The following is a 288,358-nucleotide window of genomic DNA, read 5'->3' as shown; positions in this document are numbered from 1 at the left end:
AGGTGTGAATATTCCCCTTTAGAATTAAGCAGAAATTACAAGCTTGTGTTTGAAAATCAATAAAAACTAGCACTGGTGCCATTCAAATCCAGAGTGTAGTTATACTTTATATAGTATTTGGAGAATTTTTCAGTTTTAAGCCTAGCAAATAAGAAAGTAAATTGCCAAGGTAAAGAACAGCTATGTTTAGTGAGCACTGAAGCCTGGTAAATATTCCATTTTTAATGGCATCCACTTCTATTTTGTTCACTGAATTATTGGGCTGACCTTAAATTAGAGATCTGGATGGAGCTGAATTGAATATTGTGAAGATGAGTGTAATTACCTTGCTTCCTTTTATTTTAATTCTTTTTTTTTTTTTTTAAATTCTTCATCTGTATGACAAACTGAATGTCAGAGTGCTTGTGTATTTATCCTCACAGTAACAGAGAGCAGAGCTGATAGAGCAGATAGCAGCACAAGGGAAGATATATCTGCATTGCGGTCAGGGGTGTGACTGCAGGACCTTCCTGCCTTCCTCTTCATGAAAGGCCTGGAGTTGTATGTACTGTCCAGGTGTCAACACAGGCCAAATAGGAATGCCAGAGTTCTGGCACCTACAAATGAGGCCCCTGCCTTCCTGGGAATTTCATCCAAACCAGCTACACCCCAGGCTAGAGTAGCCAGGCAAGTGCCTCTGCCCACCTCAATCTACAGCAGAGGCACAGCCTTGGGATGCTTTTGGAGCTGTCTTCCAGTGCTCCACAGAGCCACTTCAGTCAATATCTCTTTGTACCTTCTAATTAACTTCAAAAACTTTCTAATGTATTTTTTTTAGGCATATATGTAAACTTTCAAATATCTCTTGAGCTCTCCTTACAATTAGTGCTACCTGGCCTTCCATATTTTGTTGCTGACACCTTCTCTCACAATTACCTCTCTTGACCCACTTTGTCTTGTGTAAATAGGACTTAATACTCTTTGATAAGTCATCAAGTAATAACAACCTTCTCCAGTCAGTCAGGGAACCTTAGAGTTACCTGTATATACACAGACACTCAGCAGAAATAGATGTAGAAACAGACTCCAACTGGTTAATGAAAATCTGTACAGCAGGCAAAAAGGGAGAAGGCCAACAGGAGCTCCTGATAGCCCTAAGAAAATATGCAATGGCCCTAGCTGTGTTTGATGGTAAATGTGACATGTCAGAGCCTGCCTGGAAATTACCCCTGAAGACCATATTGCCTCAGAAGTTAAGTATTAGCAGCTGCATGCATGTCATTAACCCCTCACCTACCATGCAACTTTTCACTTGCCCAGGGCCAAAGACTTTAAAGAAGGGTTGACTGATTTTCTTACTGGGGGTATGAAAGCTGCAGGACATGCAATGCCCAGGAAAGAGCACCCATGGCCATGTGCCCTTTCTTAGGACATTTATGTGATGGCACTGAGCATTTCAGCAGTCTCAGCTGATTTGAAGAATAATACTCCTTTTTAGCTGAACAGCTGAATGACAGGCTATATTCCATGTTTTCCCAAGTATTTTATAATTATGTTTAAGCATATTGCTTTATCATAGTACTAAAGGTATGGGAATACTTGTCTACATAGAGTTCATTGTTTCTTGGCCATGTAAATTTTTTATTAAGTAAACTTCAGAAGCATATCTTGACCCATAGTGACTGAGGTAAGTATAGAGACAGAGTCAGTAATAAGACCCAATTACAATGCAAAGGGCAGATCTGCAAAACAGTTGTACTGTCCACAAAGAGCCATTTGGAAAACAAAGGACTTCATCATCCTAACCCTCAGCATGAACCCAGATTTAGTCCACAGACAGCAAATTCAGTAGTGAAAGCAGCCTAGAGAAGGGCATTTGGTGCTCATAATACCTAATGTAAAAAGGCAGAACTATCCATATGAACTCAAACCTGAGAAAATGTTCTCATAATTTAATGGCAGCATAATAGACTGTGTCCAGGATTTTCTATTTTAGCCTTCCCATGATGTCTGAGACTTCACAACCATATTTCTAAAAGTACAATATCCTCTCTTTTGCCTGCTATTCTACAGAAACTTTTTAAAAGTTGTCTAACTAAGGGCCATGGCCATACACTTTGATCCACAAATGAATTCATCATAAATGTGGAAGAGTATGTGAGGAATTTACACTGTCTAACTTAAAAGTCTAACTTCAGGTACCCACACTAAGGCCCTATATAATCAATAGAGAGAGGTGAAACAGGCTCTTCCAGAAGGCCATCCAAAGGAGTGAACTCCAGTGTTCCACAATTACCTCTAATTTTTAAAAAGTTTTGATTCTATTTTGTCTTTTCCATTTTAAAATTGTATTTTAAATTTTTTTTTAAATTAAAAGAAGTGAAGTAAAATAAAGAAAATGGCAAACTATGAAAAAATGTACCTTTTAAATTGAAATTTAAATTTCAATTCCAATAAAGTCGTAGGGAAAGAGGTATTAATACTGACTAGTAATTACCTAAAGGTATTTTCTTTTCCTAAAGGTAAATGTTGGTCATCAGTAAGTATATAAATGAAACTATTTATATATATGACTGGAACTTTGTATTACAGGTCCAAGTAATGCAGAAGACCTTCAAGGAATAATCTGAAATACAAATAAATCCTAGCAATCACATGAAACAATCAAGACAACTGATCTCACACCCCAAAACATAGAAGTGCCAACAAAAACCAGTGAAATAAGACAGACTTTTCAGCCATGTTAAACAGAAGAATAATGGAAAGTCACAAATGCTGCAGTCATGGAATGTTAAAAAAGGCAGAAAGGAAAAATTTGTTATAACTATGCAACAAGGCAAAAGTCGTATCTGAAAATAGTAATGACACTGGTACCTGATTTCTGAAGTTGTACAAAAGCCACTTCTTCCACAAATCTTACTAAGTTGTCTCGACCTGAAAGAATGGTCCTAATACACACTCTGCAATATGCAATATCTAATATCTATCAGCCCATACAGGTAAGAGTGTTACTTCAGAGTTCATATTTTCAGAACAGCATTTCTGGGCTCCCTGATTCACACCTGTACTTTCCTCATCTCATACAAAATCCGTGTCATTTCTCTCATGTTAAATGACCTAGCATGGAACTATTTTGGTGTAGATAAGGATGGCTTCAATGTGTTAATTGGTTTTATCTCTTCCTAATTCTCTGCTTAAAAAAAACCACTCAGCCTGATCTGAACAAGGGGTTATAAGTCACTAGAGACAGAGTAAATTCCATTCTCAGAGAAGGAAGAGGAAATAAGTAGACCTTCATTGACCACAGCACACCCAAGACAAGAAGGGAGTATCAGGACATTGCTGCAGACAAGAGATGGAAGAGAAGAGCCACACTGATGCAGCAGGAAGTGCTCGAAACGTGTGAAAGTGTCAGAAGCAAATAAACTCAAAGAACACCCACAGAAATTATGCATAAAACCATGTAATTTTGCACCATTGTTTTCCTCAAAATCTACTACAAGCTTTCAAAATATAAGATTACTGCATTTAACATAATAAACCTGTCCCATACCCAAGTTATTATTACTAATGCATCTGGACACGCTAAGTAATGTCAGACCTCTAAGCACTCAGTGCAGAAATACCCATTCCCAGCAAGACCAACAAACAAGAAAACAGCATCAGATCTAATTCCTTCAATTCAAAGAAGCAGTTGCACAGTTTATCATCTTTTCTAATTCCCATTTAGAAATCAATAGATAGGCTTTTAATAGATTCTTTTGGCTTTTTCTAGAGAAAAACAGGAAATAACTAATAAACTGGGATTTATTAGCAAAACATAGAGGATAATGTTTGAAAACCCTTATTTATTCGTCCTCCTTGGATGGCTGACTCAGGTATGAGCAGCAGAGCAACTTCTTTCCAGATGAACAGCATTCACCGAAACAAAAGTAAAATTATTATCTACTGCTTGCCCACAAGATAAGCTGCAAGTTTGCAGTCTTATGGTATTCAGATACTCAGACTCAGGGATCTACCTCAAGCATCTGAACCAAAATGTATATTCCATAATGCTACATCCTATTTGAACACAGGACCTAGGTTTTACAGCAAAAATTAATCAGCTGCCAAATGTACAGGGCTGCAGATGCAATCCAGGCTGAAAAGTCTTCCTTCTGAGTCCAAGACACAGCAGTTCAACCCAAGACACTGCTCTGTTCATCTGAGCCCTTCTTGCCAAGTCACTACATCTGGCCCATCAGTATGTCCAACTCGAGGTTTCTGGAAGCAGCTTTCTATGGCTTTGGGGTTAAATTGCAAAATCTGGATCCTAAATCAACAGATCAGATTTGTAAGTAAATGCAAGCACCACATTTTAATGCAGTTTGCTCTGTAAGTCCCTATGAAAAAGCAGTCACAAATTCAGGGTATCTACTCTTACCCCCACAATTCTCTCTGTGGTGCCAGTAAACTCAAAAAAAGAGGGAATTACTCTTGAAAGGATTTGTGTTTTATTTCTGCACTGCCAAGGCATTAGTTTGTCTTACTAGTTCCAGAATTTTCCTCCGAGTATCACTAAGGCTTTATTACCAAGCAGTAACCTCCAAAAATTAGGTATTAATAGCTACTTTGCCAAGAGCTTTTCATTGCAATGGCTAAAAGATAGCCAACTGCTTAGCAAATTAGGCAACTTAGAATGCATTTCTAGTACTCCAGTACATGTAGCCATTCAGACCTCCAAGAAGGAGGCTGAAGCCTGGGTTAGAGCCATCCAGGCAGGCTACTCTGGAACATCACAAGAGTACACACAGTTCCGCCACAAGACCAGGCTGACACTTCATACTATCAAATTTGGGCATTTTCAAAGCTGGCTACAACCTTTATTTCCTTCTTTTCTATTCCAAGACACACTGAACATATAGGAAGACAACTTAAAGATTTGTAGGTGAAGCTCCAATTTCCCTGTAGGACAGCTTTCTGTCACAGCTACACATTAAGGGGCGTTTTTGGACTTCTTAAAATACAGCATGATAAACTGAAATGCCTGTAAAGAACCTGCTGTGGTCCAGTAGATTCGCACAGTGACCTGAATTATTTTCAGCATTAACCTGTGTTATCACAGTGGAATTATTGGGGTGAGAGTGAGTTCACACTTCTGTTTGTCTTTGTTCCCTATGGTCATTGATATCAAAAGCCATCCTGCATGTGCTGTGAAAATAGATAGTGTCACCATTGTATTAGGCATTGTTGAGATGCATCTAAATAGATATTCTCCCTAATAGATGGAATCATAGCCTAAGTTCTAGACAGTCCATTTCACTGATTTGGTAAAACAGCAAGTTCTATCTGTCTGAAAACTTAATTTTTTCTTATTATATCATATTTCTATTGTTACCTATTATAACATTATTTTAATATAATTATTTCTGTAACTATTATATTATTATATGTAATATTATGTATTATAATTTCTATTGTAACCTATTTTCTATTGTATCAGCTCACCTGATAAAGGTAAGACCTGTCCCTTCAAATCTTTCATTCCTCTCCAATATTCTCAGACTATCACAGATATAATTCTATATACTTCATGTCTTTTTAACTAATATACTCCTTCCATTTAAAATAAAACCTAAATAAATAACAGAAAATAAGCTACTCTTGTGCTAATACCCCATATTCTGAACTTGTTAACAATTTGGTATAAATGAATAGCAGAAAAGTTATGTCAGAGTAAAAGAGAGCAACCTCCTGTTCACAGCCAAGCTTGAGCCAGCAAAAGCGGTAAACACAGCAAATCTTGTAACCAGCAAGGGTGGGTGAAAGAGTCACCTTTAACTTTCTGTTGTTAATTGGGAGATGTCTTTAATAGTAGTGCTGGTGACTCACACCACTGAAAATACAGGAGGAGATGCAGTGCATTAGATACCTTGCCAGAGCCCACCACTTTAGGTGGTAGAAAGCTGAGATGGACAAGGAAAGAGAGTTATGTAAAAGCCATGTATTTCCATTATTGGGTTTGCACAACCATACATTTTTGATTTGGGGAGTCATTCATCTGGCTTTAAATGTAGCCAAACATATTCTGCTTTTGTGATTTCCCAATCTGTATCCAGTCATAAGAACTGCAGCACAACCTGGCTTTATATAAAAGTATTGAAAAAATCATTGGATCTCTACCTCTGCTTAAAAACTTTACTGTATCTTAAGATGTTGGCTTCTGCAATGAGTAGACAAGATTGTACAAGACTGAACTCCCAGGCTTTTTCAATCACATCCATCTTCTTGTACGTCAGATTATTTCTGCCAAGTTGGCTATATTTTTTTCCAAGCAAACCCTAACTATCAGGGAGGTCTAACACACTGTTCCTTTACCATCAGTTTTGTTTTCAAACATACAATGGTTTGGCATGACTCCAGTCACCACCAGGTGATTTTTGGCCCTTGCCCTTTTTATTATCTTCTATCTCTTAGGGAACCACAGATGAAACCAATAGAAAAGGGGAGAAAAAGAAAAAGCAGGAAAAAAAGAAAGACCTTCTCCTTTGCTTTCCTGGTAACGTGACATCTTGCCCTCTTGCACTGTATATTTCTGTCCAGCTGATGCTTTGTCCTAGTGGAATCGTGGTTCTGGTATTAGCTCCAAATGGTAGGCAGGCATTTTCATTAAAAACAATTACTATTTCCAAACAGGAGCTGGTTCCTCAGTTCCAGCCATTCTTGCTGTAAAACGTTCAGCTGAGAGGAGCAGATTGTTCCTGCTGAAAATGAATGGAATCTGGCAGGAAAACCTCATGTTTTTCCAATCCTAGTTTTTTACAAAGAAAACACTGGGATCTTGTTGAAAAATTACAATTGTTTTGGTGTGCACATAATTTTTCTCAGTTGAACTGTTTCCAGCTACAGGAGACAAGTTTTGTGCATACATATGTGCATGCATGTGTGAATATATATGTATATGTCTGCACAAGTACACAAGATTTTGTATCTAATTGCTATGTAAAAACAATATTAATAAGTCAAGGAAGAGTAAACACTTTTTTTGTTGTTAAAAAGCATTTATGCAAATTGATTTTTTAAACAGCTTCCACATTATGAACCTTCAAAAGAAAGTCAATCAGTAAAATACTATATCATAGTAACAGCTAGCCTCACTTTTAATACTAGGAGAAGAAAGAGGCCAAGGTGACTGAACTGTTTATCCCTTGGTCGTTCTCAGTAACTTAAAAACATTGTCAGACTGAATTATTCTGATGAAAATATCAAAGGAAAGAAAACAGAGGAGACTATTACACTCACGAAAGGAACATGCTGCAGACGTCCCCATATTGATCACCTGTGTGGATGCTGCCATTTGGTAATAAGTGGTTTTGTTTACCTCAGACAGAAATAGATAATAGGTCAGGCTGACCTTGTGTCCATATGAGGGTGGAAACACCTCCTTCTAGCAGCTGGGTTTTTCCCTTCCATGTGAAGCAGTCATGCCAGACAGGTTGGATGCTGGTGTGTCTTGTGCCTGCTGCACCTTGAGAGTTTAAGGGCACTCCCCAGGCAAAGTTTAGCCCACCATAATAGCAACCTTCAGGTAAGGTTCTGACCCTCTGCACCAACAAACAAGATCCTAACACTTTGGCTGTGCCATCTCCCACCACAACCTTCAACGCAGTTCAACTGCCTTCACCTGCACCTGACAATCAAACGCAGAATTGGGCAATAAAACCTGCTCTACCAAAATTGTGCAACAACCTAGTACAATAGCACAGAACAGCCCAAAAGCTGATCACTTCAAGGATGTGCTGCCAAGCCCTCTGATGCACTTCGATCACAGCTGCAAATATAACAAGTCATACAAAACACTCTTGAATTTTCTGAGGCTGAGAAGTTGAGTCCCCAGTGGAGCCAGCTGTAAATCACTGATTCTCACCAATCTTTTGGGTCACCTTTTGACCCAACACCAATAAATCACAAAGGAAATTATAATGGAAAGGATGACAGTATTACAGTAACTGCTCATTTTAAAAGCAATCACCTGACAGAAAAAGGAAAAATGAGAAGCATTTCCCTTTTCTGTTATTGCCCAGTTAGTAGAATTTCTTGTCTCCCTTTCAGTTGTTCTCACCCCAAATTTCATCATTACAACAATAAAATTAGGTAAGTTAACAGCCACAAGGAAACTCAAGAGATCTGCTGGTTCAGCTCCTTGCAGCCAGGCAAGATCAAATACCTACACCTTGTCTGATGGATAGCTGTTGAATTTGGACTCAAAAACCTTCACAGAAAAGTCCAAAACATCCCTTGTGAGTTTGCTGTTTCAATTGTTTGTCCTGGAAATAAGCATGCAGATCTACCCACTCAGCACAAAAGCTACCACAAAATGAAGTGTAGCATTGCTTCTCTGCTCCCTGCCATCTTCTGGTCGGAGCACACTGCCCCATCTAAGCCCTAGGAGCTTCCTGGCTGAACAGGGGTCAGCAGCTTTACACTGTACAGCTGTGGCACACTTGCCACAAGCCCACACTTAAAATCCCAGCTGCCTTGCATTGCACAAGGGCCATGGTTTCATTACTCTAATAGGGTATGACACTTTGCAGTCAGAATCTGAATGGCACAAAGTACATCGAACAAGTTCACTCTTCTTCTCATAATTTAAAATCAGACACTAAATAAGGTGTCAGCAGGCTTCCCACAAGGACCTAGCTGTAAAGTCTTTATTGTTGTGTTTGCTTTGAAGTCAAGAGGAAAAAAATTCTTGTTTGCCAACTTATAATTCAAAAAATGCCAGGAGAATATTCTTTCAAACAAACAAGATGCAAAAGAAATGCGGGCACCAAAGTGGTGCAGTCTTGTGAATTATGGAGTTATGGAATCATTTTGAAAGTAAATTGTATGCTACATAAATGTTCATGCAAATAAGATTAGACTTCTTCCACAGAGGGGGAGATACAGATCAGAGGTACCAAAGCTGTTCATGGTCTGCCATTGGGACTGTTTACTTGGTATATAGGTATGCAGCACATAGCAAAAAGAGGACGTTCTAGTGTTGAAGTATATAATAAAAATGAGGAGAAACTTTTCTCTTTTTATAAAACACATCTGAGCCTGCAGTCCTGCAACACATACTGCATAACAAAACTATTTCTGTCACTTGCAAATCTAGAAGCCTGCCTTTGTCAGCCATTTGCACATGTAAGGGATCAGAGCGTCTATTGCTCAAATGAATCAGTCATTTTTCATGAAATAAATTAAAGCTCTGAGCCCTGCTGAAGGAGTCCTTTTGTATTGTTCCAGCAATTTTGTTATATTTTCTGTTTGTGTTGGTTTTGTCTGATTTATACCATTCTCCAGTGATAGAGCCCAGCAGCATCCATTTTAGAGATAAACAAAACACTGCAGGGGCGTTAAAATGGCAGATACCAGACACCAACCCATCCGTTCAGTTCCATACGTCAGAGCATTCACCAGCACCTGAGCACAGCTGTGCCCACCAGGGCCTTGCACTTACATGTGGAAAACACCTCACTGTAAGTGCTGACTCTGTTTCTATTGTGTGTGTAACCACATGTGTTTTTCTGTGAGCACCTAGTAGGCCTGAGGGTGGCTCTTAAACATAGGTGCAGAAAGGCTGCATCAAAAGTTGAGAAGTTTGCTGTTTGAAATGTCATTTTGGAGCACTACCAAGACCAAGCAGCCAACAAAAGCTACATTAAGGTAGAAAAAGCCAGATGTGGCTGTTGCAACACAGCTGTTGTGAGGTACCTCCCACCCTCTGAAGGTGCACAGAGCACGCAGCACAAGAACATATTACTGACAATCCATCCCACCAGCAGCCTCAGCATGTGGCAGCTGATCTGTGGGAATACCAGGACCAGCAGAGAAGGAGCACAAGGAAAAGCTTTTCCAACATGAGTGTAAGACTCCGAGGTCAAAGTTCCCACTTAGCCTTAAGAAGAAGATTTGGTTTGGCAAGCTATCAAACCCCACATAGCCTTCTATCCATGTAAGGCTCTTCCTGAGAGGAATTAGCTGTGCACACAGCTCTGCTACCTAGTGGCCTTCAGCACATGAAGGAGCCACAAGGTGGTGGCACTCTTCTAATGACCTAAACTGTGGGCACATGTCCTTTTCCTGACACAGCGTTTAACACTCCCAGCCAAATCTGCACCTCCTGGTTTTTGCTTTCTCAATTCATGGGCTATGCAGTGTACATGAGCACTCCCCAGTTCACTCCAGGTCAAATATCACAGCTGAAACCATAATTTCCACTTGTGTAATCTAACCTGGCTAATTTTCCCTTAAATGATCTAAAGAGTGAGGAAGCAGTGACCTCTGAAGAGGAAGGCAGTAATATTTTCTATGGGTGCATTAGATTCAGAGGAGGACAAACTCTCTTCGGCTATGAAGGTGAAAAATCTGCAAATCCTTAAGTGGAAGACTGAGTTGTTCTCCTGCAAGTTACCTCGAATCCTAAACTCTAGTGGAAGTCAGACATCGTCAGTCCTGACCCCATTGAAGTCAAAGGCAGTTTTGTCATTGACTTTAATAAAACTAGGATTCACCCTAGGGTAAGGGGCATTGTGTTTTTCAGCAGCCACTCATGTGGAAATTTTGCTTAGATGACTGACTGCCTGGAAGGTACCAGTGGTAGGCCACAAAATACCAGAAATGTTTCTGTTAACCCATATACTCCAACATTTGAAGCTGCAGATATTGGAGTACGCTCTTGTCCTCTAAAAAGAGTGTGTTTCTATACCCTTGGCTTCTTACTCCACCTGAAGCTGGTTGTGCACCTGATGTACCTAACCCGCTGTTCAGCGGTGCTACTGGGTCTGACTGTTTATCAGGAAACATCAGGGAGTTTTTATGTTCTCACATTGTAAATAATGTGACAGACCTTGAAAGTATAATGTGTCTTTTTATAGCTACTGTATGCATTGTGGATTATAACAACTCCTGAAAATAGAGTTGAAAATAGGCTATTACATTCCAACTTCTTGTTCACTCAAATTCTGATTTAAAAAATCCATTTATAATGTACATTGAGAGTATAGGGAAACGGATAAAAATATAGTAAGCTGGAATCTAAAAATTAATCCAAAAGCATGCCTAGAAAATTCCTAAACTAATTTCAGGAATTCATCTGGTACCTAGGCTCCAGACTGAATAATTGTCTGAGCTCAAAAGAACTAACATACATATGAAAGGATATTTCAAAGTTTCTCTGATCTGTGAGTCTGAGCAAAAGTTCTTGCTATTTCTCATGGTTTGACCCCACTCAGCAACAGAAATGCAACCAAAGTCCTTGGCAAGACTGCTTGCTTGAGCATTGGCTTTTCAGTATAAGAAGTCCTACACTTGGTAACACGCATATAAATTTTTACCTGTGCAAATACAGTTTGGTATTAAAACTGCCTTGAAAATGCACACTGTTAAGGGTTAAAACCACATTGCAGTACAATAAAGCTTATGCTTAGCTGAGCTGATTTTACCTGCTCTAATTAGAGAGGGCCTCACATAAAAAAAAGATAAAAATCAGAGATGGAAGCAAAGTATCAGAAAATTCAGAAAGGTTGCAAAAAAAAAAAAAAAAAAAAGAAAGTGAGAGAGATCCAAATATCAGGCTTTGCATCTTGGGCTTCTTTCTAGTTCAGAAACATCCATGAAACCTTCCCCAAGCTTTTTTTAATTTCTTCAGTCTAGAAATTAGAGCAGAAAAGAGGGTGCCTCACAAAATTTCCACCAATTCCTGCTACTCCCTTCTGCAGTGTGTTTCTTCAAAGTGCTTATGTGCTTCCACTACTGGATCAAGGCACACAACAGGGCCAGAAGGACCCCCAAAATTCCCTGAACACCATTCCTAAAGCACAGGAAGGGCCCCCTGGCTCCTTCATGTTCATGCCCTCTCAAAAAAATTTTCCGTCACTATGCAAATGAGGGAAGATACTCTCAAGATACAACCCTATCCCCACTTACAAGCTGTCTCTCTTTTGAGGTATATTTTATGACCACCATCCCTCTTTAGCTGCCAAAGAGCTTTCCACCTCATACTAGTGCCTTACAGAGCAACCACAAAACCCTGCAGTACAACAGAGCAGAGGTTCTATGGCTGGGACAACTGCTATTTTCATCAATTCTTCAGCAAACCAGCTGATCGTAAAAGCTATTCTTGACTAGCCTGCCTTTGTAACACCAGTCACCAGGAGAACACAGCACTTACTATTGGCTGTGGCCCTCACTAAAAATACACTGCATTCTCACACAACAACAAAAACTCCCACAAGGGCCAATGGACAGCAGACTAAAAACAGTAACCAAAAGCTTTAAATTGCACAAATTACAAAGGTAGAAGAACTGAAAGCAGCATGCCACTAAAAGCCATCTGCCATCTTGGCCCGCCCATGTGTCCCTTCTCCCCAGCAGTGTTTTATATTAGTAATGATGTCTCTGTATTATGTATGACAGAGTCTCTGCTGCTTTGAGCAAGCAGTAATGTAGATGCTCCTTCAGTCTGGTGCTTTGCATATACACACTAGCTGCGGGAGCAGAAGATCTGCCTCCCATGTCTCTCTCTCTGGATGTAGTTCAGTTGGAAGGCAATATTCACATGCATATATTTTCCAAATCACATGTACATGCTGTATTATCAGGACTCCCGTGCGCATTAATAATATACAAAAATTCACAGAAATAAGCACGGATTCAGCTGTGATGTAGATTAGATGAGACAAGAATGGACAACATAGAAATACAGGAAGAAAATCAGCAAGGGGTTAGTCTGATTATGGCCAGTTTTCCGAATATAAAACATGGCCTAGGTTTTTTTATTAATTACTTTTATTAGTGGGTTAATTACTTTACCTGTCACTGAAGCTGTCATTTATAACAGTCTTTGAAGAAAGAGAAACATGGAGCAGCCATCGGAATAGCCTGAAAGAAGCTTCAGAGACAGACGTGGAGACAAGGATGGGGCACAGCAGTTCTGTAAGAAGAAATACCCAAGATAACACTCTGTGATCAAGCACAGGTACAAGAAACAGTTTCTCAGGTTAACACATCTGTAAAGGAACAAAAAAGAGAGAGACAGAATTCGTTAGCCCTGGAAAGGTAACATAGTGATCTGTAAAAACTGCTTTCGCTACCTAAGCTAACAGGCTAGCTCAGGTGTTTTCATGCAGCCCTGCAAATACCATCCAAACCAACAGGCTGTTCTGAGAAATGACAATGACCAGGGATCAGAGAAAAGATCATAATATTAATCAGAGAAAAAAGCTTGTCAGGAGCTGGTTCGAGTGAAATCACTACTTTTTCAGCTGACCTTGGAAACCACCATAGGGAAATGAAGTGGGCTATTGGCAAGTTGGTGGAAAAGTTTGTTTGCTAATTATACAAGTTCATTTATTCAGAGCATTTTGCAAAATACTCAAGTGCCTAACCCACTTTCTGGGCTGCTGCACACTGGAAGTACACGATTCCAAAATGGTTAGTGGGGTTCAGCGGGTGTTCTCACAAGACACAGAGCTTGCAGCTCTCTGTTACCACATGACTACAGACATTAGTTAGTTCATCTCCAATTATCTGCTCAGAGAGATCTCCCCCTGCTCCAGTAACTTCTTCAGCTTTCCAAGGGCACTTGAGGAGACCTTGACAAACATCTGAGTAACTGTGAGGTTCTGTAAGGAATGTGCCATCACCACAGCTCAGCCCTCCTCAGGAGATGGGTTGAAGGCACAGGATGTCCAGGAGATATCCAGGGTGAAGGCAGGGAGAACTGAAGAGGTGCATAGCACACAGAAGGGGTGCAAACATACAAAAGCAAAAGACAAGGAAACTGCACAGAGAGAAAGAGGGAGGGAGAGGAATTATCAGAGAAGAAGGAAAACAGAAAAACAAAGCCCAACAGGTAGATCATGTGTAACCAGCAGCTTAGGGGAGAACAAAGTCTGCAAATAACAGGAGAAAGAGATGGTGCCGTGGAATGGTTGAGTCCATGAGGAAGCAGAGGAACCAGAGAGAGGAATGAGCTGAGGTTCAGAAAGACAACAGCAAAGGATATGTAGTAGAGGTATTTTTCCATCTCCTTGTTAGAGCATTTGTCACTGTTAGAGCAGACAGATAGCACATGGGAATTGTTCCACAGCTGAGCTGGGGATCCCAAGCCAGTGTAATCTGTACTTGAGCATTTTGAGGATGTTATACACTAGCAGCTGTCCTTATTTTCAAAGGTCCTGAGCTCCTAATCATAAATTTCACACCAATCAAAGGCAGCTTCTTTCCCCTGAAAAGCTATCCTGTAAAAATACAAGTTATTTTACTGGATTCATGATTTGTACACATCAGGCCCCAGTTCAGAGTACTTCTGGACATGAATAGCTATTTGGCTAGCACACAGTATGGGAATAAGGAGAGGTGAATCTGTTCTTGGGGTTAAAACTTTTCAGGTATTCTCCCAGGCAAGCTGCTCAACTCGTGGTGCCTCATACTTGTAAGATGAGAACATCGAGTTCTACAATTCCCAGGAATATTGGCCTAGGTGTGTGAAGTGCAATGAGATCCTCAGAAGAAAGGACTAATTTTAAGTCCAGAGAGTTGACATTTACTTGTTTTTTTCCAATCTGCTGTTTCTTAGACACCAAATCTAAAAAGGATGGGATGGTGCAGGCAACTGGCAGTATCACTGTCACAACAGCGACATCATGGCACAGAGAGCCCCAGCTCATAAGGCAGGAGGAAGCACACAAGTTGCTACATCAAAAAGGACTGGCAGCACAATGCGCTGTGTGGATGCCAGATTCACTGCTCTCTGAAAGCTGCACTTTCAAATCCAGCATTCGCCTCATGTTTGAGCTTAAGCTGACTGTAATAGGGGGAAAGTATATTTTAAAAATATTCTAAGCCTGGGACTTTGTATTACTCTTGATTCTTGCAGCACAAGGAGGAAATCAGCAATTTTGCATTGAAATGACACTGAAGTGTTTGTCTGAACTGAGCTTTCTCTTGGCATCCTGGCTGTTCCTGCCATTGTAAAAACTATCAGGCAAGGGTTTGTTTCTTTGTGAGAGATTTAATGAAGCTACAGACATCCATTTTAGCCAAAGTGATTTCATCTGTTTTTCCTCCAAGGCTGCCCAGCTGAAGAGTTATCATCAGAATTTTTCTCATCACAACTGTCAGTCACTGGTTGGTGACCAACCTACTATTCACTTCTTCCAGCCCCTCTCCAGACTCACAAACATCAAGCAGTTTAGATGTTGATCAGGAAAAAATAGTATAAATAAAAGCTAGTAGAGAAAATAAATAGTGAAGCTACTCTACAGAGATCTGTACATATTTTACTTCACACTGAAGGTATTTAAGAGAGAATCTGTAGACTAATTCCTGACTTCTGTGGATGTTGAGATTCAGGCTCATGGTTTGGCCTCATTTTTAGCAAGGATAGCACAGCTACAGGATAGAGGAAAAATTGCTTACAGATCCAATTGCAGGACTGAAAGCCAGGAAACTACGAATATCAATATTATCACCAGAATTTTCCCTTCTAAATCACTGAATTTCAATGCCTACTCATTCCTATGTCTGTATGAAGACAGACAGACTTGCCTACTTTTAAATAAATCTCAGAGTCACTGGCAGAGAATCCCTTAGCCCAAAGTCAGATTTGATTCTTGACCACTTGTCAGGAGTTGAATATGTAAATTACCAAGATTAGAAAGAGCAATTTCAAGGCAAAAGAGCACCTGTTTACAGGCTCTGAAGAAGCTTTGGAGAAGCCCAAACAAGTTCAAGATTGATCTTGTAGGCAGAGAAGTCCTTTTCTTACCAATTGAGATTTATGTTCTTTATGTATCACTGGAACACAGCTGGAAGTATTTCATTTCTGTCATTTGGGAGTACAAAAAACATTTCATGAAAAATTGCTCACTCAACATTCCTTTCAGGACTGAGAAATATAAGAAACATTTAGTAAAGACATCCTAAGAAACAGAAATATTTCACTTATTTACATAGGGCATTACTTCAGAACAGAAAAACTACATGAGGGTCGATATCAGAAAATATGCCCTTAGTCTTTAACTCCCATGGGGTATTACAGGGAGTTAATGCATGGGCTGTGATATTGTAAGCTTCATTTAAGATCAAAAATTTGCAGAATAAAAAAAAAAAGACAAAGAATAATAATTTTTAAAAATATCCAAGCTTTTCACCATCCATTTTTATCTAGTGACAGACTGGCCCAAGAGATGTGATAATGTACCTGAGGTACTTGCTACAGAATGTCTGAACTGGTAATCAAAATAAGTCAAACACAGGGGGAACTTTTATAAATTCTTAATAACAAAATTATTTGGTGAGATTCATCACTTTTTAAGGGTATGTTACAAAGTGACTTTGCTTGATGTAAAGTACAGCTATAAGCAGATATTTGATCAGTGTAAAAACATGGATCATCATTCCACCAGCACCAGAGACATCCTGATTTACTTAGATCAGTTGCTCTGCCAAAAGATGTGTCTTCAGGATGATTAGGTCCTGTCTATATACAAGAGGAGCAGCCAACTGCATTTTCATTAAGATCCCTAAATGAAGCGGGAAGATCAGGATGATGATGCTGGAAATTGTGTACAGCTGATTTAAATCCTAGTAGCATTTGCCTAGGAGTGAAAATAACTGTAGAAGCCAAATTGAAACTAATGGGGAATTTGTTTCAAAAATTTACTTTTTGTCATGTAATGTTACATTTGCAAGGTACAGTCCAAGCATGGAATACCAGTGGGGTGTAGAAGTCCCCTTGCTCATTCGGAGAGGGATCCATCTCACACCAATGCAATGTAAACAAATATAAAACACATAACAGTGCAGATCTCTTGTTTATTTGAATGAGCTGTATTCCAAACCACAGAGAGGTAGTTAATAATTCTGTAAAGACAGCCTAGAGAAGGAACAAAATTAAACCCCAAAACAAGATGTACTCATCACTTACTGGAGAGAGAGTGTTTGATGAAAAAATACACTGGTTTCTCCAGCAGTGCTGGAAAAAGACACAGGCATTAAAATGAAAAGCAATATCCATGATGAAAAACATAAGCAAAAAGTAAGAGATTATGGTCCAGCCCCAGCTGAAGTGTTTAGAAAACAGACAAAACAACACTTTGTGATACACGTAATTGCTCCCGAAAAGCACAAGCAGAATGTGAGGTTACAAAATCCCCCAGAAATACAGAAAGGCTGACAGGAGATGTTGCTGAGAGTAATAACATATTTGTAGTAATCACTACCCTTAAAAGCACAGATGTCCAGAAAGAATCTAGAACATTCCCAATTTATTGGGGGCAACACCTCCTGTTTTCCAGGCCTTCAGAGGGCCTCCAGTAGCTTCTACCTCAGCCAAGCTTCTGTAAAATTATTAAAGAAAGTGAAAAAAGATTAAACTGGAAATAAAACGTGACTCAAAGAGTCCTTAGAATAAATCAATAAATGAAGATTAAGCAGTCACTTGGATTAGAAAATACATATTCAAGAGCTCCAAAAAAAAGATGTTACTAAATTACTGATGAAGACCTGTAACCAAGACCTATATTCTGCCTCAGTATCTGAAGAAAAAAATAGGCAAAAAAAGTGAAAATATTGGTGTGTTTCCTAAGGGCTCCGTAGAAGACTGATGCAATGAGAGATCAGGAAACCTGACCTCTGCAGCAGATAAATTGCTAGAAACTGAAATAATGAATAAAATTAGTAAACACATCTAAGTATGATGTTTTGGGGAAGGATCCAACAGTTTCTGCAAAAAGGAGTCATGCCTCACAAATGTGTTGAAGTATTCAATGAGCATATGGACTAAGACAGTACTGGGTCAACAGTGTGAACATCTCCATTTGCAGTGAAGCCAAGCATTCCCAGAATAAGAAATGTTTAGTAGCAGAAATCCAACTGTAAAATTAGTTTTCCCAATGGAAAAATGGCTCAAGCACATTCTTCACTATATTCATAAACAACCTGGGAAAGCAGTACAAGCGAGGTGCCAAAGTTTGCTGAGGATCCAGCATTGCTCAGAACAGCCACAGCTGAAGCTAATTGTGAAGAGAGGCTGAAGGATGTCATGAACTAAGATAAACTCGGTGGTGGTGAATGGTAATTAACACATGTGGGGTAATATAACACTGGTTATAGGTACACAGTGATCAGCACTGCTCAGGAGAGAAATCTTGGAGTCACTTTGAATAATTATAAAAGGTCACCTTAGTGTCAACTGCTGTCAGAAATGTCCAGAGGGGCTTTTAGGAATTGCTAGGAAAGAAAATGAGAGAAAAACAGAATGAAAAAAAAAAAATCCATCTTGCTGCATAAATCCACAGTGCACCTGCATCTTGAATACACTTCAAGTCTCTATCTCAGAGCACGAAATGCATAGAAATGTTATAAAGAGGGGTGGAATAGCTGACCATAGGCACAGGAGAGCTTTTTTTGCAGTGAGGAATGAGACTGTAGCTCATCAGACTGGAAAAAAAGACAGCAAAAGAGGGATGTGATAAAGTTTACAAAAGCATGAATGGTATTAAGAAGGTGAACAGGGAATGATTACGTTAATACACAGAGTTGGGGGCACTCAATGAAATTATCAGATAGAAAAAGAATTTTTAAAAAATTATTCTTCATGCAACACAAATTCTGATATTTGCTGTCACAGGGTGCTGCAAAAGCCAGAAACCTTTTTGAATGGGTTCAAAAAGGGATTAGAAAAATTAATGGAGAAATAAATCTATCAGGGACTATTAAATACAATGCAGTCAGAGGTTTTGGAAGTCTCTAAAGTCCTGATTGCTGATATCTTGGAGGGTAAATCTTTGGGGTGCCTCTGAAGTTTTAGAAGGTGATGCTGTTATTGCATTATGTTATGGCTCCTCTTCAAAGCTCACCAGTAAATCTGGGGTGTCTCTTATGCTAAGCATGTACTCACATAAAAGAGATGTTCTCTGTCCTCAAAAATATATCCTGTGTGGGGACAAAAGCTCTAAAAGTCAGGATACTCAGCTTGGATTTGCTGCTGAATGTGAGAAAACACAACTCTAGGGGTTTTTTTCAAGCAAGTGTCATTGCTTGTACTAGGTAATCAGAAATGATGGGATGGGATAAAGGATTGCAAGATCTTGTAAAGGGGATGGTTCCCGAGAGTGCTGATAAGATGCATTTAGTTAGGACTTACTTTAAGAAATAAGAGAACTAATCAACCCATAGGAATACTTCCCACCATAATACCTGAAGTAGCAGATTTGTAGTTCAACAGTGTGAATGAAGAAACCAGATCAGGTCAGGACTGGTTGATGGCGAGTGAGCCGTGGTTTAGTGCACAAAGTGGACTCAACTGTGATTGACACACTAAGATTTAAGGACTCTATGAAGTGACTTAAATGCTCCTTCTGTTATACACAGGAAAATGATGCAAAGCCATTCGCTCTTAGCTCAGGGAGCAGGATCTGAGTGCAGCGGCTTCCAGCAGGGACACCTACCCACCATCAGCTAACACTGGACAGGCTTCACTGAGCATCAGGATTTTCTCTCTGACTACACCCAAGTGAAGGCAGTGCTGCTAAGGATAGGAGCAGGCCCTTCTTCACTTTAGTTTGTCTGCATTGAAAGGCAATTCTTCTTCTATTTCCAAAGATGGAAATTGTTAAAGGCAGTAAACAAATATGTCATGATAGAAGACAATGGAGAAATCAGAATCTTCATTCAGTCTCAGGTCCATTTACATTTTCAAGAGAAACTTGAGTTCACATGGATAAAAGTAATATATTGAGAGAAATTGCATCTGAAACAGAGCATGAGCAATGAACAGAACTTGTATCGACATGCTGCTTTTCATCCCGTCAGCACAGAGTGTCTCATAAGAGAAAAAAAGGGTGGCCTCAACTCGAGCCCTGTGTGTGGTTTTGAGTGTCACAACATAAGAAGGATATAAAGCTATTAGAGTGTCCAAAGGGCAATTAACATGGTGAAGGATCTAGAGGGGAAGTCACACAAGGAGTGGCTGAGGTCACTTGGCTTGTTCAGCCTGGAGGACACTGAGGGGAAACCTCATGGCAGTTTACAACTTCCTCGTGAGGGAAAGAGGAGAGGCAGGCACTGATCTCTCCTCTGTGGTGACAGGACCTGACGGAATGGCCTGAAGCTGAGTCAGGGCAGGTTTAGGTTGGATATTAGAAAATGTTCTTCACCCAGGGAGTGTTTGGGCACTGGAACAGGCTCCCCACCCAGGGCAGTGGTCACAGCACTAAGCCTGACAGAGCTCAAGAGGTGTTTGGACAATACTTTCAGGCACAAGGTGTGGCTATTCGGGGTGTCCTGTGCTGGGCCAGGAGTTGGAATTTGATGATCCAAGTGGGTCCCTTCCAACCCAGAATATTCTGTGATTCTGTGATCCCAGAGACCCTCCTTCCAACTCAAATATGGGTGAAGTATTTATACATCTTTCTTGTGCATGTACACAGCATTTAAAAATATTCATGCAGGACAATCAATGCAAGCACCTGAAGGTTTTGATTGCAGTTTCAGAGTTATATATGAGCATTTTGGAAGCTCACAGCCAAATCACAGGCACAGCACAGAGCAACCTATGAGTCTCAGCTGCAGCAGGAGAGCAGATAGAGATGGATGAGAGAACACTTCCTACTGCACACAAGAATGGAGTTCCCAAGGGAGCTGCCATAATTATTTTCACTGTAAAGCTTTGACCCTTGTATTTTTACACCCTTCAGGGTGAGCATGCCCACAAAACACATTGAAAAAAATGGCATTTTTGCAAAGAAAACATAAGGAATTCAGATTTAGGGTGTTACATCAAAAGCACATTTCGCATCAGGATAGGTCTGCTCTCATTAGGGAAAAGGACCCCATTTTACAGGAAAACCTCACAAGCCAAGCCAGTGTGTGAGGTAGAGAAAAAGAAAGAGGCCTATTTTCAAGTTCAAAACATCATACAAAAGTCAGGTCATGTTTCCAGCAGTTTTGTTGGGGTTAGGTTATGTCCAGTTCCAACAGTGCTATACATATCAGGCTTTAAAATAATACCTCACTTGATCTTACTCAATAGAAAAGACAAACCTCATAAAACAGGTGCTAGACAACAATGCAGCATAGTTATCTGCTTTACCAACAGCAAACTCTTTAGCCCTATTGTTGTTCTCTCATTTGCCACATTCTAGCTCCAAAAGGCACTCCAGTTCTCTAAATTGTTAGCAGCTTTTATAGCCAAAGATAAGTATCCATCACTTTTAATTTTCATCATTGCATCTGTTTTGTCATTTAGCTGCAGCAGGTTGTATTACAATGATTAATGAGGAAATGGATACCAACATTTTTATTTCGAATAGCAGCTCTCGGACAAGATCTGGAAAACAGAACCAAGCCATATGATTGTAAAAAAATAAATAAATACACACACACACAAAGCTAAACAAGTGGGCATTGTGCCACTATCTGTGTACACCCTAGAAATGCAAATATCTCTAGAAGGAAAGAAAAAGGTATGTTTTTCCCATTTACCCATGGTGGTGGTTTGTTTGCCTGTTTTTGTTGGAGGGGGGGGGGTTATTTTACAATTAATTTGGCCCCTTTTATTTCACATAAATGTCCAGCTCAAGTGTTGCACATCAACAAATGGGTTCATTTGTCTTTCGGGGAAAAGCCAAACACTGCATTTCTATTCAGAAAAGGCAGCATATATAAAATGTACTGCTAATAGCAGAGGCCTTTAGCATGAAAAATAATAATTTTTATTGCTCTCTCTAGGACATTTGCTGTAAACATAGTTCATCTGTATTTATATTCAAAAAAACATATTATAGTTACCTACAAACCTAGAAGTCAAAACATATTTTACAGTTCCTGCTGAATGGAGAAAAGATTGTGAGGGCTTTTTTCAGAAAGCAGAAAAGTCTTTCAGATTAAACCCCCTTTAGAACAATCCTTCAATTCAGAAGAATTAACTTAATTTCCTTAATACTGGTATTATATTCACTTAGTTGTAAGATTTTTCTAGGAAAGCAATAAAAATTATAAAAATATAGCCACATGAAGGAACTATTCATCTAACAAACAAAATGTGAAAAACACAGATGAAGACTATAATATTAGACTGAGATAAATAATCTAGCTGGAGACCTATTAGATTCTACACTTTCATGTCAATGAAGCATTTGGCCTACCGATGTATTTTTGCCTACTCTGCCAGGCAGGGCTCAGGCTCTGCAGGAGAATACAGCCGTGGATCTCTGCAGGAAGAGAAGACCTTTTTTTTCCAAGTAAAATATTCTCTAACTGTGCAAGGGAGGTTGGCAGTAGATCTCAAACTCTGGCCTGTCTTTTTAATACCCCTACAATAGCTCAGTTGGATTGAGACCAGCTGTTGGTGCATTACCATTTGTAAATGCTTAAAGCAACTACTCCTTGTTTTCTTGGCAACATGTACTGTGAAGGGGGAAAAAAAAAGAAAGCACTTTCATTCAGACATTAAGAATTGCTAGATGCCAGCTTTGGCTTACACAAGCTATTGTTTGCACAGCTCCCTTCAACAAGTTCTCACCAAAAAAAAATCCTGTAAATTGAGCCCCTAAAATTCTGATTTACACCATCCACTTCATTGGAAACAAGATTCCTTTTTATATCCAACCATTTAAGGTCACGGGTCTTTCTGAGTTTCAGTTTCTGCAACACCCCCATAAAAACAACCAGATTGTCTTAGAAATGAAAATTATAACTTTCTTACTCACTCTTTAAAAATAACAGTGATTTTTTTCCCTGCTAATATAAACATAAAAAAGAGATCTAAAATCAGAGTTTCAGCATATGGAAGCTTGGGTACAGGGGGAAAAGAAAACAAAAATTATATTGGCATTATACTTCAGCATTCGAGAAATACTGAGAGTCTCAAAATACCAGATTGATAGATTGGGTTGCCACAGTAAAAAGAGCCTAGTCACTGTAGAGAACATACACCAACATTTTTTATGATTATTATTGTTGTTCTTGTTCAGATGAAAACAGCTCCAGTGACCTTTCATTGCCTCATGCTTTCCAACCACCCTTGCTAGAGCTTGGTGTACTGCAAGTGTCTAAGCATGAATGTGAGCATCTTGCTGGTTGCAGCTGCTAGTACAATAGGATTAATTTGCCATCCACCAACTCTAATGCCCTTCTGTTTCATCTTCTTTCCCCACCAGGGGCAGTGGTGACAGCATCTGTTCCACTGTTATTTTAGTGGCGCCTTTCGTGCTGTTATAGTTAAGGGTCTGTCAGCATTTCCATTACACACACATACACACACACATGCATTTCTTGAGGAAAGGGACAGCTCAAATCAGCCTCCAGAAAAAAAAAAAAGAATGCATTGGGGTTGACAATGGTATGAGTGTGTCAGAAGAAAGAACTTGTATGTTTGATTTTATGGTATTGTTTGCGAAAAAGAAATGAAGATACAAGAGGTTCCAAGTAACCGATTTTGCATTTAGAAATGGCAAATAATGGTGAAAGTTGATTTGGATTGTTCTATGATCACAGAGAAAGCTACAATGACAAAAAGAAGACAAAGGAAAAAAAAACCTAAACCAGATAATTGTTCCTTAGCAAACACCTTCTTTTAGGTAATTAATTTACATGATAGGATACTACTTTAAAAGCATCTCAGACAAGATTCGATGAACAGACCAGCGATTGTGGGTGACCAACACTAAATATATAGCAGGAGCCTCAGATCTCTAAGTTGAGAGTGGTAATCATAGAGTCATAGAATGGTTTGGGTTGGAAGGGACCTCTCATTCCAATGCCCCTGCCAGGAGCAGGGATACCTTCCACTAGACCAGGTTGCTCAGAGCTCCATCCAGCCTGGCCTTGAACACTTCCAGGGATGGGGCATCCACAACTTCTCCGCGCAACCTGTTCCAGTTCCTCACCACCCTCACCGCAAAGAACTTCCACCTACTATCTAATCTAAACCTAATTTGAATCCATTGCCCCTTGTCCTGTCACTACATGTTCTTGTAAAAAGTCCCTCTCCATCTTTCTTGTAGGGTCCTTTCAAGTACTAGAAGGCCACAATTAGGTCAATTCTCTTCTCCAGGCTGAACAACCCCAATTCTCTCAGCCTTTCCTCATAGGAAAGGTGCTCCATCCCTCTTGGGGGGCTTGGTGGCCTCCTCTGGACTTGCTCCAACATACCCATGTCTTTCTTGTGCTGAGGACCCCAGAGCTGGACTCAGTACTCCAGGTGGGGTCTCACCAGAGGGGAGTAAAGGGACAGAATGAGAAGAGCATGTTTTCTGCAGGCAATCGAGAACACTTTGAGGTAAAGAACATCTTCCAGTGCCAGGAGTAGTTTGGGAACCTAAGGTAGGTGTTCCCAGCCCCTCTGATACATGTGGGATATAAAGAGTAATGCTCTCCACAGTCTGCAAGACACAGGCTCATCACACTGTTGCTTTGTGGGAGCTGTTGCCCACACGCACATCTGACTCATGAGCTTTGCTTTCTATCCACAAAAGGAACAGAAAAAAGCAAGTGCTGGGGCAATTAGAGAACAGGTCAGCTTATCTCTGGAAGATGAAAGGCATGAGGTTAAGCAACTTAAGGCTGCTTCACAGACTCCACAGGTGATTTCTCTCCTCAAGCTATGCCAGATTGTCCACGTGAGATTATTGCACGTGCGCAGGTTTCCACCTAGTCCAAGAGAACTTTGAACTAGAAGAACTCATCTGAATTCTCAAAATAAACACCCTCTTCCTGGCATGCTTCACTACCGCAGACAGGTATGACTTCTGCAGCAGAAGGTAGGAATTACGTTTTTCCAGAGATCTCTCCTTTCAGAGATAAATTCACAGAAAATTTAGAAGATCAGCACAGGTCTTTCCTAGCACCAGAGTACTCACCATAGAATTGATATAATCTGTAATGCCAGATGTGAGTCTCCCCCTAGTCCTACCAACACCCCACCATTTACAGCACTTTCTACAAATCTCTCCAGCATTTTGAAGTAATAGTGATGATTTGTCTTGCAAAATACGCAGACAAAAGAGATTCAGAATTAATTGGGGATTTTCAAACTCACAGCATACTAGGAGAGTAAAAAAGAAAACAGTTAATTAATTTGGAGGCAAGGCTCTGAAGCCACGCAGATTTCTTTAGTCACAATGATGGTAAGCACAGTCCAGTCTCTGTGATGCAAAATGGATTAATAGCATGATGTTTCTTTTTCAAGTTACATTATCAAATACCTAGGTGTCCTTTGTCACATCACTTAACTGCTCTGCATTTCAGCATCCTCATCTGTGAAATGGAATAGGTAATTAAACACTCATGAATGCTTTGGGACTCTTTGGTGGAAAGAATTATTATGGTGTCTTATTACTGTGAGACAACATGCAATTGTCTCAGGTCTCTGTAACAGCTGAGCCTAAACAGAAAAGGAAGAAAAATCTAAAAGCTCAGCTGAGATCTTCTGCCCTATCCTCTGCAAGATGCAACTACTACTTCAGTCCATTTTCCATGCTGGAGAAATTGCTCTGAGGTTACAAAAATATTATTGCAGGACTTTCAAAACTAGACTGAGAAAGGATAAAAGAAATAACATGTCTCCCAGAAATATTTCATCCACGAATGGTAGGAATTATTTAAGACATGACTCAAAAGAGGAGACTCAAAAGAAGAACACACAATATACAGCCTTCCCCTCAGAAAAAAAATCCCAACCTAAAAGCAGCAGAAACCCACTCCCCACTGTACAGACAATTTCCCAAAAGCTCCCAGCAATGAAAAACATTTTATATTGCCCCAAATCATTCCAGCAGAGCGATCTAGGTGGCTACTGCCCACCTCACAGCACTGAAAAAGCAAGTGCCCAGTGGGTATCATTCTCCATTATCTCTCAAACCTTTGCCACCAGTGTACAGATAGAAGCGACGGAAAAATGAAAAGTGTGTATATTGTAAGCATTGGTTAAACAACCCCACAGTAATTCTTATTTGCTGGAGGTTTTAGAGAGCAGATGTAGGATTGGCAGGGGCTGGGAGCTGGCTATATTGTTCTAGCACATTTAGAGCCAACACGGAAAGAACACGGAAAGCTGCATTTTTTTGTGTGTATGCATGTGAATGTCTGTGTGTACGTGCATGTGTGTGTGTTTGCCTTTTGCCATCAGCTCATCTAAGGTTTCTTGGATTCACACTGACAACATAACAAAAAAAAAAAAGCTAGGTTGGTTCTCTTCCAAAAGAAATATGACTTATATCAGCTGCTGCATGAGAGTCTCTCAATTGCCACTACTAAGCTGCCTATTTTGCAGTAGCAAGTGGCCATGTGCTGTAACACACTGATTGCCTGCTTTGGTGGTATCGGTTGCTAGAATAAGGGCAAACAAATGGGGAACCAAATATAAAAAGCAGCCAGCAGCACTGAAGAAGCATTACAGCTGCCAGGCAATAACTTAGATAGTTACAGCTGCCATCACCTAGTTCACGCAAGCTTTTTAATATCTTTTGGCAGCGCTTGGTGTCACAGCACAAAAGGAAAGTTGGCACTTCCTAGCATACTTTGTTTGACATAACTGTAGGCAGAACCCAGCTGATACCTTCATCAATGTGTGTGTGTTTGCTCTTAAGGTACGTTTTAGCAGATCAAACATTGTTTTTCTCTTTCTGTTGCACACACCACTGTTAAATCATAGGTTGGGAACCACACCAGATAAATGGGGAAGAGCTCACTAAGCTGCAGCACACGGCCAGTCCCAGCAGCACCTCTAGATAAGGAACACAAAAAAACCCTGAAAAAAAAGAAAAATATAGTACAGCAGGAGGGGCTGTGGAGGGAGGTTTAAACAAAATAAATATACTGCTTTGCCAAAATGTTCTCCTGCCTCGCCAGTAGCAGCAGCAGCCTCAGAGCCAGGCCAGATTCTCTTCTCCATTTACCGTACTTATAAAAAACCCACAAGCACAAACACATAGACCATCACATACACATAATTAAAGCATCGACATCCCTTACTGTGATTTACAATCCACACCACCAGAAGTACACAGGCGCTCCCAGGATTTCATCAATGTCTCATCTGGTGCTCTTGGCAAACCCAACCTCTTCCTTAGACACAGCGCATGCTGCACCTCGTTCTCTCAGAAATGGGGATGCAGAGCTCTTCCCCTTATGTGAACTAGGGAAGACAAGCACTAAATGTGTCAGCACTGGGTGATTTGCTGCTGTGGGACCTCATTTTGCAGGAGATTAATAAAAGACTAGCCTGCAGCATTGACTCTTGAGACTGCTTTCTATCATCACAAGCTTTCCATGTGGCCCACGAATTTGGGTTACAATGTTGTACAAGGAACTGGACAGCCTCGGCATAATGATATTATTTTACAGCTCTTAAAAGCAAATATACAGAGGGACAAGACTCTGCCCCCAAGACCTTCCATTGGCCATGAACAAAACAAACCCATAAGCCTCTACCTGAAATCAGCCCAGGGTTCTAATATTGTATTGAGTTAGTTTATTTGTAATCCATCCCATTAAATAAATGCACTTATCTTTTAGGCCTCTGGCACTTGAACAGTGTCAAAAAGCTACAGTATTGAAACAAACAGGTGTAACACCATTTTCAGGTGGAATACCACCATGAGGAGTAGCAATTAAGCTGACAGGAGGAAAAAAAGGAGAGAGCAAATATCAAATATCAATATCTCCCTGTGAAAATTAGGAAACTCAGGCACATGGATGTGAGATGGTTGGTCCAAGCCCGACCCAGACAACGGGGACAGAAGGCTGATCATCCTGAGTTCACATTCAATACCTCACCCCCACAAGCCAATTGCAGCACTGAACAACAGCGTGAAGTGGGCTTCCCTTCAGGGAGAAGAAACGGAGTCCTGCCCCAGCCTGTCTGCAGCTCCATGGAAGCTGAGAGCTTTTGCTGAATCCAATCCCAGAAACACCAAAGGGACTTAAAGGAAGTGCTTGCATGTTTTCCTAACACACAGTATCTGTAGTGGCCATTCTTTAGGTAAGCTAGATATTGACAGTAAAGTGTAAAAGCATGTCTAGAATCACACCAATCACACCAGATTATTTATTTGAAGCTGATCTAGGAGCAAACTGTTTTAATGGCTACCTACAGTACAAGTGAACTGACTGTGGCTAGGCATGGATAAAATGCATATGGTGACCCATGGGAAGGACAAGGACAAGAAGTTTTTCTTTGGGACCCCAGGTGATCCTTTTGTGGCAGCAAAAAAGGAAAACCAATCCATAAAACATGCCCGCGTCCCCCCAAGAATGGTCCAGGCTATGAATATATTTTGAAAGCTCCTGATACGCTGCATAAAGAAACAATCATTCATGTACACACACATGAAAGGACAGTCCCAGATTTACAGCCACCCACCAAGGTAGAACAGGTGGGTGTAATGTAGTAAAAATGTATTGCAAGGAACTTGTCATGAATTTTAAAAACAAAGACGCCTACAGACATAATAAAATTGATGTGACATTCAGTTAAAGCTAAAGCTTTCACCTATCTTAATAAAATGACAATGCAGGGGAATTCAAGGAAAGGGACCATTCTCATCAGCCCTCACAGAACAAAGTGTTTCACTCAGTTTGTGCAAATAATGTCATTGATCTTATCAATGGCATGGCTTACATCTGTTACATGGGTAGGAAATCAGGACCAAAGACACTCGACAAAATCACCCCAGACAATTGCTGTAGAAAAGAAATGCCTCGACGTCCTGGCAAAGAAAGCCAAGTCCTTTCCTTCCTCTACCACAGGATATGACATCTTCTTTTCCTTGGTTATTTTAAACATTTCAGGGGAGCTAATTCCTACTGTTAGCCAAGAATTGCTTCCTCTTTCCTTGATTGTGTTTTTAGTGGCAGCACATGAATTTCAAAATACTAGAAATCCAAGTCACTTCTCCATAGCTTGGGCACAATAAACTGACAGGTTCCCCTGAGAACCCAAAAAACTAAAGTGGGAAAAGAAAGAAAACCTAGATTTAAATTTTGCAGGCAAGGTATATCCACCTCTATTAAGATGTGGATCAACAAGTTAGCCAGTCTGATAGCAGTTTACCATATCTTTTAACGGGGGGGGGAAAAAACGGTCAGGTGCCATGGGATAGGGAACAGAAAGAGATCGGGATAAAGAATGAAACAAGGATAACCAATTATGATAAACTGGTTTCCTTGGTAACTATATTTGTAACTCTAATTATGTTGCTATTCTTTTAGTAATGAACGGAAAGGTTTGGTACAAAGTTATATAATTCAGGCATACAAACCAGCATCTGTTCCATTGGTACAGCTGAATCTGTGCCTTAATGGAAGACGATAAACATCAAAAGATTTGTAAAGCTGCTTTTAAACAGCTTCCAAATGTTTATAAACTTTCTCCTAAGGACAGGTGAGCTCATAGTGGTGAATTTCTATCCCCACATCTGGGCTTGGCTGTACGTAATTACCTCATGATCTTTGTGCCTGGAATAACACTCCAGCTCGAGAGACAGCGGGCACAGGGGCAAAGGAGAGAAAGAGGAAAAAAAAAACCGAATGAGAAAGCCTTGGGAATGATATTTACATTGTTGAGCACTTAAGTGCATGTGACCTTTACCAAACGTTGCCATAATTGTACATGGCATCTTGACTGCTTCCAAATATTATGTTGGTAAACAGCCCATTCATTTTGAAAATGTACTTGAATTTCCACTACTTTCATCTGAAAATGAGGTCTACTGATACCTCTCGCTGCCATTTTAACCATTTTGAGAAGTTCACTGAAATTCCAGTATAAATTACACCTGTCCTATAAAGGGTCCCCACAAGGAGTCACTTTAAAGAAGTAACTGGGGGCAGCACCTAAATGGAGGGTGTGGGCACCCTGTTGTTATGAATCTGTGATCCCGAGAGCAGGTCAGGTACAGGAACTGGCTGCCTTCCTCCACATGTTCCCAGCTTTTCCCCCAGTGAATTCCAGGGTTGGAGGACAAGCGTAGTTGATGCTCAGATGGCACTTGGAAAGAAATAATCCTCCTGATGAGCTACACTCTGAGTTGGGGGCTGCCTGTGTGCCTGAGTGTGTGAAATGCAAGCCTCCCTTGCCTGACTGAGGCAGGCTTTTCAGTTGGTGCTCAGCACTGACTAATGGAAGCACTACAGCTCTAGCATTATAATGCTCACAAATTTTACCCTCTGCTGTCTCTTTAGGCCATTGCCCCAAAGGCTTTCATGTTCCTAAAGCTGTCATTTAAAACATTTGTGAATCAGGATGTGTGGACAATAGAAGAAGCTGGTAGAGCCAGGGAGTGCAGATGTGAAATAATTTAATCAACGGCAATTTTTCCATTTACTTCAATGGGCTTTGGATCACCCGCCTCATGAGTGGAACATGTATTGAGGAGGAAGCAACCCGAGCCAGATAAAGAGCCAAGATACCAAAGTAACAGAGTTCCACCAAACAAGAGAGTCCACAGCAGCTGCAGCTTGAGATGTATGATGTAAACACGGATCTAGACTCAGCTAGCAGACTGGGAAAAGGATTGAAGAGAAAACAGAAAATAAGCAAGGATTTAGCCGTCAAAGAACAGAGCCATATGAGTTACTACTAAGAATTTTTTTGTGGTAGGAAACGTTACATAAAGTACTAGCAATATTCAAAGCGCTTTACAGAATTTATCTGACGAGGAAATGAAGGCAAAAAGAAACAAAGTTAAAACCTCAGAACACAGATTTTTTTGCCAAATCAGAAAAAAAAAAGCCTGAAGCTTTTTGTTCCCTATATGACATAAGTATCAGGCTATGATACTCATTGTAATAGTTATATCACACTGTGGTGCTGAGATCATTGTGTGCTAGTTGACAATGCTTGCCCTAATTGGTGCCATTAAGTAATAAAATAATAATTGTACCTCAGATCATTGGCACTTCAGAAATGGCCATTTCCAAGCACAAACGATGGTGTGCCCCTGTGCACAGTTCAGTGCTGAAATGGTTAACACCATGTATTATGTGTCAGTGATGAAAACTAGCACTCAAGCAAGGAAATTCAAAGCTAAGGCTGACACATCATCGTTAACGCAGCCCTTTGTGCTTAGCTACCACAGGAGTCTTGGAGCAGCACATGGTGTTGTACCCCACACAATATGTGCTACTACAATACCGCATTCACAACACAATGAATTGAGGTCAAGTGAGTGACCTTAAAAAGAGCTTTCTTTTATTTCTTTAAAGAAACACCCCATGATATGTAGGAGCCCATTAAACAAAGCTGCAAGAAGATACAGTAAACTTTAATTAGCAGTGAAGGCAATAACCTCACTTTATACTTCATAATTTCTCCCACCATGTTTTATTACATGGAACAGTCATTTTAGTACCTTTGTACCTAAGGCAGCATCCATGTGGTGTGGAAAGGCATGTGTTGTTGGATATTTATTGTAATGGGGCTTCATGTGGTTGGAGGTCAAAGTGTAGGACTTTCATTTGTACATCACTGCTCTACTATCTGCTCATGTCTCTGGGTAACCTGATGTTCAAACCTTTTGTAAGGCAATTGCTGAGGAGGTTGTTCTTATTGTTACGAGAACTTGGAGAAAGGATGCTGGGCCCTGGCTTCGGCACAAGCCCACTGTGTGACATAGGGTACTCCGCCAAAATTTTTTCTCACACTGATCTCAGAATCTTCCATTTTTAGGGGACTCAGGTGCAGCTCCTAGGGTCTGGTTTCAGAAAGCCTAGGAATCAGTAGTTCCCATTGGCTTCTCAGGACCATTCAGAACCAAGTCTGGAAAAATCACAAATTCATCTCCTCACAAATTACCTACAATTTTGAAATTTTGCCTTTTACCTCTCTGCCCATAAAACATCCTGCATCAAGTTGGAATTATGTTTTCCTAGCAGCTTGAAGTCTGAAAGGCATACTGTTAAACTTTTCTTTGTCCCTTTTATGTTAACCATTTATCTGATAATGGGGCACAATAACTGAACTACTTGGGGAGATAAGGACACTATCTGCAGTTTACTGGTGGAAAACTCAATGCTTCTGGACCAGACCCACAACAGTGCTTGGAAAGCTACAACCCGCCTGCATGGCAAAGATATAAGCCTCAGAACACCCAGAAGTCTTTTTGGCACATCAATCAAATTCATTTTGCCCAGTTTCCACAATTTTGTTTCTATGCATGGTTAGAAAATGCTGTCTTGAAAAGGCTCAGTCACTCAATGGGGACCAACTACTTTTGCCCCAGCAGGAATCCACACACTTCCACCTACTTAAGAAGATCAGCTTGGTCTTAAAGGTACCTTTGGAACATCTGCTGGAAGGGGCTTCCATACAAAACCATCTCCATAGAATTCTCCATTTCCCATACAGGGCTACAGGAGCAAGGCACACCTAGCAGTAATTGGCAGCATTGGATTTCTGTTACCTGTTTCAGTCCTTGCCACACAACCTCCCTTTCCTAAATAGGTGTGCTAACTACTGTGCTGGAGTTAGGCTATCCCCATTAATCCTTTTTCTATCCCCATTAATCCTGAATTTTACAACAAGAATTGTTTTAATAAGAGGCATGAAGAGTGTCTTCTCCTCTCATCCTGCCTAAAATTAGCTTGATGTGTAGGATATAATCCTGCCAGAAAAGAGATGAAGGAAATAAGGTAGGAGAAAAGGAAAGTGAACTCAGGTGACAAACAGTGCCAATTAAAGAGTCTGTGCCTCGAGGGCAGCACCTTGCAATGGTCTCTCCCTGGCCAGCCCCTGAACTCCATCTAGATTCTATAACAAATCTGCACACCTATCTTCTGGCTGCCAATCTCGCTGTGGGCACTGCGCCACTGAACAAAGGTGTTGTGACACTTGCTACCACAGCACTCAGTGTTGTATCTGTGCAGTGGGGCCAAAAGACCTTGCCAGAACTAGTACAGAAAATGAAAATGTTCTGGAGGGCTAAAAGATATCAACACAAATGTCCCAGTGCCATGGCTGAGACTTAAATATTGGATCAAAGCTTTCCTTCTTGGAGCTTATTCATTTTTCTTGTACATACAGTTGCAAACAAAAGTCTGCTAATAAGGGTGGAACAACAATCTTCTCTAACACAATCTTCTCTAACGTGTCTGCTTTTTGATGGACTACTTCCCAGTCCACTCAGTGTTTTATCATTATATAACTAAGTTTTCCTTGGTGTTTTTCACACAACAAAGAAAATAAAACTACTTAAGGACAAGAAGAGTTGGAAACCATAATATCCAAAAGTTGCTGTGAGGCCTAAGAAGCAGGTCTAGGAACTGAACCTGCTGTAATTCACTTTTTTATACAGATTTCAAGTTGACTGTGCCATTTGACAGTCATTTCTGGTTTTAAGAAAAAGATTCAATTTAAACACAAAATGTCAATATTACTTCTTCTTCATACATGTTCCATGTATTCTGAAGTAAAAGGCCTACCCATTTCCTTCTGTCTGTCTAAAAATGTCTGGAAACAGTAACATATGAAGTATCAATGTCAAATAACATACCATAAGGCCTGATTCTCTTTCCCCACCTTTATCCATGCTGTTAAGTACCTTAATCCAGGAGGCTATGACAAAAAAAGACTCATTTGCTGAGAGGGACTAAGAACCTAAAAGGTAGACAGGTACATACCACCCTTTATTTGAGTTTGCTCATGTTTTGTCCCTTGTAGGAGAGAAGAACTAGTTCTGTCCAGGTTCATAGCAATCAGGTGTAACTCCTCCTGTGGGTCTGAGACTACATTCACAGTTCCTTAGGACGAGTTTAGAAGACCACGGCCTGCATGAAATAACAGGATATGGATATACTTGTGCACTACATGGTTTCCAAGATCATCTTTCCCAATAGCTTTATCTACACCAGCTGAAGGCCAGAATTATCAGAGCTCAAGCATGGACACATGTGGTTCTACACAGGAGGACATCAGGAGCTTCAGCCAGCTGGTAGCTGCGCACACAAACACACACACAGCCTGAAGAATATCCAGAGATATGAAGCAGGTGGCTGGGAATGGGACACAGAGGTTCCTGGATTTAGAGTCCCTCTGAAGACTGCTCTAAGCAGGGCTGGCATCGCTGAATCCACCCACATGTCTGCCCTGGCACAGAAGCTCGAGTGCTACCTTGCAATCGCAGGTATCTGCATGTATTCAAAAGAAAATGCTTAGGACAATATTATGATGTGTAAGGAAAGCAGAAAGGCACTTTTAATAATGTGCTCTCCATCACTCCAGTTGGTGTTACTTAGCCCAAATGCAGTAACATACCACAAACTGTGATATATCCCCACCAATGCTGCACTGAGAGGAATGTCTCCCAGAGCACTGTAATTACTTCAATGAAAGGCACAGTCAGCATTCTAAAAAGGGAGCCTTGAGGTTTGAGAAGAGAACAAGAAATGTAACCTGTAGATGCTAAGTGTTTACATCTCCTACTTTTCATCTAAACAGTTCATTTGTAGAATTCCTCAAATCTTTCTGCTGCAAGTTGTTCAAGGATTAAAACGAGTAAGGGAGGAGAAAATACAGAAATACGTATGATGCTCCTTTGCCTTGTTTTCATTCCTCCTGACAAAATACAGCTGAAACCCTCAGTAATAATAATGGATGAGATAGTAATAGTCTTATTTTCCAGTTCTGTCACTGGTAGGGCTGTGGTGCTGTTTGGGTCCACCTGACAGAAACATTGCAAGTGGCATCTAGAATAAAACTGGAGGATTTATACAATTTCTCTCAACACAGTCCTTCAAGAAGTGAGGCATCCTCACCTCCCTCTGACTCAGAAAAGCAACACTCCTGAGCATCTGGAAGGCTACGCCACAACGAGCATGTCAACAGCATGAAGACCTGCCTTAGCAGCAAGAGAGAACAGAGGTGCAGCACGCTCCCAGCAGCATGTCCTCAGTGAATGCTGGGCTGGATGCTCTGATCCAGCACAGGCTTCCCAATTGCCTGGAAAAGCAGCTTTTTTTGAGCACATTACAGCAGCCTACCCACACAGCGACAAACACACAGAAAACTGCCACAATTTTATGACACAGGAAAGGGCAAAATCTGGACAATCCAACAGAGAGACAAGAGGCATGGAAGAAAAGGAGATAATTCAGCAGAATTAACATGAGGTGCATTAGCACTTGCTTCATAGGCAAAAGGGGGAATAGCAATTAATGGTAGTTGTATCTATCTGGTTTATTTTTCCCTCTTTATGAAAGGCACCACAGTGACTCACTGGGTGCCAAGTGAAATTCCCGTTGGGATAAACTTTTTAAAAGTGTTGTGTGCCTAAATCTTTATTGTAATCCCAGCAGTCCAAGTACCCAGAGAGCATTGTCATCTTGCTCTGCAAAAGAACATTTGTAGAACTCTGTAAGAGTTCCAGGAACACCAAACAAATTCCACTATAAAGCAATATCATCAGTAACACCCTTTCACACACCACCTTTACTCCTAGAAATTATCAAAATATGCTTGTTTAGATTCATCCTTGATGTAACACTACCAAATCTGTCTGCAGCAAATTTATATCAGGTGTGATTTTGGCCCTAGGGCAGCATTCAAGAAAATTTCAGTGCATTGAGGCTTAAATGCACCAAGAGGAGAAACAACCAATCAGCTCCAGAAATTCCAGGGATGCCTTCATCTCTGTGTTTTCCCTGTGTTTTTATAGAATTTTATTACGTATGAGTTACAAATGTGGGAAAACATTAAAGTTGAGCCAACTACAAAATAAGCTAATATCTTGTGTTTTCTAAAAAATGCAAGCCTAATTAGAGTTTAGGTAATTAAAGCTTTCACAGTTATAAAAAATACAATACATTCATTTATGCAAATCTGCCACTGAGCATGATTTCCGTAAAATACCATGTAATGCGCATAACGTCAGAATTTTGCTTACAATTGAAACGTCTGCAAAGCATGTTCTCTTCCTAAATTTCAGGCACATGCACTGTAATTCTCTTGCATTATGGATTTAAAACTCAGATTGCTTTGTCTTCATTTAAAAATGATTAGCAGTTTACATCGGATTTATGTGCTGGCATAGCCTTTGTATCATTGAACAACTACAAGCTGATTTACAAAAGCCCAGATACACTATGTGTGCGTCTATGTAACTACAAAGTAATATGTGATGGCAGGCATAACCAGCAGACATAATTTATAATTAAGTGATTAGCAATATAAGCCACTGTTATTAATTAATGTGTAATGATGACATTGTGCTTGGGGCTGTATAAACTACAAGCGTAAGGCAATCCCTGCCTTGGAGTGGCAAGAGGCTAAAATGACAGGCAACGTCTCCCAGTCCCATAGCTTCTGGAGAGCTGGGAGAAGGAAAAACCCAGCAGAAGTCCTGCAGCCAGCCAGTGGTGGCACAGCCAGACAGAGGCCACTGCAGGCTGCCACAGCCACCAACACCTCTGGAGTTATAGCAGTTGGCAAAAGCTGAGAGTCCTTTTCTCTCGTCTGAAAGAAACCAAGAGCAACACCAAATGCATAAAGGCTCTCCAGCCTCTATAACTCTGAGGAAAGAATGTAGCAAAAATACAGAGGAAGGCAGACCTAGTGTCTTTGCCTCTTGCTTGCTGGGGAGCAAGTGGGGAGAAGTCTCTTTGGGAGCTGCACTGATGACTTTTTTCTCCACTCTGTCACTCCACAAAGTGGAGATTAGCTCTTGAAAGCAAAAACCTGACTATGCTTCCCAAAAGACCAAGAAAGATTCAGAGCATATGAGGTCCCCCAACACCATGACAGCTAGATCTCATGAAACAGCACCTAATGCACATTTGCACAGAAAAATAGAAGTGAGGAAGGTGGTTCAGAAACGCTGTCTGAAAAGTGAGATGCCACAACCAGAGAAGTTAATCAGGATATGTAGGAGAACAAGAACAGTCACTAAATGTTTGAGGGAAACATGACTTTCCAGTTAGAGTACATATTTGGGTTTGATACTTTTTTTCCAATTTAGATTGAGATTTTAACAGAAGCAGCACATAAGAGAGCTCTTTCTAGTTCACAACACTCACAATATTGCTCTGGAAGTAGTCACATTTCCTTGAATTCAGAAGGCCAAAAGATATGAAACTCCTTACCACAAAATCTGTAGAGCTCCAACAATGGTAAACACCCAAGAAGGAGCAAATATCCCTTTCCATATAAAGAAGGGTGGAGAGAGTTTTTAATACCTGCCCTATGAATTAGCCAGGTGAAGTTTGCGGTAACTAAAATTGGGGTTAACATTTTTGGGGGGTAATTAGACTTTGAAAAACAGGTCTAATAGATACTGTCATTAGTTTTGAAAATCCTCTGCTTCTTTCATGCTCAGCAATCTAAATGGGAAAAAATCCAACCTGGAAGTGTCCTTCATCATTATTTACATAGAGCCTTACCTGCTCTTTTGTTGATAAATCAAAAAGCTGTATTTGCAGCAAAATAATGATAATATACAGCTGCATGGGCAGATTACGAAAAGCCAAGCAACCAGACAATTATTTACTGTGCCACTATAAGACAGGCACTAACTTTCTTTACATCAACAAGTTTTAAAACTGTCACGCAGCTTTTAATTGCCATTAATAAGGTAGAGATAAAGCCCTCTGGGTCTTAATCCCATCATCATGGTGTTGCAAGTTAATGATATGTTAGCCAGTGCTTTGTATCACCAGCTTACAGAAGGGTCAGGGGGAACATTTCATCCTAGGCCATCAAGACCGTATTCCATGGGTAACCTCTAACCTGTTGGGGCTGTCAATCAATGAGCACTATGCATGAACACTATGCTCCTGGTAAATCTCCTTTCACACCTAAGGGTTTTGCCAGCCATCATCCATTATTAACAGTTCTTTCAGTTGCTACACCTAGACTGAGTTGCCAAATCTTTTCAGGATAGCGGAGGGTGACTGGCTATTGATCTTATCTCAGAGAATTGGGGATCTACTCATGGGCTTGGCTAGCTGATGGCACTGTGAAAGGTAGAAGATTGTTTGGCTTGCTTTGAAGGACCTCAAAAGATTACAAGAATACAAGAACCATAAGAAACCTGTAAAATATTAAAGGGGCTATCAAGGAAAGAGCTTCAGATGAATTTAGCTAAGAGATGAACTGGGATCATAAAAGTCAGGTCATGGAAAGTAGCTGGGCCCCAGTAATGAGCAGGACCCCTAAAAGGTATTATCACACAGATAATAGAGATCTGCATCCAACCTACCACAAGATTCATTGGCACTTTGATCGGATCTATGTCTCCTGTATAGATAAGGGCAAACAAAGAATCCAAAGGAAAGGCCATTTTCCCTAGTTTGCTATTGAAGTCTTTTTACAGAAAAAAAATACTCTGGAGACCAGAGGCTCTGTTGAATAGTTTTACATAGGAAATAGGACTGGAAGAGTCCTCCCAGGTCATCCCCTGCAACATCTGACACATCATATCTCATTGATATCACAACATCATAATCTCATTGATAAATTTCTCAAGTTTTTTCTTGAAACCAGGTAGTTTTCTTGCCCCTGTGACTCCTATTGGAAAGCTGCTCCAAAACTTCACATTATTAAAACCTTCATCCCTTTCCCAAAGAACATTTGTTCAGTTGGCTCCTATCAATTGTTCCTATGGCATTCAATACACCCCTAATTTAACCAGTTCTCTCTCACCACTTACCCTGATACTATATCTATAGGGAGAAATATACCTCTACTCAGTTTTCGTTTTGCTAAGCTAAAGACACAGTCCTTTATTCCCCATTTCCTATCTCAATTTAATTCCCCTTCTTCTGGATTCTGTCTTTTTTTGGATGTCCCCAGAGCCTTGTACAAAAGTAGTCAGGAATCCCACATGTTTCCTGGATGTGCTTCCCCTGATGCAACATCCAGGAGAACATCGCAGGGAATACTTCCCTTCTCTGCTGTTGTAGAGCCCCAGCATCTGTCAATCATTGTGAGATTCAGCAAAACACTTCTCTCTTACTTCCAGCTGATGAGCCTCCTGCTCAGAGCAAAAAAACATCTGCATGACCTTGTGGTTTATTAGTACTTCATTTTATCCGTTTTCCATTTCTCCTGTTGTCAGGGTCAGTCTTTCTCTGAACTGTCAAGGCCTCTCAGCTTTCTGTCTCCTTATAGACTTTGTATTTGCACAGGTTTTTTGCTGTGGCTATAGACAAAAATGTTCAGATAGGTCAAAAGAGTGATCATTAATAAACTTGGCTAGTTAGTGTTCTTGTCCCTTGGCGGTTCTTTTAGCTCAGTTTTCAGCAATCTTTCCTCAGCCATTTCTTTACATTTATTGTGCCATATCTTCTCCAGCCCAAATTGTTTTCTTTCACATACCACTGTATGTATTTTACAGAAACTGTGATGAACTAGAGCGACTATATTTCTCTGGGTCACAAACTCATGGAAATCTATCATAGCAATGTAGCACAATTTATCTTTGGTAGGTATCTACTGCTGTAGCATTTGTTAATTAATCTTTCTTCCAACAGATCTACACAAAGTTCTGTGTCCATGTATTATAACACCAACAAAGGTCAGCTGCCCCTAATCTCATTCTGCTAGAAATGAGGAGCTTAAAAACTTAGTAACATTACTTCAGTGCAAAAAAAATGGTATAAGAACTGATCTGCTTTGGAACATGAGCCATTTTGTAAGTCCATAAGATCATTTCTAGAGATGGAAATGATTTGCCATCTCAAAATTATGACACTATTTATCTAGAATCAAAATAATTTGAAAGGTCCCACCAGCCTTTGACATGTTTTGAAGTTTATGGCAGGAAGTACCATTGGTCACTGTTGTTAAGCTAAGAAAACATGGTTCAGTTGCATACAGCTACTTGCCCTGGAGTTTGCAGTGAGAGTATAGCAAAATTTACTGTGTTGCCCTAAATAATCTTTAACTTTGCCTCAGCAAATCCCAGGTGTCAGCCCCTCTCTAGTTATGACCTTGCATTCTGCAGGACAGTAACCTCAAAATTACAAACATGCACCCAGCCCATGCTGCTATGGGCCTTTTCACTCAGCTACTCATGTTGACAGAAGCATAATAATATGGACAACTGGCTGAAAATTACATTCCTTTGTGAACTCCACTGTCTCATCAGGTCAATTTAATTATTCAGATAAGATTAACAAAGAGAGGAAAGAGTCCCATCACTGGATCCCAAACCATGTACCAACCACATCCTTCTGTCAGGAGAGAGGATGACTGACTAAAACAGAGCAGAGAGGCTTACAGAGGGACTCTGGATGTTGTTCATGACATTGGGTAAGTCACTTGAGCTTTTTGTGCCTCAGTTTCCCCACCTGTAAAATCTCCATCACGATAGAACACGTAATCACAGACTCATTCTGAAACCCTTTTAGATCCTTAGATGAGAGTTGCTAGAAACTATCATTGATTCAGTAAGCATGTTAAAAAACAACAATTCTGATTTTAAGCCGAGTCAATAAGGCTGCCCCTCATATAAAGCTCTCAGCATAGAGAGCCGGAGTTACAGTCTTGTTGAGGTAGCTTGGAAAAAAAATAGTAATGTGCACAGCATAGTGAATGTTGACACACTTGTGACTGGAAGCCAGTAGATTTAGGTGAACATGAAGGTGACAGCAGACAGACATCCCAAACCCTGACAGAACTAAATGGTAGGAAATGTTTTAGTAAAGATCTTGGCATTTGCCTACAGGCCAAACACTATGAAGTGCAGGGCACAGCTTCTATGACAGCCATTCTCCTAACCCTCAGTACTGATTCACTCAAAGGTGCCAGAACAGTCTAAAACATTATTCTTACAGCTATAAAATTTCTTTAGTAAACTTCTCAGACCTGGGCTTGTATGAAATCTGAGAGCAGCCATCAAAAACTCGGCACGTAACCTTCAGACCTGTGTAGTATGCTTGATTGTCTTCCTGCTAGGTGTGCATAACTCCTGTTGTCCAGCCTTCTCTAGAGAAAGAGGGCAAGAGGAAAGTTCATTGTTTCCTCAACAATTTGCAAGAACATCTGAATTAAAAATTGAAGTTTTGTCATTTGCATGGCAAAGAGAACAGGGAAAGAGAGGAAGTATTGTTAGGTATTGGTAATGTAAAAACATAAGTATGCTGTTATTTATGTAATTAGTTATTGCTTTCATTATGGGTGCAGTCTTAATGGTTATAGTATTTATGTATAATTACCTTAATATTCACTGAAATTTCCAAGTAGCTCCCTAATTAACTGTCTCAAATATATAATTACATTGCATCTTTACGCAAGACTTGCCTAATTAATGTAGTTACACCACTTCTTTGTGAATGTGCATTATTAAATGCTCTTCGCATCATTCTTCTGACTTCTTGTAATTCACTCTTTACAAAAATTAAGACCCTGAATTAGAAACCTTCATGAGCAACCAGCTCCAAAAGCAAGCACCAGATGATCTTTCCTTAACAAAAAACAAATCTTACTAAGCCTCATTACCACTCCCTTTAACAAAAGCTTTCCATCTGGATCTGAAAGAAATCCCAGGTACCATTGTCTTTTAAGAGGACATAGAAAACATGTTATACATACATTTAAAGAGAAGAAGACTTTGCTGCCATCAAGGGTCCAAACTCTAGACTTCCTAACTCATCCAACAAACCCATCTGGCAAAGGAATCAGGTGACGGTTTGATAGCACCCTGTCGTGTCAATCACTTGACAGTGTCGGGTGGTGTTTTCAAGACACAAAAAAATTAACAAGGGGTTTTGGAAGACTGTCATTATCCTCCAAAACCACGTGTGACATGGTTTAAATGAAGAGCTTTGAAATCCTTTTTGCCAAGTGTTCCATCTCTGTGTTTGGCACACTGCAAGCCACTCTGAAGTGCTTTGCATGTCACAAGTTACCAGTGTCTCACACTTTGGGGGCTCTTCTCTAGCATTCAGCTCCCAGCTCCATGGGCAAAGGACTGAATGCCACCATCGACCAACACATGTGAAGGGAAAGTTTCTGCTGTGAAGAATTTAGTTGCACTTATAATCTGAATTCCTCTGATCCTCGGCATCTGGGCAGCTCAGCTAGTGACCAGAGAAGAAGAAGATTAGGAAGAAATTCTGGGACCTTTTCTTGGGGCAAAGTTTTTCCCACGGGCCTTTTATGCCCATATTCTGTTGAGGACATTACCAGGCTACTGAAGAGGCAGAGAGATTAGGCCAGACACAGTTTCTCTAACCAGGAGTAGAGGCACTGGGAAGCAGCAGAGCTGTGGGTCAAACTTTGGATACACTGCATGCAGAGAATCTAGCTGGCCATAAGGACAAGACAAGCTTTACAATGCACTCCAGTAGCAGTGGACTCAGCCTTGTTCAGCTTGCTCAAAGGCAGCACATTTTTCACACCCTGTGTCTTTTGAAGAACAATAGGATATTCACCACAGACATTTTCCAACCATGTATGTACTGGTTAAACTGTTACTTCAACAGCTGGGATTTGGACAAAATCTTGCCAAGTGTACTTGTAGATTCCACAAGTGCTTCAGCTAGGGACATCCACTTGTAAAGCAAGTGAAGTGGGGGAAGAAACATGCTTCAAGGACATTTACTCAGAAAATGTTCACTTGCAGAACTTAGGGGAAGGCTGACAGAATTATGACAAAGATAGTTGCTGTCAGTTCCAAATAACCTCATTTTTACATTAGTTATCCCTTTCCAATGTGAAATTTGACTTGACACATATTCATGGCAACTAAATCTCAGAGGTAAATTGGCAAAACCTCTCGAGCTGAGGACCCAGGCTCATTTGTATTTACCTTTGCAAAGTTTTCAGCAATGAGCTGTCAAATACAAGCATTACAGGTATGTAAAACTAAGCAGCTCATCCCATTTCAGCTCCAGGTGCAGCCACTACATACTAGCACAAGGATATACCACGTATAAACTATGCCATACAGGAAGAGAACCTGACCCTGATAAGTCTGCTTGGATATAGACACAATTACTTTGGTAAGCAAAGAGTTGGCATGGCTGAGCTTTACAAGGCTAGCTGATATTTTCAAGAGCAGAAATACATAGTTAGTCATCTTAATAGATAACCCGACTTTCAGAAGTTAGAATAAGAGCTGCTGTGAGCATCTTCAAATATCCTGCCCTACGCCTGTGTATTTTGGCCATTTAATAAGTAAATCATGTTTTTTCCATAGAAGTCCATAGTCCTAAACTACCTATATCAAACAAACCTGTGCTTAAACAGGTTCAAGCACTGAACAAATATTAAATCCATCATTGCTAGCAAATCGTTGCCATTTTAAAAGAGCCTCTTGCTTTTCTAAATAGCAGATGCCAACTCATACCCTGAATGGATACAATAATTAAGCCCTTTGTATAGCAGTATTTTAGATAGATATTTAACGTATCAGTTGAACATGTTTCAGCCAGTGTGTGACACGCGCATGGAAAATACACTACCATTCCAATGTGGGGTTTTTCCACTTGCCTTTTTTTTTCAGTTCTGTAGTACGCAAAGAGTTACTGAAATAGCCAGCCATACAACATCTGGGAGAAAAAAACACACACAGGAAAATGCAGCAGAAGGGGAAGATTCATGAAAACAGGAAACATTAAGAGGAGAGTGAAAATATGTCAAAACAAAGGAGGCAATAGACTGTCAGAACGAATGAGTTCACCGATCGGCAGAAGTTCCTCAAGAGCCTTCAGAGACCAGCCAGGTGACGTCTGCCACTCCTGACACAACAAGACAGCAACCTTTTCAACCTCCATTTTGCACACATATGAAGGATGGTGGTCTGCCCATGGACATGCTTGTTCCACACAGAAAGGTACATTTTCTAAACCTGTGCCTTACTCTGAAAGGAAACGGCAGCATTTAAAGAATACTGCTAACAGCAATTGCAGATGGCCACAGGTGCCCAGCATCGGTGTTAAGACCTAGTTAAAGCACCATTTACAACATGCACTTTGCAGAGGCCTCTTGCTTCTGACTGTGTCCATACCCTTTTCACCAATGTTGGCACAAATAGCCTTTTACTTGCCCAAAGCTTTGCCAGTGCTTCTGTCCTTCCAGGCACACAGGAGTATTCATTTGCATCCTTCATCTTCCCTCGTGTTTCCATTCAGAACAGTTAGTCACTCACTCAGATGCTATCAATAATATTCTGTGCATCAGGATAGTTTCACAACAGAATAAAAAGTGGTAAATACCCAAAGTGAGCAGCCCTTACTCAGACTGAGCACTGATCACCCAAGCTCAGGCAATGTTTCATTGACAAATACAAGTGTAGAAATCAGGACAGGGTGCAACATGAGGAGCTGTGAAAGCAAAGACCATTCTGCAAGAGATTACACAGACTTTAAAGCCTGTCAAAGCAAATCTCCCCCCGCCTTTCTGAGGGGACCCTCAGATAGAGGGAGCCTTTGTAAGACATCATCAGCTCTTGAATCTCTATAACTTTAGACAGAAAAGCAGCCAGGTATCATCTGTACAAAGACAAGTTCCTTGTGTGGATTTTCTTAGTCTTCTTATCACAAAACTATCTAGGAGGATTTCGACTGAGGAGATGAGGTATCTCGATGCTTTGTAACAAACCAATTCCCAGCCTGTAAGAAATGAAGGATGTGAAGGCAATTTAAAAAACAACAACAAAAAAAAAAAGCCAAAAAAACCCACAAAAGCCCAGTTCAGTGTAGCCTCACCCACTGGCTTTCTTTATCACTTGCAACAGATACGTGGGCTCTACCCATTTCACAGTGAATATTTCCCTCACAAACAAAGGCCATTTAGATGTGTAACTCCTGTTGACTTTCAAAAGACAGTAAGCACTTAAATGCATTTGTGCCTTCAAAAATCTCCCCCTAGTGACACAGTAGTAAAATTAAGCCTCCAAGACTTGCAGCAAAATGTGTTCACTGGTGCCCTGTGAAACACCCCAAATAAAAACCACACTAGCTCATGGGAATGAAAGCAGTGCATGGAGGAAGGCATTACTTTTGCTTTTCCAGCATAACTAGTCCTCTGTCTTCGCTGACAGGAAGGGGAAATGATCCTGGTACAGGATTTGCCCTGCCCAGGGCAAGGGGAGCCATCAGTTGGGCCCCACTTCTCCCCGGGGGCATGATGTTCCTTCGCCTCTGGCACAGGGCAGGAGTGGGGAAACCTTGGGACCACAGCCACAGTGGGCCATGGGCACTATGGAGGGGCTGAGGGGAGGACAAGGAGGACAAGATGGACACCAGCAGCTATGCAACAGGGCTTCTGGCCTAAAAATTCCATCAGCTGCAGTCCCGAAAGTTGCCAGCTGAAGGGCACAGCATCTCCATGAACCTGTATCAACACATGGCCTCTAAAAAGACTACAGGAGATAGGTTCCTTGGGGTAGCTACCCCCCAGGGGCAATGCAAACAGTTGTTAGATGCCAGCCTTGGCAAGAGGTGTGTCTCCAGTTTGTCTCCTCGGAAATTGTGAGTTTGAGCTCTCCCTCCAGCATTGCAACTGCACTGCCATTCCCATGGGTGTTTCATTTTCCTTTGAAAAATGCTAAAGACTTTTACAGTCTCCAATTTTGGTTTCAAAGGTAGCCAAAAATCCTGTGTTCTGAAAACAAGACCTAGACATGACTGCAGAGTAAAGTATCATTCCTGGGCATATGTCATGCTGCAGCAGATGTAGGGCCAAAAGATAAATGACTACAGACCCTGAAAGTTCATTGTAATCCAGGACCATGTCGTGTTACATAAAGACCAGCCCCTCTCTGATCACAGATCCCCACAATAACTGGGCAAACAAGGGATACCCCAACTCCCCCAGATGAAAGACCTCTAGCAGCTGCCAAGGCTACCCTCTAAATGCAGAGAGCAGCACACACCTCAGACCCAGCCATCAGAAGGACGTGTGACCGCGCTGCAGCCCCTGCGAGTGAGCAGCACTGCGGCGCAGCTCTGTGCTCAGCAGGACACCGGGAAGTGAATCCCCAACCACACATCTCATTTTTACAAAGTTAACGCTAGCCATTACCTGAAAGGCAACTCTTCCACAAAGTGTTGATCATTCTCAACAACAATGAAATCAGGAAACATAGAGGGGGTTAGGGAGAAAGAAAAAAGGAAAAAAAGCCTCTTAATTACATACAGTGCTGCATGACTTCACAGAGCAAAGCTTTTCTTTAAGATCTTAAGACCACCCACAAGCATAACACATGGCCTGGAACCTGAAGAGAATATCTGAACAGGGGTCTCAGCATAAGGATGGGAGGGGGGCAGTTTTGCTTGGGCATATGCAAATGTCTGCTTCTATGGGATCAAATAAAAATTAACTATTTGTTGTGTCTGCTTATCATTTGTCAGACCTGGGGGCTGCTTGGTAAAATGGGGAGAGATGAACCTTTAAAACCTGTGACACAGGAGGATTATTTCTCTGTGCAAGGCTTTAGTCACGGGTTTTGGTGTTTTATGTATGGATGTTGTGCGGGAACAGGACAACAAGGGCTTTGTTCAACTTGATCATCTCATCAAACAAGGCTAAAAGAATAAAAGTTGGGATGCAAGACTAAATGGATATGATCTGAATGCATATTTGTGTTACATCTAATACAACTAGCATCATAGATGAACAAGATCAAATAAATGGTAAAACCTGACAAAGAGAAGAATAGATGGTGTGTGGAGCCATCTGTTTTGGAGGACACCCAAATCTGTCTGAATCAGGAAGGCCAAACTACCAGCTATTCTAAGATCCTCCATTCCAAGAGTGGCCTAATACGCAACTACACAATCAGCTTCTCTCACCATCACTTTGGCTGCAACTTTTTTGTGCAATTAAGTAATTTATTCCTTTCTTCATCCTCCTGATTCTAATGAATCCAAGCCACAAACAAGCCCCAGTTGCTCCTATTCAAGGAGTCTGATTGCATCTGGCAGTAATTGCTGAAAATCCTGAAGAGGAAACAGGGAAGGAAAGCATATTGTTTGTGGGGGTAATAGGTGAAGACCTGCCTCTCTTGACCTATAATACATTAGTGTCAGTGAACATTTGGCAGCCTTCAGATGATTAGCAATGAAGATGAATCAAGCAAAAAAAGAGGTAGAAATCTGCCTCATCTGAATCGCCAGAACTGCATAAATTTGCATGTTGATTAGCTGTTCTTTTGTCTGTGTTCCTAATTATTATGACACATTATGTCTTCATCATGCAAGATTCTGATCTGTCTTGTTCAAAATGCATGTAGAAAAAAGTGCTGTTTATTGATTCAACATGTAACTTTAATTTTTATGTTTGCTTTAATTAAATGCATATTTGATTGCCTTTGACTGCTGTCTCCGATTTTTTTAACTCTTGTTTACTTCATCCTGTTGACAAACAAACAGGTAACCTTTCTTTATTCTCAGATCACTTGCTGATTGAAAACCTCCCCGCCCCCACCCTTGTCTTCACTCACAACAACCTTTGCTTCCTTGTTAGAGCAAAGATTACCAAAAAAACTCCTTAGGTGGTGAAGTGTGATATCTACAGCTCTGAGCAGGATTGCAAGGACCTTAAAAGCGTTGACAATAGGAGAGAAGGTCACATTCTGCAGGGTCAAGGTAATTTTCTTATACCACAGACTCATTAGCAACAAGCCCAGGGAAGTACCTCAGTCTGAGACTTTCTGATTCCCAGGATTAGTTACAACAGGACAGGTCCTGCACACACATTTTTCCATTGGCTTTCATGGTAGAAAGCTTAAACTCCAAAGTTCCTGACCCCAGAAAAAGCGAAGTCCCCACCATTCCATTGACTCTCCTACCTGATTCCAATAATCAGGACGTTTTATCTCTTTCTGGGAACTGGGAAATTTGAAATTGACATTTCTTCCTTCAAGCTTTGTACAAGCGGTTATAACCAGCTAAATAAAATCAAAAGATAATATGTAATCATTAGTTGCTTTGACCCAAAACAAGTTTCCAGAAGTTTTTCTCTGTTGGAAAAAAAAGCATCCACAAAAAAAACATATTGGCAAATTATACGATTCCAGCAAAAAAATTTATTCACTCCAAAAAAAATAGTCTCGCTTATATTTTATCTCTTCTATTTTACTTTTTTTAAATAAACTGGATGTAATTTTGAAAATTAAATAACACTTGTAGCTGTGAAATCGAAGTATTTCATTGTAGAACATGTTGGAATGTTTAGAAACGCTGAAATGAAACAGGTTTTTTGGGCTTTTTTTTTTTTTTTTACTTTTTTCCCCAAATTGAAACAATTCCCTACAAGCAGCAAAAATTCATTACTCTCTTTGTTTGACAGAAAACTGCATGTTTTAACCAAGAAGTCAGTTTCAGATTAAATATTTGACCCTCTCCTCTGCCAGCTAATATTAGTTTACCTTCATTACATGTGTGCTTATTGTGAGCTCTGACCTGTTTGTAATGGGGCAAACAATACTTTACTGGAATTTTTGTTTGTTAAATAAAAATAAACATAGTATTGTAATTTAGAAAACTAAATGATTCACAGATCTTTTCAAATAATTCTTCAGATTCTGGGTCAAATATGAGGATCATCGACATTGACTGACTTCCTCTAAACACAAACCTTAAGTAATTTTTTTTTTTTTAAAGTTTCAAAAATCTACCTCTTGGAGAAAAATAGTGAACAACCTATTACATTTTCTCTAATGGCAATAGGAAAATGCCAGTCAGTGTACAGATATTAATCAAAGCTGTGCTGATAAAGATGCCTGAAGGTGAAAAAACCCTGTATATTCAAGCAATTGATTTAGCTGTTATTTTTTACCATCATACCCTTGCCAAACCAAATGAGATTTGAAACAACAGTGCCTGCCGTTTTTCACTGTTAATGGCACAGGATTGGCTGCAAGTGTAATCAGTTGCTTGGTACCCACTAATCATCTTGAAACACAGGTAAATGTAAATCTGCATTTGTAAGAATATAAACATGTAATTAACATGTAGCTGCAGAAAAACTACTCAGACATAAAGACTTAAAGGTTTTGACATTGATCCGTAAGGTAGGAAGGAAAAAGTTGTTGCATATTCATGTTTCTTTTTGTTCAGTGCCAAGTGCATTTGGTCCCAACCTGATGGTACATAGTAACCACCCCCACGGACCTCCATTTACAGTACTGACAGCCAGAAGGAACCAAGGAGCCAAAGGAAATCTTACACATAGACACAAATAATCACAGGGAGCTCAAATGAGACAGCTAATAGACTTCCTCTTTTCTGTAATTCTCTTCCTGAGGCACTTCAGCGCACACTGATCTGCACAGACGCACGACAGCTCTGGGCTCACCCAGCCTCCACAGCAACCAAGCAGAGCCGGAACAGTTCAGTGTGCTGCAAGCTGGGGCAAAGTGCAGTGGGCAAGTGGGCATTCTTTTACATATGGCCAAAGTTACCTTCATTTTAAAATCCTAGAAAGTGCTTTCACCCCTTTGATCAGAGGAACAAGGGTTTACCAGTGTGTTGACAGGACAGGGCTTTTGGCTGCAGTGACTGCACCTCACAAATCATTCTTGTCCTAGATTTAACCCAGCGATGTTGCCTGACTTCCTCATGCTGCCATCTGCCCAAGATTGTTCCAGAGCCCAACCCGGAAGGTCAAAGTCTTGAAAGAGGGAAGATGGGGAACACCAACTGGGGAATTACCAACGTGTTGGGAATTGTCTGCCACCTAGCTTTGAGGAAATCTACCCTGTGGGCATGAGTTCTTCCTAACCAACATCCAAGAGGGTTCCCAATTACCAGGAAAGTTCCTATGGCTTCTAGCCAAAGGGCAGCTTGAACTAAACCTGCTAAAGGTGAATCTTTTAGGTCTGTCACAGTCTGGATTCAAGCCAGGATATGGAACTGGAGCTGTTCAAGTGGCATTGATGGATGACGCCCTACTGTCAGTGGAGAGAGGGCAGGCATCCATCCTCATCCTCCCTGACTTCAGCAGTAACCATGAGATATTGCTGTCTTGCCTGATGGGTGGCAGAAGTCCAGGGTAATGTACTAAAATTATTTTGGATCATTCCTGCTGGTAAACATCTCCTGACTTGTGAAGAAATGTTATCTCCCGCACTACACTCCCCTCTGCTGTGGACTCCTGATCTGTATTCTTTGTGGTGCCTCCCTATTTCTACATGAAGCTGCTGAGTGATGTGGCATGGACTGAACTTCAGAAATGGGCAGGTGAAATACAGCTACACCTAAATTTCTTTGTGTATATACACACTGCTACCACCAACATGGTGGTGAAAGAAAAGCAGCTGGTTAAATCCAAGCAAAACAGAGATAAGACTGATGGGACACAGGAAAGCATCTCTAAGAGCTTGTCACTTGAGTGCACTATGCCTGGCTGGATGGTGTATTTCCACAAGTGGTGTGTTGGTTTCATAATTTAGGTGTGCTCTTGGATTTGCTACTGATGCTAAGTTTTCCCAAGGCAACATCTGCAAGAAACACTTCTTTTCCATTGGTTAGGAGGCTCTGTGCCACCCTGGCAGGTGATGACCTTGTCTCTGTTATTCATGGCTATGTCACTTCTCAGCTGGACTATAGTCATTTGAAATATGCAAGCACACAACATTCACGCTTAGAAAACTTCATTTACTGCTGCAATGCATCTCTTCAGTGACAAAGGCATATCAGACCTGGCATTGGGCCTGGCACCAGCTTCCTGTGGAATTCCTAATTGAGTTCATGGTCTTCGTTCTTATCATCCTCATCACATCCAACGCCATATGAAGCTGCAGCAAAGGAAACATTTGAACAATTCACTCCACCAGCCCTATGAGCTCTATGCAGAAAGAATCACACACATCTGTCCAGAGCTTCCGCTTGTAGATTGAACACCTTCAGAGAATGCAAACCTTCACCAGACTTCCCCTCCATCATATGGCATATTTGATATTTGACTTGTATAAATAATAACATCAGAAACACAGAAACAAGATGCCCCGTTACATCCATTTCTCCCTTGGCAGGAAGGTGGGAGAGGGAATTAATGAGCGACTGATGAACGGGTACACAGCTCACTGTATGGTGCAGGCAGCTGGCTGTTATGGCCATGACCCATAAGAGCTCATTCCCCACCAGTACTACTGACCTCAGCCACCAACAAGACTTTCCTAGGCCTCTCTCCCTGTAAAAGTCTCCTTGTTGTGCTGCATGATCCCACCAGAAAAACTTTTTCCACAATGCCTGTTCCCCATGAGAGACTCTCTCTTTGCAGGTAGCACCAGTCCCACCAACCAAGCCAAAGCTGGCTGGGCATGGTACAGCTGGCTTGGCATGACCCTGGCACCAGCTGTGCTATCCCTCACAGGGAAAGGTGGCCACTCAGGAGGAACAAGCGTGCAGGGCACACACTCAGGTCAGGAGACCACGTCAGACCTATAATGTCTGGGAGTTAGCCTAGATCTGACTGGAAAGAAATCATATCTGTCTCACTCACAGTGCATTCACCACTTCTATTTTTATTGTAAATATTGTTCCATTTCAAATAAGGAGTTTGCATTAATTCTATACCTTGCCAGGTCCTTAGGATGGATATCACAATTGTTTAAACTGAGAGTTTATACATTCTTCTCAGCATATTAAACATGGTTTTAAAGGATGTTGGCAGGTCATTTGGCCTTTAAAATCATGTGTTCTTCTCTGAAGTATGAACTTTAATCCAAATAAGGCTTTTTTAAATTGATTTTTCAAGTGCTGCAGTATTTTTAAAGCATTATTGTAAATCCCATCCTCAAATACTGAGCTATCTCTGAGTCCTGAAATCTGAAAAAATCTCAGCAGACAACGGTAAGGTGGCAGTCGTGCTACCAGGAAGTACATGGAAATTTTTTACAGTACGAAAACTTGTAAATATAATGAAGAATGAATCCCTGCATAAGGGACGAAAGCACTTTGCTTAAAAGCACTTTTCTCTGAAATTCACACTGACTAAATTATTGTGGCAACAGTCTCTTGTTCTTCCCCACAGGCTTCTTCCTCACAGCTAATTCACAAGTCACTCATAATGTGGTTCTTCCTAAATATGTTTATATCTGGGAAACCGAGTGTTGTATTGCACCTCCTTTTTTTTTGCTGTCAATACTCTTTACCTTCAAGAAAGAGGGACACTTGTTCCATACTCAGATTTCTACCAATGTAATGTTCAGTTAGACATATTCATTTTGCCAGTGTATTCAAACTAGTACAACTCCTACTGTACACCAGAATAGTTTTACAGTACAAAACTACTTGTCTTGTAAGTAAGAAATCACTACCATAAAACATCTTTCTATCAACTAAACGGCACTCACACAATGGAGGTTGTGTTAATTTAACCAGGTTAACATGACCTAAGACAGATTATACAAAGCCTGCTTAAAGTGACTGCAGCTACCTGCTTGTGGTCTTCCTTGGGAAGAAGGATCACCAAAGTTCATGTCAACTGGAGCATTTTTAACTACTTTTGTTCGTGTGGCTTGCTAAAATTTCAAAATCAAATGAGAGGGGGGAAAAAAAAGACAGATCAAAGGACTTTTCCTCTCAAAGATAAAGAGACCTGTGCTGAACCTTTGGAAAACAGGAGTTGGCCAGAAATTTGGCAGATGTGGTCTACCCACTCAGCAGAAGAAAGCTCAGGATCTGAGGAAATGGCGCTTCCTGACCTTCCCAGATCCCTGCGTAAGGGCCTTACCCGGTTTTATCCAGCGCTGTGCTGTCAGAATCCTGCCACCTCCTGCTCCCCTCTTTTCCCAAAACCTGGAATAGATCGAAGGGAACACAGTTGTTTCATTTTCCCTACGATTTTTTTTTTTTCCCTGAGGAGAGATCTCCAAAAACCCCTGGCATAGTCCATGCGCTACCACTCCCGGCCCTGAGGCAACTGGAGGGGCCCTCATCCCCACCAGGGGCAATGGCCCTGCTGGGGTGGGGGCAAGTCAGCAGGTTAACCCAACCCCACCCTCCTTTTCTGAAGTTTTGGAAGGAAAGGGAAAAACACGAGCCTGAATCTCCTCAGGAGCTGATGAACACAATTCCCACAGGGAGCTGTGTGGGTGTTGGCTCGAGCGGCAGTTAAACGTTCTGAGGGACAGAGTTACAGACAGAAGTATACACCAATAAGTGGTTGGCCAATTCCTTGAAAGTGAGGATTTGGGGGGCACTTCAGCTTTTCTGCTCTCATGGGTCCTGGGCAGCCCTGAAGAGAGGTCACCTCAGTGACCCACAGCCGTGTCCCCAGGCAGGAGGGAGACACAGTGACATGGCTCCTGCCATCAGCAGCAGAGAGAGAAACATTGCTTTGGGGTGCGGATTATTGTTCCTCATATTCCTTTGTTTGCCATTGTAATCTCAGCAGTCATTCTCCTTGATAAACAAACAAGTGAAAAGATGCAATGAGGTGTAAGAATAGATTTGCACAGGGCAGACAACTGAACATTTAATTTATTTACCTCTCCTAACAGATACCTGGGGTGACATTTATTAATAAACGGCATTATCAGGTGTCTGATATGTAGCTCACAGAAATTAATTACCCAGCCCATGGTAAAACCATAACAAGCCTGCAGTGCTGTAACATTTGTGCTAATTGAAAATGAGATAAGTGCTGTGGGTGCAATTTGCATTCAATGCAGTGTATTAATTATCTTCAGTTCTCTTCATGATAAATATACCTGACTGAACCACTCTGCTAATTTACTGGGTAATAGAGTCATAAGTGGATTCCCTTAGGTGACCAACTACAGGCATTGGGCTCTTTGGAACATCAAGGCCTTCCCCTTTCCTGAGCACTTAAATGGGTTAGCAAGCACGGATCACTTTTCTTGCAGGCTGGACTGGAAGTACGTGGCAGCAAACACTTCTTGTGCCCACACGGCCGCTCAGTATGAAATCGGGAAACAACACCCCCTCACCGCAAAACTTCTGCACTGAAGAGGAGGCAGTTTGCCTCTGTTGATAGCACGCCATGGTGTCTGATGGCAGCTCCATAAGGAAAGGCTTTTCCCACCCTGCTCCTCACTCCCCCCCTTTTCATTTCACAGTCAGGTTATCGTGGGATTTAATTACATTTTGTGTGAAATATAAATTAATTGACTCTTGTAATACCCATAATGATCAGGAAAATTCAGATTTAAAGATACTGTGTAGTTCCAGTAGATTAAGGCACTAATTGTTCCGCTCTCACCAACTATGATTTATGTGGGGATCAGGTTACAAAACCAATATGTGCTCAAGTTAAAGCTCTGTGGTACCATACAATTAGGGCTAAAGCTTTTTGTAAATGGGCCCAATAATGCAAAAAAGCTCTTTGCTAATCCTGGTCTTTTAATTCAGAGGTCACGCATTGTCTAAGGCAACCGCTTATACTGTATACAACCACCGTCCTTTATTCACCCTCCCCCTGTGCAGCTCGGGTATCTGAATTTGCCACTAACCTTGGACGTGCTGTTACTAATTTCAGGGTAGGTGATGGCAATGCAAGAAGATCAGGGCCAGCGCTTTGCTGTGCTGCCCCCAGAGCAGCCCGGGCACGTTGTGACTGAGAGGTGATATCTGCCTCCCCCAGCTCCCCTTCAGTGCGCAGGCTACGGATGGGGTCAGCTTTTGGGCTCTGCTGTCAGGCAAGCAGACATCCGGGGCAGCAGACGGATGGAGGTGACAGTCACTCTCGCAGCTGAAGGGGCCAGGAGGTGGTGCAGGCAAGGAGAAGGAGCAGCAACAGAGGAGGGGGCACAGGCTCTGCTCCCCTTCAACCCGCCTACCCCACAGCGAGCAGCACATTGTTATCTTCATGCAGACGAGTGCTTTTCCATCATTTTGTCCTTGTCCCTGGGGTGCTAAAATTCATCTTAGTTTTCCCTGCTGAGCATTACTAGGACAGCTCTCCACCACTCTCCATCAAGTACTGGATACCCGTGTAGTGAATGTATGCTCACAGGGCAGGAGGTGGCATGGGATGAGCACGTGGTCAGTGTGCCAGAGGAACTAAAAGGTGAGGAAGATCAATTCAGTGCCAGAAGAATCAGTTTGCTTTTTCTAAAGATCATCTAAGTAAGAGCAAAGGAACTGGAGAGAACATGTGTGTCTGACAAAGACAGGTTCACATATTCCAATTTAAGACAGAGAAGGCTCTCTCAGCTCTTTCTCTGTTTCTAAACACATCAACAACAAATACAAGTTACTTTCCCAAAACATTTTGTGTGGCTGCCCAAATACTCCTTGCTTCTTGAGTTTGATCAATTTAACATGAAAGGAGCACTGTAACATTTTGAAACTATTTTTGAGGTGCTGATACTATCTATGTCAGAGACCTTAGCAGTGACATCTTACAAAGGGGGTATCAATTATATCTCCTCATCCCTTTCTCATTCTTTAGTAAGGAATCCTTTGGAAAGTTACAATCAAAGAAATCTTTCTTCTTAGAAAACTCTGTGTGTTTGCTTAGTAGTATCACTTGGTTCAGATGACAGCCCAAAACAGATTTCTTATTTTACCCTTCAGTGGGCAGAGAAAAGGAAAACCTGGTGGAGTACTGGTTCTCCCAATCCAAAGCTTTCATAGTTATCTCACTACAAGGACAAGGGATGAAGAGGGATCCTGTAAGGGTAAAGTACTGGGGTGGTCCTCAACCCAGAGCAAGGGCAGGGTTATTCCACCCACACCAGAGCTGTCTGACATCACTGACTTGTGGAAGCAAGCAGGCATGGGACAGCATTCACTGCAGCCACCCTTGCCTCACCATCCACTCCTTATACTATCACTCAGGTCTGAGCTGAGTTTTTCTCAGCTGTTACTCCCCATGTGGACTATACAATCTTTTTCTGGAGAGGAGAAAAAAGCTCAGATGGGAAGGGGAGCCACAGCACATCTGCAGTGCCGAAGGACCCCCAACACAGATGTCTGAGCTGGCATCCCTTCGTGAAATGTGCTGCAACACCTGCCTCTCTCAGCACCATGCAGCCCACCTGCATCTTTACCACCATGGAGTCCACCAGCAGCTTCAGCAGTGTCACAGCCCCTCCTGGGGCGAGCAGGACAGCTGCTGTGCTGTGCTGTGAGGGTGTCAGCATCCTCACCCCTTGGGCAAACAGGACACAGCAGAGTGCAGGCACACAGCTTGCCCAGAGGTGCTCAGAAGGATGCACCAGGGCTCAGGCAATGCCTTTCCCTGCTTCATCCTTGTTTTGTTCTCAGCATGCCAGCCTTACTGTTTTTGTACAGGTGCAGTGGATAAAACACTTTCCTGCTCTTTCAGACAAGCCAGCACTGCACAGAATAGGACATGAGATGCAATTGAAATCATGGCAGGGAAAACATGAACAAAAAAGTCTTAACTTTTAGCGCAAAGCACACATTTGCTAAATAGAATCCTAATGGCATTATTGTAGCTAAAAACAGAGACTTGAAAATGCTGTATACATTATTATGTTCATTATCTACCAACTGCAAGAATGCTGTACTAAAACTAACTCAAAACACCTCAGGTAAGGTAATTGCTACTAATGGATTTGAAGGGTGCGAAATTGAGCATTATTACACAGACATCACATTCTCAACTTGGTGAAGCTGTTGGATATTGTAGCTACCAGCTCACTCATGTCTCGATTGGGGGGAGATTTGAGGAAAAGGGCAAGCTCTCTTTCATTCGGCACTGGAAGGAAAATTCAACAACACAATATTGCAGCAGCCTGTGTGCACCTCTGTGGTTAAGATGGGGTCAGTGCTTGCTTTCTGAATCACTGCTTCAGAAAAACATCTACAAAAATTTGGTCCAGGATTAAATATCTTGGGAAAGGCCTGAAAGTAGACTTTGCATTTACAAACTTTTGCAACTTGTAGGTCAAAAGAAAAGAATGGAAGATGAGCCTGCGAAATTATGAGGGGACCCATAAGACCTATGTCATATTCTGATGCAAATTAAGGGCTGGCTCTTCAAGATATCCTATGAGACTATGAAGCCCTCCTGCCTAAAGACAGAAGACGGAAAACAATTTTAATAGATTCCCTCCTCTGCTGGGATATGTCTGTGGGTCAATCACAGCAAATCTAAACTTCAGCAAAGTCCAGGTGTGTTTGAAACAAGATACTCGATTCACCTGCTGGAAAAATCCCATATAACAATATAATTAATACATTTAGTTTGTTTGATAACTTGGCTTTCAGGGAGGGTAGGATTCATTTTTTAAATGAGTGACTCTGCATAAAAATCCATGATTCCAATTTAACTGTTTGTAGCTACATCAGTAGCCCCCAGGTTATCCTCAAAAAAGGAGCTCCCAGGAGTTTTGCTCTCTTTCATGAAAACAAAAATTGAACTCTACCAGAGGAGATGCTTTACTAATCTTTGAGAAGTTACTATCTTATAAATTATTTTAGTAGTAACACTAAAGCTATGAATTGGTGTTCGGTTTAAAGTATGTAAACCATTGTCATTTCAGTTAATATGTAGAAAAAATACGTGGCCAGGACCTAGTAAGTTTCAATTCCTTCTGATTATGTTGAGGAAAAGAAATTAAAAAGGCCATGTATGATCAAGATTAAAGTAGTCTCTATCCGAGTACAGAAAGCACAAAGAAATTTGAACTCACAGCTGCAACCGAAGGCAATGGGAGCTGTGCTTTGAACAGATAACAAACTAAGTCCTCTGAAAAATCAGACCATGCATCTCAGATGGGGAACTTAAAATTAGTGAATACTTTTGTACTTAATCTCTTTCTGCCTCAGTTCTTCATCATGAAATGGGGATAATACTACCACCCAATGCCTCACTGCAGTGCAGTGAAAATAAGTTCATTAATGTTTATGAAACATTCAGTTACCATAGTGATGAGTTCTATAGAAAAGCCCATGTGGAAATTAATATTTCTGTCTTCAGAGCAGGGTTTGAATAGAACACATTTAGTAAGGCCTGAGGCCACACAATGAGGAGAAAAGTAAACAGTAAATAACTTGCCATTGAAAGATAAAAACAATAATCAAATCAAAATGGCCTGCTAAACAAAATATTTTTTAAAGAAATTTTTTATTTCTATAAAGTGAAAATTTATTATACAAACTTTTATCAATCTCTTGGTAAAAACTCCAAGTTGTTTGGCTTTTAACTTTCACTACTCTAGTTTTCTGCTTTTTTCTTCCTAGCCTGGGAAAGAGTTTTTTTAAGGAGATTATTTAAATGATCTGGAAAACACTATCTTCCAATTTTCACAAATCAAAACTTTCACCAATTTACTTTGGAAAAGTATCTGAAAAATTAGTGACATTGGTGGCCTCAAGATTGGCAGAATGTGTTCCTGAACAATCCTGACCCATTCAATCCAGCAATTCTTCTCACCAAGTCAGTTTGCAAAGTGGGGGTTATAGGGTTTATATTTTGAACCATAAGCCCAGATTCTTGGTTTGGGTTGCTTGCTGGCATATCAGGTGCTGGTTGGGATTGTGATACCATCATGGCAATCAACACAACTATCTCTGAATTTGAGTCACTAACCTCTTGGTAATAAGTAAATCACAGGCAAGTACAAACTGACTCTGTGTAACCTGTGCAGATAAGTATGTAGATGAGAAGACACCCCATTTTAAGAAGAGAGATGGCTCTAGCAGGAGAAGAGTCTTACCAAGAAACTGCCCCCATAGCCAATGGCAAGTTCCTATGGCAGGTGCTGGGTGACCCACAGCAAGTACAGATCAGGGATAACTTTGCCCAGGAGTACACTTTCCACCATTTCAGGAGCTGCTCTTGAAACTAAATCCTCATTTTTTCCCTTCAAGCTGTTTTGCAGTCAAAGGCACTGTCTTTCCTTTATGAGAGAACTTCTGCCAAAAAGCAAAGAACAAAAATCTGAACACAACTACCTTTCACTGAAATCAATTATTTAAGTCTTTCTCCCACTTGTCTGCTTTAGTCATTGCCTTCTCACACATCTCTGCCCTTGTGTCCAACAGAAATATCACAGAATCGTAGAATGCTTTGGGTCATCTAATCCAACTGCCCTACAGTAAGCAGGGACATCTTCAGCCAGACCAGGTTACTCAGAGCCCCATCCAATCTGATATGGAATGTTTCCAGGGATGGGACACCCACCACCTCTCCAGGCAATCTGTTCCAGTGTTTCACCACTCTTGTAAAAAAAGTCTTATATCTAATCTGAATCTCTTTTACTTTAAAACCACTACCCCTTGACCTATCACTACCAGTCTTTTTAGAAAGTTTGTCCCCAGCTGTCCCCCTTCAGGTACTGGAAGGTGCTTTAAGGTCTCCCCAGAGCCTTCTCTTCTCCAGGCTGAACCCCAACTCTCTCAGCCTGTCTGCACAGCAGAGGTGCTCCAGCCCCATGAACATTTTCATGACCCTCCTCTGGACCTCCTCCAACAGTTCCATGTTTTTCCTGCGCTGAATATAGTGGTAGAGCCTTCTGCAGCAGCTTTATTTTCATTTAGCAGCAATGCTTTTTTTCTGAAAAATGAAGTTTCAAAATTGTTGCAGAATGACAATATTGAGGCAGGGATAATAAACTGCTGGAATTATTTATTGTGCTTGTTTATTGAATTTGATACCAAGCTGGGTTGCTCACCTGCTTTTTTCTTTCTAATGAGTAACACTGTTGTCCTGTTAATTACCAGTTATTTTAAAGCTATGATTAATAGTTTTTAAATATATAATAACAGAATTAATAGAATATATTTCTAATGTTCCTATCTAGGAAGCAAAGGAACCTGTTCACTCATGCAGAACTTCCACAAAGCCAAAACTCCAAGGTGCATGGCTACAACTGCTCTGAAATCCTTGTTGTCCTTACTTAGCTGTGCTGGGAGGTGCTTCTGCCCTCTTCATTGGCACAGGGTGACTCTCCTACCACACACAAATTGCTGTGGAGCTGAGCCTGGGAGCCAGCACTCCAGACAAAAGACAGCATTTCTAGTTAAGCACAGCGTCAAACGGGCTTGTGCAATCCACAGTCACAAAATCCCCTTAAAACCAAGACATTAATGGGATTTTAAAAACAATAAATAAATATTTAAAACCCAATACATTTTAACAAGAGTTCGAGAAGATCTAGTTAAAGCTGTTCAAGTAAACAAAGGTAAGATGGGTATAATCTTTTACATTTCAAAGCAAAGTCTGAAACTAATTGGACTTTGCAGGGAACTCCACCTACAAGAAACCTATGTCACGGTTCTTTATTACAGACATGCAATTCTCAGCCAGGCCTGGTGCTGAAAAACAGTGAAGAGCAGGCACTCAAGGCAGTCAGTACTGATTTTATTTCAGAATGCCTGTGCTTCTAAAGGGCACCTAAAGCTGAGGAAGCTGCAGCATCGCTAGTGCTCCATGTTTGTCGGGACATGCAGGGGGAGAAAGAGCAGCTGTGCCCGGAGCCTCCCACCTCCTGTTACAGGAGCAGCCCTGCCTCACAGGCAAGGACCAAACCAGCCCACAGCTATAAACTTGTCCCTCTGCAACAGAGAATAATGCTGTCGTTTTCCATAAACTTCAGACAGCTTCACCAGGATTACAGAAGCTTTAAGGTTTCCCTTTGGGGAAAGCTCTTCTAAACCAAGGAAGCCTAATTATGAGACCTGAGTCTGCTACACAGAGCTCTTGTATCAGAAATGATGTGAGGGCCAATTGCCAGGACTAAACATTTACTGCATCAACAGGTGTTACGTTATGCATCAATGAGGTGTACATCACCGAAACATAAAGACCCAGCAAGCCAACAGCACAGCTATCAACCAGAACAACACAGCCATAAAATCCTAATTAGCCTCATACACGTGTTATGGACATTTTTATTTATTGACATGGTCAAATTAACAGGCAGCAGCATTTGTTTTTAGTGATAGCCTTGAAATCAGCCCAGGAAGAAAGTTAGCATTAATGTTCAGAATACTGCATGCCATCCACATTTTTCCAGATGAACATATATTTTAAAATAATAATTAAATATTGTCACACTAATTAAGTTACCTTGAGCAGGTGAGAGAAATCCAGTTCTCAGTCAATGCAAATCTTGTTTGTCCTATTCTCAAGCTGTACAGGAAAACTACCCAGCAGGAGAAACTCAGCAAGCTCCATGGTTTTAAGTGTGCACTTAATTTAGGTGAATGATAAGCTGTGTCTATAAAGATTTGTGCTGGTCACTATGGAGTGGAAGATTCCTGTGAAGCAGACAAGATGTAATTGCCAGTAAATATTAGTGCTAGCTTGGCCACACAACAGTTACAAAGCAGGAGGGAATATATTGGTGTATTTATTATTACAGTGGGGAATCTTGACAGTCACCCTAATCGCTCTTTGAGACAGGTAAAGAGAAAGCAACTGGGCAGCAGCAGAGTTATCAACTGGGTAAGAGAAAGCACACAGAGCAAAGGAGAATGAAGAGAATTTCACAAGGTATTTTAAACAGGATGAAGATATTGATGCCTTAGGATTTTAGCTTTTATATTTTTCATATCCTGTAATGGTTTAGTGTGTAACTCTAAGACTCCCTATAGCCTGTTAGCTACTGCTCTCCCATCCTGGTCAGACTAAACAAAACCTCTCTAGGCCTGAACTTCAAGGACACCTTACTGTCTCAGGCCCCGAAATATGTAAACAAAGCCTCTAAAGGGGGGAAAAAACTTGGGGTAATGACTCCATTACCTGAAATTGTAATTGGAGAATTAACCCCGATATGCAAATGGACCAAGCTTATAAAAGTATGAAAAACTCATGACCCATTGTCCATTTTGGGTGTAGGCCTGGGGTTCTGTCTGCCCAAAGTGTACCTTCAAAAAATATACCCACTTTTATTCTCTTCATTTTGTCTAGCCTCTGTTTTCAGGTAGCCCCATCAAGGCACCAATATTAGGAGTTTTTGGAAATTAGGCACTTGCGGAAATTAAATCATTGTTCATGCATTTAAAATGTACTTGCTAGAAGTGCCTTCACAAACCACACTGCCCATTTTAAAACTTCTGATTTACCCACCTTAAACAAGAATATTCCATAAATTGCAAAGAAAAACTGGGAAATGATCTGTGTGTAATAGCTGAACCAAGCAATTTGCATATTTTCATGAATTACTGTAATGTGCTCTGCTTGTTGGTAATTTCTCTTGTGTACAAAGGATCACAGTTGCAAAAAATACCAACATCTCATGTCCAAAAGCAATTCAGGAGTCTAATTTCATAGTCCAAAATGCTGAGACACTTAGAAGTTGAAATAATTGTTCTCTTCGTTGCACTACAAAGTTTTGCACTAAATCCTGCTCAGTGGCTTAGATATGGGCTGAAAATTGGGAGAAGAGGAAAGCACTACTAGAGGTTCCTTGGTTCTTTTGACTTGGCATTCACACACGTGCATGCAGATAAACACGTCTCAATCTATTAAAAAAAAAAAAAACTAAAAAAACAAGAACAAAAGAACTAGGAAAATCAATTTTCACTGAGCAATTCTGGTTTTTTTCAGGGAAGAAAAGGCCTGTAATCTTACCTGAGAAAAAGTTTCCGCAGAAATTTTATTTAAAAAAAAAAGGTGATGAATGACCCACAGTGAGGGTGGGAGAAGGATCCAATTTCTGCCCATAAGGAAGAAGAGTGAGGGCAGGGTGGGCATCTTGGGCTGCAAGAGCAGGCACAGGACAGGGCATGGGCATGCAGGGCAGCTGCCTGTGGCTCTTGGCCAGTCTCAGCCTCTGTGGGGTCTCTGAGAGGGCTGAATTATTGTGCCCAGGGAGCCCCCCCATCCTGGCCAAGTCAGGATGCATTTTTATAGCTTTTCTTCAAGTGATAGAAGTACCAGGAGGAGGGCAAAAGATAGGGGAAGGGGGGAAAGGGAGGCAGTTTCCAGTATTTGTCATTATTATAGGTTATATATACAGGAAGAAAGTTAATTAAGCTTTAAAAAATCCATCACACATCAATGGGTGCATTTTAATGAGTACAAAAAGTTGAGGTGTTTACTGCCAATTAAAGTGGTTTTTAAATAAGCATTAATTAACACGGAAATTCAGAAGAAAGTTATACCTTGTCAAAGAAAGGCCAGTGCAGTCTATGCCCACTTCTGCTCCCATTCATACTCAGATAGTAATTACCACCAACCCTGTATTTTCCATAATAATGAGGAGAGGCTGTCATGGCTGTCAAACAAAAACAAAAAAAAAAAAAAAGGTGCTGCACAAAAATACCCTTAATCTGAAGTAAACTTTTTTTTAGTGCCAAAGCCACGGGAGATGGCAGTGTGGAGCAAGGCAGCAAGTGGGGCAGTCAGGCAGCCATGCCAGGGGCAGCTGCACACACATGGCTCCTTCCCAGGGAGCAGAGGCTTTGGAGCACCGGAAGAAGCCTCCCCAGATGGTCCAGCTGAAGGAATACTGAAGAAAAGCCAAGGAACAAGCACTTGTTTCATCCCTAGCACTGTAACTCGTGGAGGAGCTGATTCCCCAGTGAAAGCCAGAAGAGTTGGTTTTTTCCACAAACAAGTGCTGACAGACCCACTCTGTGTTTCCCAAAGTCAGGTAAAGCAACCACTGCAAATAAATTCAGCTCGCACATGCACTTCCAGCTGGTGCAAATGGTGACATGGAAAACAGTACAATTGTCACTTCTGTCGCTTCTCCATTCTTGAAGGATTTTTTAATAATTGCAGGAGTTTCAGCTCTATGTCAGCTAGTGTCAAACCCTGAGTGGAGAGCAAAGGCAGTGAATTCTCCCACTGTTGGCCAGGTGAACGTTTAAATATCTTAGGAAAACCTTTCCTCCCCCAAATGCATCTTAGGCACCAAGTAAGATTTTCAAACTGCCTTATTGAGAATGGTTTCTCTCTTCACTTCCCCAGCTGCGAGAGATAAAAACCCCACAGCTTTTTCAGCCAACAGAAGAGGCAGGTCCCATTCCCAGTAGCTTAACAAATTTTAGACAAATATTCAGTGTAGTGTTTTTAAAGTTAATTTTAAAACAAAACACAGAAAAGAAAGATGTAGATATGCACAGACTCCTGTTCCTGACCCTTGGCATGTCACTCAGACAGTGTGTAGCCTCTCTATAGAGTACATAGCTTGTGTCTACCGGGGAGTATGTGGGAGCCTTTTCCTACTCCATGTCCACAGGCAATATCTGCAGTGAAATAAAAAAGGAGAGCATTAAAGGCCATGGAAGTTTTGTTGGACTTAGCTAGACAGAGCCTTCAGATCTTTCACTAATCTTTCTAACATATCTGATGGCTCTAGAGAGGAATATTTTATTGCTAGAAATAGTTGAGTGATTACTTCAGAGAAAGGACGGACGTAACACAAAAGAGTTTCCAAGTGCCGACAGGAAGGAGTGTTGCTCATGCAAAATTCCACATTAGGTGTTTCAAAAATAATAAAAAAAACCGCCGGCCCTTGTGATGTCTGAACTCCCTGACACTGATAGATGGACTGGGGAACAGAGGAGGAAAAAGACAGAGAGAGCAAAGCAAATACACTGGGATGCTTACGAGCAGAATACAGGAGCCAAGTGTCACAAGTTGACCCTCTGTGTTTGCACTGAAATTTGACCACTCCAGACAGAATTCCTTTAGTGGTTTTTACCTGGTCTGAGTTTGGTTGATAATGGCTATTTCTTATAGTATTGTGACATTTAACGCTGTATAATCGAGAGTTCAGAGAAGGAGTTACAACTTTAATTCCTAAAAAAAACATTGTAAGGCTTTTATGTTTTCCTTAGATGGATTTGACCCATCTCTGATTAAGGGCTGGAATAAATATGCACTGTGCATATAGTGGCACACCAGGAACACAGCTTGCTTTGTAACAAATGAGCTGCACACATCCAAGGAAAACGCTCTCTCCATGATGACTGCAGAAAAGCCCTGTCATATTCCATGCTAGAAAATCTCTCAGACTTCCTGCAGCAGAGCTGCCCTGTGCTCAGGGTAGGTGGGCTGTACATCATCCTCTGGGAATCCCACCAAAGCAGCACCTGGACACCAGCACAGGGGGTTCTCATCATTCAGGGCAAGGAAAATGAGATAAAGTTGGGGTGGATATAAATCATCTACACTTTTCTTATTAGGGTGAGCGTGGCACTGGGCTGGGGAACATCTGGTAACTATCAGGCACCTGAAGAGAGGCTGAAGAGCTCAGTCTCAGCAGGATCAGTGGTACCCAACACTGTGGCTTCAGCCCCATTTTTTCAGGCCCTCTGATGTGAGGCCATTTGAACTGTCAGTTCTCTGGGGCTGATGATGTTCCCTCCTTCAGGCTTGCATATGGGTTGTATGAGACCTCAGCATGAAGACAAAATAGTGCTATCTCACTGAACAGAGAAGAGGATTTTTTCTCTTATCCATCAGACTTTTGGGTTGGTGTCCTTCTCCAGCTGGTCCAATTCACACTTAGTTGGAATGGGGATTATACCAACCCCTCTACTGGCAGGAATTCTTGGTGCATTGGATTTTGCACAATAAAAAAAAGTTAGCATCCAGCCAAAAATCCTCTTCAAAAAAAACAGTGCGAACAACAGTCATACTACAGTACAAACAGCAGGGTTAAAAGGTGGAAACCTGAAGAAACTCAATCTGATTTCAGTCATCTTCTGGAAGCTGTACTGACCCAGCTCTGAAGGCAGACTCAGAATTCAACTGACTCTGTCAGAGCTCTGCAGTTAGTCTCCTAAAATGATGAAAGGTGAAGGACAGAAAGTTTTTATTTTAAAAGGCCTCTAGCTGAAGGTTGACTTAAGCTCTAAGCCAAAAGTGCTTCTATTTCTTCCAAAACTCCTAATTTAGGTCACCGTATTGGGAGTTTCTTAATATTTCTCATTCATCTAGAAATATTTTAATAGCCACATAAACTTGTACAGCTCTTGGGCCTCAACATACAAGATATAAGGATGTACTAAAAAGAAGGGAACATGCATTTAAAATGTTAGAATGGAATGAAAGCCAACATTTCTGCAGCAAACCACCCTTTTGGTGGCTAGGAGGCAAGTCAGAACCAAATCCCTTTAGAAAAAGACTGAAAAATAAATGAAAGTCAAAACTGCTGTCATGTGAATGATAAAAACAACGTTCAAGGAATTACTTGGCTGTAAACAGAACCCGCTTAGGAAGTACATATATGGAGAGAGGAGGAGGAGGTATTACCTTGGAAGTAATGTAGGAGCTGTCCAGGCTCCTAAGGCTTTTAGTGAGGGTGCCTGGTCCAGCCAATAAGCAAAGCTGTGCCACACTCCTAAGACTGTATTTTATTCTGGGTTTTTTAGATAAATCAATGAAAAACAAAACTACCTGTACTCTCTGAACTCAGTGGAAATCCGATTTCTTCGCATGTTGATGTCTGCAGCCTCATCAGACCCAGCTAGTCAGGTTAAGTGTCCTTCCACAGGGTACAGGCATCATCACACGAGTGTAAACTCAATATAACAAATGTCTCGCCCCAACACCAGGACTTAAAAAAATGAAAAGGTCAGACAACATTGGCTTTGCCTGCACTTGCCAGGAGACTGATACAAAGTCTCAAAACCCAGCAGCACCACCAGGTTCAGCTCCATCAGTAATTACAGCAGTAGGACACACAGCTTGCCTGTACCAACCACTTCAAGCATCCATAGCTTTATTTGGGATCCTGAAAGAAATTCACTTCTCCTTCACAGCCACATAAACATACAGTGACCAATCTCTCTAAAAACCAACTTGTAAACCTGACAGTTTACGTTTTTTGTACAACTGAGCAATAGGTTCCCATTGCAGTGAGGCCTTCTCTTCTGGTCACCCCTCAATAAGCCACCTTTTGATTAGAAAATCACTCACACACCAAAGGTCCAAAAGAAAGAGGGTCCGAAGAAAATCTCAGATCTGTCTCTCTTTTTCCCATTGACTGTGTGGCAGGAGCCCTGATTTACACCACTCTACCTATTTAAGTGACAAAGGTCAACAGAAAATTTCCAAAACGGAAACAAATCTTTAATTTTAGATACTATATTTCCAGAGATGAGGCCAACAATGCGACGAGATAGTATGCTGGTATGGAGGTGGATATTATTGTGAAATGGTAGGAGGTCAAAAAGCCACCCCCTGAGCTACGGACAGGAGGTGACCAGTAGCACGGGTTCCATATCCCTGTGCCAGAAAAACCAAACCAAAACACAAATCCTCACGTGCCTTTGCACACTTGCTGCAAACCAAGGTGTGGGACTCCTAAAGGGGCCGTGCCAGTGCTGGTGTCACATCGCAGACAGGACCTAAGGTCTGCCAAGAGAGCTGCTACCTCCATTGTAAAGACAGCTGCCAAATTTTTTTATTTGAAAACCAAAAATTATACACTTTCTAGAGAAACCAAAAAAAAAAAAAAAAGAGAGAGAAATCTAACTGACATAACAAAAAAAAAATAGAGTACTGTATTTCCAAGAGGGTCTAAATAAAAAGACACCCTGAAAACCACACGTGAAACAGCTCTGAGCATTTAGAGGTTTCTCATGCATTGTATTGTAAAACAGCAGCTCATTCTTTTCAGAGCAGCAGAGGTAAGAGCACACAAATGATTAAACAAGCAGGTTTAACTATCTTGCACTGACGAGGAATTTGTCAACATGGGCTCGGTATTTATGCAGCTCTGCAGCAAATACTGTACGGCTGCAGGAGTCAAACAGCTGTCTGTCAATAAAGCTATTCTCCTCACTGGAACATAATAGCACAGACTCAACATGACCCTCAGAGGCCTCTTTAAGCTGCCTGGCTGTCTCCTCCTTCCCCATCCCTCCAGAGTCCTTCACCAGCAAGCTCTGAATTAAAAGAGAGAGGAAAAAAAAAGAAAAAAGAAAAAAAGTATTAGAGCCTTTTCTATCCATCTTAATATTAAAAGTGACTTAACCCTGGGCAAGTCAGTCTACACACACAAGCCTGAGCTAAAGCAAAGTTAGGGAAAGACAGCTTTGATTCACCACACGTGAAGGGCTACTGACAATCCCTTTTAATAGAGCTTGCAACATTAATGTAGCCAGAGCCACATGTGACACCCATTAGGGCCAGGGAGAGCTCCCACGCATATATTTCAAGGAAGCAGTAGATTCCCCGGTCCCAGAAGCTGTCTTCATTACAAAAGTCTAATGCATTTTTTATTATTCAGCCTTCAGTGGAAATGTCACCTTTCTAAAGCAAGCTGTTATCGCGTGTTTCCCATGCCAAACACATGGCCTCTAAGGAGAGGGTTTTATCTCTACATTTTTAGTGATTTGTATTTCTCTTTCAAGGAGCTCCATGCCTTAAGGCACCTGAAACGCTCACAGCACAAGAAGGTGAGGTTACACCGGATGCTGCCGATGAGGACAAAAAAACCCAGGGCCAGGAGACGGCCCAGCTTCCAACAGTAGCTGCCCTACCCGGTAATTCACCTCCTTTAGCAGATTTCATTATTATCCCTCTCCTTGGTTGGGACCACATCCTCAAAGAAGCAGGGCGCCCACCAAGCGCCGCCACCGCCGCCTGACAGCACAGCCAGCACCACTGCCCGGCGCCTGCCAACCAGCCAGATGCTGCCACATATTGGCATCTGGGGCCTGGAAAAGCAACTGCGGGCTCCGTTTGGCAGTGAATCCTGACCCCGACAACTGAAGGAGACAAAAGGAAGATAGACAGGAAAGGGGGGCAGAAATCTCTCCTGACAATTTCACTGGTAAAGATTTAGACAAAAACCTATTGTTTTCATTGCTCTCCAAATGAATAAGTTTTGGAGAGGAGAAGAAAAAAAACCCACCGAGCATATTCTAAACGCTGTCAGAGTCCAGGGTGCAAGGACAAGGGATTATTTATGAAAAGAAGTAATGAGGAAACCAGATGCCTGCCTTTCTCAGCCCTCTGCGCTCCAGTCATCCTAACAGGGCATGTGCAGCCCTGCTCACCAAAGACTTCTCAGCCCTAAAACGCAGGGCAGGCTCTCACTAACTCTTCCCATCTCTGCCACCATGCAAAATGCCCTCCCTGTTTTATGGGGGGCCCTCACAGCAAGCCAGAGGCATAGCAAAGGCTGAGGGAAAAGACTTGCAGACCTCATCCCAGCCAGGGAGAGTAACTGGGTAGCCATGTTAACTGCACCCACCAGAACAGTAAAACCAAAACATTAAAAAAACCCCTCAAACCATAAAAAAACAAACAAACAAAAAGAACCCCGTGTTTATTTCACTAACACCAGGACTGAAACTACATGGGTGTGCTTAAAGTAGGAAAGCAAACAAGATTTCTATACCTGTTTGCATGAAATTGGCTTCTCTCTGTAATTGAAGGGTAAGCTCCTGACCCCAGGAAAGTCAATGGGAAAACTCCCAGTGATGTTAATGGGGCTGGGACTTCACACTGTGCACAGTGGGACTTCACACAACTTTACCCTAGAAAGGTGATTAACTCAGGACTCTGAGTATCCCAGAGCACCAGCCAAGGGGCCTGCAAGGAGCCAGAGCAGCCAGGGTCCTTCTCAGGGGGATCTCCCCTCTCACCTCACCCTGCTGTGTTTGCTGGGCCTGGCAGGGGCTTGTCACAGGAGAGTTCCCTGAGGCCAAAGAAGGCATGAGGCTGGAAAGGACGGAGACCAAGGCAGCAGAGTAGCAAATTTTAAAATCTGGAGAAAGGATATGTGCCACTTGGCTCACGATCCATGCTGTTGAAGCAGCTCTTTTCCATGCCTGGTTTGTAAAGGAAGATTATGAGCTGGCATTTGTCAGACCATAGAGCATAAGCAAGACCCCAAGTGGAGCATAGCTGGCCATCACCATGCTCTAAATCATGGCACACCACTGGTCCCTCTCTCAGAGGCTCCTTCCTCGCTATCCCACTGCTGCGTGAGGTGCCATAAAACTCTTGTTACTCACACGCTGCTGGGGGAACCAATTTCCTAACACTTTCACAATCCCTGTACTTTCATTTTGTGGGAGCAGTCCTCTCTCTTTGCTTCACCACTACATGGGGATAACAGCTGCATCTAATAATCAGCTCCTGTGTCCCAGCATTTTGGGGCAGCATTTCAGAATCAAGGGCACAGAAAGGGCAAGAAAATATGTGACCAAGGCTGAAGGATGTAACATAGGACATGCATGGAGATGGCTGAGCAAACCTAGAAAATACCCTGGAAATAAACAGATCAGATCAGCTCATGGAAGGGGATGGGAGAAACTGGCACAAGTGAGGTTGTATCAAGGCAAAACTCTCTTCTCTCCAAAGCAAAGCAAAAAGAGGTTAGCAAGGCTCTGCTAAGACCACTGACCCCAACACCTGCTCCTTCCTTGTCTGGTCCATCTTTATTCAGCTTCTCCACTTGCCAACAGCCTAGTCTATCTTATTACTCTCAGAAGGACATTTCTCAAACTTGCCAACCTTAGGATCTCAACAGCAAAGCATCAAGGCAACCACCCACAGCCTACCCAAGATGACACCAATTCCCCACTGCCCAGAGCTGCACACTTCCCCAGCCCTCCTGCACATCACAGAGCCACTGCAGTCCTCTGGCAGCAGCTCTAATCCCTCCTGATGGGTCCCTGGGCCAAGAAGATGGAGACAGAGCTGCCTTTGGAGAAGAAGAGCCTCTGATCTGCCAAGAGACAGTGAGGTCCTGTTGGGGCAGCACATCAAGCTGTCACCAGCTGCCAGGAGTCTGGAGCATCCTCTCTGCTGCACCCTGATTAGCCCCCTCTGCCCAGCAGCAGGGGTGCAGGAGATTCATTGCACGACACTAGCAGGCACTGGGATCACTTCCACCGCTTTGCCACTCACAAGTTGGGAATTTCTTGAGGACATTGCAACCTTTGGGGCCAGAGCTCCCCAGCTCTGCTCATGCAGATGGCTCAGGCAGCAACCAGCCCTCCACCAGCCCCGCAGCGCAGCAGCCAGCCCTGTGCTGCCAGTCTCAACCACTGCTGCCAGCAGCAGCTGCTCGGCACCTTTTAAGCAAGTCCCATTCCCCCTGTGGGAGTTGGCTCTGCCACCTCTTCCCAAATGGCAGCTGGAGCCACACGAGGCACCCTATCCTGAGGGCTGCCTGAGCCCCTCACGCACACCCCATGGCCTGACTGGGGCTGCCAGCATCCTTGCTGCTGCTTGGCCCAGTCCTTACTCCCCCCCTTGCCCCCACAACCATTCCCCTAAGCAGGAGCTACGCCCCAGCCTGGTGATCTTGCCATGGCCCTTGTCCCCCTGCAGCACCATGGTGCGACACCCACAGGGGGTCTGGCCCTGGAGGCACAACCATATGGAAAGTCCTTGGGCACCAGGATGGCCAAAGGCCCACATCCGGTCCTCACTACACCCCAACCTACCCTTTGTTGGTGGGCACACGCCAAACAACCACCATTAATGTACGTGGTGCCACGAACCACCGCAGAGCAGAGCCTGCAGGAGGCCTGGGCAACCACAGCGTGCAGGAGGCTGCTGGGCAGGAGCGTGGCCAAGGGAAACAACAGGCCCTGGCCACATGAGAGCAGCGTTTCCAATAGTCCCCCGAGCACAGCAGTCCTGAGGGAACGAGCTGCTGAGATGAGGGAATGGGCAACACTCCACAGGGCGCTGCTGCAAGCAAGCAAGCAAATCCCACACACCAAACTTCTTGGGGCCTGCAAAAAGCTGTGGGGCTCTGATTTGAAAGGCATGGGTGGCTCTGGAGATGCACAGAGCTGAGGGGTGGCTGCCAGAGGTGCTGCTGGCTGGAGGAAGACATTGGGGTGCTCGGCCACAGGATGGCATGTGCCAGTGCCCAGGAAATGGCCCCTCACAGGGAGCACAGGACCAGGCAGCAGCCAGCAGCCACAGCGCTCAGCTCACAGCACAGCCCTCACAGAAAGCACAAACCCAAAGAAACTAATACACTTTTTCATTTTATTGCTAAAATCCCTACCATAAATCTCACCACAGAGGAAGCTTCTGTTTCTCTGGCTTCCTACTCAGCGTCCTTGAGAAAACAAATGACACCACACTCAAAAAAAAAAAAAATCCCATAGTGGTTTACTTCAAACTTCCCTGTACCTTGTTATGCTGAGTGCTTCATTTAGAGAGGGCTGACCTCCTCAGCCTTCTTCATCCCAGTGCCCTTCGCTGCGGGGACACACCAAGGAACAGGTTAGCACTGGAGAGAGGAGCGGGGTGGATGTTCCAGAGTGGGTAACCCTGCCAACTCAGCATCCCAAAGGTGCACCAAGAGTCAGCGTGACAGTGACTGCTGTCTGCGAGGTGATTTTCACAGGAGACACAGGAGCTGTGCTACAAGAATAGAAGCTGTGAATACAGCCATTCAAAGTTATGCCCCTTGTATTTCATGAGATGCAGTTTCTCCTGTAGGTCTGGGCAGGGGCCCAGGCTCACCTCATGGTAATTCTACCAGGGCAAGCCTTCAAACATTTTGTATCCCAGTTCCTCTAAGTAGGACACAAAGAACATTACAGGGTGGTTCAACAGGGTGCAATGAATTACCACTTTGAGATGCCCTAAGTGTGTAATCTCCTTTACCTGAACATGCACAGGAGAATAGGAAAATCTATAGGTTTATTTTAGTGTGTTTTACATAGACTGTAACTGATTCCTGTGGAAAAAAGGCACTGATTTGTTTTGCTATTAGCCATTAGGTGTAACAGAAGGAAGTGGGAATGAACAGTCATCAAAATGGAGATGTGCATCACAGGGCTTCATAAGATACCAAAAAGAAGGTACCTAGGAGCATATCAAGTCATTAAAGCCAAAGACAAAAAGCACTGATCGGGTAAGAAGGTGAGTCTTCAAGAAGTAAATGTAAAGTTCAGAAAGGTAATGTCTGAATTAGGCTTGAAAGGTTTTGTTTATTAAAAGAATACATGTAAACACCAATACAACACAATACATGATCAAGGAAAAAAAATAAAGATAGAAGCAGGATTGGTTTTGTGCAATTAACTCCAGGCCGTGCTTCACTTGACAAAACAATTATCTGACTCAGTGGTAATATTACAAAAACTTGTAGCATCTCAAAGGCTCATCTCTGGCAAGTCATATTGCCATTCCTTCTGCTCTCCATGATCTAGATTTCCTCACACTAACATACCTGAAAAAAAATATTTTGGTGTCATTAACTAAACAATGCTTTGATCATCTGGTTTCTGGCAGAACCGAGTTTTCTTCCTGCTTCTCACAGAGACCAGCTTGTGCTCCCGTGCTATCTTATCCTGTCTTTGCTTGCAGCCAGCACACGGGCACAACCTGAACAAGACAGCATTTCGAAGTAACATGGAAAATACTTTTTTGTACAGTTATCACCAGGCAAATGCAATGGGACAGAACAACACAGGCAGTGGCATTATGTGGTGGTGGGGCTAGAGAACCCCAGGGAGGGAGTCAGGTGGCCGAGGGGAGGGAGGTTTTCCTTGAGCAATGAGCCCTCTCCAGAGTCACAGCCAGGGCAGTGCTGGAAGGAAGCTCGGGATCAGCTTGGTCTCTGCATTAGAGATTTCCGACCCGCTCGGCACAGGAAGTTGTTCCTGTGGCTCACCTGAGGGAGTTCCTGTTATGAAGCCAGAGGGTGGTGGGTTGAAACATAGTTTCTGAAAGTGATGTAATCTTGGACGGCTCTGGGTAGGCAGTGATACTAGTGACCTGGTTACAGCCTGCAGTGTTGTGACAGCCCCTCTGCTGGCCTGGTGATCACAAGAAAGGGAAGAAAAAAAAAAAAAGAGGGGAGTGGAATAATTTAAAAAGGAAAAAAAAAAGTTTCCAGATTTCCTTTGTTTAAGTGAAGCATTTTCCTTTTCCACTTTATTTGAATACACCGACCTGGTGTCTAACAGATGGAGACTGTGCAGATGCACTTTTGGGAGTGCCCATAAAATACACTGCTAAAATACAAATGGAAGGATACTTTTTTTTTTTTTTTTGAGTTGTAAATTCAGTAATTGTTGCTGTCACCTCCCTTTCCCAAAGGAATTTGCCCTTTGTTCTCCGGATAAAGCTGGGGAGAAGAAGAAAAGGGGGGAAAAAAAAAAGAGTGCAAGCCAAGGAACATTTAGGAAAAAACCCATGGATCCATAATCTGTACATTGTCGTGCACAGCGTTTGTACATCAGGAACCCAAACAGGCAGGGCTGCTTAGCAGCAATAGCAGCACTCAGCAAAATATTCTGCATGTCTTCTATTCTTCTCCCATTCTCCAGACGTTTCTAGCAAACAAACAGGTCAGCTAATTGGCTCCTCCCCAAGTCTTACCCACTAGGGTTTGCTCAGAGATGTCACTTAGTCATTTGGCATGAGCAAATCCCAGGCTCCTTCCTGTTCAAGCAGCAGAGTGAGTGAAGGCTTTCTTTGATTTATTAAGACTATTAACAAACAAACAGGGGAGTTCAGAAGCTTCCTCAAGCACAAGAACACGAGCAGAAAGGTTTTTTTCCTGAAGTAGCAGCTAAAAATAGGACACTTAGAGGAAGTAAAGTTCATTAAATGATAAAGCAGTGGCTGCAGCGATGAGAGAAGAGTTTTTCCTTTTTTATCTATATATTTATTTAGTGTTATGTGTTCTTGCTCCTTATTAGAGTGCTAAAGCAGTGTTTATCCAGCTGAGGAAAAGAAGATTTCCCTTTCTGTAGTGACTTTAACATGTAGCTCATCAAATACAACAGAGTCAAGAGTTTTAAACAGACATTGCCAGCCAACAAAGTACAACATTTGACAGCATTATTTGCCTTTTATATGCTCTTTCCAGAATGGGAAATTATATGCTATTTTCAAGACACATTCCACAGTATTATGCAACAGCTTTCTTAATTTTTAATGGATATATTATTTTTAATGTGTCAACTTTTGCATAAAGCATTTTAGTATTTTATTTAGTATTTTCTGTAGCATATACCATTAATAAATTATTTGGTTTTTCCTTCCCCACACCCCCAAGAGCTGCACTTAGCACAGGGAAATGGTCTATTGACACAATAAAAAAATACTTTCAACTGGCACCATCTATAGACACTTCCATCACCGGACAAAGCACCAGGAGGACATTCCTGCTCCTGCTTAGCTGAGAAGCTGGCAGTGCCAAACATGCTGCCCAGGAGTTGCCTCACAAACCTTCCTTTGATGAAAGGACTCACACAAACACACACGTAGCAACCAGTTGTGGTAAAAACAAGCCAGCACCCTGTACAACCAGTGAATCCTGTTAAAAGTGGTCACTTTTGGCTCCATTGCTCCAGCATCCTTTAGCCATTATGTCCAAGTGGTTTCAGACATCCAAAGGAAGCGAGTCAGGGTGCTCCTGTGCCAGAGAAACCTGTCCAGTTGACCTGAGTTTGTTCAGAGGGCACGTGTCTCTCATCTCTGCAGATCTGCCCATTCTATAAGGGCAAAAAATGGATGAGATTTGATGTCTTCAACACCAGCAACGCCAGCACCAAGACGCTCCGCAGGATTAAACTGCAAAAGCTTGACATAAAAGAAAAATACACATGATTCAGTGAGTAAGAACAAAAACAACTGCTTAAAAGTTCCAGAAAGGTCTAAGGTAAGGGACATCCTACCGTTTTCCTGCTCTATGAATTACTTTCAAGAGTGCAAAAGCATACTTGAAATTCCTAAAATCCAGTAAATGGAAGAAGACTCTCCTTTCCTTGAGTCTCAGTCTTACAGTCTTCAGAGACTACTGATCACAGCATGCAATTCCCTGAAGCACTGCACACTGGGACTTCATTTTAAGTGTAACCTCATTTTAAAAAGAGACAGCAGCAGCCAGAGCCTGCAGCAGTAGAACTCTGGACGCTGCATTTGCTTCATGTTAACCTTTGCTCACACCACTGTGTTATGGCTACATCAGGGATAGTGGTCTGTAACTTTCCGTTTCATAAATTGTGAGTTGGTCCTAAAATATCAGGATAGCATAGCCAGCTCTCCATTTCCTAAAAAAAAAAAAAAGGTTTTAAAGAGTCCTACAAATGGCCTAAAACTGAAAAATCAAAACCCCAGTGAAAGAAACAAAACAGCCTAATGGCTTCATGGAAATTTCCTGAAAGTCAGCACCTCGTTTGCTTTTTAGTTGTACATCACATGCTGAATTCATGTGAAAAGGAAATCACAATATTTACATCTGTTTAAAGATACCAATCCATATAAAAGGGAATGCAAAGGTAAACTCCAAAGAGACTAATAAAGACACACAAACATATTCTGCAGTTTTCAAGAACTGTTTATACTCTATTCAATTACAGCCAGTACGAAGGCATGATCTCTTGCTTGCTTTTTCTGCAACAGCTAATAGGATAACTTCTCCCAGTTGTCACTTGGAAAAATGTGTATTCATATCTTGACACAGTCAACATCTAAGTGAGTCTACATCCATAAACATAGGAATTTACACATTTTAAGATGGCTCTGCTATTTGCAGTCATAGTGTCACATAGTAAAAGTAGCTTGCTGACAGTGAATGGTGCTGCTCTGGTATCTCCCACAAGCCAGCACACACAGATGCAGCCAGGGTGTCTCTGTCTTCCCTGGAACTACAGGCAGCACCAGCAAAGGGAAACCAAGCATGGTCACTTATTTTTTGGAGTTTGTCCTTCCAGAAGAGCTTTGATCTTAGAAAACAAATGTAAACTGAAACAGATACCTATTGAAAAGTCACTTTGCATATTTTGCTGGTAGTAGAAATTGGAGGTTCCTGAAAAAATCCCTGAGTGCACAATACCAAACCAACATCAAAAAACAACTTTATCTTTCAGCAGAAGTAAAAAGATCTCTGTGTTTTAGATGCTGGCTAAATGAAGAAGGTGTTTACAATGAAGTCACCTGGACTGGAAGCCACAGCAGGAGACAGCGCCTGACAAAATTTTCTGTATAGCTGAACACTGATCCCAGAGAGTTACTCTGTGATGTTTTGACCTGTTTACCCTTGGCAGAGGGGGGAAGGAAAGTCGCAATGACAAATTGCTATCCATGCCAAGAGAGCTCTCTTCCTTTTCCTGACAAGGCTTCCTCAACAATGAATGGCAGCTTCCTTGGATAGTCACACAACAAAAATGTGATTTACTGCTTCATATAACCGAACCTCCACCAGGTAAGTCACCACCCTACACCAGACAGCTTGACCTAACAGGCACTGGGGAGACTGTTCTCTGAACAGACATGGCCTTCTAACACAGCTGTGAGTGGCAGAAATACATTTGCCACTTAAACCCACCAGTGGCAAGAGAGACATTCTTTGGCATATGTGAACATAGGCAATACATTAGTCTACAGCAAAAAACAATCCTTCACTGGCAGGGATACGTGGGCTGGATGACTTCATTTGTCTTCTAGTCATAATAGGAGGAATTCCCTTCATGAAGTGTAGTTTTGCTTTCCCTCAGCATTATAGCATCTATGGGTGAGGGTAAAAATTTGCTACCATCCAACTACATAAATGCAGATTATATAAAAATGGGATTTTTCTTCAGTCATTTCCCTTTCTACCTTTGCCAGAAATACAGACACGTGCTTTCACCTTCAGTGACTTCATGTCACTTAGTCAAAATAGGTGGTGTCCAAACATACAGTTCCATTTTCACTAATCATTTCACAGTAACAGCACACAAATCAATCTGTCACTGGGTCTTTTCACTCACTGAATTTGCAAAATCTGTTTCCTTTGTTTTCTTCAAGAACTACTTAGTCCTCTCTGCTCTGTTCAAAACTACATCTAAGTGATGCCATTATTTATGCATCCACTAGCAATGCATCCACTATGCATCCTCTTCAAAGCTTAACAGCACAGTTCACACAAATCTCTTCTTCTTCTCAAGTGGAACAGGTCAGATCTAGGCACCACTTCCACAGTTATGTCAAAATTAACTAGAAGGAAGATTGCATTAATTGAATTTCAAGACCCTGTACTACAAGTTCAGTCATGACTACCTAAAGCTAAGAGTAAACTAAAACCATCAAACAATACTATTCCGATTGATTTTAAAATAGTATATCAGTCTGGAAATTTGTCTCTATTTTACAGTTTTGCCTTTTGTCCAACCCACCACTTATCTTCTGACTACAAAAGTCATCGGATTCACCATTTAAAGTACTTTTCGTAACAAATGGGATCCAGAAGGTTTCCTGGAGGAGAGTTATAGACTTTCAACCACAGCAAGGTCATAACTTCTGATCAGTGTGCTACAGGTTTCATAGGATTTTGAGCTATCTTGCTGAATTGGCATCAGCATTTTTTAGTTTAGTTCATTACAAATGCTTCCATGAACATTTAGGGCAGAATTCCTAAGATGTTCATGCCTCACCAGCAGGCGTTTCCAAAGCATTTGCCAAACTTGTTCTTTGAAGAAATGGCAAAGCACTCCAGTTTTCTATAAACACAGCTGGCAGCAGAAGTCAAGGTTTCCAGATGCAACAAGACAACTTGGGCAAAATCCATCAGTGCTGACAAAAGAGCCATCCACGTTCCTATCAGCAGGTTTCTGGTTTTACATTTACTTCACCAGAACAAGTTAGGGAGGCAAGTATTTGCCTTATCCACACATGTACATAAGAGCAAAAAAATTCTCCCCTCACCTACCTGCTGAATCAGTGATCTGGCCTCCTTCGATACATGGTCTGGTATACTCAAAGAAGTGTGAGTGTTTATTCCTGATGGATGGCACTCAACCAGAGACTGGAGGAGAAAAGGAAAAAAGGAAAAAAAACACCAAAGTAGGCAGGCACATTTATTAATTTCACAACTGCAGTGTTAGATTATCTCCTAATATCCATGCAAATTTAACACACAAAGCCAAAATTCAGCGCTTCCTAGTATGAAGTACTGGTTCTGGGAGGAACCAGTCTACAGGTGCTGATGAGCTCCCTGAGATACAGCTTTAGAACATTTACATCTTAAAGCTTCCATGCCATTGCTCAAATTTGAAGAGCCTGGGAATTTGGTGGACTTTGCTTTCTTCGTGCAGAGCTGTCAACCAAACACCAGTTTGATTTGGCTGAGCACTCTTTGTCTCAAAATACTGAATCAGTATGTGACAGCAACATATGGCTTCTATGCAGTCCCAGGAAAAGAATACTCGAAGTATTAGGGCAAAAGTTTTGTACGTGTACAGACGGAATGTTACAGAACTTGGATTTCACTGTAGCTAAGAGGGCAGCATAGTTTTGGTTATTTTTTTCAGTCCTTAGTTTGATACAGCTTTATTAAGTTGTTCTGCTGAAGGCTGGGCATGTTTTGCTTCTCTTGTTGCATGCAGACTAAGCAAATTGAGAGTGCTCAGGTTGGTAAAGCTCATCTGAGAGAGACAATCAAATGAATCACAACTGGGAACACCACTGGTGAGAAACTACTGGCCAAGAAGTCACTTTTATCGAGTCACTTGCCCCCAGCCCTACCTTCCCAGTGAGAAGTTCGAAAAGAATGGCACCCAGGCTCCACCAGTCACAGGCTTCTGTCTCTTCTAGGATAGCACCAACCTCTAAACATAAGACATTTCAATTAATATTAAAAAGGTCAGTTACACCTTCAAAATTAACATATATTTACAAGGTGACTGTTTAATGCTGACAGAACATATACTAAATACCACAGAGCTTTCATTATGCCTGCAATTTAGTTAGCCCTTTAGCCACCTACAGATTGCATTGTTCAAGCACAGCAACACCATATATTTCATGCATAATTTGTCTTTTCCATGCATACACAGGCACTTCCTAGACTTGTAGGCATTACAGTTATGATTCTCCTATACTGGACAAAACTGGACAGTGACAGACAGTAAAGCAAAACATATTTAAAGAATTCCCCTTGGCCAGAAGAGCTGAGCAGACCAGAGTGGCCTGAAACATCCATAAAAGCAGCACTAGGGAGGGTGCAGTAGTCTACTGCATGCCTTAGTTTTGTCTTAGAGAGCAGGATTTGTCTCATGGCTAACCCACACCCTTTCCTGGGATCACCATGGGAGGCTTTTCACAATGGTCTCATAGAGATATCAAATCTTTCCACAGCATAACCACTGCCAGTGACTCTGTATTGCTACAGCCCAGCCCAAACTGTACATGGGTATGAAAAGTTGCTTCCCCTTGCATCCAACCCAACACTGCTATTGTGCACCGGCACAAGGGACAGCAGGGAGGGGAGATGGGAGTGACAGTCCCTGGCCATACACACACACGTATTCAGTCGCATGATGTGTGCAGAAAACTTGGCCTTCACTGACTCAGGCTTTAAACTACAAAAATTATTAAATACAAACATTATTAAATACACACCACACTGTCTGCTCTAAAGCAGGCAGAAAACCAGATTGCAATGAAGATGAAATCTTCATTTTGACTGTCAAAAAAATGCAGAAGCTGCACTAAAATAGCTTTGGTGGCAAAAGCCACGAGAGCTCCCCAGCAGAGGACAACAATTAGCATACAGTCACATAGCTGTTACTGTGAAAAGCAGTGCAGCATGGGCAAAAAATCCTGCTCATCATTTTATGGAGCTTAGCATGAGCACGGCCAAGGAGAGCTCCAGATGAGTCCCAGCGCAGGGTCAGGAGAGGGAGGCATCACCTCAGAGCTCCCCAAGAGGCAGGAAGCACACCCAGGCTGAGCTCAGGGATGTGCAGAGGGCTGCCCCCTCCTCAGGCAGCTGCCACACGAGCTGGAAGAGGCTCAGCACCTCACAGAACTGAGGCTGCTGTTTCAAGAGCAACAAGGAAGGATGGCTCAGACATTGTTTCTTGAGGTAGGACATCCCTCACACTGAAAAGTTTACTGCACTTAATGGCCTTTGAATGACCGATACATCACTATAAGGGTGCCACACATCAGAATTTATTCCACTCCTTACAGATTGATACTCCTACCAGCACCAAGAAACTTTCACAAAGATGTAACAGCAACCACATGAGGAACTGTAGCAGCATAATTACATCCATTTTTAAAATGTTTTACCAACCCATGTAAGCACCCAGATGAAGCTGAAATTGTGGTAAATTGAGAGAATTTGTGTAAAAATCAAAATTTGTTCCTGCAATTTATTTTTAAAGCCCTTCAGAAAGGCAGACCTTCTACGTAACTGTCCTTTAAAAAAAAGAAAAACAAACAAAAAAAAACCCAAAGCAAACAAAAAAACCCCCAAAGTTTGGCCTTTCCACACAAACCTGCTGGTGAAAGGTTTTCATAGCATTTCTCAGTGAAATGTACTAAATGGAAATGCCTTTTCAGTTCAAGGGAGCTTTCTTCCCAACAAGTGAAGATTTTTATTTTTAAATTAAGTTACACACTTATTACAGAATAAGGACAGCAAAGCCAAGAATTAATAAGATTGACTACTACATTCTCAGCTCCTATACTACCATTAACTATCCCATATTGACACACCTTAAATTTTATAATAATTCCACAAAAGGAAATAATCCATTCTTCCCAAATACATTCAGTGGGAATGGGTCTCATGAGTTACAGCCCAATAGAAAAAAAAATTACCTAAATATGGGAAAAAAAAATATAATTCAGAGCACAGAGGAAAGAAATTCTACAAAAAATTTTTTTTCTCAGTTTTGGTATTATTTCCTTTCATGTTGGCAATCAGAAATGCTGATCCAGTTCTCTGAAGACCCGAAGTTACACTGCCTTCCTTCACAGAACTGTTCATTACAGGAAGTAGCACTGATGAAGAAAATGGACATATATAGAATCAGAGTCAAAAAGTAAACCAGAGTCCACTTCTTCAAAATCCAAGCTCATATTTCCAATTTCAAGAACACTTTCAATATATGCCAAGCCAAAAAAATGTCACTGCAGTTCTCTGACAAGAGCAGCACTGAGCTCTTCCATCCATTTTGGCCATGACCAAACTGACACAAGTGGAATAAATTAAGAACAGTCAAGTAACACAGATTTCTCTCAGGACTGAACAACTCTGCCTGTATTCTCATGCACAAGCAGAAACTGCATGACAAGTCATCTGAACCAACACAGAACAGAAAATGGAAAACTCAGCTGAGGGCAACGCCTGAGTCCCCTTTTTCACAAAAACTAAATTTTAGCCCAACTTTTTTCCTATCATGCAATGTCTGCTTTCCTGCTGCTTTCCCTAGGTTCCAAAGTTTCCTTGTTTCAGGTTAAAATAAATGTTTTCCTTAAAAAAACAAGAAAAAGGAAAAATCACTGTGTATACTACAAATAAACATATGTTGTTTACATTTCCTTACTTCAAACAGATCATGTGACTTCTGATGCAATACACTGATCATAATAAGCCCAGGATACCACATCAATATTACTGCATTTTATCTTGACTAAACATCATGGGAAAATTTAGAAACTGTAGATTATGAAGTGCTTTTGAGGGACACAGAGTAGCTGGCTAATATAATATACCACACAGGGCATATGCTTTTTTTAAAGCTTCAATATTGCAATAAATCTGAACTCCAATATCTGCCTTCACTAAGAAAACATTTTCATCTCAATCCATCGGCAAAGTAATTTAGACAATATATGGTAGTGACACATAAGCTTAAGTGAATAACATGGGGATATTTGTGCCAAATCTTTCCTTCATGAACCTTGAAATCAAGGACCTTACCCGGATTTGTATAAAAATAAACATGTGTACACATGTACACAGTGTCAGTGATTCTAGGACTAGCAGAACAACATCTGCAAAACTCAACATTCATATCATCCTCAAATAGAAAACATTCATATCATCCTCAAATAGAAAATCAGAGAAATAATAAAGTAGTGAAAAAAAGACAATAGCTCTTCCAACTACTGCAATTTCATTAAAGGGAGAGCTTTCCTCTTTCTCCCTTCCTGAAGCATGGCCATGACATCCAGCACCAAGTAGCACAAGTCAACAGCAATGCTAAATTCCTGCACAAAGCAATTCCTGCAGCAGCCGCTGGGATAACTGAAGGGAAGGAGACTTGTAAAATGCTATCAGGTTTAGACAGGGACAGATGGTGCAGGTAAACACCTTCACTACCCTGCACTGTCCTCCTTCCAGAGCAGCTGCTCTCAACTGAAAGGCCATTTCTTTATGGTTTCCATACTTATCTCAATATTTGCATTATACACAGCAACACCTTACTTCCTGATAAGGGAGACATAGCTGACAACACTCTATTTTAAACAGTGCCAGTTCTGAAGTAAAAAGCAGAACTTCACCTCTCCTGAACACATATTCTCAATAAAGCTATTAATGGTAAACCAAGGCCTATTTTCTCATTCTTTCTACAGCACCTTTACTTGAAATATACCCTTCATGCTGAAGGATTTTAAAGGCTTTTACTAGCACACCTGCCCCATTTTCTTCCAAAAATAGCTTCCTCCAGGCTGACAATAATGCCTCATGACCAGCACACACAAACACTAGTGAAGATGAAAGAAGCCTGGCTTACAGGAGGCCTTAGACATTCACTGTGCAACTCAGGCCAGATGGCTTGTGAATCACCAAGAACAAAAACTTAATCAAAAATTTTGTAGGACAAACTGTAACATCAAAAAAAAGATGCATCTCAAGTCAGCTCACAGGAAAACTGACTCTAGACTCTAGGTGGATGTAGTGCTTCCCCAGACACCTAGGAGTCAGGAAAGGCTTTGCACTGAGATGGTTTCTTGGAATTAAGAAGAGTGGATTGATAAGCATTTCAAAACCTGAGGAGGCTCTTTCTCTTACCCCACACTCCAAGCACAAACAGCGTACTCTCAAGTATCATTTCTGCACTGATAAGAAAATAAGGAGACCCATCTGAACTACCATCAGGTATCTGAAACTGTTCATGAGTAATTGGACTTGTTAAACATCCTGAAAAGAAACACAATGTATTCCCCTTCTGTGGCCATTAAGATAAACATTGCATGAAAAACCATTAGTGACACTTGGAAATTCTATTTACCTTACACTCACCTAATTTTAGAAGATTACTGTTTTATCATATTTTGATATCTATATATGTAAAGAAACATTTCCAGAGAATCAAATAAAGCAACTCCAACCTAATTCACTCTCATCAGACTCAGTCAGCCAAGATACCATAAGGTACAGTCACTAAATAAAACATCCCACAAGCAATCTGGCGATAACGCTTTGCCTAAAATGCTTCAGCAATTTATAAAGCATAGAATTGAACCATCTATATTTAAGTATAAGAAGTTTATCATGGTCTTTAAACAATAAAGTAGTGAGGCAAGTCCAATGAACATTTGCTAAGATCAAATGGAGTATGAAAATAGGAAGTTTCATTTGAAAGTTATTCAAAAACATATAAACACCTATGTTTCTCTTTAGAAAAAAAAAAAGAAAATAAAAAATAATAGAGGGAACTGTGGTTGTTCTTTCTTTTAGCAGCCCAAGCTGGAATCAAAACTTCCTCTAAAATGATCATGTGACATAAGAGAAAGTTTTATTGCTGTTCTGTTATTGAAACAAAGCAAACATTAATTAACCTCATAGCTAGCTCCATTTACTTTCATAAGGCATCTTGTACACTATCTTCAAGTTTTAGTCCCCTCTGTAATAATAATAATCATAATCATAATAAATAAACACAGGTAAAGTACACTTTCTTCTGGAGTTAACAACTGGCTTTTATGACAGCCAGATTAAAACATCAGATTTTTACAAATCAGCAGCTTGGACACATCTTACTGCTTATTCTGGTTACAGAGCCTAAGAAAAACCACAAGACCATGTACTTCACCTGAAACACGCAGTGTACTTACAACAAGCCTGAGTACAAATGAGATCAGGTTTTTTTCAGAAAATACCTGATGCTCTCCCCAAACCTGTGCTTTCAATTAGCTACTCCAAGTTCACAACGTTTTGTGTTCTGGGAGCAGTCAGTTGTTGTCATTTTCTGTGGAACACTCAGGTGTCTCTAGAGAGCTGTCCCACTCCAAATGCTTGTTGTAAACCTGTTACTCCCAGTAATCAGTACTTCTTCTGCACCTCCAGACCTTATTCACACCGGCCATGTATTTTTCATGTTAATGTTTAATCCTATTTCCTACTGCCAGGGCTTTTCAAATCAAGCTTCTGATTTTGATGCCCAAAACTCCTTCACCTATCCAGATTTTTTCTTTTCTTTTTAGGATAATCCTGAGACATTAATGTCACACAAAAATCTAGGACAGAGTCAGAGATAAAAAGCAGGAAGTCCAGTCTTACACTATAACCACGAGACCAGCCCGCCCCTCGACACCTCTCAGGGTCAATGGCACTTTAATCTACCACAGTTATTTTGCTTCTTAAATAATCTACTCAAATTAAATTACTATAATACAGAATAGCAGATTTAATGAGTGCCTGCAAACTCCTACTGACAAACACACACACAAATAACATGCAGTTTTTCCAGCATCAAATGTCTATTTGGTAAACAGAGGCAAATAATCTTTTTCCTTATTCAGTAAATAAAAATTATAGCATGCAGGCTAATAATATCAACTAGCAATTTTTATTTTCATGCCACACATTTGAGGTGATCAACTGCAATTTGCATCTGTATTTTCAATTGTTTAAGAGCAGAATTGACATCTTCATTTGGGAGTACAAAAATCAGGTTGCACATTGAAACATTTTGGTCTGTTTTTTTGGGAACAAAACCCTTCACGCACAAAGCCTTCTTTTTGCTTAGGTTTTGCACTGTGTACAAGTAACAGCAGATTACATAAAACCAAATTTACCATATATTTATGTGTAGGCTTCTGTGAAGGCTAGTTTGTGTAAATAAGGCTTGATTATAGCACACAGCTTATGAAAGCATCAGAATAATACGATGCATTACTGATGGCCAGTTTCCTACTTACATTTTCTATGAAGCTAAGCTCCCTTTGGCTTTAGGATCTCAAGCAGCAAATCTCCAGTTTTTAGTAAACACAGTCTGGCAAAAACTTGTTGTTTAAACAAGAAAGAAAAAAGACTCTAAAGGCAGCCCAGTCTGAAACCTCGTCCTCCAAAAACACTACAGGGATGCAACAGAAAGCATCCTCACTGCTGGAGCAAGAACTCGGGGAGTGTAAATAAAACATCTCATTCACACATCATATTTACACAAGATGTCAGACCAGCAAGCTGCATCTACAACGACACTTCACAGGTTAGACTTAAGGATTTCTCTTCATGAGAAAATTCTCAAATCTGTTTCAGCTGAAGACAGCCTTGACTAGGCTATGGCTGCAGACCATTCTGTCTTTCTCACAGGTCTGAAGCATGCCGAGAAGGGTCTTTTTTTTAAAAAAAGTTACCAATTTGGTTTTTTAAATTGTGACTGTTGAGAATGGAATACAACTATTACTGTATTTAAAAGTTAACAACTCTTTATATTTAAGATCACAATGCTGGCAAAATCAATACTTAAAATAACAGAAGGTGATAATTTGCATTTCAAAATTCATCTATCTTTCTTTTCCCTCAATTAGACCAAAACATGTTGATTCACAGGTTTGTGTGCGTGTGTGTGTTTCTTTTTTAAACTTATTTATAGAGCAGAATAATGGCCCCCCTGCTAGGCTGGCATTTGCTCAAGTTTCTGTCCATGTAAATTGAATCTGTTACTGGAATTTTCCCCCCTTCAGAATACCAAGGCACATTAACCAAGAGATAAAGAGATACATTGCTGATATTATCAGCCACCAGGCAGGTGGATAAAGCAAGGGATTTTTTGTTAGTTTTTGTGGGGATTTTTTGGACAAATATGTGATAAGAGTTCTCAGGGGGCATGGAGAGCAAAGGGCTGTTTAAACAGAAGTGAATCATTCTCATCTGATCTGCTAATAACTTTGTATTCAGACATCAGCTGCTCAGCACACTTTAAAATGTTCAGAAAACAGAATTACTATAAAGAGGAAGAAAGTTACAGGAAACAAAACACATAAACCTCACAATAGTCACCTTAGCCATATTAACCCAGCAGAAATTCTCAGTTACGAGTGCTTAATTTCTTCTTTAAAAGCAAATAGGTTATTCTTGGCCAAAACCCCCACAGTTTCACTTGAAGTGGTGGTGAGTTTATATGGTATGATTTATAATCCAATGTTTCCCTTGTGAATTAGAGAAACAACATTTCACTTATCATAGGTGAACAGCAAAGATTTAGTTTGGCCATTGATCAAAGTGTAGCACAGGCACTACTTTTAAGTATCTGCAGACAGCTTTGTTGGTGCCGGAGTCGGTTCAGCAGGAACTTTTGTCTTTTTAAATTGAGCAGAACTATACAGCAGTAAAGAGTGACCCCGCCACACCAACAGATTCAACAGCACCATAACACACCACGACTCTGAGCTTGTGAGCACAATTCTTGATGTGCAAATCATTACAAATGAGCCGCATCTTCCGTCTCCAGTTCGTAGGAGAAGTTAAGCAAATTAGAGGCAGCCAGCGCGACAGCAGCATCCATTAATGGTACAATGCCACCTCCCGTCGGCTGCGGGGAAGTGCCACCCCTGCAGCAGATGCAGCCCTGCTCGTAACTTACACACGATGTAAAATGACAATTGCTATTTCACACAAAACTAATTATGCTGCTCGCAGGGAACGGGATGCAGCTTTTTAAACTATTCCCTTCCCTCAACTTTCTGACACTTCTGCATTTATAATGGTTGTAGTTGTTCTGTTACTTTATATATGCACTGCATAATGTCTTTTTGACATACGCAGTCAAACTGCCTCTCCACTTTTTTGTAGGACAACAGGAGCCGAGCAAGTCCCTGTGCTTCACCAGGATCACTGTTTCTGTACCAACGCTGCCTTGCTTTACCTTAATGCAAGGTTACATTCTAGTGTACAGAAAGCCTTAAACACAAAATCCGAGATCTGCAAACAAGTTCCACGTAGGTGGTCCTCTATTCTCCATTGGCTCTGAAAAGCTTCCACACTAATACATTACTACCCGTCGCCTGTCCAGCAATTAGGTCTCAATATATAAATTGTAAAATTTAGACTTCATGTTTTTCTTCAGCAAATAAAATGACTTAAGATTTAAATACATCTTCATGCCCTTCACTGCAAACCACTTTATAACTTACACTGTAGAAAAGCAACATCTGAAACCTCATCAGTTGAAAAGCTACAACTGTTTCAAATACATGTTTAAAACTTTCACATAACTCCGCAACACAATTTCCTATTTTAAACTGAAGATATCCTGCAATCTGTTTAAATTTCATTCATCCTCTCCTTGTTCTGCCTCCAAAATTTGCTCCTCAAAAATCAATGCAGAAAAAGAACCACAGCCCTAGAATCATCATCTGTTCTCAGTCTCCAGCAGCAGACCCTAAAAAGCAAGGTTTATTGATAGACACCTTCCCCTTCTTGCCTACTTTCAAAGAGTGCACTTATTTAAATACTAAATTGTTGAAATCATGTAGCATACAAGTTATTGTATCCAAATCTATTGTAACTCCAACTCTGCTAAAAACACACAGCAAGCTAAACACAAAATTTTTACAAGCCAAGTTTCACTGCATCCTTCAGCCAGGAGAGAAAAGAAGAGGGAAGGCTGAGTACCCAGAGGCAGGGCAACACAGCACATAATCCTGAAAACACCAGGAAAATTCAAAACAAGATAAAGACTCCCTTTGAGTCACTTACTTTAGATATGGTGTTTTATTATTGTAAGAAATCATAAGACCTGATAAAATTTTGGGAAGGTAATTGTTCACCTTTACAAAACTACAGCATTTCCCTCAGCAGAAAAAAAAACAAGTTGTGAGAAACACTTATATTAAAAAGCAACTGAAAAATAGTATTAAAACCTCGAAACTTGTTCCTAGTGTACTAAACTGAAGCACAAATACAATTTCAAAATCCTTATTCCAAGAAGCAGCTTGAGGAGCAATGCTTTCATGATAAAGGGGTTCCAGGGACATGGCACACTCCTCATAATGAAAAAAAAAATACATCATCCAAATGAAGCTTTTTTTCTCCTGTAATATTGGAACCTAGAGAAATCCTATTAACACAATTATTTTTTTAAACATTGGTCAAAAGTTCTAAAGCCACATTTACCAGCAGCAGTAGTCCTAAGAAAGCTGCTTTGGACTCAGCTATACACCATTATTGAATCATTCATAACAGAATGGCACTTGGCTCCAAAATATATTTCATGCTGCTAAGTTATACCAAGTATTACTCTCCTACCTAAAAATGAACATGCAACAGCTACACTAAAGTACAAGCATGCTTCACAGAGATAACATTAAGATCAAGAAATATGAAAGAATCATAGAGCAATGCCAATTCATCCACCTTGAATGTATCTAATATTTGCATTTGCAAACCTTCACCTTGCAGCTCACCAGTTGCAGACACACAAAGCAAACGCAGCCTGGGGTAGGGCAGAGAGGGCAGAGAGGGGAGGGCAACTTCAGCAAGAAATGCCCGGATGGGTACCACACCTGTGCTGTGAGGTGGAAATAATGACGGTGGGGAAAACTTCATTCTTGCATTTGGGGACTTCTAAATATTATTTCAACTGCTCCCTAAACACTTAATTACTGCAGGAGTTGGCTGGTTGGGGCTTAGGGGGCAAAAAAAGCCTCTCTTTGGATCCTCATTAAAGTACAGAAAAATTAAGCTTTGACTTTCACAGCTCATTAATGATGACAGGGTGGGAAAAGGCTGCACTTCCATCTTTGCTACAACTCAACTGGGGAGCGCTTTGTTCGAGGCTGGGTTAGGGAGGCAGGAAAACACCTCTCTAACAAGTTGTCACACATGTTGGCAACCTGGACAACCATTTATTTAACAAACACAGTAATTGCTGGGATTCCCCAATTATCTTGTTCTTGAATAAAACTGGCATGAGGGTAGAACGAAGGTGTTGGATTTACTTTGATAGGTGAAAAGAATTATTTTCTGTAATACCTGCCCTTCTGACTTGCACCAGAGCAGAAAAGCTTTTATTTTCTATTTATCTCAAGAAGCTGACATACAAAATTTGCTGAGACCCTACCACCCTTACTCAGAGAGACAGTTCCTTACTGCATTTCACTTGCAGAACAAAAACACAGAACAAACACCTGATGCCAAACCAAATTCAGAACTTCCACTGCTGGTAACTCCTAATTCTAAATTTTTCTGAGCACATTTGCAGACTCTGAGGTTGAGGACTCTACCTGCATGACAAGTTGCAATACCTGGCCAGACCACGCGCTCAGCAGAAAGTTATGCCGGCATTTCAAAGTCAGAATAAAAACGTAGTAATTTCAACTCTAAACACAGTTTTTATAAGCTAGCTATGAAATTTTTAAAAGATGAAGCTGTGTGTGAAACACCTGATTTTTGGCTGTCATTGCCAGAAATCACAGACAGCTATATTAGCAGCAAATAAATAGAGAAAAGGAAAAGAGGGAGGGCTCAGTTTCAAGTGCCATCCTTGCTATAAAAACCCAAGAGATATTGATTTTATCACCCTCATGATTGATGAAAGCGGTTCTAAGAAAAGAGCTCTCTAAACTATTTCAAAGCCCACTGTAGCTCATCAAAAATGTCAGAGGCATTTCTGAGCCTATTAGGGCTGTATTTTTCAAACCTCTGTGGTTCTCCCCCCACCACCCATGTCCTTTGCATGTATAAATTTTTGATTTTTAAGGGTCTTAGTGCCACCTTTTCAATCTCACTTGCTCTTTTCAGTTACCAAGATGTACTCAGACATAGGAAATAACTGCAAGAAAACAGAACATTCCTAACTTGCTTAAACAAGACATTCAGTACAATTACACGTTATGGAAATGACATAACAAACACCACCACAGTTCAACAATAAAGCAGTTATGAGCCCTGTAGCTTTTTAAGACATTATGGAAAAGAAGCAAAGAAAACTCAGATATTGCATGATCTCAAGCTGTTTGCTACAGAGACTCCATGAGAAAACGAAAGCTGCTAATCTACTTTCCAAGTGAAACATTGTAGGTGATTGCTCTAACCTGGGGCACAGTACATTCTCTCTATGGCATCGTTGTCACAGGAATCTTCAACCTCCCTCCACCTGCTAAAATACGTTAGCTGAATGTGTCCTAAAAACAAAACGACAGGAGAAATCAAAACATTTTTCCCTTCCATTTTCTGCAGAAGTGAACTGTAATTACTCCTTTTGTAGCTAAAAACAGTATCATTAAGAATAATGGCATCATTAAGTACTAGAAGCTATTACTGGGGGTGAATTTGCTGCACTGATAATGAAGCTCTAGACAGGAAATGAAGATACTAATTACAAGATAAAACGCCTACTCAGTTAATTGGAAGCAACAGCGAATAAAAAGAAATGCATTTGCAAAAGTTCCTGACCTCTATCATTCAATAAGATGTTGTTTGGGTTCAAATCGCGGCACACAATTCCTTCTCTATGTAAAGCATCAAGGGCTACCACCATTTCAGCTGCCCATCTTTGAATGCAATCCTCTGGGATATTAAACCTGGAGGTTAGCACTAATCTCTCATCGAGGTCCTGAAAAATTTGATGTATTTCCTTCTGCCCTGCTCCTGCTGTTTTGTCTTCCTTCTTTGGTGCCATCTTTTTACTTTCAGCTGCTGGTGACAAAGCCGAGTCTGTCTCCTCTTTCCCGCTGTCTTCAGTTTGGTTGGAAAACAGCGACACTCCATCATTTCTTAACATGTCTCTGTCCAAGCTAACCTCTTGAGCACCTGAGAGTGGGTTGGAAACACATGAACTTTCTTCTTTGCTTTTCATGTTTAAGGAGCAGGCCCCAAGCTCTTGAAACAGAGCCCCATCTTCTGAACCACCTACCTCTTGGTCAGATGTAAAGAGGGTCCCAAGAGCTCCCTGAGTGACACCGCTTTGCTCATTTGCTTCCTTGTGGGCAGGATCACCCACTTCTGGTGCCACATGATTTGGTTCTTGATCAAATGCTTTGCATGGCTCTACAGAATTATTTAATTGCAAGACATCAGGTGTTTCTAACAACTTTACTTCTGACATGTCCCTGTCAGATTTTGTAAACTTTGTTGGCCTTGACACGGCTGGCTCTTCTGTTTCATCAGACATGCCTGGTAAGTTTATTAGAAGATCAGGCCTTCCTTCATCAATGCTATTCACATCATCAAAAGCAGCATCCTTAAAGGAGATAACTGGCACAGAGTCATTTGAACCCCTGCTCACAGTGTCATGAGCTTTCACACCCATTTTGCTCTCCAGGGCATCCAAGCTTCTGTCATGATCTGGGACGGTAAACAATGGCTTTAAAGGCTCTGATTTCAGGTTATATAATTTTTCTCCAAAATCAAGACCCAGGAGTTCACTAGTGCTATCTTTGCTGTCTATCCTGAAGAGTTCCATGGGGCTGTTCTTGGATCTAGTTAACGAGTCCAGTATCCTAGTAGGGCTGGCTATTTCGGACTCAGCATCATCGATGAACAGCTTTCGTTCCTGAGGTGCAATCTGGGAGGTGAAGCTGTCACTGCCAACAACACTGCACTTCTGCAGGGAACTCCTCTCTTTGGTATGCAGCCCTTCACCCTCTGCTTTAGCCACTGGTTCCTCATTTAGGGAGCCAGAGTCAATTTTTTCCTGCCCGTACTCATTGCACAACGTTAAATAACTAGTGGTGCACTCCTCTTCTGAGCTGGATGCCGAGTCCATCCACTTGGAACTCTCCTGGCCATCTTCCTGGTTGCTGCTGTCATCCTGAGAGCTTGGTGTCAGGCTGCTCCTCAGTGGGACCACCTTCAGCATGCTCTCCCCATAGCTTTCTCTGGAATCGGTGCTGCTACCAGTTTCTTTAGGACTAGGTGTTGGTTGCTCCAGGTAAATTTTAGTTGAACTGGATGTTCTGGATTCAGGAATCTCAAAGCTCTCTTCAGGGCTTCTGTTTAAGAACTTACTGACGTAAGACCACAGTTTCCCACCTGAAAAAAAAAGAAAAAGAGAAGGGATCTCTCAATTTCACTCAAAATAGAAAATTTTTTATGAAACAGGAAAATATCCTCACTCTCACCATACACTCTATCCTTATGACCACAGTTAGTTGGATCTGCTACCTCAGCAGGAAATAATCACAGGGACCACAATTTGCTTTTCACGTAGATTTGTACTATTACATAAATATTTAAAGAGCTGCATCTGAGACTAAGCCGCTGGGTTTTGTTTTTAAACTTCTGTAAAGTCTCATTTCAGAGTGTGTCTCAAGTTGCACAGTGGTCACTACTCTCTACCTGCTGTCTCAAAAGAAGTAAAAACTAGGGAAGATCAAATGGTTTAGTGCCCATCACCACTTCTGCCTACACTGAATGATTCTGTATCACAGCTCTAAACTCATAAGCAACATTAGCGGAAATGGACTGAAAACTAAGCAGCAAGGTCAGTAAGGGAAATTACCATATTAGCAGGATATTTTCAGGGTCTGTGTCTCTCTGAAGAAGTTGGGGTTTTTTAGTTAAATATTGATATATTTCTCCCATTAACTTTAGAATTCAAAAAAAGTTTTTTATGCTTTGCTGCACCACACAAGGATTTATGAATACTCTGTTACACTGGCAAACAGTTCCTTCAAAGCACCTAAGAAAGCTACATCTCCAAAAATAAGTTACATTTTAAAAAAACAAACCAGGACTCCTCATGTTTCCAAACACTGCACATATTAAAAAAAGCTTACAAATTTCAAAACATAATTTTAGCAAAATAATTCAAGAAGTTATTGTACCTCTTATATGTGCCAAAGAATTTGGCTTAAAGTTAGAAAGTCTCCTTTGATAACTTCAGGAAAAATGCACTGTCAAGACATTTCTATTTAAAAGATCGTACAAAAATTCTCAAAAATGCAGGACTTCTAACAAATCTTTGTAAAAGAAAAAGTAAGTATCCAGCCCACTGGGCATCTGCAGAGTTGGTGGGTTTTTGTTGGTTTTTTTTTACTTATTTGGATAAAACAGCTTTATATTTTTCCAAAATACATTCTTTAATAGTTTGGGGCTTTTTTAACACTCTCTGTATCAGGCAAAATTCCTTTAAAAAGTACAATAAAAGAAGAAAGTATTTATCATTGCCTAGGAACAGATTTTCTATACTCACAGGTATTTAAAAAAAAAACTTACCAAAGACAGAAAAACCTTGACACTTTAAAAAATTAATTTGAATAATATAATGTGGAGTTTTCCTGCCCTCCATCCTCCTGGCTAAGACAAGACTTGTTTTTCAAGGGGAAAAAAAACCTCGCTGGTTGTGGTGAAACTAAGTATATTAAAAACACTAAGAGGGAATTCTAACAGCTTGAGTCCAATGGTAAAAACAACAATTTAGATCTGTTAATCCACATGGTTTCTGCCATAAGCTACAAATGGATTTAGCACCAGGTCAGGATGACCCTTGCCACCTTCTAGAATGTGATGAGAAAGGACAGCAGGCAAACAAACAGGAGCAAAGGGAAGCAACGCTCACAGAGAAAGGAACAAGAACTGTTACACTGCCCACTGTATGGCATAAGCACTTTAAATACTTACGCCAGAGGTGCATCCAAAACATGCACCCCAAAGTGTGCCCTGCCACAGCAGCAAGGCACAGCCCCTGAGTCCCCCCAGCAGAGCAGCAGCTCCTCAGCCCAGCGAGGCAGGGCAGGGACTGACTCTGAGCCTGCCTGGGCACAAGTGACCCGAGGCCCTGTGCTGGTGACACCGAGGGCCCTGGCCCTTCCAGAGCTGCCTCACGAGCAGGATTTCACCCCAGAGAGAAGCAGGGAGCCCGGGCAGGCTCCCCAAGTGAGGCCACTTGCTTTAAACACAACACGTGGCACAGCAGCTCAGCAGGGCAAAGGCACCCTGCCCTCTGAGCCCCGCAGCTTGCACAGGACTTCAGGATTACTGGTCTGCAGCTGATTTGGTGAAAATAAAAGTTGTCCATTCCATAATCACCAACAGTTCTTTTCTAATGTTACACTTCTAGGTTTATTCATATTTTTGCTATAAAATGGCAGAGAGATGAAACAACAGAAAAGAGAATGAGAAAGAGTGTGAGATCATACATAATTTTTATATATGTGTGAAAGAGTTTATCCTCTTTTTCACACTTCTATCCATAACAATTAATTTCCTTTAAAATTTCAATTAAATTCCTTCAAGTACTATAAAAAAATAACTTTGCCCAGTTTATTAACTAGGCATGGAATTACTGAGGACCCTTTCATACCAAACAATAAAATCTCATTTGACAACCACACCCATACTGCATTTAATAAAACACATTATTTAATAAAAAAATTATATAGTCTCCCCATCCCACCTGCATTAGATTAATTAGTACAAGCTAAATATTTTCATCTACATATTACTAGTGTTTATTACTTGTGCTTCACAAATTTCTTATGAAAACACAAATCTCAAAGCGTGCTCACAGACCATGACTCATGAAGACTCACATAAGATCTCTGGAGCTTTGGGAAGTGCCTGGCACAACACCACCAGCCTCCAGGCATGGCTTTAATGCAAATATGAGCACCATCAGTGCTTCCTCAGATGGAAGTAGTAAGAAAAGGTCTTTCTAACAGAGGCCTGCCTTAAGCTTTGACCCAAGGAGGCAGAAAGCTCAAAACCTTATTCCTGTGATCTTTTGTCATCTTTTTTTCCTGTGTCATTACTGGACACCAAGTGTCCTTTTACATGTGACACCTGAACAGCTCTCACTGACCTAAATGTTTTGTACCCCTGTGCTAAGATAAGAAGGGGCTGGGCTGCCCAGCAGTATGAAAAATGCGAGAATTATCCAACTTAAGTTTTTCACCTATTGACACATCAAGCTGCTCTCAGGACAACTCCTGTCTTCTGCTCTCTCCACCTCACTTTATCCAAGATTTCATGCACCCTCCACTAGATTTGGGCCTCTACCTGAAGTTTTACTGCAGCTTAAGAAGGGAGACCCAAGAAGGATTAAGGAAGGACAAAGAGATATGTTGGGATCAATACTTGAAAAATCCACAAAAAATCACTGGATGATTTGAGAGGTTCACTAAACATAAAAGTTGCAAAAGACAAAAAAAGGAAATCTCTTTATTCTTACAGTGTTCAGGAATTCACCACTGTCCATTTGTGAAAACAGGGAGGACTTCAACAACTCATTTTGTTTTTGCAAATCTATTATCTTAGGTTTTCAAAAAGAAGTTGCTCATTATTAATGGCTTGTATTTAGAAACCACAGTGGAAATTACTACTTACTGCAACGTCAACTTAAGAGTTAAACACAAGTAAACAAACCAAAAACAAACAAAAAAAAAAAAAAAAACACCAAAAAAAAGAAAAAAGAAAAAAAAACCCAAAAAAATTATGTCCAAATATGTTAACATACAAATATTTCAAGAGTGGCCTCTTGGTCAAGTGGAAATACGTAAATAAGTGCCATTCAATAACTGTGTTTTATAGTGAAAAACAACAATTTTATTCCTTTTTGAAAACGTCCAATCCAGGGTCAAACAAAAGTGATATTTGTATCTGCGTATGTAATTATGCCTTTATGAATGACATACTAATAATCTTTTCTCCCTCTCCCCATGTGTTGTGTGAGATCAAGAAAACACATTAGCAAGACATGCTAATATAGTATCAGGAATATATAAAATCTAAAATTACAGAAATCAATCCAAACAAGTAAGCTTCAGTCACTGTCAAATAGTCCAACAGACTAAATAACTGTAACAGCTACAGTATTAAGCTCAAGTTTATTAGTGCTTAATTTCAGAACTATATTATTAACGTAACTAATTAAGTTTGTTTTCTTCTACCATGAACTGATTCTATAGCCAGTCTAGTTGAACATTTCTGGTTTTATAAGCACATGAAAATCATCAAGTTCCACATTCGTCTGCAGTTATTCAATGAAAAATTTCTTATTAGCCGTGCCATACTTAACCACATTTCCAGCATTCTGGAGCTTATACCTCTGCTTCTAGGGGCAGAATCTAAAAGTTAGTGTCCAAAATAATCAACACGAAATTCAGAATAAAGTGATCAAATGATGAAGCTGACTAGGAATCTTTTATATTCTTTCAAACATTTCTGCCGCTTTTTGTTAATAGTACTTGATGCAGGAACATTTAAAAGAAAATACAGAGACTATATATTATATATGACAGGACAAAATGAAACCTAAAGGTCAGCAAATTTAGTCTCCTAAACATGTTTTTTTTTCCAGCTGACGAGAAAACAATTCATGACCAGTTGGATTTTTCCTCACCCAGTACTCAGATGCTTCCCATTTCAGTTTCACATCCTGAAAGACTGGCTGGCTAAGGAGACCTACTCCAAAATAAATCAATAGCTTCTGCTAGCTTGGCCCATGAGATTATTCCCAAGGATGAAGTACTCCAATTCCCACAGAACTGGAATTCAGCTAAGAATGCAGCAGTCGCTGTATTTAGGAAATCCCAAACAGAGTCAAAGTGAACAACCCAGGCTTCCAAATACCTGTAATCTGATAGGGGAGAAAAAGAGAGAGTACTGAAAGACATGCACTTGAATTATTCTCCAAAACTGAGCCCAGCTCTCTAGATCACTGCCCAAGAATTTGTGTATGGCCAGGAGTACCAACTCTAAACCCTGCACCTCATGAGAATTAATAGCCTTCCTTGCTGGAAAAAGCACCATTTTATGGTTTTCAAAGAATCACTGGCCTCCTTTTCAAGAGAGACAAGCCTACTGGTAAACTTCACCATGTTAATGCAATGGCTACATGAAACAAGGCTTGCACAGTTCCTAGGCCAAAAGCAAAGCAGACACACAGGCACTGCCATGGTACAACAACAATAATATTCCACAGCATCCCAATGGCAGCCACAGTGGAGCTGCAGCTCCACATGAATGGGAAGCTGATCTCCTGCCTAATCTCTAATATGACAGTAGTTACAAGCACCAGAGTCCTCTATCTGCAGCTCTGTATTTCCAGTGCTGCTGGTGAAGCTCTGCTGCAAAGTTCGCTAGTTTAGGCAAAGCTCCCACTTCCCAATGCACTTGGAGCAAAAGCTATTATTCCAAAGCAGCCTCCTGAAAAAGTCACTTGCCAAGGAGCATATCACCTTTCCTACATTTTCTGATTGCTGTCAAATATTTACAGCTAGCATTATCTCCTTTCCTAACAACAAATCCCCAGCTTTGCAAGCCAGAGTGCTACCGTGGTGTTGTCTATCAATTGCTGCGTGCAGCAAGCCTCTTCAGCAGGAAGTTTCTTGAGTGCTCTCCAGATTGATAGGAACTCCAGCTTGCTTATGCTTAAAGAGATTTGACAGCTTCTAACAGCCACTTAAACTTTGATGTCCCATGGAAGCCCCCCAGCCTATTTTTGAAGCATCTGTTTCTAAAATTTCTGTAGTTAGTAGTGCCAGGAAGAAGCGAGGCCTTATTAACATCAGATTGGCTCTCTCCCACACTAGAACTTGCCAAGTGCTTTGCAACAAAGCTACAAGATAACTTCATGGACTTTTGTACTTCTGATGCATCCTTGAAGCCTCTCACTGTGGCCAGGAGAAACATCTGCAAGAGAACCCAAGACATCATTCACTGATTCTGAGCATGTAACACCATCACGATTTACCAAAACAAACAAACCAACAAACAAAAAGAGTCTTCTTCTTGAGTCTGTGGTCAAGCTTTCAGAATTCCATACAAAACCCAACAGTGCTGCACTTAATACAGTTAAAATCTACTATGAACAGGAAAGTGAGCTGCTTAGCAAACACACATGGTCCATTCATAGCATAAAACCTGAATTTGCTACACTACAAGCCACTGCCCATTTAAATTAGTATTTTACCCTTCAAACTCACAATGGTGTAGCTAACATACCTAGCATAAATTAACACCATTTATAAATTTGACTGGCAGAATCTTCTTTCTTATTGGAATAGAATTATTTGGACTATGAATGTTAAGAGCATTTATGAGGTCATGAAATAAAATTTTAAGAGACTATCACTTAAAAAGTACTGTCCTAGAATTTTTTATCCTTTCCCAACATTAACTACAAGCATCTTCTCTATTTATACCTGGTCTGAGATGGATGAAATTTTAAGAAAGGTTTGTCTATAGGGATTTCTGGTATTATTTTCCTTCTAATTTAAAGGATGAGTGCTACTAACATAAGACTGATCTGATCAAGACCATCATCAGTGGGGTGACCAAGACCAGTCACTGCATACAGTGCAGCATAACTTTAGCCCAATTTTTAAGTATCCTTTATTCACACAGAGTTCGAAGCATTTCTCCTGAACCACTTTCCAGCATCAGCCTCATAGGACAGGGTGCACTGGTTGTTGCCCCAGTTTAGGATTTGGGATCAGGCCCTACACCTGCAAAACACTTATTGTATATATTCTCAGGAAATTTACTCATCACTGTGTACCCCAGCTACTCCTCTTTACAGCAGAATCTACCACTCTTCCTCTCCCTTTGCCTGTTCTGAGCCCAGACAGCAGGTTCATGAAAATGAAAGAGCTCTGATCTCAGTGTCTCTGTTTTTCTGTTATCACAACACAATTAACACTTCCAGGAGATCACCTTGTCAACTGCTCACATTAGGCCTTCCTTACAGTTTTTGTTCTTACATCTGACCACTTCACCCATGAAATTCCACTACTACTCCACTCACTTTTCCATCTCTCTTGAGGAAGAACATCCATCCTAAAAAGAAGAGCAAAACTGCAGGGCTTCAGAAACTGCAGAAATATTATGAAGAGCGTATTAAATTATGTAATTATGCTAGCCTAAGGGCAGCTGATATCTGGCAAAGGTTGTGGGTGGGGTTTTTTGTTTGCTTTGGGGTTTCTTTGGTTGTGGGCTTTTAAAAATACTTTTTCTCTGGACAAAATGTACCAGCTTCTGTGTAGATTGCAGTTCAGGTGAGAATCTCCCAATTATCTTGTGTATTACTACACACACCTTGAGAAAAGTAGCACTGTACAGAGCAGCACTGTAAACTCCCAAGATCACCATCAGGCACTACTGTAAAGTGAGACTTTTCTTCATGCATCAGTGCTCATGGCAAAACCGAGTCACACACTGCAGAAACAGTCATTCCTGTTGCAAAGCTAACTTTAACTGGCCTCATATGACAAATTGTTCATGAAAAAGCCAAAATCTAAGTTATTACGGAGAAAAGAAGTAATATTCAATGCAATAAAATTATCTTCTCTATCAGTCAGCTTAGTTCCTTCACATCATCCATTCTGCCTGAGTTATTAGCATTTCCTAAAAAAAAGAACTATTAGCAATCCCAAAATTTATATTCTGCACTCATTCTAAACAAATATGGGTAATTACATTTAGGGAATATTTAAATCCAGGTGTTAGACAAAAGAATCAAAATGTAATTATTTTGTGCCACCTGTTCCCTGTACATTTAACAGGAATTTTATAAATAGTTTGAAGGCACAACTCTGTGGTTCTGCTTTGAACTCCTGTGCGATGCCACTAGCTATTTTCTTAAAAATCCAGATCAGTGCAATATTAACCAACAGGAAAATGTTCATGGTTTTTAGCAGAGCTATTTAATTCTTGTGCAAATACTTGTCATTTTAACTAGAGATGCTAAAAAGACTTACTAGTCAAAGTTTACGAAAGTAGCCAAATACTTTATCTCTGAGAAATAACTGTAAATAATGCAGATTTTTGTTGCAGTCAAAGCACTCTCTCTCCTGTAGAAAATAAACAGTTGGAAGCTTTCAATATTGCTACATACAATTCAAGTAACCCATCGGGATTTGAGGCCATTTGAAGCAGGAATCAGATCCAGCCCAAAATGAGAGGGGAAAAGGGGGAGGGACAGAGGAATGGAGTGGGGTGTCTTACATGACATCTCCCTGGCACACTAAAAATATTTTAACTGGATGTATGAGAGATTAATTTGACAATGAAGTGCACCATTGATTAAAACTGAAAGCCTTTGACTCTTTTCAACAATATGCTTAAAGGAGAGACAAACCTTCTGCGTGCTGCAGGACGAGGAAGACAGACTCCTCGGAGATGATGTACTTGTGCAGACACACCATGTTGGGCACGCAGCGGGGGATGATGGTCGTTCTGCTCCTGCTGCACTCACTACTTTTCCTTAGACCCTGACAGAGAACAAAAAGGTCAGTTGTACCCTCAGTTGCCTTTGGAGCCTGCTGTGCTCTGTGTTTATCAACCAAACTAATCTATCCGAGTTACTCTGGGCTTCAGAGAAACCACTCATCTGCTGCTCTATGCCCCTCGGTCCCCTGAGGCTGTGCTGATGGCATCTGGCGCATTTCCAGAGAACAGAAGATGGCACAAAGCTGCCATTAAAATCAATTACATGGGTCAATGTTTTTATTAGAATCTCTCTCAAACTAAGTCATCAGGATGACACTCAGTTATTTCCCTGTGACCTTTTTTTAAAATTTTATTTTTGTGTGTGACCAAAAGACACTATTAAAAAAATTCAATTCAAGTCCTAAAGACAAAAGAATGCCTTCGCCTCACAGGTAATCCTCACATTTCCATTTTACTTTACTAAAGACAACAACCACCTCAATAAAAAAGAAAGGAAAGGATTAGTCTCCTTGAGAGGCAATGATTTTTGGGAGGTAGTGCAGAGATGAAGTTGCCAGAAGTGAAAAAATTGATGCGGGAGGGTGAAAGGGAGGGGAGAGAGAAAGAGAAAAAAAATTATGTCAATAGTGTGACCTATTACAATATTGATAAACATAGGCAGTTACATGGGAAATTCAATGTTACCCTATCTACCAGTAGATAATGTGAGGTTCTAATATACAATATTCACAAATAAACCTTTCTCAGAAACAAACAGGTTTGCAGTATCCTGCACATACAATTTCAAAGGCTGATGCAGAAAGTTAAGGTGGGCTGTAAGCCAGATCTGAAGCAAAGTTACAAAATGTTAACAAGTAACTAGAGGTTCACGTTTGGGACACAGCATTTTTTCAATCCTTCCTGCCATTAGCAGTGGAATTCATGTCAAGGGGAGCCTGAAGTAAATGGTCACAAAAACAATACTTATAACTGAACTAATTCTCAGCATCACAGATGCTCTGAGCATACTGGGGTCTTGATCTGAACACTTTCTGAAACATAAAAGAGTAATGTGAAAAATTTTATTCTGACCAAATAACTGTTCATAAATGTAATTGGTTAGTAACATTAAACTCTTATCTCAGACTATTGATGTAAAACATAAGGAAATAAATTTGAGGAAGACTAGTTGAACATTTCATTCAGAACCCCTTTGGCCAGCAGGATATTCTTCAGCTAAAGAAGACCAACACAAACAGGAGTGGATGTGCTTGGATTAAGCAGAATTTTCATGTTCATCAGAAGCCCTGAGCCACCAGGGCTTTACAGATGTTTTAAGCAGCACATTCAATCTGTGTTTCTTTACCAAAGCCTGCAAAGGTGTTGGCCTCAATAACCAGAGGCAACTCAGGTGACTAAACCAGCACATCTGAGCACTAGGGATGTGAGAGAGAAAGGATGAGAATGCAACCAAATACTGACAAAAGGAATTCCAGGGCACTTAACATGTATTATAATAATACATAATAACAATATATTGCAGGGATACCTCTATAAATTACCTGTAAGCTGATCTTTGTGCGCTGGTGTAATTTAGGAGGTCATATAATAAAAGATTTTACTCACCTTCAATATAAAAGTCTGCTGTGTTCTGGTGTCCATTACAAGCAAAACCTAAGCAAAAAGTATTCAGAGAAAATATTTAAGATTCACATGTGTAAGCTAACAAAACATAGTTCTTAAATCTAATGTTGAATATTCTTACAAAGAAAGTGATACAAGCAATTCAAAAATTAAACCCCTGCAGCATACAGACTTGATAAGCAGTCTTTTTTCTAGCAAAGAAATGACTGAGGATATAGATCACTAAAATTAGGGTAACAACAAAAAAAATGGGATTTATTTAGAGAGAAAAGTCTGGATGGTTTTGCTGCAGAGAGAACACTTACAGCTGCAAAGAGCATCTCTGTTAGCAGTGCATCACCTCTACTGAAAGCACTTCAAACACAGCAATGAGAGAAGCACTAAATAACTACATTCTTAGCAAGCTCCATTTGTTTATGTGTTGAAAACAAAACAAACAAAAGGACACATATGTGTGTATATACACTTAGGAAACCATCTTTAGAAAGCTGGAACCCTCTGCCTTCAAGTCACCCGACTCAGGAATTAACTGTTTTCAAACTCTAAGAACACAGATGTGCTTGAAAAGCTCCAGCTGCAAGACAGCCCCACGAGCAGCATAAGCACAAGCTCAATCTTCCTGTAGGAACAAGAACAAGAACAAGAGTGTGCCCTCACTGTTTACTTACAGCAGATATTGTAAACTTCCAGTATAAACATTCATATAGTTATACCAAAATACTTAGGCTGCAAAAATCATACCTCTAAAAGGCTTCTTTCCCATGCTGGCACTGGGATTACCAAACTCTAAGTTCAACAGACAAGATGCAGCAACTCCAAGTGAACGGACAAGGTGCAGTGAAGACCAATCATTGCATCCAGAAAGACTTCTTGCAGAGGAATGAAATGTCAGGAGCAACATGGCATCATCAGGTGGCAAAGGACACCACCACGCACAGGCTCCCTTACCTCCCTGCTGCAATTGCTGCAGAGGGGCAGCAATGCAGCCATGCTCTGCTGTCTCCAAAAGGAAGAAACCTTTGCTCTTTGGGATCGTAGCATTCAAAACCTACTTCTCTCCCCACTGCATCTCAAACATGAGAAAGAGAACTGAAGTCTTTTCTAATCATTTCTCTCTCAACATATTTTACCAAAACAAATGAAGTGACAGACTCTTCCCCATCTCAAAGACCCCCTCTTTTACTAGGGTTGCACCCAATTTTAAAAGCTTTTCTGTATATTTGGGGAGAGGAAAAAAAAAAAAAAAATCAACAGAAGTTGGTGCTACTGAGATTTTTTTAACAAAGGAGTGACACACAGTTACCATGTCAAGGGCATGGTATGGAAAGGCAAGTGTGCCCAGACCGCTGAGTGTGCCAAACAACTTTTAAGGCCTCTTACCTAGGGCTCCCAGAAACAGTGGAAACCAGCTCCATAAATAACAACTGTGAAACTGGTTTTGTTTACTGATGTTTTAAGATGTTTAAGAAGTTTACACCTTAAAATTAAAGAAAAACCCAAAACCACACTGACCAACTAAAGAAAACCAACAGAAAAAAATAAAAGCCACTTTACAAGAGGTGCCAAAAGAAGATTAAAATGGTTTGGAAACATCTATGTGTTTACAATCACTCTCCTTTCTCTTCTCCCAAGTTTGTTTGCAACTAGACACTGTTCACATTGAGGCAATAAATACGAGAACATATGTGATTTTTTTTTTTAAATGTGCCCTTTGACTGTCAATATCTCCCAAACAGGTGTTGGCTAAATGATTATAAATTGGCCTCTGGATACACCTCTTCAACTGAGCCGTACAGGACTGGTGATAATATAATTAGACCTAAAAACATCAGGCTGGTGAATGCGTTCCATCTGTTTGGCAATAATGTTTAGTTAACAATAGTCTTTAAAAGAAGCACCTTCAACTTCAGTTCTTAAAGTTATTTATAGGGCCATTCTTAACACACCAGCACTCTTGCTAACAAGAGCTTTAGCCACTTGGAAATTATTAGCCATACGGCTGTATATGGAAAGGAATGGTAGCATTTAACATCTGTATCTCTCCAGATTTACAAGCATGAACCTCATTTAAAGTCACTTCTTAATGAACAGTTCCGTGGTCTGTATTAATATTATAGTTGCATGCACAAAGATCATAAGGAGCCAAACATTTTTTTAATACCAACAGTAGGCCAATCAGTAATGAAGCTGTCAGCATAAAGGACAGAATAATAGCTTCTTTAACCCTCAAACAGGATTTGTTCATTTGTAGAGTAGAAGACACCAATTTAAAAACTGCTCATGGGTTTGCTCACCTTTATAAAGACAAAAATCTAATTTGGTACTAATTTGATACAATTGTCTTTCCAATAAAAGGCTCCTAAAGCCATCTTTTATTCCATGATAAAACAACTGCTATAACTAAAACTGTCATGAAATAATTACCTTTGATAGCATACCTTATTGCACAAATACAATTAATGTATTCCTCCCTTTCATTTTTCACACTTGCTTATCAGCACTGTATTAGCATATGGTGCAACAGAAGAGATTACTGAGCCCTCACCCCGTAAGTTGAGGTATAGAACCACGACCACTAACAAGAATAAAGCAGACAGCAGGTCCCTGTAGGGTAACTTCATCTGCTGTTATATTGCAGCATCCACATGAAGGTAGCAGCTACAGTTTTATACCTGCAATAACAACAACTAATATCCTTGTGCCTTTGAGGTTAACTACCTAGATGGACTACCCAGTCCAACTGACCAGCTCTTTTGTTTTGCCTCCCATCAAGTACCTACTTTCCCCAAGTGATTAACACCTCATTCACAGCTCCACTTCATTTTAGGGACAATTACTTCTTTCTTGATTCAGTACCAACCTTTGGCAAGACTGTTTACCTCAAAACGGACTCCAAGAAGCCCAGGAAGAGCCTTGGAAGTAACTTGAGAAATTCATGTAGTGATGGTCCATTTGGCCCTGGCAGACTGCAGACCTTACGTGGGCCCACCAAATCAAACACTTGTTTCAAGGGAAAGCAGCCTGCATGCATTATTGCAAAGATGGGGTTTAACCAGGTTCTTCCAGGTAAATAAAGGAGTACGTGAATGGGCAAGTGGCTATCAGAAAGCCATTTCACGAAGGGCTAAGTCCAAGAAACAGAGGGTTGCAAGTATATTTGCTTGAATTTTTATCACACCCAGAGCAGAGAAAGAAAGGTCAGCAGCTCTTGGATGCATTACAACACTGCTGCAGAAGGGCAAAACTGTACCCCTGCCACTGACCCAGGTGCCAGCTTACTCTCCTCACCTCATGCTTTACAGCCAATTTATAGATAGAAGTGCACCAAGTCTCCTGTTTGCATTCCTTCACACTTCTCTCCCGTTGCAAAAGTGCTTCTGTAATTCTAAGATTTCCTTTTAAAATGCAAAGTGACAAGTTCCCACGCTAATGGCACAATGGGGCAAAACAGGATTCCACAGAGCATTCACTGGGACAGAACTCTGTTATTCTCCAGAGCAGATCACACAGAGATGCTAGCACTAGACTAGGCTGCTTCTAGCTCACATAAGCTGACAAAACCTCTTTCACCATCTAAGTTGTAATATTTAATATCTCCTAACAACGAGCTGTCGGCTGTAACATTCAGCATCCTGTTTCAGGGAGCAGGGAGAAGAAGGCACAGCAGGGCACTCCTCGGCACTGAGCAGCTAGGCTGTAACACAAAGGAGACAAGGCAAAATCCTCTTTGTAATACTAATGGACGAACAGAGTCAAGGTCCACGTTTCACGCTGGCTCTTATGGCACTGTTGCTTACTCATTCTTTCTCTATTTTTTTGCACTGACAACCACCTCAACATGGCCAAAAACACTGAGACACAAAGAGCAATTACCACAAATAAATATCTAATGTAAATAAGGGTCTTCAGCAGCACAGACATCCTAATTTTGTACAAGCACTGAAGCTCTAAGGAACATCCCAAAAAATAAGTGAACGCAGCAGCACCGCATGACAGCATCTCAGTAAAGTGCAGATAGCAATACCCCTCTGTGATTCCAAATAGGATTTCTTACTTGTGAATTCTTTTTTTTTTTCCTAAGTCAAGGGTTAATTCTGATGCTGACAGCAGCTACTTAAGAAAATTAGCTTCTTAGATTTGATTTACAGTGTATCCAACAGCTTAGAGGAAAATAAATTAAATTCAATTCAATATAGGAGGTACAATTAATTGGAGAAAAATAAAATAAAACCTGCCTGGTAAATAACCATAGTCTAGCTTTAAGAAAACAGTTAATTTTAAGATCCTATAAATGCACAGAAATTAGCAAATGTTTCGGTATGCTAATTTTTTTTAATTAAAAGATATTTCTGCAGTAAAAGCTCTTTCATATGCAGTACTGATTCTTCATCAAACGTTAAGTTTCCAACTTAACACCAGTATAGCCGGTGGCAGCCTGAAGGTTTACCATCTGCTGCCACCCAAAGTCACGGTGGCCACCTTCAGAACATATGCATCAAAGCCCTGAGATAAGAGACTGAAGGAATACTGCAGAAGTCAGCATAAGGGGGAGCACAGACCCAGGGGCAGGCAACAGGCAAGTCACCAGGAAAAAAAGAACATGGTGAACCAGCAGTCACCCCGCCGAGCACCCAACCAAGGTCACGGGGGACAGCACTGGGACAACCGAGGACTGCTCTGAACTGCGCTGCTCTCCGCAGGTGGCTTTAACACTAACGCACAAATCCTGCACGCTGCGGACATCTGCTTCCCCAGTTACCCTTCCTTTTCTGGGATTTCTCCCCCTCTCCCCCTTCTCCCCTGCCCAGCATCTCCATACTGATTTTTTTCCTAGTTTCTGTTCTTTCAGGACATAGCACAGAACATACCTGTGTTTTTTATTTACTGGAGCAGCTTTTAACACTAATCAAAACAAACACGTCAACACATTTGCTTACAAAAATGTGACTTTAAGTTCGCTAACACAAGTGAAAAATACCTCGTGCCTGATCAAAGAAAATGGAATAGGATCTCTTACTCCAGTACCAGATAGCAGAAAGGTTTCCAAGACAAACCATGACTAAGGGATTACTTTAAAACCAGCTCCATTTTGTTATTAAATTGCTGCTCTACACTTAAAACACATCATGTAATATTGTCACCAGTGGGCCACCTATTCACTCTGGTCCTTATCTGCTAAACAAATGTACCCTTATCACAGGACAGATACTCTAACAGAAGTCCTACAAACTTGAATATGTTATATAAAATGATCACCTGGGATTTTTTTCCTGTGTTTACCCCACCAGGTGGAAAATGCTGTACTGACAGATTACAAGGAACAAGACAAGTCATCCACCTGATCCTAAGCACAAGTATTTGGGACTGCAAGAAAACCTCAGCTGGGGCTGGAATACAGCTGGGTGCTGCACTCAGGACACGGCTGTGTTGATGGGCAGGAGCAGGGGTGCAATTCCTCCTGCTCTCCTCAGCTGTGCCAGCTGTCACAAGGCTACCAGGATTAAAAGATCTACTTAACACAGATTTATTCTTGTCACTTTTCAGATTACACCACCCGGACTCTCACTCATCTCCCTCTGTCGTTACAGAAAGAGATTACATTTGGCTAATATGTATGAAAAATGTGATTATTCCTTATCCTTGTACCTGTGCAATATGAATTATCTTCAGTTTGCAATTATTCCTCTTTTCAAACCATTATTCTAAGGAACTTACAGCCCGTATATTCTATGACTTGCAATAATAGTGTACTTATAAGACAAATGGTGCAGCTTTAAATAATGAAAATGCTAAGAAAGCAGCATATATTCAAATTCGAATTTTTAAATACTTTGAATTGGTTGGTAACAGAAAGTCCACTTTCTTAAAGTAAACTAGAAACTGGCCAATAAATTACAAATGGTGAAATATTAACCTAGAAAATATATCTGGCAGGTTTTACTAGTGAAAGCATTTTACAATATGAAATGCCACTGGCATCCCGGAGTAATTGCCTGGCACCAATTATGTACTAAGCAACTTAGGAAGATAAACTTAAATAACTTTGGCTTAAAAAAAAAAAATCTTAATAATTTATTTCTTTCTAAAGGCCACAAGATACATATAGTACAGCCTGCAGAAGAAAGTCCAACAATGTAATTTCTTTTTTCTAAAGGCAAGGGCAAAATTTGCATTACTATACTATTACTATAGTGAGACAAACAAGAAAGAAGCTAGAAAGAAGCTAAGGGTTACAACAACAAACACTCAGAAATGTTCAGATTTGTGTAAATGGAAAGATTTCAGGAAACAAGTGACAGGTGTTTGAGGGCAGGGAAGAAGGGACAGGGCTCTTTCCAGCTGGCAGAGAGACTACGTTTTAAAGTTGAGCAAGCTTTGTTACTTGGGACTTGAAACCTGACTGTAGTTTAGGAATAATCCCACAGCAGTAGGGAAAGGAAGGCAGGGAGTCAAGAAATCAGCTTTGACAATAACCCTGTAGTTGATTTGATTATGTAGGACTTGGCAAGCCACTTAAGAAACTAAAATTATCGAAACATAAAACCAGCTCTTAAAAGTTTATTTGCATGAATAGTTACTATTATTACTCAGTTTCAGATTTTCAACCTTTTTGCCATTGCTATTTTCCATTATGCCCCGTTTGTAGGTACATTCCAGATCCCTTTCCCCCACAGCTCTTAGGCACACACAAGCACTTACTCAAATCCATAAGATGATCTAAAGATGCTTGACAGAGTGCACCTGAGAGCCAGGGGAGAGAAAACATCTGCCACGGTCAACTCAGTTTCACAGCTGCAACAGTCTTTAATCTCACCTCCCAATAAAAGGCTGAATATTTAAGTTACTAACAAACACTAACAGGACGTAGTTAGCTATGTCTGTTATTCACGCACAACAACACACATGCTGCCATAAGAAGGACCCATTCCTCCTTCCCCTCTGATTAAATTTCATCAGAACTAGCCATGACCTGTTTGAATTCAACTCTGGGTCTGCAGATTATGCATGTGAAGCTGACATATATTCTACATATTTCTGCTTTTTGGCACTTTCACTCATTAAGAAGACAAGTAGTAATCACACTTTATAAATAATTAATATTAGTTTGGTTCTCCTGCATATTTTTAAAGTCACTTCATCAAAATGTACACCCACCAGAGTTAGGACTTCTCACAACAGCATGGGAGACACAAAAAACCCTCTATATTCAAGATTAACAGAATTGCTTCCATTTTCTAAAAACAGTTATCTATCTCAGAAACTCCCAAAATAATTTCAGCAAGACCTTGATGAGAGTACATTATTTTATTAGGTTTCATAATAAAGCTTAACAAACAAGCTCAAACGTATGGACAGCTGTGGAAGAACTAAACACAGCCACACCAGCCTTGATAGGGGACCAGGGGAGGGCATAGAAGAGACATAAATGACAGCCATTGGTTACACAGGCATAGTTATTACTTAATGCACTCTGCTTTCAAGATGAATCTTTAAATTGAATGAATCTAAATAACAGAGGCTTCTAAAGAATAAGAAATTGGGTTTGAAACAGCATTGTGAAGGTATCCAGCAGCACCACAACAAAGTCGTTTCTTTAGGGGCCAGCTGTAGCTTCAAAGGAGAGATTTGCCTAGGGCAGAAACTCAGCACAGAACCTGCAACCTTGATTTTTAATTAGGCAAATTTTGAAAGCAGAACTCTTTCTTATTCCAAAAAAGAAGCTTTCTACTTTAAGGTGCATGAGCTTATTAAACTATTGATCATTTGTGGTTGGTGATAACAACAGCTACAATATTTAGGTATTTGTTTTCAATGCAGTACCTCTGCTGACACTAATAAGAGCTTTGCTGCCCAAACAGCAGCACCTCACACTCCACAACGTTTGCAGGCCAAAAGCCACCTTTACAATTAGATTACACCTCTATTCCAGAAACCTACTCACAGGCAGGCTCTGTACATATTAAACATATAAAATACCTGCAAACACCACCTCATTAACTTCTGACACCATGAAGTGAGCAAACACAGCAGCAGCAGCACTCAAAAAAAAAAAGAATGGTTTCCTCAAGCAAAACCTAAGTCCTCTTTGGTCTACTAAAATAGTCAGATTTATACTACAGCGTTTGCATGGGAGCAAAAGTAGAAGGGTGGGAGGCAAGGCAGTTATAGGCATTCTTCCCTGAATTTTCACAATAATTCAAGGAGTTTAAAAATGCTAAGATCTCTAACTCTCTCAGATTTAGCAGAAAAGGGTCAAGGCAACAAAAATTATTCAGGTGACAAGGAAGGTGAAAGGGCAGACAGGGAAAGAAAGACTGCACATTGGGAATAAACTAGGCTAAAATTAAATATCTAATCATTCTGCCTAGTCCAAAATAGTTTGAAAAACCCAGAGTTTCAGGTAGCAACAAGCATTTTGTCTGTGAAAATTAAGCCAATTCAAAACACTTCAAGAGGCTTCAAAAGAAGAACAAAGAGTGACATTACTCTAAGGGAAAGCACTGAACCTTTCAGCATTTGAATGAGGGAAGGTTAACAGCTGGTTTTGTCGAGGCAGCACTGCAGCAGGCAGACACCACTCTGGGTTTCAGCAGTGGGAGGACAAGTCTGCAGACCAACCAACACCATTTTTAAGTCAGTGTGTTCAAGCCCGTCTTGCACAGGGTTAGTCAAGCCAGCAGTTACAATGCCAGAGGCTCATTACAACTCACACACCCATTTTCTGCTGAAACCAAAGCAGCTACCTTAGGGTTAGAATGGAAGATTATTTTCAGGCAAAACTCTGCATGGCGCTGAACAGTTACAGTTACAGCCCTGTGCCCAAAAGCATGGCATCTTCAATGCTGGCCCTGAAAATCAAAATCCATTTTCAGGAACAAGCACGCTCTGTCATCTGCCTGGCTCCAGCAAGGATACTTACACACAGATTGGATTTCTCCATGATGTGAGCTTTAGGGCATATGGAAGCAGAGAAGGAGTGAAATGACAGTGATGGTGAGGAAGGAAGAGAGATGGTGCTTTAAACCAAAGGCAGGGACACCACCTCCAGCCCACAGATACATGTGCACACTTCTGCTTCACATTCACATGCATTTTGTGTATGCATTATAAAACCAAATAAAATATTCTCCAGGCACAGAGCAGGTTTTCATTTGCCTCACAACTTTACAAACACCTAGAAATATATGATCAAAAGCAGCATACTCAGAATAAGGCTAAGATTGTGACAAGATAAACCTGGAAGTAGGAACGCAGAGTACAAAGACATCTGAAAGAATCCTGCTCACTTTTCTACATAATAATTAAACGTGAATTCTGAGCCCCATGATACTGTTTACACAGGAGCATTCCAGCTGTATGCACAGGCCTGCTACTCCTTGCATACATCTCCAACTCTGGGAATCTTGCATTTTTACCATCATTAGAACCCTGATTCAAAGATCTGGACGTGTTCAGCTCACACCTGGGACACTTACTGAAACTGCTCAGAGAGAGCTAAGGAGATCTGGTACCACCAAGGACTCCAAAAGTTTCATTCTGATCTTTTCCAGTAGCTGTTCGTTATCATTACACAAGAATGGAGATACCAAAAAAGTCTTTCTTGATCCATTTCCAGCACTTCTGCAGGCTCACTCTGTCAGGCTAGTTCACAGAAACCATGCCTACTGCACTAATTTAATTAGCACCTACTAACAGGTGCTACAGATAGGTGGTCTTTCCAACATGTCTCTCTGATATGTGTACAGAGTGGTATACAGGCTAAATTCTCTACTTAAAACTGAGGCAAGAAGATACAATGAATATGAAGTCAGAGCTTAGAAAACATTGTATGCTATAAAAACAACCATAATACCTAATATATACAACCCTCTGAGGAGAAGTTATCAACTTATGCACACAATTACAACGAAACAGGCAAAGAAAAACAAAAACCAGTCCCAATAGCTAGGTTCAGTCCAACAAGAAAAAGAAACCAAGAAATACAGACCTCAAGGGATGAGCCACAGGTTTTTGATGCACGTTACAAATGCATAAATTGACCGTGCATCAGTAGCTCATGCACAAACCAGGGACTACATAAGGAACTATCAAAAGGCACAAGGGATTTGGCACAGCAAAAAGGAAACGAGCCGTTACAGTCTGCATTAGCCACTGTCACACTGCTGAATAATGCATCATCTTAAAAGTATTTGGTAAGGTGGTAACTGATCAGCATTATCAAAACAACCCAACAATTCTTCTGGTCTCTTAATTAGGCTTGCAAAAAGATCAGTATGGTCCTTTAGTGTTTACAGACGGGTATTATCCTGGGATTTTGGAAGACATTATTTGCATGACTCAAAAATAAGCTTGGCTTCATTGCTGAATCTCTGTCTTGGCAAGGGATTTCAATTCTGAATTCTCAGGGAAGGAGAACAATCGTGCGTGTGTGTGTGTCCCCAGTTCCCATTTCAAGTAAAGAGTTCAAAAGTAAGAATTTCTACCCTTCTATATTTCAAGTATCTACCAGATTGTTCAAGTGAAAACACATCAACTTGTCCTTACCCCAGAATGGCAACTGTGATTCCATTTTTGAAAAACAGGCCTCATCCCATCGAATGCTACCAAACATGTACCTTATCCTTTAGCTCAAATACATTTTGCATGACCTTACATGAATTGCTTAGATAAAAGCCTTTTTTTATTCTACTTTTGTTATTTTAAAGTGCAGATGCATTTGAGTCATTTTCCCCTTTTGTTTCATATCCTTAAGATCCACAGCTTCAAAGACAAAATGTCAGCATGCAGTCGATTTATGACTGAATTCTTGAAGAGACACTGAAGAATTACCTTGTCAATCACCCCAAGGACTCTGAAGGTCTTCAGTTCCTCGGCAGGGCTCCTTAGGTTCCAAGAGGGCCTTGAACTTAGTGATCCTGGAGGCTAATGGAAGATATCAAAGATTATACATCAATCAGGGTGGTACTTGAAGGAAGACTGCCTGCTGAAGCAAATGCCAGGCCGAAGGAAACTAAATTTATCATAAATCAGAGAGACTGAAGATGAAAGGAGAAGTTTTCTGTTTGTCCTTAGCGGGGGAAAAAAAAACCAACTTGCAAGTAAATAAAAGTCGACATAACACTGAAAACAAAATTTCAAAAAGAAAAATGCAATGAATTTTTATCTTTTCTACGCTTAATGGAACCCAGCAATTGATTACTCAGTTCTTACCACATAATAATAATCAATCAAAGCCTTACAGGTATTCAGGGTACAAAATAATTCAGAGATCACTGAGGAGGAGAAAGCAAATTAGAGGCTTTTTAAATCTGAAGAACATAAAATATAGAATTATAAACAGGGTTCTCTTGCTCTCTGGTGAGCTTTATGAAATCGTTTTAATAATAAGGTGCACAACAGAAATGACTCCTAAAGCTGCCTTAGAAAAAAGTAGCTAGCTATGTATCATTAATCTAGAAATTAACACCACAGCAAGAAAATTGGCAGGTGCTAATTATTCAAGTAGTTAATTCACTAATACACATAGATGTTTGTCCATACTGTGGTTCATAGTTTCTCAGAGCAAACTCAAAGCTTCCATGTCAGAGGGGGAAAGACGTTTCAACTGGAAGTCTTTTGGGACAAAGATCAACCTCTAAAGCATCCCATATACCTCTGGCATGTGAACAAACATTTTCAGCAGTTTCTAGTTGCCAGCTGAGAGAATTCATTAGATCTTCCTCCAAAAATTCAACATGTAGCTTCTACTAGAACCACAGACCTGTATGTCTTCCTCACAAATAAGGTAACTTCATTTCAGAGCCGCTGAATGCCAAACTCCTTTCAAGCATAACCTGGCCTCCCCATGTACATTTCTATCACACAAAGGTGCAAAGAAAGAGGAAGGTGAAACTCCTTGATTTCTAGACTTCCAAGAGGAAAAAGCTGTTTTTCTAATTTGTCAACATTCTGAGGCAATATTTAACGATTATGTCACAAAGGAAAATGGCTGGTAAGCAAATATGCTGTGGATGAAATGCTTAACTATCAGGAAAAATCAAATTTTTTTCCCTTGTGATGAGAAATTCCAAGATCCTGATCTAGGCAGAGCCACTTCCTGTCCCCCTATTTTTTCTTCCTCAGACATCCTTACTGTGCTATCCTCAAAGGCTAAAGCAACTCCTCAAAGCCTTCCCCAAAACTGAGCCCATTCACGTTGCCAGTCAAAAACATTCTCTCCTTCCAAATTCCTTCCTAAAAATCAGTACTTATTTAAGTACTCATTGCCCACAAAATCCAAAAGGGCCATAAACACATGTTCAAAAAGCTCGGAGAAAAGTGCGTTTTTCTGTGCTCAGCGTTTAGGAGTTGATTAGTTATCTTCATTTATTTGTCTGGGTCTGATAATAGTTTTGTCACGTAAACCCTGCCAAGCAGGAGTACCAACAGCAGTTAAAACAGCCCAGATTCTAAAATCTAAAACTAAAGGCTTTAACAGGAAGAAAAACAAAAAAAGAAAACTCTACATGAACTTTTTTCTCCAAACCTCATTTCAGTTCCACATTCCAGCAAGCTGTTGGAAGTATTTTGAGAGTGTGCAATTTTTCTGCAATAATGAAATACTTCCTTTGAAACAAAGAGTTGTGCTAACACAGTTTATTCATGACAAGATTTCAAAAGCATTCTAAGGAATACATTTAAAGGAAGAGAATATTTCCTAATCCTCTAGACTACTATAAAAGACTTTCACTCCTATCTGCTTGCTATTACATTTTATAATCATTCCTCAATAATCATGCTTTTAAAATTTTCTCTTATGAAAAACATTTCAACCATAAATTAAGTTCATACAACTCTACAGAAGTTAATAGTTGTCTAATAATGCTATACAATCAGATTTCTTCATGCATCCTATCCAAAGAGCCAGTATATTTATTTTAGGTCCTCTAAAATGTGACCAGTGGTGGCACAGTCAGTAATACTGTGTACACACACTGTTTTTTATATATGTGCTCTAACATCACTTCTTACCTTAAAAGGATTTACAATCACATCCACATCTCCACAGCTCCCAGCAGGCTCTCCATTTTTATCGGTTTTGCTCTTTACAGTACTTTGGTTTCACTGTTTCAAAGTCTAATAGAAGAGCCCAGTGATGGGGAGGCATCACATTCTGTTGTGAAGCAGGCTGGAAGCAAACTCTAAATTCCCAGAACAATTCCCAAAACTACAGCAATTAAGCACTCTATGAAAGAGCCTGCTCCTCTGAATAGAATAAAACTCCAAGCTCAGCATCTAAGCAGCAATAAGGAAAATAACTAAAAACCCCCACTCTCGTCAAAAAAGAGAGGAACAAAAAAAAAAATACAGGAAGGAGAATAACAAAAAAAAAATCAAAAGCTTAATTTGCCTTTAGAAATGAGACAAACATTCTGGACAAAGTGGCAGGCTACCTCTGCCTGCAGCAGGCCTTCAGCAGCCTGTCCAAATGCTCAGCATGCTGCTCAGGTATCCCAGGATCTTCTCTGTTGTGGTCAGGCCCTCTCTATTTCCAGACTACACTCTGAGCTGCATTGCTGGATTTATCTGAGTGAGGACAGGCATCAGCAGTTCCTCTCCCACCATCACCTTTTGGTTACCATGTGTAAACTTCAAGGAGAAAAGGTTGATGCTTGTTGTGATGCTCCTGCAAGGACTGAGCAGCCTGTGGCCACTGCTTGCCTTTGGAAAGCTCTAGTTTTGCAAGCTACACAAGGCCATAGCTCTTGCCTCAGCTTTGGCATCACTGCTAGCAGTTATAAGAGCAGAGGGAGACAGAGAAGTACTCTACCAGTCAGGTAAAGGAAAGGGCATTTCATATTAACCTCATTTAAGGCAAGAGCACTATCCCCAGCCCAGTGACACAAATACCATTTGATGGGAAATCACGGAATATCCTGAGTTGGAAGAGACCCACAAGGATCATCACATCCAACTCCTGGCCTCACACAGGACAACCCCAAGAACCACACCATGTGTACATCTCAGGCTGGGGGCACCTCAGCATCTGTTGTGGGGTTCCTTGCACCCCTCTACTTCCTGGGATGCTGTGAAACATGAGGAATGGTGGAGTCCTGGTCCTTCCTTGGTTGCTCAAAGCAATCCATGTGATGCCCCTTGCACTGGTCTCTCAAAGCTTTCCCAGCACAACCACAGTTTTCCCTGCATTTCCCTCGAATTAAATATTTGATCTTTATTTTCACCTCTTCATTCTTGCACCCAGAAAGCTCTGCTCATTTAACTGCTAATGCTGCCACCTTTGACATCAGTCACCACAGAACCTCAGCATAAGAAAAGAGAACTTTCATGAACACCAGTGCAGACCTGCACATCAAAATGGGATCTCCCCTTGCCATTCAGAGGTCTAATTCTGATAATTTTAGTAACTATCTACCTGTGGCATAGCCAGACCTTCACTTGCAGCAAGGAGATGCCTTGTTTTGATGCAGATACACTGGTGTCTGCCTCATGGGTGTGACAGTGCTTCCAGCTCTCCTGGTCTGGCAAACATCCTGGCTTCTTCCTCTCTCTGCACCAGGAGAAAACCAGGTTGGATTTCTGCCTGCATCTGAACCAGGCAGAACTACAGTGTGCTTAAGAAGGCCCTCAGTGAGCACCAGTTGGGGAATGCACCTTTTCTGACGCTGGGACACACCTTGGATGTGATCCTAGAAGTTGAGACTGCATCTCTTATTTTATGTTAAATTTATATCTCACAGAACTATGCAGTGCATTTTCTTTATACTTCATGTAATTTTCATGCACATTTAATGAGAATTTTAGGAAGATATCTTATGGAAACCACAAAGACTGCTTCTTCTGTTTGGGCATCAGGCTTGCATGCACCTCTTGTTACTAAATTGCTTTGAAAATCAAAAATAATTGACATTTTAAAAGACAACAGCTTTCATAATGGTACAAAAAGAAACAACTCTGAATATACAAAGTCAGGCATAAGTAGAATCAGAACTAATTTCAAAGAGGGAAAATATATGCTTTATAAAAACTACCAAAGTTAAAATGGTCCCACAGCCTGTACAAGCAGCTGAGCTGGGCTTTGCAGCTGACAGCTACGCAAGACTGCAGCTTTCTGATGGTCAATCCAGTGTGATTCAGAGGCTGTTGCTGCAGCTCCCACTCAGGCTTGGAGGAGGCTCCCCAGAGATGCTACTTATAAAGGGGCAGAGGAGAAAATGCAGCTTGAGAATCTGCAAAATGACCCAGTGCTGCTCTTACAGAACACTCTGGAGCACTTGTCCAAGAGACAGTCCTTGAGGCTGCTGTGCTACACCAAAGGAAGAAGAAGAAGAAGAAGAAGAAAAGGACAGCATTTGCTGCAGCTTGGTTTTCCAGAAGGCCCACACACCTGTTTAAAAGCTCCAGCAGCTGTCTGCACGTCTCCTACTCTTATGGGTTTCTCAATGTTTATAGGATACTCAGATATGTTCCCAGCTCAAGGTCACAGTTGTGTCAGTTCCCTACATTTCTTGTAAGCCCTCTACCCACAACCTTTCTTTAACAATGTCAAAGGTTCTCCTTCACCACCTTCTTGTGTTCCTCTCTTCACCACTTGCACTTGCCAGCAGAAGAGTGGTTGCTAAGGATGCTATCTTAAAAGAGTTACACTGCTGAAAAGTAACAAAGCACTGTTGTTCTTTATTTGGTTTCCATGGCATCAAAGACAATTTTGCTTCTCAGCTCTCAAATACCAGACTTTTGCCTTCTTAGGGAAATCTGGTCTTCAAAGAGGCAAGGGCCTGGCATTTCCAGCCATGAAAGAATGGCTTGCTTCCTTCTGCCTGAGGCCCCCAAGGAAATGCTTTACCTTCATGTGCTGTTCAGATGGCAAAGGGGGAGCTGGGGGCTCATTTAGTGGGCACAGTCTTTTGAGACTGCTGCAGGTGGCTCAGCACACAGCAGGCATCCCAAGCCTCTGGGAGATCTGATAGGCTGAGAAGTGCAGGACAATAACTGCACCTGCACTCCTGAGCTTACCCCTTCCCTCGCTGGACAGTTCTCCGGCCTGGTGGAGGAGAAGGAAGTAAAATTCCATCTGTAAGAAGGACAGGTCAGCCTAGTTCTGATGCTGATCCCCATGACTGCTCCTTTTAAGGGCACAGTAGGAAACACAAAGCCGCCTACAGCAGACAGGTGACAAAGCAGTTCTGCCCTGTGACACCAGGTCACGAACAAGAACACTTTGCCTTAAGTGCCCACGCTCACTTACTAGCCAAACCTCTTCCTCCAAGGTGCAAATGATCTCAACACCCCCCCTGGTCATGACATTCCCTGCACTGAACCAGGCTCTCCATGACAAAACTGCACTCTGCCAGTCCTAACAGGGGCCCAGGCACTGCACTGACCTTACCCACCAAGGACTTAATGTCTTTAGGAGAAGGACACAAAGTATCTGCAAGTTTCCACTGGTATCTCCCAAGAACCCCACTATATATAGACGCAAGTTGTTTCAGTGCACTCATCACTGTCCATACGGGATGGAATAACTCATCCAAACTCCAATATAAATTATAGTAAAAATAATAAGCAGCAATTAAGGTGTAAGAATTCAGGTCTGCTCAGCAGCCAACACGCGGGAAGGGTCACATTCCTCATTTTCCTTAAGACACTAAGCCAGAGCATGCCAATTCTTTGTGGTCCCTACCACTACCCCTACAATAACTTCGAGAGTCAAGTCCTCCTCCCAGTTAACTTTTAGCTATGAACTCAGAGAAAAGCTGTTCCTCACCACAACCATCATAACCCATAAGCACCATCTGCCCTCAATATCAGCAAATTCCAAAGCTCTAACATAAAAGTAAAATTTATGCATATTGAAGAGCAGCAAATAAAGGACATTAGAATACGTGTAAAAACTTAGGACAAAAACAAGGCTAAATCATGGCTATATGGCCTTTTTTTGTAAACAGGAGAATCAGCCAGGTGCAACAGTGTGCTAAACAAGATTTGCCATAATTTGTCAATTTTGAGTTTCCTCACAGAAGGAGAATGGTTTTTTATTCTCTCTGGCTTTTTTTCTTGTCTTATCCCAATTAAATCTGCTTTTCTTTGGATCTGCAAAGAAGGTATGTGTCTTATTCAGTACAGCATAAAAGAGGAAATACTTTACCTCTCAAGTTCACATAGAAAAATGCAACCTATTTCTTCCTCCTTCCCAACCACAGTTAGTTTTTAAACTTATAAAAAGGCAAAAATAGGTTGTTCATGGCTTTTTTTTCCTCTTGTTCTTCAGTTTCCAAACACACTGAGGATTCCATTTAATATAGCTTCTTCCCCATTTTCAGGGGTGTTTGACCCAAAGAAAGAATACCTAGTAGGAGTTCATGTCTGTCCAAAATATTAAATTGTTCAAAGTATAGTTCATAGCAACAGCAAGACTCCAAGCCTCACAAAATATATCCCATTTGGAACATCCTCAAAATGTACTTGTGGGCTCTCAACATGAAAAAAATCTAGCCTTAAAAAACCAGTGTCTTTGCTTTTTAGATTTACTTATTAGATAGACACCTTTTAGAAGGGTTCCAATTTTTGCAGCAGTTGTCTCCTTAAAGCATTTTTAGATCTGTGCAAAGTAAGAAGCAATAATCTTCTATCCCTTTTGTTATCCCTTGACATTAGAGAGTCAGGAAGTTCATAGCTTTTATACTTACTGCAATAGGGCAGTCATCAACAATAACACAGTTTAGCATGACTGCAGTAAAAGCCTAAAGTAAAAACAGATAAATCCCAAAGGAACTGTTTAAGGAAGGGCAAGGTAGACATTTATTGAGGGTATCTTAGAACAAGCTTTGCTTGTATTTTGTACAAGTACAGATAAGGGTATTCTGCCCAAGAAAGTGGGAATTAGCACAGAAACTTCTCAAAAATCAAGGAGCTGGTCCCACAAGCATATCCAAGAGAGACATTTGAAAGGATCAGGAAGAACCTTTGCTCTATTAAGTACTTGTTCTGTGGAAAACTATTCTGATTCCCTCTACCCTGTGCTTGACTCACTTCTGATACATCACGATGTGCTAGGCTACAGAAACCAACAGGTTTCTCACTCCCTACAGGACCAACCAGCATTCTCATAGAAAAGTCATATGAAACATTACATTCCAGTGAGGTTTTCTGCTTTACCTTTAGATTCTCCAGCATGATGAAAAATGTCTACATCATCAACCAAGAGCAGTAGGAAAGCATGTGAAAAGCTGTCCTGTATTAAACCAAGCACTCCTCGTAACATCATGAAGAATCAGAAAGAACGGCAGCTTAACAGAAACACAACATCAAAATACCCCTGAGGCCTCCCAAAAGAGAAATTCTAGATAGTTTTTGAACCTTAAGCTTGAATATGCTTTGCTACTTAATTATACCAAATTCTGGTTCAGAAAAGAATAAATTAAAGCCTACCATAGAAATAGACGCATCTTCTGAGGTTTTGTGGTAGACACTGGAAATTTTTTCAGCACGCATAAGGTATTCTGCAGTCTTCCTTTTCACTGCTTCTCGACGAGTTGGACTTGATTCACCTCAACAGAGAAAAAAGAAGTTATGTTTTCTATAAAGAGACAGGTACTAGATAATCAAAGCATGACTACTTTGAGTCTACCTTTTTGATTTCCTTTGGGTTATTCATAAGCAAACCTAAAGATATGCATCTTCTAAAAATCCAATACTGTGATCCCAGAGTTCCACGAAAATAGCAAATTAAGCCTTGCTATAGACTAAGGTAAACAAAAAGCCTTTCCTAATATTTCTGTGATTTGGTATTTGTTCCTATGGTAACATAAGTAAGAACTAAAAGAAACCACTGATCCAAATACTGTATTCCAAAAAGCAAAATCAATTAGGAAAGACAGAGTAAGATGTTTACAACAAAACAACAAACTTATTTTCTTCCTCGGGTTTCCAGTATGGACTCTCCTAATTATACATGAAGTCTAGAAATGCTATTAAAAGCAAGAAAGCAACTGAGGAGACACTAAGAACTCCTGCTTACAGCTTTCCAGTGCTAGACATTCCCTGCCTCCTGGCTTGGGGTAACACAGGGAGAAAGGAATAAGCACTTGCACCAACTACTTCACTTTTAGATGGCTAAATGACCACTGTATTATTTCTAATCTACCCAGACTCTTGGTGAGAACCCCATGACACCACACTAACTCTGGATTCACTCTAAAGCTTTCAGTTTATGTTTAGGCATTCCCATCCTGAGCAATATTGCTGTAACAGGCTCAATTTGTGATGGCAACACCCAACCAGCCAACCACCAAGCACAGATAAGGGACCGTGAGATACAATTGTTACAGCAGAGAAATGAGATTACTATGCTGAAAAAAAGATAGAGACAACTGTCCCAGAAGAAGACTGAAGGACAGCAGAGACTTTATATGGCCCTGACAGACTCTCCCAGCCCTAACTGAGGCCATCCAAGACTTGCAGAAACAAAGCCTTGACTGTGATGGGCTCTGCACTGCCAGGTGCAAGCCAGCACCTCTCAAACCAATGCTCAAACAGGGCAAGGAACTGCAAGGATATCTGCCCAACAGCTATCCCACATGAAAGACAAGGCAAGGAACAGGAGGGGCAATAAATTAAACACACAAATACACAACCCCCAACCAACGGCAGATAACAGACAATAACGAAGACTGGAACTCATAAGATACTGATCAACGGGCCATGAAAGGAACCAGAGTGTAACCTTGAAGGAGTTTAACCAGAAACTTTGTAACTGATAAGAAAAAAAACAGGATTATTGTGGGTTATCAAGAATGAGTCTCATAAAAAAGAGCAAGCTTATTACGGAATTTCTGACAGAGAACTTACTGTGTGAATGCTTGCATTCAGAAATTACTGCAGGTTTTCAGGGGGCAATTGTGTCACTGTGTAAGACATTGTGAGATTTTCAAGGGCAGAATTAAAGGTAGGGGTCAAGGTGGATTGTTATAAAATAGAGACTCCCTTTCATATCACAACTAGAGACTACCTGAACACACAGAACCATCATACCCAGACTCCAACAAGAGTGAGCAGAAGAGACTTTGGGTCTACTCCAAGTTCTGTGGTAAGTGATCTCTTGTAAATTTTACTATCCACCTCAAAGCAGGAGGGAAAAGTCATTGTCACCTCCTTGGATATGGATGCAGACTGCTCTGGAAAAACCTTTGTCTACACTTGGTTTGGGACAGTCAGAAATTCAGTGCACTTTCAGCATACAATATCACGGCTATATATCAGTATCTCGGTAGCTTCTCTCATTCTAAAGACCTAGGGGAATCTTGGTAAGCAGCTCCCTTGATGGGACTGCCAGTCTTACTCCCATCTAGGATTAAAAAAAAAATAACATCACTCAACTCTTTGAATTTGAAGTTGGCATTATCAAAAGAGAGCAGATACACAGTATTTTTTTTTTATAAGTGTGTGTTGCAATTTGCTAAAGCAGGAGTAACTCTCTTGCTTTCATCTGTGCACGTAGTGTTACAGCACCGCAACACCTCCTCCTCATGCTGAGGCACTGGTGAGCACCCAAGTTCTCTCAGACACACCAAGCAGCAGCCACTCAGAGAATACAAGACACCTGCACAGCAACAATGAACTCTTCAGCCAGCATTTCCTCCAAGCAGGCTGGTAGAAAACTGCTAGGGTAGTGTCTAAGGCTATCATAAAAGTCAAGCTTACTGCTTAATTGTTAGTTATGTGTATTTAGTTTGGATGTTTATTGCTTTTTTCCAATGCTTCAGTAATTTTACAGTAATTAACACAAACCAGCTAGGATGTCCCCTTAGAGCTGTCTTTGTTCTCCCTACTTTCACAAGACATTAATTTCAGTTTTCCTCCTGCTTTTCCTTCCCAAGTAATTTGTTAAATAACCTTTGCAAACTGTTCCCTCATTAAAATCTTCAGCCATAAAAAAGGGTGTGGACCCACAAAACAACATTCATTCAACAAGTGCTTGCATCGCATTTGTGGATAAGATCATTAACAGTTCAGTCTCCGAATACTTTAACAGGTGGATGATTGAGAATTAGGTTTATGGAAATAGGATTTTGGCTTTTTATTTTTTTGCATTAGTTTAACCAAGAAAATGTAAAAAAACTACACTGCAATACAAATTCCCATTTAAACAGCCAATATCTCACAAAAATCTGCAAATAAATACAGGATATAAATTTAATAAACAAATAAATGCTACTTAAAAAGCCTCAAACACAGACAGTAACAATAAAGACCCCATTAAGCTAAAAATAATCTTAAGCATTTATGCCAAATTCCAGGTCATAGAACTGTCCACTTAAAACCAAATAAATCACTAAAACACAGTACTAGAACAAATCCTTATATCTGACAGATGTCAAAGCTGTGATTCAGACTTCATGCATTTTTTTATGCAATGTTACATTTTGCCATGAAATATTGGGTTTAGTTATGCAAAAATGTGTATTTTCAAAAGCATCAATTTTATTTTATAATAAATTAGGAATAATCATTTATTCCTAGTTAAGAACTTTTGATTTAAATATTGTGTGAGCATATTGAGCTCTTATTTCCATTCTGTGGTTAGCCCACAATAATCTAAAGAGGTACCTCTCTAATTACAATTTAAACTTGAAAGGCATTTTTCTTTAAATGGCAGCAAACAGGAAATGTTTAAACTGTGTCAAAGCCTTTGATGAATCTTTACAACTGCTCATAAAAGATCATCCTGCTTAAAATAATATTGATTTTTCATTTATTTTCCCAGATACTAGAAGATTTATGTTTCATCTGATCAGGATCAAAGCTTCTCCCCCCTCCTGATCACTGGGATTAAATCACCAATGTCATTTTACACTTTTTAAAAGTACACTGCTAAAGCAAGATATAAAAGTGCAGCAAGGCTGATCATAGAAACCTTAGAATAAAAACCCCTCAAGATTCCCCATCTCTCTCTCTCCCTCTGCATTTGCTACAGAGCAGCTGTGCCTCACACAGATTCACATGAATGAAAATATTAAGGCGAGAAACCACCCACTTAGTTTATTTTCCATATGACTTTCCTGTAATTATTTTGTAAACTGTTCACACAACAATATATAAAAACATCTGCAAAAACAGGTAATTAATGTGTCAAGCCAAACTAATGCATTTTTTATGGTGTCCATGCTTCGTCAACTGTAATTATAACTCTTTTTAAGCAAATGATGATGTGTTTGTTGCAATGTGCAAGTGGTTATTTTAGATGCTCTGTTTACTATTCCCGCAAACAGAATACAAAAACTCTACAGCTACTTTGTTGCACATATAAGCCTTCATCCCCACACACAAGCACAAGCAGGCTGCTCCCTCATTTTCCAAAGGCTTTGCCTATTTCGAAGAAATAAAAATATCTTAAAATGAAAATTGGCTTTGGAAAGGCTGACCAGGCCACCCGCTGACCAAAGTAACAGGAAGCCAGGACATTAGGACAGCAGCCAATGATTTAAAATTTGTCCTTTAATTTATATCTCTAAAGACAGCTCAGTTACAATATATTTACAAAGACAGATATTCCTAACAATGTTCAAATGATTTTGAGGGTTTGATAGAGGAAAACAGCAAATATCGGAATAATTGTGCCATAGAGTTCTTCTGTGACTTGGCTGATTGTTTGCCCATAGTGCACTGATTTGAATGAAAAACACAAAGAGGCAGCACTTCCATAAAGTACAGCAGAGGCATCTGGAAAACTAGCAATATTTTTGTCTTCTGCTCAGAAAGTCTTTTCCCACACTTCACAGTACCTCAAGAGAGGACACACCTTTGAGAGATCAGCTAACTCAATGCTGAACTATTCAGCTCAGTTAACTGCTTGTTCACACATCAAACCTTCTGTAATTCTATCACATAGGAAAATTACTTATGTTTAGATAATAACAGCAAAAAGCTGTTGAAAGGGGGTCATATTCAATAAACTTAGACAAAAAATAAAATTGGTCAGTAAAGAGTATGGAAAAAATCTGTCCTTCTTCCCCAAATAATATGGGATACTACCAAGAGAACACATCTCAGATGCACAGAAGTGCTGTCAAACTTGCTCTGCTCCGTAACTATCCTCCTCCACAGATCCAGGATGAAGTCACGGGGAAGATGTGTTCCTCTCTGGATGATAAAGATAGCTTGCCACGAACATATACAAAAAAATTTTCAATAATCAGTAAATCACGATATGTAGCACCCACCCTGGAATTCTAGATATTCCTTCCTTTCTTTGTGCGTGAGCAGTTCCAAATCATCCCCCTTAAGGTGCTAAGAGGTCTTCCTCAGGAAGGGATAATCTGCCAGGGCAACATAGGTACACTCCCTACCTAAGTAGGTGCTCAGCCAGGATGGGGATATTTTCACAGAAAAAGTAAGGCCATAAAGTGAGCATTACCTGTCCCAATCCTCTGTGACCTCCTCTTCCTGCTTTTCTCTCAGACTTACTAAAAATATATGTGGGCTGCCTTCCTTTAAAGAAGATATCAGAAGAGATTTGCTCCAGGAAGGAATGTCCTCTTGCAGAACAAGTACAAGGAACTTTGCAAGACTGCCTGTTGTGCTAGCCCCAAACTCCATATTCTTAACAATTTAAACAGTAAAACTTTCTCTAAATACTGAAATCTTCAATGAAACATTTATAATTGCCAAATCTAACAGCTATAATACCATTTTTTATTTTTAAAAGTTTCTTTATCTTCTTCACAGTCTTCCTGCACATATCACCCAGCTGGATTGCTGAATTTTTCAAAGAATTGCTCTCTATAAAAATGCAAGGGAGTAAGCCTTAAAAGATTTATTTCTTCTCACAATGAAAAGAGGTTTAGCAGCACCTTCCTTATTAGTGGGTAGCCCAGCTGTTATTTTTGCCTAATTGGTTCAAGAGGACCTCTGTTCTTCTTAGGGCAAACACTTCTTACATCATGTGAAGCAGACTCCTTTGTCCATATTAGCCAAACAAAAGCTCAGGCACACCGAAAGTGACAATGCGACTCATAATCCAGCACAGGTTTGTGATGACTTTGGACACAGTTTTATAACCCCCAAATTTATTTCAGGAAGGGGAAAAGCTGCTGATTTTGGAACGAGTCTCCACCAACTTTCACAGGAGGGTGGGTAACCTTTAATTTTCAAACAATTACTTAAGTGAAATGTGGCAGGTGCTGGGGTAGACGGATACTGCAGCATCAAGGAAAGAGCTATAGATTTTAGCAGCAGGTGGGGGTTTGGAATTGTGAAATAAGCCCACTACCTCATCAGCTCCAGTATGCTACACATTATATTAATGGTGAGTTCCTTTGAGGTGCTGATCAAATTCTGCAGCTGAAAAAAACTGTAAATATTAAAAAATAAGACAAAGGTTAAGCCCATTATGATAAAACAGCTTGAAGTGATCTTTTTTCCTCTTTTTTCTTAACATTTTCAGAGAGTCAAAATTTATTAAGATGCAACACATTTATCAGAACCATTCTTTCTGGCTTTTCTGAAGATTTAGGACGGTACTGTACTCTACCAACCAAGAAGAAAAGCCACTTAGAAGTTAAACCTTTCATATTAAAGCACAAATTTGTGACAGTGAATGAACACCTACAAATTCTTCTTCCCACTTTCCAGTGTGCTGATAACTATTATATCCATATGTCACATACATCATCTTCACCGCAGGTTGCCTGAGACCGTTACAGATCTACATTTCCTATGACGTTGCCAGTTCTGCATCCTGTAGAAAACCTTTGGTCACACACCAGTCATGTAAATGTCTAGGTAAACATCTCTCTGGGGAAAAAAAAAAAAGTTGGCATATTTGCCAAAGTTAAGATTACACAGAAGAATGGTGTGGGTGAAATGTGTTTGAGTGACCAGTAAAGCAGGAGTTGGTAACACTGAAGATAAGAAACATAACTTGCCAGAAATGCTAACCAACAAACATCTGCTTCTAGAGAAACTCTCATGTTAAATCCACAAGGTGGTGGTACCTTTTCATGTGCATGTGTGACTACCTGGAAAAAAAATAAAATGGACAGCACCCAGCATTTCAGGGAGGAAAAGCTTAACTTCCCATCTATCTGCTAAAACTTGCAGTCTTAACTGTAAGGTATTTCACCAAAATACGACTTAATGTGACAAATACTCTTGAACATTCTTCTGTTGAACTACTTAAGAAGGGAATAAACCCTGTGAGTGTTTCAAGACAGAAGGACAAGAAGCGAAATTCTAGCCCAGAGGAGGAAACAAAATGGTGACAGCGGCAGGAGCACAAGCACCATGGGAACAGGGGAACAGCACTGACAGTCAGAGCAAGTAAAGGAGTTACACAGGCCACCACCACAGGAGAGAGGAAATTTCCAAGTTCTCTGTACTCCTCGTTTTTAACTAAAAGGACAAGTTCAAATTAGAATTAGCATGCACCAACATCCCTTGCTTCAGAGCAGAGGGAACCCAGGCACACAGACAGCTACCCCTTCAAGTAAGAACAGTTTGAAGTAAAGTACTGCAGGGGAAAAAAAAGAAAAAGGCGGATAAAAAAACCCCAATTATGAGATTCATAAATCGTGACAGTCTAATACTACTCATATTTATGTATTAAATGCAATTCATATGTACTTTTATATACTACTATGGGAAATGGTATTTTTCCCCGAGCAATCACAAAAATCTCTAAAACAGAAGAGCCAGCGGCAGGCCTTGTAGAGATCAAACCTATACTAGTCCTTCTACACAGCTCTGAAGCTAAAGAGGCTATTTTAAGATACTGGAAGAGTTAAGAGGCAAAGAGGACAGGAAAAGAGAAAAATTGGATGTGAAAAGAGAGAAGCTGTATATGCAAGAACTGTTTGGGAGAGAATCAGAGCACTGATTATCATGCAGCATCATGCCCTTAAACCTATCTATGCAATTTTTCTATTCCAGCTAGTAATTTGCCTCAATTCACCTACAGTGCCTGAGGCATTGAATTCTGCAGCCAGAGACTTCAAATTTCTCACCTGCGGACAGGAGCGGCACTGTAACCTGGATCAGTCTGCCCTGTCTACCCTGCATGCTGCAAGAAGTGTGGCAGCCCTACTGGGTCTTCTGATGGGAGGCAGAAACCCCACACAGCTACAGTCAAAAAGAGATTCCTGCACTTTGCAGCTAAGTGTTGTGGCTAACAACAGCTGAGATAAAAGGCAGTGCAGGCAGGAAGAGATGTCTGTCAAAGAGGCCAGGCACAGGCAGCAACCTGGCAAGGAACTGGTACAAGGAAAGACTCAAATCTTGGAAAGGTCAGAACACCAAGTCAATACAGCTAGCTGTGTCCCAAGAGGGAAGAAAAAAGAGATTTCTAGGGCTCACCTGGTCACATATTTATTAATTCTTTAACAGCCACATGCTAAGTAACCACATTCAGAGTCATCTCTGCATGACACCCTACATGCTGGTTTGCAGGTATTGCTACAGTTCACTTTCACATGTATTGCAAGGCTGTAAGCTGTGCAGCATGTACACCTCAGACCTTTATCAACCTCCTGGTGCAGAGAGGTCTTGCAGTTTAAATGGAACTTTGCCTTGAGTGTCCCTTGACATAGCTGAGTCTGGCTGTATTTATACAGTAACCAGCTTCTGGCATTAACAACATACATTAACCATACTCTACTGGCACACACTGTATTTTACTGCTTTGCCACAACGAGGTGTCTAAACCCAGCACTTCCACACAGGGAATGACATCACTCAGGGTGGTCCATCCAGCACCTACTGCACAGTGGTGGATCCTACAGCACTAATCTGCTCTGAAGCTCTGTATGGTCTGTGATGGGCCTGGGAAGACAACACATTCCACTTATGAGCAGCTCATAGTCCATACTAGCATGTGTTTCAGCATCACTGGCAGCACAGAGAGATATGACTTTTTTTTTAACCAAACAAAGTATTTCCAACATCCATTCTTAATCCAGCCACTTATCAACAGATGAGTCCTCTCACAAACTTTTCTTCTGAAGCAGCAGCTGTGATTTCAAGGTTGTATGAAGCACTAGGAGAGAGGCAGCACTTTGTATCATTGTTCATAAAGCTCGGCCCAAACAGTCCAACAGCATTCTCGCAGTCCAGTAGCAGGAAAGAGAAATGGTTTTCAGCTCCTTTGGTAGGAACCAGGGCAGGAAGTTTTTGCCTTGACTGGTTCCAGCCTCAGTGGAAGTATAAAACTACAACAGCAAACAGGCTGTGTGATGATACATCATAGGAACACAGAAGCCTAAAATCAGGGTGGGGAGAACTACAGTTCTGTCAGTCACCCCATCACCAACCTTTCCCTGTGGAGTGCAGCACAACTCTCAGGGTTTCCCTACAGCCATCAGCTCACACCCCAATTCATCTTCTCAGAAAACAGGTCTGTTGTTTCCTTAAGGACATTGCCACAACCAGACATCTTCTGGATAGCTCAGAAACTGTTAACATCACTGAGGAACACTAATCAGAGAACTTAACAAGTGAAAGGAATTTAAAATAGCTACTGTGTGGAAACAGAAGTTGTCTTCATAAGTGCCATTCAACAAACAAGCAAAGGAAGCCAGAAATGCGCTGGTGGAACGCCATGGCTGTTTCCCTTTTCATAAAGTACTGTCTTCTTGGCATTCTGTCAAGCATGCTCCTGTTTGCATCCCTGGCTCCAACACAAGTTCAAATCATAGCCCATCATAATCCCAGTAATTAGACACAAGTTGGTTTGTTTTCAGTATATCCAAAAATATCATCTAGTTGTCCAAAGTATTCCTAGCATTTCATTGTATATGCATTTTTGGGTTAAAAGTCAAAGTCATTTTAGCAAGGTTCCAGTAATTTGTGTAATTTTTGTTCCAGCTCTGTTTACTGGATAAACATTAAAATAGCATGGAGCAGTGCAAAACTGACATTCACAGGCAGCTTTCAAAGACACCAGCAGCTTATTCAGAACTTGTAGATCCCTAACACAAAACAGAGATACCTGGAAAACAGCTTGTGGCTGCTGACACTCCAGAGGCATCACATACTTCATGCAACAAGGTTCATGCTGCCTAAACTAAATCAATATTTATTCTGCCCAGCCACAGCTGCTACACATGTGAAAATAAACATCCCAAAACTCCGACAGAGTAAATGGATCATCTCCCTTCAGATGTTTACATGGAACATGGGCAGACCAGCAATGAACACATTTGGTTTCTAAACCACGTGGAAGAGATCCTGTACTTTTTTATATGAATTACACTGGCCATGTTGTGCAGCATTCTTGTTCTTCACATGCCTGAAATTATTGAAACCCAGCAATATGCAACAGTGTTAACTCTGTTTATCACACACCTCAGACTGCCCAGATCCATAATGGAAATAACTAAAGAATGGCTGGAGTTGTAAAAAGAGGAGCAGTTTATACAAACAGGACTCCCTTCTTTATTACAAAAAACCCTCCATAATTTCAGTCTCGTGATCTGCTTGTTCCTAACATAAACTATGCCCTATAACAAAGTCAGGCAATGCACTACTTTGCATAAAACAGAGTTAACTTCCAGCTAGAAGTTGGTGGCTTGCTATTGATTAATGCATTTTTTCCATCACTAGGCCTGAAGCAATGCACTGACCTCAAAGTGCTCTGACATGCTAACAAAACAAAGGAACAGCTATAATTGTGAGCCAAAGTTTCTATCAGTTAGCATACTCAGTATGCTTAAAAAGGCAGAAAAGCTTGAATTCTAGAAGGTTTCAGCTCCTAGAGAACTGCTGAACCATCCTACACAATCTTTACAGACCTGTCTTCCAAAAACTTCAAAACCCTGCAAGCAGCAATGCCAAGAAAAGACAAGAGGAGAAGCAGAACTGGTACATATTTAGAAGAAAAAGGAAATTATGGCAGCTACTCCCTGTCACTGCAAGCAAGGCAGCTCTGGTATAAATGAAACAGGAAGGCACAAGAGGTGCAGTTCAAGGGCTGTACTGCCAGTCCACGATTTCATTCTTCTTCCCACTAGCAAGTGCTTAATGTTAAACACATGTATAGAGCAGAAGTAGGCCAAACATGTATAACAAGCAGATGCCCAGAGCCCAAGGCATACACCAGTCTCTGAGCACGCAGGCAGCAGTCATTCCCCAAGGGACACAAACTGAGTCCCTTGGCAGGACTATGAATGGGACATGAAAGGATTCAGTACTAAATTCTGCAAGAGACTAGCAAAAGAAAATACATATGCATCTTGCCCAGAATAATTAACACCACTGTACATCTGAGAGCATGTGCACACAGCTGAAAACAAAGTCAAGATGGCCATTCCTCAAACATATGACACCTGCCTCGCCCAGCACTAGTGCCAGAAGCTGGGAGAGCTGGAAAGCCATCAGAATATAACAAGCTCAAGTGTGCTCAACTGCCTTTAGGGAAGCCACCTACTCCAAACTAACCAGCACAGGTCTATAAACTCGCAGCACTGAACTTGCTCGTACGCGGTTTTGACGAGGCAGCCTTGAGCAGCAGAGCTTGCGCTGAGCCGAAGGGAGTGACTGGTACCGGACACAGCCCCACGCTTCAGACGGCCCTAAGCAGCTCACAGAGGCATTCCAGCTGAGGCAGCGGACTGTCTCAAAGCTCAAGTCCGAAGCACAGAGGATGGGTGGCATTCCTTCCCCCGGCTCCGCGCGCTGCTATCACTGCCCGATTCCAAGTCTGGGGCGGCAATTTCTGTTTCCTTGCCGCCACCTCGTGGCTAAAGCCTGTATTACCGTACTGCTGCTCTCCAGGGAAAAAGCCACCGGCGGCCCATTCCAGAGGCCACGTTTGGCGGGGGCTGTGCACCGAGACGATGGCACTGCACACGTGTCTAAGTGTCGATGAACACTGTGTTTCACTCTCAGATGGCACAAAATCTTTTTCAGACAAAATAGGTGCAAAATAATCAGTGGCAGAAGACCAGAAGCACTTTGTAATAATTGCACCATCCTTATCTTTAAAAGGAGTATGTTATGATCCGTGAGAAATACATAACCAGGGGTGTTTAAATAACTGGAGTGATTAGGTTGAAGGTTTGTGGTTTTTTACTGCAACATACCTTGAATGTTCACATATCAATGCTAAACATACTACCTTCACAAAGTAGCTACATTAAAAAGTTTTGTTGGGTTTTTTTTTGGTTTTTTCACTGTACTCATAAATCATGAGAAAGCATGTATTTTTAGGAAGGCATTTGGACCAGCCCTGTCACCATAAAGAGGGCATCAGTGTCTCCCTGCCAGTTTGCAGCAGCTTCAAGGAGAACGGGACACAAAATGAGCTGGATCTACCCAAATCTAGTGTGAACGCCCAGCAGAGGACGAACATTCCTTCACAGCCACGCAGGGTAACACAGAGAAATGAAAAAAGACTGACTGCTAGGAACCCCCCTGTGTACAGTTATGTTCCCAAGGGATAAGAAGTCACTTAAAATGCAACTCATTCCCATTACTCCCTCTTGTGTGCTATACATATGCAATGTCAGGGACTGCAAAGAAAAAGGTGCCAGTGCTGGTTACATGTTTCTTCATCCATCAGGAACACTGACACACACCACATAAGTACCATCACTAAAAATTTATTAGTGATTCCCACTGTACTGACTGGCATCAAGAAAACCAGGCAGAATATCACACTTTTCTAAGATTCCTTGAATTTCTTCCTAGCCTGAAAAGCAGGGATAACTGGGTGAGAGGAAAGGATTAACAGCTGGAAGAGTGGCTAGTCAACAGCAAAAAAGAAAAAAACCATTGGAGGAAATTCTGGCAAATATAAGTAATAAGAAGTTCAACCCACTCTGGTTTAACAAGTTCATATGCATGAGTTGAGCAAGTCACCTACATGCAATAAAAGTCTTTCACAACTTTAAAGCAAACATATTACCCTAAGGATTACCATGAATTCAAAGCCAACATGTTTAACCACTGCCACAACTCAAGTATACACAATAATTACCACAGCAAAACTGATGTGCAATAGACTGACTTGTTTTCATGCCCTAACAGTTTGAAACTGTTAAATAAAGAAAGCTTTTGAAGTTTGAACTGTCAGTTCAAAACAGCATCATGGCAGCCTTGCATCATGGCTGGCACACAGAAGTGTTTATGAAAAAACAGGATATCCTTCAGAAGATCACAGGTGAATGGTCCACAGGTCTGTGAAAAAGTGTACTAGCAAAGAAAGAATAGCTGGGCTCTCCAACAGAAGGACTGCCAGCATATTCAACACTAAGAATGAAAAACATTTTGACAACACAGGCAAGGAAAGGTTAGGATGCTATTGAAAAGCCACAACAAGCAGCAAAGCAGCAAGCCTACTGACATCACCGAGACTTGAAAAGATGTGGATTTACTTTGGCCAAAAAGTGTAAGACATTTTAAGCGAAGGCTATGCACATATCTTGGCCCACACCTCTAGCTCTCATTAGTAACCTACCCATTATTTTTTGCCAGGCCCCATTAAGTCAGCTCAGTAGGTAACTTCCATTGCTAGAACTGTTCAGAAGGTCTGGACCACTGCTGTGCATCCCACTGGGATGCAGCAAAGGCTTCTGCTTGTGTGTGTTTGGTACATTCATGTCTAAGTCCAGATCTGGAGCAGCAGAATGCACCTGTGCTGCACACTGCCAAACAAAGGCACAATTCTAATCACTCATTTAGTCTGTGGGGGACAGAAGCACAATACACAGACCCTGAATTCACTCCAGGAAAGAACAAATCTTTCCCTGAACTTTATAGTTTTAAGCCACTGTTGGATAAAATGCAAATACATGAGGTTATCACTCGAGATTCTCAAGAACTAGAGAAGGGAAAAATTTTTCTCCCTTACTGAAAAGGTGCAAGGAGGCAGAAATTTGCATGTAGTTGTATCCAGTCCACTAAAACCAGCTTTTGCTGGTTTTAATATATTGATAGACCGAAGTCTTTTGAAAAAGAAAAAAAACCCTGTGCTCCTCTAACAATGCAAGCATGTAAGTTTCTGTGCATCCTTTAGTTAGAAAAGAATAGTTTCGTGGAAGAAGCAAGAGGCTGCGAGACAAGAGCAGTTCTAATCCTGCTGTGGTTGGGAAGTTAACCTGAGTCTGCCTCTCCCCATGCGTAAAATGGGGATAATTAATCCTCACTTAACCATGTAAATTAAATAATGTTTCAACAGTGCTGCAAGTGCCACATATTAATTAATGGCTAGGCAATAAAAAGGAAAGAAGCGAAAGTGGAGCACTTTGCTACTTACCTGCAAGTTGAAGGTTGTGCTGCAATTTTAACAGAGGAGATACTGGGCACTTGGAAGATGAGACCCTAAATTATCATTCAGTCTTAGAAAGATTTCTCTCTCTCTCATATGCACACAGCTACTTAAAAGCCAAATGTATTCTGCATTTCATATTGCTTCTTTGCAACGCAGTAAGCTGATGTTAACCATGGAAATGTCATAAACAAACACACATAACCAAAGAAAAGACAAACATAACGGGAAGATCCATACCTTGAACACCTTCCAGAAGCAGATCAACCCCCTTTCGATAAAAGCTTAAGGCAGCTTCATAATCTTCCTCCTCCTCCTTCTTCAAAGCCAGTTTTATTAACTCGCCTGCTTTCTCCAAGTAATCTTGTTTGCCTGGCTTGGGTTTTAAGCTTCCAGTAAACAAACCATGGCTTTCCTTTTCTCCTTCGGGTTTGCTCCACTCCTGCTCAGGTGCCAGTGTGCTTTGTACTGGGGGTTCAGAAGTAACACAAAGGCCAACAGCTCTACTGGGAGAACTTTGGTTGGATGCCATTCCATCATCTAACTCGGCAAGAGAATCTACATCAACTGTCAGAGAGATCAGGTCGCTGTCACTGGAGAAGCCTGAAAGTCAGAAAGACACCCATAACTCGAGAAGCCTTCAAAATTCTTTATCCCATTCAAAGATTTAGCTCTTTTCACTTACACAGTTTCCTCAGAATGCCCTCAGAAACTCCCTGATTGCAATGCCGTCTTTAAAAAATTTTAGTACCTATAAAAACATATTTGTAAAAATTAACTGCAAACTCTGCAGAACAACCCTGGTCTTCATTTCAGTTCTGGGAATGAAGAGACCAACATCTAACATCCAACTTAAACTTTCAAAGCAGCTCCACCATTGGGCTCCAGGAAATTAGAAATCTAAACCTTTCTGTGTGAGTGCTATTAGAAAAGTCAACCAGCAGGAGCCAAATTACTGTTTCAAGAAATCCCAACATACTGTTCTAAATCAGTAAGATTAAGCATCCTCAAAACAGTAAATTAGGAGTTTGAATTAACACAGAGTTACTGTCAGCTTATGTATCATGCAGCACTCACCTCACATGTAACCCACATAATCTTCTTTCATTGCTAACACATGGTAAAATAAATTACTTAACACCTGTTTCATCACTCAAATCTGAGCTAACACATTTTATTTTACATTTGCCGTAAGTCACTACACCCTTACTGCAAGCTGACCTTCAGTAAACTAAACCACAGGAGCTTTTCATGGTTATTGGGGAATAAATGGCAACAAAGGTATTTTACCTATATACCATTTCATTCCGTAAGGATTATCATCCACAAAAGGCATTCACTCTGTTATTATTTTTTAATGATTTAACTTCCACAAATGTAATGGAAACAACTTCTAGATCTCACCTCCACATTCCGACTGGCTCGTAAGTGTCACATCATCAAGCCCACTTAAATCCTTTCGAACTGAAAAGGACAAGAATGACAAAAATGCTTCTGACATCCATGTGTACAACAGATTACAAGTTCCCTTGCCATCAGAATGAAAAAGCGTGACCCTCCTACAGGTAAAAGTATATAATGTGAAACTGCTCTTTGACTGGCTATCAGAGATATCCATTTGTTAACACACCATTAAAATTGGGACAGTGGTATTAAGATTGCTATTTCTCACTGCTTCCAGGATTTAAAAAGAAAACACAGATCCTTGCTTGAGTGGGGGATTATTCAAGCCTCACACTCCAATCCACCTAATTTCAACAGCAGCAAGACTATAATTCCTATGTCTCTCTGCTCTGACAATTTATGGCTAAGGAGACTTAACACAGGAAAGTTTTCAAAGCTGGGAGCTACGCACCAGGGGAAAAAAAAAAAAAAAAGCCAGCTTTCAGTCTCAAAAAACGTCATTCCAGAATAGCACCCTGCAAGAGACATATGGAGCAAGCCACAAATTTGGCAGTGCCACCTGGATATCAAGTAGCAGTTTGTTTTATCACCTTGGCACATGTACCCTCTGAGGCAATGAAACAGGCAACAAGGTCAAGACATTTAGCTGTTTGCATGCACAGAGAAAGTAAACTCTGAGCTAAAATCTGGCGTCTGTTTTCTCCTATATTGTTGTCAGAGTGAAGAGTTTAACCACATTTCCACATAACATGTTCTGACTTATTTTCAGAAAGTATGTGGCAGCAGGCAGAAGCTGACTCAAAAGATACTAACTCAAGCTTTCTTTTACGTTTTGCAGCTGTAAAGTTATAGAAGTTAACAATTTCTGGAAGAGGAGTAAGAAGGCACTGTAGAAATAGTGCTTTTCTAAAAGGCAGCAGTTCCTTAACATGAGTGAGAGGAAAAAGACATAAAGGAGAACAAATTACCAGCAACTCTTTGTCTGAAAAGCAAGGGACAGTGATACTTATGACACTAGACTACTTGAGAGGAAGGGACAGGGTGCACAGAAGACAATGCTCCTGATCCTCTCGTGGAAAGGACATAAAGTGAAGTTCATGCAGAGAAGAAAACTGCCTGTGTAGCCTCCAATCCTGCAAGAAAGAAGGGAAACTCACAACAGAAAAGTTGGAGGAAGACAGAGGATACATTAACTAGCATAATAATAGTGGGCCATCCACCTGCTCAATTTAGGAGCAACAGTATCAAATTTGGGGGTGGAGGACTGAGCATTTATTAAACACCATTTAGAGGTATCAGGTGATAGAAGCAGATCTGATTGATGGACAAAGAATGCAGCAAGAAAGCATGAATGGAAAAGCTTTGGAAGGGTGTTCTGGCCACCCAGAAGAGATGAATTAGAGCCCATCTACATAGCAGACTTCACACAGACTCAAGTTCCCCTCCCTACAGGTCAAACAAAACCACATTTACTCTTGTCTTGTAGCCAGCTGGACCAAAAGTTGTATGAACACAGCTAGCATGGCACAGAGCCTGAGCTAATAAACTTTTCTTTAGGTCAGGTTTAGAGCCCAGAGCTGGCACCACACAGCAACAGCCACGGGGCTTCCAGTCATCTTACAGGATAGGAAGCATCTCAGATGCACAGGCTTATTTCTGGAAAGATAATGTGCACATGGTAAAACAAAAGGAGAAAGGAAAAAAGAGAATGAGAAAAAAATTAACTTCCTGATGAAGTTCTCTAAAGAATCAGGTAAGGTAATTGATACAGGAACACTTATGAAGAGGAAGCTGGACATCTGAACATCATCCCATGTACTCAGAGAAGAAGACAAAGTGACTGTCAGGAATATTAGAAGAGAATAATGATGCTGAAATTGAACACAAATTTCTGTTCTTGTCTCTGCCCTGTGCAATTTCACCAGGTATCTGAAAAGTAAACACAGTTTCCAAAAATTGGTGGAAAGCCTGGGTAACTTGGCCTCTTGAAAAGCAGATTCCTATGAAAGCATGAATTGCCAAACTCCTTTTATAAGCAAGATAACAGTTGCTTATTTTCATACAAAAACACTTCTACTACTGCAATCAATTTGCATCTTCAACCATTAATGTGCGCACCTTCTGCAAAATGAACTTTGTCTGAACAGATAAAGGTGAGAAAACACAACCCACCCTTAAAAGCAAACAGCAGCACCTGTTAAGGGATGGATTTGCTACTTCTCAGTACAACAGCCTGAAGGAGCAGTGCCCACGTGGAGGCCCTTGGATGCCCACAGAAAGTAACACAGGGAACCAGCCACAGTTAACTGCCACAATCAGACTGGGAAAAACCAGATGCAGGCAGGAGGCCGTGAGGAGAGGCAGGGAAAGGACTCAAGGCTGAGTATTGCCACTGCCATCTAGAGGCTTTAAAGACAGATGTTTCTTTCTGTCCATAGCCTCCCCCCACCAGAATCTGCTTTCAAACATAAGAAGATATGAGCTGGAAGACACATAGGTTTTTAGAAAAATGTAACTCCACAAAAGTCACATTCAGCATCTCCAAATCCTGTGCTAATAGTTGTTCCAAGTATCCCGTAAAAGCCCTCCAGCCGATTCAGAAGGGTATCAAAGAATTTTTCTACTTTACAGCATTTTTTTTTCTTTTCAGTATTTTATCTGACATAAAGGAAGTGGTTTTCTTCTGCTAAAAATGAGGCCCTTGTGAATAATGAATAGAAACGTTCACATTAAGCACTTTTAGAAGCACTCTTTATTTTATAAGGCAGAGTGTAAAGTGAGTGCATTGTCAGAATCTGGAATGTGATATTTCACGGAAATCATTAAAACCTTTTAAAACTAGTTAGTGCTATTTATCATAACTGTCCTCTTCAACTAAACACCTTTCTCTTCACAGAACAAAATATTGTGGGGACATTAGTTTATTAACATAATAGGAAGTACTACAAAATAAAATCCAAATAGCTTCCCATATAGAATATATTGTACAACTAAGCACAAAGTTATTGACAATGAGAGATCCCAGTGACAAGTCATACAACCTCAAGAAAAAAAAAACAGCCAACCACTGTTAGAAGACAAAACCATTTTTTGTTATGCAAGAATTGTTTTATCAAAGCAAATGCTATACCAGAAATATCAGATCCCTTCCCAAGTAAGCTTAATAAGTGTTTTTATAATGTAGATTTATACATGAGAGCTAAACAATTCCAAAGGAAAACTTTGGGGTCGGACACGAATTTCCTAGAAATCACAAGAACCAGGCATAACTCAGAAATACATAAATATCTGAAGGATTGCATGGTACACGGAAATGCTTAAGGGGACTCAGCCTAGAGGCAGGCAAGAAGCTCTAGTATAGTATTTATTTGGGCTGACTGACCCTTCCTTACAGCTATGCTATTATTTAGCGCAAGTGCAATGCCACTAAAAGTGCCACTAAAATTACTCAACACGTGGTATCCAAGTCAGCATGTACACCTTTACAAGCAAACCTCCAGAAGTGCAAACAGCTCTGCTGAGCCCAGCTTCTCTCTTGCCAGTCCCAGCTCTGGCATTTCTGCCATACCAAGCAAACAGAAACTGGAGGCCAATGCCCCATGAAGAAATATGGCACTTGTCATTTATGAGCTGCTTTAAAACAGATCATGCTATGAGGTTATGTGAGAACAGGAAGCAAACCTTCAGAGCTGCAGTCAGACAGGTTGTCAGTCAGAGAGTCAGACAAAGGCTCAACAGGACCAATCAGTTCAGAGCCATCATGCACCTCTCCACCCTGAAAAGAAAGAGGGAAAGGAATTATTCAGCTGCTGTGCTCTATGGAAATTCTCATTGTATAGAAGTGATAGCCAAAATGATATTTCCTACTCAGTGAATGCTCCATTACTTCAGAATTAATGCATTTAATTGAACTATTGGCAAAATTAAACAAGGACTTTTGTTTAAGCCATGCTTGGTTGCCACAGACTGACTAGATATCTAAATATTTAGCCAACTGCAGCTTCAGAGTTCTGAACCACAGAGACCTGCACACCCAAGTCTAACAGGGAGAGAACAATAGTACTCCTGATCTCTTGTGTGACATACAGTCTGTGCCCTTCAGTGGTGCTCCCAAGCTCAGCAGGTCCCTCACACAGGACTGTCTGTCCATCAGACTAATGTCTCACTCGTGACCCACTATCTTGAGTCCAGTCGTAGTTGAGACTTAAAGATACAAGGAGGACATTCCTTTCCAAGCCTGAACAGAACCAAAGCTACGAGAAGTAACAATAGCCCTAGAAACTACCTAAATTTTTTGGGTGCTTTTTAAATTTCTGCTTCACATCTCAAGTGCACACTTTCCATGCCACTTTAACAGAAAGTGCACCATTTTCAAGGCCATGTTACAAACAGGCATTGCTAATCTGTCCTGGACGAGCCCAGGACAGCTTCACACAAGCCAGTTCATTCTTCTGGAGTTTACAACACATAGATCCAGAGAGCTCTCCCTTCAGATGTTTCTAAGAATTCATTGTCCAAGTCTCTCTCTCCACAGCTATTTGCACAAAAATCTGAAAAGGAACAAAACCACCCCTGAGCAGAGCTAAAGCACACGGGCTGAGCTGGTGACAGACCAAACCTAAGGCTCTCTTACGGAAAACATGACACCACATCAGCTAGCAAATGGGCCTAAATTATTGCATTTGCATAACTGCCCTGGAAGACATAGTTTCTCCTACAAAAACATTGGTTTTCTAGTTTTATTCATTTCCTTGCAAATCCAGAAAAGTCCATTTGGAGGCTAAAACTAATACTTTTATTAAGCAAAGGAGGGAAAGAAAACTCTGAAAAAGTACCCAAAACCACAGAAGTACTTCCAAAGAACTGAAAAAAATGCAAATGCAAATAAACCAAGAAAGTAAAATAGTCCAACTTGGTCTCCCACTCATTTATTGCCACCAAAGCTTAATGAATTGTTTTAAGTATTTTAAAGAACCCTGCAATAAATTCATGAAAACAAGCAAAGAATTTTAAGCTTTGATATAATTTTGCTTTTGTATATGTATTCTTTAAATATACTAAACACATTAATATGCTTAAGTCCCATCTCAGCCAGATAAACGTTTCCTTAATTCCAGAGAGTTACTATCACGGGTACATGTAAATTTATGCTTATGAGTTTGCAGAACGTTAGACTAAGCTACTGAAAATAAAGTGGTTTGAATGAACAATTGAAAAGAAACTGCTTCAGCTGTAATAAAGAGGAAGCCCACATCAATGTACCGTCCTAAAATCTGGTATGGAGACTGGTTCTCACAACACTGTACAAGCAGCACATTGGACTAGTTACATGCCAAATTTGTTGCTGGGGACCTGAGTCCATAAAAGATCATAAGGAAACAGCGTAAACAGTCTTCACTCCTTTGGTTTGAAACTATAAACACCTACTTAAAATATAGGAACAGTGATAATATTTTTATTACTTCCCCACTGGAATTTATCATCACAAGTTTTGCTCATCATTCAATAAAAAAAATTAAATTCCCTTCACCTGAAGCTCCTGTAAAACTTTCCACCTTGTAGAGGTGTGGCATGGGGCTTTTTTAAAGCCACATTTCCAGAGTGAACAGAGAACTCCCAGTCCCTTCTCAAAGCATGTCCGACCAGCTCACTTCATTCCATGGTTTATAAAGTAAAGCAGAATCAGCACTACACTTCAGTCACATCAGTAAGAAGCAAATACTTCTGCAAATATTAACCAACCTTAAAAAACTCTTCCAGCTGTTTGCTGTTATAGAGAGCAGGTATATTGGCAGAAAACTGCAAAAGATCTTCAGCACATTGCCTTCTTTCTTCAATCACCGTTTCATCAAATCGCCCTGGAACAGACACATAGATGGTCATGACAGTTTTAGAAATAACTACACATTTATTTTGCAATAATAACTACAACAAAAGAAAACAAATGAGACAAAAGCAACCTTCTGGAGACAATGCCCTGAGTCTATGAAAGTCACTTCAACGCTTCAGGAGAACATAGCAAATCTTCAAACTTCCTATTCTCAATTGTCCCTAGAGTCCCGTCGTCCGCAATCCACTCGGATGATGAAAGCTGGCAGCTACGACAAGAATCCTTCGCCCTCTCATCGTAAGAATATGTGAGGCAACACTCTTGATTAGCCAAGAGACACTAACGGATGTCCAGTGTTATCTGACAATAAATGATACATGCACAATTTGACAATATGCCAGTCAGTGTCAGCCTTGATTACGGCCCAAATCCTGTAAGGAGCTGAGCAATCTTCACGTATTCTCAAGAACAACGCACAATATGAGCGGGTAGTAAACAAAGTATTACTAAAAGCCCCCAAACAGATCTTCAATTCCAAGGTGCCATTTATGGAGGAGACAAAGTGTAGGGGAGATGGTGAAGCCCTGCTACCAGGCACTGAAGCTTTCCTCTGAAGTAGCTCCATGCAGACAGGGTCTCATCTCCTTCTGGATTCAAGAGGTAAACAGAGCTGGGAAGCAGCTCATTTACTAAAATGTATGAACCTTCCTTTTTCTCTACCCAGCACCCAAAACATTCCAATTAGAAAAAACATACTTAAAAAACAATCCCTTCAGTTCACCTGAAGAGATTTGCTTCTCAGGAGAAAACCCTTGGACTGCTACCTTAAATTCACATCCTTCACAATTGCACACAACTTATTTTAGCTTTTTATATCAACATCACTTTGTTGTTGAAATAGTTACAAGTTTACAAAAGGAAAAGGGCAGAGGTTAACAGTAATAATTGGAGGAGAATAGAACAGATATTGCAACAGCTATACAGAGGGGAAAAAAGGACTGGGAAGACAAGTTGAAGAAAGTACTGCTATAACAGCATGACCAGAAAAATAAGAACCACCTGTGACAGCTCTGTGGCATTAACCTTTGAAGAGGACAAAAGCAACATTGCATACAAAAGCAAAATTCATTTATACTTAGAGCAAGCAAAAAAATAATCCCAGAAGAAAGTATCAAAGCAGGATTCTTTCCAGAAATTCTTCAAGTAAATAGCTCCTGCCCATGCGGTACCAGAAAAAAGAAAATAAAACTAAAAAGACACACACATACTCACAAGATCACAAACAAAGCTTTTGGGGCTTATTTTTCCCATGAAAGAAAAGAAAAGACATCATTGGGCTAATTTTCAGCTGGACTGGTTCCGTGCCTTGCTCACCCCGCCGTTTCAGCTGTACAAACAGGAGCAGCTGTACAAAAGAGTGAGCAACAAGCAAGCAGAAAGAAGGCAAAAGCAGTGCTACCACGGTGAGTGGCAACATTGAAATCAGGCCCTATTAAACTGCTCATCAAACTTCCTAAGTCTTCAGAGCAACACTGGGGGTGCATTAGGGCTCTTGGTTCAATCCATGCAAAATTGAACACCATGGTAAGAAAACAAATTCCCTCAGCAAAGCACAGCAGCATGGGCCAGTTAAATGAACCTACAAAAAATCACACAAACGCTGTTACAATGCAGTAGAAAATCAACTGTGAAAAAGTAAACACTTAACAATACCAGAAACAGACAACTTTTGCAAGAAAGTAACACTGTAAGATATTTTTCCTCGTTTCTCAAGAACCTCTCCCTGTTTCATTTCATCAAACTAAATAAAAACTGACTTTCCTTATCCACATCTTCTCAGCATCTCCACTGGGCGCCAGATAGGACACATGGGGACCAGCCCTGTGAGGCTGACCAGTGTACATTCACCCACTGCCAGGCAGCTGCAAAGCTCACGGGTAGGAGCTGAGCCTGCCTGGCCCTCAGCAGCACCAAAGCATGTGCTCTCTTCTTACTCAGCTGCCATTCCACAGACTTTGCAGAAGTATAATTACATTTGCAACCGCCTTCACTCTCAAATTTAGCTGATATTAGCCACATCAGTAAGGGGTTTGACTTTCTGGCAGCACAATTACACAAGCCTTAGTTTCTTAGGAAGCTGAGCTAAAAACAAATAAAAATACATGTTTGAACAGAGCAACTTAAACATTAGTCAGTGTCACATTTTCCAGCCCATTAGCATCATGATACACTATCAGGAAAACTGCTTCTAGAACTAGAGGGCTTTAGGGGAAGGAAGAACATTATTCAGTACTGGTTCAGTTCACAGACCTCCTGGCATCTTGCTGGCAGTTTAATTCCCAGGCAACCCTGCCTAACTCCTTCCTCCTTCTCCTTTTTTCATACTTTCAAGCAATGCTGTATTGCTCAACACTTTCATCATCACCCTTCTCAAGGAAACGCTGAAAGGTGCTTACACAGCCAGCTGACTCTCCAAACATTTCTTTTAGGATGTCATTCTCCATCTAAATCAACATTATTTCAGCTAATCTTTACAATCTCTCAGACACACATAAAATTCATTCTAGAGATCGCATCTTTCTGATATTTTTAAGAAGTGCCAACTACAACTTTAGCATGTAACACAGTTGTTACTCCTCCAGTGATGTTCCATTCAAAACTTTCTATTTACATGGAAACAAAATGTAAATTTCTGTGCAAAGAATGCACCATCAATTTTGTGGAGAAGACCTGAAGAACAAAACACCCAGCAAGATTTGTGTTCATGTTTCAGTTAGTTTCTCACAAGACTTCCTACTGTACACAACACCGAATTCATAAATATGTTACTTCATTCAGTGTCTTCAAATACAAAGGGCATCCTTTTGTGAGCTTTGTAATGTAAATCATCTTTCTGACTCACTGCTAACAAGTCACCAATATCTGGGGGGGGAGTTGTTTCTTTTTTGGTGGGGTGCAGGGTGTGTACTAATTTTTATACTGAAGTACATTTCTGCAGTTGTTAGATACAAAACATAAAGATTTACCCATATTTTGGTAAAATGCCATGTATAGTCAACATATGGAAATACTTAAAAGTGTCCAACAATAACAACAACAAAGAAGTTGTTTGAAAGTACTGAAGAAAATTATGTTGATGCATATTAGGATAGGACAGTAATCCTGTCCCAGAATTAGGTATCACAATTTTAACAGCTGGATCTGTTAACACATTTTAGATTTCTGTGATCAGATTCACTGAGGTTTTTCCTATAAAATGGGTGAAAAAGGTTCAAGTGAAGTACGGAGAAAGTCAGATGATTTCTTTTTCCCCATCCATAGCATGTTTCCTGCTTTGATGCAAGCAACTCTACTGCAACAGCATAAAAAAACCATGCACTTCGTGGCAAATCTTTAGTTGCACGAAATAACGGAAGCACAGCATGACACATTTGTTTTTAAATACATCTTAGCTCTCCACACCATCTCCTGAAACTCTGAATGCTGAAGTGGAGATGCTCTTCAGGTTTAACACTTCTACTACAACTAAGTTCGACTGTCAGAACCACCAACGCTCATTTTGCAAAGTGCACTCTCTGCAAAACAATAGGTGCATATATTAGTTAAAGCACAGGAATCCAAAAAAAAAATTTAAAAAACACCAGCTGCCAGCAATTCTACTCACAAGTTTAATTAGAAACTAGTCTAAAAGCTGCAACAATTGTAACATCACCACAGGGAAGAAACACTGCTGAAATGGTCCATCAGAGCAGCATGGAAACAAAAGATCTTCAGAGAGATGGACCTTGCAGGCCATCACTAACAGAATGAGACTGAAAACAAGTTTATCAAAACCTTGTTATCTACTAAGATTATATTTTTGCTCTAGTACAAAAAAATACTAGGATTTTTATTTTAAATTAAAATGAATCATATGGCAGTTACCATGTGTACAATTGAGCTGGAAGGATACACAGTAAAATTTTATGTTGTAAATTCAAAGATAACTCTTAAATTGGACAGTCAGACAGTTCTGTTCCTTTCAGCTATGTACCAATCTTTTAAAATTTGTTTTTACATTGCCTCCACTTTGCTGTATTCTTCTGTGTCTCAGTTTCATTTAAATGTAGTGGGGCTTATTTTCGTTTAGTTTCAATTTCAAAGAGCTTTTTTATAAATAACTGCATTGAATGTTTCTGTGGATTGCCTTCTCTCACAATGTACATTGCAGTCACTTTTGTTCACTAAATACAATAGAAGAAGGATGTTTTTCAGAAGGGATTTCACTCAATTCTTCCCTTGCTTACAGAGCTAGTGTAAAAATAGTTAATTTGCATTTAGAGCAATTTTAAATTATTTAAGATATTAGACACCTGTACTCTCTTCCACCCTGATTCTCTTTTACCCCTCTCTTTTCACCCCTATGAATAGCTATCATATCTTCTACCTGAAATTAAATTATGCTTTGCAAATACTAGCTTTGTAAATACTTTGTCCAGTGAGAACTCTACTCTGTAAATCATATATAAAATAATCTCAGAATGGAACTAATACTCCATGCGTTATTTAACCATTATTGCCCATGCTCTGACATAGCACCAAAACTTAACCCCACTTCCAACTTCATAAATAAGCAAAAATAAAATTACATTAAACTTGGGTACGATTTGGCTGATGTGAAATACGATTTAAATCAGGAATTTTACCCAGCTCTGCGCAGAGAACCACAAAATTTGCATCAGAATTCAGCTTCATAGATGCATGCCAACAGATGCGAAACATGCTGGGTGCTAAAACATACCAATCTGAGACACACAGAAAATTTGGGAAAAGAGCCTCTAGATTACCGCCCAACACTGCTAAAAAATGCCACACAAAGAAAACCTGCAAAAACAAGCACTAGATATGCACCAAAATACACCAAACGCTGTCTGGGTGCTAAAACGTGCACAACACATCCAAACCATGCACAAACATGTATGGGGATGAACATAAAAAAACAGACACAACAAATGCAAACTGCAAGTACACATAAAGCATGCACTAGAGGTGTGGCAAAAAAATGCCAAACATGCTCAACGTTAAAAATGTTAAAAATATGGGAGGGAAAAAAAGATGTGGTAGCAGGATGCAAAAAGAAAAAAAAAAAAAAGGCAAACCCATGCTGAAGTGTGCTGTATGTTTAAAAGACCACCATATTTGAAACACATGGCAATGGAAAGCAACACTGCAGCAATGCCTAAGAAACAAAAATGATTTTTTAAAAAGTGCTAAAAGCTTAACAAAAAAAAAGAGCATGTGGGGAATTCATGCCAGAAGACAACAAGTCAAATGTACAGGACACCCAACAGACCACTGCAGTAATGCCAAACATACTGGGACAACACTGTAAAAACCAAAATCCACACCAGAAAGTACATGGAAAACCCAGACCAAAAACAAGAGCATATGCCAGATGCATTTAAAAAATGCCAAACACCCTGGACACTGAACCCCACACAAGGTGCATAGAGAAACCATAAGCACGGACTGAATGCTAATTAAAAAAACAAAACAAAAGAGAACAAACCAACCTCCAAACTAAACCAACTTGTAAAGACCATAAAAAGGCTTTAACAACCCCAAAGCACCTTAGGCTCTAACAAGCCTGCCCCAAAACACTTCAGAAACTGAAAACCTTGCCAGAAAACACATTAAAAAAAAGAGCATCTGGTAGACTCATGCAAAAAAAAATGCCAAGCATGTTCAAAGACTAAAAACCATTAAAATGCCCAATAATTGTACATGGTAAATCCATGTTAAAAAACCCCACCAAATATACACAAAAAAAGTCCTACTGAATAACTATTAAATACACTGAAAAATCCTACAGTATATGAAAACAAAAAAAACCCCACACCACAACAAAGAAATCCTGGACACAAATAACATCATAGCCATACTCTAGGAACCAAAACCACAAAAACACTCCAAATCCACACTGGAAACCTTGCCAAAAAAGAGAGCAAATGCCAAAAAACCACCAAACATGCTGGACACTGAACATCAAGCAAAGTTCATTGAAAAACATAACACAGGCTGGATGCTTATAAAAAACTAACCCAAAACAAACTCGTAAACTCCATGGAAATACATTAGTAACCTCAAAACCAGCCCACAAACTAAAAAGTCCAACAAAAAATGCCTTATAAGCCGAAACGCCGGACAAAAATGACAGAAAAAGACCATGAGGTAGATTCAAGCTAATACGACACCAAACACATTGGGTACTTAAAACCTGTTAAAATTCCCAGTAATTCTATCTGGTAGATGCACACAAAAAAAATCCAAACTCAAGCGGGACACTAAAAAAAAACTATCAAAAAGCAACTCTCAAAACCCAACAAACTAAAAAGCCCCATTCTACAGGGTTAGAAATGCCTCAGAAACACTTACAAAGCACACAGCAGGTATATGCCAAAAAAAGGTCAAACATGCCGGGCTCACTGAAAAATGCTAAAACCTGCCTAACAACCTGCAGGGTATGCATGGGAAAAAAAGCTACACCTAAGAAATGGGGGATACAGCAAAAAACCCTATATAAAGATGCTACAGCAATGCATTAAGAACCAAACACCTTGCCAAAAGAGCAAAGAATTCACACCAAAAACCTTGCCAAAGAAGTGACCACATGGGAAAGGTTTGCCAAAAAACATCCAACATGCTAGATGCTCACAACTACGCAGAAAAACCCAAAACAAAACTGACTGACTACAGCCACCACAGACTGGGTGCTTAAAAAAACAAAATACACTAAAACAACTTGTAAGTGCCATGGAAATGCCTTAGTAACCCCAAAAGCACTTTAGAAACCAATAAGCTCATCCAAAACCAAACCAAATACACATGATAGATGCATGTACACAAACGTCAAACACCTGTTGGACACTTTAAAAAAGAACTTTAAAATTCTTGGGAAAAAGGCTCAAAAGCAGGTGGTAGATGCACAGCAAAAAGCAACAGTCAGCAACACCTCAGAAATGCCTCAAGAACACTCAGAGAGCATGCAGTACATGTATACAAAAAGATGCCAAACATGATGAACACACTAAAAAATTGTTGAAAAACGCTTAAAAACCCAGTGGATATTGTGTGATACATAGGTACACCAAAAACATAGAGTTCATGCTGAACATGAAGAACACACACTAAAAAAAGTTAATTTTATAAACACAACACTGCTAAAAAATGTGTAGTAGGTGGAATTCTATACAGTCACAACACTTCACTGAAAGCCCACCTACAGCCCATCCATGAGGACATACACATCAGGATGAAGTTAAGACCTGTAAGAGCCAATTTTTTTTTGTCACTTGTTTCTCCTGTGGAGTCACAATCCTCTTGTGATCTCAAAAGCCTAGCTAGATAAAACTGACAATTGCAATCAAATTCCTATAATAAAAATTCTTTTCTGTAACAACCACTTAAGACTCAAATACAGCTCATCGCTAAAGATCAGACAGTTCATATATAAAATATTTTGTTTGCTGTTCAAGTGCTGTTCACAAAGCTAATATAGACTTTATGCTCCTGAAAACAGGGAATGTATGTTGTAAAGATACAGAACACATACATCAATAAGTATCTCACCTACTACATCTAACACAGTGGCAAAAACATAAAAAACTCTTATACATTACAAAAATAAAGAAAAGTATCAAGTTAGGATGCCAGCACACCTACAAGTTGAGTAGTAAAAGCACAAGGAAAATTTTCCATCCAGTTCCAAAACGAGATGTACTTATAAATAGTAAGTTATCAAAGAATTTCAGCAGGTCAGGAAGAAATTATGCTTACCAAACACTATTGCTTTGGCAAAAGGTGGAAAGAGCTCTGTGTGTCTGCATAGGTTTTTATGAATTTGCCAGAGATCTTTGTGCAGTTTCTTAAAGTCACTGTATCTCTTCCAAACAACTATCTAGAGCAGAGAAACCAGAGAGAAGTATTAGTGAGGTTCATTGTTCATATTACATCACACTACAAATACACTGGTTTAATCACATCAGAGCACTAACTTCAGCAAATTTGTTTAACAAAAATATGCAATCTGAACTGACAACTGTAAAAAGCATTAAAAATGGTCACTATCTGTCCCTGAGCTGCATTTTGGCTAACACTACAGTGCATAGAAAAAAAATGAGTAAAAGCTGAAAGGCGGGCAAAGGCAGCACTGCTTCAGTCACTCTGAGATCCAGACCTACACAGGGAGCCAGTAAGAGAGGAAAAAATGCTGAACAGGAGTGCTGCACCATCCAACATTTAACCCCACACTGTGCCTGGTGCAGCTGCAGGTGTGGGGAAGAGACAACAGCAAAAGAGAAAACCAGAGAAGAGAAATCAATACAAGCAAGGGATTTCTAGGGATGGTACATTAAGCCCCCAGGACTAGAAAACAGCTCCTAAGCTGTCTTAGTAGTGTTGATTAGATGTAAATGCAAGCCCCCATTTTAAATGTTTTTTTTGTAATAACACCAAAAAGAAAGAGTAGGTTCCTTTTGGAATCTAGACAAAAACTCCATCTTAGGAATAAAAAAATGCCATCGGTTCATTATACCAGATACTCCTGATCTGGTCTTTCCAGAAAGTACTCATCTTCCAGTCAGGTATCCACCTTATCCTTCTTCCATCCCACTCTTTCCATTCAAGAAAGGAGGAGAACCCAGTGGGAAAATCAAACCAATTAAAGAAATAAACAATAAAATTTACACTTGACTGCTACTGGATTTGTTATCAGAGTGAAAAGATATTAACAAAGATTTTTTTATATCCTGACCTCATTTTTGGTCAGACTCACTAAGCCATCACAATAAACCTCAACGCTAATGTAAAGTGATTAAAGTAGAACAGAAGGGAAAAAACAAGGGGAGAGAGAGACTGCATGCATTCAGCAGTTGATTCCACAGCTGCATCATTCAAATGTTTCAATTAACTTAATACAACTAACCACAACTTAAAATATTCCACATATTTCTGAATGATTTAACACGTTGCCTTCTCATGAGCAATCATAATTGAAAAAGTTTAAATTTTTTTCAAGCAAACCAGATTTAGAGCTAAGCAAAAGATTTGGATTTAGAGCTTTTTTGTTGTGGGTTTTTTTTTTTTTAAATATTGCAATCAGAGGCCTTCTAAGTTTCAGCAGATGCAAGTCCTACCTGCAGAACAATGCAGATAGAAGAGGATTGTTAACAGTAGATATGCAAAGCTTTAGTGTGGAAACACTCTACCCACCTTATAAATTTAGCTATACTGGAACCAGCAGTCCTGATTCAGACTCCCTTATTGGCACACATTTTCATGACTTAATTACAGCTGGTACTCAGTGAAGTGTAACACACAAGTGAGGAATCTCAAGAAGGCAAACTAGTCATTTTGCTATCAGAAATAATAATTTTTCAATGCTAAACTTTTATCTAATCCAATAGCCAGAAAGTGGATGATTAGCACTTCTTGAGCAGCGTGCATATAGAACACAAAATTGCCCAAGATGGTGAATTCTTTAAACAGTAAGTTACTGTATTGTCAGTACTTGGAGACAACATGAAAAGCTGCCAGAAAATAAAAGCATGAGATTTCATTCCACTAAAAAAGCATCATTTTTCACTGCTACAAGTGATCACTCAATAGTCAAGAGGAAAAAAATAAATACCCGTAAGTCACTTGCACAGCAAAAGCAGTCAAGGTTATCCTCAAATCTTTCAGAAGCTCATGGAAAACATGCCTTTTCATGCACACAGCTCAGCAAAGTTAGCAAAGTTCCCATTCTAACACCCTCATTAGAAATTAGATTTTGGAGGAAGGACACATTGTACTTTGAGGCCCAACGAAGCACAGCAAGGATATCATAAAACATATGTTAGACTTGTAATGCAATAAGGTGCTTGTCATGGCAAGAGCCAGTAGATCTCTATTAACTCATGCAATTCATCTGTTCCACAGTGAATAAGCCTTTCTCCTAAATGAAAAGGAAAAAACCCCACAGGCCTACCCTAGATACAACTGTCTTACACACCACATTGCCACCATCGGCCCCCAGAAGCAAGGAAATTAAAGGTAGGTCTGCTGGCCTTTCTGTATCTACTAACACCCCCCAACAAAACATTAATTTCTTTCATTCTTTTGAGAAGGAAGCCCTTACAAGGCTCTCTTCCTTCCTGCCCCAACAACAACAGCTGGGATTACATTGACTTGTAACTGGCTGCAGTGGGAGAGGTGCTGTAGTAAAGGCTTGTATCCCAAAGGGCAGCCAAAGGAAGTGACAGAAAACTGGCAAGTGGAATTGAGGTCACAGCACATAGCCTTATGTGCAGCTGTACATATGTAAAGAATGTATTAACATCACAGCAGTGGCATTAAGACACTCCTGAAGGAGGAGGCAGGCACAGCTAAGTGGTCCTACGTGGATGTGGGAAGCATGTTGCATGAGACGGATCCTAAAGCAATGCGGTGGTCGTGTGCACAGGATTTTCTGCTGAATTTCCAACTGAGCATTCTGGAAAACTGAGGTAATTTATTTTCAATGGGAGCAGGTTAGGGCATAATCTTTCTCTTTCAAAGGCTGCCAAAGTTCTTTTTTTATTGTAAGAGGCCATGTAACAGAAAAGCTCTCAACATATGGGGTCTTCTGACTACAATTCCCCTTTATGGCAACTACCATCTAGGATATTCCTTGTAATAACCAACTGTTTTCAGATAATGCTTGTAACAGAATCACCCCACAGCTAACATGCTATCACATGCAGAATAATTAATATGGTACAATGCAGGGTGGAAAAGGGCAACTATCAAGAAGTTCATCTCATATTTATGTCCTCTTATTGTCTAGAGTATGTGAAACTGCATGGGTAACCTACAGCCACAGATCAAAGCAATAATTGAAATATATAGTTTTGCTGTTGCGTCAAAACTACTTAACATATATCCGTGCAACACTCTAGCTGAAAGACACTTACAATATTATTTTTCTGATGAATGGACTCATCAACAGCTCTTATAAAGTGCTTTTCCTCACAAATGAAGATTAAGGTAATGGCAGAATGTGCTCATGGATAAGTTCAATTCAGGAGTCTCCCTGGAAAAGGTGAACATCAAGCTACAAACTACAGTAACACAGTTCTAAACTAGATCCATGATCATCTCTGATTCTGATAGGTTATTTTAATCTCCTAGAGATTAAAAAAAAAAAAAAACGCAAAAAGCACAAATGCTCATGCTTGCCTGATTCTCAAGATTTCAAAGAAGGATGCAGTAAAGGGGTGCTAGATATATTAGCCAATTCTCACCTCTGCCAAGCCACTAATCAGTAACTCTGATCACACAGAGATGCAATGAATTCAGTTACAAGCTCTTCCTTCATCAGCTCTGCAGGTTCTCCTCAACTGTAGTAAGAGACCGCACCAGAAACTGAACATATGCACGAGTTACACGATGTCTGAAAAGCCATAAGGTTGTGCTTTTGAGGGAAGATTTTGCAGATACAAAGTATAATAGTAACCATGTCAAGTCACTAGTCCAGAAAAAAAATCAAGGGAAAAAAACATGGTTTCTTAATTCAACAGAAAAAAATCCAAAACACACACACGTGGTATATTTCACTCTCTCAATAAATGGCTCATGTGACTTTTGAGGTGTTTAAGAGGCACTAGACTACAGCAGACCCTTACCCTTAGCCTCTTCAGAAGAGGCAAAGAATAAGCAATTTTAAAATTTTGTTGAAGTGTATCACTGGAAAATACTAAAGGAGCCTCAGAGAGATAGGCGTAATATATATGACTTACAGTCTAATCTCTCAACTACTCCTACACTCCTCCATTTTCCCTCTTCACTAATAGACAGTAATGGTGCAGGCTTTTCAGTGAAGTATTGGTTAAAGAGGAAAAGAGTACCTACAGCTGAGACCTAAGACTTGAATTGTGGACTGATCTCTAATTTTACCAGTAGGAGTTAAGTAACTATCAATTTGCCAATTCCAGCCCCAAGAAAAGAGCTTGTAAAGTTATCAAAGCAGTTTTGTCATCAAAAGACACTTCACTCCCTAAGACTTTGTTTCAAGTCACCATTCATCACTGAGGGATGAAATGCATCATGTTACACTAGCTACTGTTTTTAGCTATGAAAGCTAAAGACAAATGGAAACATATGAAAATTGTTCGCTCAATTACAATGACAAAACACACAGCAACTGCTAAATTACATCAAAGATGCTTCAAAAGGCATAGTGTGATACATAAAGACATTTGCACAAGTTTAAACTGTTACCTCCTGGACATCCTCTGGATTTTTTCTTGAAACAATCTGAAAAGCAAAACAAAAATGAAACCGTGTAAGTGCTTGGATTTTCAGTTTGGAAGTTAAAGAGTAACATACAATGATTCATTGCTGAAGAGAAAAAATCTCAAAAAAGGCAAACAGCTGCATGGTCCTATGCACTCAGAAAGTTTTCATTCAGTTTTAGAGAAGTCTAATACCCAAAGGCAACACAGTGAGGGATTTCAGCAGCAGTCAGTCATGATCACACAAAGACAGACGCACATTCTAGGCAAAATGGCACAAAATGCACCTCTCAAAACAAAGCTACGTAGAGCACATCTCCTATCGTCTTTCCAGTCTCTTCCTATTAATCCGTACTAGCGCCACATTACTCCCAATAAGAAGAGCTCATTAAGGCTACTTGGCTTAATATAAGCTGCACCTCACTGAGAATGTGAGGATTTGTATTTAGTAAGACAGTATTTCTACTTTACTTACAATCACCAGAGCGCAGACATGTCTGACTATCCTCACATATTTGTTTCTCCTTAAAAACTCTTTGCCTAATTAATTATAAATGGCTTTGTCCAGAGGAGAATTGCAGTGTAAATCAGGCTTGGCTGCACACCATAAAGAAGCCTGTATTTCGTTGTGATTTTTTTTTCTTTAAATAAATATTGATCACATAAGCCTTTGTAATCCAAGTTTTGTATTGGTCTTATAAACAGCAGTAAAAGCACATCCCCACAAACACACAAACCAAACAGAGACATCTTTAATTCATAACTGCAATTATCTTGTGCAAGTCAGTATATCCTTCATCATAAGAGCCAAAGCTGTTTAACAAAATAATTAGTCTACTGTTAGCTAAAGCAAAATAGGGCATTTTCAATCCAACTGGGACTATCCTCAGCAACACACCCCAGAATAATTGATGCCCTGAAGAGGTGATGCGTGTAAGAAAGCGCAGGGAGCCCACACTACTTGCACCCCAGAGACTCACACACCATCCCGCCGTACCGCGAGCACCACGCAGCTGATGCTCTGAGATGGAAGCCACTGAACCCACACTTTCCTCTTGCTAAGTGACAACAGCATACCTCTTATATTTCCCACAAACTTAGCTCTCTTCCTCCCTTCCATTTTTCAAGAATCCTTGCCAAAGCCTCCCAGATTTTGTACCACCAGTTTACTACAGCCCAGCCACGCATCTCTCACACAATTCGGAGGAGACAAGACGGAAAGGAGAAGTGTTACCTTCTCTAGCAATCTCCCAAAAGACCTGAAACATTCTCCTTTGCAAGTCTAAGTTCTTTCTCTCACCTCGCACACCAAAGTCCTCTTCTTCCAGCGCAGGCTACATGGATAAAACCTTTCTCAACTTTTCCTCACTCCTGAGTAATCTAACGTTTGGCAACTTTACCAAATGTTAACCTTGGTGGCTGTTGCTGTTTCATTCACTACCAGGCAGTTTACAAGTACAATTGGTGAAATGTTTCTAACCTCCTTTTCTAATAGCTGGCGTACTTGATGCAAGGAGCCTGTACTGTAGAGCTGGGGAAAGAAAATATCACAGGCATGGCTACACATCACAGAGAACACCAAAGGGCAGACACCAACTGCTTTGCTTTGCAATTCACCTTTAGTTAAAGCCTTGCAACAGTTTTGGCAGCTAGGTAAGTTACCAGATGGGCAGAAGGAGACCCAGAGAGATGAGTAATTACCTAGCCAGTTAGTAAGAATCTGGAATAAAACCCAGAGGCCCTGTTTCACACTTGTTCTTATGTTACACCGCCTTCTATATCTACCAGCCATGCCAACTTTAAGTCAGTATGTAATAATTTATGTGTTGTCCTACTTTGTTCTTCATATCCTTTTCTGAAGGTCAATCTCAGAAGAGGTCTGCCCCTTCCACCCAACCTATAGTCAACCTAGAGACTTGGCAAAGATGACCCAATCCCCTAAATTTTCCATGTGCTTTTTAAATCCTTCCACAAGGATCAATGCAGTCAGCTCCTTCTGCAAATCTGTAATACAAGTAACTCTAACCTATTTTCAAAAATATCACTAGGATACCTACCAACGGGCTGAGCAATGCATAATTACTGCACTAGCCTCTGAAAACAGAGATCCTACAAGGATCGTCAACATCAAGAAAAGTATTTCAGATTATCCCATTCCTCATCTGACCTGCAGATAGCCAACATAACTCATTAGAATTTTAATTATCATTAATAATTGTAATCTTCCAAGTTCTCTAAACTTTTATTAGTCATCTATATTTTCAGGCATCATTAAAGTACACTCCTCATATCACGACTTGCTAATATCTCTATCTGTTTCTGAGCACTTGGAAATAGGTATTAAAAAGCCAATATTAATTTAATCTTGTCTGCATTCACAATTATTTCACGGTTTACAAGTAAATAAAATATAAAGTCTCTGCTATACAAACAAAACTTTTAAGGAAAAAGCTGCAATAAGGACAGACCCCCCTTAGCACTCAGAAGAGACTGCATTGGTATTTATGCCTTGGGCCAGATGTTTAGAACATGCTAAGCAAGTGCTTTCTCATCCATGATTATTTATCCATGTTATATTGAAACAGAAAGTTCCTTTAACTTCATTTCACAAAGGATTCACTCATATACCACACTGAGGAACCACAAATCTCCACTAACACGTACTGACTACCCTAGATCTCAGCAAGAATGATATTCAACACAACGGGAAGATCCACCTCACTTTTTTCCTGGCGGTCCCCCAAAGTCGCTGAGCATCAGCTCAGCAAATGCAGCTGGAGTGGTGTGATATCAACCATGGAGCCAGATCACTGCAGGAATAGGAGGGAGGCATAGGAGGAAAGAAACAGAAAGGGTACCTGATATGTACACTGAATCCTTTTTAAATCATTTTATTCAATTTCCCAAATCCTCACTTCAAGTACTACACAACAGATTACCAGGCAGAGTCCTGTTGAAACAAAAGTTATTTATATTTCTGCACTTGTGAGTCCAAAGCATCCTATGCTGAAAAAAACTGAAATAATTTTTCACTTTGAGGATTTGAGCTATCAAAACACTGTAAAGAAGTAATGATCTGTGGCTAGGTCGGTTGAATTTGGACAGCTCACAGACTGATCAGGTCCTTGCTCTGCACTAAATCACACACAGTCAGTGCACCACCCGATTCTGCACTGCCTCGCTTGGAAAGGCACCAGAGCACCCATAGTTTATGGGACAAGGAGAGAGAATGACATCCCCAACTAGTTAGCCACAACTTGATTTTGGACAATTCTACAGAAATCAAAACATCACAGAGAAATTTAAGTGGCTTTAGCCAATAAGAACAAACTCACCAAAGTAAAAAAAGCAGCAGAAGTTTTGGCTCATTCCTATTAGTCCCTATTGCACTGACGCAACTTTTTAGTACACACACACACACACACACTTGGCCCATCAAGAGCTAAGGCAGAAAGATGTGATGGCACTGTTCTCTCTGCCTGTATTTCAGGAAAAGCTTTTTAAATTAAAACATCATAGGAAAAAGCAACTCTTTTTTTCTCTTCACAAATACTAAGTTGTACTGGACTAAAAAGAACAGTTTAAACATATTTGTCCCATATTTGTGTTTGGAGAACTTGGACATGTATATTTGACCCAAAAATTTTTTCTTAATATTTTTAATTTTACAATATATAAACTGATCATAGGCTAATAACCTGACATTACAATCTCCATAAATATACAGAATGGTGTATTCTTTGAATTAAAAGGAAGGTGCTTATAAACATATGTTGCTCTCACAGGCAGGATGTCTACAGCTGAACTACGAGATCACAGGGCACTTAAAGAAACTCTGTCTCTCTGTGACACTTTTTGATGCTCTCAATGTATCCCAGCACACCTGTGAGCTAAACTCCCACTCCTCTAGCACCTATCCCCACATATTTACTCACTCTCCTCCCTTTTCTGGCATAATAGGAAAGTAGAAAAGAAAGCAAGGAATTTCCCTAGGCGAACAGACGGAGCTTTCAGCAAAGCCAGCACCAGACCAGCTCTCCCAACATCTGCAGGAGCTTTCCTGCTTCTCGTGCTAGGCCTGACTGACCCAGAGCGCTCTGCCCGGCCAGGCTGGACCCTGCTGGGCACGCTCAGCCCCATGTGCGGCTCAGGCAGCTCGGCGCTGCCAGCGTGGGCGCGCTGAGCCCACGCACTCCGCTCCCTCCCGCTCCTCCCGAGCTCGCTGCGCTGCGGGGCTGCCAGAAAGGCTGGGCAATCCCACGACAACCTATCCACGAGATCTGGAGCGGAAGAACGGGTAAAAAAGAGAAGGAGCTGTTTGTTTTTAAGCTGCTCTCTCATGCCCTGCAACGGACAGTAGGGAAATTGAGCGTCAATTGCAAAGCGCTCTGAGGCCATTACAACGTTGCGAGGCTTCAAGTTTGCAGGAGGCGGCCGGGGCTCGGCTCGGGAGGGGCCGCCGTGTCCCACCTTCCCTCCCTCCCTCCCACCCGTGTCCCTCACAGGGGCTTCCACGTCGCGGCCGGGCTCGCCAGGATCCCCATGGGCACGGCAGCCGCGGGCGCCGTTCCGCACCCAGCGGCGGCTTTACAGCCCAAACGCGGGGCAGGCCGGCCGCGGGGAGCCGCGGGGGTGAGGGGCTGGGCGGCGGCCGCCGACTCACCCGCGCGGTGACCTTGTAGACGGTGTGGCCGCGGGGGTGCCGGCGCGGCTCCGTCACGGTGTAGAAGCGGGCCAGGTCGGCGCCGCGCTCCCGCGGGCTCAGCATCCTGCTGCTGCCCCCGCCGCGCCGCCCGGCCGCCCGACACAGGCGGAAGCGGCGCCCGGGAACGCCCCGCCCCGCCCGGGCGGTGCCGGCGGCCCGGCCCGGGGAGCCCCGCCCGGCCGGCACGGGATGCCCGGGTGCGGGATCCCCGGCTCGTGGCCTTTCCCCGAGACTCAAAGTCCGCGCCGCAGGGATGAGGCCGAGGTGTCACGGCCCGGACGTGGCAGCTACAGCACGGCGGCGGCGCAGCCCCGTTCCAGGTGTTCTGCAAGGGTACGGCCGGGGGGGATTTACACTTGGCGGGGACTGACCGCCGAACCCCTTGATAACACAGGCGCCCGTGGCCTCTACAAATCGTAATGAGCCCCTGGTACGCCGCTCCCAGCGTCTGCCGTGGGCTATTTTAAGCTATGCTGCCCTAAATCCCTAGGCCTGTAACGCAGAAATGACTCACGGATTTTAAAGAGGAATGCTACCAGAAAGGCAAGTTTGATGGTTATTGAGCCACCATGTTCCGTGTGTTGTGTCTCCTCCAGGTTCTTTAAGCTCTACCTGGACTTCTCCCTGCGGATGGGCTCTCGTGCATGCACAGGTCTGCGGAACGCTTTGGTGTTAGGAAACCCTCAGGGTTTGAGGGGCATTGCTGCAGTTCTAAGGAGCATATTGTGCTGCAGTACCTTGTCCTTTCATAAGATTACCTTCGATTTCTTGTCTGTAGTGGGATCTGTACCGATGTAGATCTCACACTTCAGATTATAAACTGCTAAGATTTTTTTTCTAATCACTGTGCTTTCATTCATTTAATTGCAGATGTTAAAAAAACAGTTTTTCCTTTGCAGGTTATTAATATCTCTGCTCTCATGCAGGTTTTTGACATAAAATATTTAACAATACTTAATTGCATGTCTTTGTGAAAGATGAGAGTGTCTTGTACTGAAGTTCCTAGTAAGCAAGTGCCTCTCCTTTGAGGAACATTTTCTTAAGGAAGGGGAAGAAAGAGGACATTGGTTGTTAGCAGCTCACTTGTCACTCTCACTTATCTTATGAGAGAGGAAGAACGTGTCTTTTACATCTTGTGCTGGTACACAGAACTTCATGGAAGTTATATAAGTTATCAGAAGTTCGCAAATTCGAGTACTTGGGGGAGAGAGACAGTGAGTAAAGAGACAAACACATCAGGCTTAGGAAATGTACGGAGCTGAAAACAGTAAGAGGCAGGGAGAACGTTCATTTGAAGTTTGCCCAGCCCCTGCACATTTCTAAGCATCTGCTGCTAACCACGTTTAGAAAGCAGGAAACTGAGCTCAGCGGAACATTGATCTGAGCCACCGTGGCTGTTCTTATGTGCACTGTAATCAATCAAAGCATCCCTCAGTGAGTCAGTAGCCTCCATTCACTATGGAGTTTCAAAAGCTCAAATGACTCATAAAATAATTTGGCTTCTACTTACAAATCAGAATTTGGAGATACCTAATTCTGAAGAATATCTTTTCACATGGTATAGCCAACAGAAAAGGGTAATTAGACGAGAATAAAAAATCCACAATTAAGTGTTACTGGCTTATTAAGACTTCTCTAGGTCAAGGCAAGAAAATCTAGCAACACTGAGATGAGAGACAATTTGCATCATATTAATAGGTTAGTCTTTTTCTTACCTTCTATTTTGTCTATTACACAACCTTCACACTTTTCAGCACATCCTCCTTTCCATTAAAACCCACAGCTTCAGTGATTTCTTTTTTTTTTCAGCATCACTACAGAGGTTACTACTATGTAAAAACCTTCGAAGTGGCAGATCAATTTGGGTGTCCTGTGTAGGTCAAAATACAGACAATAACTGCATGCTGTGTGTGGATTCTGGTCCTAGAAATAACAGCAGTTGTTGTTGCTATAGCTATGGCTTACTGTCTTCTGTCCTAGAAATACATCTAAAAGATAAGAACACAAAAATGCAGAAAAGAACAAACCACCAAAACAAGATGGTCTTGAAAATACAGTTGGGAGATCCTTTACTACACGTGTATTATGGGACTAGTAGTTTCACTGTCATATTGTGATGAAACTAACAGAAAACGGATGGGTATTTTTACCTTTCACCAGTAACTTGTGTCCAAGAAATGGAAAACCCAAAGTGGATTTGACACATTGCCCAACTAGCGTGCTCATCACTGCATTATTTCAGTTCCAGTCTTCCCTACCACTCCTGGGAAAACTTCAAATGTTATTTAAAGTCACTTTTATGACAGATATAAAAGGAATGCAGAGAAACAGTATTTTACTTGATTACAGTTCCTGCACAGCATCTGCACTATTCAGCACTATAATTTTTCTTATGCATTGTGCTGTGTTTCCTTACAGTAAACAGGGCCAGCATTTACTCTGTCCTCAGAAGACCTCAAGAAAGCGTTCTAAGTGCTTATTCAAGCAACATCGGCAGAGCCAGAGGATTGTTTCTGCAGCTGGTAAGCAGCAGTGGGTCTGTCAGCAGGGTCTGCAGGGCGGGCAGGTCTCCCACCCATCCCTCAGCAGAGCACCTTCAGCTGCATTTTAAAACCTGACAAGGTTGAAGTACTTTATTGGGTGAGTGGGGTTCGTTTTTTTTCTGCAAACACTAAGCATGATGCTGCTGCCCTTGAAATAGTCAGCACCTTGAAATACATCGCAGCTCTTTCTCAGTCCCTTTGACCCTGCAGGAACACATGGTGATCCCAGGGAGAAGACCACCTATGGAAACTGTCACAGAACATGCTGAGTTGGAAGGGACCCACAAGGGTCATCAAAGTCCAGCCCCTGGCCCTGCACAGGACATCACCGAGGGTCACACCATGTGCCTGAGAGCGTTGTCCAAATGCTTCTTGAGCTCTGCCAGACTTGGTGTTGTGACCACTTCCCGGGGGAGCCTGTTCCAGCGCCCAGACACACTCTGGGTGAAGAAACTACTGCATGAACACAGTGTTACCTCCATCTAAATGCTTCAAAAGCCCGCAATCAGGCTGCCTACATGCCGGTCGCGCTGCGCTCTGGAGCGGGCGCTGCCCCGGAGCGCCCCGGGAAGGGAGCGCGGTTTCGGGGGCGTCACCCGCCCGGGGCCGAGATGGCGGCCGGGCCTCGGCGTCGGTTTCCAGGACTAAACATGGCCGCAGGCCCGGCCCTTGCACTACAAGTCCCAGGAGCGAGTGGGAGGGCGCGGCGCGGCCGCAGCCCGTGCGGGGTATGAGGCGGTGGCCGGAGCGCGGCGGGCGGAGCTGGCGCTGCCCTGGGCTGACCCCCTCGGGGGGCGCCGCGGCTGCGCGGGGCCGGTAGCGCGGCTCCCCTGGGGCGGGCCCGCCGGGAGGTAACGGGGCTGGGGGCGCTGGTGTTGAATGCCCGCCATTAGGCCGAGCAGGGCCGCGGTAAACAGCACAGCGCGGCGTGGGGCTGTCTGCTGCCGGGGGTGCGGGGCTGGGGGGCCGGGGGTTTAGGAGGGAGCAGTTTCTCAGCGCTTTTCTGTAAAGCAAGTGTTTCAGGAGGTTTTTGTAAAGGAGTGGTGCCTCTTTTTGCTCCATAGTAATGCTGTGGTGTGCGGGGGGGGTGGGTGGAGGAGTGTTTTGTTTGTGTGTCTGCCGGACTACATCTGGTGCGCTGTGGCGGGAAAGGGTTGTTTCGGGACAAGCGGGTTTTGCTGAAAGTTGTATTAGCTATTAAAGGGTGTCCAAAGGAGGGCAATGAAGCTGGTGAAGGGCCTTGAGGAGAATCCATGTGAGGAGCGCCCGAGGTCATTTTCAGCCTGGAGGAGACTGAGGGAGACCTCGTGGCAGTCTACAACTCCTCATGAGGGCAAGAGGAGGGGCAGGCAGTGACCTCTTCCCTGTGGTGCCCAGTGACAGGACCCAAGGCAGTGGCCCGAAGCTGTGTCAGGGCGGGTTTAGGCTGGATATTAAAGAAAGGTTTTTCACCCAGAAGGTGGTCTGGGCGCTGGAACAGGCTCCCCAGGGAGGTGGTCACAGCACCAGGCAGCCTGACAGAGCTCAGGGAGCGTTTGGACAATGCTCTCGGGCACATGGTGTGACTCCTGGGGATGTCCTGTGCAGGTACAGGAGTTGGACTCGATGATCCTTGTGGGTCCCTCCCAACTCAGCATGTTCTGTGATTCTGTATTTCAGCGTATTTGCTCTGCTGAATGGCAGCTGGGAGGTTCTCACTTCAGTTCAACTTCACGCATACCAGGCTTTGTTATCTTTTGCTTATAAGCTCAAAATACACCTTCTTATTTAAACAGTGAGGAAGCTGAGACAGATTATTGTCACTCAGCCTTCATTCCAGTGATTTTGTTGAGAGACAGGTTTCTTTTTTCTTCTGAAAAAAAAAAAAAAGGAAAAACCCCACCTTTTTTTCATGGTTTTAGTTGCTGAGCTGTGGTTTGCCTTCCTGGAAAAGAAATAAGAATACAGATTTAGTCTTGAGCTGGTGCTAGTGATGCCTTGAGACTTAGCACCTTTATTTCCCTGTTGTGTTGGCATTGGGATTTGAGCCATATCAATGGCTTTCCAAACAAAGTTCTGACTGCTTGCAGGAAAGTGGTCTTCTCATTCCTTACAAATAGCCTTATGATAAAGTTAATGCAGCATGCAAAAATGACCTTTTGTAAAGGTCATTCCTCTGAGCGCTTGAAAGATCTGACACTGGAATTCAGCAAGGCAGAAAATAAATTGTAAATAGTTACTCAGATGGATAGGGTTTGGACACTAAATGGCACTTGTAAATCTGAGGGGAGGAAAAGGATGCAAGATCTCTTTGTAAAGTCCCATTTTGCATATCATTTAGATAAATGTTTAAATATTTTGTATATATCTATAAGCGTTTGAGTATCTTGTATGCGTTAACTTGTAGAGAAAGAGTATCTTGTGTAAGTCCTGACCAGGATGATTTGCCTCTACAGCCTTCTACAGGCAGGTGTAGTGGTGTGCAAGTAATGAAACTTGTGCTTTTTTGGTAGACACTCCATGCTGCCCCGCCATGTGCAGAGGCTGGGCAGAGACTGGATCACCCACTGGAATGGCTCCCAGCTACTCACCTTGAACAGCCCAGTTTCCAGCTGTATGAGATGGGCCGGACACTCTCCTCCCTGGGCCTCGTTTCCACTCCCTATTTCAGCTGATTTCTCAGCAAACTGGAGATTCCCTCCAGTCTTTGGACCTTGGAGACAGTTTCAGAACTATAACTGGCATCTTGATAACTACACACAAAGTTGTTGCTTTCACCTACCCAACCCCAGTATGAAATCTGAGGGAGAAGAGCCATTGACAAAGAAGAGAAGACTCAGTGGCCAGGATGATACTTCGAGTCCTGAACAAGAAACAAACTTGTCTAATCAGAAGGGAGTATCTTGTCTTTCTGTAGCACAGAATGAAGAAAAACACAGCAGCAAGAAAGGTAAAAAATGCTCTTTGCTCATTTTCCATGTTCATTTGTAATGCTAAATATACCAAATGCATTAGAGTTATGAGCAGTACTGCCTGCTCCTTTTGAGTTACTCTTTTTCTTGGCACCCCTCTCAGGCAAACATGTCTTAAAAATGGTCCAGTTTTGTAATACTGTTTAGTCTGTAAACTTGTATTTTGTGCTGTCAAACAGTGCACCAGAACTAGGTTCACTGCACTTGGCAGTAGAACACAGTCAGTTGTGTGAGGGATTGCCCAACTTGGGGAGTCCTGAGCTTGGTTCAGACAACATTCTCTCCTCATGTCTCTGTCACCAGGTCATGTCTGTTAACTTGGAAACTCTAAAAAGCAAGAAGATTTGGCTGACTTGCTGTAGGGCTGAGCTGGGCTGGCAGTTGTATGGCTTCATTCCTGGTACTCTACCTGAGCTCATAAACCCTGCTGGACTTGAACTGGGTTCTTTCCAGACCAGCTGAGTTATCTGCAACCTAGAAAACTGAGAATCAGTGGACAGAGATTTAATGGTGCTTGCTTCCAGTGTGACTGTGTGATTTTGTTTTTGCAACTGCATTCTGCCAGTGGCATGTTAGCAAGTTTTGTGTCAGATCACGTCTGACAGAGCAAGCAGCACTTGTGCTTATCCAGAGAAATACAGGAAGAAGTGCAGATTTGTCTACTGTGCTCACTGACAAACTTCCATGAAACTTCAAAGTGTCTGTGTTAGCTTATTACAGCTACAATCTTCTACATAGCATCCAAGTATTTTACTGAGTTTTGTGTATATTTACAGTTTTGTCTAGTGTGAAACAAATAGAGAGACACAGTCAAAATCATGGCCCTCTTGCATAAGTGACTTCCTTAGAAAAATAAACTGGAAATTGTATTATGACTAAAAAGGGCAGTAGATGCTATCAGCATCCCAAAGGGATTTTTGGACACAAATACCCCTAAGGCTTAGAAACATCATATCTATCTTCAGGAGCATAGCAATGAAATTTACTAACCAAATAGGACAGATAGTAACAGCTATAGCTGCAGTCTGCCACTGGTTGTTAGCATCGGTAACCGGACCTCACCTTGCTCTCAGATGAGGTCAGATATAAAGGGTGAAAAGCACCTCTGTGAGTTTTTAAGTGGAGAAATACATTTCTTAAACAGTAACTGGATGCTTAATGGTGGGCAGATAGGTTATTACAAATTTTCATACTAATAGTAAGTATGAAATTAGAAATGGCAGAAAGGCAAAGGAAGCCTTCTCAGAAGTTCTTGGTAATTCTGAGGCTTAATAATTTCTTGATTTCTCAACTCACTGAGGAAAATCAGGTTCATTATTTGTTTTGGGACTCCTGTAGGAGACCCTGTTGCAGCTTATGGATGAGTTTTACAGACTGTACACAGGCTAGAGGTGATTGATTGTTTCCTAACCCTTTGTTAGTCATGGATAGAGAGATCAACAAGATGCCCACATGCTGCTCTAAGGAGTGTATCCCAGACTGACGTACACCATCTCTGCTGAGAAGGCAGCATAAGACTCTCTGTTAACAGAGTGGATTTGACTCACCAGTTTGACAGCCCTTCTGCAGGAGCAGGGGGTATAGTCTGATAGCAACAATCTCCTTAGAACATGCCAGTTCCCCAGTTTCAAAGCAGTTGAAATATAATGGTTTTGTGATGTTTGTTTGTTTGATTTTTTTTTTTAACTTATAATGCTTATATAAAATAATGATGCTTATATAAAATCCATCTTAAACAGAGGGTCTGAATCACTGCTAATTGAATAAGATTTTAGAATTATTTAAGTGATTTGAAAGACAAATAATTGTCAGTAGAATGATTTCCAAGAGCAGTAAGAAGTCGTATGGTCTATAACAACTTTTTTCTGCTTCATATGCTTTTAACAGGAACCATCAAAAGACACTGGGAATATTTCTGTCAGCAGAGTAAAACAATGAAAATCGCTAAAAATAAAGGATCTGACCAAAGCAATACAGGAAGTGACGCAACATTTGATTTTACAGTCATGTCCTACAATATTCTCTCACAGAATTTGTTGGAAGACAACTCTCACCTGTACAAACACTGCAGGCAGCGATTGCTATTCTGGACATACAGATTTCCCAACATCCTACAAGAAATCAAAGAGCTGGATGCAGATGTGAGTAGAAAATGAGCACGTGGATATTTCTTAAGAACTGATAAACAGAAGTAGCAAATTCTGCTACTCTCTGTGGGGGTCTGAAAAAACACTGCTGTGGTTTTGTAGAGTTTATTGTTTATTTTTGAGGACACATAAATTATTGTAAGTCTTGATCAGGAAGTCAAGTCAGTAAAATTTTGCTTCAGTCATTGTTTAGACCAACAAAAGTTCAGTGATAGAATCCATCCTGTTTGTGTCAGAAAACAGTACTGAAAAAAAGTGGTTGTATTAGAGAAGCCACAGAAAAACAGCCTTGTACCATTTGAAAAATGCAGTTATGTTACTACATAGCCAGGAATCTGGAAATTAAAGTCCTCCTCAAGCTCTTTCTTTCTTCCTAATAAATTTATACATCCTGTATGCATATATTTTTACAATGAGATACCTTAGGTAGCTTTCTGAGAGGAACAGCTGCTGTCAGACCCTGGTAGGTGCAGGTGCCCTTTCCACAGAGAAATTTCTTGCTAAAGGACATAGATTTTTAACTATTTCATTGGTTGGAACTGTAACCTTAAGTGAAGCAGAGACTTCAGAATGTTGCTTGAGATTTGAGTCTCCCTTGAGACCTTGAATGAGCGATTGTCAGCTGGGCAAGTGGAATGTGTTGCTGCAGTTCAGCAAGCAGGGGTAACTTGTTCCCCTTTGGCAACTCAGTCCTTTATCCTAGTGGTGGTTGTAAATCTGTGTGTTACTGCAGCATGCTGGGGAAAGGCTCAGAGATGCTCACAACTGGAGCTGGACTCGATGATCCTTGTGGGTCCATCCCAACTCAAAATATTCTGTGATTCTGTGAACTCTCTTAACTGAATATTTTGAGTTTGATCTTTGGTTTAGGTTCTCATAATATGGAGGCTTGTTTTCCACCTTGCAGTATGCCATTGGCCTCTTCATCTCTCCTTTCTGGCACTGAGCCTTCCCCTGAACTGCTGAGAATGTAGTAGCAAGTTACTACTTTGATTATTCTCACCTCTGAAAATGTCTGTCTGAAAAAGGGTGAGAGGAATTGGGGCCTTCTTCATAATCTTAGGTAGCATTTTCTATAGAAGAGTGAATTCTATTGTGGGATTATGGAGTCAAAAAGCTTCTGAGTTTGATATTTTTTTTTAATACCTTTACAGAGATATGCTGTGGTGATATTTTGATGTACTTACTAATATATTGTAATTGTAAACCTTTGCCTTAGGTGCTCTGCTTACAAGAAGTCCAAGAAGACCACTATAGAACAGAGATCAAGTCGAGTTTGGAATCCCTGGGTATGATGAAACTCCTAGGACCAATACATTGTCTTCTTCCCTGCAGGGGTAACTTGTTACCCTTTGGGAACTCAGCACTAGTTTCCTCAAAAAAACCCTCTCATAGATTATAGAATCAAGTCTTTTGCCATCACATGCAACAATGTTGTGTATCCTCTTTCATAAATTCATCAAGTGCTCTCTGGAAACTACCTTAATGTTTTTTAGCAGTATTCCTGTTGGGTAGCTCTTCAAGGGCATGTTTTTCTGCCTTGAAACCTTCCAAATACCAGCACTAAATGTTATCCATGGTCAGTGTATATATATTAGTTTTTATACAAGTGCTGTCAGTCAGTCTGAATAGACTGTCTTGTCACTCTCCCTCATGTGATTTTATGGAAGGGTTTGATTCCATGGTGGTTTAAACTGATCTAAATCTTCTGTGCCCTGCACCACCTTCCAGTCCCAGGGCCCTGCTTCCATCCTGGCACTGGTTCTCGTCTGATGCCAGGAGGGCATGGTAAAGGAGCAGCACTGGACTGGTAATTTTTTTTCTTTCTTGGTTAGTTGAGGTAGTCTAGCTCCCAGAATTGAGTGTTTGCAAAGAAGATAGAGTAATGGCAGTACTGATTGAAATCCACTTGAAATGTGAAACAACACTGCGAGGCCAGGCTTGTGGGGGCAAGTGAGCTTCTAGCTACTGTACAGGAGGATCTGGAGCTTGCTTTAGCCCTTCCTTTCCCCATCCCTAGCTCCCAGATGTGTGTCCTGCCCCTTATCCTGGGCTAGTTGTGGCACTCACTAGTGAAATCCACCAGTCCAGCAGAATACTATCCAGACTAATTTTATTTTTCTGGGTTAATTTTCTGTTGGCTTACTGAGTTAGCAGTAAGTGCTGCAACAAGTGGCAGGAGCAACATGGCCTTAATCTGGGAGAGGGGAATGGGAATCCCTTGTTCCAGCACTGGTGTGAGCTCAGGTCAACTCACCCTACTTCACTAAGGCTGTACTTCATGAATTCATATGGTCTGGGCAGGGCAGAGAATATTTGAAAATGGCAAAAACTAGATACTGTTTCAAGATCTAATTTTTTTTCCCTACATTGATAAGGTCTTGTTTAAATCTTGTTTAAATCACCTCTACATAAAATGAAGAAATTGGCAAATCACTATTTTTAGGTGGACTTGTTTGAAGTCCAGTGCTGTCATTTGATAAGTGTCTCTGTTCCCTTGGTGAAAGCTTGCCACTTGCTGCTCACTGGATAATTGCATAATTATGTTTGAGGCCTTTGTTCTATGAATCATTTTAGACATTGACTAATGACTTAGTGTGATTAAGGCCTTTGATTGGTAATGCTTCACTGGTATCACTCCTAAACCATGCTTGTAACATCCAGAAAAAGCTTCAATGCACAAGGCCACTTTTATATGACTTGGGGGCTTTCTTTGTTGGGTTGGTTTGGGTTTTTTTTCCACATGAGGAGATAAGAACATGGTTGGTATCTTAGAGTATGTAGATGCTTACACATTGCCAAAGGTATTGGACCAGGCTTCCTGTCCTGCCTTGCTTCAGGTCAGATTGGGGCAGAAAGAAAAGTGAACACGAGTCTATGTGAACTTCATGCAGACTTTGGTACTTCAGACTAAGAGTTGACTGTCATGTGAGAGAAGTAGTGTGAGATTTTTCTAATTTTTTTTGTTTCAAAGTCTCTATTGATACAACAGTATTTTATGTTTTTAATTGCCTTTTTTACAGGGTATCACTGTGAATATAAAATGAGGACAGGGAGAAAACCTGATGGCTGTGCCATTTGCTTCAAAACTTCCAAATTTAGCCTGATTTCCTCAAACCCCGTGGAATTTTTTCGCCGCGATATCCCACTCTTGGACAGGGACAACGTTGGACTGGTGTTGCTGCTGCAGCCCAGATTTCATTGTAAAGCCAGCGCTGCCATCTGTATTGCCAATACACACCTGCTGTACAACCCAAGGAGAGGGGACATCAAACTGACCCAGCTTGCAATGCTCCTGGCAGAGATAGCCAGTGTTGCCCCTCAGAAGCATGGTTCCTTCTGCCCAGTTATCATCTGTGGGGACTTCAATTCTGTTCCTGGCTCTCCATTGTACAGATTTATAAAGGAAGGAAAGTTAAATTATGAAGGACTTGCTATAGGGAAGGTAGGCTGTGCTTCTCACTTCTCACCAAGAAAATGGTTAGTGCTGATTAAAGAGAAGTATTTGAGTGGTGCTGTGATTGCTTCCATTGCAGTGCCTGTCTTAGTGCCATCTCTGCAGCCTGCAAAGCAAAAGTTACTGCAGAGTTACTTCAATGAGCTTGGTTGTATTAGCTGTGCCTTAGGGAATGTTGCATCCTCTCCCAGCATTCTGAAAGGAAAAACTCACCAACAATCATTCTTGAAATGTAGTGAATCCACAGGGTGATTGTATCACTGTGTTTGGATGATTTTTATCACTGTGTTTAGGTGTCCCAGTCTTTAAGTAGGATAAAGTAACTACTTAATCAAAAACCTACTGTGTGCTCTGTGGGAAGATGACTCTTACTGTAGATAAACTTGGTGGCCGCAGTAATTATGAAAGCAAAGCTGCAATTAGATGCTGAACCTCAACTGTTTCATGTTAGATGATGTCTTGTTGTCAGCTCTTGTATGTAGCTGTTGGCTGTGTCACATGCTATTTAATAGGAGTGACTGAACTACATTAAATGAGAGAACATGACAAAAAAATAGCCCTGCTGGGTGTTCTTTGCTAGTGGGTAGTTGATTCAAGCCCCCATTTGACTTGACTTGCTCCCAGAAGGATCAGCATCCTGAAGCTGAAGTGTCTGCTGTGTAGCTTTGTATGCTGATCTGGTCCTGTCACATGGCTAAAAGTGTCCTTGGAAGTCTCTCAGTGTCCAAGAACTACCTGGAAAAATTGGGTAGCTGCAAGGAACTTGCTAAGAATAAACAAAGGGGATGCACATAAAGGGTGTTATTTTTACAGGGATTTTACTCTTATAAGAGTTATTCTAAGGGACTGGGCCTTTTTCTTTTTCTTTAAACTTTACAAAAAATGTTCATTTATTTCAGGTTTGTTTGGTGGTTTTTTTGTTTTTTTTAAATCAGATTTCTGTCTGAAAAAAGCTTGTGTTGTCTTTTTCAGGTCTCTGGACAAGAACAGTTTCCAAGGGGACAAAGAATCTTATCTATACCAATTTGGCCAAAAAAATTAGGTATTTCACAAAACTGTGTATATGAAATAAAACAGCAACAAAAAGAAGAAAATGCAGGTCAGTTTTTGGATTAATGAGTTTTTGTGAACCTTTGAAAGTATCATTCAGGCAGTACTGAAAACAAGATGTTCTGTTCTTGTGGGGGAAAAAGAATGAGTCTTGAGCTTGCAAAACTCCCTTGTTGGGCTCATTAGAGTGTAAAGCAATGTATTCACCTAAACTTTGCAAAGTTGAATGTTTAGAACATAATAGTTACAAATTTCCATTTGGGAGTTGGTGTGTAATGTTTAAACTGCTGGGTTTGCATCCTGAAAGGCAGCTGTGCTGTGACTGGGAAGAGGGAGGTGAAGGAATGCAGCACATGGACGTAGTGTGAACATGCATTCTGCCTCAGAGCTTATGAAGTATAGTGTTGGCACTTCGTGGAACAGCTGGGAAAAGCAAGTGATTCCTTGCTGAGTATGGCTACACCTTTCATCCACTATTTTTTTCTTTGACAGAAAAAAGCAATTTTAAATGAATGGGACATAATGTAAAAGATCTTTAGAAGGAATGCTACTAAAGGAACAGAAGAATTTAATCCAGCTTTGTGACTTGTATCTTGCCTGCTGCAAAAAATAAGTGTACTTAAAGACACTTTTTTCCTGTAGCTTTTCTGTAACTCTTCAGTATTGGTCTCACTTCTATCCTATTTTTAAATGTAAATTGAATTTATTTTTATTTTGCAGGAGAAAAATTGGAAGCGGCAAAACCAGACAACCCTCAGGAGATTGTAATAGCATCTGAAAAGTATGTGTTGGGGGAAAATATGGAAGCCCTTGGCTGGTTACTTGGGGGTTGGTTTTGGTTTTAGACCAAATTTATATCTGATTCCAGTTGTGGATACCTGTTGATCACCCAACCCATTCTGCCCTTTTGGCAAAATCAGAATTGTCCATTCAAACATGAAAAGGCTGATCAGACAGCAAAAGACTAGAACTGGCAATAATGGAATGTGTGTTCTTTCAGGAACTTGGAGATATTTTTTCATAATGCAGGGGTGAGGTGTCAGTGCTTTTTAGAGGATACTTTCGGTCTGCTTATTAAAATAATGCTTCTGGCATTTTTTGTCACTTCTTGACATAAACAGGACATCATCCTTTGTAGGGACATTGCAAGAAACATGTGAATTTCAGTCCAGTTGCAGAAGCCATGTTTTTGAAAGAGGGAGAGGACAAAAATAAACCAAAGTTGTCCAGCTGCTGAAGTGTTAGCAGTTCTAGTTTATGGATGTAGTGAAATCCTATAATACAGCACGAAATTTGGGTGAAGGAGGGAAAGGAACTGGAAGGGTCATAAAATCTTCCTTGTCATGAGTTCTGTGGGAGAATTTGAGTCTGAGAAAGGTGGAGTATTATGGATTTGGTAATACAACTTTCACTCAGATCAAATATCTGCTTGTTGAACTGAAGGAGGAAGCCATGGCTAGAATGCTGAGAAGGAAAATGTAACTGCTTCTTGAAAGGAAAAATACTTGCATTTACCAAACTGGTAAAGGCGTACAAAGTGAAGCATAGAAGAAGGAAATTGGCATAAATGTGTGTATGGGATGTCAGGCTCCAAGTCAGCCATTTCTTACCAGAAATGAGATCGTGGTATCACTGCAGATAGTTATATTAGAACTCATGGTGATTCTTGGTGATGAAAAAGGTAAGTCGTGGCATTTGTGAGAGAAGAAGTAGATAACAAACAGGAAGCCCTGTGCTACTGTTTAAAACCATAGCATGCTGAATGCTTCTTGCAGGGCTTTTTCCCCTCATCTTAAAAGGGATGTCATGTAACAAAAGCAGAAATTACTACTTGTCCTGTGTTGTACCAGCTGGCATGTTTGCTCTGAATCAGGCAAGGTAACATGCTGATTTTGTTTTTAATTGCTTGGATTTCAACCAGAACACATTGCAGCCCAGGTTTAAGATGCAAGATGAGGCAGGTACAGCTGAGGGATGGATGATTTGCAGAGATGATGGAAGCAAATGTCTGGGAGACAGGAGTTCTTTTGCTGAAAGCTGTAGTTTTGCTGTTTGCAGTTTTCCAAGATTGACGAGTGAGACAAGATGGGCTGAACTGAAGAGGAACAGACAAATGATGGGGAGATAGAAAATGGGAGCCTGAGTGGAAGAAAGGCTATGCCTAATTGTCTAACTTGGAAGCACTTCATAGCTCTAACCTGGGGGAGGAAAAAAACCTAAAAATCTGAATTTCTCTATATGCTGAAGGGCCTGGTTATAGACGAGTTTGTGCTTTGTTGCTTTCCTGTGAGCTGCATTTGTGGACATTCTGCCTGTGTGTCAGGGAGAGACTGCTGAGTGAGGACATGTGATTGCTTACAAAATGTATGTGGAGGTGAAAGCTATCTATAATTGAAGTGTCGGCTAAGCCAGTTCTGATCAGCTCTTTTACTTGAAAATGCTGCCTGCATTTTGCCTTCAGAGTTTCAGGCCTCTCACACAAAAGGCTATGGGATGGCTTGCAGGAGAGAAACACTAGTTTGCATATCCAGATAATTCGTTTTGTTTGTAACCAGGAACGATTTGGTATGTCTTCATTGCTTATTCCTTCTTGGTAATGCAAGAAAATAAAATTATTTCCTTTGATGTCTCTTTAGGTTGTCTTCAAAATTGCGGCACCATTTTAAATTGTCTTCAGTCTATTCTCATTACTTCCCTGAAACTGGGATACCAGAAGTGACAACTTGTCATTCCCGAAGTGCTGTCACCGTGGATTATATTTTCTATTCTGCAGCAAATGATGATACTGCTGCCCAGCCAGGTAAAGAAACCAACTTTTAATTATTTTTTATAAATGCTAAGCAAGAATATTTGTTTAAATGTAGTGATAATTTCATCCATGTGAAGTACCTCAGAGGTTCGTGGGAGTGCTTTGAACGTCAGCTGTTACCTGAGAAACGTGGCTGGCCTTGTCAGCTCACCACAGCAGGACTTGTAGTGCCACACAGGGCAAACCTTATCATCTGACTGAACATTTCTGTAGTTCTGTCTCATCATGGAGACAAGCTGGAGGTATAGGAAAGCAGCAGTGGAAGTAGCACCTGAGAAATATTGCTGTCAGTAACACAGGCCAGACCTACAGCAAGGCAGTATTTCCAATTATCTGATCAGCACAATGGTGAACAGCAATTTATGATGTGCGTTAAAACTGATAAACGAACTGCAATTTACTTCCCAGCTTGTCTTGGAGTAATTTCTGCCAAGTAACAGACTCTGTGGCCTTTGAGCACAGTCACTGGCACAGGCCCAGTTGTCCTTCTCCAGTTTGCAGTTGCAGCTAAAAGTCACCAGATGGTGCAAGAAAGTCGCTGTACTTCTGAGGGAGTTTCGTGATGGGTAACTAGGTGCTTAGCTGTCCTTTATTGCACTGGGACTCGTTCCGTGGCTGCTTCTGAGCAGTTTACTTTCCATGCCCTCCTGAGTTCTGTATTTTATGCCATCAACATAAACATGTTATTCCACAGTGCAGTGCTAGCAGATAAATGGCTCTGCAAACTTGTAGCAAAGAAATCTGGATTCCATTCCTGCTCCCACTGTAGAGGGCAACTGATTTTTATAAACTAATACTGCTTTCAGTATGTGGAATGAAAACACCACCTTCATCTCTTGTAACTTGAGACTAGATTGTTAAAATTCATTGAGTCAATTCACAGAAGTCTCATTTGTCATAACATGCACAGTAAATGCTACCTTAATGTAAAATGACAAGTACGAAAGCTTTGACTGAAAAACCAGTACATGGGAAGTATTTAAATGACTTCTGAATGCCATGTGATTTAATAGAGTGCTGTGTGATTCCAGAGTGCGTCCCTGCACAAAACTGAATCCCAATTCACCTGTTTATATATATTTTTTGCATTATCATTGCCCCAGCAAAGATACAGTACATTTTTTTTTTTGCACTTGTTTTTCAAATAGATTCTTCCCACATCAGAGCACAAAATGGAATCAAACCTGAATTTTCCAACTACTTTAAACTGGTATCGTTTTTATTCATGAGCTCTTAGAAATTAAGTGATGGTTTGGATTTTCAGTTTTCTTATGACCTGGGCCTCTGTATTTAAAGTTACCAAAGTCAGAACAAGTGAATATTAAATGTGGTCTAGGCTGACTGATTGGGTTTTTCCATTTAAAGGGTTTTATTTTAAAATATTCATGTTTATTCTGTCATGTTTAGCCAGATATTTGGTTTGGTATTCAGGATTTCATGTAATCAGGGTTCAGTACCTACCTAAGTCCTGCAGGGCACAATTTTGCTGAGTGTTCTGAGTGATATTAATCACTGTATGCAGACCAAGCTCTCTGTGGCAATAAACAGCTCCTTTGTAGATATGCAGGTGCTGTCCCAAATGATAAATGTGTCTCAAGACCTGGTGGACGTGTGCTTTAGAGCTGCCAAGAGATCTTTGCAGTAAAAAAAGCTTTTCTTTAGAGCAGCAAACAGTTGCTGGGTTGTTAAAGGGCTGGAAAGCTGGCAGATGGCAAAGGATGAAGCTGTTGAACTCTCTGAGGAGTTCAGCAGTTGCTGGATAGTCCTTTAAAGTATCTCCTATGGTAAGCCAGTACCAGGTTCAGCCAGGAAGTTCTGAATTGGCCGAGCACTGTGACACAGGAAGTATTTCTGTCAAAAGTTACAGCTGCAGTTGGTGCTGGTCCTGAAAGCACTCAGCATGCTCAGTATCATCTCTGCACTCTGAAAGCAATAGGTAGGGTTGCTGAGTTGTTGTCTCACATAAGTACATAGCTCAGGAAGTCTAAAAGTTTCACACATCATGGAAGGATCTCTACCTGAGCTGGAGAAGCTGTTTGCTCTTTGATGCTGGGAAATCTTGCCTGACACATTTAGTGGCCTTTAGTAATAGGTTTACAGCAGTTGTGGATAAGGGAAGAGCCACTGGTGCCATCTACTTGGACTTGTGCAAGGCATTTGACATGTCCTGCCCAACAGCTGGAGAGATGGATTTGGTGGCTGCACCACACACTGAATTGGCTGGAAACAAACAGTTGCCATCAATGGCTCAATGTCCAGGTGGAGATGATCAGTATTGAGACCAGCACTGCTCCATCCCTGGAAGTGTTAAGGCCAGGTTGGATGGAGCTCTGAGCAACCTGGTCTAGTGGAAAGTGTCACTTGCCCATGGCAGGGGGTTGGAACCAGATGGGCCCTAAGATCCCTTCCAACCCAAACTGTTCTATATAATTGTGTAGTAATTGCAAGGCTTGAGTTGTCTTCCCCTCTTGCATGAGCAATGTGGTACTTCATCTGGGGAAGGAGGTGGGGGTGGGTTTCTTAGGCAGTTACAGGAATAGGTAGCAGGAGATAATGGAGGAAGATCCCTTTCTTCTGATGAACAGTTAAGAGAGGGAAATGCTAGAGTACTTTCATCCTTATGAGCAAGAATGTATGACCTGCCTGTGTGCTTGAGGATACAGAAATAAAATGTTATGTGAACCAGTAACTCTAAAAAGAGACCTTATTTTGCAAGTGTCACCTCTGTTTAGCAATGCTATTGTCTAAAGTATAGGACTGGATTATATGAGGCTTTTTCAGGGGAGTTACACTGAGCAAATAAATCCGTTTTCCTTTTTACCTCCATTTATCCCTCTGCAAAATAGTGTCCTTCTGAATACTTTGAGCTCTACTGATTAAACCCTACTCTGAGAGTCATAAAAGAACTTGTAAGCTGTCTTATTGGTGATTTTAATGGTGGAACAGTAACAACTTTGGATTATTGCTGCCATACTGTTTTCTTCCTTCTACATATGTATGAATGTGTGATGTTTAGCCCACACTGATGAGCATTTCCTTTTTGTTTTTTTTAACAGGAGCAGAGGATTCTTTTTGTGGGGGTCTGAAACTTCTTGGCAGGCTGGCACTTCTAACAGAGAAAGATCTTTGGACTGTTAATGGTCTTCCCAATGAAAATAACTCTTCTGACCACCTGCCACTGCTAGCAGAGTTCAGGCTTATTGAACGGTAATATCCAAAGGACTTTTGGTGTAGGTAAAGTTCCTTTTACCTTCTCTCTTCATGGGATGATTATTATTTTTTTAAAAGGTTAATCCAAGCACTGCTGGTCCAGTTAAATTTAAGTTTGCCTGCATGCTGATTTGTTAGTGTTGTGTAAAATAGACTTTCTAAAGGGACTTTCTTTTTAAACAAAAAAATGTTTCATTTTCTTTATGAAGTCCTTTAGGGAGAAAAAGGAAAGATTTTACATTAGCTTCCTCTTTGATAAAGGAAAACATCTGTGCCAGACTCAAAATGGCATTATTTTTCATGGATATGTTGTAAATGATTTTTATTGTAAATCACAGTAAAAAGGACTATTCTGAGAACTGTCTGTTTCTTCAAGCAAAGGGGAATGTGTTTCTGTGCCTGCAGCATTTTATAACGGGTTGAAAATAATGTTTTACGACAAATGTGCTCTGTGGACACTTCCATCTTAATACTTCTGCAAAGGAGTTTACTCAGTGTTGTCAGTGCAGAGGCTGCAAGATTGAACTTTCAAAGGTAGAAAGGCATATAGGCAAATATTATGCTTTAAGAATTTGCTGCTTAAAATGATAAGGGCTTAAATAGAGGTAGCATTCACTGAAATCCTTTTTAAAATATCTGAAATAAAGCTAAGCTTAATGAGCACACCACATCACAGGAAACTTAATTGATCTATTATAGGAAAAAAAAAATTAGCCCTTGACATCTTGAGACCTCATACATATTGAGCAACTGGTGCCAGGGTGAGGTTTTTCCTTTTAGTTATTAAAAGTGCCATGTTGTATCTTGGAATGACAAATCCTGAGGTATTAAATGATCAAGATTTTATATTTACTCTTACTATGCACTTACAAACATTCTGTGTAAAATATAATTCACAAAGTAATTAAAGAAGGACCAGACTGCCTGAATATGAAACGTAGAGGAGCTGGAAACAAATCTTGTAACTTCGTCAAACTCCACAGGGATATGTAGAATCAACTTTGAAGTAACAGAATTGTCTTTCAGTGTAGTGCTGGAAAACCTACACCCATGGTCCTGAAATCACATTCAGACACATTTGTCTCCCAGAAGCACTTGTGGAATTCTCATCTGTGTTCCCTTTCCCTGACTGCAGACAACTGCAATTACTTTGTGCTTGGAGAGTAATGTAGGAAGTACAGTGGAAGTAAACATAAAACCAGTTGAATTGAAGAAGTTCCTCGGTGTTCCATTAGAAAATAGACCTCCTGCCAAAACATTCAGCTTACATTGTTGAGAATTTGGAGGGGGCTACTTTTGTCATAGGTAGTTGTAACTTAAGATCTTTCTTCTACCTGTTGATGCTGAGGATGAGAACCTGTTTGATACTGGATCCTGTCTGGGTTCAAGCATCTGAGTAATCTCACAGTGATGCCTAGGGTTTAACTTTTATGGTTTTCTGGTTCTGTACTGCTTAGAGTGTAACTCAGAGGTTTCTTGTAGCTTGATAATTTCTGCTCACTTGTGCTAGGTAGACATGACAAAGCCTCTCCAGGCCTGCTCTCCAAGGTCGCCCAGACCATCCTAGGCCCAAAAAATATAATCCAAAGAGCTTCTAAGGGGGTCCAGCAGAGGGGAAATTACATCATTGAACTGAAGCTTTAATTGGAGAATTAACCCTGCTATACAAATGAACCAAACCTATAAAAGTGTGAAGAACTTGCGACCTGTCATCCACCTTGGGGTCCATTTTGGCAGTAGCCTCTGGCTCCCAGGGTGTACCTTTGAAGGCTTTTCAAATAAATACCTATTTTATTCTTTTACTCCTGTCCAGTCTCTGTGTCTAGGAGGCCTCATAAGGCATCAACAGATGCCAGCATACTTAGCTAGATGCCACAAATTTCTGGGTCCATCCAGGTTACAGCTAAAAACATTGTTCAGTTGTAACAGCCCTTGTTAAGAGCAAGGACAAAAAAAACACGTAAGTCATAAAAAAAAAAAGACTACCATGATACTTTTATTGAAGTTTCATACTGTGCATATACAAGTGATGAGAAAAAGCCCAAAAAGTCATGCATGTTTTTCTACACTATTTGACCACTTTGCTGTCACTTGAACCACACTTAAGACAAATGCCATCATAAGCAAGTTTCAAGAGAACATTTCAGCAGAACTTTAAAACAAGAACCAAAAGTAATTTTTCACACACCTCTACAGTATTAAAAAGCTTCAGTATCAGTTAAGAGAAAATAAATTGTGCTGGACAAGGATAGAAACTATTTACAACTATTATTTGAGCTGAAGTAAACCACGGTTTCATAGAAAAAACTTGCAAGAGATCAGATAACATTGTGCTATAGGATACAGCTGATCAAGTTTTTCCACATCATTTTATCCATGAGAAGTCATAAAAAAATTGTTTAGGTCACAAGACACTGGGCAAGACAAAGTTTGAAACTGCAACTCTGCAGCTGATGTCAAATTACACAAGAATTTCTACCAAAAGAGTATTTTCCCTCTCTTCAGCTTCACTCCTTAACCAAAAAACTCCTTACTGTGAACACAGGAGTGGAAAAGTTTAGAGAATGAGGGATGGGAAAAGCCTTTCTGTTACTGATATGGTAAACTTAGATAAAGAAGTGTCTCACAGGCTGTAGAAGGTTGCTGGGCCTTGGCCTTTTCTTCCTGTCATAGGCAGGTGCAATTCACTTTTTTGTGTACAAGCAATTATCTCCTTCTGTATTCATTCATTTTCTGGCTGACAGAGGTGTTCTAGGAGCTTAAATCATTCTGCTTGAGTAAGCATTACTGTCAGTCTGTAACAGCATCCATCTTCATCGACATCCCAAAAAAGTGCGTGCCCAGGAGGGGAGGTACACCAGGCCCATGGCAGCATCGTCTATGAGCACAGCACAAAGGGTAGAGGCTGGGCTTGTACAATAATCCAGTTTATATTTAGGCACCTTATGAAACATTTCCAGGAATGCAGCACTCAAATGCTTCCAGAGAACTTCACTAAGTTAAATGGTGGACCCCAGGGAGTCTTACCACGTCACTTGAGAACACTGCTGTCCATCACAGGTCCTTAGCCAAGTCTTAAAACAAAACAACTGAGCAGGGAGGAAGCAGACAAGCTTGATTTTCATGTATTTCCGACATACTTCCTTACCCAAGTCTGACTAAGCAGTTGTTACTGCAACATATGTAAGGAAACTCCCTGCACAGCATGGCAGAAGGTTAACTTCAGCCTGCCATGTCTGATTTAATACAAGGTGGCACGGCATCACCATCAGAGACTGCTCGGCCTTTCCAAGACAGGGTTCAAATTTGCACATAAATGTGGAGAGAAAAGCACATAGACTCAGGTTAGCAATTCTGACAGTTTTTCCATTATTCCAGGTACTACATATATGAGAAAAAAGCTGACTGGTCTCTACAAAACAGTAATCTCTATGTTTTGTGCTTCAGCGGTGTAGTTCAGAAAGACTAAAAGCTTGTGACAAAAGTATAAAAAAAAGTATTAAAGTTTAAAAATCCATTATTCATCAATTAGCATCATTTAAAAAATCTCAAACCTCGTATCTTGCCTAACAAGATGTCAGTGTTAAGAATACACTTGCATATTACTATTACTTAACATCTTTCGGCAACATGCAGAAAATAATAATACAGGTGGCAGTAAAACATCCAGTGCTGTTTTAATACTCCCAGTAATGCTGGGAAACAGTACAAATTAGTTAGAAAACAATAATACTGACAGTTTTGCATATCTGTTAAGTCTAGTGAGGTAATATTGATACTTTAAAAACTTATGCCACTTCTGCACTGCTTGCTTTTATTGCTGATTTAAAGATTAATAGTGAATATTATTTTTTTTAATTGCACTGCACCCCAGCACATCTTAACACTAAGAATATGATTCATTAGTTATTCCAATGCTACGACCCGGCACAAGACCAAGTTCAATTAACACTTGTACAGGGAAATTGTATTTGAAGAAACTCACACCACTGGATCACCTGCTACATGATGGGAGAGAAAAAAAATCTCATATCCTGGCAAATCTAATTTTAGGTTCTCTCCACTGATGCCTTTTCTATAAACTTAAATAAATACTGCCACCAAAAAAATTACCCCCTATTTTCTAGGTCAAACTTTTATTGTAAGAGTACATAAGTTAATAAATAGTCCCATTCCTTTTTCCTTCCAAGGGAGTGCAGGTAAAGTGCAGCAGCAGCAGCGGGAAGCCCTCTGAAGTCCGTGGTATGGCTGTGTCAGATGCGGAGCTGGTAGCCCACCTCGTTGAGTGTAGCCAGGTCTCCTTTCTTGTCCAGCACCGCCGGCCTGCGCACAGGGGAGGGAAGAGGGCGCTGCTGACCCGCGATCCCGCACCGCCGTGCAGGTGTGGAGAGCACAGCAGCCACCCAGGGAAAAGCTCGCCTCAGAGGAGGGCTGGCTAGACCTGATGTCATCTTAGACACAATCCTGCCGAATCTGCCACAGAACTGCTGTGACTGAGCTGTCTGTGTGGTGCTTCTGAAGCCACGCACCAGTGAAGGACAAGCTGTGCCATGCTGGGGTCTAGGATGTGAGCCTAAAGCACCCTCTCCTCCTGACTTGAGAGAGGGCCTAAATGAGCAGCTAAGACTAGACACACCCCACCTGTCATCTACCCCGGAGCAGGACCCCAGCGTTTAGAATAAAGCTGGAACAGCTGAGAGCAAACAGGCAGGGCCTCTCACAGGGCCACTGCGTGTTGGCTCTCCCAGCTGCCCCTTCCTCCTGGCTGCATCTGTGTGAAGGGCTAGAGCCCACCAAGCAGAAAACACAGGGTGGACTCCCTTCAGTCTCCTGGCATCCAACATTCTGATACCATTCACATGAGTAATCACACACACATGGATGCTGTTAGAACATTTAAGTATACCAGCAGCCTAAACCAAAGGAAACCTTGAGCTATCAGCCTCTCTCTTTTTAGCAAGCAATGGAAAAGCTCCTGGAACAAAGTTGTCAAACCAAAACTATCCAGCTGATTTATAGTCTATGGAAGTGTCTAATCCGAGAGCTTATTGCAGGCTCTTGGCTGTTTTCACAGTAAGCAGTCTGTTTGCTTTTCTAAAGACAGACATTGTTTAGAGCACACATTTCTCTAGTACTCTACAGCATGTCTGCTTCCCTGCAGAAACACAGCTAAAGCCCCAGGAGTACAATGGGAGGCTGATCGTGGCTCCAGTGCTTTCAGCTCCTCAGCCCTGGTTTCCAGCTCTCTGTGCTTACTCTTTGCTCATTCTGCAGCAGATGTGACCCCTGAGTTTGCACAGCCAGGCTGGCGCTTATCTCCCTGCTGCAGGCTGCCAGCCCATTCCCGCTGGAGCAGCTCAGGGCAGGCAGCAGGGCCCCGGGAGAGGCAGCAGTGCCACAGGCAGGCTGGAAACCAGGGAAAGCCCGGCCCTGCCTGGGGCACACACCAGTGAAGAGCTGTACTGGTGCAGCTCCAAGAGCTGGGGGTGTACAGCTCACACATACACATGTGCAACAGAGCCTCTGAAATATTTTTTGATTCTTTGGTTCAATAAGGAATTCTTTATTTTTTATTTTTAAGAGCAGAACTGCTAACACCAGGTCCCTGCTGAGAGTCTGCACAGCATTTGAGAGCTGGGGACATTGCTATGGACAGCTACTGATCTGCCTAGTGGCACATTGAATGAAACCTGTTGCTTTGCCACTTATCTAAGCACCTCTCATAATAACCCCACCATCCTCACTGCAGCACTGCCCTGTGCCCTGCCTCATGTTTGTCTCAGTTTAAATACTTCACAGAAGTGAAGGAGTCTTCACTGGTCTCTCTCACTTGCAGGAAGGGATCACACTTCGAGAAATCACTGTAAGATAGTTTGGATGTTTCCACATTATTCCTTCAGAGCAGATGGGATTTGACTAACCAGTAAACAAGCTACAAGCTGCGTCCCTCTGCTTGCATAGGAGTCAGAGACCAGCAAGAGATGCACTGTATGATATTTCCAGTGTCCGTCCTTCCTTCCTCCCTCCCTCCAATTTAGGGATCCTCTTCACACCTTTTTCTCCCTCCCTTTAATTAAAGTCAGAATATGGTTTTAATTAAAGCATGCCTGGATGTAGTACCTTCTCTGATTATCCAAGGCAGATGGCAAGTCACTGTACAGCCATGGTGACGTGCCCATTTCCACCCATCCACCACAACTTGTCTGTAGCTTTTAGCTACAAACAGACTGTCCTCCTGAGTTTCAGAAAAGACAAGACTTGGTCGGACCAGAAGCACCACAGATCCAATTCTCCTTGGCTGGCAAATGACCTTATGCCAAACGTGCCCTCTGAGGTGAGGGGCCTCTGCTGTACCGGCCCATCAGATCACACCTCCCATCTAAAGTGCCCTGACCATGAGCAGCTGAGCAAGCTGTGCCCAGCTGCTGGGCACACAGTATCCATGAGCTGGCTGCACTGGAGCTGCCTGATTTTACACATCCTAATATAATCCTGCTCCCTTGCACATCCCGATAAAACAGACTAACAGAATTTCCCCTTCAGCAGCTACACTGGGCTGGAAGCACACAAGGCCAGTGTTGCCATGACACTCATAGAGCATGCATATGTTAAGCCTCAACATGAAATTGAAAGGAAATAGATCTGGTGAACTGGCATTTAGGAGCGGAGATTCTCCAGGCTGCTGCATGACCCTCCCTTCCAAACTCACAGCCACTCGCCCAAACCCCTCCAGCTCCAAAGCACTCCTAATGAGGATGAAACACTGCATTGCCTGCTCCAACACAGGCCTGCAATTTACTGCACCCTCCTGCTTTGGGACTTCAGGGGATGGGCAAGTGGACACAGTAAAGCTTCAGACTTACCAGAGAGATTCACACCACCCTATCTATATCCTCTGTATTCATGCAGGATCACACCAGCTGTGGGCTAAGAGCGTAACTGAGCTATGCATGGACTGCTGCATAGCTCAGTTAATGAGCTGCAATTTGACTACATACCACCCTCCTAGGCAGGCACGTACTGGGTATTGCATTGCCACCTGTCCTGCAACGTGCCCCACCTGCCTTGCAGCTGCATTTCCAGGCTGAAAGGCTATCGTGAGCTTGCTGGCAGCCACCACTAACATTTACCTAATAAACTTGAAGGAACAAGGATAAGAAGTTAAAGGTTTGAGGCTGTAAAATCCTCATCCATCCTTAAGCACAATTTCAGCCTTTGTCCTTCAGAAACAATGCAGCAAAGATGCTCTAGTTCACCACTCCACATATCCTTCAGTGGGAGATTTCTCCAAGCAGGCCCATGTAATTTTACTGTTGACGAAACCCAGGCTGTAATAACAGCTTGTCATCAGCAGGTGAAGCCTTTCAATTCAATGTCTTATTCAGCCCCTGCAAGCTCACACTGGAGCAAAATACTTCTCTCCCTCTCCCCAGCAAGCTCAAAAAAGCTGTAATTACAGCACATGAGTAAGAGATCCACAAAGAAACAAAACACAGTGTTGATAAGCACAGCCATTCTTCAGCTAGCATTCCAGCCTGAAGCCTAGCAAACTTGAGTCTTTCCCATTCTGTGTGTAACACAAAGGCCTCTCACTCCATCAGGTTCTCAGAGATCCATCAATATGGAGAAGAGAATACCCAATTTCTCCTCTTGTATGTCTTGCCTTATGTCAACCACTGCACGTGCCGGGATGTGTCATTCAGCTCATCCCTGACCAGAGGATGCTGTTCCCCCTTCAGGGCTCAGAGCTCATCATGCTGTATCTGGGTCCTGCATCTTCTATCATGGTGACCCAGGGTTTATTTTGGAGTAACTTACTTGCTTTTGATACAGAGCAACAGAGCAGAACCACTGAGCAGGTAACAGGTGCTGAAGCCACTGCAGGGCCACCTGTACACTACCTGTCTTTCTGTCCTGGAAAAGCAAAGCTGCCAAGGAGGGATCAGTCACTGCAGAGCAGCCACATGCCCAGCAGCTCTTTCAGGAAACCAGCTCTGCTGGAGAGTCTCCAAGGCCAGTGACACTCACTCCCCTCCAGAAATACATGATCCACTCCAGCAACTGCAGAAGCACTATCAGAAACTCAAAAATGAAACTGTTCCTCAAAGAGAATCTAGGAGGTGAAGAAGCCTGAAGCAGCCGAGCCCATTGCAACTATAATTATCTCTGCACTAAACAAGGAGCTCTCCGTGACGAAACCCAAAGTACAGCATCATGGACTGAGTGTGAATGAACATGTAAAAATAAAAGCTTGCTGTGAAATCATCTGCTGCTAATGGATCTTGAAGTTATCTTTAGAAAGTTAGTCTAATGTCTTTGTTAGCTGCTTTAAAATAAATAAATAAGTGCTGAGACAGTAGTCTGGGAGCCTATTTAAAAAGCAATGATCATAAATATGTGACTAATCTGGGTTACGTATAGGCTTTCACAGTTGTCAGCTTCCTGGCACAGAGCAGTACAGCTAAAACTCAGCTCTTCCACATCTAAGGTAAGGGAGTCTGAATTGCCAGTGGCTGTAAAAGGCCTGTGGATCTGGAAGCTCAGTTTTATCCATTTAGAGGTATTGCATGCAGTGAGTCCTTCCTTCCCACACAGCTAAAGAACAGCTCTTAGCTACAACACACATGGAAAGTGGTCTGGGGTATTTTTAAGCTCATTAAAATCAAAGAATACAATCCAAGTGATGTTTTCACTCTGGAAAGAGAAAAGGTTTACTTCCCCACCACCCCTGTAAGCTGGACAGTCCAAGGACCCTGCACAGAGGGGCCATCGGGCAGCAGGAAGCACAGCAATGCCCGGACATCAGCAGTGCCAGCAGCTTCTGGAGCCTCTCTGGTAGCTGAGGTACCTGGTGCAGTTTTCCTGTATGTGCCAGTGAGCACGAAGTTTTGTACAGCAAACATCCCCAGCCTCCCTTCTGGCCCAGCAGGAATGGTGGCAGGAATACTCACGATTTATCTCTCCTGCAGGCCCGCCTCTGAGGGCTGCCCTGCCTCCGGCGAGGGGACAGCGACTTACCCCGGGGTCTCTCCTTCATCGGAGAATGGGCACTTGAGGGTTTCAGAATCTGTGAGAGACAGGGGAGGGAAGGAAGTGGCCTTCAATAAAGGCAATGATTCACTGCAAATAAAAAAATTAAAATAAAGAGCCTCTTACAGTAGCAGGGATGGCACACAAAGAGCCTTCAGTCCCTTGGGGCTTATTCAAACCCTGCCCAGGTTAAGAGGAACTCAAAGCTGTTATCATGTGATAGCTGTTCAGGGGCCCCCTACAAAAATTAGTTGGTGTCACCAGTTCAGTTCCCAGCTGAATACTGTCTCATCCACAGCTTTCTTCAGAGCTGGCAACAGCAAGAGATAAGAAAAATGGCTTTGAGCCTCAGCTGAAAGAAACTCAGGCAGACAAATCACCCTCTCCAGCTTTTCTCTCAACAAACAGAGGTGACCCTCTCTCAGGCTGAACTCTGACAGTGAGGCTTTTCAGTAGGTCTCCAACTTGCCCCATCCTCCAGGTCCTCCCAACATCAGAGGGCCATAAGCATTACACTCACACTCTGGACTGTTTGAAAGACCTGATCCTCCGAATTCAGCCCACTCACAATGGAAGCCCTCTGAACCAAGCAGCTCGAATTCTGTAGTAACTCAAGGGAAAGACCAGATGCAGGGCCTTCAGCCTTCAAGGGTTCAGGGCTGTGGTCCTGGCCCTCAGGCACTCACAAGGACTAGACCCAGTGTCCCAGTTCAGCACACACAGAGAGCTGGTCCCTCTATCAAAAGCAAGTACAAAATTCAGTAAGTCATCTACCCATATGGACTTCTTCAACTCGAGCCTACTTCAGCTGTTTGCTCTCTGGATAGTATTAAAAGCGTATGAATAGAGAAGAAGGAAAAAAACCCAAACTTAACTACATCAGTAATCAAGCCCATATGCTTAAGGTGATAGCATGGTACAAGGTGTCCCTCAAAACTCCTTGGCAGGGCAGGAGAGATGGCAGCAGAACATAGGGGCTACGATGCCACTGGCAAGGCTCACCCAAGGTCAGGGCAAGGGGGCAGGTGCCTCAGCCAAAACGGCACGTGGCTGCTACGTAGGAGCCATTCTTTAGCACAGAAGGGGACGAGATCCCAGAATAACTTGGACACAATGCCACATACATACCTCTCCTCAAGAGCCAGACCCATACTTAGCAACACACCTGCTCTGCTCTCGCTGCTGGCAGCCAGCTGGACAGGCACCAAATCTGCTTCCACCACGACCACAAACAGCTCCTCGCCCATGCCAGGCTCAGAGGCACGGTCAGGGACACCCCTCATCCCCAAGGGCAGCCAAACCCTGCAGCCCCCTGGCAGCCTGCCCTGTCTCCCCGTTGTTTCCCAATGAGCTCTTCAGTCCAACCAGCCAGCAGGGAAGCACCCGTCTGTCAGGGAGTCAATTTACTTGCCTTTCCCATGTAACCTGTTCTGTGATTTAGCTGAGGGTGGTGGACATCAGCCCCCTGGCATGTCCTGCAAGGAGAGGCAACCACTGACACAGATGTCCCATGGCACCTCTTGCAGCTCAGGTGCAAAAAGCAGAGACCTCTACCTGCGACCGGGCCACTCTTCCCAGCAGTTCCAGCCCCAGCTATGCTCATTCTTCCCAACCACCTTCTTCTGGAGTCATTGAGGAAAGCCAAGTGGGCAACAGCTCCTTGATGGCCAGGGACAAGTATGGGTTCAAGTGTTCCCCCGGCTGAAGGGGAGATCCTTCAAGTAAACAGCCATAAGGGCTTGAAAACACACCAAATCCTGGGGAAGCAGCACTGAGACAGATGCAAGCTCACTGCCAGCACACCTGATATCTGCATGACTGGGATCGGCCTGCTGACACAGAGCAAGACCCATCTCTGCAGGATGGGACAAGGCACAGCTGCCTCCTGAGCCCAACACCCACATGCACAGACCTACCTTCATCCTCATATCCCTGGCAAACTTCTCCAGCTCCTTCCTGACTTCTGTGCGCATCATTTTGGACACGTTGAGGACCAGCTGTTTCCACTCGATGGGCTGGAAGCTGTGCGGCTCGTGCGGGACGTACAATCCGATTTTGACTTTTTTGACTGAATGCAAGTACTTTTTATAGGAGTCTTCGAATTCGAAGATGAGGTCGCTCAGAGTTCGGAAAGTGAGAGGTTTGTCCATCAGATCCGATCGCCTGCTCATGCCCAGCGAGCCGTAGCGGCCGTTGCAGTAAATCCCAAGCACCACGTGATGAAAATAGTTCCCTGAGAAGTGGGTTTTAAAGCTGATGGGGAATCGTTCCACAGAGGGCTGCCCATTTGTTAAGTAGCTGGGGTGCACTGCATCAAGGCAACAACGGTGCTGGGAAAGCAGCAGGTACAACTGCACCTGGAAAACATCTTCAGCAGGTTTGGGGTTTTTAACTGCCAGGGCAAAGGGCTTTCTTGCAAACACAAACTTGTTCTCACTGAGCCCAGAAACAGCCAGTGCTGCCAAAGCCCATCTCACTGCTTGGAAAATAAGATGCAATGGTTCAGACAGGGAAGAGTAAGAATGACTCTTAATCACACTTAGGGGAAAGATAAAAACCCCAACACTGTTCAGGTCAGCACACCCGAAGAGAGACCACCCTCCCTAGATCTGTGGAAGCTCCCCATTTGATACCAACATCAAACTCCCACGCTTCCAAAGGCAAAAGTGTTTACCTCCCTTTCTTGAGGGTTTGATACAACTTAGTTTACTGAGCCTCATTTTCTCATGTCTTCAAACAGTACCAAGAGATTTGGATTTATTCCTCTCCAAGGTGACAGTCTGCCTTTCCTTCTGTAAACTGGCCCTCAGTATTGCCACTCCTCATACTGAGTGTTTTAGCATGTCACCCTTGTAACACATTGCTGAGAGGAACCAAAGGAAAGCTCTGAGATGGATAACTAATTAGATAAGCACAGAGACATGGTCAGAAACAACACTCTTAAAAAGCAAACCCTGTCCCTGGAATCACTGACTGGCCATTTCAAAGGCACCACATGCAAGGGCCAGGACCAAGCTCCATGCCAGTGCAGCGTGTGATCTCAGAGGGGAGCTACGTGCAGGTCACCTCCTTGGGAGGCTGCTGGCCCGTGCCAGGGAAAGGACAGGCTGAGAATCCCTCACGCAAGCAGCTTTGCGTCAGCACCTACGTTGCACACAGCTCCCCGCTGCTAATCCCGGGACAGCTGAAACTCACCCTGGCTCCACGTGCTGGCACCTGGCCCCTGGCCCCTGGGACAGCAGGTGCCCTTCCCCTCTGCAGCTGAGGCGCCCACCCACGCCTGGGGGATGGAGGAGGGATGACCAGAAAAGGCTGGAGCAAAACGCTCCAGCCTGGGGTTACTCCAGCCAGAGGCACCTGCTGCAACCTTGGAGCCATCCCCTGAATCAGCTGGTCATGGTGCTGCCACTACAAAATACAGCAGCCCAAAAGGCAGGCACTGCCAGGATAGTGTCAGGGCATCCTGACAGATGGACGAGTGGCCTCAGCTCCCACTGAAGCTGTAGGAACCTCCTCAGACCAGGATTCTGCTCTGGGGATTGCCAGCATCCCCTCCTCTCCCTGCCTCATGCCCAAAAAGGAGGTATTCAACAGCACTGAAACAAGAGCCACTGCACAGCTGAGATATCCTGGGATGTTATTGTGGCCAGCCTTCCTCCCCTGCCTGCATAGCACGGCTGCCTGACAGCTGCTGGGAAACTGAGAGCACAAAAAGCCTTTGTATCAAGACTGTAAAACACAGTTTGGGCTCAGTTCTGGTTCTGCCCAGCTTGACATGCCACCACCTCACCACCAGTGTGACTCCCTGGGCTGTTGACCCCTGCCTGCACCCCACATTTCACTTCTTCGTTCTACAGGGATGCATGCAAAGCATCCAGTGGCTCTCATCTCTCTCTAAACCATTTTCTCATGGGGGTGTTTCACCCAGTGTTTGTAGAATTTCACATATTTAAACTTTTGGCTTCCGGGTAAATGCAGAAACCAACTAATAAGAGGTTCATGAACTGCCCAGAATCTGAGGTCAAGAGCAAGGAGTTTCACAAACAAACAAAAAAAACAGGCCAAGAAAAACGCATTGGCACAAAACTTTCAGAACAGCCACAGGGAAGGTTTTTGGGTCCATGTCAAACATGTTTAGCTGCATTCAGTGCTAGATGTCATCAGCTTTAGCAGCCTGGAGAAAACGTATTAGAGGGTAAAGGAACAGACAACACTGTGGGCTCAGCTCACGGTGCATGCACTTCACTGTCTGTATGACCACAAGTCTGGAAGACTGTGCACAGCAGAGCACAGCCCTCCCTACCCCATACATCTGTCACCCAGTCAAGGCCATGTGCACCCACCTGCTACCCCACTGCCATCACCCTGCAGCGACTGCCAAAGCCCACCCCAATACCACCTACACCAACACAGAACAGAAACAGCTCTACGTGCCTTAGGTGGTCTCACTGGATTACTGCTGCCTCAGGACTAGCTTCTCCAAGAAAAATACCTGCCCCCCCACCATCAGTAGACAATTTATAATTAAAGATTATAAATAAACTGCAAGGGCAGAATGGGCCCTAGTGCCATTATGTCAACTGGAAAACTCAGCACACACTCACCTCATTTAAAAGGTCACCTTGCTTCAGGCCTTAAAAGGTGCATCCTGTGTACATCAAAGTCACGTTACAATAATTTGTGTCCTACAGACTGATTCTTGCAAAAGCCCATTGTATTTATCATTCTGTGTAACTGAAAAAGCACTATCTTTTATTAACACCTATGAAGCTTTCAAACATCGCCACTATTTTTCCCCATCATTATGAAAGGGTTTTCTCTCTGCTCCCCCAGTGCCTTTCTATTAATTCCATACAAAGCTTTGGTGGCCACCCGCCACACATACACACTTCTGCCATGAGGTCTCAGAGAAGTTGCAATTTAATCTCATTATACAGTTAGTAGGAGTAAAAGAATCTTTTGAGGGCAGAAATTACCCACCATCAAATAACCCAGCAACAACCGCTGTGGAAATTAACCTTTAGGTACAGGTTGCTTCTGCTGAGGGACTGGTTAATGAGAGTCCCCACCCGAGATGAAATACGCAGCAAATGGGCTGGAAAGGCACGTCAGATCTTCCCCTCTGTCCATGCATCATTATTAATAGCTTTTCCTTTCTGCTCTGCCCAAGGAGAGCTGTATTGTGGCAAACAAAAGGCAACCACACAGCAATGCTGCAGCTGTAATCACACTTTTGAGCTGGGACTGTAACTGCAGGATGGAGAGTCGGGGAGTAAATTACATGTCACAATAGAGAAGCAGTGCAGAGCAGGAGAGGGCAAAAGCAGCTGCAGCAAAGCTCAGTGGCCTCCTGATCCTGGGTCTTCATGTCAATCAAGATGATGGAGCCAGGCTCTTCTCTGTGGTGCCAACCAACAGCACAAGAGGCAACAGGCAGAAACTGAAGCACAAGAAGCTCACAGGTCAGGCACAGAAGAGTCCCAGTGAATGGGTAACATCAGCCCTGAGTCCAGTCACTAGAGGGGCTCTGCAGGGCTCCATCCTCAGCCCAGATCTCCTCAACATCTTTATTAACAACTTGGACACAGAACTCAAGGGAATAAGTAAGTTTGGGGACAGCACCAAACTGGGAAGAGCTGTTGACTCCTTCAAGGGCAGAGAGAGCCTGCAGAGAGATCTCAACAAATTGGGGAGATGGGCAACCACCAACCACACAAAGTTTAACAAGGGCAAGTGCTGGAATCTATACCTGGAAAGGGGCAGTGCTTCATGTCTTAAGAGCCCAGCAAGGGTGTTTTTTGCTGAAGTCTGGTCAAGATGGCCACAGAAAACTACAGCGTGTCTGGTCCTCCCCCCTCCTGCCACTCCCAGGGGCTGGGGCCATGAGCAAGTGCCACTGGGCAGCAGCGAGCTGGAGGGATGGCAGCAGGCTGGGAGCAAGGAAGCGGCTTTAGTTACATCTGCAATGCTGAAGTTGCTAGCACAGAACAAGATGTGGAGCAGGAGGAAAATCAACCTCACACTTCAAAACCATCTGATAAGGCTTCAGTAAAACCAGAAGAGCTGTTTTTCCAAGCAACTGCTCAGAGGGCCTCCAACCACCAGCAGTAAACACTCAGAGAGGTTTCCAACAGGAGTCAGGCAGCATTTCCCATGGGCTCGGGATTGCTTACTGTGAGGCAGAGTGCTACTGAGCCTCCATCTGGATATTGTCTACACAGAGGGCCCAGAGTTCCCCCTGGCAGCTCCAGTGTCCATGTAGGAAAGGCTCAAGCATCTGGTTCAGCTTCCCAAAGCGGGACTGCCAGGCTGACATCCCCTGGATTGGGAAACCTACTCTCCAGTGCCTGGCTGCAGTCAGAGGTGACTATCTAAAAATTAGACCATGACAATGTAAGCAATTAAAAGCTCTCTCCCAGCTCTTCACAGCTACCAGAGGGGCTGTAGATATTCAGCAGGATCCTCCTTTCCCATATTTCAGTTAGCAAATGGGTCAAGTTGTAGACAAGCATGCAGGAGGCAAAGAGGAGCACTACATGGACATCAATATCCTGCAATGACTGCAAGAAGCTCTCCCCCTTACCGAAAACACTTGCTCCCAGCCCAGGGATGTACCTGCTGGGCTGGAGGAGGTGGATGGACCCAGGTCTCCAGTGGTGATAAAGTGATTGCATCCACAGAAGGAATAGTGCAGAAGCTGTTGAATAATTTCTCACTCCTGAGACACTTTCGCTCTTCTCTTCCTTGTTTGATGATATTATTGGCCAAGGGGGTCTAATACCCTGTGCGGGTCCAAGCGTTACCTCACATGAACTGGGAGAAGGATGCTGAAGGCAACAGGAGTGAGTTACGCTCAGCCAACGCGGATGCACTCCGCTAAACTCCCCGAGGAGGGATGCAGTGTGCAGCTTCCCTCTCCCCCGCTGATATTTTGCTCTCCAAGTTTTAATAAAGTGAATGCAGCACAGAGAAAATTCCCTTGGCACTTTCTGGTTTACTATTCCCTTTCATGAGCTCAAATCAATTGGATCTTTGCTCAGAAAGAGTGGGCTGAACGCACCATTACTCAGCTGATTTACAACTGAACTGAGAAATGCCCTGGGGAACGCAGCAGGAGGAATGCTTCTGGTTAGGCACTGACAAGTAGATCATGTAAGCAGAAAGATATGAAGCCAGTTCAGACAGCTACATAGAGAAAAAGAGCTGTGCAGACTGCTGCAAAATAATACTGGAAGATCTGTTTGAGCTTTCAGTCATCTCAGAGCAGCTGCTTCCTTGCTGCATGCAGACAGGGCAGCTCAGTACTTTACCTCACTGCCCTATAAAAACGCTCCAAGATCAAGTGCATTGGCAATTATGCAAAACTTAATTCTGCACCAAGAGGGATTATAGAAGCATTTTATAAGAAGTCACACAGTAAATTGCACGAGCCAGCAAGCAGCTCAATTAAAGCAACATCTCGCTAAGCCGCTCTGCGCAAGCCAGCCTTTGAAGGAAGGCTCGCACCGAGGGTCCGCTGGAGTGGGCTGTGCTTTTTCAGTATCCAAGCAACACTCAAGGCCTGCCAGCACACAAATTACAAGCAGTACCTTATTTCCAGAGACATGGCATGGTACAAGAAGTTAACACACACACAGGAGGGCTGCTCAGCTCAGGCCTGTGTGAAGGCACTAGCTGGATACTGGGGAGAGGATAAGCACATCTTCTCTGGACAACACCTGACCTAGGAATGCTGCTGGCCTCACTGTCTGCATCCAGAGGGCAATGCTGAAGATCAAAACCTCATGGCTGACAAAAATCAGCAAACTTCCCCATGTGCCACGACAAAGATGCCTCCCAAAACCCCTCATGCTGCATATGCATCACGGCACTACGAGGTTCCATACGGGCACAGGCTCCGTACCAGCCACTTCTCAGACACACAAATTCAGGTGGCCCACCCACTCACCACTGCGACACTCTTTGTGTACCCATACCTCAAGCAAAATACCTGGGGTTTGTACTGCAGGAATCTTCTAAACTTTAATGCATCTCTTACTGGACCACCAGCCAGCAGACAGTCCCTGCTCTCACACAGAGACTTCCAACACAGGAAGCAAAAGTCCTAGAAAGATAACTCTGTCCCATACTCCCCCCTGTCTAAACCTTCTCGATTTTTAAAAAAAAAAAAAAAAGCTTGCCATAAGTTTGGGTTTTTTTAATTAACATCTAGAGACAGAAAAATTCATATGTCTCTTAACTCTGAAGAAACTTTAAATGACAACAAATAGTATAACATACAGCTTTCAAATATTTTGCTTCCTTCTCAAAAAAAACCCCAAAACCACCAAACTGAACCCACAAGTCAGGTTTGAGGCAAGCAGAAAAACCAGCAACAACACTTCTAGGTTATCATGGTTATCTGTAGGCCCCTAATCATCCTTTGCTCCCCTGATATATGGAATATTCAGTTCTCTGCTAGAAATACAGCACTGCAAGCCACACTGACACTGCAGAGCATCATCAACTCCACCTGGGGATTATTCCCTGCATCCCTTTCATCCCCAAACAGTTTGGGACACAACCCTGACACAAGGGCAAGCATAACAGATCCACTAACATCATTTCAAGGGAAACTAGTTAATGTAAACTTCTGGACTTCAGGAAAGCTTTCAATACTGTTACTCACAGTATTCTCTTGGACAAAATACCCAGCATACAGCTAGAGAAATACACAACACAATGGGTGAGCAACAGGCTCAAAGGTCAGACACAAAAGGTTACAGCAAATGGGGTTACATCAGGCTGGCAACCACTCGGCAGTGGGGTTCCGCAGGGCTCCATTTCAAGGCCAGTTCAACATCTCCACAAATTACCTGGGTGCAAGACTCAAAGGTATGCTTAGTAAGTTTGCTGATGACACAGAACTGGGAGGAGCTGCTGACTCCCTTAAGGGCAGAGAGGCCCTGCAGACAGACCTCGACAATCAGAAAGTTGGGCAATCACCAACCTACGAAGTTTAACAAAGTCAAGTGCCAGATTCTGCACCTGGGACAGGGCACGCCTGGTTGTGTGGACAGAATGGGGAATGAGAGGCTGGAGAGCAGCACCACAGAGAGGGAATATAAGTCAGCAGCGCCCTGGCAGCCAGGAGGGCCAACCCTGTCCTGGGGGGTATCAGGCACAGCATCGCCAGCTGGGCAAGGGAGGGGATTGTCCTGCTCTGCTCTGCACTGGGGTGGCCTCACCTCGAGTGCTGGGGACAGTTTGGGGTGCCACAATATAAAAAGGATATAAACCTATTAAAGAGTATCCAAAAGAGGGCAGTGAAGATGGTCCTTGAGGGGAAGCCTCACAAGGAGTGGCTGAGGTCACTTGGCTTGTTCAGCCTGAAGGAGATTGAGGGGAGACCTCATTGCAGTTACAACTTCCTCGTGAGGGGAAAAAGGGGCAGGCACTGATTTCTGCCCTGTGGTGCCCAGTGACAGGACCTCAGGGAATGGCCTGAAGCTGTGTCAGGGGACGTTTAGGCTGGATATTAGGAAAGGGTTCTTCATCCAGAGGGTGGCTGGGCACTGGAACAGGCTCCCCAGGGAAGTGGTCACAGCACCAAGCCTGACAGAGTTCAAGAAGCATTTGGACAACACAGGGCCTGAACTTCGATGGTTCTTGTGGGCTCCTTCCAACTCAGGATATTCTATGATTCTGTGATTTCTCCTTCTGGAAGGGCTTTGAAGGGGGTTTGAGTCTCTTGTTGACATCAAGCCCCCAGGACCCCGATACCTCCAGCTGCAAGCAGAGCCTGTCAGCATTCCCAAGGGAAGCCCTGTCAGCCAGAGCCACCTCTCAGACTCAAATCTGAGGCCTATCCCTGGCGCACGTTGCTCAGCCCACATCCCCTTCCCACCCCCCAGCAGCCATCCCTTCTCACAGACACTACCTGCCAGGCTCTGCTGGCTCCTTCTCCCACGGGAGGGGGCAGCAGCAGCCAGGAAAACGCCACAGAGACATCCCAGGAGATGGTTTGCTTCGGGGCTTATTTTGGGTCGGCGTATGTTTTAAATGAAACTTGATCATTTCTGACGAGATGTGTTCCTGCAGCCCTGCCTTGCCCTCCTCCAGTGTTTTAGGATGGTGCAGGTTGATTTATCAGTGACAGCACAAGAGGGCGGAGAAGCAAGTCAATGTCTAAATGACTGAGGACTGAGTAGGAAGCAAGCATTATGTTAAGGGGAAGCTCAAATATTTAACTATAATACACATATTTCTGCACAAAGCTGTGGGTTGGGAGACAAAAGCTAACACGACTTGGCCATGTAAAACATCAGACAAACACAGAACAGAACCCACGCTCCTCGGGTGTTACCAAGCTCCAACAACCAACAGAGAAATGCTAACAAAGAAAACGAGGATTGTGTAGACAGGTACTTATCTGGGCACTTTGGGTCACATCCTGACATGATGCAGATCACCAGGGCAGGAGGCAAAGTCTGCATGGCCAAATCACAACACTTGTGACCTGGGCACACGGCATCCCAACTCCTACCTACAAACCCAGGCATTTCAGCAACTTTAGTGATCGATACCAGGGCAGCCCCCCAAGCTGCTGTCACTCACCTTTGGCTGCAACCCTCTCAAACACCATCCAGGAGGGGCAATGTATTAAACAGAGCTGCAGTGCAAAAAGTCACAGGCATGTGAAAGGATACATCCCCAGGATAACTGCTTCAAGGCATTTGATAGGTAAGGACTCCCTGGTCATTTCTTTTGCTGTCTCCATTAACCTAGAACAGAAACAAAACGGTTTTCAGTCCTTCCAGCTAGAGTAATCAAAGAGTCCTCTTGTAGAGCGAGAGCCAGGCACCTCCAGTTCTTATCTCAGCAAGAGGTGGTGAACTTGATTCTCCCCTTCAGTGACTTGCCAGAGTCCTCTTGACTTCTGGAGGATGACTGGAGCGGAAAAAAAAAGGAAGATAAAAAAAAAAAGATTATTTGGCATCCCAGTGCCTTCCACCTCTGAAGGTGGATGGGAGGAATGCAGTCCTCTCTGCCTCTTGCAGCAACTCCATGAGCATCACCTCAGACTGTAACACAAAGCCCCACTGAACTGCACAAGCTGGCAATCAGGGAAATCCCAGGGCAGGACTGAGTTTAGCTTATTTTCAAAACAACCCTGGCTCTCCTCTGGCGAGAAAAAAAACCAAACCAAAAACGAACCAGGAGAGGATGGTTACATAGCCCCCTGAAAGCTACAAATGCCTCCATAATCCCATAGCTATGGCTGCAGACCAGAATTTATTGCCTTTTTATAAAGCCTGCTCTGCAGAAAGCTCCACCAACACAGACACTTCACACCACTGCAAGCTGAGTTATTGTCTTGCTGCTGCTCCACATCTCCTGTGGACAGGGAAAGTGGCAAATTCCACACAATTTCCTGCAGGAGTGCAGGAAACTATTCATGCCCAGGCTTTTGCACATTCACAGAGTTTAGTTACATTCTAGCCTGTATCTTTGGAGTACAATTATTTGACAGGGACACAACACCATGACAAGCAACAAGCAACCTCACGTCAGCTGAGAAAGCCGTTGTGCCAGACTGACACTGCACTATTAACCTAGTAGGTAACCTATCCCCTTCCACAAACAGATCCTGAAATCCTGGACAGTTTGGAAAAAAAAAAATACTGGAAGGAGCCTAAAAAAGGCCAGAAGAGGCACATCCAATGACACACCAAAAAACTGCCCCCTAAAAAAGGCACAGCTGAAAACTAAGCCAAAGGATAACTTCTTCTTAGATAGTCCTCTCTATCCATATCCTTTCCCTGGGAAGAGCTTTTGTAAACAGATCCCTACTGTAAGGAAACACAGCATTAAATGACAAAAATATTTGTATTAGAGAAGATTATGAAAATATGCATCCAAACCCATCAGAGTCTGTTTCCCCCACTTTCTGATTCACCCACCTCATGCATTTTAAACCTTGTATTGAGTGCAAGTGACAACAGAGCTTCCACTGCTATTACAGCCTGTCACAGCCATTCCATGTCCCATTTATCTAAGTTAGAAATTATCTTTTCATTTGTAAACAACCACCCCTTACACTCTGCCTGCAGTACAGAAGACTAATTAGACTTTGCCTGCCTCCTCCACACTCACAATCAGTCACAGAACCCCACAGAACTGCTGGAAGCACAGAGCAGCCCCGGCCAGGGCACACAATGGGGCTCCTTCATCCCCCACAGAGGCTCCCCAGTGCTGGTCACCACAGTGGCCACTGCAAAGCCCCGTCTCTGTCTCAGAAGTGTTACGTGCAGATGAGGCGTGGGAGGTAACCATAAACAAGATAATCCATTGAATTTCCTATTACCAAAAAAAAAAAAAAAACATAAAAAGACAGCTGATTATGAACGTGCATCATGAGGAAAAATGTCAGCTTGTAAAGTTATTTATCTTCAAGCTCTTTAGTGTGACCTATGCCTGGTTAACACAGTCTGAGGGGTAGGGGCAGGGCCAGCATCTCCTCCTCAGGCACACACAGTAACCTACACCTGGATCCAGGAGCTGCAGCGGGACCTGGCAGCTCAGAAACACAGAAACACCTCTGGAGCAGGGCAGTGATGAGGGTCTGCACGAGGGGAGCACCGCTCAGGAGGCACCACCAGTGCTCAGCAAACCAGCACCCACCTGCAGCCCTGGGGCAGGCTGTGCCCTCACACACATCCATCCTGGAATCCCGGGGAATACTCTGCAAACAGTTTGCTTCCTCTCTGCATTTACAGCACGGACCGCAGGGTTTATGTGCATGACCCAGTTCAAGAGCCACTGAGAGTTCTTCCACTTTTAACAAGTTTGAGTCGAAACATGGGCTTAAACCCTGTGTTTGTATTGGAAGCAGAGCCTCTGGAGAATCCCCAAGCCACTGCTCTGCCCAAGGTAGCACAAGCCAAATCTAAATCACTCCTCACAGATTATTTTTCAGTCTACTTTCAACTGGCTTCTCAAAAGCCTGGGAACCCACTAGCTAATCTATCCTATACTTAACCTTGCATCTAAGAAGGTCCCCTAATGTTTAAACTAAATCCTTCCCCTTTTGCAAATTAAATCAGGAGCTATTTCTGCTCTCCACAGTGGGTATGGAGACCATTTATTATCTCTCCTCTTGCTACAGACATTTGTATATGCAAAAGACTGTAATCTACCCTCTCCTCTGTGAACATGAGAAAGCAGACACCAATTTTTATTTAATTCTTCCCTCACTCTCCCAGAAAGCTTCTCCTTTAGGTTATGATTTTAGGACAATGTTTCTTTCAATTTTGGAATCCCTTCAACTTCTCACAGTCCTTTGGCTAAGGCCACAACAGTACAAACAGACCAATTTCCTTCTGAATCCATCTTTCGGTGTGTATTTGCAACCAAGTCAGTGTGCTGTTGGCTTTTCCCTGTTGGCCCACACTGAATTGGGTTCTGGTGGTTTTTTGGTGGGTTTTTTTTGTGGGTTGGTTGGGAAGTTTTTTTGTTAGGGGTGGGGATTTTTTTGCTTGGGCTTTTTTGGTGAATTTTGTTTGGTTTCTTTAATTTTTTTAAGCTCATATTCTTCTTTGCAAAACTAGCCTTTTGTTCTCCATAGCTGGCTATTCCCAAACCCTCCTCTGCATTTACCCTCACTAAATTATCTCCTGTTTGTTCCAGCCCAAGAGATCACTCAATATCCCAATTTCACTTTTCAAAGCCTGGTCACTTTGTCCAGCCTGGACTGCAAACCATCCATCAGCAAACAATTAGTCTTACCCATACCACTAAGAAAAAACTGAGCTGGGACAGACACTGCACACTTCAACTCACAATCTCTGCTAGGAAAGATTGATAAAGTGACACTTTCTACGTGCTGCCTTTCACCAAGTTGGGTCCTTACATTAAATAGTTTTATTTAGACTCAAAGTGGCCTTATCAAAAGCCACACTAAAACAAGAAGTTACTATACCCACGTCTTCTCCCTGGTTGACAAAAGCTCTTTCACCCTCATAGAAGGAAATTCTCAGAAACAAACCATGCCCAACAACATTAATGTTGCCTTTCCCTTCCCTTGAACTGCAGATAAACTCAAAGTTCCTAGACTTATCTTTTTAAAGGCTGCTATCTTTGCCTTCCCCAGCACCCACCCTCCCCATGCTCCCTTATCACAAATTATTAATAGTTGGAGGCTACTTGTCAGCTCTCTAAGGGATCTATGGCAAATGACCTATGGCAAATGATAGACCATTCAGCTCATTTGAAAACAACTCCTTACAGGTACTCTTTGATTTGTCCTTTCCCCCTTTTCTCTAACTCCTAAATTCCTATCACACTGTCTCAGACATTAATAATGACCAGAAAGTCTGCACAGTTAAACTTGTGAAAGGAGATTTAAGGAAAGCAGAAAAGAATTTTAAAACAGCATCAAGCATTTCAATCCCCTGCCTTAGCAGAGTTTGCTTCTGGGATTTTCCTTAAATCTTGACAGTTACCTGAAAAGATTTCACATGTATAGCTATTCTTTACAGTCTTATACCAGACAGCTGGGAATTAGCCAAGAGTCACCCTCTCCCCACACTCCAGTGAGCATGGGGGCAGCCCATCTCTTCCAGGAACTTAGGGGAGACTGCTACAGTCAAAGACAAGCACCTTGCAGCTTCCCTTTGTGGCATTTACACCACTATCTGACGTCTGCCAGGCAGATCTCTATTCCAGACCACAGTGAGCACTTCTGCCTCTAACAAATGTAGCCAACAGGAACAGGATGCTTGTTCCTCCCTCAAGATCTAGTCCCTGGCAGACAGTGATATTTCCTTGTTAATTGATTCAAATTTATTTCAGTGTTTTCAGGAGCCCACCAGGACTATCTCCCTTGCTTTCTGCAGTAAGAGAGGCCCTGAAAGGAGTTGACTTTGCCTCTTTAGGATGCTTTCTGTTTAAAATGGCAGTGTCTAAAGACAGCTCATGGGAACCATGGATTCCTTTTGCTCCCAGATTTTTCACTTGGGCACCCAATTTCATATACAGGCTAGAAAAATCTTAAAACCTTTCAGCATGCCTAGAACTGGAGGATCTCACCAGCTGGCACTGATCATACTGGAGTCCCTTCAGAGATGACCATGCTTAGGAGAGGCTCCCCATTACCTTCACCAAAAAGACTCCTACAAGACTGAATAAATGTTTTTATTAGTGAGACCCTTCAGCACATTTTTCCACAAAATTCTCCTTGCACGGGCACATGTACTTTGTATGAGATCCATAAAATCTCCCTCTCCCAAGTTTTTCTAAGGCTCCTGACAGTTTCATTCATGATAATGAAGCCAAGAGAGAAGAGAAAGGCACCAACAAGAGCAAAAGGAGATAAAACAGCAGCATAAATCTTGCGAATCTCCTCAAAAACAGTGTTTCAGGAGCAAAAGCATTTCCACCACATGCTGAACAGCACACCGTATCTGTTACATTCCCCCTTTGTGCGAGAGAGAAGCAGATGTTCAAATGCCTTCTGCAGTCTATTGTCTGGAAATGGTATGAGCCCATTTTTCTTTATAGCCCCATCAGTGTTCCCTAATAACATGGTGTGTGGAAACAGTATGATTTCCTGTCTCCCCTTCCCTGTTATTTGCTTGCATCGTTGCCATGTGACAGCTCCTATCGCGCTCCTTTATTGCAATCGATTACACATTTTTATATCTGCAGCCACTGAACGTCTCTCACTCCTCACAGAGCAGCTTCTGGGCTCTGATTTCTCAAAAACCACAGAACCCACCCAAACATCCGTTTCTGCTTCAGTTGTAGGTCCCCTGTTCAGCTGGCACTTAACTGGAGGGGACAGTACAATACCGCACCTCACCAGATACTCTGTGGAGGACAAAGAGATTTGTTTCTCACTGTGCCTCACGCCTGCATCCTAGAACAGAAGCTGCCAGAGGGCTTATCTCTCCTTGTAAACCCAGGAGTAACAGCTTGTTGACATTGAATTCACAGTTACAGATATTACTAGATATCCAGGCACTTTTTTCCTAAAGCTCTTACATGATCTAAGCTTGGAAGTTTTAAAAAGAATGGCTATGTCAGTCAAAAGTACCATTTTTTATCAGACTGGTAGTACCAACAAAAGTCGTAATATAGGTTTAGCCAGCATAATCCTGCATGGGAAAAGGAAAACCAGTCCTACTGGTGTCTGAAACATTCATATCACATGCATGCACACATGGATCAGCAGAGCTGAACTTCACAGGGTGTCCTTCACCTACTTAGCACAAAAAGGTACATCATGAAGCCAGTGAAGGGCACTGCCCCAGGTTAGGATACCTGTATTAGCAAAGCACTCCTACGGCGGATGTAGCTACACCTGTAAATTTGGATTTTGTGCAAATACAGCCAACTCAGGAGAGGTGAGACCCAGACACATTTTCAGACACAGTTTGCCTGCACAACAAGAACAGCAAACAAAGTTTACAGGTTCACAGCTCTGCCACCCTGACTCATACAGCTACGCCAACAGAAATCTAACGTTTCCAAAAGTGCTATCTGCAGTCTAGACAAACCCACATGGTGTCTGACACTCTAAAAGTTAAGCTGATAATAAGAGTGACTTTTTCTTAAAGAGATTGTAAATACTGAGTTATAGCAAGACTATATCCCTTAATGAGTTCCTATAGATAATTTATGCTATTCCTCCTACGCTCAGCCACGCATTTTTATTTTCTCATACATCACACTGATGCTGGCAGTAAATCTCTACAATATCTAGTCCTCTCTCCATAATAGAAAAACTCATTAATATGCCCCAGCTGCTTTAGGACACTTTCACATGAATTTATGAATATTCAATTTCCATCTAGTACTCAGCTTCTTTGTGTCCAGCCACTGCTGTCTTGAAGAGAGGCTGCCAAAGATCTCATAATACTTTCATTAGCTTTGAGCCCTCACATTATGAAATCAGCAATATGTTTAGCATCAATAAAGCTCTGGGAACAGCCTCATTTTTCAAGAGCCAGTGGCAATTGGAGGCTTTCAGCATCTTGCCCGATCAACTTGCAAATGGAAACTCTGTGTGGCAGCAAGTGAGGCCTTTCACACCACAGAAATGGCTCAGAGCAGCTCCTGTCACCTCAGCACAAGATGCCTGTCATTGCCATACTGGGAGCAGATTTCTTGCAAAGGGGAACACACCTCTCAGGAAAAAAAAAAATGGGGTGTAGGTGATTTTTCAGCTTTGATGAAAACTGACCTGCACACCAGATGAAGAAAAGGAAAGTTTTCATGCACACCTCAAAATTACAGAGCAATCAACGCAGTATTCACACAGAATCACAGAAGCTGGGGCTGGAAGGGACCTCTGGAGATTATCTATCCAACCCTCCTGCTAAAGCAGGTTCATTGAGAGCAGGCTGCACAGGTAGGTTTTGAGTATCTCCAGAGCAGACTCCATAGCCTCTCTGGGCAGCCTGTCACCCTAAAGGTAAAAATTTTTTTCCTCACAGTCAGATGGAACTTCCAGGTTCAGTTTCTGTCCATTGCCTCTTGTCCTGTCACTGGGCACCACTGAAAATAGTCTGGTCCCATCCTCCTGACTTGGCCAGGTGAATTTTAAAAGATCTGAAATCTAAACCAGAAACTGTAAGTTTTGTAAAAACAACCGGAATTTTGGTTTCATAAAAATGACAGGAACTTCAGACAGTCTTGCATGTGTTCTCCTTCTCAAAATTGGAGAAACCAAGACAGGCAAGTGTTGGAGCCCTACAGCAGTACAACAGGATCTGGGCAGCAACACGTGCTCCTGACAGCTCCACTCCTCCCAGCACTCCCATCTACCCAATCCTGGAGCAAAGCAGCACAGGTCTCAGGACTTCACACTGCTCCAGTCCAGCACACATCATGTTCAGGCAACTGTGCCTGGAAAGCTGGCAGCCCCTGAGGGGTTGGAGCATTTCCACGGTCTCCATCCTTAACTCCACAGAAGTCCTGCTGCCACCCCATTCGAAGAAGTTCCTAGCAGCAACAAGACAAGGAGAGGAGTCAGACACTCGTCCCCAGGCAAACTCTAAGGCAGATAAGCAGAGGAAACGGCTCCACTTGGGAGAGGATTCAAAGCCACAGGCACATCTCCAGCTGCAAGCACTGTATCTGTTCCCTTCTAGGAAAGAGCACCATCCTCGAAAGGCAGGCTTTTATCCAGTGCAGGAAGATGAGGACCTTTTAAGTGGTAAGTGCTGAGCATAATTCATTTTCATCCTTCACTTCCTTTGAAAAAAGTAATGGGACAAATTTAAAAATGACTGAGCAGCTTGAAAATTGGTTTAAGCTTCTGTAAACCCATCTATCATTCAAGGCACAAGATTTGTTTTAAACTAGTTCTACCAGAGCAGTGAACATTAGATAAAGGAGGTGAGAAAGATTGCTGTCAGCAAGATGAAAACCTGAAGCACAAAGCTGAGATGGGAACTGGAATTTTAGAGTGAGGGACCATTAGATTAATGACAGAGAGCTGGGAAGAGCTAGAGACAGACCAGTCTATGGGAGTAATTACATTCTGCTTATCTAAATTTCACCCTAAAATAAAAGCATAATGTTGTCAACACCCTTCCTGCCCTAACCTGCTAATTTATTGGGTTCTGTTAAAGAGATGTCCTAAGTATGCTGCAGTTCTAATGTGCAAGAGACCCCAGTTCTCTGCTGCCAGGCTCCCTGGGCACATGTTCATACTTGCACTGCACAACTCATCACCAACCAGCACAAGTCCACCACATGGAAGGAGCAGCAAGATGAGCAGCAAGGGAGAAGCACGGACACAACTTAAACAGTCCATTGTGATCCTTCAGGGAAAATGACTGTGCCCAGGATGTCAAAATTCCTGCTGCATTTTGCACAGCTAATCTCTTCCTACCACCCACAAAGGGCATTACAGCACAACCAGAATATCAGGACTTAATCAGTTTTCAGAAAAACAGCCCAGCCCTCCCAGCCCAACACCAATAAGCAGAGAGTTTTCCCACCCCTGTGCATGCAGCTCTGGCCTGCAGCCAAGCAGTTCCCACATAGCTGCTGAGCAAGAACAGCCCCTTCCACTTGTTGGCTCTCGATGGTCCATTTGCCACCCGGCAGCAGGCTGGGACACTCCTCACAAAGGCAGCAACACAGGCAGCTTTGGCCCTCCCACAGAAGCTGTGGCACAGAGGAGACAGCCCTCCCATGCCATGGTGCTGCAGTGCTTAAACGCCAGGTGATCAGGGACAAGGGCACTAGAGCAGCTCCAGTGACACTTACCCACTTAGAGGTCTGGTTTTTCTGATCTCGAAGAACTGTGTTCCCGTGTGATTGTATCTGTATTTCGTCTGTCAAAGGAAAGTAACCTGAACAGTCAAACAATAAAATAACACTGCTCAAAAGGTGAATTCCAGTTCTGAGTTCCTGCTGAAACACAAAACAGGCAGTAAAAGCCATTGACTCCCAGATATGAAACACTGGCACATGAAATAAAACAAAACTTTTCACTTGTCTTTTAATATGATCTACTAACAGCAGTAGGTGCAGAGTCAGGTATTAAGGTTGTCCATCTAAATGACACTCAAATTCAGCATTTGAAGGTTATAAATTCTCTTTTCCACTAAGTCCCACTCATTACTATGTTGCAAGTTTGAAAAAAAGTCTCGCACTTGGACAAGAGAAAGCTTTCATAGCCTACCCAAACCAATCAGCATAATCCATGGTCTGAAAAAATTTATTTCCTTTAGAAGTCTTTTAACTCCATTGGCCACGTAGCTCACCTATGACCTGTAAACCAAAACCATTGCAGGTGCATCCATTTACAGTTAGGAAATATAAATCATTCTCTATAAAATACAGTGTTCTTGAAATGAAAACAACCAGCTACATGCAAATCGAGGTCATTAGTTAACACTACGAGTATGGCAGAAAAGCTCATCACAAATGATGCCAGATGATGCCTAATCTTGCCACCACTTGCCTAGAAGCACAGGCTGCCATGCAGCAGCCACCAAAAGCAGTCTCTTCTCTGCTCCTTGAGCATTGCTGTTCAAGCAGTAATGCAATAAATCAGACCAGGAAACCAATCCATTCGTAAAAACAAAAACAAAACAAAAAAACCCAACAAAGCTTTGTAAAAAAAATTATCACACTGCCCTTACTTTTGCTAGGTTACTTTTCCAGTTGAATCTCTTTTCTAACCTAGTTCCCAAATTCTATTCCCATTAGAATGTTCATGCCAGCAAAGCTGGCAATACCAAGGCAGATACCAGGGCAGAGGCAGGTGACCCCATGGAAGCAAAAAGCTGCTTGCAAGGCATAAATAGCACAGCTGCTGGGCATATAACCATAGCCTAAATAAAAACTCCAGCTCTCAACAGGATGCTCTGAACTGACTTCAACTAGAGTTCAGAATTCTCCACAAACAAGGCTTTACTTCCCTCCTGCCTTCAAAACCTAATTCATGAGGCCCTTTCAGGGTGCTCTGCACAAAGCATACATCCTCTTTCAGCCCTCAAAGGAAGCCCAGACACTGCTCCCCAGCCCACTTTGAAGCTTTTCTGAACACAGATCCAAACCCTGTGCCTAAGGCCTGCTCCTGCTACATATCAGAATGCAGCATTTCAAAACCACTACAGGGTGAGGTGGGGGATAATGTAATTTTTGGAGCTCTGTATGACACGGTATCCTCTCTGGCACAATCCCAGTGAGCAATAAGCCTCTTGTCCTGGCCAAGTGGCTGACATAAGGAAGAGAAATGCACCGTCCCCCTGCAGAGCAGGCAGGCCCCAGCCTCCCTCCCCACAGCAGCTGCTGCAGCTCCAGGCCCGGCTGACGCCTTGATCCCAACCACGACTCCCCACCAAGCCAACCGCGCCTGCTATTTTTAGATGTTCTTCCAGCTGCCACCCATATCCTTTCTTAATCCTTACCAGGACTTTACACTCATTCTTCATCCCCACAGCTTCCCCACACACACGTACACAAAAAGGCAGAGTTTAGAGAGAAAGGGAAACAGAAGAGCAGCATATGGGCCAGCAACCTTCTCTGAAATTATCTGTCAGCAATGGAAACAGTCAGGAACTGGGCATGGGGCAGTGACAGAGAGGCCAGCCAGATGTGTAGATCCCTGATGAATCCCCCAAGCAAGGTGGAACATCTGGAAGGGAGATTCCTTTGGTCAGTTCCTGTGTCACAGGCAAGCCTGCCCACCCTGGGGTCCGGACAGTTGCTTGTGCCCCTCGCCCCAATGACAAGCACTTCCTGCAAGCTGAGCACACAGGCAATCCTCAGGGAGCCCACAGGGGCTGCCAAGGCAGAAGGAGAAAGGGTTTGCCACACCACTGGCTCTCTCTTAGTCGCTTTATGACAAGGTGCCATATTATTTCTCCAGGCATCACAATCCGATCATAATATCCTCATAAATCAACTTCAAAATAAGCACTTCTATTCCCACCAACGTCACTTCAGTTAAAATTTTCAGTATCATTTAAAGTTAATTACATCTCCCAGAGGATTGCTATGACAAGCTCAGTGCTGCTGGTGCTATCACAAATCCCTGGAGGCATCCTTTTACCCCCAAATGATCCCAAGCCCTTGCAACCAGCTAAAGCGTCAGTAAAGTTCTGTTAATTCACGCCAGGCACAAGTCAGCCTTCTTTCCGGAGACCACATGCTCAAGAAGGATACTGCAGCATCTTCATGTAGGTCTGTATTGCCTGAAGCCATTCTGGGATTGACATGGAGAGCTTGTAGTTTGGCACTGGCGGCACCGAGGGCTGGACACAAGAAAAAAAGATAAAGAGGTTAGACAGCCACTGCTCCCCGCAGAGCAGATAAGTGATTTACTCGAGCAGCGGCATGTGCTTAGTGCAATACAGTGTGGCAGCACAGATGGCTTAAACCCCACGTGAACTCAAGCAGCAGGCAAAGTCATCCTGCTGACCACAGGGGCTGCCCCAGCAGTAGAGCCAGTCCTGTCCCTGCACAGAGAGGCTGTGGCAGGCTGACCCTCAGAGCCGCCGGCACACCTCAAACACCGCCCTATGCAGGCAGACAATCCAGCACAGAAAGCCTGTGCTTCCCATCTCCCCCGCCAGCACAGGGCGGTTTGGATGAGCAGAGTCCCAGTACTGACTCTGCTGTTCTCCCTCCCCCAGGAAGCCATTTCAAGTCTAATTTTTTGCCTCCTTTACCACAAGAGAAAGATAAAAGGAGACAAGGATCCTGGGCTGCATAATTTCCCATCTGCCATGTGTCTGCAGCACGCTTACTAGGGAGGGAGAGCATGGTACCTAGAAGACCACCTGGGACCCAAATATTTAATGACATTAAGACACTTAAATATATAGACTGGCAACATAATGGGATTTTTCCAAAATCTTATAAGACATCTGCTTGTGCCTAAGCATTTTAAGAAGGCGGGCCCTCAATCCATGTTTAATCCCCACAGCTATTTGGCTCCTGAGCCTACAGCCATGCAGGGAAAGGGTAAAGCCTTGTCCCAAGTCCACTTATTTTAGGGGTGAGACTGCAAAACATGGGGTCAGAAGATATTAAAGTGGGCAGCATGGCTGAAAAGAAGTTAGCACAATTCTCACAAACATTGTGAAAGAAGCAGTTTATTTGAATATTAATGCAGATTCAAATTCAGGAACTAGCAATTTGGGCAGCTGTGACAAGGTGCAAAGAAAAGCATCGGTGGGCCCACATAGCTGTAAGCATAGTTTAAAGCTCATACAGTGACATATCACTGTCCTTAATACACTACAAGTCAGCAATTACAGGTAAGAACAGCAAGTTCAAGGTGGTATGGGGCCATGTCTACCACAGAGATTTTCCTCTCCAGTTCTCACCTCCATTAAGATTGTGTGTTTGCCTTCAGAGAGTGAGCACCGGTAATCCCAAGGCGACCAAAACCCAGCATTTACCACATACAGCAAGTTACTACAGTCAAATAGTAAATACCCCTCAGAGAAGGGGGAAAAAAGGACCAAACCAGAGACTCTTACACTACTGGCACACAGAAAAATACTGTCAGTGGCAAGCAGATGGCGAGGCTTCCAGCTTACCCCCGCCATCCCAGTGCTACATGGGTGCCGGCATGCCTGCACACGTGGGCTTTCTCCTCTCACCAGTGGGAGTTAGGAGCAAGACTCATTAGCACTTCTTAATCACGATTTTCATGCCTAAGCTCTTCATTAGAAGCATGTTTTTGGTTCCACAGGTTCCTTTCTCACCCAGCCCCTTTGAGTGAATTATTCGCCTGTCCCTTCTGCACAAAGGCAGACCTGGACTCAACACACCAGATAAGGCTCAAGTCTCAGAAGCAGCAAGGAGCTGACAAAGGGAATTATGGCAGGGCTGTCACACCTTCCCCGGGGTGGCTGTTTCTGCTCCAATATACTCAATCCTTTGCTTCAAAGAAACAAAAGCTCAAGGTGCATGCATTGCACTTACACAACACACCAAGACAATGAGAGTCCCAGCTAGCGAGGGGCCTGGCTGGGACCTGGCGAGGTGGGGATTTCATCCTTTTCCCAGCCCTCACCCAGCTGTGGGACCCAGGACAGCACCCCATAGGGATAGCACCTGTGTGAACAGACACAGCCCTTCCTGTAACCCACAGTGGCCACCCTCACCAGAGGACACAGGCTCGGACCGCCAAGTGAGATGCTCCCCACCTCCAAGGTGAGTGATCACATCATCGTGCAAAGAGGATGATCATGTCAGACACCAGAGCATAGTCTGGTAAAGAGAACCAGGGTTTTCCCACTGGCTGGCACATATTCCAGTTACCTCAGCAGGCCTGCTGAGCCAGGAGGCCCAAGCTCCTCCAGATCTCAGGCAAGGAGGGCAAAGTGTCCATCAGCCTGAGCCCACACAAGCCAGCACTGCTCTCCTCTCTCCAGCGCAGGGCAGGCAGTACACACACCATGCTGCCAGCCAGGCCAGGCACTGGGGAGCCACATGCCTTCCAAACATTTTTCCCTCCCTGATTCCTGCCCCAGCTGCAGGAGGAGCAATCCTGGGCACCCACCCAGCAGGGAGCAGAAGCCAGGGCTGCACGATACCACAAGCGAAGGAAAGCACAGCATTGTTGTGACTGAGGACGCAGCATCTGGAGGCAGTTCCTGGTATGCATCCACAGCAGCAAGGAGCAGGCAAGGGTTTGTAGCAGGAGGTCATGGATGGCAAGAGGAAATGCAGACACAGCACTACAGACCATGAATTTGTAAAGTGAGTGAAATTCAGAGACAAGTCAGATGAAAAGCCTTGACCTTATATCAGTCTTTCCAAGGAACAGCAGCTCCAGAGACAGTGGAGCCACTGCAGTGCAAGACCACGTGGCAGAGCTGGAGACTCATCTCATGGCTGGAAACGCCGTAGTCCCAGTTCACCACAGACATCCTGCGTGAAACTCATTTTGCCTGATTCCACTGTCTCACTTAATGGCCAGAAAGTCATTTTCTACTAGCTCCCCCTGCAAGCACACTGTTACTCAGCATGGATGGAGCTGACAGGCAAGAGTCCTTGAAGCTGCTGAGAGGTTTAATTTGTTAAAACTTCCAAGTATCTCCAAGATCACAGAACAGGTAAAGGACTGCACAGCCCTTCCAAACTGTGAGCCTGCACTATTCCCAGAGCTCAAGCCAACAGTCAGAGGTGGGGACCCCACAGGTTCCAAAACTGCCCTTCTTGCAGACAAGGCAGCTTTTTGTGAGGACTGTGCTGCCCGAGAGAGATGCAGCCATGCACCTCTGCAGCTTGCATTTGTTCCAGTAAGGACAACCTCACCGACACAGTAAGAAGCTACTTACCACCCTGCGTGTATGATTGCTGAGACTAATACCAAGATGATTAGAGCAATCAAGTGGAGCTTCTTGGAGAGGGGATGAAAACTCTCTCCCATCACTAGGGATTAAGAACTGATCAGATGCAGAAATGGAGCAGTTGCACATGCCACTCACTCAGCCTGAACCAACTATTAATGCAAGCACATTACAAATCATCTTCTCACAGGCACAAGTTTCCCTCATCACTCCCAAACAGCAGTACCTGGTCTTTTGCAGGGTGATACATACCCAGCAGCACAAGCCAATTAAGAAAATTTGTACCACCACTTAAGGAACAAGTCTCCCCTCACATTCCTACTACCATCAAAACTTTAGTAATCCACCACCACTTTGTGGCAAAAAAACCTGCTCCTAACCTTCATTTGCTCACCTGAGCTGTGCTGGTCCTAATAAGGGCCAGGTAGTCCTCAAATTACCCTCTGACCCCAGAGGTCTCACACTGAGCCAGCAAGAGCTACTTAGTCACAGAGGGCACCATGTTCTCCTGCCCTTGAAGAAATTAATCACTGTAACAGGAATTTTACTTCCAGGCAGTGCTGGAGGAGTACAACTCCTACAGCACTCTGCACTGATCATCAGCATCAAATGATTTGGCCAGGCAGATTTCAAAACATTTTTTCTTCTGCCCAGCTTCAGCACATGCTACAGAGAGTCAGCCCAGTGCTGTAGCACTGAGGAAGAAGCCATGGGCAATGCTCTCCGGGACATTCCCACAGGAGTACAGTGTGCAAGTCAGCACACTGGAGTCACTGGCATGTCTCACCAGATGCTTTGTCAGTCACCACGGGTGTCACCAGTAAAAGTTACATGCTCTGGAGCTGGGAAGTAAAGGATGAAAGTCAAGCCTAGTGAGTGCTTTGCCATCTTTTAACACCAAACAGGTTTGTAGGCCATCTAGACTGGCATAAGCTGGTCAGGCTGCTGAAACTAGAAGTTCTGCCCTCTCCCTGCCCCTTCATTTCCACCTCAAGTGCTTGTGTAAGTACAAGATGAACCACACCAAGGAACCACAAACTCAGCATAACCCGATTTTTCTTTAACTGGATATGCTCCCCCATTCAAACAAAAGCTGGTTCCAGCACAAGGAGAGCCGAGTGGAGAGAGATCGTCCCTTTTGCACCTGCACTGGACTAAACATTGCAGAAGAGCGATGAAAGGCCTTTTCAGCCTGAATCTTATTTGACAAGCACCTTCTCAATACAGCCCTATGTAATAAGCTTTCAACTTCCCTGTGCACAGAATTTCCTTTCTACTCCACGTAAAGAACAGGCATATGGTTCATGTCAGTATCACTGACAGCCTGGACCATGACAACAGCAGCCCAACCATCTCACCCCAGCATGCAGAGGGATATGAATCAAGCCAGACTTCAGCGGTCAGCTCTGATTAATGCTGCTAGATGTGGGGAGTGAATCAAGCTCAAAGTCTGCCAAAGCAAAGAGTGTTAAAGACATTGCGATCAGGAATGCAGCACAGTGTCGAGAAGCCTTGGAACAACAGCAGACATCAACATTTTATTTGCTGGCTGGAGGAAAAAGACTCGAGTCAGGCAGAGCTGTTCGGGGCTTGTACTGAGGAACGTACAAGACAAAAGCATTTGGAATCTTTCCACATACTGGAAATGAAATGTCTGAGTTTTAAATCCCTTGTTACATTTGAGGACCAACGCTGTGTTTTAGGAAATGCCTGTGTTCCAAAAGGAAACAAAAACCTGCTTTAAATTGCACGAAGTGCTTCACTCTGTCCCTGAAGATTTCTTTTAACTCTTGTTTTCTGCTTTTTTCTCTCCAAGCTAAAAGGAGTCATTTTCTTCCTACTTGTTCCTCAGCACACCAACTCCAGCCCCTAAGCACCCCGCAGCCCCCGTAGCCCGTTCTGGGCGCTTTCGGCCAGCAGATGCCCCATCCTTCTCCCCACTGCCCCGAGAGCATCCTCGGGGCTGCGGTGTCACACCCTGCCACCCGGCCCTGGAGCCTCTCCGGCCGCTCGACGCGCACAGAACGCGGCAGCCGCCGGACCGCAGACCTCGGGCTCTGTGTCACCCGCTCCTTCTGCACCAGGGGACACACGGGGGCCTCGCCTTACCCGAGCCAGGCGGGCGGCGCTCCGGATGGCCGCCGCCACGGCACCGCCGTCGGGGTGCACCCGCTCCACGTGCCTCCACATCCGCTCCCAGGTCTGCCCGTCCATGGGGAAGCCGCTCTTGTTCACCAGGAAGAGCGAGCCGCCGTCCCGCTGCTGCTCCTGCTCCTCCTCCTCCGAGCCCCCGCCGCTCCCGCCGCCGCCCGCCGCCCGCGGCTGGGCGCTCCGCGACCGGCCCCCCTCCTTGCCGGCCGCCGCACGCCGGCTGCTCCCGCGGCCGCCGCCACCGCCCGCCGCGCCCGTCATGGCCCTGCGGCCATGCCCGGGGCCCGGGACCGCTGCCGGGATGTGCCCCGCGGCCTCGCCGCCGCCCGCCCGCTCTTTATGGGTATCTATGTATGTGTGCCTGTGACGGGCGTGCGGAGGAGGCTAGCCAGGGACGGTCCCTCGCTAGCGTCGCCGGCCCGCTCGCTCCGGGCGCCCCGTCCCGATCCCGGTACCGGCCGCGGCCGCGCTGGGGGCGCGCCCCGCGCCGCGCGCCATGCCGCGCGTTACCGCGCGACCGGCCGCCCGCCCGCCCGCGGCGCGCCCCCATTGGCCGCCGCAACAAAGAGGGGCGGGGCCCGCGGGGCGGGGCGGGCCGCCACTGGCGGAGACGCCGCCCGGAGGCGCCCCCTGCCGGGCAGCCCGAGCCACCACAACGAGGCGGCGCAGTCCGAGCGCTTTCGCCCGCAGCCGAACCGAGGCGAGCCCTACCGAGCCGACACTGGCCGAACGCAGCCGAGCCAGGCGGAGTCGAGCCGAGCCGAACCCAGCCCAGCCCAGCCGAACCCAGCCGAGCCGAGCCCGACCCCTCCGAGTCGAGGCGATCCCCTCAAGCCGAGCCCAGCCCAGCCCAGCCCAGCCTAGCCCGAGTCCAGCCGTGCGTCCCGGTCCGCACTGCGTGACGGACGCCTGAGGAGGAAACTCCTAATCGGAGAGAGCTGCTGTTCAGTTCTTCCCAACAGAGCTGGAAAATCCCTTGTAGAGCACTCAGCGTTTCGGTGGTGGCGGTGAGATCTCAGCCTGAAGGCAAAGCGCTGCCGAGAGAGGCACCAGGCGCTTGTGAGGGGTGGGCGGAGGAGCGCCCCAGGCCCGGGCAGAGAACTCCCCGGCGGTACTGCCTCTCCGGCGCCCGCTGTGCCCTGATGGCTGTGGCCACGCTCGGACGGGAATTTTCAGCTCTTCACTTCAAGCACAACAGTGTCAGTGTAATACAACTCCTAGAGCTAGGAGTGGCCCCCCCATCAGATACAAATAGTCTGAAAAATGTTGCTCCCATCCCCTGCCCATGCGCTCAGATACTACTGCCACTCTGATCTCCCTGGCTCCCAGGCATGAATAAATTTCTGCGGTGCCCTAATCAGCTTCCCGAAGGCTCTCAGGAGCCAGGAGTGTATGTTGAGTTGCTAATCACTCTCCACAGGAGCCGGTGTCTCTGTGAGTCCTACCAGTAATCCTCCCTGCTGTCCCCTGGCCACATGGTATGCCAGAATCTCATCAGGAGGTTTAATAGAAGGGAGGACAGAGAAAAGCTCTTCCATCAGCTAAAGCAAATCAAGGGCTTCAGCTTACATGGCTTGCCCAGTGTCAGCTTTCAGCCCAGGAGACTTTGGTCTAGGAAACCCCCCGAGCTGGATGTGGGGGCTCTGTGTGTAAATGGCAACAAAATCCGGGAGAAAAGAGGAAAGGTCAGAGTGGGTTTAGAGCTGCTGTGGAGTCTTCACCCTCTTCCTATGTCCTGCATTTCCCTAATCATGAAGCAAACACTGCAACTGGAGGGAAAATGTCTGCCCAAGCTGGGCAGAGACGATAGACACACACACACACACACCCCCACACCCTGCTGGGTTTGGAAGCAGGATCCCAGGGGGAGCACAGTCTCTCCTTCTGGAGCACAGATGATGCTGAATATCAGCAAGATGTGAGAGCCCCAAGATGAGCTCCAGATGGGAGATGATGAAGCTCAGAGACCCAGAGAGGCTGCAGATGGCTGCTGACACAGGGGAGAGGGCTCTCAAGGAGCCAAGGGAGGCTCAGGGAAGACCGTGCAAAGAAAGGAAGGCCGAGAAAGTCTGCAAGTTCACTGGAGCAGAGCCAGGGGAAAGCTTGAAAATCATTCAGACCTGGATCTTAGAACAAATGGGACTGTGCAGGTGGTGGCATCCATGTGTGAGCAGCTGAGGGGCACACTGCTCGTGACAGAGCCTGGAGTGCTGGGATTACACAGTGGAATGTCATCCTCAAGGATGCTGATACACAAGCTGGCAGTCACGTATGTCCCGGAGCCTTGCTCCCTGTTGGAACAGGCAACCACGTTGAGGCTGTCACAGCCTTGCTCAGTGCTGCTTCACTGCCCAGAGCAGCCAGGAAGCTTCAGATTGTGTTTTCCTACACCCACCCACTTCTCAGCCACCTGGAAGGGTGAAGATTAGAGTGATGCTATGTGCTTTGCACATAGTTCAAAGCCTGCTGCATTCACCATGTCAGGGCGTGCTCCATGCCAGAGGGAAGGACTCTCCATGGCCAGACAGGTAAGAGGCATGGCAAAGTTGGGACACCATAGCTCTTTTAACAGCAGTCTGCAGCATCCAGACCACTTCCAATCAGGACTGAAAGAAAGGAAATTCTTACCAGCTCCTCCCTAATGCTCAGGCTGAGGAGTGATAAGTTGAACTCCCAGAGGTCAGCCAGTGTGTCCAAGGCTAGCTGTGGGCTGGACAGGCAGGGCAGAAGTTAGCTGAGGTCCCAAAACTAAAGGCAACTTTGAAACAGCAGCCTAAGAAGATAAAACTAGAGTCCCTAAGTCCCTAAAACTAAGGGAAAGTCTTAATAACCCTCTTGCCAGCTACAAATTAAGAGTAAAAATAGAAAAATGCTGGTTTGGATTAGCCAAAGCCCTCCCTGGTATTAGTTATGAACAGACATTCAAGATGAGTAAAAGCAGGATGGGATATGCATCATGCCTCCAGTATCCAATGGCTTTCACCTCGTGGAGTTACCTAATTTTGATACCGTGACTCTCAGCAGAGCTGCCTTGCTTCCTGCTCTGTTTGCAGCTCTTCCTCTCACATCAGGTTCCTGCCCAGCCTCTGTCCCAGTGTGTCAGACCTTTTTGACTTTGAAATTCAGTCACTTTGTATGGATGCACCTTTCTAAAGATAGCTCTGAACAACACCTCAAATCTACAGTCTTACTCCTCATGCAGAGCTCATTGCTACCACAGCTGCTTTCTGGGTCAAAGGAGCTAATTTGATCATAAAATCATCATGTAAGAGGGTTTTAACCTTCATTATTTCCAATTGCAGACTCATTTAAATGCAGCATTCAAAAGGCCCTGCAGTGCAATTACACAACCAAGTGCAGGAAAATTAATAGCTCTTAATTTGCACCATGGGAGCAAGGTGATATCAGCAGCGGCAATTTTTCCAAGCAGACTCCTTCTCCAAAGTGCCACCCCGACATCCCACAAGGAGTCCCACTATCCCCTTCCTCAGAAAGCATCCTCTTGCAAAAAGCAATGAATTCAGCCTGGCCCCACAGCAAACCCTCACTGCCCTGTGATAAGGAGCAGAGGAAGTTCATTCATGTATTTATTTGGGCTTATCTGGGAAAACACTTCCTCTATTAGCCATTGTTTCCAAACAGCCCTTCTTGTGCAAGGAGCCAGCAGGAGAAGGCTTTCCTGGGCAGCAGCTCCAGCTTGACCTGGCCTGAAGAGTGAGCTGCAGCCAAGCTGGGGAATGGACCACTGGTGTCATTTGCTGTCTCATGGCCTCTGAGATCTCATGCACTGCCCAGGCTCCTGCTTTGCTGCTTTGAATTTTGGTGCTTTTCTGCTCTGCAGATCTTTTGCCAGCACAGCTCCAGCCTTTTGTAAGACCTTTGTAAGGCCCTGTCCAGACTCTGCTATCAACAAACCTTGCTATGTGAAAATACTTCTCACTGTGAACAGGAATGCCCCTGTGCTACCAGGGCCACAAGAGGAGCAACAAACCCAGAAGTGGAACAAGACCAGCAGCAGCACTGCAGCGAAAGATGGGCTGGTCAGCAGATTGCCCATGCCTGGCCAGCCCTGGCTCTGCAACCTGTACTCTGGACCTCTCCAAGCCAGGCCATGTGGCAATTCCCCTGGTCCCAGTCCACAATAGTGCCCTTCTCAGAGGCACAGCCATCCCACAAAGCTGGCCTTGGTGCATTTGCTTTGATGCCTCTGCAGGCAGGCAGTGGGGACCTGCTCCAGCAGCCAAGCCAGCAAGGGGCAGGAGACAAGTTTTGTTCCAGCCCTCCTAGGAACAGATGAAATTTTCTTTTGTGCAAGAAGGGGGTATTCAAATCTGCTGCCGTCCAAGGCAGTGCTGGGAAGCAAAAGCTTGTTTATCTTTATCTCTTTACTTCCATCAGATGGTAAGAGAACAGATCTGGACCTAGGTTGTCTTCCAGGTCAGTAAAAGTGGACACCAAGTGCTCTGCACTCACTGAAGGTCCCTGTGCCAGTATCAGTTACTGGTGGAGCAGGAAATGTGCCCAGTACCTCCAGCTGGCAGCATTCAGTGCAAAAGCCTGAAGCCTGGGTACCTCACAAAGGGTCCCCAGTGAGATGACAGCTAATGTCTTTACAAGCAATTTGATGGGTGAAGGTATGGGTGTTAACGTCTTTGAAAGGAGTCTTAATGTCTCTGCTAACTTTGGGCAGCAGGTTTGTGGCAGAGCCCACTCAGCTTGGCTCCTGAGACAAGGGTCTGCACAAGCCTGAACTACTGAACTTTGGGGTAAAATAGCAGGTTCAAGAGGGAATATGTGGTAGGCAGTTCGGAAAGGCTGTACCTTCCCTGTACCTCAGCCAATGGGGAAGGGAAGAGGGCAACATGCGGCCGGGAGCTTAGGATAAAAGGAGGCTCTGCCCTCCAAAACCCCGAGAGAGAAAACCCCGCGGGCGTGTGCCCCAGTGGGCTCTCTCCCTTTATTCGAATAAAGTTGCAGAACTCCTCTGTCTTCTTTTTGGTCATAAACGTCTTGCGTTTGTGGATTTTCCTGACACCAGCTTGGGCACACTGTTCTGCTAAAGACAGGCCAAGTGATCTTAATGGCCTTTTCTGCATTTAGGAGCCGGCAGAGCAGCTGCAGTCCAAAACGATTAATCCTACAAAGGTGCTTCAGCTTTGCAGAGGGTAGCAGAAAAGCACGGGTCAAGAAAGGTTGCCTGCTGTAAGTAAACTGCATTATTGCAATGCAAATATTGGCCCATTTCCTGAGAAGACCATAGTGACCTCATTTGATCCTTTGAAAGGAAAATAAAAATTGTTTGTTTGGGGCTTTTTTCCTAAATTGAACATTATGCTGGAGTGGGATTTTTTTAGTAATGAAACGAAAGGTCAAACCGTGATAAGAATGTAACCACTGCAATATGGGAATGGCTGTTGATACAGGTTTGCAGGAGCGATTTGCATAACCAGTAAGAACAACTTTCTGTATTCATGAAATTTCCATGTGATTACTGGGAAAATAAGTATGTAAAGCAGACTTTAAAAAAAAAGCAAGCTATAAAAGACATGCTTGAGGGTGTGCTTCCTTGGAGCTTTCCCCAAGGTAGCCCTTTCTGAGAACTCTTTAACACAGTATTTATTTTGCAATGGTCTAGCAGAAAAAACAGCCATCAGCTGCTTTGGCTGCACCAATGAAGAACTTCAGCAGCATGTTTTGATTTCTGCCTGAGCAAGTCCAGGATCTTCTGCAATAATTCTACTGCAACAAATCATTACAGTGTTTATTTTAGATGGGACTAGCTGGACTCCATTGTTTTCAGACTAGTCCAACAGGCAAGATTTTGTGGCATTAAAAAAGATTTTTAAAACCTTAAAAAAAGTCATGAAGAGCCTATAAATCAGACCAAAACTGGTTTGCAAATTTTCACTTTCCATTCCCAAGTGCAGGTCAGCAAGTCCTAGTAACCTGACTGAGTCTTTGCTACCAGTGAAATAGCCTTTTCCATACTTCCTACAGTCACTTCACTCTGGTCTACAACTGATGGCATCAGATGCAGGTGAAACTGTTGTTTCTAAGTGGTACAACATCAGCATCCCAATTAGCCTGCTTTACTCCCTCTGTCTTGTTCCAAAGTTTCAGTCTCAAAAATTGCAGTAGTTTGGGAAAATAATTACATCAATAGTTTGCTGTGAAGGTCTTACTTGTCAACATATCACATGATTTGGTCTCTGCAGCAAGTTCTGCTTACAAAAACAAGAAAACACTAATATAACCTTCCATAAATATTAGCAATTTTTTTTTTTACTAGTTACTTCTTTAACCTTTAGTCAGAGGGTAAACTACCCAGCACAATCACCTTTTTTTTTTCCAGGGGAACTGCATAATAAAAATGCAGATAATAAAGAAAGGCGGTGGCTGAAAAAAATCTGCTACTTAGAAATGAGATTTCTTTTCAGCAATCGTCAGCACCCACAGGCCTTGTCACAAGGGAGCTGCCAGTGGTGGCACCACCAAAGGTGAGAGTCTGGACTTGCCTCCACTGCCAAGTGAGCACCTGAGTCATCCCTGCCTGTGTGGAGAGAGGAATGTACTGCAATAAACCCCTGCCTACCTAAGATTAGAAGCACAATTGCTGTTGCTGTTCAGAAATAAATTAAACAATCTAGTTCTGCTGTGGGATAATCTGTGCCCTCTAGCAACAGTACGATGCTGGTTGGAAAACACTGACCAAAGGTCATCTTAATGTATTAAAGTTCCTCATGTGCATTTTCTTTCCAGGAAGAAAGAAAAGTAGACTGGAAAAGTTATTAAGTCTAGCAATAGAACATGTCACAAAGCCCAAGCAGCAAAAGCCTTTGAGCTGAGATGCTGTGTGGAACCTGCAAAGAGAAATGTGGGATTTACTGTTCTCAATGCCACGGTGCAACAAGGCGTCATCACGACACTGATGATTTCATCAAACAATTTTTGATCTGAAGCATCACTTCAAGCATCCCTGGGAGACAGTGCTCTGCAGATTAAGAGTCCCCCTTTCCAGAGAATGATTGAAGAGTAATCAAAACACTGCAGAAGTGCCTGAAAGTGACAGTAAAATTCAAATTCTGTGGTCATTAAAAAAATAAAGCTCTTAAAGGAAATACAGTAATCTGGAGCAAAATTACTTTTTTCAGTCATCTTCATTATTTGCCATGACATGAATGATAGTAATTTTCAGAGGTAACTAGCAAACTCACGCCTACAGAGCACCTTCTGACTTTAGAATCAAGCCCAGGAATGCTGTGTAATCACACAAGCTGCAGATTTCAAGGAGACTCCCTAATGCCCTTGGTGCACAGAGACATTTCAACCCTCAAGAGATTCTCACATTTTGAGCAGATGAAGTAGGTCAGAGAAAAATCACACTGATCATGGGGAATTCTGTTCCCCAAAAGCTGCGGGACCTCTGTGTCTCCTGTGGCAAAAGTCTGGTTTGGACAACTTCGTCAAGCTTCTGAGCCTTTGAGGGCTTCTCTACCCTTTTGAAACTTCAGTGGGGCAGTGACAAGATGAAAAATCACGGTATTACTAGGCTTTGGGCAGTAGCTTCTAAGTGAATTTCAAGCTTTTAGCATTAGGCCCCGAAGTAAATTCAGTTGTTCATTGGGAGCAGAAGATAACATAAATTCAAGTCCCTGGAGCCAGTTAATGATCCTTGGGTGAGTCATTCTCACCTCAGTGGGACAGTGCCTCTTCATTCCACACAGGATGTACATTCTGTCTAATGCCTGCAGGTTTGTACAGAACCAGCTGATGAATTATTCTGAGAAAATCAAGTTACCTTCCAATATTTAATGGAGAAAACACCATGTGCAGCCTTGGAAACTGCCCTGTTATATTTAACTTCTTTTTCTCTTGGCAGCAAGCAGGACAATTTGATTTCTAGAAGAATAACTAACTCTGCAGTATCTGCAGTCCCTCTTTTACCTTATTCAAACTGGTGATCAACATCTGAAAAACCTTAGGACTGCCCCATTCTGAAAAAAGAAAGTGGGAACTCTCTGGTTCAGCCTAATACAGGCTAGAAAAACTTCTGATGCCTTCAATATTTCCCTGGGATTTTTCCATCTGCATGGAGTTTATAGTTTTTGTAGAATCTTGTGTCTATTTCTGGAAACTTATAACACAAGGCCAAAATACTGGCAATGCCCTTTAGATACTATTTACTGCCATTTTCACGGTCTAAACACTGTTACAAGCAGAAGCAGTTTACTGAGGAAACACCGGAAATTAGCATCGTAGAGGCTGAATTTCCATCCCTGATATTAAGCAGATATTAGCTCGTTAATCACAAATATATAATCACTCACAAATCAGTAATTATGCCTAACCATTGCCAATACTCAGCCTTTGTGACATACCTGCTGAAGTCCTTTCCACAAAGTTCCGGCTATTATTGTTTCATTTTCTGAAAGTTGTTGTTTAATAAAGCTGTAAATATTGATTTAGAACATGGTCAGATAGGGTTAGTTCATTGTGAAGCACAAACAAAAGGAAATCCAGCAGACTTCTAAGAAACCTTTCCACTCCAGGAAGCAGCTGGACTGTTAAGCATCTGCCTATTTTATCCATACACAAACCGCATCACTGTCTGGAAGGGGTAATACTTGTTAGCTTTGGATTACAGGGCCTCCTCCTCCCAGCTATAGAAATTTGCCAGCGTTTTCATCGACTAACGGGACGGGGAGCTTGGACAAGCGTTCCAGGAGCCTTTTATTACTTTATTCCATTATCAGTCTCACATACCGAGTTGGGGCAGAGATGGTACAAAGCTCACGCTGTCCCAGACATCCAAAGACTTCCCAGTTACAGAGCATTCTTAAAAGCTTCTTAGCCAATTAGCGTGCTTCTAAAAGTTACAGACAACTGTTTTAACCAAGCACAAACAGCGCATGTACATCTGTTGTACACAATGCTCACTTGTTATACCTTATATAATAATACACAATATTCCCTTATTAAGCTTAAACTTACCTATTTTGCTAAGCATATTTCTTACAACTTCCTAACCTGTCTCTGCCAAACCTAGAAACTCTAACCATTGTTTTGATGTCCTTGCTTGCTATTAATTGTATCTTCTTCAAGTTTTTGCAGCCAAAGCTGATCTCTAAACTCTTCTGCTTTATTCCTAAATCCTGCTTTTTTCTCACACCTAAAGCTTTTCCACCTTTTGTGTTTCCCCACAATTCCTCCTCCTGGTACAACTATAAAGAAGTCCTCTTAACTTTGTCTCTTATCAACTACCTTGCGTTTCATAGTTCCTCTACGTAAGGGCACTTCTTCTGCTTGCTCTAAGCTGTGCTATTTTACACCACAGCGATTTTAAGGCTGTGAAAGGTCGAGTCTATTTTAAGAACGTAGGTCAAATCCAGCATTAGTTGTTTTGTATCGTTCGAATAGGTCTCATCCGTTCTAAGGCCTTAATTCAAAGCCTTCATCCATAGCTGCCTGGGTAAGGTTCTGAGAACTTTCTGTGATCCCTTTTCCTACATCATTCTCTTGTATGACACAAACTTCCTTAACAGTCCTGTCTGTCATTCGTCGCACACACTGAAGAATACAAGACACAACTATCAATATCACCACTACAATCATCAACACATATAAACCTGCCTTGCAGAGCTCCTTCAACCAAGGTGCAGAGCTCCATCCCTCAAACAAACCATCTAGCCATGATCCACTGTCTCTTTGAATTTGAGACGTTAGATCTTTCAGCTTTTGTATACTTTTGTGGATGGATTCAGAGTGGTCAGACAAATTCATACAGCACAATCCTTCAAATTCTTCACAGCCATGTCCATGTGCCAGTAAAAGGAAATCAATTGCTGCTCTATTTTGAAGGGTAGCATGTCTAACACTGTTGACGTCAGCCAGCATATCACTGATTGCAATGGATGTGGCATTGGTTTGTTTACTCAGCCACAACATCCTACCCAATCCAATTGCTTCAATCCCATTGCTGAGGCAAGTTGGGGTACTAACGAATCTGCTGAAACCCTTGCCGCAGTTTTCCAGGGTCTAAACTCACTGTTACAATTCTCACCATATGGATGAGCAGATCTTTTCCCTCTATGTTTTTTCCTGATGACTGTTTTAGCATTGGGTGCTAGCAAAGTAAGTTGTCCAATGCTGCATGGGCCACCTTCAAGGCGTGATGGAATGCCTTGCCAAGCCCTATCTCCACAAATGAACCAATACCCTTTTGGTAATTGCCGTGGATATTGATCAACTCCGGAGCGTCCACCCCAACTGCCTGAGCAATTACACCAAAAGCTTGCACTTTTGTAGAAGGGGTGATTAGGAGTGACGTTGTATCTGGGAGAATCTTTCTTTTGCTGATTGCTATTTGAAAAGGTGAGGCAGAAATCCATTGTCAAGGAGCCCAGAATTTCCAATTCCTGGGGTTCAGCAGTTGCTTTGGGGAGTTTTATGGTCCAAAGATCCCAATCTTTTACAGGATTTCTCCCGCTAGCAACTTCTGGTTTGCTGTTAAGTTGCTTTTTGGTCAAGGGATCATGATATATGGGTATTGGCCAATTTTTTACTGGCACACCGACTAAACAGGTTGCAAAAGGCATTTCTGGGTTCGAATTAGACAGACATATGGTATCTGAGCCTGCTGCTTTGGCTAAGGTGACCCAAACATTTGGTTTTGGTTGTACCACAGGGAAATCTGCATTGCAAAAAGCAAGCAAAGCTAGCAAGCTCCAGTAAAACATCTTGAGTTTGCTCCATTCTTTTCAAGAGCTACTTTTTGGCAAAAGACTTTCCCATATATTACAATTCACAAATTCTGGTTTTGTTCCTTCCCAAAACTGCCGGGGAACCAAATGGCAATGGTAAAAGGCGGCAATGGCAAAGGTGAAATTTCCCCTTTGCACAACCAATGAGGGGACACACTTTTACTGAACACAGTGGATACCACGCTTTTGCCAAAAGAGCTCTATGAAACCAACAGCTCACTCATTTAACATGACATGAAATCAAGGTTTGCAAATTCCACGGGTGAGCAAGGGACGTCAGGCGTGACTCGCAACCTCCCTGTTCGGCTCACATCTGTGTGCCTGCTTCTTCACTCGTAGAATTGTCAGAGCATTCTCACATGAGATATGGATTGACGTTCCTTGCAGGGACCCACTTAGGTCCTGCACCTGTGGAAACACAAGCATATTCTTTGCCCCAAGTTATTAGTCAAAAAAGACCTTCAATTCGTCCTGTCTCAGGATTTCTAATTAAAACAGGGTGATTTTCTCTCAATTTTGCTTGTGTGTTATTTGAAAAATGCCTAAAAATTGGTGGATCAGGTTCTGCAAAAGAGCTGCTCAAAAAATTAAAAACAAAGCTTTACTCAACCTCATCTGTCGTGTTGCCTCTATTCCCCCCTTCTGTTGATCTAAAATACATTTTAGGGTGTGATGTGTCCTTTCAATGATTGCTTGATTGTGGGGGAGTGGGAAATACCAAAGGTGTGGTAAACACCCCAATCCATTAAAAATGTGGCCAATTTTTGGGATATGTATGCAAGGCCATTGTCTGTTTTGATTTCTTGGGGTATGCCTAGTGAAGCAAATGCTTGCAATAAACGTTAACAGGCATGATTGGCAGTTTCTCCTGTGTGGACAGAGGCAAATACCGCTCCTGAGAACGTGTCCACTGACACATGGATGTTTTTAAATTTCCCAGAGGAGGGGTATTTGGTGATAAACATCCCATTTATTTCTGGACAAATATTGTCCCATCCTTAAGTTCCCCACAGATCCCCTTTTCTCACCTCACAGCGGCATCCAGGAAGGCGAGAAGGGGAGAGGCTCCTTCGTTCCAAGAGAGAAATCCATTTCTTTTCAACGGCTGCTTTTCCTATGTGGGGCTTCCATCAAGGTGGCTGGACAGAGCAGTCAACGAAGGATCCAAAACTGTATCCTTTTGCCTCACAGGGCACCAGTTTGCTGGCGTTTTCATTGACAAATGGGATGGGGAGCTTGGACAAGCGTTCCAGGAGCCTTTTATTACTTTATTCCATTATCAGTCTCACATACCGAGTTGGGGCAGAGATGGTACAAAGCTCACGCTGTCCCAGACATCCAAAGACTTCCCAGTTACAGAGCATTCTTAAAAGCTTCTTAGCCAATTAGCGTGCTTCTAAAAGTTACAGACAACTGTTTTAACCAAGCACAAACAGCGCATGTACATCTGTTGTACACAATGCTCACTTGTTATACCTTATATAATAATACACAATATTCCATTATTAAGCTTAAACTTACCTATCTTGCTAAGCAACTTCAAAAGCTTTTTGCAACTTCCAAACCTATCTCTGCCAAACCTAGAAACTCTAACCATTGTTTTGATGTCCTTGCTTGCTATTAATTGTATCTTCTTCAAGTTTTTGCAGCCAAAGCTGATCTCTAAACTCTTCTGCTTTATTCCTGAATCCTGCTTTTTTCTCACACATAAAGCTTTTCCACCTTTTGTGTTTCCCCATAATTATGCCTAACCATTGCCAATATTCAGCCTTTGTGACATACCTGCTGAAGTCCTTTCCACAAAGTTCCGGCTATTATTATTTCATTTTCTGAAAGTTGTTGTTTAATAAAGCTGTAAATATTGATTTAGAACATGGTCAGATAGGGTTAGTTCATTGTGAAGCACAAACAAAAGGAAATCCAGCAGACTTCTAAGAAAACTTTCCATCCCAGGAAGCAGCTGGACTGTTAAGCATCTGCCTATTTTATCCATACACAAACCACATCACTGTCTGGAAGGGGTAATACTTGTTAGCTTTGGATTACAGGGCCTCCTCCTCCCAGCTATAGAAATTATTATCTTACTAATCATAGCTGGGATGGCTTCACATCTCCCATTTACCTGATGAGGTTTCTAGTGTTTTCTTTTCAAGGACTGAGAATCTGACAAAAAAACAAAACAAAACAAAACAAAACAAAACAACCAACCCAAACCAAAAAAAACCCCCCAAAAACCCCCAAAAGAACCCACCCAAAACACCAACACCAAAGAAACTTCAGGGAGTAATAGTTTTTTGGAGTTGTTCCTTCCTAGCTGTGGGAATGTTTAAATTACAGTGCTAAATGGGGATATTGCCTGCAGCTTTCATAGAGGTACCATAAGAGGAGCATGACCCTCTTGTCCTGCTTGTAAAAAGAAGAACCCGCCTGAAAGTTCAACCCAGTGCTGAACTGCATGTTAGTGTTGCTTTACGACACAAGGCTTGTGTTTGCTGTCCTCTGCAGCACTTGCAACCACCCCCTGTGAAGCATCTCCTATACCAAAATAGCTGAGAGAGAATCCCAGCTTTGTGGAGAAGTGAGATAAAAAAACTAAAATATTTTCTTACCATGACTCTACTTTCTTTGAAGCAGGTTCCTCAAATTTGCCTGGCTCACAGCTGGGTTAAATGCCTGAGGGTAGGTGACAGAACCCTTGCAGAGTGTTCACAAGGGTTCTGCTGTGCTTCCACTGAAGAAAACTCCAATTTTAGCCATAAATGAATGCAATGTCTCACTTTCATTCTAAGAAGTTATCCTACCCTCTCCCCTCAGATAATCTCTCTGCAACCAAGTGCTTTATTAAAATAATATCTGCACTACCCTCAAGAAACTGCCTTTGGATCGCTCTGCTTTAGGGGTTAACTTGCACTTTTCCTCACAGACCTTTTCCAAAGCAAAGGAGAAATCTCTGTACTAGAGCAGTACAACTCAACTACCAATGCTAGTACTCTAATTTCACGCCCCGAGAAAATTTCTCAGGATGCCAGTAGTCTTGTGTAGAATAAATTTCTATACCCTGCATACATGCACTCTGCATGTACCTGTATATTTATTAATGACACAGTAAGTCATACACTTGCACATTTTCCTACATTAAAAGGTGGGATCTAAGTAAAAAAAAAAAAAAAATCACTTTTAGATTAGCAGCTCTATCAGCAGCTATCAAAAATGCTAATCTTGGCTCCAATCAATTTAGGCATTATACACTTTATTAGTAACATATAATGATAAGGAATGATGCCATCCACATATACACATACATACAGTATTGCAATCAGAGAATATTTGTTAAGAACTTTTAATTTTCTCTTGAAATAAAGAATTGGACACTAACAAAACCAAAATATTACAGCAAAACATATTTGTTATCTTCATGAGTAGAACAAAGACATGAGCAGTAAATAAAATGGGTCTTACACAAAAATACATTTCTCTCAGGAAAATTTTTTGCTTAATTCATTCTAGTTCCTGCATTAGCATCACTTCTCCCTCTTCACATAGTTCAGACCGAATGGTGGGGCTGGGGGCAATCACATATTATTGTGTACAACGGCAGCTTGTGCTCCATGAAACGTCAGCAGCCTGTAACACTTGGGAAGGAGGTACATACATGTACTGAAAAACAGTAACTGTAAAGGTCACACATTCCCATTCACACAGGAAAACTAATGAGTTCACAAAATGGAAAAGGAAAACAATACATGTTTACAGCTTAACCCAATTTCACTTGGTTGTAGATATACAAGGTAGTCCAAATATTTCTCAAAAAACCATTTTGCATCAGGCAACACGGGCTGGCAGCTCTAATTACACACTCCACTGATTGTCTCTGAAACAACAGACTGCCTTGAACAACAGAAATGACCAAGAGGCTGAAGTGAGGAAAGCCCTATTAATCTGTAATGATTCATATGTAGTCTTCCTACTTCTTCCCTTGTTCTTTCTTCCTCGTAAAACTTGGGCATTTAGCAACAGAAATGTGTTACTAAAGACAAGCACCCATCTACAATTACTTTTTCTGAGGGACTTATCTACCAGCAACTCCAGACTATGCCTTACAGGTCTGATATTTTCACACCCAGCCAACAGAAATGAGGGGTTTAAGGCCATGGTAGGAATCCTAAATAAAAATGGGTCAATGTTCTCCAAGTTTCTTCCACTGAAATTACCAAAAGTTTAACATGGCTGGGAAGAAACACAAAGAGTTAATTTTAAGGCTGATCTCTGAATTTTGTAACTGAAAGTTATCAATTGCACAGCCTGCTGGGCTCCTGGGAACTTGGGTGCTGCCCCCTTGATCATGCTCCCCATTGTGTGGGTTCTCTTGCGTCCTCTAGAGCTCCCTTGAAACACTTAAAAAAAAAAGTAAGTTGAAAAGCAAAAGCTGATGCATGGGGTTAGGATGCCTCTCCTCACTTGGTTTCTTACACCATCCTCTCCTAGTTGATGTGCAATTCCATTCATGATACAATTATCTCTTTAAACAGTCAGGATTTTTAGCCCCCAACTCTACTCTTGCTGGAGGGCTGAGCCAGGATCTCAAGGCTGAGTCAGAAATCCTATTTCCAATTCCAGATGCATGTGGAATTTCCAGGCTGAGAAGGCTGCATGGAGAACTCATAGCAACCTTCCAGTACCTGAAGGGGGACTACAGGGAAGCAGAAGATGGACTCCTTGTCAGGAACAGCAGTGATAGGACAAGAGGGAGTGGGTACAAGCTGAAACAGGGGAAATTTAATTTAGATATCAGGAAGAAATTTTTTACGGTGAGGATGACAAGACAGGTTGCCCAGGCAGGTTGTGGACACCCCAACCCCGGAGCTGTTCAAGGCCAGGTTGGATAGAGCCTTGACCAACCTGGTCTAGCGGGAGATGTCCCTGCCCATGGCAGGTGGGTTGGGACTAGAAGATCTCTAAGGTCCCTTCAAACCTCTTAACATTCTATGATTCTATGTTTGATTGAATGCATGCTGAAAAACCCAAAAATGAAAAGCAAAACCACAAAGCCTCAACTACTCCAAATTTATTTCTGCCATGAGCTAGAAAACTCAATTTCTTGACAGACAGATAATAAGATTATCACATTTAAAAATACTGATTTGCTCTTTATTTGCTCTTTATTCTGCTGCTGAGCCTTTCATTTAAATACTTTTTCATTGACTGAAAATAGCTCCCAGGTTTCCCACTTTTAAGCTCCTTTTAGAAGGGGAATATTAAATCCAAGATGTAATTAAGCCCTCACTATTAGGAGTATTTTCTTTTCAGGGACCCAGCAGGGTTTTCAAAATGCCAAAATCTTGTTTGGACCTTTTCAGAAGGTAGCCAAGTAATTTAGCAGAAGATAAAAAACACAAGGAGCCAAAACTAGAATATTTTTTCAATAATCAGCTGAACATAACTAAAGAAACTGGAAGCTAGTAGTGAAGAAAGGAAATGAAAAATAAATTTTAAGAAAGAAATAAAAAGACTCAATCTTTGAATTTGAACATTGTATACTGAACAGGTCAGGAAACATTCGGATACTGCCAAAGACTTTGTATTGGACATTTCAATTCCCCAAAACTGCAAAAATACTATCTTGTTAAGATTTTGCAACACCAAAAGTCAAAGCAACCACGGGCCATGAACATAAGTATTTTCTGAAGCTGTATCTTGCTGAAAAACATATATATATTTTGGCACACATTATTATGATTTTTCCAAAGGGAAAAGCCACCTACATACATTACAAGGCAGAAACTTTGAAAACATGTACATCCCTTGATGGGGCAGCTTCTATCACAGCAAGTCATTAAATGCAAAGGACTGACATAATGAAAGCATCTCCACTTCCACTCCTCTACCCTTGCCGGCCAGTTGAACATCCAAGAGTTAATTTTACTATATTCAGCTACTTCAGCACTGGACTTTTCTAGAGCTCAGCTCTCCAGGAGCAGCAAGGCCTGGCCATTTTCTCTCTAGCACAGGACCTGGCAAAGACATGTGAACCCTTTTTGGCAAGACAAGTGTTCCAAGCATGCTTGGTTTATTCTGATAGCTCTTCCCTCGTCTAAAGCATTTATCATACAGAATGTTTAGATCAAGATCATGACATTTAGACGCTAAGCTTAGAAAGGTAAGTTTTCAGGGCCCTTTTTATACAAAAGGATTCTCTGAGTCTACAGTGAAATAAGAAAAAGAAAAGCATTTAATGATATTCATTGTACTTAGAGACTATCTTGGAGTTTGTTGTTGTTTAATCCCAGCCACCCACCAAGCCCCAGCAGCCATTTGCTCGCTCCCTTCCCCACCAGTGGGATTGGGGAGGGAATCAGAAGGGTAAAAGCTGGAAAACTCATGGGTTGAGATAAAGACAGCTTAATAGGGAAAGCAGAAGCCACACATACAAGAAAGAAAAACAAGGAATTAATTCAGAGCTTCCCACGGGGAGGCAGGTGCTCAGCCATCCCCAGGAGAGCAGGGGGCCATCAAGTGCAATGACTACGTGGGAAGAAAACACCATCACTCCAAACATCCCTCCCTTCCTCCTTCTGCCCCCCACTGTATATACTGAACATGATACCATAGGGTCTGGAATATCCCTTTGGTCAGTTGGGGTCACCTGGCCTGGCTGTGTCTCTTCCAACCTCCACCGCACTCCCAACTTCCTTGCCTTTTCAGATGTATGAAAAGCAGAAAGGGCCAGCTTGGCTCTATGTAAGCCCAGCTCAGCAGCAACAAAAACATCTCTGTATTATCAACCCTGTGTTCAGTACAAATCCAAACCACAGCCCCATATCAGCCACTGTGAAGAAAATTAGCTGCAGCACAGCTGAAACCAGCACAGAGTTAAATAATTCCCCATACCCAACTGTAACCATCTGCAGAATACTTTGGCAGGATTCCACCTTCTGGATGGCACTGCATCTGTGGGAACTCAAAGACATAGCATCACTGATGGCACTGAACTTGCAGGCTCAGCTTACTGAGATAACAATTAAATGTTTGCAAAAAGCCCACTAACCCTGGTCTGACTTTCCCAGCAATACTATTATTGTAGTACTATCAGTTCTGTGGGTGTGTAGATAGAGCACAAGGTAAAGGAGAACATTTTCAAAAGCACTACAGTGAGAAACCCCCATCCCAAATACAGATAAATTAAGTAACAAAAAGTTACTGTTAATGAAGTCTGCCCATTTTGCAGCTGAGATGGCACAAAAGAAAATATTTGATCAGAGAACTGAAAATATCACTATTTTCCTTTCAGTCATCTTTACAGCTTTTAACAAACTGCAAAAGACATGATTTAAGTTACACAAGCACAGGAATGTCACATGAGACAAGTGATACAATTCATAAAAGGACAGAACACATTTTCTGATACTCCACAAATATTCAGAGAAGGTTTAACACACAAAATGGAATTTCTTCAGCAGCACTGATTAAACTCAAGATGAGGCAGGGATCTTCTTTACAAAGTAAAGGCACCGGCTCTTTGTAAACACGTACTCCTCTCTCTTTAACTGAGAAAGCACTCAAAATATTCCATGGAGGAAAGTTGTATGGTAGTGTTCTGTTGCTTATAAATACTTCACAATAGAGATATCAAAGGCCTTTGTCCTCCTTTTTACTGTATTTAGTAAGAAGTATTTTTTCTCCAAATTATCTAGTGAGAAACTTTTTAAATCTCCCCAGAAATGCTACAATGAAGCTATAGAACAGTGTTTTCTCTTATCTGCCTTCTGATATCTATAAAGAAGTTTCAAGGCAGAAGAAATGTCAGATGCCAGTATGAAACACACACGTCATCTCTTGTTTTCAGTATTGTGCTATCACTCTCCCAGAAGGTTTCATTGGCTTATATTAAAATACAGACACATTTAAAATAAGAAAAGGAACTCGTGAACATCCTCCTGCTGTACAGCTCTCTACTCCTTGATTTTTCAAATGCACCAGCAAGACTGAACAAGAAAAAAAGGTTAGATACTTCTGATCATGACAACTGTACTTCAGGATTCCTGATTTTTTTTCAAGTATGTATCCTGAATGTACATGTCTCTCTACTGTGGAGAGATTTCACACAGTTCTTTACTAATGAAACTGCAAAACTTGAATACTGTTAAAATAAATATTCCATACAAAGGTGAATTGTTTGCATCTTGGACAAAATGAACTGAGCATCTTCATAGCTTCCAACACACAACTACCACCAATATCAACACACACATTTTACTACTCATACACACAAATCCAGTGGTTACACTAATTCCTACTGTTCCATATCTAACCAAACTTGTGCGTTTCTAAGTCACCTTCCTTCAGCTTTATAAAGCTGACTGAATCTTTAATGTGCTTTCAGGTTCTACAGGACTGTCAACTGGTACCTGAAAAGGGAGATAAAAAAATAAAAACACAACAGGAATTAAGCTGTTATTCAACAGAACTATTCTCAAACTCAGTGTTCTTGGGTAATTGTTAGATTAGACTCCAATAGTATATGTCATTAATTAGCCAAATTAAGCAATTATAGAAAACTCGATTTTCTCTTCTTTTTGTAATAAAAAAGAGAGATCAAACATAGAATTTAGTTTCTTAGTATAACTCTAAAGTATATATTTACTGTATATAAATATTTGACACATGAAGATTAACCTCCCATTTTTTCCTCCGTTACATTTAACCACAGTAGCATCTTGATCAAGGTTCAGTATCAAAGTGATATTGAACATTATTAACACAGGCAGGTCTCAAACATGTATGGCAGTATCAGGGCAAGGACTGCAGCTTTTCTTACACCCTGGCTAATATGAATGAAGCTGTGTGTCGAGCTAGGCTAATTAATGAGGTGATAACGGAAAGCAGATGAGTCATGTACATCCCCGAGAGAGCCCCAAGCCCTGCTGGGAAACCCACAGGATGCCACATCGAGCACACAGAGCTGCATAGGTTTCAGGCTCAAGTTAGTTCAGAGAGCACCAGCTCAGAAGTTCCTGAACCTGATACAGACACTAACAGTGTGCAGTTGGTCACAGATGACCAAAAGGTGCTGTACATGCAAGACACCTACACAAAAAGAAGCATGGCAGAGAATCTTGCAATGTCTGACTCCAAAAAGCTGTCTCATATCTTGATCCAAATTATCAAAAAACCCACAGCACTGAAAAATTTTTCCACTGACAGCTTTATTTCTACTAGTAACTGTACTGGTTTGGAAAAGCTGCTGAGACGTGGAACCTTACAATCATCAGAAAGTGCTATGCTCACTCTTCATTTAAATGGAGAGTGTGCTCAGCAGAAGAACAAACCCAGCCCTTTATGCAGCACTGTACAGAAACTCCAGCATGGCTTCTGTTTATCAGACACTGACTCCATCTGAAGGGACTGCAGGTATTTCAAATAAAATACCTAGCCTATAGGATGGCCTCATAACCCAAGAAACAAAAAGGCTTCACAATTTACAGTGCTACCTGCTCATATGAAAAACCAAGATTCAAGCAATAAAATCATATTATTAGCCACTTAAAATTCAAATATTCAAAAAAATCAAAAATTCAAACAAAAATGTGAGAGCAGAAGGTTTTATCCATTTTTCTAATGGGAGTTAAGGAGAAAAATAGCTATCTGAGGGCAGCATCCCATATGGCTCTGTTGTTCAAAAACAGCATGGAAACAGTCATAAGATTTTGTCAATCCCTCTTTTGCAGCTAATACTGTTATGCCAGTAGAAGTCGAGCATTTGAGTAGGTAATATAGTCATGGTAAAAGAGTCACCACTTACAGCTTTAACGTCCAAGTTCATAATCCCTGAATTCACATTGTGTCTTCGCAAATCTGATTTTATTAAGGCTGAAAAAAAAAAAAAAGAAAAAGGAAAGCTGGTTCAGACCTTTACAGTGACATGCACTTCAAGAGAAATGTTTGCATCGTGCAAGCACACAGAAGCTGCTTTCAGCACATTTTCAAAATACCCGTATTCGCTCTTTGCAATTTGAACTCACTGACAATTTGAACTTGCTCCTCACAAAGCAGGAAGTGACAATAAGATCTTTTAAACCACAAGAACTTAAAGCAAAGCTTGATAGTTTCAGCACTTTCAGCACATTCATAAGTCAACACGTGTAAGTCACTGGCACAGTTCCAGAGTGGATCAGCAGTTTCCTGCATTTGGAGAACTGCAAACTGCCTCCATTTATGCATTTGTTTCCATTTCTCACCCCACTTTGGAGATGGACATCTGTCTCAAATTCAAGGCATGTCTCAAGAAATGGGGGTCAGATGGCTGTCCATGTATTAGCAACATCATCCTAAAAACATCCACACTTTTACATTAATAAGAAACCATTACTTGCACTTGTAGTTACCTGTTAAAATTATGCCCACAAAAATCCAAGCACAAAGAAAGATGTTTCCTGCACGAGGACTGTAGTCTGTTGTGAGCTTTCCTTGAACAAGTGTAAAGACAATTCCAAATATCTAGAAACAAACAAGTAACTTCATCAGGATCACACAGAAAAGAGTCATCATTTTGCCTTTAAAAGTTCCAGGTCACATCTTATAGAAATCGAATTAGAAAAAAACCAGGACTATAGCAACACAACAGAGATTTAGCTAAGTCTAAGAAAGCCTTCCTAGACTCGAGCATAGTGGCCTTCCTGAACATTACTCCACTTGAAGAAATAAAGTGATGTAACCTGTGCTGATGCATTAAGGAGACCTGAGGAAGTGCCTTCAGACTCTGGATATGTAATTTCCACAGCAAATTCAAACCCAAGTGGAAGATAGCCAGTCATGAAGAACCTGTTGAAGAGGAGAGTAAGAGAATGACAGGCGTGGCCTTCATCTATTACTACAGTTAAGAAAGCCTAAGATACACACAGAGTATTATGAATTAGCTGGTATTTTGAACTGTCATGTGTTCATGATTTAACATAATTCAGTAATTCCAAATAATAGTGACTGCTTCATTCCCTCAATATGGTCTAAGAATTTTAGCCACACACCTTTCTCTTTAGGACAAAGCTGTTAAAACATGTTTGTCCTATTTCCCATAACCACCATACATAGGAAACAACCTTTTCTAACGAGTCCACAAGCCACTCCATACTTGAAGCCAATTACTTCCAAACGAAAGACATACACAAACATCATCATTTGATCAGCCCAAATACCCCTGTTGGAGGGCATAAAGAGACCACGAGTAGGGAGTGAGGCTATACACTGGAACACCTGCTGGAAGGTGCTATGGAAGAAGCTGAGGGGACTGATGAATGATGGAAGAGAAGGGGCTTAATGCAGCTGAGGTTGGTTGATTGGTTTTTAAACTGAAACTCTCAAGATATTTCTGGTTGTATCTTGACTTCTGTGTCTGAATACAGCACCTTTCCCTCAGCACCTCTTGAGGCTTTTAGATTAGGTATCTATGAGCAGAGCTCATGCTCTTCAGAGCAAACAAAGCAACCAGCATGTTGCTTGGGCTATCAAAGTATAGATTAATCAAAATGCAGAGAAGCCAGTCTTCCTAGATCTGCTCAGTTAAATGCTAATCACCTACACAGTGGTCAAGAGAAAGCTTCAACTTCACTGCAGACAGCTTTTTGAACTGGAACCAAACGAATTGACCACCTAGAGACCTTGCTTAGGTCCATGAAAATGTCAAACGAAATTTACTGAAAAGTGAGTTACTTTAGATTCATTCTGATGTAACAGTAGGTGAAACCCTAGTAAACCCTATCTGTGCTGAGAGCTAAAGGCATAGGCTGAGATCATGGTGACAGAATACTCAGCAGAATTATCTAGGTAAAACATTTAAATATGTTTCAGAACAGAACTGCAGTAAGTCTTGCAGTGCTCTTTAATTGCTCACCCAAGTACTCCTCCAGTCACAAACACTACTATAAGGTATCCGAGGTCCAGGGTGAAGGTAAATACCAGCAACCCAATGAAAGAGAGAATGTAAACAATCAAAGTCGTTTGCCTGCAACCCAACAACAACAACAAAAAATTAACATTGTTAACAGAAGGCCATAGCACATTGCTGAAGCATGGAAGAATAACATTAGCATCACATACTCCTAAGAACTGGCATTCTAAAGCTGTAAAATTTGCTTCATGTAATTCTGCCTCAAACTTAGCATGCAGTGAGAACATATCCCTTCCTGAACTCTTAATTGTCGTGGTTATCTGGTTGCTTCACTCAAGGCTAAGGACACTTACTCAGACTCTCAAAGAATGGACAATCACAGCACATACTACTACCTTAGGACTACTTTAGTTCTCCACTATGTTGTACCTCTTGGCCATTCTGCAGTGCTGCCCATTGCACAATACATCAACACAGGAGCAGCTGAGTCCAACACTCTTAGCAATATAAGTCAGCCCACCAAGAGGCAAGTCAAACAAATCTCATTACAGTGTTCTATTTATTTTGAATCTGGAATAAGAGATGTCTTCCAAATTCTTAAAGCACATATTTATAAGCCAAAACACATGCAGAAACAAGGCCAATCTACAGCATTAACATCCATTAGGCTTGCAGAGGCACATAATGTACTAAGAGTCACAGGGGAGAACTACTCCATCACAAACAGTGCTCCAGGGCAGTGCTTGCTCCTGGGAGTACCACACCATGGATGACAGACCTAGGAGCTCCTACCCCAGAACAGAGCTCTGCTCCATGGTCATCCCCTGAATTAAAGCAAACGTTACGCTTAATAATAGGACCAGTGGTAACATAAAAAAATTGAGAATCCATCAACTGGCCATTTTACAAAACAATGCAGGGTAGGCTTTGAGACTTTATACTTTCCTAGGAGAAGAAGCCCACTGGGCCACCCGGCCACTGTACGTAGGACCTACAGTGCTTTCCTTGTTAGCCTTACACTCCTGGAGAGACAGGAATAGATGGATAAACCCCTGCATGTTTGCATTCTGCTCCCTCATTTCTTTTGTCCAATAACCAGTAAGTCTCAAGCTTTCGCTGTAGCCTCAGAAACTTGTCTCCATCAAGGCCACTAAAAGGTCAGGGACGAACTGCATTTCATCAGCAGCTCCTTTCAGCCCTCACATAGGAGTATTTTCCTAACGCAATTGCACCACTCTCCTACCCCTAACCCCACACATGCCTACCCACACTTACTTGTATGTTTTAGTGTAATCCAGCCACAAACCACAAATAATCGAACCCACCATTCCTGCCACCACCAGTGTCAAGCCAATTCTCCCAGCGTTCACTTCTTCTCCCTTTCAACAAATATTTATATGGTGCTCATTAATAACTTGCTTCCACTCAGAGTCAAGTTCAGACCTCTTGGCAGTCATAAGTGCAAACAAACATTCCTATGACTCCCACAGCTGCATGGTACAAGAAACTGTACAGAGGTATAAAAGAAACCAAACGTCTGAGCACACATAGCACCTACAAAATAAGCATCACCTCTGCAAATGTACAGTGGAAAAGATAAAGATAAGATCCAAGAAACTTACCGCATAATGAGTTACTATCATCTGGTTTAATAATGTGGAGACAGAATAAAATGCCCCAGTCATAATGCCTGCAGTACCAAGGAAAAAAGCTTCAGTCATTCCAGGTGCAGCCATGCAGAACTACTACCCTAAGGAATTCATCTTCTGATGTTTAAGACTCACAACACAAAACTTTTTATGTGCCAAGTAAAATCTCTTCACTGGACCTGTAAGTGGTATTTTGCATCCTTACAGATTTGCCAGCACTGGCACCTGAGTAAATAAAAGTTTGACACTCCCTCCCCCATAAAAACCCCCACAATTAAAACTCTATGTGCTTTTGGCCCACATTTGAACCTTTCTGCCAGACTACAGGCAGATAGCACCACTTACCATAACTGATCAGCAAAAGTATAAATGGAATATTTTTGAACAAGTTAATAATGGACTGCTTATAGGAGTAATCCTCAGGAGGTTTAGTTTGCAGGACTGCTTGAGAGTGACTAGGAGGGTATTTGGGCTTTTCTTCAAACACTGGGGAAAAAGAAGAAAGAAAAATTTTTGATTCATCTCTACCAAACTAATGTGCATTTTTTTCTTTTCTTTTTTTTTTTTTTTTTTTTTGGCAGTGTTTCAGCTTAATGAATTTCAGAAGATTAACTTGTAGTTTTAACACCTCCAAGAAAAAAATATTCTAGATTTTTTCATGGAATAATTAGGTCACATCCACAAAGGATGTGTTATTTGGTCACATCTGATTGCTACCAAAATATGGTCAAAGACACACTTCATCTGCAATGTGTCGAGACCTTTGTATTGGAACTGCAAGATTTGCAGAGTGAATTCACATTGTATCGTAAGTCCTTGTAGCAAAGAAACTAAGAGAACTAAATATTCTGAAAGAGATCACCCCCTGTGAAGCACAACATAGAGTGAAATGGTTGTTGCTTAACCCTGGCACAACAGGTAAGTGAACACAAACTGGAAAAATTGTAACCTCAACTACTTTGAGCAGTCAGCTGCTTTAAGTGAGATGCTGTAAACACTCCCCATAGTCAGCATGTAAATTCCAGAAATGTAAACACTTACCAACGCCTGTTAAGAAGAACAAAAGAGTGGACACTATCGCTGTTCCATAGAACATGATGCCGATGTTATGTGCCATAAGATCAATGTCATTCGGTGTATTTGGAACCAAAACAGGTGGCAACAAAAAGCCAATTGCAGTACCAAGCTGTAAAGCAAGAAAAGAAAACCAAAAATAATTTCCCTATGAACATAAAAATTAACAGAAGCAAAAAGCTTTACCAGGTAGAATTCAGAATTGTTATCATAATAAGCATTAATAAAACTTTAGTATCATACTTCTGAGCCACTTGCTCTCAATGTTGTTTTACAATCAGATCTTCCATAACTCAGGTTTTAACCTTTTCATTTCTCAATTAAACTACAATACTAAACTTAGTGTATATATTTACACTACACCTAGGACTTATACAAGAATCTTTCACAGGAAAGGGAAAGTACCACACATGAACATCAATTTGTATCCTGCAACTGAAGGGCTAGACATGACACAAGACTCCATCTACTCTTGTAGAAATGTTCTTCTCCATTTGATGTCACACTCCTGCCACTACAGTTACAAAGCCTGTAAACTGTAAGGTTTACTGCAGAACAGATAGAGCAGAGAAAAGCAAGAGAAAAGGAATACCCTTATTAAGAAACACAAAACCAAACCCAACAATTATTGCTAAAGAAATAAATAAAAATCACAGAATGAAGTAGTAGTGGTTGTATGTGGAGTAAATTCCAACATAACAACTGACTTTGTGTTAAAGAGACAAAACAAAGGGGCTGAAATTTTGAGCATATACATATATATACAAAGCATTTTAAAACATGAAGGAACAAGTCCTGGACTACTCTCCAATTTCTCTCTTCTGCTCCTCCAAAACTAAATGGCATTTTAAAGTTTTGGAACATTTACTTTAGATAAAATTAAATGAAAAAAAGAGCACCAAAAACTGTCAGAGTAGCAAGTCAAACAATCAGAAAGCACGCACATTAAAGGTGTGCTACTGGGATTAGGAAGCATCCTTTGTGTATACCCTGATGAGGGTTTTGCTACCTTTTTTGCCCCCCACGCCATCAGATTTACACAGTATCCAGTGGTCAAATGAAGAATTTGTCTCATTTTGTGCTCACCCTTCAGTACATGAACCCTACAAACATGAGCTGAGTACACAGTTACCTTTTTCTTAAGATATTCTTTTTCCTCCCCCAACAGGAGCCCATACAGTACCCACACTATTCCAACAAAGTCGAGTGATACCATTTTCCATCATTTACATCTTGAGAGGTTAAGGCCAGAGGAAGCGTTCCAGTAAGTTTGGGGTGCCTCATTAAAGATTTTAAATACCTGTGGAGATCTGGCACTCCTAACGGCCCTTACTTAACAGGTACATCGCTGCATTCCCAGTGATTTGTGCTCCAATTGCAAATGATCAGCCTCTCAAGAGGTGAGATCTAATTTTTGATAACTGCTCTGTTCCTCCCCTGCCTGCGGTCCCAGCTGTGTTTGCTGTAGCTCTGAAGTCATACACAGTATCTGATAAGCAATCGGATGACAGCTCAGTGGGTTATAGCAACCTGTTCTGTTACATAGTTCACCTTGCGCAATCATCCAGTACAGCGAGACCCAATGGGAATGCGGACGCAGAAGGAACTGCAGTGGGATACACAGACAACACTACTTGTAACTTCCAAGTGCCTAACTTGGCATCTTGCTACTCTTTCAATCTAGCTTTTGAGAGTCTGGGGGGTTTTTTTAAGGAAGCAAAACCTGAGAATAGAGAAATTCTGTTGATCTATTGACAGAGGACCAGCAAGCACTTCAGCAGGCACACTGAGATCAGTCCTAGCTTCTGAAGGGGAATGCACTCCAGAAATAACTACGGCTTATTTTGTTTGCATTTTGATCCCGTTTCCCTTGTTCATCTTTCTCAGGGTTCCTATCCAAACAATCTCTGCTCTCCTGCTCCTGTCCTGAGCCACTTCAACCCCACATCTCAGCATCCAAGCAAAGCATCAGTTTCACACTCCAAGCTGGATACTTGACACTCTACCACAGAACTGAAAACGCACCTTGCTACTGGGAGGACTGGTACACATCAGGAAGAGTGGAAATTTAGCTGTCAAAGAAACCTTTAACCTGATATCAGGATGCAGATACAAAACTTTTGCCTCACTGCTGAAACAACCAACAATTTCTGAAATCTTCAGTCCAAAAGGGACAGTTGACAAGTCCACTGGAAAACTTCAATGCAGAAAAACTCTTTTTGGAAAAACTGCAAACAGCCAGCTATCAGCTAATGAGGAATCAGCTCGGTTACCACCCTAACTGTAAACATATAACATTAATGTCACCACTGTCACAATCCAAAGCGCACAAACATAAAATCATTAGACTCATGTGAGAATAATCAAATCACCTTTTACCTTAACCAAACTCTACCTATGATCTCAGCCTGCACCAGAGATGCTGATTTGAATCTTAGCAATTTTTTGCCACGGGGGGGGGGAAAAAAAAAAAAAAAGCTGGGACAGTGACAGGAGGTGAGAACAAGGCTATAGGAGGAAAAAGTATCATACTTGCACCTGTGCTTTCAAACACACCTGTTCCAGCTCTCTGAAACTGGCCAGGACCAGGGAGCTTGAGGAATCCGTGACTCAGTTATCAACTCCCCACAGCGATGTGAACTATCACAGCGTTACACAAAACTTCACGAGTCACCAGGGTATTGACTACTGGCACCTGGCAATTAGAGGCCACATTTTAAAAAGCAGAAACCAATATATGTTGACGCTGAGGCTCTTCATGAAAGTTCACGTACTTCACACCCCTCCAAGCGGGGGTGGATTCAGTCAAATGAATCCAAATGCCAAAATGCAAGAGGAAGAGGAAGTGGAGCAGGACCACTGCTGAAAAGGGTCTCGACTGATGTACTGCCGGCAGCTGATGGAAGCGTGTGAGCTGCCACATGGCCGGGTTCCCGCACAGCCAGGCTGGCCGGGCAGGCGGGACGCAGCATCACCTTGAGCTTGGCCCCGCTTCCTCACCTGTCCACTCTCCCAAAAACCATATCCTGGAGAATGCCTTTTCCCACTTAAGCACCTTATTTTTAACTCGAAGTAACGTCTTTAACTTCCAAAGAAGCCCGCTTCTCCAAAGCCCCCCTCGCTCCCCTCCGGCCCTACCTGGTTGCCCAGCACAGCCACGGCGCAGGCGGTGGAGACCTCGGTGGGGCCGAACCAGACGGAGGCGATGCGGGAGGGCAGCCCCAGGATGAAGACCTGGGCGACGGCGCAGACGGCCTGTGCGGCCAGCGTGAGCGGGTAGCGCCGGGGGGCCAGGCTGCCGCACTTGAGCCAGGCGCCCAGCGCGTTGAGCCCCGCGCCCAGCAGCGCCGTGAGGCGCAGCCCGCGGGCGTCCAGCAGCCAGGTGGCCGGCAGGATCAGCGGCACGTAGGCCACCATGTACACCATGGACAGCCAGTCGATCTCCGTGAAGGAGACGCCGTAGAAGCCGGCGAACACGTTGCTGAGGATGCTGTACTGGATCCACTGGAAGGCGTTCACCAGCGAGTAGCAGCTGAAGACGGCCAGCACCGCCAGCCGCCGCCGCGACAGCCGCGTCTCCAGCCGCGCCTCCGGCCGCCCGCCGCCCGCCGCCAGCATCGCCTCGGCCTCTGGGGCCGCCGGGGCCGGCTGCTCCCCGCCGCCCGCCGGGGCCGCCCGCCCGCCGCCCGCCGCCTCCTTGCCGGGCAGGAAGCCATTGCAGCGCTGCAGCGGGGCCGCGGCCGCCGGCATCTCCCCGCTCTCCCCCTCCGCCTCCTCCTCGCCGCCGTCCTCCACCATCTCGGCCGTCTCCCCACCCAGCTTCCTCGCTGACGGCGGCGGGCGCAGCCCGGCTCTGCCTGGCAAGGTCACCTGGCTGTGGCTCCGCCGGCCGCCGCCCCGCCCCGGGGCCGGCCCCGGCAGCCGTGCCCGGCGGGCGGAGCGGGAGGCGGCCCCGAAGGCGGGCGGGGTTGGCCGTGCGGAGCCGTGCGGAGCCGTGCGGAGCCGTGCGGAGCCGTGCGGAGCCGTGCGGAGCCGTGCTGCCGTCGCCGCGGTGGGGTTGGCGCGCCGGCAGCGCAGCCCGGCCCGCTGGGAAGGGTTGGGAGTGTGGGCATGTGGATATGCATAGATAGAGGTGGTTGCTTTGTTCACACCTCCGCTCCCGTTTTCATTGTCCATCTTTCTCGTGGTTCCTTATCTGCACAATCCCTGCACTCCTGCTGCTGTCCTGCTCCACTTCAGTCCCAACATCTGGGTGATGTATGTGCACACACAGACTCGCACACACTTCTTTCAGTCTTTTAAACTGAACCTGTGACATGCACACTCCTTCGACTCTTTTAAACTGAACTTGCAAAGGCTGTGTGACTTTGGCTGGGTGCATGAGAACCACATGGAGATGGTACTGATGTAAATACTCCCCACAACCTCTCCAAGGAAGGAGCAACGTCACCTCCTTCCTGTCACCGTTTTGGTGGCTGCTGTGTCCGGCCCAGGCAAGGCTGGGTGGGCACAGACCGGTGCTTTGTGGCCCATCCCTCACCCCTCTTCCTGGGCACAGGGCAGGGCACCTCGGCTGCTGCACCCTCTGTGCCAGGGACACATAGGCCACACCACTTCCAGCACATTCTGGGAAATTCCCAGGCCTTCCCCTGCCACAGTAAGATTTGTCTCTTTGCGGTGGTGATGCAGAGAAATATACTGCAGTGATAAGAGACGGATGGGCAGAGACAGAGGCCCAAATTGCAGCAGAGAGTGACCAGTATGGTGCACTATCAGGGCATGTGCATCCACCCCAGTCCTTCATTGCATCCAGAGCCGCAGGCAAAACATTCTTTGTTTCCACTCAACCTCTGAAATTTGATTTGACACATACCCCAGAAAACTGTCCGTCTGGCTCATGTGCAGAGGCGGGTAGACATCACTTCAGTAAGCAATCTTCCCCCAAACCCTGCTGGGTTTGTGTCTGCACAGGAGCAGTGTCTGGCAGCCCCTGTCACATTCGTAATTTGGCTGCTGCAGGCAGCATCCCCTTATAAAGAGACAGATTTTCCTCCAAAGCATAATAGAAAAATACAGAAATATTCAAGTTTGTTCACAATGTTAATAGTATTTTACTGGTTTCTGTGGGAAATGGTTTGGCATGTGTTCGGCAAATAACACACTGCACATTGTTCATGGGTATGTCAGAGCCTAATCAGATCTGTCTGGGCTGTGGATACACTTAGCCACCAGTCTTAAGTACCCTCGCTAATTAGGAGTTGGTATTTTACTCAAGACCAGTTGACCTATGTAAGCCACAGGTCTTGATCTTATTTACAGTATGGATAATAATATGGACACGTGCTTGAAACTATTAATTTGGCTGTGTTTGCTTTCCCTGAGCACTTAGCTGAGCAATGGTAGCGAGGATTGCAGGCACCATAGAATTTTAGAGACTACTGGAAGTAGTCCTGAATTTGCAGACGAGGTGTATGCAAGGAATGTGCTCTTTAAAAATAAAGTTACGTATGTCAGATTCAGGCCCTTCTTGCCTCTCTCATTCATGCCAAAAAAGCACCTGATTTATTTTTACTTTTCCTCTGCAAGTTCAGATGCTTGGTAAGTTTCTCCCAGTTCCACTGCCTGACTTGTTCTAAGTATTGTAGCAATAGAGCTTTTTTTTAACAGGACTTCAAGAGGAAGAAGTGTAGTGGGAAAAACAAACGTTATCCAAGCAACAGAATAGCTGGCTTTCACTTTAGGAATGTATATCCATATCACACATTGTATGCTGAAAACACACCTGAGACTGTGTCTGTGCCAGCACTTGCAGCAGTGGCCCTTCATGATCCCTGGCACAGGCTGGGGGTTGGCCTTGGCGTCAGGGAAAGGGTTGTGACACTTTGGCTGGGTGGAAGAGATGTAGCGTTAGCATCCTAAATGACTCCTGTTCTTTCGGAAGAAGGTACAAACACTGATCTACACCCGGTTTAACATTTTTTCCCCTCAAATTTTGGATGATCTCAAAGTCCATCCAAAGATAACATTTACTCTTAAAACCAGAGCAAAATAGGCTTTTTTCTCCCATTCTTCCTTTCCCTACTGTTGCACCCTTGGCTGCTTACAGCACGCAGAGCTGCTGCCAGCTAATACCCTCAGGGAAAGGTTCGACTTCATCCTGTGCTAAGAATGGCTGGCACACCCTGGGTTTCACGGAGCATCATCTGCCTTTCCTCTCCACCCAATGGCTCTGTACACTACAGTGTCATGTGCTTCCTGCACGGAAGCAGTAACTAGACACCAGGGAACTGTAGAGAAAAGGAGGGCAGTGGAAAGAGGACCTGGATGCAAGCTAAGTCCCAGAAGGAGACTTTCCAGAAAGAAGCAAGTTTATTTACAACAGTTCAACACAGAGGCAAATCCATCTTTGCTACACTGCACCAGCCCCAGTGAAATCAAACCAGGTTGGTTTTGATGAGGTACAACCCATGCATTTGCATCCTGGGGGCATCAATCTCCAGAGGTACCTTCCTAAAAAAGAAATGAAAAGGCAAACCAAATTGACAGCATCAAGGCAAAGCTTTGATATTTATCTCCTGTGTTTTTACACTGCTGTATTTCATAGGGTTCACGGTCAGTGCTTCTGATTTATAGCCATTTGTATGAAAAGCAGGGCCAAGGACAAAGTTGCCCAGCAAGAGAAAGTTACCCCAGGAGAAGCATCCACTGCAGGAGTTCACTTAAAATGTGAGTCCCTGGATATCTACATTTCATGGACAATTTATAAAGCTAAAAAAAGAGCACTCATATCAAGGCTTACAGCGCTGTTTAGCTTAAAATTGCTGCTATCCCCTATTAAATTTACTCTCTAACTGAAAATTTAGGCTCTCCTGAATACTCCTGTTAGTGATAGAGCCAGAAATTTCTCATGTATACCCAAGCATTAACAAAGTTATTTTCCTGAATGCTGTGAAAAGGCCAAAATGCCTCTTTGTATCAGACAGTCACTGGGAAGTGATACTAATTCACTCCACAAAAAATTATTTTCTTGTATCCAAATTCCAGAAGACAGGCAGGGACCCAACACTTAAATTTTTGGGCTGGAGAAGGTGAAAAAGCAATTAGAAATGCAGAATCCTTACTTGCAGTGGTGGTGTTGATCCTTCTGTAGCATGTGTGCCATTGAAAGAACAGTGTATTTTCACAGCTATTTTGAAACTAAAAAGTCATCTTGCAGGTACTGCATCTTTGCACAAAAAAAATGGCTCAGAAGGAGCCTTTGTGTTTCAATACAGGGAATTTCACAAAATATAGGAAACTCAGGTGTAGAATGTTGCTTTCAGGGTGCTCCTAGCTTTTGGACACCCCTAGCGGGGTTATCTCAGTGATATCAATTTCTAGTTATGTCCTTCTTTCAAACCTCAAAATGGGTTCTAAGCCCCCCATAAAAACCCCACAGGTCAATCCATCTTCGTAAAACTTGAGGCCAAGTTTAGGAGTCTGAAATGAAGATTGTAGAATCTTGCCAAAATTCCAGCAATTCTAAAGCAACCCTAGAACTTTTATGTACATCGGACACACAGTTAAGACTTCCAGATCTTCTGGTTATAATGTTTCAAACCATGTATGTCAGTCTGCAAGAAAAGAAAAAAACAAACTTATTTTATAATGCATTTATTTCTTGGTTATGATTTTCAATGCAGAATTTGACCTCTCAGTGCAGAGAAAACCTACATGACAGGAGTGCACCAGGTCTTTGTCTCCCAGACGAGTTGTTTAAAAAAGAAAACCACAGCAGCTTAAGAAAGGGATTTCAGAACAAAAGATCTGAAGTTCCAACTGAGCTAGAAATGAACCATTTTAGCTGGATATTAAACAAACCTCAATAAGCTGGACTTGAAAGAAAGTCGTTGGGGAGTCACATGCCTAAATATCTTGATGGAAAGCTCAGGGAGAATACAGAGGAAAATGTAAACATCCTCTTCCTCCTATGCAGTCCTCATTCCAGCTATATTTGCCCAATCTCCCCACAAGATAAAGCCAGAATCCCCAACTGAAGAAAAAGCATTTGCAACTCAAGGCACTTGCATGAAATTTGTTTGTAGCTCCAGGAGTTTGCCTGGCTGCCCCACTTTGGGAATATGACTGCCCACAGTGGGCATGTTTGCTAATGACCTGGGTTCAACTTTTTGATGTACTGGCAGGAATATATTAGTGCACTCTTAAGTATCAGAGAAAAGTTCTGAATTTTAAAATATTCATAATTTATTTTACTAATTTATTAGTAATTTAAAATATTCGTATTTTATCAGGGTAATGAACTTCTCTACTGTAAACAATAGAAATTTGTGTTCCTGGGTGTCTCTATCCATACAAAAGATGCCGAAATGTGCATCTGGTACTTCTGCTCAGCTGCCATCTGCTTTTCTTTTTGTCGCTAGCTATTAATGGAATTTTACCCCTCAATTTCCTACCAAAACAAGCAGAGGAAAAAATTACAGACACAAAATAAGTTTTGAACACAAAAAAAAAAAATCATGTCAACAAATATAGTAGGCAAAATGTATTGGGTTCTTATTCTCCAAGATTAACAGGCTCTTCATATATTACAAAAAATGTAACTTCCATCTGAATCCTTTATACACAGTAAGAAAAGTGTATATGCCCACAAAAAAAAAATTAATAAAATGCATGATCTGTGGAAGAGTTGCCTTCCTCATTCTCATTTTTATCAGCACTCATTCACTGGAAGGTTATTAAATTTGAGGAAAGGCTTGGAGGCATTTTCAGTGTTACATCACAGATTCTCTCCACTGATACACCAGCACAGCAATGTGCTGTCTGGCAATCCTGATATCTTGGGTTCATTTCTTTACTGAAAGACAACCAAAAATCTCTTCCGTGAGAAAGATTAAGTGACACCAACCTGGACCATCCGAAGGCTGTGGAACAGGAGGGGTTGGAGAAGCTGTGCAGATGCAGATAGATGCATCTGAGTAAGCATGGAACTGCTGGGCTGCAGTTCATCCCATCCCAAATAGTACACCTGGGAGATATTGCAGGATTCCAGTAACACACTCCAGTTAGCAACTCAGCTTATAAGAATTCAGTAGTGTGAGAGTTTTCTCTGCTGGCTGTAGCACAACAAGTGACTAAGTCAGAGGTAGCCTTCCGTGGATGTAGAATGTCCACTGAGAGTTCCTGCTCCCTGCCCATCTACATAGGAATGGTGAAGCAATCGCCTGGTGAAACCACTTTTCAGAGCAACAGCAGTAAAATCTTCACTTCTAGGATGACTCAGAGTTACAACAAAAAGTGCTATGCTCTTGAGAAACCACCACAGTGTAACTCTTTTTCACTGCCTGATTTATTACACCTTACCTGCCTGGTCCGTGCACACAGATCCTTTGAAAATTAAAAGGAAGGGACATGTGATTTTGGAGCCACTAAGAGCCTGGTATGGAAATGTGTTTTAGAGGTAGATTGTTCACCCAAGCTTGAGAAGCATTGCTACTTTTACTGTTGAGGAAAACCAAACATTTAGTAACAGCTTGAAGTTCCCAATTTCTCTCTGAAGAAGTTATCAGCAGGAAGAGAGCCTTTAAAGGTCCCCATGCATTTGATGGGGAAGATGCTGGCTGACCTCAGCTTAACTAAAAATCAGCAGGAATTTTTTTTGTTTAGACTGAATAACAATAAAAGATGCCTGCCCCAGACCCTGGGTGTGAGAGTACATTATGGAAAATGCATTAACATTCCAGCAACATTAATCATCTTAACAGGAAGTCAGACAGACAGACACCAGGGACTCTCCTTGTTGGAGCTCCTGTGTTGGGAAAGCACTCCAACTGTTCTCCAAAGATCCTTTTGAACAGTAGTCTTTTGCATCACAGCCACAAGATATAAACTATTTCAAATTATCTGCAAAGCCAGAATCTCTCACAGAAAATTCCCTCCCTATCACTGTCAGGGCAGACAAACATGGTGCCCCTATCAACCACCAGACAGTGGGCAGCTCCTGTGCCAGGACAACCCCAGAGCACGTAGAGCTCTTTGCATGTGACTGACATCTACTTCATCCAGGTGGTTAGAGAGCAGGGGAGAGCCTGGCCTTCTGCTCCCACCTCCAGCCTGCACACTGACCAGCTCAGCACCACGCCCAGCTCCTGATGGCACCACAGGGAATGGGGGGCACTGGGCACCTCCAGCACTCACCCAGCGCCTGACATCCCTGAGGTGTCCACAAACACATCCATCAGCGTGTTTCACTGGAGCAGCAGTCATATAATACCAGCCCAACAGCTCAAGTGTCAACATAAAAATCATTTCTCTATCTTGTGGGTACCCTGGGGCTCTTAAATATAGGACAGCAGAATTTATTTTGGAAAAGACCTTTAAGATCATCAAGTCCAGCTGTTAACGCAGCACTTCCAAGTCCGCTAGTAAACCATGTCCCCAGGTGCCACATCTACAAGTCTTTTAAATACCTCCAGCAAGGGTGACTCCCCCACTTCTCTAAGCTGCCTGTTCCAACATTCAAAAACCCTTTCAGTGAAGAAATTTTTCCTAATATCCAATCTAAACCTCCCCTGGTGCAACTTGAGGCCATTTATTCTTATCTGCACCAGTGCAGCTGGGAAAATAAACATGAGAGAATGGCCCATGAGAAGCAGTCTCACTACAGCAATCCATACAGCAAGATACGTCCCAGCTCTGCCAAATGGCATTCAGACTGTTAAGCCTTTGGAGATAATCCTGTATTTCCAATGAACTGCAAGAACAGGGTGAACAGAGTATTTGTGTCCCTTAAGACCTCAGACAGTACCAACAGTTCATAGCTTTTAGAAACCTTAGGAGGGGAATGAGGTGGAAATAACTTGGGTCCTGGGAATAACTCTGCTTTGAGTGCTCTCTCCTCTCTGCTGGCTGCACAACAACCTCAGGGGCTGTGCACAGGACAAAGGTGATGCTGGATGCCAGAAGGCAGACTCACACAGCTGCTGAAAGACACGGGGCAGTTTCACACGCTGGGGAAAGATCATCACAGCCATGAGCTGGCTGGCAGGTTCAGAGCACCGTGCTCAGGAGCATCCCTGCATCTCTCCTCCCAGCCTAAGTGAAGGGATAGGGAGAGCTCAGTGTTGTCTCCTTCTACCTAGGCAGATTTGGTAGTCTTGGTGACTCTCCTCTCATCTCAGCTACTGCCAGGATAAATGTCAGTGCTGGAAGCAAAAGGCCTTGTTCCCTTTCCTCAGACCAGAGGGAGGTGATAGCAGCCAGAACCTGGGACAAGAACAGAGCTGGGTGATGTTGGGATGGATGGTGATGAAGGTGGAGCTCCCACTGCTCCCTAACAAGGGGTTGGCTTGGGAGAGGTTGCATTTTTTGAGGAACTGAAGACACTTACATGTTTGGGAAATTTTATTTACAAACACCAAACCATTCACTGAGAATGTCATACTGAGCTTTCCCTTCAGAAGAGTGGAAATGTTTGTTTTTATCTGGGGAATACTGAAAAATAAATGTGCCTCAAGTTTCAAAATGGGCAGTTTAGTTTCAAAACAACAGCCTATAGGAGGCTTAGCTTCAAACTGCTATGTGACTTCTCTGCCTCATGTTTTTTTTTTTTTTCCCAAAATCAAAAAAATCCCAGTGTCTCATTATCACTCCAAAGGAAAACATGGGCATTGATATGTTTCATGGCAGCCACAACCAATTCCTCATCCCTGCTAGTATAACTTTTCCTTCTACATTGATTCAGATAATGGAAAATGATAGTTGGAAGAGAGGGCAAAAGGCCAAGGCTCATGCAATCCAGTTATAACCCTGCTGAAATGACTTCCAGGAACTCTGCAAGGACTAGCCTGATCAAGCCTTGTAGTGGCAAGAGGGGGAAAAAAATAACCTCCAGAGGAAAAGAAAAATAATAACCAGCTTGTACCTTTCCCAGGATGACAGACTGTGTCCCAGCAAAGTTATGGAGCAGTATGTCCTGAACATCTGCAGTGTGCATACAAAAGCCGGGGAGCTGGGATCAGGCTGCAGAATTGAGCAACCAAACCCTGTGTATCAAATTTTCTTACAGGAGGATGAGAACACTCCAAGATTTTAAGCAGTACTCAGCCACTGAAAAATGCAGAGCTTGGATTTGTTAGCCCTGCCCTCCATAGGGTGGAATGGCTGCTGAGATTCCCTCAGCCCACTGGTAGGTAGGCAAGGACCACCAAATTAACTTACCAATCTCCAAAGGACTGGTAAGGGGCACAGCGTTCAGTTGGCACCTTCCTGGTCCACAGTGGGACTTGCAAAGGAAAAGTCTTTGCTGCAATTGCTCAGCTGTGTCTCTTCCAGGTCTATGGCACTTTTTTCTGTCCTATGGTCTTCAGTCATGTTTTATTTTAATGAGTGTTTTTTAATGAGTGGGAATGATGTGTTTTTCCCCATTAGATGAGTAAAATTTGGAATATATATATCTGCTTAAAATAGTCCACAGGGAGAAAAAATACCTCATGAAATCATACTTCCTTCCCTGATTCAAAAAAATCTCACTGTACTGGGTAATGCTGTGACAGTGGCTGTTTTGCTCCACTACCTTCACTATTCCTCCCACAAAGTTACAGTGCTTTCCTTGGTCTCTGTTTCACTCATTTTCCATCTGCCACACTTGTTCAGGCGTACTTTGGGATCCCTTGTGTTACTGGGTCTGTACTAACTAGCAGCCCTGAGGCTCTGAGATGAAGAACCATAAAAAGAAGTCTCCTTTAGGAGAATCTTGAAGAAAAGGCTAGGAAGTCTCCCACATCCTCATCAGAGGCACAGCTGGAAAGGAACAGTTTTCTAGTTCACTTTTGACAAAGACACCATGCTCCTGCATGTAAGTGCTCATAAGTATGGTTATCTTTTCATCTTACACCATTGAACACTTAGATAAACTTCAAAACAATCACTAGTGTTCTTTAGGGGATGCCTGTGGAGCTGTGATGCAGGAAACAGGTGTTGAGCCTAGTTAAAGTTCCATGTATGAAGGAGACACTGTGTGAAAGTTTCTGACTCATACAGGCAAGTCTAGTTTTGCTGTGCCAGCTGCTACACAAGGGCTCTCTGCTGCTCCTCACATTACTGAGGTATGGACACAATCCATGGAGTGAAGTCCAGCCCAATCCACACAAAAAGTCATCTAAGACTTCATGAAATGTGATGAACTCCAAACTCTGGGGATCTAATGCCTTCACTAGCTTAATTTTCTCAGGAGAGTGGCAGAAGCTTTTATCAATGAAGAAAGAGCAGAAGACAGCACCCTTGAAGAGACAGCAAACCTGCAAATATAGTAACAGATGAATAATAAAAATCAAGAAAATGTGATAACAGCTGCAAAAACACTCCTGGCACAGATTAAAGTAGCTTCACTAGCTTCCCTACAACATCTTCATTGCAGGAAACCAGCATTTCAGACATCTATCAATGTGCTTCCATTGTGGGATTTCACAATTTTCATTTTACCCTTGCATGGATCTTTAGCCAAGAAAATGAAGTTTTGGGGTTTAATCTCAACTCATTTCATATCTATCCACGCAGAGGAATGTAAGCAGTCAGAGGCTACAGTGAAACTAAACTACTACAGTTAGCTTCAGACAGTTTCCACATAGCAAAATCAAGCACACTCTGGTTCTGCAGAAATCAGAGCAGACTACCTCACCAATGGCCACCAGCTTATCTTTGTGTTTCTTGAAGAGCAGGACAGATTCCATGGCCTGTAATAAACCAGCTGAGCCATGGCAAACAAAGCCACAATACAAAACTGCATTACTGTACAACTTGAAAAGCAGACCGTGAAAATGACAGTCCAGGACAGAGGCTACCAGCCTCCTGTGTTGCTGACAGCATCTACATAACCTAATTACTCAGCCCTTTGAGAACAAAATTAAAAGATGGACTCAAAGAGGGTTGGAGGGATGTTAGTCCAGGTAACTCTGCTAGTGAGCAGAGAAAGAAAGGCCCCATTCTTCATCATTTGGCTGAACTGAGCCTGATCTTGTTAAGTGCTGGGAAACCTCTGAGCAACCTTTCAATAGGTCTCTGGCAGCCTGGTCCTGAGGGGTGTCCTTTCCAGAGGAAAGGCAATTGTCACTGCTAGGGAACAGGTCTTGTTGAACCAACCTTCCAGACCAGTCCCACAAATCATTGCCTTTTCAGCCAAGCCCTTCATCACTTTGGGCTACTGTGCTGGTTTGGGCTGGGGTAGAGTTAACTTCCTTCAAAGTGGCTGGTACGGGGCCGTGTTTGGGATTTGCTTTCTGCACAGAACTGTAAATAAATCAAATACCATGACTCTGTGTGTGGATTGGCCTCTTGCACAACGGGTGAAAGGAAAGAAAGTTAAAGAGCCTACTTTGGAACAGCGACAGCAGCCTCCACGTGCTGATCAAGAAACACCATCTGTGAATAAGCATCACATGTGTGGACTGTCAATGGATGTGCTGCACTCACCAGGAGCACAGGAGGGATTATTTTGGACAGTGCTGATATCTGCTTGTGCACATTACACACCACATTAGCCCGCTGCACGTGCACTCACCATTGCTTCAACTCAGCACAGAGGTCCTGTGTAGTACAGAGCTGAGTTTCCACCCTCACTTTTCCAGGCAGGAATAATGACCCCTAGAGAAATGGGAAGTTATCTGGTGATGTTGTGATTGAAACTCCCCATGTGGTGCTCCATTTAACTTGTTCCCAAAGCACTCCATTTGTTTGTTTCCTCACCCTTTGTTGTGTGTCCAGAAATGATCTGAGCACAAAAATGCTCTCTATATGTTTATAACAGTAAAGCCAGTGCCAATCAGCACTTCAAAGCTGCCCTCTCCAGGCAGTGCACTTAACAAAGACAGACCTTCCTGCTAGATAACCCCAGGCCCATTTCACAGGTTCACCAGGCTGAGCAGACCTGGGAGGCTCCAAGCAACAGGTCCAACTCCACCCAGGAGATGTATCCAACGTACACACATTTCCATGGAATTCACTTAACATGGTCGTGCCAACCCTTAGTCCACATCCACAACTCAGAGGTTTTGAAAATGGTCAACAAAATTTGGCAGAGGGACAGACCTCCAGGAGATACAAAGTCCCTAAGAGGTTTGTGGGAGTCTGTGGGAGTTTGTGGACATGTAGATGACACCGACTGTCTCCATTCTCTCCCAAGGCCCCCAAGAGGAGTCACACACCCAGCTGCTGAGTCTGGTGCCAGCAGCTATCCAAACATGATCTACCCAGACTAATCTTGCCTAAATGACGATCCAACAGGCTCAGGGAGGCACAGTGGAAGAGAGATGGGGAATTACAGGGAGGTCACAGGGACACAGAAGAAAGCCAAGGTACTGTGATGGGCAGAGGTGAAGGTACACGGAGGAGCTGGTGGTACCATGACAGAGATCAGGGAGACACACAAGGAGCTGGAAATGCAGCACTAGGAGTGCTGGGCTGTACTGGGAGCGTCACAGGACATGGGTAGGAGATTGGGATTGCTGTGGTGAGATCTTAAATCCTTGGGGCAAAAAAGCATTATTGGTTGTGCTGCTTGTGGAACAACTTTTATTAATGTGGGATCATGTACTCTACGGTGTGATTGGGCACCGTCAAGGAACCAGCATCCATTTGCACTCTTTGGTGACAAAGCACAGAGCCCTGGCACAGCCAAAAGAGTGAATGCAAAGTCCATGGGGGAGCACTACACAAACCCAGTGTCCACACTCTGTCACAGAAATACAAAATACATGTGGGCACCTCACCTGGACTGCGGCGCTGCACTGCCCATCTGCTCTGCTCCGAATGGGATGAACCCCACCACACACAGGGATGGAGCCAGGATACCTTTGGGGGGCTGAGGAGGCAGGAACACGTCAGCTGCTATTCCCTGGCAGCCAGGGTGGCCCAGGTGCAGAAGTGCAGGCAGCCACGGGGACCTCGCAGCAGATGGAGAGGACAGCGGCCACGGGGAGGGCTCTGCTGCTCCTCAGCACGACGGGCTCGGTCGAGAAGGACTGAGCAGGGTGGGGAGCACATACAGCTCTCCCTGCACTGCAGACAGGCTTTAACAGGCAGCCAGGCACAGCCTGTGTGCTCGCCCAGCCCGCCTGCCCGGTGGTATCTGGGCTATCAGGGGCTCGGCCACACTGCCGACACCGTCACTTTTCCATGTCTCACCCCCTGCACTTCCAAAACAGGGGGATGTGGCCCTGCTTCCCCACATGTCGGTGCTGCTTCGTGCTCATTCAGGCAGCGGTACTCGCCCTTGTAGTGGGCAGCTGAAGGTTTGCCCAGCCACAGCACAGCCCGTGCTCGGCCGTGGCAGGCTGGGCTCACCTGGACGCAGTCACAGCCGCCGTGCCTGCCCTCGCAGGCTACAAGCTGTATTATCTCACCCAGACGCTGCAGACAAAATCCGTATCTTTTGATCCTGCCACTTTGGTAGGACATCAGATACGCTTCTCCAGACTCTTTGTCCTCAGTGCCATGCCTCAGAGGTGCTCTAGTGCCTCATCCTTTCTGCTTCCTCAGGGCAACCACACCCCCGTTCTCATCAGCAGACCTGAGCAGGGTAGTGGCTCTGATGTCCTGTGCTTCAGCCAAGCAGCATCTCTCCGAGCACAGCACCAAGCATTTGGGGACATGGGTATCAGCTCCTGCCCCAGGGTTCATCAGGACCATGATCCTCGCTAGGGTTTCTCATTGTTTTGTCATTCACAGTAGCTCAAAAACTCGGCAGCCGGTGGAGAAGGCACTTGGCCCTCACTGCATGGCGGGGCCATCAGGCAGTGCACTGAGGGTTACGTCCATGCCCCAATAGATTCACACTGATAAAAAAGCCAGCCCCAGTAGGGAAAATGAACAGATGGATAACTACCTGCTGAAGAGGAAAATGTTGAGACAACTGGGTGCTATGGCAATTCATATCCTTTCTTTGATCTCAGTGGTATCTTTGTACCGCATATAGAAAGCAAGGAGAACAATAAAGCTTTATGCTAAGCCAGTGACTTTCTCAAATCCACTTTCCTGCTCCATAATGGGAACAGAAGATCGAACCCCAGTCTGCCTTAATGAAAAAACAAACAAAAGCAGAACTTCATAAGTGATGAAAGTTGCATTTCCAGGCAATTATTTATTTGCTTTGGCCTCTAAAGAGCCTATCTATGCATTGCATAGGAGTCTGTTGGAAGCACCTCCAGTAAAAGCCTTTAGTCAATTTGCCTAAACTCTTATCATGATAAACATCAGGAATAAACAGCATTTCACCCCCTTGACCTCATCACCATCTCCTCACTTGCTCCCATGTCAGAGTCTGGAAAAACTCAGAGCACTTTGTCCCAGAGTTCAGGAGATTCAGGCCCTGTTAATCTATGGCTAAAAACAAATTTCAGAAGAAAGACCCTGGGAGGGTGATCCAGCTGCAGCCCCCCAAAGACTGTTTAAGTGAGCACAGATTGAGCCCTTTCTTGGCTTTTTTGTCCCCTTTGTACATCCTGCAAGGTAAAGCGACATGGGGAGTCCTGCAAAGTGCAACCAGATCTGCTGTTTGTAGCATCCCAAGGAAAGCTGGTGGCTGAAGGTATCAGATGGAGCTTGAGACCTACCTCTTTCCACACTGCTGCAATCTGTGCCGTTCCTCTCTCTGAGACAGAGGTCACCTGGGCTCTATGTGACCCCCCAAAATTGATGGCGTGGCTGAAAAGAAAACTTGGGATGCCACTAACTTTCCCAAAAGCTAAATTTGCACTGTGTCCTTCCTCCAGTACATCCCTGGCCACTTCAGTGTCCTGTGCTGCCTAGGGGAAGGCATGGTTTATCCAGACACCTGAGAGGCTGCAACAGGGTTCAGCACACACACTGATGTTGCTAAGGCCAGCCTTTGTGGGGATGGAGAGCTTCACACTGTGCAGCCACACAGCCCCCCCAAAGCCATCCTGCCTTCCCCAGCCCCTCTAGGCCAGGTGTTAGCCTGGCAATGCAGGCAGAAATCCAAGCTCTCTGTTAAATTCCCCTTTTGAGGTAAAGTTACAGAATGACTGCTGAGGATCAGTGTAGTTTTCCTGTTCAGAAACCAGACTTCCTCCTCACGGCACAACACTATCACCAGTCCTAAGTGAGCACCTCAAAAAGCTGGGTTTCTTGTGCAGAGCAACAACTTTATTTCCAGTGCCTGCTGCCCGCCCCCAGCACTGACTGCAGGGACTGGGGCACAGCCAAACCAGCAGCTCTGGGAAAAGGGTGCTGCTTCTGACCCTTGTAATGAGTCAGGGATGCCAAGGCAGGGTGGGAATGACACTGCATTTTCCTTTTCTGGAACTCCAGGTCACCTACTCCATGACTTAGCTCCGGCGCCGCAGGTCTAAGGAGAGGACAAAGCTGGTTTGTTTTGCCATGGGCCCCCTGCCAGACTCGCCCTGCCCATGGCTGCTGCAATGGTAGCTCTCCCTGGCCCAGGGGGAAGCAACTCTGTGCTTCTTTCCCAGCCTCAACCACACTGCTGCAGCACCACAAGCAGCTCCAGGCCTGCTGCTGCAGGGAACTGGGACACGGGCTGTCCTAGAGCCCCCACGGCCCACGAGGGGCTGCCCACCCTCAACAGTGCCTGCCCACAGGGGAGTTGCAGGATGTGTGTCTACAGGCTTCTGCAGCAGCAAAAGGGACTCAAACGCTCAGGAACCATCCTACCACGAGGCTAAAGCTGAACCACAGCAATGCCACCCCCATGCAGAGACAGGGATTTTGAGGAGACTGCTTAATATCCTCCCTTTTTGCAAATCCGGTGTTTTCATCCAATGTTAAGAATTCCACAGGGAAAAATAATTAGGTCAAAACTCTGCAAACACTTGGATGCTGCCTGACTTCTTACCTGGAGCGTATCCATACATAATGGCATTCCCGAGCAATACCGGGAGCCTTCCCAACACACAGGCAGCAGGAAGCACATGCAAGGCTGCCTCATATCACGTGTTCAGCATCTCCAGTGATACGATTAATAATCATTAAGTGAATCACACCAATAGTCTGACGACTACTACACACCTGTTCGCTAGCACCATCTGGAGGCAAATCCTGTCCTTTGCCCAATTTAGTGGAAACGGTGCCTGTAGATCCAGGAAAAGGAAGGGCTCTAACTCCTCTGGATCACTCTCAGCAAACATCAGGTGTTTGCTGCTCTAAATACACGTTGTAATAGAGACAAACCATGCAAGTTTGGTTGTTTGCTCCATGCCAAAAACTGTTTAGGAACACATATTTAAACTGAGTAAGCTATCTCTAGTCAAAAGGCAGAACAGAGCTCTGACAAACAAAAATACCCCCTGACAATGTGGCTTTAAGAAACTGAGGAAGACAACATGGAGGAAAACAAAACTTTAAGATGGGGCATCACTTACATTGCAAGCTTTTGCCCCTTGCCCTCCCTGAGGTGGTCATGGACTAAGTTAACACCTGTGTATTTTCCTCACTGACTTTGTAAAACTGCCCATAAAGAGAGAAAACCTCCACTTCCTTAATGGCCCTCAGAACAGCTGGGCGTCATGTAAAACCCTCCTCATTCAATTGCTGGTTTATAATCAAGTTTTGATCAGCATTTCACAAGCCCACATCCACACAGGTGCTGTAAGGGAGCACAAGATTCAGTTTTCAGGACAGTGACTAACACTCCAAGATAGGACAAAACTGAGCTTGTCTCCCTTTCACATCCTGTATCTCCTCATACTGAGCAGTCAGAAGAGCGAGTCCTTGAACTTAAGACCAAACCCAGGTTTTTTCCTTTGAACGCAATTCAAAAAATAAAATATTTTAAAATTTCAAGAAAATCCTTCTCAAAATAGCCAAGGTCTTAGCAACTGTCACTTTATAAAAGGGAAAAGGAGAGGAGTAGAAGGGCTGTTAATTCTTTCCTTCCAACTGTATTGTATTTGTATTTCCAACTGTATCTACACCACTCGGAGTCCAGTCAGCACAACACAGAATGTCCATCCAGCTGGGTTCTTCCAATGGCTCAGAAAGGGATGTGCACTCTGCAAGCTGTAACAGGAGCTTTCTTGTCATGACTGGGTCCACAGCTTGTGGCTTTCAGTCAGCAGAAATAAGGAATGAAGTGGACATCAAGCAATGCACAGTAGCCATCTCCCAGACTAGGAGCAGCTGGCAAGCAGTCTGAGAAACGAAACTGACAATTTTATGGCCCTCTTCTTTACAAAGTTTTTGTTCAGAGACATGATGCAAATGAACAATGTGTCTTTATCACATTCAAGAGATGGTGCACACCAAAGGCCTTTGAGAAATTCCTTATTTTCATCCTATCCAGCTATATAACACGGCTTGCTTCCAAAAGCAAAACTCCACTTTAACACAAGATGCACGTTGCTTTTATTAATTACACCACAAGTAATACTTTTCGCAACATCATATATTTCAGTTTCTGAATCTATATCCGAAGAAAGTGCTGAAGTTTGGGGAATACTTTTAGTGCATTCTGTGTAGTCACTTCTATAACTTCTCCAACTGGAATTCCTTTAATTTTGGCAATGTATTCAGCAGCAATGTAAATATTTTTGGGTTCATTTCTCACCTAAAAAACAAACAAACCAGCCAGTTACAGATCGTAGAGATCATAAGTGTTTCAGATTCAGTACTTCCTGACACAACTTCAGTCACATTGTGGCATGTGTGGCAGAAAAATGACACGTATCCATTCCTCTTGGATTATGTTTCCTCTGTAGCCTCTTTCCTCTCTTGTATCCATGCTTGCACTACTTCACTCTCCTGTGCCAGCAGCTGACCTCCACAAGGTGTGGGTCTGGATACAAATGCACAGAAGTCCCTCCCTCCCATCATTTACCTGTTTTTCAGGCCCCAGAGCAGGAGAGTCAGTTTCCAAGCACATGTTTTCCAGAGGCAGCTGTTTCACGAGCTTCTGCTTCTTGAAGAAAATAAGACAGCCATTAAATACTTTATGCACTTAAACCTGTGGGAAAAAAACATGAAGGGAGGATATCCCCTGCATTTAAAGGCAACTCAAAACACTTTGGTGCCACTGTCTACATTGTATCAACAATTTCGGAATGGAAGCAAAACCACCAGGAGCTGCTCAAGAAGCCCCTTCAAATTAGGGTTCTCCTGTTTTCTAAATATCTGAAGTACTATTATCTCAACACTGAATTCATTGTTATTTATTAAATCCTACAGTTATATTGCACAAAACACCCCATGTTTAGTTGCCAACGCAATTCTAATTTGCTGGGTTTTGTGCATATAATATTTGTGTATCTTTTCCTTATCTCTGCTTTTACTTCTCAACCCCAGTGTGCTTTCCTGAATTCCTAATCTCATCCCCATTTATATCCATCCCTCATACATCCTACACTTGAATCGAGCCTTTTTCTCTCTTACATTTCCTGAGCTTATCACAGAAACCAGTCCTATCAGAGAAACTACTCCCTTCTCTACATGTCATGTCCCTACTGTAAAACAATACAGTGACAGAAGCTTCCAAAGAAGAGTTCACCGGAAACCACAATCAAATGAGAAAAACCCCCCCTTGTTTCTCAGGAATAGCTGAACTGGTTTAGCCAGAATTTCCCCTCCGAAGTCCAGCTGAGGCAAAAGCCCCAGGCAGAAATTCAGCCAAAGTAAAAATGTGCAATGCACAGAGAAGGAGCAGAGCCCAGCCAAAACCAGGACAAAATGTTACCTGCTCACTCCTTATAATGGAAGGAGGAATGGAGAAGTAGTACCCAGCTTTCACCCCTTCCATGGCTACAGACGGCTTCCCATCAAAGGCATGGAGCAACACCTTGGTAGCACCTTGGAGAAACGAAGCAAAGTAAATCATTAGCAAGGAACAGTAGGGCTGTGTCAGCTTCCAATGAGACCTTGGCCCCGCACAGAATAAGCACAGAATCTCTGCACTATTGCTCCCGAATTTAACACACACAAACTGATGAGAGGACATGGCACAACTGGAGAAATCCCGTTGGCAAAAGCCATAGCAGAGGAAATGCATTAAAAGCATACCTTGTTCCTTCAAGAGATTAATGGTTGGTCTTCCAGCTGAGCGGGAATGAACATTTCTGCACAGCAAGGAGAGGCCCCGGCATTAGGAAATTTAGCCAAATACTTTTTTTTGCAAACACAAACTAACAGTATCTTGGGATGAAAATAATTAATCTGTATTACACCTTTTATCAAGAAAAAACCCCCTGAGATATATATATGAAAAATTTCAGCTACAGTGAAGATATAGGAATAACACAGCAAGAACAGGGCGCATACAATGACTGTACAGAACTGCAAACATAAGGAAAATTCTATAATTAAATCACAAACTGGAGACTGACAGGACACTAATGCCAGTTTAATCCACCTAAGAAAAGTTCCGTGGGCACTTAGTAACCATAAACCCTGGGAAGTATTTCCACATGTTACTGAGATCTGGCAAATTCTCCTTCTAGTATAAACAAAACCTACAAAGGCAAATCCAGTCTTCTTGCCAGCTCAATCTGCTTGATCAAAACCTGTCTTTGTCCTTCCTTCTGTTCATCGGTGCTGGCAAATCTGGGAGTGAAATCTAGTCCAACCTACAGTGCAAGAAGAGAAGGGAAAAAGTTTTACAGACCTAACACTTAACAAAACCATAATTAGACATATAAAGGCATAAGTTCCTTCAAAACTGCAAAGCATTTCAAAATATATATACCAATTAAAATGAGCTCAGCTGCAGCTTAACTCAAAAAAAAATCCATTCTCAATCATAAGCTTTTAAACTATGAAAGCATTTGTGGGCAGACAGCTACTAGCAAGGGTATTTAACATTTTAGTCTGTAACTGGTTTTCTGTGGGGTTATATTCTATTGAATACTATGTCAGATTAAGTCTCAAATATGGATCTTCAGTATAAGTAAAATTTCTGACCTGAACCCATAGCTTTAGTCCAATCTCTAGCAAAAATCTCCCATTAATTCTATACTTTTTTGATCTAAACATGTTCAGGCAAAATTTAAAGTTTGTCAAAGCAATCTCATTCACAGTTACACAAAGAGAAGTCCTTCATATACAGTACAACGTGACAAATTTAGCTACAAAGCTCTGCCAAAACCTGCTTTTACTGCAGCCAGTGCAGAACCAGACACAAGTCCCTGTGGTACCAACACACAAATAAAGGCAGACTCCATCCTAAAGCCTCAATTCATTTATAAACAAATGTAAGACAGGAGACAACAGATGGATACAGATAGATGAAGGATTAAAAAAAAAAACTGTACAAGTCAGTGTGGTGTACTGAAATCACAGCTTAGCCTAACTTTGTCAGAGAAGAAGGCAAGAAGGACCTGCCTTTGGGTATAACACGAGATAGCATAAGTATGTAATCTTCCTATGACTCTACCAGCATAAATTCCATCTATTTTCTAATAATGATAACAAAGGAAAAGATGGAGTCAGGCAAATCTGTAAGGGAAAGCACATTAAGAGAACTACCAATCAGACTCAGTGCTTATTCAGGCTGACAGCAATTCTTATCACATACAGAAAAACAAGCATTGACTCAGTTTTTGTAATTCCAGTGACAGCTGCTGCTGGAGAGATTTAAACAAGGTATGGAGTCCTACTCACTTCTCCGATCCCCACCAATTTGTCTTTGTAAAGTTCTATAAGAGGCAGTGCAGCATCCAGATCCTGCAAGAATGAAAGATGCAACTCTTACTGCCCTTACAAGAGGAAAGGGTTATGAACCCAGCATTATGATTAAATTGGAGTTTCCTTCACTGTTCTGAAATTCTGTGCTTTAGAACTTGCCATTACTGTGAACTGTGCAGTCAGATTTTAGAAACCTGAAGGAGTTACCTTCTTTATTTAATAACTCTTTCATTATATATATATCTATATCTATCTCATTACATTTATATGTATATATATTCCCTATTCTAAATACTGCTACTTATAAGCTAACTTTTCACAGTAGCAGCAGAAAACAAGGCCCATAAATAGCTTGGTAACATTAAATAGCTGCAGACGGCTCCCTGAGGTTTTCAGGATAAGGCCACAAACAGTTGCCTTCCAGTTCCCATGTTAACAAAGGGACATCTGCATATGCTCTTTGCTGTAAGCAAAGCACACTTGGGATTTTTAAAACCAATTCACTGCAGTAATACAGCCAGATGACTCCAGTGAACAATTCTGCTTTAAGGATTAACATGGACAAATGGATGTGCTGAGAGAGCCTGGGATTTGGTCCACTGGGTCTCCTGCATTACAGAGCACAGAGAAGCCACTGGGCAGACCTGAAGGTAAATCAGGCAGACAGGAGTGATGTCTGTATAACTTAGGTCAAAGTAACAAAGTGCTTATATAGCTTGGCTTATAAGATATCTATGTAAACTTAATATCAATATAACCCAAATCATGACCTTTTATCAATATAACCTGAAGCATAGCCATCTATACTTATACAGCCTGAATCACAGCTTTTACTTATGTAGCCTGAATCGTAACTTCTATACCTATAACCTGATGCTTATATAACCTGAATCACAAATTTTGATACCCATATAATCTAATATGAATACTTTTTATACAATGTAATGGCTAGTATATAGTTAACTAGTTGCTTATATGCAGAATAGAGAAAAAGAGAAAGAAGAAAAAAACCAAAACTTACCAGGTGTACAGTTTCAGAAATAGATAAGTGTAGTACTAATGAGAAATTGGGAAGCCAAAGCCAATTAGCCACCAAACAAAGAATTTAGGCCGGTTAAGACCAGATGGACTGAAGAGCATCCTAACTGCGCATGCCCCAAAGACAAAGTTGAAAAGTTCAAGTGCAAAGAAGACTTTAGAAGCCTTCATCAAAGACCCCCAAACGGGGGAAGTGAATATGCAGTGCAAAGAATTATCTAATAACCATGAGATCATGCTATGTAAATTAGTTCCACTGCATACGTGATGATGCTGTAAAGACATAGCAACATTAAGCAAAATTTAGTGTGTAAGTATACCACAGCACTTGACAAGGGTGGGTGAGTTAGGAGGAAAAATCCCCCTCACCACCAGCGCTGCAATAAACAAATACCTGCTCTATAGCCATCGGTCTATGGGGATTTATTTCCAGCCTATCTTTCGGGAATCAGGAGCATCCTGTTGTCTGTCCTGAAAAGTCCCAGCAGTATTTTAGAGGCCGTGCTTTACCTTCAAAGTAACACTTCGCTGCTCCTCTGGAGAAACCTCTTGAACGGGGTGAACTCCCAGGCATGGCAAGACAAACCCTGGGAATCTAGGCACAGAATAGATAGTGAGAGTGTGAAAGACCACAAGAGAACCCAAGTTTAACACCACGAGCCCACAGAGAGCCCAGGTTTAAAGACAAGAAGGGCCGGCCTGACTGAGGAAGGCAGCGCATCCCTCGCCAATCCCCAAGGCGCCACCAAGGCGCGGACCCCGCGCCGGGACACGGGTGGGCGCCGGGATCCCCGCCGGCCTCGCACCTCTCCGCCAGCTCCACGACGCTCCGGAACTCGCCCGCCTGCTCCGACACCACCACCAGCGCCGACACGGCCGCCTGCGGCACACAGAGAGCCCCGGCCCGCTGAGACCGGCGGGGCCGCGGGGGCGCAGCGAGAGGCTCCCCTCAGGCCAGCCCCGCCTCACCTGCTCCGCCGCCCGCACCACGGCCGCCACGTCCTGCAAGAGACACGCACCGCCTCAGCACCGGGGCCGCGACCAGGACCTCCCTCCCTCCCGCCCGCCGCGCCTCACCGGCTGGAAGCAGGGCGCGGCCAGGTGGCAGTGGCAGTCCACCGGCCCCGCCATGCCGCGCCGGGCGGGAAGGCACCGGGCGGCCGCGGGTTCCGCTTCCGGGCCGGCATTTTCCCCGCGTCCCAGGCGGGAAATGGCGGCGGCGCCACCGCCGGGGCCGGGGCCGGGGCCGGGGCCGGAGCCGGAGCCGGAGCAGGAGCAGGAGCAGGAGCAGGAGCAGGAGCAGGAGCAGGAGGGCGCGGCGCGGCGGGACCCGCGGGTGCGCTGCTGCTCGCGGCGCGGGCTGGGCGCGGTGCTGGAGCTGTGCGCGCCCTTCGTGCGGGCCCTGGCGCACGGACAGCCCGGCGGGGCCGCCGCCGAGGCAGACGCGCTCTGGGTAAGCGGGGAGCGGGAACGTCCTGGGCCGGCACAGGGCCCGGTGGGCCCCGCTGGCAGCGCCTGGCACCCGGGTCAGGGGGCGGCTGGCCCCGGGGTGGCCCCCGGGCAGGGCGGTGAGGCGGGAGGGGCCCTTCCCGCCGGAGGGATGGGTGGATTCTTGGATGAATGGATTGTCAGCCTGTCCCGTGTCCTGCAGAACTTCGAGACAGCGGTGCGGGAGAACGTCACCATTAACGGGCAGCCCTGGGAGGAGGCCGCCGATGACTCCCGGCTGCAGAGCGGTAGGCGGCGGTTTCCATTCGTTTCCTGCTGGGTGGGTTTGTTTTGGTTTGGTTTGTTTTTGCCCAGAGGTAAAACGGGGCCGACTGAAAGGGGAGGTTCTGACTGGATGTAAGGAAGTGAAAACTCATTGTTAGGATAAGAGAGCGTTGGAAAAGACTGCCCAGAGAGCTTGTCTCCAGCACTGGAGGCTTCCAAAAACAAACTGGACAAAGTGTTCTGAGCAACCTGTTTTGAAATGGGCGTGTACCCTGCTGTGAGCAGGAGGCTCTGGAGGGCCCTTCCAGCGTGAGTGTTGGGGGCAGTGACCAAGATATCTTCTATCAAAAGATCCTAGGAGACTGTGTCTTGCTGCTATTTAATATACAAAGCGTTGAAAATTATTGCTGTATAAATATATGTAATAGAAGCAATGTATTTATAATTACTGCCTTTGGAATAATAGTAGTGGAGATTCTTGGTCATCTGGTGTCCAGAGAAAGTTTCAGTGCAGTTCATTCGCTCACGTGCGTTGGCATTAGGTGCTCTTTGCCTGCAGCTTGATGCTTTTTGCAGTTACACAAAGCTGAAAGTACAGGTACATTGAGCTAACTGTGGAGCTGTTGAACTGAAAACACTGAACTGCTTTTTGGTCAGGAAGCTCTGAGCAAATGTGGGCTCTGAGCAGTATGATCTAGTTAAAGGTGTACCTGCTCATTGCAGGGGGCTTGGATGAGATCACCTTTAAAGGCCCCTTTCAACCCAGACTACTATCTGATTCTGTGAAGTTTCTGCAGTTGTAGTTCTAGAAGTTGTAGTTCTACAGCTACTTTGACTACAAGGTCAAAAATGCACTGCTCATGATGCAAAATGCAAAACTGAGACACTGTCATCTGCCCACAGCTGGCATAAAGCTGGTATAAGGACTGTATTGTGCTTTTTAATTTGATACAGATTTACTTGTGCCTATCTCTGATCCAGTTTGAGTGACTAAGAGATCTGGCATTTTGTGCCTTCCATGTTTATGTTGACCAGTGGCTTAAGTCTTTCCTGTCTATACTTAAATGATGTCATGGTGATCTTAAAACAAACAACCAAACCAAACCCACAAACTTTTAAAACCTTGGCTGTGCCTTTCTGAGTTTTGCAATCACTTGATTCTGCATGGAGTGACCCAGAGAGGGTGCTCAAAATCCATTCTTTATTGCTAGATTGGAAACATTGCATGGCTTGCAAGTTGTACTCAACACACTAGTGGGAACAGTGAATTTAAGTGTTAAACTGCTTATTTGTGCTCTGTGTGAGGTAAAATCAGTTAGGCTTCCAATTACTGTTTGTACAGTTGGAGTTTGTTTAATGCTTGTAAATCACACAGATAAACCATTTTTCATTGCTTTGCTTCTGTTGAAAAATACATTACCTCAAAAGACAGCCATTGCTTCGTAAGACTTTCTTCACAGATTCAGAGTTCATAGGGAAATACATATTTTTTTTCCCCCGGAGGGTAGTTCTCTGCCTCCGTCCCCACCAGATCATTTACTTCAAAATAACTGGCCAACATCAAGTTATGCTCCAGTTTCTATACAGCCTTAGCAAGGAGATTCAAGACATACATTTATCTTTATGTTGATAATCATGCATGACATTTTTATTTGAAATCTAAAGCTGCTTTTTCCTGATAAGTTTGTCTCAAAAAAAAAAAAAAAAAAAAAAAAGGTCTGAGAATTCCACAGTAACTTTGTGTGTTTGTCACTTTCAGGTTCCAACATTAAAATTCTGGAGGATCAGTTTGATGAATTAATAGTAGAGACAGCAACTAGGCGCAAACAGTGGCCTAAAAAGATCCTAGTGCATGCTATCCAAACCATGAAAGCAGAGCAAGAGATGTTGGTGAGTAACCTAAGACTTTCAGAAAACCTTTGCACGTTGCAGCTGCTGACCATGTATAACTTGAAGAAATTAATCATACAGTGCTGACCTTTAAGCTCCTTCCCATGGTTGCTTTTGATTCTTTATAGTAAAATTAAATAGCTTTTTTACATTAACTGGTTGTGCAGTAAGCTAAGGGTTGCTACAAAGCATTGTGTCTATGCCTGAATTGGGTCTGTGGCACAAAGAAACTTGAGCAGATTGCTTCAACCTGGTGACTCATGATTTACAAACCAGTAGGCATCTATTTATCTTGTCACATCTGAGTTCCTGAAGTCCTTGCCCAAGGGCTGGTTGAGGTACTAAATGCTACACTACATACAGATAGATAGTATCGTGTAGTGTATGACTTAAAAGAAATGTCAGTGGCTTCTTATGCAGTTTTTTGGAGCTAGTAATTGTGTCAAGTAATGTCTTTCAGTAAAGCATGAAAAAAAAGGCAGTGTGGATTAGTGAATCAGTGCGGTAAATTCTGTGGGATTTTTGACACACAGTGTAAAGTAATTACTGGCATTAAACAACCCAGTCATGTCCTTGGTTGCCAGAGATCTTCCCTGAAGTTATGTTAGGCCTCCCTTTTGCTTATCTCCTGATTAATTAGGATTCCCTTGGCAAAAAACAAGAGGCTGAGGCAGAGTCAAACACTGGCATAACTTGCCCAGTGAAACTGTGGAGTCTTCATCCTTGGAGAGATTCATGGAAATACTCAGAAGTTTACTGGATGAGGCTCTGAGCAACCTGCCTTAGCTGGCCCGACTTTCAGGAGGGTGTTCAAAGGTCCTTTCCAACTTCAGCTGTTCTATACTGAAGAAGACAGGGTTTTTTAGACAGTTGTGTAAAAGCCTGCATTGCATTTCTGAGGACTAAAATTGACAAATGTTAACTCTCTAGGTTAGCCAGGCAGGGATGATTTACAGTAAGGAAAAGTACTTGGGTACACATTTGTCTTACATCTGAGGTCTTCTCTAACATATGTTGCCTTTTTGCCTCTCTGTTTTGTCAGTGTATCAAGTACATAAAACAAACAAACAGAATCAACTAAAATAAAATACACTATTGCATAACACCAAGGTTTAACAAGACCTTTTAATCTTTCTGCTACCCAAGTCCCACTTGGATTAGTTATTTAGAATACCTCTCATGCTACCTTTTTTCTCTTGCTGATTCTTCAAAGTTTACACCACCACAACTAGATGATTATTTTAATTAAAATTGTCTGCAAAAGTTTAGTTTATCCCTGTAAGAATATGTAGAAATATATGAAAGAAATATAGAAAGCTTATTTTATCTCTGTAAATGGTCTCTTTTTTTCGTCTCTCAGCTACTTCTGCAAAGGTACCAGTGGTTTCTCTGCTTTTGGTTGAAGATTTCTTGTGTTCTTTCACAGCCATAGCTAATCCTGTAATGCATTCTGAGGCATAAAGAGCAGCCATGAAGATGTGATTTATCTGGAGAGCACCACTCATTTATTGTGGTGATCTCGCTGTAATTGCCAAAGCAAGAGATAGATCATCCTGTGGGTTTTCAGTCAATATGTTCTGTAGAGCTTGAGGCTAATGCAAGCAATGTTTGTTCTTCTGCTTGGAGCTGTTACTGCGAACTTGCTAAGAAGTTCTGTGAACTGTGAAAAAATTCTCTGACAAAACTACAGAGAGGAATGATTAGCTTTCCCCTACTTGCTTTTGCTTGAGGAAGGCTGGGGGACAGCTCCTGAAGTGGAGAACACTAACCTGCAGTTGATATAACTTGTGTTCCCATGGCCTTGCCTTGTTTCCTTCTTCCCTGTTAGTTGCTTCTAATTCTACCTTCAATATAGCTGAGTATGGGTTGTGTCCATTTACTATTAGTTTACTTCATGTCTCAGTTAACTGATGTCAGGTCACAAGATTCACAGTTTGTGAAGCAGTGTTCTTACTTCTGCATAAGTAATTGCAGGGCTAGAGTGTAGTTGTTTAAGTACTTTTCTTTTGCTTAGCTTTTTGTCTTAAACTCCCTTTGTTGGAGTTCGTGGCTCTGTGAAAGCATGCTGGTTCTGTGAATGGCTCCTGAGGAGCTAGAGCAGCTCTTTTTCCTCAGTCGTGCAGCAGGTGGCAATGCTTCTTCCAAAATGCCTGGATGTCAGTTCTCATGCTTTAATGATTAGATTTCTGCAAACTAAAGCAGATTCTGGAGATGTGTTTACAGAGAATGTAACTGTGTTAACCAGAATACTGTTTTCAGTAACTAAGTATCTATAAACTGTATCTCTAATACATTCTTGATCTAAATAATTTTACCACCATCTCCATTGTTCTGGCTGCTATATGTATATTAGATATCTATTAAACCAAGAGGGTATTCCATAATTTTTATTTCTTTCTTTTTTTTTTTCTTTTGAATATGCAGAAGCTCTACCAGCCTGTGGTAAAACCAGCAGAGATAAGACCTCAGCCTTGTCAAGGTAAAGATTTTGTGGGGAGGGCAGCTGTACTGAGGAAACACTGCCTCGCTTTCTGGCTAGCTGAAAATGTTTAAGAAATTTTCTTTCTTTAAGCTTGTTTAAAATTACTGGCTCTTTAAATAATAAACTAGAAAGCTAGAAGTTTGTCATAAGGGCATGTGTTGCTGCCTGCGTTTTGCTGTGTCCATTTCTCTTGTTCTGAGTGCTGCCTGCAGTTAGGCACTGTACTTAAAGGCAGAAGCTGGCCACTCTGTGTGTGTATTGGAGAGAAACTGTCATACAGCTACCCCCAGGAGGCTTCCTTAGTTCTTTCCTTCATCACTGGTGGAGGCCAGCTGGGGAACTGGATGGATCACTGACATTCTACTTTGTCTGTTCTTGTGTTCCTTTTACATGAGTACTAGAAATGCTTCAACCTCCCTTCCTTAGCAATCACTTCCTTCAGGGAATTGAAAGCTGTTGAGTAGGACTCAGTGATGGCAGTGTTGACTCTCCTAGCCTGCCAAGTAGGACACAGATTTTGTCCTGCCCATGCCACTTGTAAGGGTTGATGAAGGAACAGAGCTGTAAACAACATTGTAGGTTTACTGCATGCTTTCGAAAGATGCCTTTGGAAAGACTCCTTGGAACAAGGTGGTGGATTTTGCTGTAGATGATTGAGGCTGGCCTTAAGAAATGGGAAGTTTTGTGTTGCCTGTTGTTAAGTATTGAAAAATGACAGACTTTAGCATGCAGTTCTAATTTGAAAAGTGAGAACCCTCACTATGAATTACTGCACAGGATGTAAAGCTGGCGTAACAAGCAGTGGTGCTCAGAGTTTGAGGAGCTGAGCTGAATCTTCCAGTTCTCACCCTACAGATCTGACTTCATTCTAAGCATCATTTCCTCTTTGTAAATGGGAGGCATTGCTTCCAGCAGTGCCAGCCTGTGTGCAGCAAGGCAGCTAGTAGGAGCAGTACAGAGTGACGCTTCATAGCTGGGTTCCTTTTGGTTTCTAGTGTCCAAATCCAGGCTTTTCTGATGTCAGTGAGCTGCTTGCAAGTTAGTAGCAGCTTGCACTATAGTATGGTGGTTTTGGGTTTGGTAACAGCAAAGCTATAGCAAAAATACCATGGAGTTTGTGCAGAATTTTAGTATTATGTAGTCTTTGGGAAGTTTATGTATCCCAGTTTAGCAAGTACAGTGGCTAGAAACCAAAAATGTTTAGATTACTCAATACCTTTCATTTCCTTGTTTCATTTCCCTATGTTTTGGAAAGCCTTGAACACTGAAGAATATAATGCCATCTATGTGAAGCTGAATTCCTGCAGGCAAATTTCATTTAACTGTGTGTCAGTCTTTCTGTATAATAATCTAAATAATTATTTCTACTTAACTTCTTCCTTGCTATTTCCTAAGGTCACCAATCTTCTCATCCCAATACTCTACTGTAGAAATGCTTCATTATGGGCATACCCTTCTTTTAGAGGATGCCCGTCCGTAGGGCTCTGTGATGTGTTTAAAGAGGCTGCTGCTGGACTGTTTATTCTTCAAACTGAATGATGGTGCATTTTAGGGTCCATGTTCATATAGGGATCATGTGTTCCTAAACCAGGTCTGACCAGCGCACTGGACACATGGACAATTTAACAAACACCATCTTTTGGTGGCTACTACATTTCAGCAGGGAATCACTGTAGCCCTGTGCTAGAATGCAGTAACTGACTTTGGTTACCTACAGCAGCACTAACAAGATTGGCTTAAAACAGAATGCTGTATTTAACCCTGACAGGATTTAGGGATGTGTGCACTGCAGGCTCTGGTAAAACCCTACAGAAAACTAATATTAGTGGAGGTGACGCTCCTTACTTCCCAGAACCATGCTAGTCTGCTCATTTTAAGTTTTGTGGATGGAGAACATGCAAACCAGTTTCATAATAGCCTAGAGTTTAACTCTTGAATACAGAATACAGAATTAAAGTATTGATGATCTTGCCATATTGCTGCTACTGTCGAATGTATGCTGTATTCCCCCTGGTGTTCTGCACCTGCTGCCTGCTTCAGTGTTCCTGAAAGCTGGGGTTTTTTCTTTCCTTATTAGCACAGCAGAATTAATGCAGTTCATGTTACTTATGCTTGGCTCTTTTTGGTGTTAATGCTTGGTGAGTTAAGCCAGAAGAAAAAAATAGTAGCCTTTACTGTAAAAGCCAACTTGTTGGAGACATAGGATGATTTATTTGCCCTCCTTAAAATGGGCTTTCTTCATCTCATGTTCTCTACAGTGGTGTGTGTTCTCTGTGGTTTTTATCAAATGTAATATGAGCTTAAAAGTTTTGAAAACAAATATTTTTGTGTAATCATTTCTTTACAACTGTTCTTTTATGTCAAATACTGGCTTTGTGTTTTCTAGGTAAGAACTTTGGGGCTTTCTATAGTTGAGACTGCTACCCTCTACTGCAATTTGAGTGATAAAGAATAATGCTAGTAAGATAAACCATGCCAGCTGTCATCATCAGTGTTACAGTGAAAGGGATGTGTGCTGCAGGTTTGGGTTTTATACAGGGACTTCACTGGTTTTCTCTCTGATTTCTGATAGTGAGTAGTGAGGGAGTTATGTTTCAGAAGTTGATTTGGGCTCTGTGTTTGTCTGTAGATGCTTACATCACAGATCTGAAGCAGGCAACCGAAGTGGCATCCAAACAGATCAGCAAAGCAATACAGGTGAGACCTCTATGTGCTCCAAGAGAATATGTTTTTATCTTCTTGATCTGGTAATATGTCACAAAACAAGAGTTCTAACTCATCTTCCTTATAGTTTGGTAGAAAAAAAGCCTCCGTGTATACTTTTGAAGCAGGTAAAGCATTGTGTTTGTAAAGCATTCCCCCTCACATGGTAGTAAGGAAGATTACCCTGTGGCTGTAGGAAATACTCTTACTGAGATTTTGGAACCTGCAGCATCTGAAAAATAGAACATCTTTTGAAGACCTATATGACTTCATCTGGAGTATGACATTTATTACTTCAGTATCTGCTTAGGCTTCAGCTGTGGTGTTCCTGTGATACTTCCTCAGCTTAGAGATGTCATGAGGGAACACTTCAACTTGGCATACTCTTTGCATGGCTTCTGAGTGCAGACACCTCACTATTGGGGTGGCAGCTCTGCATTCCCAACCCTCACCCACCATCCTGAGCATCGTCTCTGCAGACACGGAAGCTTTTGTGCCTGTCAGAATCTAATTAGCATATTGCATGCCTTGTAACCATTGCTTTTCCCATGTAACTTGAGATACTTGGGTTTGTTTTTGCAGTCTATTCCAGCACTCATAGAAAAAGCAGAAGGTTTTTCCCTTGCATTAACTTGGCAACCAACCTTGGAACTCTGCAAGCTGCGGCAAGAAGTCTTTTCTGATTGCAAGGCGAAGGAGGAAAACAATGTCCAAAATTTAGTACCACCAGGAGAAGTCACACCAACAGAAACTGTTTCCAGTAAAAATCCTTATGTTTTGCTAAAAAGAAGAAAAGCTGCAGATTCCCCAGAGAGAAGGCGCTACCCACTGCGGCGGAGGAGGATCACTCTCAGCACATGAATTTCTCCTTTTGTGTTTTCACATTGGAATCTCAGTTGTACTTTTGTCCCATGTGTTCCATCTTTTTTCTTAAAACTCATCTCCCCTCAGTGCTACGCATGGGAGCTTCCTTAATTATTCTTTGATCCTTTAAAATATTTCTATTTTTACTGTCACACTGGTGGTATATGAAAGCCTACACATACCAGTAGCATCCAATATCCAGCAAGTGTATTTGCCATTTAACTCATTTCCTGCTCTTAAATTGCAGTTTTTAGCTTGAGTCCTTGTGCTTCTCAGAGTTGGTGTGCATGCTTTACATATGTGGGCAGTCTTTTGGGAAACCACTAACTGCTCATTTACATTCAGCATGTCTCTAAAGAGGCTGGAGGATGTCTAGTTCTCCTAATGCACCTCACCTTCCTTAATTACTGAGGCAGGTGGCTTTTATTTTAATGAATTAATTGACACTGCAGCATATTGAAATCACCAGATTTGATGCAATGTTGGAGTTTTAAGGAAGTCCGTGTGCAGATGTGACATTGGTCCCTGCTCTTCTACCTTTCCTGAATGTAGGTCATCTAGGCTTATTTATAGCCATGTTTGTTGAAACTTGGATTTTTAGTAATTGTATGTATTTACTTGCAGTGTGCTCTTCTGAATAGGAATTGAACCATCAACACCTTAGAGTCCGATATTTCGTTTCGTGTAATCCAATTATGCAGCCTGGGGTTTTCCTGGACAATATTTCTACACATGACAGGATCTTGACTTGGGTTGTGTTTGCATTTGTGTTGACTAAATTTTAAAGATCAGTACAGGCTACCGGTAAATGGTATTCACTTGAGCTAGCTTACTTTTGTTTTCTTTACTCACTAGTACCTAGAGGATTGCACAATAGTACTATACTGAGCATTGTGCCTTAACCATTGATAACTTTTGGTAGCTTATGCTTGCATGTGCCTGCAGTAAATACTCACGTCTAGTCTGTAACGTAGTTCTTAACACAGTAAATGGAGGGAGATTTTAGAAGCCTTATTAATGACGTTTGGTGCTAAGAAGACAGGTCCAACCTAATGTCTGAGAGACTGAAAATTCTCAAGAAAACAGATTTTAGCATCATTTATTTTGTAAAAGTGAGCATCTGTACTGAGACTTTGTATATGTAATCATATGTAAATATTTCTCCTGTCCTTGTATATATAAATGTGTGTTTTTATATGAAGTAAATTAAATCAATTAAGGAAGATCAAAGCTTCGGATAATAGTGTCAGTCCTAATCCTGGAATAGATGGTGGCTGAGCATTAAGCGTACTTCAGAAGACATCTGTGTTAAATTCTGGTTTGAGTAACTGAAGCAGTTCCATTTACTGCCTTTGAACTCACAACTGTTATTAATCTCAGGGCTACAAAGCTTCTCGTGTAAGAGAGGACAGGATGTGAGAGGGACTGGAGCTGCAGAGCTGTGGAACGTGTGGCTGAGACGGCTTCTCACACAGCCACTTGCTATTTTGAGTGCCCATGCTTGGTGCGAGTTAAAAATCCCCACTACAGGTTTCTTCACAGAGATCCTGGGTGTTGCTAGGCTAAGGTGAGCCCTGCAAGATTTGGCATGGCAACTATTACAGCATTTGGCCATTTCCTCTGTTAATAGGAAGATTCTCTGCTCTTCTCTGCAAATGATAGGCAAGTACAGAAAACAGCTAGGAATAGTTGGGTCTCTTTGAAGAAGTCCTGTCAAAAATGTCTGGGGTAGGACAAATGCTATAAGAAATAAGAAGGGCAAGCACTGTGATTTAAGACTTAATAAATAAATTAATACATTCCCACTACAGTGCATGTTTCTATGTAGAGACTGAGGGATAGTTGGCCTGCACAGGATTTAAAGTGAGTGGGAATGGATGCCCTGAGTTAGAGCAAGTTGGTCTTTGTTTCATGGCCCTTGTTTCAACTGCAACTGGGTGGAAAAAGAAAAATGTATCTGGAGATGCTGGCCAAATGGATTGTGTAAAGAAAAAGATAAAGCAATCAGGATTCCAAGTGCAGCATACAAACTAGGAATTTAAAAATCTCTGATGGCTACTTTTGGCCGAGCAGCACTGGAAGATATCAGACAACCTCCCTTTAAATGCAAGTTCTGTGATGAGCTAAACTCAACACTGGAATGTTCAGCAGCTTTTCAAATGGTTATTAAAAAAGTCTACAGCCTCTGATACCTGCAACTAGCTGTTCTTCCCATTGGCAGGAATATATGAAACACTTCATTTTCCCCCATTCCAGTAGCCTTTTGTCCTTCAGTTAACTTTTCATAGGAATTGGCAGTGTTGTGCAAGACATGTCTAATCAGGCTTCTACTGAAATGTCACAACAGCCAAACTTCTTATTTTTAACTTGGGGCGAATTGGTATTGCATCAAGAAATGTCTGGTAGTTTTTCTTTATATAGCCTTTGAATTTTGTAAGACAGCTCAACAGTGATGGATGCTTGGGTTCATTTGCAAACTGAGTTTGAATTTCTTGGCTTTCAGGGGCGAGACGGAACATCTTGCTGTTTGTTAGTGTGCACTGTGCAATGTGCTTATTGCTCATGAGGCTGGGCCGTCCCCAGCCAAGAAAAACTTGCAGATTGCAGCAGCATCCACACATGCTTTTGCTGTGTGTACTTTCTGAACAAAGGGGATTACAAACTGTAAAGGGGAAGCTCCTCTTCCAGAAATCTTCACATGGACCCTGACATCTGTTTGGAAGGCTGGGCGCTCTGAGACCCGGTTCTGACGTGCCATTCCCCAGAAGAGCCATGCTGTGATCAGAGACTCCAGTCTGCATGTGTGTAGGCTGCTTCAGTGCAGACCAAAATCACTGATAAACTGCCATTATAAAATGTAAGCTCAGCTGACTAGGCTGCTTTCTGGGCTGGTTTTCTCTCCTGCACAGAAACGCTCTGCCTTTACTGCTGCACTACCTGGAATTACTGTGTAGGCATTTCTACAGATGTACCAGAGATAGCTTTAATACTAAGTAGAAACTTGTTCCCACAAGCAAATTTTGGCTTGTCATTTCCTTTGTCATTTGTTCTGAACAAGAACAGACTATTCAGGCTCCCGGGGACTGTCTCCTGGCTTGTCCCATGCTTATGTTATCCTGGAAACCTTATTATGCAGCTGCTGGGAATTACTCAGTGAAGTAGATATTTATTCAGGACTAATAAATTCTTGGTGAGCTGCTCATGATTTGATGCTGTCAGGTAGCTTGTGCAGGTGCCATTTGTGGCAGCATTGCTCCTGGAGCGTGGAGTTCAAAGTCCCTCTGTGGAAAGGGACTTTCTTTCCCACAGATCACTCTGGAGGGCTGTTGAGGTGTTTCGTCCACATGGTTCATAGGGTTTATTGCAAGGGAACATACCTGTTCACCGAGCTTGTGAAAATACTGGCTTCTAGTCCTGTTTATTTCAACTGAGCTTAAGCTACAAAGGCAGCAAGAGCCCAGTGCTCTCTTTTTAAGCACCTGTCCCAACTAAGTCCCTGCTTGTGCCCACACGACTACTGCTTTCCTTTAACTGCATGAGGTGTAGTCAATGCAAGATCATTGAAACAATCCTGTTTCAAAGGAGCAGTTGAGAGCAATTCACCCTCTAACACCTCTCTGCCTGGTGGCCAGGGCTGCTTTCCAGGAGATGCTGGTTTGGATCCCCTCAGCTGGAGAGTGTCACTGAACCCACACCTTCTGCTGCCTCAATGAGCAGCTCTTGCTGAACGTCCTGCTCTTGGCACATTAGATGACAGGGAGAAAGAAGCAAGACTGCTTTAAAGAAACCAGGGAATGCCCTGTAAGATGCTTGGGAGACCCAGCACAGTCTGGGGATGCAGGTTAGGTCAGGGTATATTGGCAAGGATGTGCATCCCAGTTGTGGTCCCCATGGCTGTCAGGGTGGGAAGACTCACAGGGATTCGGTCCTCCAGGGTTGGAGAAGCTCTCTGAAAAGTGCAAAAGCAAATAAATGCATGGATAGCCTGGAGGGTGGAGACACAAGCTGCTTTGAGGTGGAACAGCTGGGAAGAAGCACTTCAAACCAAGGAAGTCATGCTCAAGTCTTTCAGTCATGGTTCCCTACCAGGAAGCCTGTGGCAGAGCACAGACTTTGGTTTGACTCTTGGACTCCCAGGGAGCATGGTTCTCTCACCTTTAGCATGGACTGTTAACCCGATCTTCCTGGAAGGATAGTCTATATTTACTCAGTTTGCCGACTCTTTAACTTCATCTTAATTGGATGACTCAAGCTGCTGAGGAAACCAGAAAAATAGGGAAGTATCTGATTTATTGAGATAGCTGGAGCTTTATGACTGGCTGCCCTGCAGTTTGGGGGCATGTACCCTCCTCTCATGGTCATGCATTTGCCTCTGTGATACAAATCCTTCTGCAGTAGAGCAAGGATGTTGAAGTAGCTGTCGGTGCAAAGACTCTCTTTCAGAGCATAAGGCCAAGGTAACTGTGCAATTAAAATGCAAGGAAGGTGTTCCAGGAGGTAAAAGCAACAGTGTTCAGTCTGTTAAAATACTCTCGACAGAATAGTGGAACAGCGAAATTTTTGTCTGCAGCAACTGTGTTTCCAGCAGTCCTTGTCTGGCTTTGGCTTTACAAGAAGTCTGTCGCATTTCCTTATTATTTAAAGGAACAGGGTGAGTAGCGAAAGTGAAAATCGCTTTATTCCAGTACGGATGCCGTGTCCTCACACCCATGGCCCCGGGCTGAGCTGGCTGTCCCCTATGTGGAGCTGCCGCCGCTTCAGAGAGCCGATGTCGCAGGAGCGCGGCGAGCAGGAGCGCCCGGAGGTGAGGGGCGGGAGACAGAAGGGGACACGGCCGGCTCCCGGGGGCAGCCTGGGGAGGAGAGAAACCTCAGGGAGTTTATTTCTGCAGGCGAAAGAGCGAGTCGGGCCTCCCGGAGGGGCGTCGAGCCCAGCCGGCCCCCGGGACTGGGGCTCTCCGGGGGAATTTTCAGGCAGCTCCTGCCCGGCAGCGCCGTGACCCGGGCTTTCCCCCGACTCCCGGCGGCTGACTAGAGCCGGCGCTCCCGGAGGGCGGGCACCGCGGGGAAGCGGTGCGGGACGGGGCGGCTCGGTGGTCCCGGGCTCCCGATGCCGGGCGCGGCGGCGGCGGGCGCCATGTGACGGCCATGTGGGCGGCGGCTCCGCCCCGGGCCGCCCCGGCACCTGGCAGCGGCACCCCCGGCCCGGGGCGGCGCGTCCCCTGCCCCGGCCCGCCCCGGCCCGCCCTGCCCTTGCCCTCCCTTCCCTCCGCTCCCTTGCACTCGCACCCCCCGCGGGCCGGGGGAGCCCTGCGGGCGGCTCGGCGGCGCTGGGATGTCGTGCGCCGTCCCGCCGGCGGCGGCGGGGGCCAGCGCGCTGCCCCGGGGCGCGGCGGCCGAGGGCGGCCAGCAGGTAGGGACCGGGGGGTCGGCGCTGCGGGCGGGCACATGGGGCTGAGTCACGCCGGGCAGCGCCGCGTCGGGGGCGCCCGCTGCTCCTGGGCATCGGCCCTTCTTTTCCCGGGAAGGAAAGGCCGCCGCCGTGCCGGCTCTTCCAGGTGGGAGGGCGGGCGAGCTGCCGGCGGTGCGCGGAAAGCTGCCGCGGCACGGCGCGGTCAGCGGCTTTTCCCCAGCCGCAGGCAGCCGGGAAGGGAGCAGGGCTTTCCTCCCCGCTGCTCGCACCTCCGCCCGGTCGGCCGCGCTGGGGCCGGGCAGGTGTAAAGTGCTGCCCGTGGGCAGAGCGGGAGCGCCGGTCCCCGCCTCCGGTCCCCAGCTTTCCCCATCAGCGGCAGTACCACTGCCCGCGGGGCTCGGCGGCATCCCCCGGGCAGCGTGCCGGCATCCGCCCCTCCGCCTCGCGTCCTCCCGTGCGGTGGGGCAGAAGGATGCGCTGCCCTTTGCAGGGACCATGCGGTCTCTGGCAGGCTGGGGATCAGCGCTGTGAAATTGGAAGTGTTCTTTCTCAGAAAGTTGCACACCCGACTTCGGGCATCTCTGTGTGCACCTTGCGAACTAGAGAAGTGTTTCTGGCTGATGTCTTCCAGAGTCATGAAGAAGATGACAGGAAAGTAAGGAGGAGAGAAAAAAATCGAGTTGCTGCCCAGAGGAGCCGGAAGAAGCAAACTCAGAAGGCAGATAAACTTCATGAGGTGAATGGGTACTTGGTGTTTTGCAGGCACAGCTTGGGTACCAAGTGCAGGACTTTACAATAAACAGAAATTCTTAAGTAGGTGTGGGCCTGTCTTCCCACTAATCCCTCTCAGAGAGCTGGGGGTGTGAGGCAGAGGAAGGCGTGCTGTGGGATGCCTGGTCAGGAACTCCCAGACACTGATGCTGCTGTTGGACAGTGCAGCTCTGCCTTTGGTGACACTGCTAGGAAGAGAGAGACATGGTCCAGCCCTTGCCTCATCCTCCCTCTTTTGCTCTTGCTGTGACCACCCAAAGAATGGGATCACAGGGCTCCTTTGGGCTAAACCAAAACCATTTTCTTCTGTATTAGTGTTAATCTTGTCACATTTGCTATGGCAGAGGATGAATCCTTGCTGTCTTACAAGGTAGAAGGTGATGGAAGAGGAGGGGACCGTGCAGTGGCAATGCTGGCTTAAATCAGTTCTAAAACTGTGGTGTCAGCACTGCCACTCGGCAACGGGGTCCCCAGACATACCCAGTTGAAAAGGCTTCTTAGGAACTTGAGAACCTGCAAGCGTGAGAGCTTGGCTTGGCTAGCTGTTACACTTGTATGCTTTGATAAGTAACAGTGCTTGTTAAAAACAAGTGAAATGAAAGTAACTGATTCTTCCAGAAGCTCTTAATATCACGATGTGGTGCAGTTTTCTTTTGTCCCCCGTGCAAACACTGGAAGACAGGGATCCCTTTTCTCTGGTTTTAGATGTTACCTCACACAGCAGTGCTCTTGTAGCCAGGAGTCAGCTTTTGGGTAAGTGTCAGGTTTGCTGCTGCCATTGTGGCTGAGTCAGTTGTTCAGCTCTGAAGGTTCATCACAGGCTTTTTTCTTTCTCACTGTGGAAGCATCTGCCAACAGTTAGCAGAGACTAAGAGGGACAATGTGGGGAGTTTTGGGCTTGGTTTTTCCCAGATCTCCTCTGAGTCAGCGCCTGAGAAAGCCAGGTGCAGGGTACTTCTGAAAAGGGGTAACCCATGACTTTTTGGAATCATTTTTGGGCCCTGTGCCATCCTGCAGCCTCTGATGTTCCTCCTGAACTTGAAGATCTTCCTTGTGCTGGGAATCTTCATTCTGAGGCACACAGGTTTTTCCAGGTATAGGCAGATCTGGTTGAATAGATGTTGTTCTTAGCAAGAACAATGTGACAGTCTCGCCCCTGAAAATGGGACAGAAAAATGGGACAGTAACACTTCTTCCAAAACCCAGGACCATGGGGTTTGGGGCAACAAGAGACGAGCAGAATGATAATCAGGGTCGGACAACTTGGCTGGAGTTCGGCTCCAAAACTGTGTTAGGAGGACTGTGCCTGTTTTACTCTGTGAGAGGTGGCACAAGGGTGGGAGGGAGGGCAAGGAACCCAAAGTTCTGCAGCAAAGGGGGGCAGAGGCAGTGCCAGGCTGCCCAGAAGAACATTGCATGAGAGGTTCTCCCTGCTGCCTTTTAAGGCACATGTAGGCTTTGAAGTTTGTTCTGAAGCTTTCCCAGGGAGGTGAGATTGAGTGGGTGGATGTTGAGCCTTGGGCCAGCAGCGAGACATCTGCAGGTTTTCAGTGGGCTGGCTCTGAGCTCTCTTCTCTTTGGGATGAGAAGGCTTAGAAGCAGGGACACTTGAGACACAAAAAATCAAAAAATGTGACACAGCAGTCTTACATCCATCATGTGTATGCTGCAGAGCAACTCATAACTCCCCTGCAGTTAACAGCAGCTTATTTGTTGCCAGAGAAGCCTTAGCTCAAAAGCAGCCAGGTCAGGGATAACCAAGGCAGTGATTGGCCTTCTGATGACAAAATGAGTCTGGCATCAAGCTGGCATGGTGCTTCCCTCCTACTGAGTTCTTGGGCTTCTGAGCAGATGGCTACAAGCTCTGGCAGGCCTGGAGGAGAACAGTGGCCACGCCGTGCTAGCGTGGATAAATGGCTTTTCCCTGCGCTGCCCTGGAGCAGGGGCTGCCCTTCTCTCACCAGCAGTGCCAGGCACCGGGTTTTCCCAGCACCTCTCGGTAGTCAGTGCTTTCATTTTCTCTGATCTCACAGTGCAGAGTCCGTTTTGGCCCTTCCCAGCAGAGGCAGCCCAGGGTGCAAGAGGCCACCATGGGAACACAGCCATCCATGCCTGCAGCTCTGGGCTCCTGGGGGACTCCTGAGGGCCATCGGCACCTCCTGGTCTTCAGGGCCATGAAAGGAGTCACAGTGTGGTCGGGGCACAGGTCGTAAAGCACTTGCCCTGTTCCAGCACCCAGGCTGTGTCTGTCTTTCCTCAGCACTTTGTAAGTTGTAGTAAGAAACCACACTGTTTTTCTACAGTTATGTGAATGTACTCAAGGTGGAAGCACTGAAAGGAATGTTTTGACTGTAAGTTGGTTTTTTTTTTTTTCTCCCCTCCTTCCAGGAATATGAGTCTCTTGAGCAAGAAAATACCTCCCTGAAAAGAGAAATCGGAAAGCTAACAGATGAAATGAAACACTTGAGTGAGGTGTTGAAGGATCATGAAAAGATCTGTCCACTCTTGCACTGCACCATGAACTTTGTGACCATACCAAGGCCTGATGCACTCGCCAGCTGCCTACCAAGATGAGTGCTCTCCTCAGTCACCTCTAACTGTGATGTGCAAAAGTGCCATTAACAGGAGGTTGAAGAATGGCCTACTTAGGGTGCAGATCTTCCATCGAAGAGGGCTGGACTTGACCACTCAGCTCTTCTCCACGTTATATGTTATAGTCTTCTGAATCTCAGGAAAACACCAGTATGGAAAAAAAAGACAATTTGAACAGCAGCTTCTTACTTGGTAGACTCTTCAAGCCATGGTTTTGCCTTTGGAAGTGTCAAAGTGCCGTGCAGCCCACTGTGGAGCGATGGAATGTAGACAGGGAAAAGTACCGACCTCGGACTGGGATGCCTTCCTCCCACACGTCCACTGCCAGTAACGCTTTGTCACTTGTCACCCATGTATGTCATGATCTGGCTGCTGGGTTTTATCTCTCTAAACAGGTTTGGTTAATAAAAGCGATGTCTCATCTTTATGATGTTCTCCACCTTCTTCAATAACCAATGTCTTTATAGCATCTCTGCTTTTTATTTGCTGGTCAGTGCCAAAGTCTAATGCTAGTCTTCCCATCAGTTGTTCTATTATTTACTTATCACCTCTTCATTGGTTCCTCTTTTGAGGTGTGTGTAACAAAAGAGTTTTCTTAGTCTTCAGTATTCCAAATCATCAGCCCAGCTGGCATTAGTCCTTGGAGTGTTTTATATCCTAAAATATGGCTTGCCCAGTTTCTAATGATGATTGCTCTGTGTGGAAGAAAAGCAAACAGATGGTTTTACACATTGTTTTAAAAAGCAGATTTTGAAATTTACTCTTAATGCATCCACTGGAAATGAACAAACGTCTTCATCCTTTCCTCATCTTGCTTATTGCCTCTGGAAGATTGTGTCTGTGGATTGAGTTTTGCTAAGCATTCTGTTCTATGTCCACACCAAAGGTGTTTGATAATTGCTTGAAAGAAAAACATTCTGTTTTCTTTAACTTTTTAGTTACAAGAAGGAAGTATGATTGCAGTGCTACTAAGAAATACACAGAAAAATGTGTTTACTTTCTCTGAAGATTCCTAGTAGTGTCAACCTTTAGAAATGTGGATGCTGTAGCTCGGGATCCAGCAAAGAGTCTTTTTCTCACAGTATTTCCCAGTCAAAGAGCACCTTTGGGTAATAAAAATCTCCACCTCTTTGCCAACTCTCTCAATTCAGCATTTGAATTTTTTTCAGTTAAACTCATGGGTTTACTTTCTCCCCTCACCAGGATCGCAGTATTTATCATCAGAATATGATGTGAAATGTCTGAATTTTAATTTTTTTTAAACTTTTTTTTTAGCTTCTTTAGTAGAATGGTGCACTGCTGATCACTGCCAAGATAGAACTGGGGAAACCATGTAGTCAACTCTGCCTTCTAAAGGGCCCTCTTGTACTGATGTCTTAGGCTAGAAACTCCAGATGAGCTGTTGGCTCCCTTAAATTATTTGTTAGGCTGTTACCAAGAGAATTTCCAGAATTTGCATCTGCAGCCTAAATGCTGTCTTCAAAGTTCCTCATGGTCACTTAAGAACAGAGTCACCCTACAAAGAGAATCTGCTTCAGTCGCTGCCTAGGGAAACAAAAGTCTCAGTACAGTTCAAGATACACATTTTGGATAATGTCCTTGGTACTATTCTGTGTGGCACCCTGTATATCCATCCACACACCCACATTCCCTCAGGCACTGAATGCCACTGTATAGTTTGGGCAGAGTAGAGATGTAATGGAGAAGGGGTAGCATGGTGGAAAATGAACAACATTCCCTCTGGGAGAATCTGTCATGGTTTAGGATGAAGGGAGAGAGGGAATGTTTCATATCTCATAACTAGGTATGTGCAGCTGACTGGAAAGTATCTAACTGAGGTCAGGAGTGTTACAAAAGCTGGTCTCGCATATGGAGCCCTGTGGACCTTCAAAAATGGGAGGTAAGATCAACCATCTAGTCCAAGACAGTCCATCCCAGCAGAATCCTTCTAAAGAATTTTGTTCCACAGATGCTCTCTTCAAGAAATAGAGATACGGTTCCCTGGGTAAAATTCTCCTCCTTACACATTTATTCTTCTAAACATCTGTCTAGAAACTGACTTCAGCTTATCACTTGGTGTAATATCCAAGTTCTGTGGCACACTCCCCATCAGCAAGCGATGTTCTTGTTCTGCAGTAAAAGATTCATTCCGTGGTTTCTGCATTGGAGTTTATTGCTTTATTAATTGTATAATGTCTCTGCAGAGTGTACAGGGGAAGACGGCTGAATTCTCAGCAATGTTGTGTGATGGAGGCAACAATCTAAGCCCAAGGATATGTTGCTGCTCCTTGGAAGGACTGGGAACCCTGTGGGAGCCCTCACTGTCCCCACCTTTATCCCAGCACCTCAGGGTGTAGCTCCAGCCTGTGCATCACGTCCATTAGTAACAGTAGGGCGTGGGCTGCGTCTTCCTCCATCTCTTGCACCACTTTTTTTCCCAGGAATATTTCCCAAGGGCCTTTTTCATCATTCTTCTACTTGATAGATAAACTAAGGCACCTCACCAATTAGTATATTGTGTGACTAATATTCAAAGGCAGCTGGGAGCCTCAAGTAAAAGGAGTGAGCAAAATCAGTATCCCAAGCCAAGTAAGTCCAACATTCTGATATGTTTATAGAATTAATGTCATGGCTGAATCAGGGGTCGACGAGGACAGTGAACTGTTAAAGCCCAGGCTTATGTATCTCTACACACGCAGCGATTACGCTTCTTGCAGGAGCTGTTTGTAAGGGTATTGATTTACAGGAACCTTCAAAACAGAAAGTATGTTCTGGAGCCTGGGATAATTTTCACATGAATAGGGAACAAGAAAGGAGAACAGAAAGGAAAAAGCCCATTTGTTAAGGAAGCAACAGAAAATCCTTTTTCAGATCCAAACCTCTTCTTTTGCAGCAGTGTTACACCATCACAAAAAAGGTTTCACATCTATATGTGGCTAAAATCCCACTTGATGTACTGTAGCTTCAAAAAGCTTCCAGTTGGTTTGACTCGTTCCCCACAAAAATGTGGTCTGTATTACATCCACATGATTTTCAGATGCAGGTATATAGGGAAGATCTTTTCTATATTCAGATTATGGTTCGTGTGAGGCACACTGTAAATTGCAGTCTTATTTGTGGATGTGTCATGTAGATGAGGGCTGCTAACAAAGCTGGATTTTGCCTCTTAGGTTCACAATGAAGGCTATGGTTTGTCTGGATCCAAGTTAGCGTGGATTCCTTTTTTTGCATTTTCTGTGAGTCTAATGAAGAAGCAAAGTGCTTACTGCGTACTTACCCACACACAAAAGTATTTATTCCAGGAATAGACTGGGTCCAATTCAGCTATTTATCTATTAATTTATTTTGGGTTTTGTTAGGTCAGATTTAAAATGATTATATTTTTAAAAGTTAATTTTAGCCTCCAAAGCTAAAAAAATCAACAGAAAGGCAAAGTCAAGCTTCCCAGAACAGAGATCAATTGTTATACCTCCAGAGAGCCTATTAGAAAGTCTTGCTCTTTCCCGCTGATATTTTACATTCATGCCTGTGAACATTTTTTAAGTGTCTTCATGTACTCATCCAGACTCTTGCTAAAAGTACATCTTTTAAAAAACAAATTTAAACCAGCCTATTCTATACACTTTCTGTTCTTTGCCCTGGTACCAGTTACTGTAATTTAGTGCTCCTTCTGTAGTGCCTCTTGAGCTCATCTGCATTTGGTACTTGCACCAGCCTTTGTATTCTCATTATTTCAAATGCCACTTCTTTTTTCTTCTTCCTGTTTCCTTCTGTTTCTACACAGCTTGCTGACATCACTTAATGGAGTCAGTATTGGAGGATCAAGGCTAATCTGCAGGGCCATCTTGGAATTGCACTTCACTAGTATACTCTGTATATGATTAAAGGCTTGGATGTGTGCCTTGTTTTGTCACTCGAGTATTAGGGAAGGTATCTGTGCAGTCTTTTTAAATGTACTGAAAAGTGGCATAACCTTTACTGTAGCCTATCAAACCCATACTGTTTCCTGTCCATAGATGAATGCTTTGCTGCATGGCATTTGAGGTTTCCATCTGTGAATCAGTCTAGAATTTCTGTCTCAGTGAAAGTGATAGATAAAACAACCATTAAAAAAAATCCCTTTTCTCTTCTTCCCATCAGTGATATAATTCCTGTTACAGGAAGGAAGCATGTCTGATAAGCAGGAGAAGTAGTGGGCTTATTTACTGTCACAAAGACTAAATGTTATTCTCTTTATAGGAGGGTAGGAATTTTCTGTTTGTAAATGCTAGGTTACCATCAAGTGGTCACTGGAGAAACATCTTACACATACATACAGCATGTGGTGTGGGCACACATCCATAAGGGAGTGAAAGAATTTGGATTCTTTCTTTGCGGAAACGTGGGACTTACATTGATTCACTGGAAGTTGAAACAGTCCTACAGCTGCCTCAGAGGACACGCAGCACTTTACTTACTCACTTGGGTAATATTTAACTCAAGAACAGCCACAAGCTCACTGGAAGTGGGTAATTCTTACTAAAGAAACCATAGTAATGATCATCCCTGGGATTGCATGCTCCATTTCTGGCATTCATTCAGGTATTTTTTTCCTACACAGCTCCTATGGAAAAAACTGTAATGATAGAGTAGGAATTTTTTTTCACTGCAGAATTTTGAAATCATGACATCAAATTTATTGTGAAAATAGCTGGCGTAGCTTTTGCAAAAACCTGTTTCCTGCTAATTATGTGTTTGGTCTGCTGTAAGGGAATCATTACTGTTCTCCTTAGAAGAGGAAAAGCTAAACCACAAAGGTCTTGGTGCAGAATGAAAACGTTTATTCGTGGAGTTAGTACTGAATGGCTACCATGCTTCAGTGTCACAGCTTATCTCATGTGAAGCAGCTTCCTCATGTAGCCAAAGAGAAAATGACATCTGTAAAAGATGTGTTTGCTTTAAGTCTGCAGTAGGAGAGCTTTTATTGTATGTGTTCAGTAGGTTCTACAGAGTGCCAGTAGAGCTTGCTACACCCATCTGGGTGCAGTCCAATTAAAGCTACCCCAGACCATTCCCCTCAGAGCACAGTGTGGATAGATGTCTCCAGTCAGGTGGAGAACTTTCTCCTTCAACTGTCTCATAATGAGCTTGTTGTCATGTTTTCATTATTCTAAATTATTAAAGTATCGAAGCTCTTGAAATTCTAAGCAAGGGTTATAAGTAGTCTCTCCTGAGATAAGCAGATTATTAAAATTTGTCTAAACTAAATCTTGAGAGTACTAATTTATTATCTATCTTAGGTAAATAATTGACAATAAGGAATAAGCAACAAGACTCTGCTTAAATATTTGATACAATGCCATACAAGATACAATTGCTTCAGCTGGAGATGTTGTGCAAGAACTGGAAAATAGAACTGGCTATTGAAGCTGTAGAATTAGCTGAAGGAAAATGGCAAGTTATTTTTGAAAAGGGAGTTATCAGGCTAACAAATTGTTTATAAGTCTCGAGGACTGATCACAGACCTCTCTTGTTCAGTATCTTTGGTAAAGACTTTGGATACAAAGGGACCATTACTACAGAAGAAGACTGAAATATCCTGCAAAAGAGACTGCCTGGCCTTGCAGATGAGAATACAAATGCCATTATTCATGGAATCGTGGAGTCACGGGACAGCCCATGTTGGAAGGAACCCTGAAAGATCATCTGCTCCAGCATGTTGGGAACAAGGGAACCCAGATGAGATTATCTAGCGTCCTGCCACAATGCAAAGTGTACAGTCACAAACTTGAAGAACAATTCACAAGAATTTCTGTCACAAGGTGGAGATTCCTGAGTCAGAAATGCCAATGGAATGAATGAGGAAAAGCATGTTAGCAACTGATGCTGAGGTGCCAATGCAGAGGGGCAAAAAGGAAGACAAACAGGCACTCAGATGCATAGTGATGGGCTTATTTCTTTATTTGTGTTCTTAAAGAGAGAAATATCAATGTAATTATGCAAGAGTCTGGCCAAACCTCATCTGAAATACTGCATACATTTCTGCTCAACCATGATAAGGAAAGATGAACCAAAACTAGTACAGGTACATAGAAGGGCTACTGGGAAGGTTAGGGAGAATAAGAATCTTTTTTGGTTTTGGTTTTTTTTTTTTTTTTTTTTTTGTTTGGTTGGGGTTTTTTTTTTTTTAACTTCAGAGACAAAGTCTGAAAAGTGGTGGGATCATTGTCTATGTAATAACATCAGAGTAAAGATCATGTTAGGGAAAGAGCTGTCATAGAGAAGCAGTAGTGTTAGTAGAAGAATAATAAATAGGTATCATTTGTACTTGGTTTTAAGCTATAAATGTGAAGAAGTTTCTATCTGTCAGAAGAAAGACATCAGAAAGGCTTCCAGCAGAAATGATGTATATGAGCAATTTTGTAGGTTGGCATGTGTGCGTGCAACCCACTTAGTTTTGGGATGAAGGTCGTGTATTTCACGTGGGACAAATTGAATACATTGGTGATCCAAAATATTTCCTCCTGTCCCAATGTCCTTATTCTCTTTGGAGAAGGCTTGCAATTGAAAGAAAGCAGATCTTAAAACAAACAAAGCAATCCCCTGAGATTTCATTATCCGGAAACTTGTTTTGATAGGAGGTCAGATGTCAGATTTTGTCTGAGGCAAGAGTCTCTTATCAAATTGAATCATTTGATTAGATCCGTGTAAGGAATGAGCAGAAAAGAAAGGGAGTTTTCTTTTCTAAATGCCTAGCATTTAACCATGGTATGTTCCCAGAAAAAAAA

At 42.7% G+C, this 288,358-nt stretch overlaps 7 protein-coding genes across 21 annotated transcripts; 3 read left to right on the top strand and 4 right to left on the bottom strand.

Annotated features, from left to right (window-relative positions):
* Window positions 1-72,691: 72,691 nt before the first annotated feature.
* RPS6KC1 (ribosomal protein S6 kinase C1) lies at window positions 72,692-159,073 on the bottom strand. Of its 5 annotated transcripts, XM_032102965.1 has the most exons (16): window positions 158,921-159,073; window positions 154,244-154,279; window positions 149,783-149,903; window positions 141,880-141,995; window positions 139,819-139,912; window positions 136,138-136,197; window positions 134,974-135,336; window positions 120,906-121,024; window positions 113,307-113,399; window positions 102,459-102,506; window positions 100,762-100,894; window positions 91,137-92,714; window positions 90,776-90,865; window positions 79,241-79,323; window positions 78,426-78,521; window positions 72,692-75,316 (listed from the first exon to the last, which is right to left on the bottom strand). In XM_032102965.1, exons 1-16 carry the CDS (start codon window positions 159,023-159,025, stop codon window positions 75,206-75,208), a joined length of 3,246 nt encoding a protein of 1,081 aa, XP_031958856.1. In that variant the 5' UTR covers window positions 159,026-159,073; the 3' UTR covers window positions 72,692-75,205. The 5 variants fall into 5 exon arrangements, with proteins under 5 accessions (XP_031958856.1, XP_031958857.1, XP_031958858.1 ...); XM_032102966.1 differs by lacking the exon at window positions 90,776-90,865; XM_032102967.1 differs by lacking the exons at window positions 154,244-154,279; window positions 158,921-159,073 and adding an exon at window positions 152,938-153,024.
* A 55-nt stretch (window positions 159,074-159,128) lies between these two features.
* On the top strand, window positions 159,129-177,797 carry ANGEL2 (angel homolog 2). Of its 6 annotated transcripts, none has more exons than XM_032102959.1 (10): window positions 159,129-159,295; window positions 161,381-161,484; window positions 163,998-164,434; window positions 166,344-166,597; window positions 167,823-167,892; window positions 169,627-170,048; window positions 171,033-171,159; window positions 171,831-171,891; window positions 173,747-173,910; window positions 176,976-177,797. In XM_032102959.1, exons 3-10 carry the CDS (start codon window positions 164,005-164,007, stop codon window positions 177,128-177,130), a joined length of 1,683 nt encoding a protein of 560 aa, XP_031958850.1. In that variant the 5' UTR covers window positions 159,129-159,295; window positions 161,381-161,484; window positions 163,998-164,004; the 3' UTR covers window positions 177,131-177,797. The 6 variants fall into 6 exon arrangements, with proteins under 6 accessions (XP_031958850.1, XP_031958849.1, XP_031958854.1 ...); XM_032102958.1 differs by having other exon boundaries at window positions 159,129-159,505; XM_032102963.1 differs by lacking the exons at window positions 159,129-159,295; window positions 161,381-161,484 and adding an exon at window positions 161,583-161,602.
* Window positions 177,798-179,099: 1,302 nt separating this feature from the next.
* On the bottom strand, window positions 179,100-213,606 carry VASH2 (vasohibin 2). The gene is made up of 7 exons (XM_032102964.1): window positions 213,081-213,606; window positions 207,829-207,917; window positions 205,420-205,476; window positions 196,848-196,922; window positions 188,076-188,457; window positions 186,081-186,196; window positions 179,100-181,452 (listed from the first exon to the last, which is right to left on the bottom strand). Exons 1-7 carry the CDS (start codon window positions 213,381-213,383, stop codon window positions 181,383-181,385), a joined length of 1,092 nt encoding a protein of 363 aa, XP_031958855.1. The 5' UTR covers window positions 213,384-213,606; the 3' UTR covers window positions 179,100-181,382.
* An 8,228-nt stretch (window positions 213,607-221,834) lies between these two features.
* FLVCR1 (FLVCR heme transporter 1) lies at window positions 221,835-242,375 on the bottom strand. 3 transcript variants are annotated; one of them, XM_032102955.1, is made up of 12 exons: window positions 241,625-242,372; window positions 238,454-238,598; window positions 237,758-237,898; window positions 237,386-237,453; window positions 237,039-237,142; window positions 235,767-235,877; window positions 234,595-234,700; window positions 234,265-234,376; window positions 233,682-233,749; window positions 225,665-232,287; window positions 224,911-225,278; window positions 221,835-224,290 (listed from the first exon to the last, which is right to left on the bottom strand). In XM_032102955.1, exons 1-10 carry the CDS (start codon window positions 242,282-242,284, stop codon window positions 232,228-232,230), a joined length of 1,575 nt encoding a protein of 524 aa, XP_031958846.1. In that variant the 5' UTR covers window positions 242,285-242,372; the 3' UTR covers window positions 221,835-224,290; window positions 224,911-225,278; window positions 225,665-232,227. The 3 variants fall into 3 exon arrangements, with proteins under 3 accessions (XP_031958846.1, XP_031958845.1, XP_031958847.1); XM_032102954.1 differs by having other exon boundaries at window positions 221,835-225,278; XM_032102956.1 differs by lacking the exons at window positions 221,835-224,290; window positions 224,911-225,278; window positions 225,665-232,287 and adding an exon at window positions 232,294-233,284 and having other exon boundaries at window positions 241,625-242,375.
* A 15,949-nt stretch (window positions 242,376-258,324) lies between these two features.
* TATDN3 (TatD DNase domain containing 3) lies at window positions 258,325-264,323 on the bottom strand. 3 transcript variants are annotated; one of them, XM_032102950.1, is made up of 10 exons: window positions 264,242-264,323; window positions 264,134-264,166; window positions 263,971-264,044; window positions 263,675-263,759; window positions 262,103-262,165; window positions 260,960-261,069; window positions 260,507-260,562; window positions 260,184-260,296; window positions 259,332-259,412; window positions 258,325-259,061 (listed from the first exon to the last, which is right to left on the bottom strand). In XM_032102950.1, exons 1-10 carry the CDS (start codon window positions 264,293-264,295, stop codon window positions 258,918-258,920), a joined length of 813 nt encoding a protein of 270 aa, XP_031958841.1. In that variant the 5' UTR covers window positions 264,296-264,323; the 3' UTR covers window positions 258,325-258,917. The 3 variants fall into 3 exon arrangements, with proteins under 3 accessions (XP_031958841.1, XP_031958842.1, XP_031958843.1); XM_032102951.1 differs by having other exon boundaries at window positions 259,332-259,409; XM_032102952.1 differs by lacking the exon at window positions 262,103-262,165.
* On the top strand, window positions 264,279-274,046 carry NSL1 (NSL1 component of MIS12 kinetochore complex). Its single transcript, XM_032102953.1, has 6 exons — window positions 264,279-264,617; window positions 264,816-264,900; window positions 266,637-266,767; window positions 269,192-269,246; window positions 271,879-271,946; window positions 272,535-274,046. Exons 1-6 carry the CDS (start codon window positions 264,294-264,296, stop codon window positions 272,811-272,813), a joined length of 942 nt encoding a protein of 313 aa, XP_031958844.1. The 5' UTR covers window positions 264,279-264,293; the 3' UTR covers window positions 272,814-274,046.
* A 3,127-nt stretch (window positions 274,047-277,173) lies between these two features.
* Window positions 277,174-282,018, top strand: BATF3 (basic leucine zipper ATF-like transcription factor 3). 2 transcript variants are annotated; one of them, XM_032102948.1, is made up of 4 exons: window positions 277,174-277,273; window positions 277,502-277,620; window positions 278,860-278,964; window positions 281,388-282,018. In XM_032102948.1, the coding sequence occupies exons 2-4, from the start codon at window positions 277,507-277,509 to the stop codon at window positions 281,571-281,573; spliced, it is 405 nt and encodes a 134-aa protein (XP_031958839.1). In that variant the 5' UTR covers window positions 277,174-277,273; window positions 277,502-277,506; the 3' UTR covers window positions 281,574-282,018. The 2 variants fall into 2 exon arrangements, with proteins under 2 accessions (XP_031958839.1, XP_031958840.1); XM_032102949.1 differs by lacking the exons at window positions 277,174-277,273; window positions 277,502-277,620 and adding an exon at window positions 278,136-278,228.
* The last annotated feature ends 6,340 nt before the right edge of the window (window positions 282,019-288,358 follow it).

The sequence above is a fragment of the Corvus moneduloides genome, chromosome 3 (genome assembly GCF_009650955.1).
Source record: "Corvus moneduloides isolate bCorMon1 chromosome 3, bCorMon1.pri, whole genome shotgun sequence".
NCBI classification, from domain to species: Eukaryota; Metazoa; Chordata; class Aves; order Passeriformes; family Corvidae; genus Corvus; species Corvus moneduloides.
Note: the sequence above shows the minus strand (reverse complement) of the source record. Positions and strands in the feature narration are given on the sequence as shown.

Coding starts and splice junctions, on each gene's coding strand:
- RPS6KC1 (XM_032102965.1), bottom strand. CDS start 159,025: ATGCTGAGCCCGCGGGAGCGCGGCGCCGACCTGGCCCGCTTCTACACC. Junction 90,866..91,136: donor CATCTTATTGAATGATAGAG/GTCAGGAACTTT, acceptor TTTTGTTTTTAG/GACACATTCAGCTAACGTAT. Junction 78,522..79,240: donor TCGAACTTCTCACTGGGAAG/GTAGGGCTGGGG, acceptor TTTCTCCTCCAG/TCTCTGGTTGAGTGCCATCC.
- FLVCR1 (XM_032102956.1), bottom strand. CDS start 242,284: ATGGTGGAGGACGGCGGCGAGGAGGAGGCGGAGGGGGAGAGCGGGGAG. Junction 237,899..238,453: donor GTTCTTCTTAACAGGCGTTG/GTAAGTGTTTAC, acceptor CTTTTTCCCCAG/TGTTTGAAGAAAAGCCCAAA. Junction 233,750..234,264: donor TGTGGGCATAATTTTAACAG/GTAACTACAAGT, acceptor TTTTTTTTTCAG/CCTTAATAAAATCAGATTTG.
- VASH2 (XM_032102964.1), bottom strand. CDS start 213,383: ATGACGGGCGCGGCGGGCGGTGGCGGCGGCCGCGGGAGCAGCCGGCGT. Junction 196,923..205,419: donor AAAACCAGACCTCTAAGTGG/GTAAGTGTCACT, acceptor TTTCTGTTCTAG/GTTAATGGAGACAGCAAAAG. Junction 181,453..186,080: donor GCCTGCAGGAGAGATAAATC/GTGAGTATTCCT, acceptor CCCTGTGCGCAG/GCCGGCGGTGCTGGACAAGA.
- TATDN3 (XM_032102950.1), bottom strand. CDS start 264,295: ATGGCGGGGCCGGTGGACTGCCACTGCCACCTGGCCGCGCCCTGCTTC. Junction 264,167..264,241: donor CCGCGCCCTGCTTCCAGCCG/GTGAGGCGCGGC, acceptor TGTCTCTTGCAG/GACGTGGCGGCCGTGGTGCG. Junction 260,563..260,959: donor AGAAGACTGGATTTGCCTTT/GTAGGTTTTGTT, acceptor CTTGCTGTGCAG/AAATGTTCATTCCCGCTCAG.
- ANGEL2 (XM_032102959.1), top strand. CDS start 164,005: ATGCTGCCCCGCCATGTGCAGAGGCTGGGCAGAGACTGGATCACCCAC. Junction 171,892..173,746: donor ATTGTAATAGCATCTGAAAA/GTATGTGTTGGG, acceptor ATGTCTCTTTAG/GTTGTCTTCAAAATTGCGGC. Junction 173,911..176,975: donor TGATACTGCTGCCCAGCCAG/GTAAAGAAACCA, acceptor TTTTTTTAACAG/GAGCAGAGGATTCTTTTTGT.
- BATF3 (XM_032102948.1), top strand. CDS start 277,507: ATGCCGTGTCCTCACACCCATGGCCCCGGGCTGAGCTGGCTGTCCCCT. Junction 277,621..278,859: donor GCGAGCAGGAGCGCCCGGAG/GTGAGGGGCGGG, acceptor GATGTCTTCCAG/AGTCATGAAGAAGATGACAG. Junction 278,965..281,387: donor AGGCAGATAAACTTCATGAG/GTGAATGGGTAC, acceptor CCCTCCTTCCAG/GAATATGAGTCTCTTGAGCA.
- NSL1 (XM_032102953.1), top strand. CDS start 264,294: ATGCCGCGCCGGGCGGGAAGGCACCGGGCGGCCGCGGGTTCCGCTTCC. Junction 264,618..264,815: donor CCGAGGCAGACGCGCTCTGG/GTAAGCGGGGAG, acceptor CGTGTCCTGCAG/AACTTCGAGACAGCGGTGCG. Junction 266,768..269,191: donor AAGCAGAGCAAGAGATGTTG/GTGAGTAACCTA, acceptor TTGAATATGCAG/AAGCTCTACCAGCCTGTGGT.